We start from the raw sequence: 280082 nt of genomic DNA, 5'->3' as shown, positions 1-280082 counted from the left end.
TCAGAAAATGTTCTATTAGTAATGGGAAAACTATGCGGATTTTCATGGTGCAGAAGGTGTTTGCAGAATGTTATTTGTTACTAGGCTATAAAAGGAGGATATTTTCAGGGGGACATCTAGAAAGTAAGCCATCGCCACTGTTCATATTCAGCTTAGTGTAAAATCTAAACTATTTCATACTACAAGTGGGAGTGAAAATTGTATAACCTCTGGGGAGGGCAATTTGGCAGTATCGCTCAGAATTACAATACTTGTATCCTTTGACATAGCGTTTCTATGTCTAGGAATTTATCCTACAGATAGACTTGCACATGTATGAAATGACTTGTGTACAAGATTATGCGTTATAGCAAGAGACTGGAAATCACATAGGTGTCCAGTGAAAGGGGACTGATTTATCAAGTACGTTACATCCACGAAGTGGCATGTACCATGCTTGTTGAAACAGAATAAGGAAGTTCTATACTGATGGGGAAAGAACTCCGAGATACACATTGCCCTGCCCTTTGGTTTGTTCACATAACAATGTATTGTTTGCTGCTATCCTTTTGTAAAGGAGATACCTGTATGTGCCTGTGTGTGCTTAAAGGATCTCTGGAAGGACAGATCAGCAGCTGGAGATATTGGTTGCCCATGAAGAGTAAATGGGTGGCTGGGGGACAGGGATGAAGGAGAAAGGTTTCCCACCTTTTTGTATCTTTTGGATTTTGAATCATTAGCTATTTAAAAAAGAAGCCACCTTTCCCATCTGAGGTTATTATAGTGATGGGCAGAGGGTGCCCTACACCAGCAGTTTACAACCTGGCCTGGTGATCAGAATTATGGAGGACCTTTTCCAAAATAAAGATGCCAGATTTTGATTCTATATATCTGGTTTAGGGCTTAGGAAATTTGCATTTTGGGAACGCTCCCTAGGAAATTTTGATTATTATTAGTGGGTTTGGCAAACTCTGTCTTAGGATCTATTTTACTCAAGGTTGTAACTCTGGGGACTTCCCTGGTGGCGCAGTGGTAAAGACTCCGAGCTCCCAATGCAGGAGGCCTGGGTTCCATCCCTGGTCAGGGTACTAGATTCCACATGCATGCTGCAACTAAGAGTTCGCATGCCACAACTAAGGAGCCCGCCTGCTGCAACTAAGACCCGGCGCAACCAAATAAGTAAATTTTATAAATAAGTAAAATGAATATAACTCTATGTATGTGTCTATAATTTTGAAAAGATTTGTAGCTAGAAATTAAAATGACAATGGATAGATTACTTTTTTTCCCTAGAAACTCATGAATATTTTGAAGAGAAGCTAATTTAGGCAAATAAATCACCATATCTCGGTAAACAAGAGGTTAGAAATAGATATCCTTACAGTGAGATGATCTTTATGCTCAGCCTCTGTAGGAGCTGTGTCAACTTCCTAGTGTGAGCTTTGGCCAGGACTACTTGTTGCTTTTTAGTTTTTTGTTGTCACATCTTTTTAAGGAGGACTTAAGTCTCAGGAATTGATAATTTATATGTCTTTTGTTTATATGACTTTAATAGCTCAGATTTGTTTTTAAAATCTTCTGCAGACTTAAGGGTTTGTTAGGGGAAACCGTGCCAAGTGAGCTTATGTGTGACTCAGCAAGTTTCTGCTTTGTATAGCTCTGTGAGGCTCAGCGTAAAGAGCCTGTGGATACACAGAAAACAACCCAGGTTTTCCTAAAAGGAAGCTTTTTCCACGGTATGTTTTTTTTTTTTTTTTTTTTTTTTGCGGTATGCGGGCCTCTCACTGTTGTGGCCTCCCCCGTTGCGGAGCACAGGCTCCGGACGCGCAGGCTCAGCGGCCATGGCTCACGGGCCCAGCCGCTCCGCGGCACATGGGATCCTCCCAGACCGGGGCACGAACCCGTATCCCCTGCATCGGCAGGCGGACTCTCAACCACTTGCGCCACCAGGGAGGCCCCCACGGTATGTTTTTAAGGTTGAATATCCACCCTAGAAACATTTCTCGTCTTTGAAGAAAGTGTTTTACATAGCTTCAGAAAAACAATATGATGACTTAAAAGTTTAACAAGTTTTATCTACAGTGAACAAGAGTAGGAGTAAATAGTTCTAAGGAAGGTTCTTTTTATTTTGTTTATTAACTCCTTCTAGGGCAAACTATTATAATGAATGATCATAGGACATTTCCTTTGTAAGAGGCTATAAAGAAGATAAACTTACTGCTATTGATTTATGCCTTTAGACATCTGGTTTTAATTCTAAAATATGAGTCAACTGTAATGTGAGCATTTGTATAGGTACAAACCAGACTACTCCTAGATACCAAGAATTGAAGAAGTTAGTGTTGATGTGGGGTAACATATTTGCTTCCTTTCCTATGGGCAGATCCAAAGCCATGGGGAGTGTAGTTAAAGTCCAAGCTGTCATGGAGGTTCTTTAAAAAAAACTAAGAATAGAATTACCATATGACCCAGCAATCCCACTACTGGGCATATACCCAGAGAAAACCATAATTCAAAAAGACACATGCACCCCACTGTTCATTGCAGCACTATTTACAATAGCCAGGTCATGGAAGCAACCTAAATGCCCATCGACAGACAAACGGATAAAGAAGATGTGGTACATATATACAGTGGAATATTACTCAGCCATAAAAAGGAACGAAATTGAGTCATTTGTAGAGACGTGGATGGACCTAGAGACTGTCATGGAGTGAAGTAAGTCAGAAAGAGAAAAACAAATACCGTGTATTAACGCATGTATGTGGAACCTAGAAAAATGGTACAGATGATCTGGCTTGCAGGGCAGAAATAGAGATAGAGACACAGATGTAGAGAACAAACGTATGGACACCAAGGGGGGAAAGTGGTGGCGGGGTGGTGGTGGTGGGATGATTTGGGAGGTTGGGATTGATATATACACGGATGTGTATAAAATGGATAACTAATAAGGACCTGCCGTATAAAAAAATAAAATAAAGTCCAAGCTGTCATCATGTCTACTGCATGGCTTTAATGGTTTGTCAGAATGCCAGGCCTCTTGATTCCAGGCTGCATGAGAAATGGGATCCTTGCATAGAACCACAGGCTAACTTGGTCATCCTGTATGGAAAAAGTCCAGTGGTGATTAAGTGCTTGTCCCAATTACATAGCTTCAGTCAGATAGTATCTTTCACTTGGTGAACAGAAGAAAAAACCCTGGCCTACCTTAGTAATTTTACTAAGGTGATTTATTAGTAAATTAGTATTAGTAAATTAGTATTTACTAATACTACTAAATAACTGTTACTAATAGTAATTTATTTAGTAAATTACTATTTACTCTAGTAATTTTGATCACCTACCTACCAGTTGATTGTCCAAATTATCCATACTTGTTCCTCTGACAGAAGTGTCCCGAAGGCTTGCCTGGTATATTGTCTTACATAAAAACCTTAATAAACATTAACTAATTGAAGACATTTCTTTCCCTACCAATTGAAAACTTAAAGGTTAGACTTTCTGGCACAGGATCGAATTCAGCATCTAGAATAATTCGTCAGACAAGTGCAAGAGTAAAAAAGTCCAAATGATCCTTATTCTTGCTCTTTAAGGGTCAGAGTGGTAGATTTCAAACTTACAGAAAAGTTTAAGAACTGCACAAAGAACACTTACATACCCTTTAATCAGAATCACCCATCACCTTTTGTTACCTGTTAGCATTTCACCTCATGTGCTTTATCATTTGTGCTTGTGCTCTCGCTCTCTCTCTCTCTCTCTCTCCCTCCCTCCATATATATACATTCTTTTTTATTCTGAACCATTTGAGAGTAACCCTTTACCATAAATATTTAAGTGTGTATTTCCTAACAATAAGTATATTCTCTTATACAACTGTGGTTTAGTTATCAACCTTGATTCAATAATTTAATCTACCAACGATGTTTCATTTTTGCCCACTGATCCAACATTGTCCTTGTATTTTTTTCACCTTTCCTGTAGAGAATCCTCTCTGCGATCATGTACTTTAATTTTTTGTCACATCTCCTTAGTCTCCTTTTAATCTAGAACAATTCCTCAGCCTCTCTTTTGTCTTTTATTTTATTTTATTTTTTTTTTTGCTGTACGCGGGCCTCTCACTGCTGTGGCCTCTCCCGTTGCGGAGCACAGGCTCCGGACACACAGGCTCCGCGGCCATGGCTCGCGGGCCCAGCCGCTCCGCGGCATGTGGGATCTTCCGGGATAGGGGCACGAACCCGTGTCCCCTGCATCGGCAGGCGGACTCTCAACCACTGCGCCACCAGGGAAGCCCTCTTTTGTCTTTTATGATACTGATGATTTCACCAGCTTTTGTTTAATAGGATGTTCCTCATTTCTCATTTTGGGTTTGCCTGATGTTTCCTCATGATTACAGTTTGGTACATGTCCTCAGTTGCATCCCTAGAATATCACATCTGTAGGCAGGCACACAGGCATCCGCCCCTCATTGGTAACAGTAATTTTGATCACCTACCAGGTGATTGTCCAAATTCTCCATACTTTTTCCTTCTGAATAAGTATCTTTCCCTGGCTGCCAATTAAGAAAAGCCCATAAGGGGACTTCCCTGGTGGTCCAGTGGCTAAGATTCCGAGCTCCCGTTGCAGGGGGTGCGGGTTCAATCCCTGGTCGGGGAACTAAGATCCCACGTGCTGTGTGGCACAGACAAAAAATAAAGGCAAACTGGTTTCACATCCTTGAAAAAGAAAAGCCCATAAGATGACTTACGTCTTCATATCATGATGCGACATTGAACTCAGCACAGGAGGCCGAGATCTCAAAGCCCTCTGTAAGTACTTAGCTTTCACAATGACCCTGAGAAACAGGTCTCTTAATCCTTCCCCCCTCCTCTTTGCCTGTACATCACATCCTAGTACTTTCTGGGGATGCTTGTTGAAAGAATATAGAAGTAAAAAGTAGGACAAAGAATTTTACCTCTAGGGGCTTCCCTGGTGGCGCAGTGGTTGAGAGTCTGCCTGCCAATGCAGGGGACACGGGTTCGAGCCCTGGTCTGGGAGGATCCCGCGTGCCACGGAGCGGCTGGGCCCGTGAGCCACAATTACTGAGCCTGCGCGTCTGGAGCCTGTGCTCCGCAACGGGAGAGGCCGCGATAGTGAGAGGCCCGCGCACCGCGATGAAGAGTGGCCCCCGCTTGCCACAACTGGTGAAGGCCCTCGCACAGAAACGAAGACCCAACACAGCCATAAATAAATAAATAAATAAATAAATTTAAAAAAAAAAAAAGAATTTTACCTCTACACTCATGCTATATTTTCCCCCTCTTCATCCCTTTTATCTCTCAGGGCTCTGCTAGAGAGAGAAGCATGTGAGGAGGACAAAAAGAATAACAATAGAGCCTAGAGTGGCAGTAAGACATTACTAATTGCCTACCCCAGTATCTCTTAGTATCTTTAATAAGAGAATGCCTAATTTTTATCAGTATGCATGACCATCGGCAGTGGGTCATAGCTCATTTCCCACAGCTTGTAACTAGGTGAGCCCATATGGCAGGAGGGAACATGCCTTTTTTTCCTGCCCTTTCTCTTTTCTGTTGACAGGAACGTGGATATGATGTTTACTTGAAATGCAAGCGACATCTTGGACCATGAATTGGCAACTAAGGATGGTGTTAGCAAGAGAGAAGGAGCATAGGACCCTAAAGATTGAAGAGCTGCCATGTACTTCTACCTTAAACTTCTTTTACCTGGAAGAGAAGTAAACATCTTTTTTATTAAGGTCACACATTATCTTGAGTTTTCCGTTATGTGCAGCTGAACCTACCTGGCTGATAAAAGAGATACTCCAGGAGGAAAGTAATATATATATATATTTTAAAATAAATTAATTTATTTATTTTTTGTTTCTGGCTGCGTTGGGTCTTCATTGCCTCGCGCAGGCTTTCTCTAGTTGTAGTGAGTAGGGGCTACTCTTCTTTGCAGTGCACAGGCTTCTCATTGGGTGGCTTTTCTTTTTGTGGAGCATGGGCTCTCAGCATGCTGGCCTCAGTAGTTGTGGCTCGCGGGCTTTAGAGCACAGGCTCAGTAGTTGTGGCACACAGGCTCAGTTGCTCCGTGGCATGTGGGATCTTCCTGGACCAGGGCTTGAACCCGTGTCCCCTGCATTGGCAGGCAGATTCTTAACCACTGCACTACCAGGGAAGTTCCCCTCGTTGTTTTTAAGTCATAACTACCACAAACTAGAAAACTGCTCTCAAGAATCCTTACAGACAGCAATACCATCTCTTTGCTACTCAACCCTCTTGCTCTTGAGTCTTTTATAAAACTACCTTTCCTTGTTTGCATGGTCTTATCTTTTTTTTTTTTTTTTTTTTGAGGTACTTGGGCCTTTCACTGTTGTGGCCTCTCCCGTTGCGGAGCACAGGCTCTGGATGCGCAGGCTCAGCGGCCATGGCTCACGGGCCCAGCCGCTCCGTGGCATGAGGGATCTTCCCGGACCAGGGCACGAACCTGTGTCCCCTGCATCAGCGGGCGGACTCTCGACTTCTGCGCCACCAGGGAAGCCCTGCATAGTCTTATCTTTCTTTGGGCATTGTGTATGTCCTCTTTTGTTCCATACAAAGCACAGTATGTACAAATGAATGTTTCATCATGATTTTTTTTTGGCTGCACTGCACGGCTTATGGGATCTCAGTTTCCTGATCAGGGATTGAACCTGGGCCATGGCAGTGAAAGCGCCGAATCTGAACCACTAGACCACCAGGGAAGTCCCTAATCATGAATTTAGAGATATGGCTGTCCTACCAAGCAGGTGAGCGAAGCTACTGGGTCTGAAATAAAGTGATCACCTAGGTGTTTTAAAAATATATGGATTGTGGAATATGACTCAGCAATAAAAAAGAATGAACTGTTGATACAACAGTTTGGATGGATCTCAAGGGCAGTATGCTGAGTGAAAAAAGCCAGTCTGAAAAGGTCACCTACTGCATGATTCCATCTATATAAATGACACAGTTATTGAGATGAAGAAGAAATTAGTAGTTGCCAAGGGTTAGGAATGGTGTTGGGGTTAGGGGGGAGCAGGGAATGACTATAAAGGGGTAGCATGAGGGAGATCTTTGTGGTGATGAAATAGTTCTGTATCTTTATTGTGGTAGTGGTTACACAAGTCTACACACATAATGAATGACAGAATTATACACACACACACCCCAATATCAGTTTCCTGGGTTTTATATTGTACTGTAGTTGTGTAAGATATAACCATTGCAGGAAAGTGAGTGAAGGGCACATGGGGCTTCTCTGTATTATCTTAACAACTTCCTGTGAATCTATAATTATTTTGAAATAAGTTTTTTTAAATGTATGAACTTCTGCTTCCAGAAAGATGGAATAGTTGTACATTTCTCTATTCTTATTACTAAAATCCTGGACATTATATTAAAAAACAAGCAAAAGAAACTCTGAAAGGTGGAGAGAAGAAGGCAGAACTGCTAGGGAACCTGGGACCCAAGGAACAACACAGTGAGCTGTCTGGATTTTCTTTTTGCCTCAAAGGTGCCAGACTTGGAGCCGAAGAAGCTGGTAACCAAGAAACTCCAATGGGCAACAGACAAAAAACTCCCCAAGAAAAGCCTGCTCCCTATAGCCAGAGGACCAGAAAAGAGGCAGCTTAGCAAGACAGAAAACTTTTAGACGGTAACCACTCTACTCCAGCCAAACAGCATAGAAAAAAACTTACCCTACCGCAACCCATGCCACAAAGGGCAAGTGGGGAGCTTACACTTCCACCCTTGTGAGGCTATAATGAAGTGCCCCAAATTCCTGCCAGGGTGGTATCAGAGAAGAGCTGGGATTATCATTCTTATCTGGCAGTTACAAGGCATTGCCCCCTCTTGACTGATATAGTTTCAGAAGATGCTTAGTCAGGACTTTAAGGACTTTCAACAATGCCCAGTGGTGATGAGGCTGCACATACCCCCATGCCAGTGGAGGCCTTGTGGGGAGCAGTAACAACACTCTGTCACTGTCAGCTGGAAAAGTATTAGCTGTGGCCTACTGGAAAGCCAGAACTTTCACTTTAGCCCAGCAGTAATGGGGAGCTCTTCCCTTGGGTATCCAAGGAGGCTAATTGGGCAATCCTATCTCCACCTGATAGTAACAGGAGGGCACCTCCCCACTTATCCTGCCAGGCCATTGCAAGAAAATGTCAGCAAAACAGAAGGTTTAAATAAGATCCAGAGTCTCAGAACATAATATGAAAATATCCAGGTTTCAATTTAAAGTCACTTATCATACCAAGAGCAAGGAAGATCTCAAACTGAATTTTAAAATGCAATCAATACATGTCAACACCAAGATGACAGAGATGCTAGAATTATTTGACAAAGATTTTAGAGCAGACATTATAAAAATGCTCCAATGAGCAATTAAGAACATGCTCAAAACAAAGGAAGAGATAGAAAATCTCAGCAAAGGGGACTTCCCTGGTGGTCCAGTGGTTAAGACTGCGCATTCCCAATGCAGGGGGCCCGGGTTCGATCCCTGGTCAGGGAACTAGATCCCACATGCTGCAACTAAGAGTTCACATGCTGCAACTAAAAAAAGATCCTGTATGCCACAAGGAGGATCCTGCATGCCGCAACTAAGACCCAGTGCAGCCAAATAAATAAATAAATATTAAAAAAAAAATCTCAGCAAAGAAGTAGAAGGCAAAAAGAAGAACCAGGGCTTCCCTGGTGGCGCAGTGGTTGAGAGTCCGCCTGCCGATGCAGGAGACATGGGTTCGTGCCCCGGTCCGCAAAGATCCCACATGCCGCGGAGTGGCTGGGCCCGTGAGCCATGGCTACTGAGCCTGTGCGTCCGGAGCCTGTGCTCTGCAATGGGAAGAGCCACAACAGTGAGAAGCCCGCGTACCAAAAAAAAAAAAAAAAAAAAAAAAAAAAAAGAAGAACCAAATGGAAATTTTGGAACCCCCAAATAAGTAAAAAAATTCAATGGATGGGCTCAACAGCAAACAATCAGGAACAGGAAATTATCAGAGAACTTGATAAAACAATAAAAATACCCAATCTGAACAACAGAAAATAGACTTACAAAAAAAAATGAACTGAGCTGTAGGGACCCGTGGGTCCCTGAATATGTAATATTCATATTGTCAGAGTTCCAGGAGAGGAAAAAAGGGAAGAGCCAAGAAAAGTACTGGAACAAATAATGGTTGAAAACTTTCCAAAGGTTTGCAGTGGATGGAGTGAATCTCAACCAGGATAACTCAAAGAAATCTACAGCAAGACACAGTCAAACTTCTGAAAACTAAAAACAAAAAATTTGAAAACAGAGAAAAATGATACCTTACTTTTGAGGGAAAATAATTTGAAGGACAGCAGTTTCTCATCAGAAACCATGGATACCAGAAGGAAGTGGCAAACAGTTTTCAAGTGCTGAAAGAGAAGACCTATCAGTCCAGAATTCTATATCCAGTGAAAATAGTGTTTCAGGAATGAATGGGAAATAAGCATGTTCTCCAATGAAGCACAGCTAAGGAATTTGTTGCCAGCAGATATACCCTAGAGGAAGGGCTAAAAAGTTCTCTAAACAGAAAGGAAACAATAAATGAATGAATCTCATAACATCAGGAAGGAAGGCTATGGTAAGCAAAAATATGGTTAAGTACAGTAGACTATACTTTTCCTGAGTTTTCTAAATTACGTTTGATGGTTGATGCAAAAATCACAACACTGATTAATGCAGCTCTAAACATATGTGGAGGAGGTATTTAAGACAATTATACCTCCAGGAGAAAAAAGGAACATAAAGGGAGGTAAGGTTTCTATACTTCATTATGTCTGGTAAATGGCAATACCAGTAGACTGTGATAAGGTTTGTATAAATAATGTAATACCTAGACAAACAAAAGCTGTACAACTAAAAGCTATACACTCAAAAACACTATAGATTCCTTATTTCAAAACTTACTACAAGCCCATGAGCCACAACTACTGAGGCTGCGTGCCACAACTTCTGAAGCCTGTGTGCCTAGAGCCCGTGCTCTGCAACAAGAGAAGTCACCACAATGAGAAGGCCGCGCACCACAGCGAAGTGTAGCCTCCACTCGCTGTGTAACTTGAGAAAGCCTGCTCGCAGTAACAAAGACCCAACGCAGCCAAAAATAAATAAAATAAATTTATTAAAAAAAACCCAAAAACTTACTACGAAGCTACACTAATCAAGACACTGTGTTACTGGCATAAGATTAGACATATAGATGAATGGAATAGAATTAAGAGTTCAGAAATAAACCCTTATATTGGCAATTGCTTTTCTATTATTATTATTATTATTTTACTTCCAGTTTTGAAATATAATTGACATACAGCACTGTATAAGTTTTAGGTGTACAGTATAATGATTTGACTTACATACATTATGAAATGATGACCACAATAAGTATAGTGAAGATCCATCCTTTCATAAACATACAAATTTGAAGAAATAGAAAAAAATTTTTTTCCTTGTGATGAGAACTCTTAGGATTTACTTTGTTAACAACTTTAATATAAAACATGCAGCAATGTTAATTATATTTATCATGTTGTACATTATATCCCTAGTACTTACTTATCTTATAACAAATTTGTACCTTTGACTGCCTTCATCCAATTCCCCATTCCCCCCGCAACCCCCCACCTCTGGTAACCACAAGTCTGATCTCTTTTTCTATGAGTTTGTTAGTTTTTGAAGTATAATTGACCTACAACCTATGTCAGTTCCTGGTACATGGAAACTGATTTTCACCAAGATAATTCAATAGGGAAAGAATATTCTTTTCAATGAATGATGCTAAGACAACTAGATATCCACATGCAAAATAATGAAATTGTTTCCCTTCATCACACCATATACAAAAATTAGCTCAAAATGGATCATTTCGAGTAAATGTAAGAGCTAAAACTATACAACTTTTAGATGAAAACATACATGTAAATCTTCATGACTTTGGATTATGCAATGATTTCTTAGACACAACATGAAAAACAGCAATAAAAGAAATGATATCAAAATTAAAAATTTTTGTGCTTCAAAGTTTACAGTCAGGAAAATGAAAAGACAATGGGAGAAAATTTTTGAAATAATATATATTATATATATAATATATATTATATACAATATTAATAATGTATGATATATATATAATTATATATAATATATATAATATATAATATATTATATATTATATATAATTATATATATATAATATATCTGATAAGGGACTTGTATCTAGAGTACAAAAAGAACTATTGCAACTTGATAATAAAAAGCCCAATTTAAAAATGGACAAGGGGGGCTTCCCTGGTGGTGCAGTGTTTAGGAATCCACCTGCCAATGCAGGGGACACTGGTTTGAGCCCTGGTCCGGGAAGATCCCACATGCCGTGGAGCAAGTGAGCCTGTGTGCCACAACTGCTGAGCCTGTGCTCTAGAGTCCACAAGCCACAACTACTGAAGCCTGCACACCTAGAGCCCACGCTCCGCAACAAGAGAAGCCTGCGCACTGCAATGAAGAGTAGCCCCCACTCTCCACAACTAGAGAAAGCCCGTGCATGGCACCAAAGACCCAACACAGCCAAAAATAAATGAAAAAAAAAAAAAAAGGACAAAGGATCTGAATAGACATTTCTCCAAAGAAGATTTACAAATGACCTATAAGCAAATGAAAAGACATTCCACATTATTAGCCATCAAGGCTAATAATACACAAATTCTTAACCCAATATTGACAAGTAGAATTCATCAATATATAAAAGTAATTATACACCATGGCTTTTTTTTTTTCCTTTTTTGCGGTACGCGGGTCTCTCACTGTTGTGGCCTCTCCCGTTGCGGAGCACAGGCTCCGGACGCGCAGGCTCAGTGGCCATGGCTCATGGGCCTAGCCGGTCCGCGGCATGCGGGATCCTCCTGGACCGGGGCACAAACCCGTGTCCCCTGCATCAGCAGGCGGACTCTCAACCACTGCGCCACCAGGGAAGCCCTATACACCATGTTTAAATGAGGTTTACTCTAGGGATGCAGGCTGGTTCAGTATTTGAAAAGTCAAACAATGTAATCCATCATGTTAACAGGCTAAAAAAAATTACATAACATTAAATGCAGAAAAAGCCTTTGAAAAAAATTAAACATTTATTCTTTTAAAAAATTAATTAATTAATTAATTTATTGGCTGCGTGTGGGCTTTCTCTAGTTGCAGTGAGCGGGGGCTACTCTTTGTTGTGGTGTGCAGGCTTCTCATTGTAGTGGCTTCTCTTTGTTGTGAACACAGGCTGTAGGCACATGGGCTGCAGTAGTTGTGGCATGCGGGCTCAGTAGTTGTGGCTCTCAGGCTCTAGAGTGCAGGATGAGTAGTTGTGGCACATGGGCTTAGTTGCTCCACGGCATGTGGGATCTTCCCTGACCAGAGCTCAAACCCATGTCCCCTGCATTGGCAGGCAATTTCTTAACCACTGTGCCACCAGGGAAGTCCCTATTCTTTTTTTAAAAATCACATCCTTTATTTATTTGTTTTTAAGTATTTATTTATTTATTTGGCTGTGCCGGGTCTTAGTTGCTGCGTGCAGGATCTTTAGTTGTGGCATGCAAACTCTTAGTTGCAGCATGTGGGATCTAGTTCCCTGACCAGGGATCGAACCCAGGCCCCCTGCATTGGAAGCATGGAGCCTTAGTCACTGGACCATTGGGGAAGTCCTTAAACATTTATTCTTGATAAAAACTCTCAGAAAAAATAGGAATAGAGGAGAACTTCATTAAGTTGAAAATAGCACCTACAAAAAAATCTACAGTTAACGTTATACTTAATGGTGAAAGACTGAATGAATGCTTTCCCCCTAAGGTTGGGAACAAAGAAAGGATGTCTGCTCTCGCCAGTACTATTAAACAAAGTTCCAGGAGTGGTAGTCCACTCTATAAGGCAAGAAAAGGAAATAAAAGGGATTCATATCAGGAAGAAATATTCTGTACACTGAATGTATCAATGTCAATATCTTGGTTGTGATATTGTACTAAAGTTTTGCAAGATGTTACCATTGGGGGGAACTGGGTAAAGGGTACAGGGATCCCTGTATTATTTCTTACTTTAACTGAATGTTAATCTACAATAATTTCAAAATGAAATGTTTAACCTTAAAAAAAAAAAAAAAGATCGGCCCCAAATCCCTTTTGTTTTTATGTGCTTTGCATTCTTAGCATTGCAGGGAAAGTACGATACTACTGGTGAGAGTATGAACTCTCCTATTCCGTGGTCCTTAGAGGGGCCATATTTTTTTTAGAGCATGAGTTTTTGCTTTCAATAAAAATATCTCATTCATCAGGCATGATGAATCATCTAACAAGGATGCTGAGTCTCTGAGCTTGAGGCAAGTTTTGTTTTACATAGCTAATGTCAGATATCCAGTCACCTGCTGGGGTGCTCTAGGAAAAGGAGCAAGAAATGCAAGAAATTGCCCTGAGGCCCCAGCAGGTGACAGCCGAATTGGGAAGGAGCTATTATGGTCAATAATCCTGGCAAGAAATCTCTTCTTCCGTGGGGTCTATTGGTCCCTGGTATGTATTCTGGTGAGAAGTGGGCAGAGGAACAAATAATGATAGATTATGCAGTCTTGATGGAGGAAAATGGATAGTAGAGAACCCAGGCTGAGGATGATTTGTTCCCTTTTAAAAACATAATTTGGGGGCTTCCCTGGTGGCGCAGTGGTTAAGAATCTACCTGCCAATGCCAGGGACATGGGTTGGAGCCCGGGTCCGGGAAGATCCCATGTGCTGTGGAGCAACTAAGTCTGTGCGCCACAGCTACTGAGCCTGCACTCTAGAGCCCGCGTGCCACAACTACTGAAGCCTGCACACCACAACTACTGAAGCCCGCGCACCTAGAACCCGTGCTCTGCAACAAGAGAAGCTACCGCAATGAGAAGCCCGCGCACCGCAACGAAGAGTAGCCGCCGCTCGCTGCAACTAGAGAAAGCCCGCGCGCAGCAACGAAGACCCAATGCAGCCAAAAATAAATAAATAAAACGAAATAAATTAAAACAAAACAAAAACATAATTTGGGAAAGGGGTAACAGTTGTTTAGTGGAAGGGAATTGAATGGCTGAGGGACAAGGAAGGGGGGAGGCTTATCTTGATTTTTCTATTATGTTCATGTATTATCTATTTACAAGAATGAATAAACTTAAAATTAACCGGTGGCCAGATTTCCTATGAGCCTGTCTCGGAGAGTATTTTGCTCAGGTTTTTGCTTGAAGGTTTAAGTCCAGAAAACTGCCACCTTTCTACCTTTGCCTGAATCTACAGGTGTCCCCGGCATATGGGTTACATTTTTAAGTGTATGGACTGAGTGGAAGTAGCACTGGACTGAGAGTAAGAACACTTGGGTTCTAGTCTTTTGTCTCACTATGTAGCTGTGACCTTCAGTAAGCTCTTTCAACTATTTCCCCTGGGCTTCAGTTTCCTTATTTTTAAACAAAGTTAATCTCTAAAGCCCTTGGTCATTTAAAGTTACTGCCTCATTTTCTGCTGCCCCCAGCATTTGAGAGTGGGTGCCTCTGCAGTACATCTCATATGTGTTGAGTAAACATATATCCATTGGTTAACAAGGTAAAGGCTAAGAGGGGCACATAGAGGATGGCGAGGCGCCCCCCTCTCACTCTTCAGCACAAAGCAGCAGAGCGCAGTGGTTCTATGGGCCTGTGAGGTCCTTGAGACTACTTTTCACTCCCCAGCCCGATTCCTGCAGTACAGTTAGCTGGTGCTCAACAAATGAGTTAACATGTGAGGGAAATGAATGAGAAGCGGACCAGGAGGTGTGCAATTACCTAGCTAATTCCTGCAAAAAATTACAGACACGCCGCCTTTCCCTGATGCTTCAAGGAGACTGCCGGGGTGTGAACCTCCTGTAGTTCAGAGGCGAAGTTCTTCAGATCCCCCTCGGCTTCAGACAGCGGGCGGGGCTGAGGGGAGAGAGCGAGCTCAGCGCTCGCCCGCCCCGCCCCACGCCGCGCGCGCCCCCGCCGCCGCCGCGCGCCCCTCCCACACCGCGCGCCCCGGGCTGCCGCGAGCCACGCTGGAGGCGCGCGATCTTCTTGTCGCCGCGCGGGTGGGTGGGATCGTGGCGGAGCTCTGGGCGCCGGGGCAGGGGCGCGAGGGCGCCATGGCGGCAGCTGTGGCGGCGGCGTCCGGTCCCCGCGCCGCGGCGAGGTGAGGGGCCGCCTCTTCTCGGCGGCTGAGGAGAACACAGCTGCCCGCCTGCCTTCCACGCGGGCCGCGGCTCCGGCATGGCCGGGCTCATTAAGAAGCAGATCCTGAAGCACCTGTCCCGGTGAGAGCGCCAGCGCCGGCCCCAGCGGTCCCGGGCCCTTCCTCGCCCCCTTCGACCCTCCTCCCTGGCGCCGTGCTCCTGGCCGGCCTCCCTCTCAGCCCGGGCCGGGACTCGGCGGCGATCCCCGCCTCAACTCGAGCCGGACGTCCGCCTCCCCGCTCCGGTGGCCCCAAACGTTGTCACCACTCTGCTCTTCCCTGGCCCTGGGCCCTCCGGGACCCGGCTCCCCTGCCCTTGCGCGGGTGCCCAGGCTCTCCTCCCCAGCCTAACAGCCCCCAGGCCCTCCCGACCCTAAGGGTCTCCTGACCGGCTGCGCGCACCCTCATTTCCCACACCGCCGGGCAGGTCACCCCGTCCTCCCTTGCATGCCCCCTGGGCCCTCTGCCCGTCACTCGTGGACCCCGCGGTTTCCATCCTTTCCTGCCCGCCCCGCTATGTTTCCTCTCGGCTGAGGACCCGCTGCCCCTCCCTCGGGGCCATCTGCCCGCCTCTTGACCCGCCCACCACCGCCACCCCGGCCTTCCTCTTCCTAGTTCTGCTCCGAGCTAGATCCTTCTTCCCCGGCCCCTTCTAAATAACCCTGTCACCCAGTCCCGCGTAACCCATATTCCGTTCAGATTCCCATCCCCGACACTGGTTTCTCCTTCCCAGAAGCACCCAGCTCCTCCTCTTCATCGTCTGGCTGACCCTGTTGCATCACCCTTGAAAAACCTAATCCTTGCACCCAGGGCCGTTCCTCTGATCTCCTTTCTCCTTCCTTTGCTTCTCTTCTCCTTACATAGACTAAATGGAGAAGGGCCATGAGAGTTGGGCATAAAGTTTCAACAACCTTCCCTTTAAGATGTGGAGGTTTTTTGACAGCCTGTGAAAATAGCTAACGACGCCCACTTCTACTTTGCAGTCATTTATTAAGCAATGTGATGTCCCTCAAGTCATTTGGACCCGAGCCAGGTGACAGGCAAAACAATTCAGTTTTAACTGGGTGACTGCTGACCCCTGATTACGATTGCAGGTTGTCAGAACTGGTGTCCACAAAAATTGGAAGCTAGCCTTTCAGTTCGTTTTCACTCCTTATTCCAAGCGGGGCTTGGTGATACCTTAATACCTTTAGACAGCCGTTGTCTGTCACGTGGAGAGTGATCCAGTCCTTGGCTCCACAGTGGTCAGTGGTTTTCAGGAGGTGCGAGTAGGGGGAGAAGCCAGTCAACATGGGACCCCAGACCTTGCACTCATGTATCTTTCCTGGTCTTCTCATTGCCTTGGTGAGTGGTGTGTGAGACACTATTGCTGTCACTGCATCTCCTTTTCTGGCAGACACTGGCCAATTTACTGTTACTTTGATTTTAGACTTTAATTAGTCATTAGATTCAGATACATCTTTTGATTAATCACCACACCATGTTTTTAAAAGTAAAAGCAGATTGGAGGCTGGAGTGGGAAAGTGCCTTTGGACCCTTTACTTGGTTAATTCCCTAGTATATTGTTTTTCAGGTAACATTCATTTGGGTGTTCCATAAATTTGGTTGTTCTGTGTAAAGACTTATGTGTAGGACTAATGATTGTGAAATGAGACAGAAAATTTAACTAAAGGAAAACCATTAATTTGAGTGAACACAGAATCAGAGAATTTTAAAGTTTAGAGATGACCTTACCTAACATAGCACTGTGTTTAGAAGCCCAGGCTCTTCTGGTTTCTTTATTATTTTTTTTAAAAGTCTTTATTGAATTTGTTACAATATTGCTTCTATTTTATGTTTTGGTTCTTTGGCCCCAGGTATGGGGAATCCTAGCTTCCCCACCAGGGATCGAACCCGCACCCCTGCACTGGAAGGTGAAATCTTAACCACAGGACCGCCAGGGAAGTCCTTTTGGTTTACTTTCTTTAACTGTAAAATGAGGATAATAATAGTATCTAACTCAAAGGGTTATTGTGAGGGTTATATGAGTTAATACACAAGGGCTCGGTGCAGTGCCTAGCACATAGTAAGTGCTCAATAAAACATGAGATATGGCTATTTTGGGGGCCACAACTTGTGTGACAATTTGATATAAGCCATAGACTTCTCCTGAAAAATCCACATACACAAACAAGTAATTTTTTATATAAGTTCCCCGGGGGGAGGGGGAGGGTTAAGAACCCCTTAAAGCACATGCCTTAACCCCATAAGGCATCTTGAGTGAATTCCCTGAATAATCCTTGACTAGTTCAACCTCTTATTTTATGGCTGAGGAAAGTAAAGCCTAGGAGGATAAATAACTTGCCTAAGTTGCAGTGGAAGGTAAGGTAGAGAAATAGAGGGAGTTCCCTGGAGGTCCAGTGGTCACGACTCAGCGCTTTCACTGTCAAGGGCCCGGTTCAATCCCTAGTCCGGGAACTAGGATCCCACAAGCCCCATGGCCCGGCCAAAAAAAAAAGGTAGAGAAATAGAACCCAGCTTTCTAATTCTGGTATACTTTCCCCATAGGATACTCATATTCTGTGCACCCTCTATGAAGATAGAATTTTTTTTTTTTTTTTTTTTGCGGTATGCGGGCCTCTCACTGTTGTGGCCTCCCCCGCTGCGGAGCACAGGCTCCGGACGCGCAGGCTCCGGACGCGCAGGCTCAGCGGCCATGGCTCACGGGCCCAGCCGCTCCGCGGCACATGGGATCCTCCCAGACCGGGGCACGAACCCGTATCCCCTGCATCGGCAGGCGGACTCTCAACCACTTGCGCCACCAGGGAGGCCCGAAGATAGAATTTTTAAAGAAAAATTTTAATAGTATTGCTGACACATTCAGTGAATCCTTAGTGAACAAAGTATCTCTTTTAGATGAATTAGGAATAGGTATGACACACATTGGAAGAAATTTCTTGTTTCCTCAGGGTTGTGTGTTTGACTGAGGAGGTGGGGGGAGAAGGTTATTCAGGGCTGCAATTTCAGGGCTCCTGGAAAAGTGCTAGGACATGGGTCTGATTGGGGGAAAGGTCAAGCTCCTGAGGCCCTTCTGTTGGCTTAACTCGGAAAAGCTGCCTTAATCACATGTGACATTTGTGTCTTCGTATGGTCTCTACTACACGTACAGAGGCCGGCCTGCCTGGAGGGGAACTATAGCTTCTGTGTCTTGCCAAACCTGATGGGGAAGGAGAGAGAAGAGAAGGGATACTGGATTACTATATTAAGTAAATATTTATAGGTGTTTAATAATTACTTGTTGATGATGACAGTGCCGCTTGACCTGGAAGAGTGTCCTATAGCAGGAAGGATATCCCAGTGACTCGCATATTATTTTTAATTTTGGTCATGAAGTTTCAGGTACTAAAGTTTCTTGTTGGAATGCATCCTACTTGTTAGTAGAGTATTTTGGTAAACAAGATTTGAAGGAGGTGATGTTCAAGATACTTTTGTTAAGTGTCTTCTCTAGGCCAAGCACTGATCTGGGCACTGGGGATTCAGGAGGAAAGAAGTATAAATCTCTTCTAAGGCCTTTAACCTATGGTTTGGATGACTGCTGTTTAATACAAATAGCTTCAATGTACAGTATTCATTTAAATAAATCCAGGAGGAGACCTTTACTTAGAAACAAAAGTAATCATTTAAAAAATATCCAAAATTGATTTTTCACCGAATTAGATTATTCTTGTTTTAGAACACCTTAGCTAAGACATTTTGTTATACAAGTAAGAAGAAATATGATAGATTGTAAAGTGAGTCAAGGGACTATGGCTCAGGAAAAGAGCTTTTCACCTTCTAGCTCTGCCACTTAATGAACAGGGCAGCCTTTCTGAGCCTTAGTTTTCTTATCTGTAAAGGATGAGAATAAGGAAGAATACTACATGCTTTGCAGAATTTTTTGAGAATTGGGGATAAAGTATTTATTATAGTGCCTGGCATGGAAGTAGCATTTAATAAAGAGTAGCTATTATTGCATGGCCAGAGAATACACTTCCATGGTATGGGTGACAGCAACTAATCCAACTGGCTCTTTTAGAAACCCATCAGAAGTATGAATTATTTACTCAGAATGGCTGTGGGAAATGTGACCCCGAGTGACAAAGACATGGCTGATAGACATGATAGATATTTTAAAAAACATAAGCATTAGGTGAAATTCAGAGGCATAGAAGATTTCAGAGTCCTTTCAGAGAATAAGAGAGCCTGACTGTGAGCTCAGCCCTCTCCGTTTCTGATCAGTGTCTCCACTCGTTTATACTCATCATCCTGGAGAGATCACTGGGCCAGCCTCTGGTGGACTGCTGGGAGCTGCAGGCTCGGAGAGGCTTGCCCTGCTTGCCCAGGGTCTGTTTAGGTGAAGGCTTCTAGGCCCAGTCTCAGCTTCCAGATCACGCCCCTTTATACTAGACTTTACTTATTGTCATCTTCATTTCCCAAATAATTATTTTGTGCATTTTCTGGCAATAGTGCAATCATATATGTATTTGTTTCCTTCCTCATCTTGTTGTGTTGCTTCAGAATAAGTGCTTTTGTTTACTCAGCAAATATTTAATAGTAACAGCCAACTGTGCGAATAAGCATTTTACAAGTCTTATGATGATTTAATCCTCAGACTAACCCTGTGAAGGAGACATTAGGCCCATTTTATCGATGAAGAGATTAGGCACAGAGAAGTTAAATAACTTGCCCCAAATCATAACTAGTAAGTGATGGAACTGAGATTCTAATGCAGTCACTCCCATTCCAGAGCCGGGCTCCTTTTTTTTTTTTTTTTTTAATGCCTATTAATCATCTGTTCTATTTTATTTATTTTTTAAAATTTTATTATTTATTTTTGGTTGCTTTAGGTCTTCATTGCTGTGTGCGGGCTTTCTGTAGTTGCAGTGAGTGGGGGCTACTCTTTGTTGCAGTGCATGGGTTTCTCATTGCAGTGGCTTCTCTTGTTGCAGAGCATGGGCTCTAGGCAAGCGGGCTTCAGAAGTTGCAGCACACGGGCTCAGTAGTTGCAGCACATGGGCTCAGTAGTTGTGGAGTGCAGGCTCTAGAGTGCAGGCTCAGTAGTTGTGGCACATGGATTAGTTGCTCTTCTGCATGTGGGACCTTCCTGGACCAGGGATCAAACCCATGTCCCCTGCATTGGCAGGTGGATTCTTAACCACTGCACCACCAGGGAAGTCCCCAGAGCCGGGCTCCTTAATCACTCTGCTGCTCTAATGCTTCTCATCTACTAAACATACTCTTGCCACCAGCACCCATGTGAAGGAAGAGAATATTATCAGCACCAAGAAGCACCCTTGTGTCTCCTCCCATCATTACCTCTACCAAAGGGTAGCCACTGTCCTGATTTCTAACAGCAAAGATTAGTTTTGTCTTTTTTTGTAATTTACATAAATGGAATCACAGAATGTATGCTTTCATGTCTGGCTTCTTTAGTTCAACATTATTTTTGTGAGGTTAATCTCTGTTGTATCAATTTGTAGATTTTTCATTTTCATTGCTGTCTAGTATTCTATTATGTGAATATACCTAAATGCATTTATACATTTTACTATTGATGGACATTTGGATAGTTCCCCAGTTTAGGGCTATGCTGAATAGTGCTGTTAGGAACATTATAGTACATGTCCTTTGGTGAACAAATGTATACATATTGGTTGGGGATATACCTAAGAGTGGAATTTCTGGGTTGTGGGATATGTATATGTTAAATTTTAATAGACATTGCCAAACAGTTTTCCAAAGTGGCTGTACCAATTTTCACTTCTTCCACCAGAAATGTATGAGAGTTCTGGTTGCTCTATATCCTGGCCAACACTTGGTATTTTTTATCTTTTTCATTTTAGTCATTCTGATGCATATGTTTTGAAAATTTCTTTACTTCATCTGTGGTAAACCAGATGGCCACTTTATTTTTGCCTCTGTTTAATTTTCAAATTCTGATTTATTTGTAGATTTGAGTCACAAGCAAATGTCAGAACCTTGAAAACAGATCTTTTTGGAGAAATGTTCAAATTGGGAGGTTCAATGAAAATAATTAGGGTAATTTGTAACCATTAACCCAGAACATTTCTTGCTTGGAATGGATGTGATGCTTTGCTCCCTGTCAAAATAACGGTCATGTACCTTGAGAGAAAGGAGGGGCCGTTCTTTAGGCATTTGAGTTTTTGTTAAATATTTGGTCTTCAGGCTACCCTGGATATTAAATAATTTCATTCTGTTCTATAAGCTTAGTCCCCCACTGGCATAGTCTTTTATCTTTACTAAAGAAACTAAAATTTGAATTTCATAGTTTTTTTTTTTTTTTTTTTTTTTTTTTTTGCGGTATGCGGGCCTCTCCCGTTGGGAAGCACAGGCTCCGGGCGCGCAGGCTCAGCGGCCATGGCTCACGGGCCCAGCCGCTCCGCAGCATGTGAGATCTTCCCAGACCGGGGCACGAACCGGCGTCCCCTGCATCGGCAGGCGGACTCTCAACCACTGCGCCACCAGGGAAGCCCTGAATTTCATAGTTTTTGTATTAGAGTCTTTACAACTTTCCAAGGATGATTCCCTTTTATCATAAAGTGGTTGTCTTGTGTCTTAAAAAGTAGCATTTATAAGCAATAAAAATTTCAAAGCAGTACTGTCATATGTATCTGATGTACAAAGCTTAATGTATGATTCACAAATAATGAAATTAGCTGCTTTGAAAAATTAATTGAGAGGCATGTCATAGTAGTAGAAAGAACCAGGACTTTGGATTCTAAAAGGTGGCTGTACATTCTGACTCTGCTACTTGTAAACTGGTGTTCAGAAGTCTTTTTGCTTCTTGAAGCTTCAGTTTTCTCATCTGTAAAATGGGGGATAACAACGCACTCTGTTGTTTTTAGGATTAGAAATAATGTATAAAAGTGCCTGGTACTGAAAAAGTATTCAATGAACAGTGACTACTACTTATCTTATTAAAGTTGCTCAAGAGAGATCACTAACAGTGCCTAACTTACCCAAATGTCTTAATTCTTTAGATATTTAAGGATTATGTTTCTTAATATTTTAATATGGAGAGGTAGAGATGAATGCTCTGTATCACTGCTTAAGGAGAGAAGGAAACAAGGGCTGGTCCCATTTATCATTTTTTTCTTATCAAGGCACACTACAAGGTAAATTTTGACCTCAGCATAGGTGAAATACTTGAAATGTAATACTGGGTTGGGTCCTTAGAAGATTTAATTATCCAAAGTTTAAGAAGATAGCACAATCATATACTGTATTCTCACAGCGGAAAAAAAAATTAGAGGTCATTTAGTTACCCTCACCTAATATAAAGCCTGGCTGAATAGTAATCTGTTAAGTATGGCGTTAATTGCTGAAAAAAAAAGATTCTTTTTATCACAGCTTAATTCTCTACAACCACTGGAGTGTGACCTCCATATGGCAGGGATTATGTCCTTTGGCTACTTTGAAAACCAGAGAGTTTAAGATGTTTTGAGTGGGTTAAGTGGGTGCAGGAGAAGGTATGTAGAATGGGGGTGCATAGTTATAACTCACGGAACCATAGACCGGAGCAGGAGTTGGGGTGGAAGAGCAGAAGGGCAAGGGAATCCAATTCACCCAGTGTCATTAAGGGACCTTTTATCTTTGCATGATGAAGCAAGTGCTACTGGTGCTGATTATAGATGCTAAAGAACATTTCCCAATATTTATAAGCAGTGGAATCAATCAATCAATCAATATCTGTAGTAAATGGAAAAACTAAGGTGTAAAAATAATTCACATTAGCAAGTTAGGTAAAGGGTTTGTAGTTTGTACCTTCTTGCCACAAAAATAAGGACTAGATGTATTATAAATTATTTGTTGATTGATGTTGTTTTATTTGCCCACAGCAATGATCATTTTACATGTATACTCAGTCTTTATAGTGCCTTGGAGATATCTATATCTATATCTATATCTATATCTATATCTATCTTGGATGTCAGCCCATCATTTAAAGAATGAGAACACTGATGGTGAGAGGTCAGTGTATTTAAGTCTCTGACTTATGGAAGTGTTATGTTCTCAAAATTTATTTCTAAGTTTGAAATTTGGAGTGTGTGGTCCAGTAGTAGAAATAGTGTTGTAAATGTTGAATAGGTTCCCACTTAGCCCACAAAAGCAATAGTGTGTTAATTATATACAATATAAGCTCACTAGATGGAGATCTGGGTCTTGATTGTTAGGGGACCATTTGAAGGAGGCGGGGAGATGAAGAAGAAGAAGAAAACGTTTTCCTTTCCCATTCCTTGGAGTAAGATCTTTTAGATCATTGAGATCATTGTATCTCAGCAAGGACTTTTTTTTTGGTTGTGATTGAGGAGGGTGACCAGCATTTAATGAGTGGGCTGGAGATGCTGACGTCATGCAGTATGCAGAATCATTTTACACAAAGAAGGATTGTCCTTTGTCTTTTTAAAAATTAATTATTTATTTACTTTTGGTTGCACCAAGTGGCTTACAGGATCTCAGTTCCCTGACCAGGGATTGAACTTGGGCCACGGCAGTGAAAGCCCGGAATCCTAACCATTAGGCCACTAGGGAACTCCCTGTCCTTTGTCCTTTTTGACTTCTTAATGTTTGTTAGATGTTTACAGAGGTGAATTACCTGTTTAGATTATATAAGCCTACTTACATGTAAACACAAAGTACTGCACAGATTTTTTTTTTTTTTGGCCGCTCTGCGCAGCTTGTGGGATCTTTGTTCCCTGACCAGGAATCGAACCCATGCCCCCTGCAGTGGAAGCACGGAGTCCTAACCACTGGACCACCAGGGAATTCCCTGCATAGCTTTGAACTAGAGTGAATGTTCCAGGACTGCAGCTACCATGGGGGAAGATTGTTCTGAACATTATTTTAGAAAATGTTGTCAGTCTTGGCAATACCACTCGTAGAGTTGAGTCTGTTAGGGCTGAGAACCACTGAGTTAGTCTGGAATCTGAAACAGCTCAAGTTTGCGCTTGATATACTCGCTCTTCTCTCCTTTATGTCTCTTTCCCACCTCCTAAGTCCCCCCTTCTCATGCACCCATTGCCCCGGTTCTACCCTCAGTCCTCTGCTACCATATCCCCTACCCTCAGGCCTATATGCTCTGCTCCCCTTACTTTCTCACCAAAATTCCCAGTTCATTAGGGTATATGATTTCACCCAGCTCAAGGGGAGGAATAGAGAACATATTTGGGAGCAGGAATGCTATTCTAACTAGACCAACTCGAATTCGTAGTATGTCCTACAGGGTCAGCTCCCCTAAGCTACTCTTACCTTCATAGCTCCTCAATCCACAGATACTCTGGAAGCTCCAAGTTTGTTTTTTATTTTCCAAAAGTGGTTTTTGTTGCAGTGGCAGTGAGGATGGGGCAGGGGTCTGGGCAGCAGGGGTCTGGGCAGTGGTATATATGAGTCAATTGAAAGTTGGGGAGTTCTGAAATGTAGACAATCCAGATAGGGATGGCTAAGTTCATTCAAGCTGACTTCCTCGCGCCATCTGGTGTAGTGCTTTCCCAGGCAGAGCTGAAAACATGCGTTTTCCTTTTCTAAGAGAAATCTGTTTTTCTTTCTTCTCTCTGTATGTCTCTTTTTTTGAAATCTGTGTTTTTTAACCTGAGCGAAAGAAGGGGCTGCAGTGTTCAGGAACTCACTTCATTTGAGGAAATGGCTTGACAGAGGTAGAAAACGGTTCTATTTCTAATAATATAGGAGTTTCTTATATTGACCTAACCCTCTCTCATGTAACAATTATGAACTCTGGGTAGTATGTAAAAAGCAACAACTGGAAGACTTTGGAAAGTGACCAAATGAGGCAGAAACTGACAGGGAACTTGAAAGATGGGAACTGCACTGGGTAAGAGTCTCACTTATATAGCTTTTTGCCTGAGGACACTCCCCAGTTTGCATGGTGGGTGATGGCTAGCACTCAAGCAAAAGTCTGCAGTCTTACTAGCTTGGGGAGTCAGAGAGTAGAGTTCAGGGCTATAAGAGGGGCTGGAAAATGAGGGAATAAATCTCAGAAAGAAGGGAGCAGGCTTCCCTGGTGGCACAGTGGTTAAGAATCCGCCTGCCAGTGCAGGAGACACGGGTTCAATCCCTGGTCCGGGAAGATACCACATGCTGCGGAGCAACTAAGCCTGTGTGCCACAACTACTGAGGCTGTGCTCCAGAGTCTGTGAGCCACAACTACTGAACCCATGCACCACAACTACTGAAGCCCACGTGCCCTAGAGCCTGTGAGCCACAACTACTGAGCCCACGTGCTGCAACTACTGAAGTCACATGCCTAGAGCCCATGCTCTGCAACAAGAGAAGCCACCGCAATGATAAGCCTGCGCACTGCAATGAAGAGTAGCCCCCACTCGCTGCAACTAGAGAAAGCCCGCGTGCAGCAACGAAGACCCAGTGCAGCCAAAAAGAAAAGAAAAGAATAAAGAGATTTGCAATTATAAAAAAAAAAAAAAAAAAAAGAAGGGAGCAACAGAAGGGGAAGCCCTAAAATCTGCTTTAATCCTTGACATGCATGGGGGAAGACTCCATGCAGCCTGGAAAGGCAATGGTTGAAAGCTGAAAGAATTGAGCTGAGATTCAGCTTCTGTCCACCACAGGGAAGACAGAGTTTGGAGTATGAATCTAGCTGAGTTAATTGCCCAACAGAACAAAATTCTTCAAAGGAAGATTGACAGAATCCAGAATCTCAATAATGTCCAGTATACAATAATAAATGACTACATGTGTAATAAAGGAAAATGTGACTCATTGTCCAGAGAATGGCAGTCAGTAGAAATGACCGCAAGATGACTCAGATGTTGGAATTATCAGACAAAGACTTTAAAGCAAACTTGGTAGTAGTAAATAAACTTGGTAGTAATAAATATCAGACAAGGACTTTAAAGCAGACTTGATAACAAATGGAGAATGTGAGCAGAGAAATGGAAAGTATAAAAAGAACCAAATATAAAATCTAGAACTTAAAAGTACAGTGTCTGAAATGAAATATTTAGTGGACTTGCTCAACAGCAGATTGGAGATGGCTAAAGAAAGGGTCAGTGAACTTGAAAATAGAGTAGTAGGAATTATCTACTCTGAAGAACAGAAAAGATTGAAAAACAAAAACAGAGCCTCAGTGACTATGGGACAATATTAAAATATGTGTAATTGGAGTCCTAGAAGGAGAGAAGAGAGAATAAGATACATGGCAGATTATACTTTCCAAAGATGGCTACAATGATATCTGTCACCTTACATGTTTTTCTCTTGGCCCTAGTGGCTTTCTTGTAACCAACTGAATGGGGGTGGAAGTGACATACAAGCTACACGAAGCACCTACATGTAGGTGTGCAGTCAACAGTCCCAGCTGAGCCCAGCCTTTGAGACATTCCAGCTCAGGGCCCATCCATGTGAATGAAGAGGGCTCCAGGTGATCCCAGCTCCCAGCCATTCATCTCTTCCCAGGTGAGGCCCCAGATATCATGAATCAGAGAAAAACAACCCTAGTTATCCCTTGAATGGATTTCTAATGCACAGAATGTGTGAGCTTAATAAAATGCTTACTGTTTTATGGCGCTAGGAGTAATTTGTTATGCTGCAGTAGATAACTAAAACAAGACAAAAAAATTCTGAATAATGGCTGACAACTAAATAATAAAAAAAACAAGTAACCGGGCCTCCCTGGTGGCGCAGTGGTTGAGAGTCCGCCTGCCGATGCAGGGGATACGGGTTCGTGCCCCGGTCTGGGAGGATCCCATATGCCGCGGAGCAGCTGGGCCCGTGAGCCATGGCCGCTGAGCCTGCGCGTCCGGAGCCTGTGCTCCGCAATGGGAGAGGCCACAACAGTGAGAGGCCCGCATACCGCAAAAAAAAAAAAAACAAAAAAACAAGTAACCAATTTAAAAATGGGCGGAGTATCTGAATAGACATGGCCACAAATATATGAAAAGATATTCAACATCATGAGACCATCAAGGAAATGCAAATCAAAACCACAATGACTGGACAGGAATAAAGACGCAGATGTAGAGAATGGACTTGAGGACACAGGGAGGGGGAAGGGTAAGCTGGGATGAAGTGAGAGAGTGGCATGGACATATATACACTACCAAATGTAAAATAGGTAGCTAGTGGGAAACAGCCACATAGCACAGGGAGATCAGCTCGGTGCTTTGTAACCACCTAGAGGGGTGGGATAAGGAGGGTGGGAGGGAGACACAAGAGGGAGGAGATATGGGGATATATGTATATGTATAGCTGATTCACTTTGTTATAAATCAGAAACTAACACACCATTGTAAAGCAATTATACTCCAATAAAGATGTTAAAAAAAACCCCAAAACCCACAATGGCTACTAGGATGGCTATAATGAAAAAGACAGATGATAACAAGTGATGGTGAGGATGTGGAGAAATTAGAACTCTCAAATACTGCTGGTAGGATTGCAAAATGGTACAACCACTTTGGAAAATAGGCAGTTCCTCAAAAAGTAAAACAGTTACCATTTGACCCAGAAATTCTATGCCTAAGTGTATGTCTAACAGAAATAAAATTCTAAGTCCACAAAAAAACTTGTATTTGCTTTTTAAAAAATATATATTTATTTTTTTATTTGGCTGTGCTGGGTCTTAGTTGTGGCACATGGGATCTTTGTTGCAGCATGGGGAATCTTTAGTTGCAGCATGTGAACTTTTAGTTGAGGCATGTGGGATCTAGTTCCCTGACCAGGGATCAAACCCAGGCCCCCTGCATTGGAAATGCGCAGTCTTAACCACTGGACCACCAGGGAAGTCCTGTACTTGCGTTTTCATAGTAGCATTATTCATAATATTCTCTAAGTGGAAATAACCCAAATATCTATCAACTGATGAATGGATAAACAAAATGTGACATATTCATGCAATGGAATATTCTTTGCTATAAAAAATAATGAAGTGCTGATTCATGTTACAACATAGATGAACTTTGAAAACAGTATGCTAAGTGAAAGAAGCTAGTCACAAGAGACCACGTATTGTACGATTCCATTTATATTAAATGTCCAGAATAGGCAAAGCTATAGAGACAAAAAATAGAATGACAGTTGTCTAGCTTTGGGAGGGATGGGGAGATTGGGGGTGATAGCTGCAGGGTGTGGCTTTTTTTTCCTTGAGGGAGGTAGTGAAAATTGATTAAGCTTATGGTTGTACAACTATCTGAATATACTAAAAAAACTGTACATTTTAAATGGATGTATATATGGTATGTTAATGATATTTCAAAAGAGCTGCCACAGAGAGAGAGAGTGGGAGAAATAATGTCTCAAAATGTTCAAGCTTGGTGAAAAACAGATTTACTGAATCCAAGAAGCTCAGTGAACCCTAAGCAGGATAGATCCAAAGAAAACCACCCCAGGCACATCACAGTTACATTGCTGAAAACTAAAGATAAAGAGAAAAACTTGAAAGCAGCCAGTGAAAAATGCCTCATCACAGAAAGGAGAACATTGATATAAATTAATGGCTGACTCCTCATCAGTAACAGAAGAGGCAAGAAGACAATGGGATGATATCTTTAAAATGCTTAAAGGAAGAAACTCAGCCTGGATTCCATATCCAACTAAAATGACCTTTAAAAATGGAAAGTGAAAAAAAGACTATGTATATTTATTTACTTATTTATGCACGCATGCATGCTGCATTGGGTCTTAGTTGTGGTACGTGGGATCTTTCGTTGTGACACATGGGCTTCTCTCTAGTTGAAGTGTGCGGGCTCCAGAGTGCATGGGCTCTGTAGTTTGCAGCACACGGGCTCTCTTGTTGAGGTGTGTGAGCTCAGTAGTTGTGGCACGGGGGCTTAGTTGCCCTGTGGCATGTGGGATCTTAGTTCCCTAACCAGGGATCGAACCCGTGTCCCCTGCATTGGAAGGCGGATTCTTTAGCACTGGACCACCAGGGAAGTCCCTGGACTAAGTGATTATTTAAGATCCCTTCTAGCTCTGAAATTCTGTGACTCTGCAAATTAAGAATTCTCACTTCCCATCATTGTGGTACATGTAAAGATGTCTGAGAGCCTTTCTCTGTTGTCTCTTTGGCAGATTGCAGTTCTTTGGCAGAAATGAAACCTGATCAAAATCTGTTTTTCCATCTTGATTTCATCTTAGCTTCTATGCTCTGTAACAGTAACAGATGGCCATGTTTTCCCACATTCTTGAAGTGGAATAAATAGCAGGCTTCCATTAGCCTTTTCAGCCACCCTTGGACTCAGTGATGTCATCCTCTATTAGGAGCACAAATGCTGAATGAAATTTGTACCAGGGGTTGTTGGTTGGTTTCCAATTAGATCTCAGATCAGTGGTTTCTTTGGTTGAGTAGACCTCCACAAACCTCCGCCATGACTGGCCCCATGGGTCACCTTTCACCTATTCTTTGTTATTATAAAATGAGGACAAAATCAGTTGAGGAATTCTTACTGCATTTTTGAGAAGCTGGTAAGGCAATAGCCATTTTTTGTTGACTCCTAAAAGTAAATTTATAAATTAAAAAACAAATCTATGTTATATCATTATTACTGTTATGGGAGAACAGCCTGTGGTGGTCCAGCATAACCTGCCTGTACTGTCAGCCATCCTTAGAGCATAAGTAAAGAACTCTTGGTGGTTTCTTGTGTTCAGTTTTTGATGATTACTTACTAAGTTACTTGCATATTTGATCATAGAGCTGATGGCACAGTAACCTGTGTGGTCTCTTGTCAGTGTCTTGGTAGAGACTGGGCATTACTGCTGGTATGGTGGTGACTTAGCCCTGGGCATACTTAAGAAAGATTTTATTAATCTGATTTGTTTGGCAAAGTGCAGAGAAGTTTTTGATGGAGTTACACTATAACTTTACCCCCCCCAAACAGATTTATTCTTCTTATACAGGTTAAGCAGTCCATGGTAGGTTGTAAAAGGGAAAAGATGTCCTCTAACCATTTCTGAGATAGCTTATAAATTCATTCTGTGCCAGATGTGTTTTAGAGGAACATATTACTGAATGAAAATGTTACTAGAAGTAAGACAGTCCAGTGGGCAGAGCTAGGTTCATGCTTTTCCTCTGCCTCTTCCTGCCCTGTCACCTTGGGCAAATGACTTCACATCTGAGCCCCATGTTCTTCCTCTTTATTTTTTTTAACATCTTTATTGGAGTATAATTGCTTTACAATGTTGTGTTAGTTTCTGCTGTATAACAAAGTGAATCAGCCATATGTATACATGTATCCCCATATCCCCTCCCTCTCCCACCCCTCTAGGTGGTCACAAAGCACCGAGCTGATCTCCCTGTGCTGTGCAGCTGCTTCCCACTAGCCATCTAGTTTACATTTAGTAGTGTCTATATGTCCATGCTACTCTCTCAGTTGTCCCAATTTACCCTTCCCCCTCCCCGTGTCCATTCTCTTTGTCTGCGTCTTTATTCCTGTCCTGCCCCTAGGTTCATCAGAACCATTTCTCTTCCTCTTTAAAATGGGGATAATGATGCATACCTCATATGGGGTATTGTGAAGACTGATTGAGCTAATGTGTTTAAGTTCCTTTTCAGTGCCTGGTACAAAGTAAAATGTTGTCATACTTTTTTATTTTTTTAAGGCTTGAAAAAATGAAAAATGACATTTATTTTATATGGAGCTGTAAATAGAATTAGATTTTGCATAGAATACAGTACAGAAGTTAGATGTATGCTATCTATTTACTACAGTCACTCTGCGAATGTCAGTGCTAATAAGCAGTGTAACTTATTCATTTTATTTGAAGTATGTTCCCCTTTTTTTTCAGAGAGAAACATACTTGAAAAAGTCCCTATTACTTTTTTTTCTTGAAAATAGCTTTTTATCAGAAGGAAAAGTAGCTTATCTTAGTGATTCTCAGCTGAGGTGGGGAGGTGGGGTCTTATCAGAATCTGTGCAGAGGAGAGGGGAGACACACAGTCCTCAAAACTAATTTTATGTCTTCAAAAATTATTATCTTTAAGACTAATTCTTCTGACGGATGCCCCGCCCCCATTTCTGAGCTGAGGCGGCTTCCCTGAATATTTAAAGAGTAAAGGAAGGGTTGGTGGGAGGAAATAATTGTAATATCTTATTTTAGATACGAAAGGGGCTTGAAAAACAAAGCCTGCTGGTACCTAGTGATTACAAATAACGTTGAGTTCTGTCTTCTGCTTTCCTTTCCTTCCTTCAGGACTGTGTTTCCTCCAGTTTACTCAGGGATGTGCACTGTATCTTCCTTTACTTTCAGTTGTTGTTGTTTGACATAGTGGAAGTGTTTAAGGTGTACTTTTTTCCCTTTCACACCCAGTCCTGTTTCCTAGTAGGTGGCCCTTCTTTACAGGAAAAAAGGAATTCTCTTTCCCTCTGTGGCAAGTTAGTTTTCAGAGAATAGGAGCCATTATAGAAAACTTGTTTTTTTTGTTCTGAGAATAAAATTGATCCATACTCAGTAAATGTTGATTAATTTTTTTTATGAATTAAAATCAGTAAAAGTATGTGTAAGGGTCTGGGATTTTATTTTATCCTATTTAGAAGCTAACAGCCTGCTGCAGTTCGTGGTTGCTGGCAGAGCATGAGGCTCCTGGGTCAGAGACAAAGGACTTTATTACTCATGGCCCAGCAAGCAGCATAAACACAGGTTTGCACTAGTTCCCCTTGCCCCCACAGGTCCCACGGGCGTGGTATGAACAGGCCCTGCTGGATGCCTGTACATGTGTTGTAGGAGTGGAACATTGAGCTTGGGGAATCCATTGCTTTTATAGTACGTGGTACACAAGCCTGCTCTTTGCCCTGGAGGGGGACATTACTTCATCCCTCAAAACGCTTTGCAAACAGAATCCTGAGAAGTGGCTTGGGTAAGGAGTGGTCAGCGTCATGTGTTTTGTGTTTTTCTTACCCACCAAGACATGTAAGAGTATGAGAGACCCATGGGAGGAGTAGCTCTCTCAAACAGGAAGTTTATACAGTAAGTCACTGATAGAAATCTTAGGTAGATTTATTGTGAAATATTTGCCATACTGAAAGGTATAGAGAGTGATATAATGAATAGCCATACAGTCACCTCCCAACTTGAGAAATAAGCGTTGTCCATACAGGTTGTCACCTTGCTGTGGTCTCCTCCTCTTGTCCCACAGGTAAGCATTTCCCTGAATTTGTTGTTATCATGCCAGTGCATTTCTGTGTATCTGTTAATATCATACAGTACTGTGTGTTTATAAACTTCTAAAAAATTTTTTACTATCATTTAAAAAATTGTTACAGAGCCCTTTTACATAGTATTGGGTTGGCCAAACAGTTCGTTCGGGTTTTCCATAACACTTTACTGAAAAACCCGAATGAACTTTTTGGCCAGCCCAATACCATGTTAGTCACTGTAGGGGAAAATTGTAAAGATAAAACTCTTGCCCGTCATGATGTTATGGTCCAAGGAAAACCACGAACACTGAAAACATAGCTTAGTAAAAGGAAAGGATATGTGTGGAAAAAAAAAGTTGGTAAACAACGTATAACTCTAAAGTCAGCTATTAGCATCTAATATATGTAAGGGCTAAGTATAGTTACAGGTGGAAGGAGAAATGGAATTCATTATTGGGGTAGAAAATAGTGGCTATGTGAGGCAACAACAGTGAGAGCTTACATGGGTGAGATTCATCTAGACAACTTGTCATACAGGAGCGGGGGTTACGCTGTGAGGCAATGGCCTTAAGTTGATCCAGCCAAAACGATGAGAGAAGGGAGCTGGGAGTAGTCAGTCAACAGGGCAGTTAGCTACGAGGTATGTAGGCCCAGCATTCTGTCAGGGAACCATTTTATTAGGAGGGATGGCTAAGACTAAGCCCCTGATCCAAGGGCTCAACATCTAATTGTGCAGCAGTAGTTACACATGGGAAAATTAGAGAACAGCCTAAGACCCTCTCTGATTATGACCTAAATGTGTGTTACAGATTCCAGGGATGTAGAAGGTACGAGTTTAATGTGAGTTCAAGCAGTTAGGGAAAGAAAGCCTCAGTGAGAAGTCTGGAGTTGGGGCTTGAATGGCAAATTGTGATAAGGGTGCTCCAGGAAAAGGAGTGGGTGGCAAGAGCACATGAGCAAAGACGAGACAGTGACTGTGGAACAGGGAGAGGATGGGCCTGTGTGCATTGTTTATGTCCAGGCCCCTTGACCTGTAGAGTTTCCCATGGCCTGGATTTTGCTGATTGCACACTTATGGTGCAGTTCAGCAGTTTTCCTCTGTATTTCCTGCAAATTAGCAGCTGGACCCAGTAGCGTGATGAGATTCAGGTTCAGTCCCTTTGGCAAGTCTGTAAGTGGTTGTGTGTTCTTTTGTCACATCAGTAAAGGTAGGTGTAATGGTCTGGGGTTTCACTTTACCCTACTTAACAAGCCAATAATTTAATCTGCTACTGTTTTATATTCTAACCTCATAGAGCTCCCTCTTCTGCTGTTTCAAGTAGTGTTTAAAAGTATAATGGCTTGCTTTCTGAGATGTCCTGGTCTGTTACCCCACAACGCCCCCGCCCCGCTTTTATTTGGACCATCTCTTTTCTTCATTTCTGTCTTGCTCAGTTTGGATTCCTCTCCCAGCAGCACCCTGTCCTAGGAAGGAGCCTTGGTTAGTTCCATGAGTTTACAGGGTTAGATTGCTTCAGCTCCTTTGGGCCCCTTGGCCCAAATCCCTCCAGTTTCAGTTGCTATTCTCAAATTGGCCCACATTGCTTTTCGCTGAGTACTTGGTTATCTTGGGGTTCTTCTGTTCTCTGATCTGTCTGATGCCCTATTGTTTTCCTCTGTGTTGATATGCACAGCTGCTTATAGCACTCATGTCTTGTGGCTCTTAATGTTTTTTCCCTGCCTGCTTGTGTATGAGGGTTTATGAGGATGCTTTATCTTCTAGTTTTGTTTTAAATGTTATCCATGGGTTTTTTAGTTGCTATCTAGTTCTGGTTTTATATGGAGATTCAGATATGTCAAAAGGCTCTTTTGCCACTGCTATAGCCATTTCTCCAGAATTCCCATCGTAGGTTCTTGAGTAGAAAGATGACACAGTCGAGACAGAATGACATGTCTCACCTAACATCTTTTCTTTAAAAATTAATTAATTAATTAATTTTTGGCTGCACTGGGTCTTCGTTGCTCCGCACGGGGTTTCTCTAGTTGAGGTGGGTGTGGACTACTCTTCATTGCGGTGAGCGGGCTTCTCATTGTGGTGGCTTCTCTTGTTGCGGAGCACGGGCTCTAGGTGCACGGGCTTCAGTAGTTGTGGCTTGTGGGCTCTAGAGCTCAGGCTCAGTAGTTGTGGTGCACGGGCTTAGTTGCTCCGTGCCATGTAGGATCTTTGGGGACCAGGGCTCGAACCCATGTCCCCTGCATTGGCAGGTGGATTCTTAACCACTGCTCTACCAGGGAAGTCCTCACCTAACATCTTACATGGCATAGAGACAGTGTGGCCATTAGTCCCCATTTGTTCTTTAACTTTCTCTTTTCTCTAAATTGAGAAGTGTTATTTGCTATAATGCCCATTTGCAGATTTCTGTGGAAATAATAGCTTCTTATCATCACTCTTTTCAGGTTCACTAAGAATCTTTCCCCGGACAAAATCAATTTGAGCACCCTGAAAGGGGAGGGTCAGCTGACCAACCTGGAGCTGGATGAAGAGGTTCTACAGAATGTGTTGGAGCTTCCCACCTGGTTAGCCATCACTCGGGTCTACTGCAACAGGGCCTCAATCCGGGTGAGAATGGGGGTCAGAGCGCTGCTACTCTCTTTGGCCAGCAGGCCTGCCTTCTTGAGGGGTGACTCCCATAGCCCTGAGTCTTTGCTTTCCTCTTTCAGATCCAGTGGACAAAGTTGAAGACACACCCAATTTGCTTGGTAATGACCTTTCTTGATTGCAAGTAATCAAATGGGGATGGCCGGGGTAAGGTTTTAGAAGATCTGAGAGAAGATGGGGAGGAGCCCTGATGGGCTGTCCCTTTTGGGAGTGTGGGTTCTTCTGTCTGGCTTGCGAGCTTCTCTGTGAGACAGAGTGACTATTGTCTGGGCTTTTTCTGGAACTGCTGTGCAACATAGCAGTTAGCACTGAGACACAAGACCCTGGAGTCCTGAGTTGGTTTTGTTTTGTTTTGATTTTCGTTTTTATTTTAAAACAAGTTTTGCTGCCCAGGTTCTACCTTTACATTTCCTTTGGATTCCTGACAGAGGAAAAATTAGAAGGTTAGTTCATGTTGCCTGTTGGGTGATTATCAGCTGAAAGCCCTCCAGGAACTGATTGATACATATCTTTACCCCAAAGACTGGAGTCCCCAGGAATAGTAATATCTCAGTAACTTGGATATATGTTTTCTTTTTCTGCTGTGAGCTAATCCCATGCCTGTCATGGAGTTCTGCTGCTAATGGAAATGGAAGGGTGAAGATGAGGGCTCTCTTTGTATTTCAGTTTGTTCATTCATTCATTTGACAGACATTTATTATCTGCCTACTGTGGGCACAGCCCTCGACTAGGTATTGGAGCACAGAGATGGGTAAGACACAGTCTGTGCTGTGTGGGATTTTGTGCAGATGCTTAGCTCTCTGTGGCTTTTATTTCAGTGTCTGGATAAGGTAGAGGTGGAGATGAAGACATGTGAAGAGCCTCGGCCCCCCAATGGACAGTCTCCTATTGCCCTCGCTTCAGGGCAGAGGTTAGTTGCTTTGGGTCCTATTATTTACAACATATTAACTGGTTTGGATCACCTTTTGTTGTTGTTTTTTGGGGTTTTTTTGAGGTACACGGGCCTCTCACTGTTGTGGCCTCTCCCGTTGCGGACGGAGCACAGGCTCCAGACGTGCAGGCTCAGTGGCCATGGCTCACGGGCCTAGCTGCTCCGCGGCATGTGGGATCTTCCCGGACCAGGGCAAGAACCCATGTCCCCTGCATCGGCAGGCGGACTCTCAACCACTGTGCCACCAGGGAAGCCCCGGATCACCTTTTAATTAAAAAATAAAAACTTTATTATGGAAAATTTCAAACATGCACTAAAATAGAGAGAACAGTGTACTGAACCCCAATGCACCGAAGATCTAACTTTCACAATTCTCAACATTTTACCATTCTTTTTATACTTTTCTTCTGCCACTTTGTGTATGTGTATGTGTGTGTGTTCGCACACTCTGTAGTTCTTATTTATTTATTTATTTATTTATTTATTTATTTTTGGCTGTGTTGGGTCTTCGTTGCTGCACGCGGGCTTTCTCTAGTTGCGGCCAGCGGGGGCTACTCTTCGTTGCGGTGTGCGGGCTTCTTATTGTGGTGGCTTCTCTTGTTGCAGAGCACGGGCTCTAGGTGCGAAGACTTCTGTAGGTGTGGCATGCGGGCTCTGGAGCTCAGGCTCAGTAGTTGTGGTGCATGGGCTTAGTTGCTCCACGGCATGTGGGATCTTCCCGGACCAGGGCTTGAACCTGTGTTCCCTGCATTGGCAGGAGGATTCTCAATCACTGCGCCGCCAGGGAAGCCCCACTCTGTAGTTCTTGAAAGCAAATCCCAGGTGCCATATGATTCCACCTGTAAGTACTTCTGTATTGTGTGTCTTTAACAGACAGGATTGAGAAGAAAGGAAAAACCCCACAGTACTATTATCACAATTAATAGAACTAATAGGGATTCCTTATCATCTAATACTTATTGCATATTCGGTTTTCCTGAATTGTCTCTGAAATTTTTTTTTTTTTTTTTTTTTTTTTGCGGTACGTGGGCCTCTCACTGTTGTGGCCTCTCCCGTTGCAGAGCACAGGCTCCGGATGCGCAGGCTCAGTGGCCATGGCTCACGGGACCAGCTGCTCCGCGGCATGTGGGATCCTCCCGGACCGGGGCACGAACCCGCGTCCCCTGCATCGGCAGGCGGACTCCCAACCACTGCGCCACCAGGGAAGCCCTGAAATATTTTTTTACAATTCAGTGTGGTGCCACAGATCTCCACACCTTATATTTGAGGATATGCCTTTTAAAGCGCTTTAACTCTGAACAGTACCCCACCCCTACACTTTTTTATATATCATTTGTTCTTTGTAGAAACTGGAGTATTTCTTCTAAAGAATTTCCCACATTTTATGTTTTGGCTGATTGTGTCCTCAAGGTGTCATTTAAAATGTTTCTTGTTTAATCTGCTAGTTAGATTTAAAGGCTGGATTTGATTTATTTGTTTGTTTGTTTTCTTGGTAAAAATACTTCATGAATGGTACCATGTATTTCCTACTGTAACATAACGGGAGGCACATAATATTCCTTTGGTTAGGATTAATCAGTGGATTCAGATGATGTTGGCCTGACTTGTCCGTTATGGTAAGTTCCTCATCTACCTCTTACCTCATGGTTTAAGGACCATTGATGATAGTTGTCTGTAGATCTATTATATCATTGTAGGATAGAAAATTGAGATTTTATAATTCTTTTTTCCTATTGCATTTATTAGTTGTGATTTTCTATAAAGAACTTTCTTTCACCAACTATTTGAAATACAGTTTGTACAGGAATGTCAAGATAAATGCTGGATTCTTTTTTTTTTTTTCTTTTTTAGCTGTGTCAGCTCTTAGTTGTGGCACACGGGGTGTTTGTTGAGGTGTGCAGGATCTTTCATTGCGGTATGGGCTCTGCTTTGCAGCGCATGGACTTCTCTCTAGTTGTGGCGCATGTGGGCTCTGTAGTTTGCAGTGTGCGGGCTCAGTAGTTGTGGCATGTGGGCTTAGTTGCCCCGCGGCATGTGGGATCTTAGTTCTCTGACCAGGGATCGAACCCGCATCCCCTGCATTGGAAGGCGGATTCTTTACCACTGGACCACCAGGGAAGTCCCTGTATTTTTTATTCATATGCTGAATCTTGGTTCCTAACTACAATAATATAATAAATGATTAACTTTTTCAGTAGTTTCAAAAAATAACAAAACCAGTATTATAACTATCGATAAGACTACTGAATGCAGTAGCTTTCTTTGTGTGTATGTGTGTTTTAACCTTATGATATATCCCATTAGGGATGTATTGTCAAAATACTGTGTTTTAGGGGCTTCCCTGGTGGCGCAGTGGTTGAGGGTCCGCCTGCCGATGCGGGGGACATGGGTTCGTGCCCCGGTCCGGGAGGATCCCGCGTGCTGTGGAGCGGCTGGGCCCGTGGGCCGTGGCCGCTGGGCCTGCGCGTCCGGAGCCTGTGCTCCGCGGTGGGAGAGGCCACGGCAGTGAGAGGCCCGCATACCGCAAAAAAAAAAAAAAAATACTGTGTTTTAGGGCTTCCCTGGTGGTGCAGTGGTTGGGAGTCCGCCTGCCGATGCAGGGGACACGGGTTCGTGCCCCGGTCCGGGAAGATCCCACATGCCGCGGAGCAGCTAGGCCCGTGAACCATGGCCGCTGAGTCTGCGCGTCCGGAGCCTGTGCTCCGCAACAGGAGAGGCCACAACAGTGAGAGGCCCGCATACTGAAAAAAACAAACAAACAGAAAACAAACAAAAAAACCCTGTGTTTTAAAATTCCTTGAAATCATTCTTCTTATGGTTGGATACCAATTTGACATACAGAGGCATTCATTTGTTTCATTTTTTTTTTTTAAGACAATATAAGAGTAGTTTTAGGTTTAAACAGTAGTATTAAGAGCAAGGTACAAAGGTTTCCCATATACCCCCTGCCCTCACACATGCATAGCCTCCCTCATTATTGACATCGCCAAATGGAGTGGTATATTTGTTACAATAGATAAGCCTACATTGACACATCAGAATCACACAAAGTCCATAGTTTACATTAAGGTTCACCCTTGGTGGTACATTCTATAGATTTGGACAAATGTATAATGACATGTATTCACCATTATAGTATCATACAGTGTATTTTCATTGCCCTAAAAATCGTCTGTGCTCCACCTAGTCATCCCTCTCCCTGCCCCAACCCATGGCAACCACTGGTCCTTTCACTGTCTCCATAGTTTTTCCTTTTCCAGGATGATTCCTTCTTTTTAGATTGCCTTCTTTCACTTAGTAATATGCAGTTAAGGTTCCTCCGTGTCTTTTTAGGACTCTATATCGCATTTCATTTTAGTGCTGAATAATATTTCATTGTCTGTATATACCACAGTTTATTTATCCATTCACCTATTAGGTCATCTTGGTTGCTTCCAAATTTTGACAATTATGAAAAAAGCTGCTATAAATGTCCATGTGCAGGTTTTTGTATGGACATTAAGTTTTCAACTCCTTTGAGTAACAAAGGAGCATGATTGCTGGATCTGTGGTAAGAGTGTGTTCAGTTTTGGAAGAAACCACCAAACTGTCTTCCAAAGTGGCTGTGCCATTTTGCATTCCTACCAGCAGTGAATGAGAGTTCCTGCTGCTTCACGTCCTTGTCAGCATTTGGTGTTGTCAGTGATCTGCATTTTCACCATTCTGATAGGTGCATAGTGGAATCTCATTGCTGTTCTAATTTGCATTTCCCTGATGACATATGATGTAGAGCTTATAAGACACATGCTTATTTGCTATCTGTATATCATTTTTTGTAAGGTATCTATGAAGGTCTTTGGCCCATTTTTTAATTGGGTTGTTTGTTTTATTGTTGAGTTTTAAGAGTTCTTTGTATATTTTGGGTAACAGTCTTTTTTATCAGATGTGTCTTTTTCAGATATATTCTCCCAGTCTGTGGACCGTCTTCTCATTCTCTTGACATTGTCTTTCACAGAGCAGATTTTTAACTTTAATGAAGTCCAGTTTATCCATAATTTCTTTCATGAATAGCGCCTTTGGTGTTGTATCTAAAATGTAATTGCTATACCCAGGGTCATCTAGGTTTTTTCTTATGTTATCTTCTAGGAGTTTTATATCAGTTTGTTTTAATTTTTTAAATTGTTTTTAATTTATTTTTTAACCTATGTAAAATTACCTAGTTCCAAAGTTAAAACTATAACACAAGGTATGTTATATGTATGTATGTTTGTATTGTCTCCACTCTGTTTCTTACACAGAATGTAACATACCATAAACACTTTCCACATTGCTTTTTTCTTTTAAAAGTATATCCTGGAGAGCACTTCATAGAAGTATGTAGAGAGATATTTCTTATTCGTTTTTGCACCTGCAGAATACTCAGTATATTTTATAGAGGCGTCATTGTTCATATAGCCAGTTCTTTGTTGATGGATATTCGAATTATTTCTAGGTTTTTTGCTGTTACAAATAGTGCAGTAATAAATGACCTTGTTCGTAAGTTACTTAGTATTTTTCCAGCATATTTTAAAAAACAGCTTTATTGAGGTATAATTCGCATACTACAGAATTCATCCATTTAAAGTATACAATTCAGTAGTTTTTAGTGTATACACCAGGTTGTGCAACCATCATCACAATCAATTTTAGAACATTTTTATCACCCCAAAAGAAACTCCATACCTATTAGCAGTCACTCTTCATTCTCCCCTGCCTTAGCCTTAGGCAACCATAAATCTGCTTTCTGTATCTATTCTGATCATTTCATATAAATGGAATCATATATTATGTGGTCTTTTGTGATTGGTGTCTTTCACTTAGCATAGCGTTTTCAAGGTTCAGCTATGTTGTAGCATGTATCAGTACTTTATTCCTTTTATGGCTGAATAATATTCTATTGTGTGGATATGCCACATTTTATTTATCCATTCATCAGTTTATGGACATTTGGTTTGTTTCCACTTTTGTTGCCAGCATATTTTGGGATAGATTCCTGGAAGTGGGGCTGCTGGGTCAAATAGCAAATGCATGTATAATTTTGATAGACGTTGCTAAATTACCCTCCATAAGGATTTTGTAATTTCATGTTACCACCAGCAATGTTGTAAGAGTTCTTGTTTTCCAAGAGCCTTGCCAATAGACAATATTTTCAAACTTAAGGCTTTTTTTTAAATTTATTTTTTTGTTTTTGGCTGTGTTGGGTCTTCATTGCTGCGTGCGGGCTTTCTCTAGTTGCGAGTGGGGGCTGCTCTTTGTTGTGGTGCGCGGGCTTCTCATTGCGGTGGCTTCTCTTGTTGCAGAGCATGGGCTTTAGGCGTGCGGGCTTCAGTAGTTGTGGCATGTGGGCTCAGTAGTTGTGGCTTGCGGGTTCTAGAGCACAGGCTCGGTAGCTGTGGCGCACGGCCTTAGTTGCTCTGTGACATGTGGGATCTTCCCAGACCAGGGCTCGAACCCATGTCCTCTGCATTGACAGGCCAATACTTAACCACTGCACCACCAGGGAAGTCCAAACTTTAGGATTTTTGTCTAAAGATAACACATGGTATTTCTGTGTAGTTTTTTTGGTAAGTTATATTGAAGTGCACAAATAAGTGTATAGATTAATGATTCTTTACAAGAAGAAACAGACCACTTCCAGAATCCCAGAAGCCTCCTGCACCCTTCCTAGTCATACCCACCCTCAAGGATAACTTTATCCTGATTTTTAACACCACACGTTAGTTTTCCCTATTTTTAAAGTTATATAAATGTAATCACAAATTATGTCATCATTTGTGTCTACATACTTTAGTTCAACATGATGTTTGTGAAAGTCATCCATGTGGTTACATGTAGTTATCGTTCATTCATCCTCATTACTGTATGTTATTCCATTATATGCCACAATTATCCATTCTGTTGTAGATGGACATTTGATTTGTTTGCAGTTTCTGGCTATTAAGCATACTGATGCTACATCGAACTGTTCTCTATCATGACTGTGGTGGTTGATACATGACTCTATGCATTTGTTGAAACCCTGGATGTGTACACCACAAAGAATGATCTTTTCTGTACGTAAATTAAAAATATGTAAGAGAAAAGAATAGTGATGCTATGAACGTTCTTATACATACCTCTTGGTGAACGTATGTACACATTTCTGATTTCTATATATCTAGCAGTAGAGTTGCAGGGTCATAGGCTGTGCATATGTTCTGCTTTAGTTCATACTGCTGGACACTTTTCCAAAGTGCTTGTACCACTTTTCCCCCGGCAGTGTTGCTAGCACTTAGTATTGTCTCTCTTTCTATTTTAGCCATCTAGTAGATGTGTAGTTGTATCACATTACGATTTTAGTTTGCATTTTTTTGAATGATTTGTTTATTAGAATTTCAAATATCCTCTTTCACAAAGCATTGATGTATTCTGCCCATTTATCTTTTTTTGTGTGTGTGGTACGTGGGCCTCTCACTGTTGTGGCCTCTCCTGTTGTGGAGCACAGGCTCTGGACGCGCAGGCTCAGCGGCCATGGCTTATGGGCCTAGCCGCTCCGCGGCATGTGGGCTCTTCCCGGACCAGGGCATGAACCCGTGTCCCCTGCATCGGCAGGCGGACTCACAACCACTGCACCACCAGGGAAGCCCCCATTTATCTTTTGGGTTATTTTGGGGGTTATTTGTCTTTTTCTTATTAATTTGTAGAAGTTCTTTATACTGGAAACAAGTCCTTGGTTATATACATGTATTACAAATATCTTCTCCTACTATGTGGGTTCCCTATCACTCCTAATGTTACTTTTTTGTTGACCAGAAATAATGAATTTAATATAGTCCTATATATCTATTTTTCCCTTTATGGTTAGCACTTTTTGTGTCTTGTTTAAGGAATCTTTTCCTATCTTAAGGCATGAAGATATTCTCCTATGTTTTTTTCTAACTTTATTCTTTTAGTTTTATTGTTTGACTTTTCACATTTAGATCTACGATCAATCTTGAAACTTGTTTTTTTGTTTGTTTAATGTAAGATAAGGGTCAATATTATTTTTTCTCTTTGCAGATAGCCTCAAACCGACCATATGCACCATTATTGAAAAGACAGTCTTTTCCCGACTACATTGTCACTTTTGTCATAAATCAAGTGACTCTCAGTGTAGTTTTTATATATGAGTGAGGTTGAACATCATTTTATGTTTAATATCTATTTGCATTTATTTTTCTGTGAACTGTCCCTACTTTGTCCCGTTTTTATTGGGCTCTTGGTCTTTTTCTTCTGAGTTTTTTGAAACTCTTTATATAGAGATATTAGCCCTTTGTGATATAAATTGCAAAGATTTTTTTTTCCAGTTTGTAATTCCCAGAATTTTTTATCTCTTGTAATGAGAACTGTTCCACCTACATGTCAAGAATGTCTGTGTTTTCCACGTCCGGAAGGACTTTAAGGATGGCCTTTGTTCCTCTCCCTGCTGTTTCTGCCTCTCACTATAAAACACAGCTATGCTCTTTGGGATAGATTTGACAGGGCAGAGGTGGGACTGTTCTTGACTAGATTTCACAGTATTAGACCTCATGCTAACCTGGCTGTACTTCTTTCCTCTTTTCACTACTTTTGCAGAGTATGTTCTGTCTTTGAAGATGTTATAGAAACCTAGTGTTTCCTTTCTGTTGTTATAGCTCTCCTCACAGACAGTATTCATTATTTATTCAGGTAGTTTGTGGACTGTGAAAATATTTTTTTCAATTTATTCTTTCTAACCAGAGATTGTTTCCAGGTCAACTCTTTCTTTTATTCCATTCTTTAAAAAAAAAAATCTCATCAGAAAGAGTACTACATCATCATAAAAATTTTTAGAAATGTAAAAAATATAAAGCAGAAATGGGAGGAGAAAAATTTTTAGAAAGTCATCCACAGCTCTAGCATCCAAAGACAGGCGTTGTTAAGAGTCTTGTCTTATGTCTTCTAGTATAAAGAGTATGCCTACAAATTCCCTGGCAGTCCAGTGGTTAGGACTCGGCGCTTTCATTGCCAGGGCCCAGGTTCAATCCCTGATCGGAGAAGTAGAATCCCGCAAGCTGCACGGCATGGCCAAAAAAAAAAAGAGTATGTGTCAAGTGTCATATGATCCTGAATGTTGGTCTGCCTCGTTTGTTGTAGTGAGTATGGCTTTGCCGAGAAGGTGGTGGAGGGGATGTTCATCATCGTCAATTCCATCACCATCAAGATTCACTCCAAGGCCTTCCACGCTTCTTTTGAATTGTGGCAGCTCCAGGGCTACAGTGTGAACCCCAACTGGCAGCAGAGTGACCTCCGCCTCACCCGTATCACTGACCCCCGCCGAGGAGAGGTAACAGCCCTGGCATTCTGAGAAGGGAGAATGGGGGGTTCAGAATAGGACTCATTCTTAAAGGATGTTATTCGTGCTTTGGGGATTTCCTCAAAGTCTTCCCCCATTCTTGGGAACCCAAGAATCCCTTCTGTCCAGTGTTACTGTTACATCCTTTCCTCAATTATGGATCTCTGATACACTGCCTTCTGTGGGTAGGATCCCAGCTGAGAATGGTGGGGGTCTCTGCCTTGCCAGTCTTTTCCCCTTGGACTTCCTTCCTCTTGATTAATTTCATCCACAGAATTAAGGGATTTTACTTTCTTTCCTTCTAGGTTTTAACATTTAAGGAAATAACTTGGCAAACACTTCGAATTGAGGCAGATGCTACAGACAATGGTGATCAGGACCCAGTCACCACTCCACTGAGGCTTATTACCAACCAAGGCAGGATCCAAATAGCCCTCAAGAGAAGAGTGAGTGTGTTCTCTGTCCTCATGAAAACTTCCATCTTTTATTCTCCCAGATAGCATGGGAGATGGCATTTCTTCCTTTTTGAGTGTTATTGGCCCCTGGAATGACATTAGAAAGGGGAGGACCTGCAATTCAGTATTGCACTGTATCTGCTAATGAGGAAACATTTCTACCTCCCTGTCATTTTAATTTTGAAAACCACGATTTTTACCTGTATATAGGGACACACAGGCAGTTGATTATTGCTGCTTCTTGTTAATCACAGAAAACTTTAGTAGTTTTGTAAGAAATTGACTCTCCACAGTGCTTGATACTTTCCTTTCGTGTATTGGGGATTGAAAAGCCATCTCTGAAATTGGTTGGGCAGTGGTCACTTTGAGTAGTTGGGATGGTACCAGATGTTGAACACTGTGTTCTATGTGACCCCTTCAGACCAAAGATTGCAATGTGATAGCCTCCAAGCTGATGTTCCTGTTGGATGACCTGCTCTGGGTGCTAACTGACTCACAGCTCAAGGCTATGATGAAATATGCAGAATCACTGAGTGAGGCCATGGAGAAGTCAGCCCAGCAGAGAAAGAGCCTGGCCCCTGAACCTGTACAGGTTAGAAGTGAAACAGAGACCCTTGGTGGCAGTGGGTAGATGGTAGGCCGGACCTAATTCATACCTCCACCGTATGTGGAGCCTAGACTTTATTAGGCTTATTTGGGGGAATTTGTCATTCACTTCTGTAGGTACGTAGGCTTTGCCTGTGCCTCTGATTTATCCAGTTATTCTGTTCTTTGGGTGCCTCTAGTGTGTTAGGTATACAGTGTTAGCCACTGGAACGCCTCTTGTTCCTGTCCTTGGAACTCTTGCTGTCTTAAAATATAGACTATAAACAAGTTATTACAATATTATGTGATAAGTGCTGTAATAGAGGTAAACACTGTGCCATGAGAGCACAAAGAAAAGGGATCCAACTACCTGGGCTGAAAGAGAGCATTTAGGGAAGACTTCCTGGAGGAGGTGTTTTAGCATCAGTCAGCTAAGTTCTAGGGGGGTGGGAGCTTAGAAGGCAATTCAAATCTCAGAACAGGACTCTGACAGTTACTAGATTAATTATAATTTGGCTTCTTGGAGTTTGGGTTATTTAAGTGGGATAGACCTACATGAGATACCAGGCGAATAGTTATGAGAAGGAAGGGACACCTTGTCAAATTGTGGTTTTCTTCAGGCTGAACTAAAGCTTAAAGAAAGCCAGCAAGGAGGCTGTCTGGGTCTGGCTTCTTGTTTCTCTCTGTCACATGTAGATCACCCCACCTGCTCCCAGCGCCCAGCAGTCCTGGGCCCAGGCGTTCGGTGGCAGCCAGGGCAGCAGCAACAGCAGCAGCAGCCGCCTCAGCCAGTACTTTGAGAAATTTGATGTGAAAGAGTCCTCCTACCATCTGCTCATCTCCCGCCTGGACCTGCACATTTGTGATGATAGCCAGTCCCGAGAGCCAGGTACCCCGTGAGGCCTAAGCCTGTGCAGGATAGTCCATCACCGCCTGGAGCTCTGGGCAAAGCTTGGGGATGGAAGGCTGTTTTCAAGACTCTGTGGGGTATTTGTCTGGCTCCCCTTAATCACAGGTCTTCCTTAGGCCTCTGTGCTCCTGTGGCAGCTCTCTGTCTGCAAGTGCTCTTCAGCCTTTAGGATGCAGCAGAACTACCTGTGAGACAGTAAGACACAGGAGCTGGGCCTCTTCCCAGCCCCCACGAAATCGGAATCTTCAGGGGTAGAGCCCAAGCAGTGTATACTTTTTTTTCCCTCCTCAGAGTCTTTTGGGCAATGCTAACCACTGGTATAAGCTTTCAGGAAAGTAAATTCAACTATAGGAAACCTCAGAATTTTCAGATCTTTGAGTCAATTTAAATAGTTATTATGTATAAATGTGTTCTTCCCAAGCAGAGAGGTTATGGTGTGTTCTTGTGATGCTTTTTCATTCATTAGAGCAATTTTTTTTTAACATGGTGTTCCCTAAATCACATATTAATTTAAACTGCATCAATAGAAGTGTGGGTTCCAGAACTCTGGAAATTCTTCTCTGGCACCTTTGTAGACTCCATTTGGAACTCTGAGCCTTGTTTTTGATGCTGTCCTTGAGGACATTAACAAAGAGGAAGCATCCCAGGAAGGGTGTGCAGATTGTTTAATGCTATGGAAACCATAGCATAGAAGGAAAGAGTTGAAAGACACAGGGGTATTTCATATGAAAAAGAGTAGACACAGGATATAGGAGAGCCATCTTTAAATAAAGAGAGGACGTTAATGCAGAGTGGAGTGGTCCTTAGGAAAGTCAAGCCCAGAGCCCTTCAGACATTGCTTTTATTTTGTGGCACTCTAAGCAGAGCATAAACAAATAGCACCTGCTTTTTCGGCAGACATCTCTGCCCATTTGAGACTCACTAGAGCAACTGGTGTTAAGTATACATACACATTTATTCAGAATGAAAAAATAATTGACTCATTCTTTCCTTCATGAGCCTTAGGGAAATCACTTCACCTCTCTGAATTTCTTCATTTGTGAACTTAAGTTAAATCATATCTTACTCATTTACCTCATAGGTCGTTATCAGGCTCAAATGACATAATATACTAAATTTGAAAGACATTAATCATAGGCCAGTATTCGGTATTATTATTTCTCTGCTGCCAGTTCCTTCAGTACTCTTTGTTCCCCCTCTACACCCCTCTGCCACCAGCTCTTGTTTTTAGATGCCGTCCTATGGAAGCTTGTGTTCTTGCTGCCTTTTCCTCTCTGGAGGTTATGTTTGCTTCTTAATGAGACCTCGATTCGTTTTCCTTGGGGGAACCTACTACCTTTTCTTTCTGGAACACCAAGCACCAATGCCTCTCTTGCTTTGCTATACCTTGGTCTTTATGTGACTTCAGCCCCTCTCCACTCCCAATATGAAAGAGCTGAAAGGAGCAGTGACAACATAAAGATTGCTTTTGCCACCACAGGAAATACATTGCTCACTGGTTTGTAAGCCACTAGTTTTGGAAGTTCTTTGCTAAAACAATTATTGTTTTGTTTGGTTGTTTCTTCCAAGTGTTACTATAAAGACCTTGCAGTTTTGTTTTGTTTTGTTTTGGGTGTTTTTTTTTTTTTTTTTTTTTTTTTTTTCACCCACCGCGCTGCCCAGCACGTGGGATCCTAGTTCCCAGACCAGGAATCAAACCCATGCCCCCTGCAGTGGAAGTGCGGCGCCCTAACCACTGGACCGCCAGGGAATTCACGGGACTTCAGTTTTTGTTGTTGTTGTTGTTGTTGTTTTGCGGTACGCGGGCCTCTCACTGTTGTGGCCTCTCCCATTGCGGAGCACAGGCTCCAGACGCGCAGGCTCAGCGGCCATGGCTCATGGGCCCAGCCGCTCCGCGACATGTGGGATCCTCCCGGACCGGGGCACGAACCCGTGTCCCCCTGCATCGGCAGGCGGACTCCCAACCACTGCGCCACCAGGGAAGCCCTTGTTTTGTTTTTAAAAATATTTATTTATTTATTTGATTGCACCGGGTCTTAGTTGCAGCATGCAGGATCTTCGTTGTGGCGTGCGGGATCTTTTTCAGTTGCAGCATGCAAACTCTTTGTTGTGGCATGCATGTGGGATCTAGTTCCCTGATCAGGGAACGAACCCGGGCCCCCCGCATTGGGAGCGTGGAGTCTTAACCACTGCGCCACCAGAGAAGTCCCTGTTTTGTTTTGTTTTTAATCCTTTCAGAAATCTTTATTAAAAATACATTATTGAGAGTTTCATCCTTTTGCTTGATAAGGGCATATAGCACTGTCCTCTTCATGTAACAGGGTCCTGCAATCCATACTAAGAGGTGAATGACTAGCCTTCCCTGAAGCCCCGATGTATTTATTAAGCTAAGTCAATCTACTTGGTGGATTTTAGGGAAGTTTTGGATGAGGTATTTTTATTTTATTTTATTTTATTTATTTTAAAATAAATTTATTTATGTATTCATTTATTTTTGGCTGTGTTGGGTCTTCGTTTCTGTGCGCAGGCTTTCTCTAGTTGCGGCGAGCGGGGGCTACTCTTCATCGCGGTGCGTGAGCTTCTCATTGTCGTGGCTTCTCTTGTTGTGGAGCACAGGCTCTAGACGCGCAGGCTCAGTAGTTGTGGCTCATGGGCTTAGTTGCTCCGCGGCACGTGGGATCTTCCCAGACCAGGGCTCAAACCCGTGTCCCCTGCATTGGCAGGCAGATTCTTAACCACTGCGCCACCAGGGAAGCCCTGGATAAGATATTTTTAGATAGAGGGATAAATCCCAGCCAACCATACCCAGGTGTGGCAGGTGACTCTGTGAAGGGGCAAGGAACACAAAGAGTTCTTGTGACTTTGATTCTTCTCCTTGGATTTGGGAAGAAAGGGGAAGGGAGAACTAGGTGTTACGGAAAGGGTGTTAAGATTCTCTGGAGGGCCTCCCTGGTGGCGCAAGTGGTTGAGAGTCCGCCTGCCGATGCAGGGGATACGGGTTCGTGCCCCGGTCTGGGAGGATCCCATATGCCGCGGAGCGGCTGGGCCCGTGAGCCATGGCCGCTGAGCCTGCGCGTCCGGAGCCTGTGCTCCACAACGGGGGAGGCCACAACAGTGAGAGGCCCGCATACCGCAAAAAAAAAAAAAAAAAAAAAAAAAAAAAAGATTCTCTGGAGTTGTCCTGCCCAATATGGCAGCCACTAGCCACATATGACTATTGGGCACTTGAAATATTGGCTGATCCAAATTGAGATGGGGTGCAAGTGTAACATACACCTGGGATTTTGAAGATACAGTACAAAAAAAGAGTGTAGAATACCTTAATAATTATTTTCATATTGATTACATGTTGAAATGATAATATTTGGAGTATACTGGTTTAAATAATGTGTAATATTAAAATTAAATTCACTTAAAAAAACTTTTTTAATGTAGCTACTAGAAAATTTTAAATTACTTATATGGCTTATGTTACATTTGTATTGGATAGCATTGCTCTAGAACTCTCTGTCCAATATGGTAGCCAGTAGCCACATGTGGCTATTTAAATTAAAATCAAAATTAAATAAAATTAAAAATCCAGTTCCTCATTTACACCAACAACATTTCAAGTACTCATTATAATCTATGGACCATAGAAGATGGCCATCATCACAGAAAGCTCTTTTGGAGTGCTGCTCTAGGGACTCCTTGAAGGCTACATCTGTCTGCTTTTTCATTAAGGGACACTATAGCCTTGGTATTGGAGGTGAAGTTATTGGAAACTTGGTGGGTAACTGGGGACAGCTTGGCTTGCAGTGGGGCAGCGCTGTCTCTTAAAATCAAACTGGAGCAGCTCACCCTTCAGGCTTCTGGGAAGAGGAGGGTGGTTGATGGGGAAAAGAGTGTCATCTGCCTCTTTTTAGTTATCTCCCTCAGGATAAGGGCTGTGAGCCAAAGCTTTCTTCATCTCTCTTCAGGCTAGGCTATCCTCTGCCACCATCTCACTGGAGAATTTTAGTCATTTATGTACACTATTTACCATTTATGTGTCATATATGATTATGTGTTTATAATTAAATATGTTGATAATGGGTAATTATATTTGATTTCTATTCTAAACCTTATTTTAATATGTTCAGTCGTGTAGTTTATTGTTCTTTTAGTTCCAAATAAATCCAATAGAGGGAGCCATGCTCCCTCTCCCTCCAGTAGCCTAGGTCATGCATGTTCAACTGGGATGATATCTCCCCACAGCAGATAAAAATCCACTCTTTTATTTTAAACAGATATATATTTATTGAGATATCATTCATATACTGTACAGTTCACCCATTTAGAATATACAACTCAGTGTTCTAAAGTATAGTCATAGGGTTATGTGATCATTACTACAATCTAATTTTAGAACCTTTTTGTCATCTGTAAAAGAAACTCTGTACCCATTAGATGACACTCCCCATTTTGTAGCTCTAAGCAACCACTGATCCTTCTGTTTTGATGTTTGCCTATTCTGGACGTTGAAAATTGGTTCTTTGGTGAGGGGTGGGGGTGAAAAAATTTTTAGATATAACAGTGTTTAACCTTATTGACAAAATTTTATTCCTTAGTATTTAATTTCTCTTACTGAGTTTTCTTGGGTATCATATGAGCAACACTGATGTTGAGTTCATGGAAGATCAGGGCTATAAACAATGGCAAACAGATGGCTGTGATTAGAAGACGTTCTATCTATCTATTGCTTGATCTTAAAGTCAGATGGTGAGAGGTGGCCTGTACACAGCTAGCAGCTGTCATTGGCTGCCTCATCAGTGTTGTTTATGTTTTTTTTTTTTTTTTCTTTTTGCGGTATGTGGGCCTCTCACTGTTGTGGCCTCTCCCGTTGTGGAGCACAGGCTCCGGATGCGCAGGCCCAGCGGCCATGGCTCACGGGCCCAGCCGCTCCGCGGCATATGGGATCCTCCCAGACCGGGGCACGAACCCGTATCCCCTGCATCGGCAGGCGGACTCTTAACCACTGCGCCACCAGGGAGGCCCTGTTTATGTTTAATCCTTAGTACTTTTGTGATTTGAACTTTGAGAATTAAATAAAAATCGTTTATATTTTATTATTTAATTCTACAAATTGTTTAACAAATCAATAATTTAGTTAAATGTTGAAAAGGAAAAATATTGACACTATCTGAATATCTAGCACCTAGTTAAGCTAAAGTTATTTTTTCATGTTAAGCAAAAGTTAAAAGCTAACAAAATAATAATTTTAAGAAATTAATTTAAAAACTTTATTTTATTCAAAAATAATTTTGAATAACTAAAAATTTGATTATATCACTATTATGTATTTATATAAATTACTAAATTGCATATGTGATTCTATACATTATAATTTATATAAGAAATGAATTACATTAAAATTTACTCAGCAGGGCTTCCTTAGTGGCGCAATGGTTAAGAATCTGCCTGCCAATGAAGGGGACACGGGTTCAAGCCCTGATCCGGGAAGATCCCACACGCTGCGGAGCAACTAAACCCGTGCGCCACAACTACTGAGCCTGCGCTCTAGAGCCTGTGAGCCACAACTACTGAAGCCCGCGTGCCAGAACTACTGAAGCCCATTCGCCTAGAGCCTGTGCTCTGCACCAAGAGAAGCCACCGCAATAAGAAGCCTACACACCGCATTGAAGAGTAGCCCCCACTCGCCGCAACTGAAGAAAGCCTGCACACAGCAACAAAGACCCAATGCAGCCAAAAATAAATAAATTAATTTATATATATATAAAAGTTACTCAGCAGATATAGTTATAAACTTAAGTTAAATATTAATAGCTTTAAAATTTTAAATTTAAATTTTCACACTTTATTTTTTAACCTTTAAAAAAAAATTTTTGGCTGCATTGGGTCTTCGTTGCTATGTGCTGGTCTTTCTCTAGCTGTAGCAAGCGGGGGACTACTCTTCATTGCGGTGCTTGGGCTTCTCATTGCAGTGGCTTCTCTTGTTGTGGAGCATGGGCTCTAGGCGTGCGAGCTTCAGTGGTTGCAACACGTGGGCTCAGTAGTCGCGGCACGTGGGCCCTAGAGTGCACGGGCTTCAGTAGTTGTGGCGCATGGGCTCAGTAGTTGTGATGCCTGGGCTCTAGGGTATGCGGGCTTCAGTAGTTGTGGTGTGTGGGCTCTAGAGCACAAGCTCAGTAGTTGTGGCGCACGGGCTTAGTTGCCACATGGCATGTGGGATCTTCCCAGACCAGGGCTTGAACCTGTGTCCCCTCATTGGCAGGCGGATTCTTAATCACTGTGCCACCAGGGAAGTCCCTTAACTTTTAACTTAAAAGAATTATTTAGTCTTTCTTAACCTGGCATTGAATAAAAGGAATAAGCTTTATTCTTATTCTTTTTATGTATAAAGCACAGGTAGACATATAGTACATAAGATATACAGTATATCTGTGGTATTAAATTTCATGGAGAAGGGACAATTAGGAAAAAATAGCTAAACAGGCTCCTATGAGGTGGTAATTAGGACAAAAAGGTTGAGCAACAGGAACACAGGTGTAGGTGTATCTCCTAGTAGGATGGTGGTTAGTACAGAACCTTGGCGTGGTGATATCTAGAGTGGATGGAAATGACCCTCCTGGTTTTAGGTGTACCAGCTTACAGCTAGAAGTTCCCATGGTATTTCCCTTCACCTGGAAATAGGATGGAAGGGATAGGAGGGAAGTGCAGAACAGGGTAGGTTAGACAACACACATATGTAGAAGAAATAGTCCTTGTTCTTACAGTTCTTAGAGTCTAGTTAGAGAGATAAGACAGAAACATGGAAAGTTCATTCATTTAGTAAGAATTAAGTGTAAATTCAAGATAAACAATAGAATATTTGACTTATTGCAAAAAAATTCAATTCATCTACACTATTCTGTATGTTTATAATGTCCTTGTTAGTGCAGTGTTTTTAGTATTCCATGGTACTTCATATGTACAGTGTGTAATGGCAGCCTTATATCACAGCTTTAGCTAAGATATGAAAGGAAGTAATATGGGTCCTGTTTTTTGGGGAGTTTGGCTTATGCCTCTCCAGGTGTTGTGCTGAGGGGCAGCAATACTAGTGTTGCCAGGTTTGGGGGAATCAATCAATCAAGGTTGCCTGTGGGAGACCTAGGATTGGAATTCTAGAATCCTGAGTTTTGCAGTTTCTTTTGTCTTTCCGGAAATCTGACAGCCATTTACAGAGACAGTGGAATATGCTTTTTAAAAAAAATGTTTTAGAGCATGTCCATTGCAATTCAAAAGAGGAGGGCCTCAGCCTTGCAAATCACCTGACATCATGGCCTTTCGGCTGCACTTATGTATCAGCCAGGCTTTGGAGCTGACCCTTAGGAGGACTTTTAAATGTTTCAAGTGGTGTTTAGGCCTCTGTTTCTTCTTCTGCTGTTCACCTTTATTTTTCTTTGTAGGTGTCTCCGCAAACAGACTCATGGGTGGTGCAATGCAGCTTACCTTTCGCAAGATGGCATTTGACTATTACCCCTTCCACTGGGCAGGTAGGAGAATTCTGAATGGGTGCAGTTTTAGCGTGGCCTAGGTATTGAGGCCATATGCCTGGGTTCATCCCTGACTGCCCAGCAGAAGGGTGCCAGGGATTGCAGCACATGCTCAGAGAGGTGTTGGCAATAGTCCTTTTCAAGAGGACATCTTCTGGAAACTTGCAGGGTCTACTGTTGATGAGAAGCAGTAGGAGGGGAGGCAGTGTCTGAGAAGTTGCTTTTGATTCTGTGCTCTACCCCTTACTTCCACTAGTTTTAGAACCTCTCCAGTGGTCCATGGTCAAAGATGGCAAAAGTCAGCAGCTGACCTTTAGGGAACCCTAGGGAAAAATCACATATAGAATCCAGAAGAACTTGAGTACTCTCACTAGATAATTTTTACTTATCTCAGAGAATTTTGGATTGGTGGTAAGGGATCAGATTCTGAATTATGGAAAACTATACCAATGGAAAAGAAAATTTGTAACATTGGATCATGATCTTAGATTAAAATCTTTTTGCTTTATCACACAGGCGATAGCTGCAAACATTGGGTGCGTCACTGTGAGGCCATGGAGACCCGAGGCCAGTGGGCCCAGAAGCTGGTGATGGAATTTCAGAGTAAAATGGAGAAGTGGCATGAGGAGACAGGTCTGAAACCACCCTGGCACCTGGGGGTAGACTCTCCCTTCCAGAGGAAGGCAGGTGGGTTATGAGGAGCTGGAGGACTCCTGTTGCTTTGCCTCTTGACATTAAGCACTGGACTGGCTAATTATCCCAACTTACTCCCAGCTGATTATTCCAACTTTATCCCATGGAGAGACATCCGTGACTTTTTTCTTTACGGAGTCCTGTTTGTCTCCAGGGGTAGCTGCAGTGTGGAAGAGAGGTTGTCAGCTTCTCTATTCAGTAGGCCGTTGCCTTGGTCTTAAGGAGAGAATAGTTTTTGAGTTCCATCCTGGAGCTTGCCAGTGTTAAACTCTTTCCTACATATAGCATTAATGATCTTAGGGTTTTTATTTTCCGAATTCTATTAATGATGATAGTTGAGTGTATCTGATTCTTTTTCCCACCTTCTTATTTTTATTTAGATTCTCTCTCCAGTCCTCGAAAGAGCCCCCTTGAAAGAAGCCCCTCTCAGAGCCAACAGGCTGTCTTTCGGCCTCCAGCATGGAATCGCCTACGCTCTAGCTGCTTGGTAATACGGGTGGATGACTTGGACGTCCACCAGGTAAGGAGCCCACGACACAGGGAAACAGGGCTGGAAAGGGGTGGAGCAGTTCATTTGGAACGCAACAAATGTGATCAAGGTTGTAGAAGTCGGAGGCTGTTTCCCTCCCTTCCAGGTGGATTTGACACTTTGGTCTGTTTCTTTCTGAGTGTGACTGCTGAGATCAGGACTTGGGATTCCCCACTTTCCTCTGAATACCCCACTACAAACCTTTCACTGAAAAAACGAACTCGTAGATAGTGTTAGTCGGGTGTGAGAATGCCTGGAATCTGCGAGAAGAGCACTGTGCTCCCTGTGACAGACTTTGGAAGAGTTGTAGAGGCTTTATCCTCCTATCTCAGAGGAAACTGAGGAAATTCTATTCTGGGTGCTGTATAGATGCTAACAGCAACTCGTGATTGCATAGGTTTCTACAGCTGGACAGCCAAGTAAGAAGCCATCGACACTCCTTTCCTGCAGTCGGAAACTTCACAACCTCCCCACTCAGGTCTCTGCCATTCATATTGAGTTCACAGAGTATTACTTCCCCGATAATCAGGAGCTGCCAGGTAAGCATCTGCTCTGGTCAGTCCTTACTGTCTTGCTCTCGCTCTTCGCATTTGTCAGCCTCGGGGGCTCTCTGCTTATATTCTGTTTGTCATTTGGAGTTTTAAGTGTTTGAGTTAGTTTAGCACACCTTTGTTGAAAACTCTTCCCTGTGTAAATATATACCTTTGATAATAAAATGAATATTAGCTGATAAGTGAGAGTCAAGCTGCTACTTCATTCATGGTTTCTTTTTTTCTCTGCTTTCCAGTTCCCTGTCCCAATCTTTACATTCAGTTAAATGGTCTGACATTTACTGTGGATCCTGTCAGCTTGCTCTGGGGAAACCTCTTCTGCCTGGATTTATACCGCAGCTTGGAGCAGTTCAAAGCTATCTATAAGCTGGAAGATTCAAGCCAGAAAGATGAACACCTGGATATCCGACTGGATGCCTTCTGGTTGAAGGTAGGGTAGAGAGTGGGCTTTTTGTTCCCTGTTGGCAGCCACAGCTGCACTTCTACCATGGCTATAATCCAAGGTTCTGCTCTGTCCATTTGATAGAAGTAAGGAAAGCAGTTTTACAGCCCAAACGGTCTTTCATGTGTGTATTAACGGTGGGTTGCAGAGTTGCTCAGCTGGCCATTCTGAATTGGGTTTCATTTTCTTTCTGAAGGTGAGCTTCCCGCTGGAGAAGAGAGAGCGGGCTGGGTTGCACCGTCCCCAGGCCCTTGTCTTCTCTGCATCAGGCGTGACTGCCACCAATACACGTCACGCCCCACATTGTAGCTGTCCAGACCTCCAGAGTCTCTTCCGGGGTTTTGCTGCTGCTGAGTTCTTTCATTCCAATTATGTTCAGTTTCCCAAGGTGCCAGGCGGCTTTAGCCTTCTGCACATGCTGTTTTTGCATCATGCCTTCCAAGTGGATTCCCGACTCCCTCAATCTAGTGCCCTCCCTCCCCAGAGGCTTAAGGCTTCCCAGGATCTCTGGTCCATCCACTTCACCCAGATCTCCTTGGACTTTGAGGGAACAGAGAATTTCAAAGGCCATTCCTTGAATTTTGTGGCCCCCTTCCCCTTGTCGATTTGGGCCTGCCTACCCCTCCGCTGGCAGCAAGCCCAGGCACGAAAGCTCCTTATGGCCACAGAAGGGAGGCTGAAAGCATCCGCCAGCTTTGGCAGTCCTGTCCATTCTGAGGCCCGTGCCCCTGACAGTGTGTCCCATCAGAGGTCAAAGACTGAGCATGACTTGAAAAGCCTATCAGGCCTTACAGAAGTCATGGAAATTCTGAAAGAAGGCAGCAGTAGTGTGGATAACAAAGGGCCTCTGACAGAGCTGGAGGACGCGGCAGATGTGCATGTGCTCGTACACTCGCCTGAGCATGTCCGAGTGAGGCTTGACCACTACCAGTACTTGGCTCTCCTCCGCCTGAAGGAGGTGCTCCAGGGTCTTCAGGAGCAGCTTACTAAGGATACCGAGGCCATGACTGGGTCTCCTCTACAGGACCAGACAGCTTGCATTGGCGTCCTCTTCCCCAGTGCTGAGGTGGCTCTGCTCATGCATCCTGTCCCTGGGGCTGTCGAAGCTGACTCTGAGGGTTCAGATACTACAAGCCTTGTAGATTCAGAGCTGTCTCCTTCAGAGGATAGGGAGCTGAAGTCTGATGCCTCCTCAGAACAGGGCCCAGCAAGCCCCAGGAAGGTTCTGGAGGACAGTGATGTTGAAAATCTGGATGCATCCCAGGATAGGCCACTGCCTCTCCATAGCAATGGAGAAGTGCAGGACTCAGATTCTCTTGCACAGCAGGAGGCAGGGAAGGGCCATGAGGCAGTTGATTCCTTACAGGCCAAGAGACTGAGCAGCGCCCAGGCACCTAGCTCACCAGCTGAGTTGAAGCCCCCAGGGGGCAAGGATACTGCTGTGAATGGACAGGGCGAGCTCATCCCCTTGAAGAACATTGAGGGAGAATTATCAAGTGCTATTCACATGACCAAGGATGCCACAAAGGAGGCTCTACATGCCACCATGGACCTCACCAAGGAAGCTATGTCCCTGACTAAGGATGCCTTCAGTCTGGGCAGAGACCGAATGACCTCCACCATGCACAAGATGCTGTCTCTGCCCCCAGCCAAGTGAGTGGTTCTCCGCCTCCTTCATTCACCTCCTCTCTCCCTCCTAGCTCTGGCCATTGGGCTCAGGCCTCCTGCCATGTGCACTTGTAGATTGGGAAGCACCGCGTAGTCCAGGAGTGTGTATGGAATGGCCTAGTTAATGGGGCAAAGCCTTTAGTTTTCAGAGCTGCCTGTAGAGCAGCGGAAGAACTTTCAGGCTACTTAGAGGATATAGGCATACAGTCAGAGGGACTTTACTTTCAGGACTACACCTAATTCTGTGATAGGAGAAGAACCAGAAATTGCAATAAAATAACAAAACCCCATGGATTTTCTCATGCCTCCATGTATCTTAGCCTGGTCTTGGGCAGTTTTCAAGCCAACATTTATTGCTTCTTAGCATCAAGCTATCTCCTCTTTCACTGATTCACTGTTATTGATACAGCTATGCTGTATCAGAATAATAATACCTGGCATCTGTATGATATTTTATTCTTTTCAGTGGGCTCTCATATAGTATTCTGTTTGATGTAATCCCCACAGCAGCTCGGGGAGGTCGCTGTAGATGTTTGTATCCCCAGTTTATAACTGAGGAAATGGAAGCTTCAGAGAGGATGAGCCCATGGATCCTGTATCTTATAACTAGAAAAGCTGGGGCTTTGGACTTGCTCTTTCTGGTACACCTTATCAATATTTGTCAGAGTAATAGAGAAGGAAGAATTTCACTCATCCGTTCAACAAGTATTTTTTGAGCCCTTACTGTGTGCCAGGCTCTGTGTTAGACGCCGGGGCTACAGTGGGGAGTAAGCAGAAAACACAGAAATGCACAGTCGGAAGAGTGGGAAGGTATAGATTTTTCCATGGGTGCCTGTGGTTTTAGGAAAGATAATGAAAACTATGGGAAATCTTCGCTGGGACACTTAGTGGTTTGGGGACCATGGTTTGAAGATCAGTGGCTTTAGAACTTTTGTCTAAGTGGATTTTCTTAAGTGTGTCTCAAAGCAATGCCTGCGGGTATACTAGCACCTGCTAAGCCTAGATAGCCTAGGAGGAAAGAGGAGGAAAGCTTAAAGGATTAATTATGTAATAATACGAGGCAACATCTATTGAGTACTTTCTATGTGTCAGGTCTTGTCCTAAATATTGCAATATTAATGCATTGAATTATTGTAAGAACCCTATAAGGCAGGTCCTAATATCACTCCACATTTTACAGATGAGAAAACTGAGGCTCATAGAGGTAAGAAACTTGCTCAGGATCACACAGCTTGTGAGTGGTGGGGTGGGGATTGAAAGCCTGGACTCCCAATCACCTGATGTGCTGCCTTTTCTAATTAGAGAAGAGTAAGGGAGATGAGAAAAGAGGAGAGGTAAAAAGGAGAAAAGAAAGGTGTGTGATACAAACTCTTTTTGAAACACCAACACTGACTTCCTAACTGCCCAGGCCAGTGGCCTTTTCTCAGTCATCTTTTTCCAGGACTCCTCTGTGCAGTCAGCCTTGCTGGTCAGTTCATTCTGGGCACTTGTAACCCACCCAGTTCCTCGCACTTCTCAGAAGGAGTCTTTTCTTTTCCCTTGGCTGCTCTCTTCTTCCTTTTATCCTGTAAATGGAACTGTTCCACAGCACTAGGCTGTCCATATTCTGATCACATTTGTCATAATTTTTATTTTTTATTTTTTTATTTTTATTTTTTTTTTGCGGTATGCGGGCCTCTCACTGTTGTGACCTCCCCCGTTGCGGAGCACAGGCTCCGGACGCGCAGGCTCCGGACGCGCAGGCTCAGCGGCCATGGCTCACGGGCCCAGCCGCTCCGCGGCATATGGGATCCTCCCAGACCGGGGCACGAACCCGTATCCCCTGCATCGGCAGGCGGACTCTCAACCACTTGCGCCACCAGGGAGGCCCATAATTTTTATTTTTTAAATTATAAAAATGATTTGTGTTCATTTCGTTGACAATGGGGAAAAATAAAAGAATAAAGAAGAAAATGTTAACAGTCACTTGTAATGACATTATCCAGAGATAGCCATTATTTACATTTGCATCTGTTTGCTTCCAGTTTTTCTACACATATTTGTGTATCCATGCGAATGCTTATATGTGCCTACTCATATAAAATACACAAATATTATTTTATAATATTTGTGTATTTATATTATTTCTATATAATATAGAAAATTTCCAGTTTTATTCACTTTATGATTTATTGTGAATAGTTTCCCATTCATGAGGTATTTGAACATATAATTTTTAATTGCTCTATTATATTCTTGCAAATGGGTGTATCATAACTTGTTCATCCAGTCCACTCTCTGGGGGGCATCATTTAGTCTGTTTCCAATTTTTTCTCAGGTAAAACCAAGGCTGTGTTAAACGTCCCTATTTTTGTGAACATTACTCTTTATGCATATCTAAATCTTTAGAATAAAACCCAGAAGTGGAATTATTGGGTCAAACACTACAAACATTTTAAGGTTCTTGATGTATTTACCAAACTTTCAGAAGGTTTATATCACTCCACATTTTTGAATACATTTGACCCTTGATCAATGTGGTGATTAGGAGCACTGAATCTCTGTGCAGTTGAAAATCTGCATGTAACCTATAGTTGGCCTTACCTGTAAGAGGTTCCTGCATATAAATGGTTCCAACGCATCCATAGATTCAACCATCCGTGGATTGTGCAGTACTATAGTATTTACTCTTGAAAAAAATTTGCATATAAATGGACCTGTGTAGTTCAAACCCGTGTTGTTCAAGGATCAGCTGTACTTTCGCTCTAGGTTATTTTGTCCATCTCCTCACGTCTGCGAGAGTCCTTATTTTCAGTCCTGACTTCCCTCCCCTCCCCTGCTCTTGCTTTAAAACTACCTACTGCCCATAGCTCCACATTGATCTCCCAGGGGTGCCTTGAGCCTCATATATATAAAAGGATAAATTCCTTATCCCTCCCTCCCCCGGCCAGTTCTCTTTTTCTTTCTTTTTTTGGTGGCATCATTCCTTTGCTCATTCAAGCTCTGCTTCTTCCAGGCATTTGTCAGGTTCTGACCATACTTTTAAACTTAAGCATGCTTCAGAATCATCTGAAGGCTTGTTAAAACAGAGTGCTGAGCCCTGTCCCCAGAGTTCCTCGTCCAGTAGGTCTGAGATGGACCCTGAGAAGCTGCATTTCTAATGAGTTCCCCTTTAGATGGTAATGTTCCTATGAGGATGACGCTGGGAGCACAGCTGAAGGGAGTCTCACATCTGTTTCTCCTGTCTGCTCCCACATGTGGACTATTTTAGTGAACTATTAGTTGATTTCCTCATTGGATATCTTTCCCTCTCTAGTATATTTGGAAAAGGCAGGTCAAACTTCTTTTTTAATTAATTAATTAATTAATTTGTTTATTTATTTTTGGCTGCATTGGGTCTTTGTTGCTCCGCACGGGCTTTCTCTAGTTGCGGTGAGCGGGGGCTACTTTTCCTTGTGGTGCGTGGGCTTCTCATTACGGTGGCTTCTCTTGTTGCAGAGCTCGGGCTCTAGGCCTGTGGGCTTCAGTAGTTGTGGCACGCGGGCTCAGTAGTTGTGGTTCGCGGGCTCTAGAGCTCAGGCTCAGTAGTTGTGGGACACAAGCTTAGTTGCTCTGCGGCATGTGGGATCTTCCCAGATCGGGGCTCGAACCCATGTCCCCTGCATTTGCAGGCGGATTCTGGACCACTGCGCCACCAGGGAAGTCCCAGGTCAAACTTCTTAAACCACAGGTATGATCTTGTTATTTCCCTTTTCTAAAGCCTTCTGGCTTTTTCTTTATTCTCCCTGAATTGAGTTTGAACTTCTTAGTGTGGCATAATCAGTTATTATGATATATCCATATGGCACTTTACAGTTTTTTAAAATAGACTATTTTCTAGAGCAGTTTTAGCTTCATAGCAATATTGAGTAGACTATACAGAGATTTCCTGTATGCCTCCTGCACTTCACAGTTTTCAGAGCACTTTCATGCATTATCTTTTGTCCAGGGTTTTCTATAATCGGGCTGCCACTCATGTGGTAAAGTGAAAAAAGCACTTAGCAAGAAGTTAGGAGACTTGGGTTCTTCTTAATTCTACCTTTAACTGGGACTGAGTCAGTTTCTTCACCTATAAATAAAATCAGAGCGTGCGCACATAAGGTCTTTAAAGATTTCTTTAAAGAAACCTTTCTAACTTTATCTTCTATTGCTCTCCCCCGACAAAACTTATGCTCCAGCTGAGTTGAGCTCTTTACTAGTCTCCAAAGGTACATTTCGTTTTCTGGCTCCATGCCTTTGCTCATGCTGTTTCTTCCCTATGGAAGGCCCTCTTTGTCATCTCTTTCACAGTCCTTCAAGGACCACCTCAAACATAATCTCTTTCCACAGGGCCATTCTCTTCATCCTTTCCCCTCTTTGGTATTGCCTAGCCTTTGGCTTGTATCCCTGTCCCTCTTACGGTGTGTGTGACTTACTACCATATAAGGTTATTTGTGTATAAGTCTCCCCTCTCCTGATAGAATGTACATTCTTTGAGGACAGGGGATGTCTTATTCATCACTCCCCACCACTGCCCGGTGCCTTGCATGGTGCCTTGTATGCAGAGGTTATTCAGTAAGTACTTGAGGAATGAACATGGGTTTCAGGTACCATTCATAAGCACCAGGGCTGTAGGTAGTTGGTCTCTTCTGTACATGGGATGACCCTGAATAACCTTGACATTTGATATGGGAGAACTGCCTATGCAGTTTGAAATGCTGGAATATGAGGATTCAGAAAGGCCAGCAGTTGAAAAGTGGTCTTGTAGCGGGTAATAGTTGACATCAAAGTTTATGTATACAATAACGGTCTGGGCTGAAAAGGATGGGTATTGCAAGGGAATGGAACAACATACCTCCTAAGCCACATTTGTGGATTTTGTTTTTGTTTTTTAAACAGGGAGCCCATGGCCAAGATAGATGAGGGGGTGGCAGCCCCAGTAGGTGGAGGTGCTGCCCGACTCCGATTTTTCTCCATGAAGAGGACAGTATCTCAGCAGTCATTTGATGGTGTCTCATTGGATAACAGTGGCCCTGAAGACCGGATTTCAGTGGACAGTGATGGCAGTGAGAACTTTGTGATGCTCTTGGAGTCTGGTAGGTGGAAGCAGAGCCGGGCAGAGTTGTAGAGCCCCAAGAGTGTTCTTTCTGATGCCTGTATTCAGACCAGCAGGATGCAAAAGGAGCTGAGATTTGATAAAGTAGACATTTTCTTAATCAGAAAACCAAAAGAAGAGAGAAATTTTAGTGGATTTGTGGCTCTGACTTTATCCCCACATCTTCTAGGTTATTGATTATTACTTGACCTTTATCACAGAACAACACTCAAAGAAGAGAGTGCTAGTCTTACAGCCAGGTAGCTGTGGCGGTAAGACTAATTCTGTGGCTGTATCAATGGTGTGTGTGTTTGTTGTCTGCTTTTTGCCTAAACTATGTATTTTATTGTTGGAAAATAACTAGGAGCTTTTTGTCTATGATAAAACAAGTAACCTTTAGGCATTAGATTAATCACCACTAGGAGTTAACACTATTTCTTTCAGCTTATTGAAATGAAAACTTTTAAAATCACCCCTTAAGAGTATCTAAATGAAAATAAAAAGAGAATGTACTGTTTCTTAAGCTGGATGGTATATATCCATGTTTGTTTTGTTATTATTATTAATTTCTTACGGGAAAATCCAAATATTTAAAAATAGACAGAATCAAATAGCGAACCTTCATATACCCATTACCTAGCTTCAGATATTAAGAACTCATGGCCATTCTTGTTTTATATATTCTTCTGCCCACTTCCCTTCCTCCCATATTATTTTGGAGCAAATCCCAAACATATCATTTTATCCATAAATATTTTCATTATGCATCTCTAGAAAATACAAATTTTTTAAATATTAAAAAATTTTAAAAATTATGGTAAAATACACATAACATAAAATTTACCATCTTAACTATTTTAAACTATAATTTAGTAGCATTAATTACCTTCGAATCATTGCACAAGCATCACCACTATCCATCTCCAGAACTCTTTCATCTTGCAAAACTCTATACCCATTAAACAATAACTCCTCATTCCGTCTTCCACCAGCCCCTGGCAATCACCATTCTACTCTCTGTCTCTATGAATTTGACCATCTGGGTACCTCACATAAATGGAACCATACGTGACTGGCTTGTTTCATTTCACATAAAATGTCCTTAAGGTTCATTTACGTTGTATGTAGCATGTATCAGAATTTCCTTCCTTTTTAAGACCATTATTTGTTGTATGTTTATACCACATTTTGTTTAACCATTTACCCGTCCATAGACACTTAGGTTGCTTCCATTTACAGACTTTTTTTTTTTAAATTTTATTTATTTATTTTTTGGCTGTGTTGGGTCTTCATTTCTGCGCGTGGGCTTTCTCTAGTTGCGGCGAGCGGGGGCCACTCTTCATCGCGGTGCGCAGGCCTCTCACTGTTGCGGCCTCTCTTGTTGAGGAGCACAAGCTCCAGACGCGCAGGCTCAGTAGTTGTGGCTCATGGGCCCAGTTGCTCCACGGCATGTGGGACCCTCCCAGACCAGGACACGAACCCGTGTCTGCTGCATTGGCAGGCAGATTCTCAACCACTGCGCCACCAGGGAAGCCCCAGACGTTTTTTTAAGGTGACCAAATACCATTGTCCTTTTAAAAATTAACAATAATTCCCTAAATTCATTAAATATCTAGTTAGTCTTCAAATTTCCAGTTGTCTCATGAGTGTCATAAATGTTTTGTTTTTGCAGTTGTCACTGTTTTTAGAGATTGGATTTGAATAGAATTTTTTGACTCTCAAATTCTTTTGTTACCTTTCTTATGCAGAGTCTGGTCCAGAATCTCTTCCACCAGGATCTCTTCCCAATGTCTTAGACAGTGCCGGTGTTCAAGGGAGCCCTGTTGCGGATAGTTATGGCCAGGGGTCACCGGAGGCCAACAGTTCAGCCTCACCCAGTGGGGAAGACCTCCCTCTTCACCTGGTCAGCTGTTCTACTTTCTTCTCTGCAGAGGGTAGGCTGGAAGCTGGAAGCTTGGGACTCAGCTAAGGGAGTCTCCTTTTACAGGTCTCAGTTCTGGTCCTGAAGGTGAATGAGGTGTCTTTGGGGATTGAGGTACGTGGTGAGGACCTGACTGTGGCCCTGCAAGCAGAGGAGCTGACCCTCCAGCAGCTAGGCACCGTGGGACTCTGGCGGTTCCTGCATGGACAGTGCCCAGGTGAGGATGGTGGGATTGCAGGAGAGCTGGTGGGATTTTTCTGGGGCATCCATAGCTTAACTTGCTCCTGTCACTGTGCTCCAAGGGCAGCTACCTTAGTGCCAAGCCCTTGGCGCTTCTCTCCAGCAGCCATTAGGGGGAGGAAGAAGTCTAATGAAGCCTCCTTCTTGCAAGGAGCCTCCCAGAGCTCTTTCTGGGGTTTTGTACTCAGTAGGCTAGTCTCCGTCCTCACCTCCCAGGTGCTACTTATGCTTATACATGAGGACTGTGTCCACTTCTTTGTGAGGCTGCCAACATCAAGCTATATCTGATCAGGGAACTTCTGATTCAGTCCTTTGATGTGAATTATCATTTATACTATAAAAGATGACAGGAAAAATCTGGGCTTAAGCTACATGCTTTGTTTAAAAAGTTTTTTTTTTTTTTTTTTTTTTTGCGGTATGCGGGCCTCTCACTGTTGTGGCCTCCCCCGTTGCGGAGCACAGGCTCCGGACGCGCAGGCTCAGCGGCCATGGCTCACGGGCCCAGCCGCTCCGCGGCATATGGGATCCTCCCAGACCGGGGCACGAACCCGTATCCCCTGCATCGGCAGGCGGACTCTCAACCACTTGCGCCACCAGGGAGGCCCCCTGTTTAAAAAGTTTTTTAAAAATATTGAGTAGATACTAAAGAATACTTGTAAAACATATATAAGGTATAAAATAACAACAGTACAATGAACCCATGTACCCACTACCTAGTTTAGTAAATAGAACAGTACCATTAACTTTGAAGACCCCAGGAGTCCCTCTCCAGAACCTTCCTCTTGCCTCTCACCTATCATAGGGAATCACTGTCCTGAATTTTTTATTTCTCATTCTCTTGCTTTACAATTCTTCTGCATGTGTTTGTATCAATGTATTATTTAGCTTTGCAGTTTTTCAGGTTTTTCTAAATGGAATCATAGTTTGTATTCTTTTGTGATTTGCTTCCTTCAAGTACCATGATATTCTTCAGATTCTTCTAGGTTGTTGAGTTAGCTATAATTTATTCATTTTTACTACTATATAATATTCTATTGTAGAAATATACCACTTTTTGCTTTTTTAAAAACTGCTTGTGCATACTATGAAATTCACTCCTTGTAAGTATACAATTTGATAAATATTAGTAAGCTTACAGGGTTCTACAACCATCACGATCACCCCCAAAATATCTCTTGTACCCATTACTCTAGTTACTTCTTCAGTCTATTCTGAACAGACATTTGGGTTGTTCCCAGTTTTTTTGCTATTTCAAATAAGTTTGTCTTGACATGCCCATCCTTGTACGTGTCTCCTGATATGTATGTTGGAGAGTTTCTCCAGGTTTATATTCCTGAGGAAATAATTGTTAGGTCATTAGGGTAGGTATAGCTTTAACCTTAGTAGATAATGCCAATTTGTTTTCCAGAATGGTTGTACCAATTTGCATTTATATAGGTATGTAAGTTGTTTCATAGCCTTGGCTACACCTGAGATTATTCTTTATGCAGTTTTGAGTAAATTAGCATAGATCCCACTTGGCTTCCTCAGAGAGAGGCGAGAAGACCAAGACTTGGAGAAAGGAAGAGATGATCAAATTTAGCAGAGTTCAGGGTCCTCTGTTTGTTTGTTTGCTTGTTTGTTTGTTTTTGGCTGTGCTGTGTGGCTTGCGGGATCTTAGTTCCCTTAGGATTGAACCTGGGCCATAGCAGTGAAAGCACCGAGTCCTAACCACTGGACCACCAGGGAATTCCCAAGGGTCCTCTGTTTTAAGAGCTTTACCTTGGCCATCAGCCCAGTGCCTCTGATTCATAGCAAGACCAGCTTTTTATTGGTCCTTAACATCCCTTCTGTCATGAGAGGCGTTAGAGCAAAGTAGTCAACCCACAGTCTTTGCAGTCAGGCTGCCTGCGTGCAAATCGTATCCTTGCTACTTACAAGTTGTGTTACTTTGGGCAAGTTACTCTCTGTGCCGTAGTTCTTTCATCTCTAAAATGGGAATGATAATAATACTTCTGGCCCAGGGTTGTTAGGAATATTAAATATATATAAAGTGCTTAGAGCAATCACTGACTAGTAATTAATTAATATGTTTTCCTTCTGTCTTTCTTCTCAAAGGCACAAGCTTTCAGGAAGCCTCAACTTTGAAGACTGGCCACATCAGGCCAGCGGTAGGCCTTCGCTTTGAGGTGGGGCCTGGTGCAGCTGTTCATTCCCCTCTGGCCACACAGAATGGCTTCCTACGTTTATTGCTTCAGGGCTGTGACCTTGAGCTGCTCACTTCGGTGCTCAGTGGCCTGGGGCCCTTCTTGGAGGATGAGGAGATCCCACTGGTAGTTCCCATGAAGATTGAGCTCCTGAACTCCAGGATCACTCTAAAGGTGAGAGGAACTTTTGGGTTTTACCCTAGACTTTGTCAGGCAAGGGATTCTAGCAGTGACAGCTGTTAACTTCTTCTCCTTTCCCTGTAAAATGTGGTGAGGATCAAGTGAGGAAATGCATATTAGCGTTCTTTGTCAGTGTTACAGTAGTATATAAAAATGCGTTGCTGGCAAAGAGTCCTGGGTTCAAGTGAGGGGATCTTGTCTCTAGCCCTGACCCTTGGCATGCAGCATGACTGTGCAAGCCCATTAGGTTATCAGGTCCTCAGTCTCACCACCTCTAGAGTGGGAGAGACTCAATTATGCCTCTCACATCTCGCAAGAATGTATGGATAAACATACATTTGACATAAAAGTGCTTCCAGCTCAGTGGTAGAAGCATGGCTTGTTACCTAAGCTGCTCTGAGCTGGTTGGGGGCATCATGTGGTTTCTCTCTTTCCTATAGGACGATATCCCCCCCATCTATCCGACCTCTCCAGGCCCCATCCCCATCACTCTAGCCGTGGAGCACGTTGTGCTGAAGCGGAGCGACGATGGTGTGTTCCACATAGGCGGTGAGTTGGGCTTGTCAGCCTCCCGGCTTCTCTGCCTTTTTGCTCCTTTAAAGGAATAGGTGACAACTAGGAATAGTCTGAACGTTGCTGGCAGCTTGTCATTTAGAACCTTTACTTTTTTCCAGCTGCTGCTCAGGACAGATCATCAGCCGAAGTACTTAAAAGTGAGAAGAGGCAGCCCCCAAAAGAACAGATGTTTCCGGTGCCCACAGGGGAGGCTTTTGGTCCACAGGTGAGGATATAACTGAACAGTACCTTTCCCATAAACCCTTAGGGGCTGTAATCACAGAAGCTGGTAAAACCCAGAGGGCTGAAAAGGTTGCTTGTGCTGGGTACAGCTGGGTGGTCTGGGCTCCTGTCACCTAGCAGCAACTTCTAGAAGTGCTGAACAGAGGACGTAAGTCAGGAGCTGGAGGTGAATAGTTGCTGATGACATCTTCCACCTGTTGCTGTCCCTGCAGTGATGAACTCTGAAGAGGGGTTTAGGCTCTTAGAAAATATCTAGTTGGGTTCTCTTGATCATTGACCAAACTTGTGGGTTGTTCTGCTTGAATTCTTACTCCTTGTTCCCTTACTGGATGTTTCTGCAAGGTGTGTTACCTTATTCATTCACTGTGAATTACTAATTGTTCCTCAGGTACAAGAACTGCCTACCCTACAAAAGGAACTTATAGAAACTAAACAAGCATTGGCTCATGCCAACCAGGATAAAGAGAAACTTCTTCAGGAGATTAGGAAATATAACCCCCTCTTTGAGCTCTGACAGCAGTGGCTCAGCCACCTGTGCCAAGGAGAGAGGAGGAGGTCACCAGCAATCGCACCACCTGCGACAGGCGCCATCCAGTGTTGGACAAGTCAGCTAAGGATGCTCAACTCACTACTCGTGGTGTCCTTTCTACTAGCAGTTCTGACTTGGATGGAAGACAGGGCAAAGTATTACCACGTTCCAGGAAGTTGGGGGCAGCTTTGTGCGTGGCTCAGGCATCACGTCTTTCCTGTATAAAGCCTTTTGGCCCTCTGCACACTAGGTGGAATCTCCTCAACACTGTAGGGTCATTTCACCGTCTGGTTTCATAGCAGAGACATTTGCTTGCTCCACCTGTGTGAACAAGGCAGAGTACCCATCTCCTCAGTTGGTCACCCACAGAGCCATCAAAGATTCTATGTTCCAGAGCTTCCTGTAGTGGACCTGAGAAGTCCTTGGCCTGAGCTTCGGCCACGGTAGTAGAGTGGAACAGGAAATAGCCAGCAAGGCGGGAGCCTGGGGAGGCACAGGAATAAATGAGACCTGGAGTCTGCCTTGTTTGGAAAGGAAACCAAGCTCATGTCATCTTGGCTTATATTACAATCAGATTTTTCAGGGTTAAGCTTTCTTTCTGTGATGCTTTCATTGCTGTGATGCTGTGGTAGGAAGTAAACAACAGTAGCAGCTCATTTGTATCATCCTTCCCTTCTATAATGCAATTTGTTTGAAATTTAAGAAAAAACTATTCACCCTGAGCTAGGTTGAAGGCATGACATGGTGAGGATCGGTAGGGCAGCTTGGTTCTGTGCCGCTGTTGCTGGCTGTGTCCTGTCTCTCTTCCACAGCTGCACCTCACAGGTTATTTCCTGTCTCCCTGGGGTCCCTGGCACATCTGCTTTCCCAGCATTATGACTTTCTACCAGCACTCTCGTTAGCACCTGGTGGTTTGGGAGCTGAAAATGTGTTTTAAACTGAACATTTAACATCTCAGCCTGTTTCCTCTCACCCCCCTCTATCACTGTGGCTTTTTAAAATCATGTTAGTTTGACTTAAGTAAAAGACAAAGCAAAACGAAACCCTTCAACCTAGCTAGGTTTTGCCCCTGCCTGATGAAAGAGCTATTTCCCCCTCTTTCTTTACTACCGAATTCTTTACCAACACTCTATCTTCATCCATACTGCTCTGTGATATACTTCAAGCTGTGTTGGACAGAAGTTCATCAGCTAACTCACCTTGAATGGGCAAGATGGCAAAATAGTGATTTAGTAATGTCACTAAAGTCTTAATCACACATGACCTACTGAAGGAAAGATAAAATGGTTTCCTTTATGGGAAATCATGCCTGACTTGTATATTCTAGTTTTTTGAGGATAAAAAGAAATACGTGTTCAAGAAGGAACAATATCTAATTTGCTCAGACTTTTACAGACTTTTTGTTGTGGTTCGTCACTAAGGCAATCTTAAGAACAACAATTACTATGAGATTATGGGAATGTTATCTCATGCTTAGGAAACAACGTAGAGACTTAAAAATGAACACCTTTCTAGAGAGAATGTTAACAGGGTAATTTCCCTATGGGTTGATGCTTGGTTTAACCTTATTTAAGAATTTTATAAATAACCTGAAAGTAGGATATTACAGTGCAATCAAATGTCACTGCTTCCAGGCAGTGAAAGATAAATCAGAAGAAACTGAAAAAAAAAAAAGTGAAATTGCAGAAGATTCACAAACTGGGCTGTGAATACTCAGGAAAGTGACAGGTGAGGTTCTGTGTAGGTAAGTGTGAAGTAATACACTTATGGGAGAATCAGCAACCAGCGAGGCAGTGAGCTCTGTTAGAACTCAGGAAAGAAACCTAAGCATTGCGGAGAGGGAGGAGGGGTCAGTGTGCTGCTGTGGCCAAAAGCCCGACTGCATCATCAGGAAGGGCACAACACAAAACACAGAGCCAACACAGAAAACAGCACCTCATGCAAGGCCATGGTAATGTCTTAAATTATCTGTGCACTTCTGGTGACCTTATTTACAAAGTATATGGTGAAGAGAGGAAAGGTCCAGAGAACAGCAAAAATTATCAGGTGGTGGAGGTACTTCCACATGTGTACACATCTTTAAAATGTTGGCTCCAGTTCTGGAAAGATGAAAGCTGAGGGTAGTGTTAGGTCAGATATTCAGTCAAGAGCAGGGACATGTTCTTCAGGTCCCAAAATACTAGCTCTAGGGCTGTACCTATTAGCCTTAGGTAAAAGAAAGCACTTCTCGTAGCAAATCAGAAACTTCTAGAGGTCATTGTTCAAGAAGTGGTGCTGGCAGAAACTGTATGGGTACAGAAGGTTTAAGAGGAATCCTTGCATGATGGTTTTCCAAGAGGAATTATGGAAAACTAGGGCTATCTGGTGATATACAACGGAGAGGGTAACTGCATCCCTCCACAGACTCCCCCTTAAGTGCCTCTTTCAAAGGCAGAATGATGAACAAAAAGAATCACTGCTCCTCTCAAGTACGTCATTTCTCATGTGTTTAAAGGGGGAGGAGGGAGAGCCAGTAGCCAGAAAATAGAAGTATTCAACCTTAGGTTCACCTGAATTGGTATAAAATCACATTCTGATTCTCTTCCCTTCCCCTCCTCTTCTACCCACTGTGTCCCTCCATGCAAAGAATTGCTTGGTACACCCTCACTTTAAGCTTGTGCTTAGTGGGAGGCAATAGAAACATCTGGCAAGCACTGAGGCTCACCCCTTTAATGAGCAGAGCTCAGTCAGGTTTCTGGGCTCTCTGGCACTCTCGTCCATGTGACAAATGGAGCCCTAGAATATGAATTTCCTTATGTGACAGCTTTGGGCATTGTGTCTTGAAGTTCCTGCCTCAGGAAATGTGGTTGGGGTCAATGTCCCATGGAATTTTAGTAAAAATCATCTTGTATAACTTCATACTCCTATTCATTGGGGGAAGGACGACTTTCATAATGAAGAAATGTGACCCTGTTGGTAGTCCTCAGGATAAATGTAAAGGAAAAAGACAGAAGGAAAACATAGTAGTATCAGCTCCTTTGGACTGCTTACATTTTCTGCCTTGGAGCTCTAAGACTCTGAACAAGAAATAACAATACCTCAAGAAAATGTCTGGAGTGATAGCACTGCTATCCCTCAAAAGACTTCAGCCACCGCACATCACCATTTCAGCTGTGAAGCATTTACACCTATGTATCATCTGACTGTCTAGAGTTCCTGTTTACACGGATATACTAGAGATGTGCTTTAGTGCATATGGACTGGTTTAAATCTCTCTTAGCTGAGCTGCAGGGATGGTTATCAATCTCAAATTCTGTTTTCAACTCACTGGAATAATTAACCTAGTTTATTAGACTTAGGACAGGAGTAGGTTCTATTCTCGTGATGGCTGCTTTTTGCTGTGTATTTAATCTGACCCTCATTTTGTCACAGGCCTCAACCTTTACGTACCCTTTTTCATGGTTCTGAAAGGAATGGTTCCTGTCTATGGAATATACAAGGGATAAGCCACCCCTCACATACCCCATAACTTAAATGCTTCCATTTAACCCATTTACATCAGTTTCTCCATAGGCTAGTTCAGGGGGTAGTGGAAAGAAGAGGTAGTTTGAATATAGTGATATGGGAAGTTTCCATTCCAAACCTTTAAGGTTTTTTTTTTTCTCTCCCCTATTTAATACTTGCCTAAACTTCCAAAAACAGTTATAGTAATATCACAAAACTATGGAAACAACATTGCTACACAAGCTAGTAGGATGGTTATTTGAGAACTGCAAGAGCTGTGTCATTGCCTTGTGATTTACCATAGTAATTACTGTGTTTCAAGAGATTCTGGTGTGATGTCCTATCCTTTCAGGGACTATGGCCTTCCCCAGGATCTTCCCCCACCTTCTGCTAGAATAGGAATATTCCCATTCACCTCTGGGTAGGTACGGATAGTAGCTGTTGTTGAATGGGGATTATTTTCTCCCTCTCTTACAACAGATACAAGGGGAAACACTCTCAGATAACCTTAAACTGTGAGGCTTTGCTAAGTGGCTAGACTTGGGACGTGAACTTCCTTGTTATTTGTAAATTTCAGCCTTATCCAGTATCTCAAATTGCAATAGGTATAGTTCTTTTTTTTTTTTTTTTTTTTTTCTTTTTTTTTTTTTTTTTTTTTGCGGTATGCGGGCCTCTCACTGCCGTGGCCCCTCCCGTTGCGGAGCACAGGCTCCGGATGCGCAGGCCCAGCGGCCATGGCTCACGGGCCCAGCCGCTCCGCGGCATATGGGATCCTCCCAGACCGGGGCACGAACCCGTATCCCCTGCATCGGCAGGCGGACTCTCAACCACTGCGCCACCAGGGAGGCCCTATAGTTCTTATAACCACTTAAAAAGCTCCCTCTGAGAGCTGAGAGATCTGTTTTTGTTTCTCCGTTCAATATATTAGTTTTTGGTCAAGATTTAGCCCGAGTCTTACAGCATTTCTTTGTGGAATACACTACCGAAGTGTCTTCTCCGTTGGCTAACTATATGTTTAAAGCCATGAGTTTTAATGTAAGATACTAAAATCCAGATTTGCCCAACTTTGTGTGTCCAAGCTGTTTCCCCCACTCAGGGTGCTAAACAGAATTGGAATCTTTACTAAGACATGCTCAGGAAAGCTTCAAAAGAGAACAGCTTCAAAACCCCTCTCCTTATGACACGAGATGATTGAGAGGAAAGAATTATTGGGGGTTGCCAATTATATTACAGTAGCCTTATTACTGCTGATCACTCAATAAAAGGTCACTCCATTCCCCTCTATGTGAGGAAAACAATGAGAATGTATCCAATGAACTGGAATATTGGTCAGTATTGGGAAATATTAATGTTGCAGTATCTAATCAAAGCTTGAGTGTACTGGTTCTGTGAACCACTTGAAAAAAGCAAATTAAACTTATTAAACAGTATTGGTTCTGGTATATCTATTTATAGCAATTGAAACATATGAGGTTTTACATTGTTTTTAAGTACTCTTATGAGATAAAATTTTAATTGTTCTGGTAGGAAATGGGGAGGGCTCAAATTTTCACAAAAAAGCCAAGACCAGTTTTATTCTGACACCAAAAAGAACGATGAACTTCTCCCCGCCATTCCAACCTGCTAGACAGAAAACGAACGCACACATGGCAAGTTGGAAAACAGTTTAATGATCACTCACCAAAATGTTTACAGGGACAGACTACTCCACTACTCCTGCTGTCACCGTGTCCTTCACGGTAGAGTATCACAAGTCAAAAGTTTCTGATTGTTTCATTTACTTAAAACCAAATGTAAGAAACATCCTAAGTCATTGCAACTTCAGGCTTCAATGTGAAACCATCAAACCGTCTTGGAAGGGTTTTCTTCCTGAAAGCAGCATTCCTGTCCAGAAGATGCTTAAGGCTCATCAACCTTTCTTCTCCCAACTAGCCAGTAATAAATAGTTAAATGCCTCAGAATGCCCTCAGAGGTCCCAATATTTAGTCAAGGCAAGTTATGAAACAGGCTGCATGCCTTCAAAGTATAATGAGTATCAGAGTTTTGAGGAAGAGATTAAAGCATCATGGAATCCTTCGAGGACTGAGATACTAAAGCACCAGTGCAGAGAGTCTCATGCAATAGGAAGTCTGGAATGAGTACTTCCTCCTTCAGTACCAGGCCCTTCTAGACTGTGGTTTAGAAGAAGATGATTTTTTTGTGCTTCGAGTTGGGAATTTGCCCCTTCGACTTCAGCCTCCGAACAGCCTCCCTCATATGTTTGGGTTGTAGCGGTGGCATTTCTCCCCACTTCTCACACACATCCAGTGCTAAACAGAGGGCAAGGAGAGAGTTTCAGTATCACACAAGAGCTTATGTATTACAATCCTTTTGAGTCCTGTAATTCTCATTAACTCTTCTTAAGCTTGCTAAAGAAATAAACCAAGACATTTTCCCTTCTTAAGAGAATGCTATAAAATGTATCATGTTAGCTTTAGTATATCCCACGTCAGGTTTTATCATAGGCAACAGTTTAAAACATATCTTCTCCTTAAAAGAATAGGTATTTCACCAGCTAGAAATTAGCAATGGGCAGCAGCCAGGTTCTTTACTTGATGGACAGGGGGCAGTTCCCAGGGTTCATAACATCAGGGACAACTACTCACCATACCACACTGGTCAGCCCCAGTGACTGCTTTTTTTTGTATCTTTACTTTTGGCAGCAGAAATGAGCAAAATCCATTGGAGGAAAATACAAAGTCTGCTTCTGTCACCCTGGGCTGAGGACAGGAATCAGGAGGGCAGATTTCCTAGGTGTTTCCAGGCCTTCCAGTATTGAAACTTTCAAGGAATAATGTTCATGCTCTCCTGAATGCAAGGCTCCCTTTCTAGTGTAAATGGAAACCACCACTGGTGCCTTAATAAGTCCCTCACTATAGATATTCTTGGAAATAAGACCACCACAGGCTCAATCCAGTATTTAGACCAACACCACTCACCTTCTTCTACCACCTCCCCGACGAAAACTTTGGAAATACCAGACATAGCAATAACAACATTCTGAGACACAGAGGTACCAGTGATGGACTGGATCAGCTTGAAAGAAGGACAAAAGACTGTGATTAAGGTAGTCAAGGACCGGCTTTGGAACATAGTACCCATAAGAGCTCTGCACTGAAAGAGTTCACTAAAGGCTGGATTTGAAATTGACACCAGTAAAACAAAAGGATTCAGGTGTATAATGGCCTATTCTATTTGTTGAGACCCTATCCCTAGAATACAAAATTACACCTGGTCAGATTATTGAGGGGCATGCTATTTTTATTTTCCTGCCTAAATGTTCCACCAACTTGCCTAACACCTCATTTAAAATGCCAATGGATACAGCTCTTGAGTCTCATTCAGTTCTCATAGCTCATGGAAATGAGTGTGGTAGTCCATCCTTACCCTTTTAATGGCTGCCTTAGGGAAAGCTGACCGGCGATACATTTCATAACGGTTCAGCTGCTCCTCAGAAAAAGAAGAAACCAGGATTCTAGACAAAGATTCAGGTCATTAAGTTCACTTATAAGAATGAATACTTAAGATATATATTATTATGTCAATAAAAGCAAGTCTCAGATATTTAAAAAATAAATTTTTCAAGGGATCAATAGTATTAGGCTTAGTGTTTATGAGGAATGAAGAGAAAGCATTTCTACTCTTACGGAACTTGACAATAAGTGAAATGCAAGTTCCTTTCTTACTTCACTAAGAACAAAAACAACAATGTTGGGTCATTGAATCACACTACACAGGTTATGTTTTCAGCATTAGGCTCTCTCTCCCCATAAGGCTACCTCACTACACTTCACATTAAAGATAAAAATTTAATATGTAAATTTATATTCAAACCAGTAGTTTCCAACATTAACAGATTAAGGGGAAATTTTTTTTTTTTTTTTTGCGGTATGCGGGCCTCTCACTGTTGTGGCCTCCCCCGTTGCGGAGCACAGGCTCCGGACGCGTAGGCTCCGGACGCGCAGGCTCAGCGGCCATGGCTCACGGGCCCAGCCGCTCCGCGGCATATGGGATCCTCCCAGACCGGGGCACGAACCCGTATCCCCTGCATTGGCAGGCGGACTCTCAACCACTTGCGCCACCAGGGAGGCCCTTAAGGGGAAATTTTATAAAATATATGGAAAAGGGTTAATAATCTTAATATATAGTTAAATTTTCAAATAAATTAAAAGATGGCCATACCAATTTTAGAAAATGAGCAAAGGAAGTGAATAGGAAATTTACAAAATATACCAATGGCCAATATATAGAGAGGGAAAAAATTAAGCTTCAGTATTAACTAAAGAAATTAAAATGATGAACTAAAAGCAAGATTAACATTTTTCATAAAACAGATAAAGAAGTATTAAAAAGCATGGTATTAGTGAGGATGGGAGGACACAAACTCATACATGCTGGTAGACTGTGAGGTGGAACAACCTTTTTGGAGAATCTGGAAATACAAATGAAAATCCTTTGAAAACGTTCATACTGTTTAAACTACCAATTACCTTCTAGGAGTTTATTTTAGGAAGTAAATGGACAAGTATGCAAAGATGTGCTCAAAGATGTTGATCATAACGTTGTCAAAAGAGGAAAAAAAAAACCCAGAACAACTACAGAAATAGGTTACATCATAGTTCATCCACATAATGGAATACAATGCGGCCATTAAAAATGATGATTTAGGAGCTTCCCTGGTGGCGCAGTGGTTGAGAATCTGCCTGCCAATGCAGGGGACATGGGTTCGAACCCTGATCTGTGAAGATCCCACATGCCGCGGAGCAACTGGGCCCGTGAGCCACAATTACTGAGCCTGCGTGTCTGGAGCCTGTGCTCCGCAACAAGAGAGGCCACGATAGTGAGAGACCCGCGCACCGCGATGAAGAGTGGCCCCTGCTTGCCACAACTAGAGAAAGCCCTCACATAGAAACGAAGACCCAACACAGCCATAAATTAATTAATTAATTAATTAAGGGAAAAAAAGATGATTTATGGGCATATTTACTGACATGAAAATATTTAGCTAAATACTGATATATCAAACATTAAAGAATATATCTGAAAAGGTATATAGCCAAATATATACTCTGGGTAAATTCTGGGTGGTGGAATTATAAGTAATTATTTTTTCTATTTTTCTGTATTTTCTGAATTATTTGCAATGAACCCATACCATTTTTACAATCAGAAAACATAATGAAGCTATTTCCATTTTGAAGAAAATTATGACCTAGATGTATAATTATTGACATGGAAAACATTTACCATATATAATGTGGAAAACAGGTTACAAACAGTCTTTAACATCTTTGAAATTTTTTTTTTTTTTCGGTACGTGGGCCTCTCACTGTTGTGGCCTCTCCCGTTGCGGAGCACAGGCTCCGGACGCGCAGGCTCAGCGGCCATGGCTCATGGGCCCAGCCGCTCCGCAGCACGTGGCATCTTCCTGGTGGGGCATGAACCCGTGTCCCCTCCATCGGCAGGCGGACTCTCAACCACTGCGCCACCAGGGAAGCCCTGAAAGTTTTAATTTAATCTATATATATATAAAGAAAATATCTTGGTGAATATACATCAAAATATTAACAGTGTTCATTTTGGTGGTATGGTGATATTTTTCTTTTTACTTATATTTTCTTTTCTATACCATAACATAATACAATATTAATTGCTTTATTTTCTTTTGAGTTTAAAAAAGAAAAAAAATTTAAGGACAAGAAAAATGTATTAACTTTGTGTGATTAGGTTGGAGCCTTGAAAGGGGAAAGATCAGAAAAGTGACTTACTGCATCTTTTGAATCTCATCTTCATCCACTTTCTGCTTCTTCTCTTTCTTTTCTTTGGTATCTATTTTCAGTTTTTTGGCTGCAGGAGTAAGTAATGATGAGTCTTCCCTTTCAACTGCTGTTAAATCTGAGATATCCTGACTCTTGAGCTAAGAAGACAAAAGAAACCCTTTATATATTTGGCCTACTTCCCAGACTTGGGTAAGGTAAGAAGACATCATTTCTCATTACAACACAACAAATCTACTTATTTCTGTAGTTTTTTGGTTCCAGGCATTGGCTGTACCATCAAATATAAGCTACCCTGTCTCTCCTAAAGGAGTTTTTAGCCCCGCTGTGGAAAGAAAACCTACTAAATAGTCCAGTTTTCCAGGTTAGCTATGATCCTAGTTCCAGTTATCTGTTTACAAGGGCAATGTAGTGCCAAGGATCATGAAAACCACTCTCCCCCTGATCGCCTTCTTCTGACCTTATTTTTTAGAGGGGATGTCATAAAAGTCCTCTCTACCCAGCCAGCTCTTCTTCATCTAAATCTATAGATCTCTTTACTGATGATGATTCTATGTGGAAAGAATATTAAAAAGGAGGCACCTTCTCATCAAAGCAGTGTTTTTCTGAATTTGGGATTTTAAGAGAGCTTCTCCCACATGTAGGGCTCTTTTCTTCCTATCTTTCAATACCACTGTATCATGCAAATATTTACTTCCCATTACTAGACTGATAACTTTAGTTATTCTTTAGTTCTTTTAATTAATTTATTTTTGGCTGCATTGGGTCTTTGTTGCTGTGCGCGTTCTTTCTCTCGTTGCAGCAATTGGGGGCTACTCCTTGTTGCAGTGCACGGGCTTCTCATTGTGGTGGCTTCTCTTGTTGCGGAGCACGGGCTCTAGGCATGCGGGCTTAGTAGTTGTGGCTCGTGGGCTCTAGAGCGCAGGCTCAGTAGCTGTGGCACATGGGCTTAGTTCCTCCGCAGCATGTGGGATCTTCCCGGGCCAGGGCTCGAACCCGTGTCCCCTGTATTGGCAGGCGGATTCTTAACCACTGCACCACCAGGGAAGCCCTTAGACTGGCAACTTTTTGAAGATAGGTTTGTCTCTTATTTATCTCTCCTCACATAAATATTTTTTTACTCATTGTTTTTTACCCATTGTTTTACTCATGTTTAATATCTGTTTAATAATGACAACAAAATAATCCAAACTTCATCCCCTCCAGCAATATAGAATCTAAGGATACAAAAAACCTCATTAATGAGATTTAACTTCTGCTTCCTTAAAGAGAAACTCACATTTAAACTCATACAGGAATATGAGAAGTAAGTTGAGAGTGAAGGCAGTAAATCTTTAACAACCTTTTCAACTTCTTCTCTAGTTACTGATATATACAAATTTTCTAACTTCTTTGTGCTTCAATTTTGGTGATTTACATTATCCTTAAAAATGAGCCATTTTTCCTGAAGTTTCAAAATTACTTGTTCTAAACTTGAACATCAAATTTTCTTAAAGCTTAAAGATCTCTGTATCAGTGCCTATAGCCCTTTCTTATTTCATAATGTTGTACATTTACATTTCAAATAACCAGGTCTTAATTTTATTGTTTATGTTTTTAAGCACTAATTCATTAACATCTACTTTCATCCTGATTAATTCCTTGCTCCTACATTCTTCTGGTTTATTTTGTTCTTTTTCTGGTTTCTTGAGCTGGGTGCTTATTTTCAATATCTCTTGTTTGTTAGTAAAAATATGTAAGGTTATGAATTTTTCTTTAAATAAAGTTTTGCTCAAATCCCATTGGATTTGATGTGGCGTTCTCTTTGTTAATTTCTTTAATCCAAAGGCTATTTAGAAACTAGTTTAAAATGTCCAGGTGTTAGTTTTTTGGAGGGAGTGGGAGTGGGAGAAACTTTTTGTTGTTAATTTCAGGTTCTATTGCACTGTACTAACAGGATATGATCTGTTATGATTTCTACTTTTAAGAATTTATGCTTTTCTTTGTGGTCTGGTATATGATCAATTTAAAAAACTGTTTCACATGGGCTTCCCTGGTGGCGCAGTGGTTGCGAGTCCACCTGCCGATGCAAAGAACACGGGTTCATGCCCCGGTCCGGGGAGATCCCACATGCCGTGGAGCGGCTGGGCCCGTCAGTCATGGCCGCTGAGCCTGCACGTCTGGAGCCTGTGCTCCGCAACGGGAGAGGCCACAACAGTGAGAGGCCCGCGTACTGCTTAAAAAAAAAAAAAAAAAAAGTGTTTCACAAGCATCAAAAATTTTTTTTATCTTCTAGGTGCAAATTTCTGTATGTAGTGAGCTTTTTACTGGACTAAGCTAATTATTACTTAAATCCTTTCTGGCCTTGAGATCTGTTTTAAAAGTTCCTTCTTAAAGTAGTTTTGTCACATTTTTCTTTTTCTAAAAGTTCTTAACTTTATATATTTTGATACAACTTTATGCTCTGAAAGTCTGTTTCCATTTAATTCAATGTCTTCACCCATGCTCTCACACTTATATTCAAACAGGAATTATAGCTCTAAGACCCCAAGATTCTACCTTCAGAAATGGAACCTAGAGAACGCTGAGATTCTAGTATCCTGACTAATGCTCAGCGGAGCAACATTGCTGAACTCTTGGGATGGCACAATTGATAGGTTTGGTGCCATAGAGACCCTTGGACATCAGCACCCAGGTCACTGGTAGCAGTTAAATGTCCGAAGAGGATAAGAACGTGACTAAATTAGTAACTACCTCAAAGTCTCCCTTTAACGACACTGCAGCCTATAATGACAAAGTTACACTTAAGCAATATCTAAGAAACCATATTGGGGTGAAAGTAGTACTAGGAATCCTGGGTTCTAGCTTTTGCCCTAAGTTTCAGTGTTGATTGGCATTGACCTCAATTTCCTCACCAGGAAAACCAACAGGCAATTTGAAATTCCCTTAGAAGTAGCTTTAACGCCTAAGGGCAGGGATTAAAAATATTGAGCCAGTGCTTGGGTCTCTGGAACTGAACCGGCTCTGAAGGTTTTGTCTCCTCTCTCCCCCCAACCCCGCGATGGCAAATCTAAAGGGTCATGGTGAGTTCGACTATCTTAGCTTGGGAGGGACCAACCAAGAAGCCTGTCAAGCAGCCAGTGACACAACTCCTCCGGCCTCATCAACACATCTCTCCCTACCTCGCCTTCTTCAGCCGAGGCCTCTTTCAATTCCCCATCTGCGTCTCCGTCAGTTTCCTCCGGGATTCCGTCCGTGTCAGTAACCCCCGGGCCCCCAGGAGCAGCGGCCGTCTCATCTGACTCGCCTGTCTCTCCACCTTTTTCCGTGGGCGACTCGCAGGCATTATCCATGGCGGCGAGAAGAAGATGGGAGAGGAGATCGCGGTGCTGTCAGACTCAGGACCTCTGGACTCCGCACAGTACCGCAGCCCGGGAGCTTACTTCCTGTCGTCGCGCTGCTATGACATCACCCATACCGCTCCTCCGAGAGGTCATTTAGAGGCGCGCATAGAGGACTTCAGGGCTCCGATTTACTTCTGATTTGGTGGCAGTGGGGAGAGGGAAAATTGAGGGCACGGAAATCAGTTTATGGATTTTCCACCTTGGGAAACCAGCATTTGTAAAGGAGAGCTTTGTTGTTTACTGAAGGGCTTCTTTTTCCTTTCCGTCTTTCTCAAAACGCAGTGTCAGTGAACTCCGTCCTTAATCCGCTTTCCTCACAGTAAAGTTTGGGGACAGGAGAAAACTCAATTCCGTTGTTCGCCCTTGTTGTGGGATGCGGCTACCGGGCAAACGCAGGCGGGAACTCAACCTCTTAGAGTTCAATTGGACAGAGACCTCGGGCTTGTGTTAACATTGAATTGCCAGCATTTCTCTTCCGTTCCTCAAGCACCTAAAATGAAAGAAAATAGTCATACAGCTTGAACAGAATTTATCCAGTGCATTATTAACTCCACAACTACTGAGCGTCTACTTCGAGCCAGGAACAGTCCTAGCACCACAAACAAAAAACAGGCGGTTTCTACGCAATTGTATGATTTTCCCAATTCACCAGGACTCAAGATTGGGGTCGGTTTTACAAATGTGACTTTTAATGTCACTTTGGTTAATGTCATCAAAAGTAAGAGGAGGGCTTCCCTGGTGGCGCAGTGGTTGAGAGTCCGCCTGCCGATGCAGGGGACACGGGTTCGTGCCCCGGTCTGGGAGGATCCCACATGCCGCGGAGCGGCTGGGCCCGTGAGCCCTGGCCGCTGAGCCTGCGCTCCGCAACGGGAGAGGCCACAGCAGTGAGAGGCCCGCGTACCGTAAAAAAAAAAAAAAAAAAAAAAAAAAAAAAAGAAAAAAGTAAGAGGAAATAGGGGCTTCCCTGGCGGTCCAGTGGTTAGAACTCCGCACTTCCACTGCAAGAGGAGCGGGTTCGATCTCTGATCCGGGAACTAGGATCCCGCATGCCTCGGGGGCGGCTAAAAAACAAAACAAAACAAAAAGTAAGGGGAAACAAATCCTGCTGGGAGGGAGATATTTCCTTTGAGTGTTTCGCTTTAACGAGCCATTTCAGGGATTGGGAGCATGAAGTGCGGATATTTCCCTTTTAAAATTTTCCTCTCTTTCCTCATTGCGGTACGGAGGGGGGCATTTTACTCACGTCTTTATCACTAGGTTCCCACACCCATTACATATTTATGTGTTCAGAAGGAATGGCCTTGGAAATGTAGGTGCGCGTTACCATATTCCTCTCTTTGTTTCTACACTGCCTGGATGAATTACCGTATTTTCTGTCCTGCGAGCTCCCAAAACCTTTGGAAAAGGAGCGCACTTCGGGAGGCGCAGACAGGTGAACCGCGTTTGTTCCCTTCCACTTATACAGCGGGTGAACCTGCGACGCTCTCCTCTTGACCTGGGAGGCCTATCTCTGCGCAGCGGGGTGCACTCGGCGCAGACCACAACCACCTGCTCCCGCTCGCTGAGCCCCGCCCAGCTAGGTGGGCAAGGGGGCGGGGCGCGGGGGCGCTCTGACGCGTGACGCCGGATCCCGGAAGTGACGCGCTCCTGAGGGAAAAGGCGGGGGGAGGGGGGTGGTGTCCCGGCCGGTTTGGGGGGCGCGTTGCCCGGAGACCGAAAGTTTGCGAGCCAGAACAGGCTTGGCGGCGGCCCCGGAAAGGGGGTCCAGGGGGCGGCGGCCCTGGGGATGGGGAAGGAGCAGGAGCTGCTGGAGGCGGCCCGCACCGGACACCTCCCGGCCGTGGAGAAGCTGCTGTCCGGGAAGCGGCTCTCCTCAGGCTTCGGGGGCGGCGGCAGCGGGGGCTCAGGGGGAGGCAGCGGCGGCGGCGGCGGCGGCGGCGGTGGTCTCGGCTCCTCGAGCCACCCCCTCTCCAGCCTGCTCAGGTGGGTAACGCTACGGGGCTGGGCAGCTGCCTGGAGACCCCCCTTCCCCTGCCCGTCTCCTGGGTCCCCAGAGAGATCGGGGCTCCGGAGGCCCTGGCGGGGTGGGTTTGCGGGGTGCCCCGGGGCGAGGGCAGGCGGCCCAAGGGGAGAGGGGCGCCGGTGCGGGTCCGCGCGGCGTCAGGCTCTCCTCGTCTCGCCTAACCCGGCAGCGAAGAATGGTGGGAGTGCCCAGGTGGCAGCCTCCGCCGCATGGCACAGCCGGGCTTCACCCTCGCCCGCTGTTGGGTGCCAGCTGTTGTATCTCACAAGCCACTTTAGAGTAGAAAATATGTATATTTTAAATCTCCCTCATCTCCTGCAGAAACTCCCACGCCTTGCAGAATCTCGCGGTTCCCTTGGAGGAAATTCTCTTGATTCCCTTCTTTTGGGAACTTGGAACCTTCCACCAGGCTCTGCAGGACGTGGCTTTTGTTGTTTATATTAAAATTGCCTCTGCGTTTATCACGCTCAAAGTGTTCTTTGAGCCCCTCTTGTGCTTGAAGCTTAAATTCTGGTTCCTTATAGTGAATCTCATTGGATTAGTCTGTTAAGTGGCATATGCAGGGTTCATCAGGGGGTTTATTCATCAAAAAATAAAGCTTTAGAAAGGCTTGTTTAGGAAGCTGAGGGGAGCTTTAAACTTTTCCAAGGTCTGTTGTTAAAATAAACACTTGAATCTGGAGCTGTAAGAGTTGAGAGAAAAAGGTCGTTTTTATGTGGCTTGGAGGGGGGATTGTAGGTGCTTTGTCAGTGTGAGTAAAATGTGTTGTTTCAGCAGCACTTTCATAGCCGGTTTTCTTTTCCTTCCTTGTTCTATTGAGGTTTTTAAGAAGTGGAAGTTCATTTAGAAATGGCTTCATTCGCTTTTGTTCCCCATTAGTTTATGTAACTTCAATTTGAGTGAGCTTGGACCAAAAAAGCCCAAGGCTCTAATAAATTGTTAGGTATTAAGCACTGAGTGCAAACCCAGGTCTATACAGGAAGATATTAAAAAGCAGTCTAAGAGGAGAACTCTCCCAGGGGGTTCTTTTGGGGAGGCAAAAACCAGTACCATTTGCGGCAATTTCCAGCCCCTAGAACAATGCTGTCACATAGTTAGTACTCAGGATTTGTTGAATAAATAGAAGTATCAATTAGGAAATGATACGTTTTTACATAAACTGATGGTGGTACTCACTGTTAGTAGTTCAGAGAAATGAGACATCACTGTGGGATGAGATGGAGATCAGGGCTTCCAGGAGGAGGGGGACTTAAGCTGACTTTGCAGGATGTGAGGATTTGGGTAGGTGAAGTACTATGAGAGCGTTCCAAGTGGGCACACCATGGTCAGGGGTACTGAGGTGGGAAAAGAGACTTATTTGGTGCCAGTGGGTCACTAGAAGAACTTTCTGTCTGGAGTCTTAAGAGGTTGGGTGTGATAAACAGAAATAATAATAATGGATGGCTATACTTCCATCTTTCAGAGTGACAGTCTTTATGTTTATATTCCCAGTTCCTATATCAGTGCCTGACACAGGTGTTCAATATATGTACTTCGAATACATAAATTGGATTTTGAATCTTACCTGGATTACTTTGATATTCCTGCACTTCTGATGTCTGAGAGATGAGAGAAGGACCATACCGGTTTGGAGGTGCCTGTCTCTAATGAGCTGAATGCTACAACATTTGGCTGTTTGCCAGAGATACCTTACCCACCCCCCATACCCCCTCCTTAACTACCTTGTAGTTAAGCAAGACTAGAAAATCTTTGTTGATTTTCTTCTTTTTTTTTTTTACTTTGGGCCTCATGTTAATATGTCCAGTCTCTGTCATAAAGGGTGGATGTTGTCTCCACTCCCTTGTGTAAGAGAGCTGACTCCTTCTGACTTGTTCCTGTATCTGTTGTCGATGGTAGATGGCCTCAGAGCTGCCCCGGCCTTTCATACCTGTGACTCTTAGGGGCAGGGAGGATCTGCAGGCACTAGTTACACTAGGTGTGCCATTAATTAGAGGTGACTCTGATTAAACCTAGTGAAAGATTTCTGAGAAAATGAAACCATGCATTTAGATAATCCCTAGGTCAGCATGTCCTCGCTTTTTAGGTTTGGAAATAGTAGAGGGTAGGTCTCCTATGCCCACACACCCCACCTCAAGGACCCTGGGTTATTTAATGAGAGCTGTGGAATCGTAGCTTCAGATTTGGCCCTTGGATTAACTGCCATATCCTACCCCACTAGTATTGTCAATTGCAGCCTACGTTTGTCCAGCTGTTTGGAGTGACCAAGTAAAGCAGGCAGGAATAGGAGCTTACAGCTGCAGTGGATATAAATGTTCTGGATCACAGGTATGTTTGTTTACTCATCTGTTTATGACCCAACCCACCCCCACCCCCATTCTACAAAGGCTTTGTGCTTATTCTTAAGCTACAAAATGCCTCCTCTCTCACCCATCCCTTTTCTCTTATACTGCTTGGGCTTAGGTCTTAACCTCCTAAAGCCCTCCCTAATGACCCTAATACACACAGATCTCTCAGGCTTCTGCTTCTTTGGAACCCATTATCTGCAGTGAACAGTAGTGCATCAACTCATACTTTGCTTGCCTAGATTTCACAGTTTATTGCTTTACATATAGTAACCCTCACCAATTGAGAACATACCTGCTGAGGATCAGAAAGTCAGCAAAGAAGACTTCTACTAGGAAAAAAAGTTGTTATGAACTTCATGTCCTTCTGACCTTCACTTATTTACTGTATACTTATTCAGAGGCAGTATAGTATTACGCTTCAGACCACTTGTTCTGGAGTCAGACTGCCTGGATTCACGTTTCGCTGCTACCACTGACTAGCTGCTTGACTTTCTGTGAATTACTCCACCACTCTGAGCCTCAATTTCTACATCTGTGAAATGGGAATATTATCTGTTTTATAGGTATTGTCTTATGTAATGTGTGGAGGAAGCTCACCACAGTTTCTGGCACATTGTAAATGCTCACTGTTAGGCTTCCCCAGTTCCATTGAGCGCGTACAGTTTTGCCATGCTGTACCTGCCACGTGCAAAGTGCCATGCCAGACATGTCTTAAATGCTGCTCTTTTACTCTTGGGTATCTGTTTTCCAAGCCACAGCAGATTAGAAACAGTAAATAAGGGAGAGGCCCTGCTCAGGCAGGCACACTAATGCCATTCACCCACCAGATGTTTACCCATCATCTGCTTTGTGCTAGGCCAGTGTTAGATGCACTGCAAAATTTATCTCAGGCCTGGCACGTAGTAGGTAGTCTGTCAAAATTAGTCCCCTCCCAATACAAGGTCTGTTTCCTTGTAGTGTTTATAGTAGTATGATATGTCTGTGTGACAGATTGGCAAAATAAGAGAAAAAGCAGTAAAAGGCTAGCATAATTTTTCCCACTGCCAGTAATTTGAGACTATTAACATAGATGAATATAGCCCTACACACCTTGTTAGACCCCAAGCATCACTGCACTATAGCTTAGTGATGTAGTATCTGTTTATTGTGACTCTTAGCCAATCAAATAAAGATTAAACTACGTTCAGTATAGCTTGTTAATGAAAGTACAAAAAATTTTAGTTTTCTATCTAAAATGATTCAAATATAATATTTGTTATTTCAAAGGACAAACAGTAGATTATCTAGAAAGCATAGTTATCTTAAATGCCTAGTCCTACAGAGGTTCTGAATAGCATGGACTTTACTTTATATAATACTGTCTCATTTTCTAATTGTTGAATGTCTAATTGTTAAATGCCTTTATTCTGTAGCTTGAGACAGGCTCTGTTTTAAACTTTTTTTTTTTCTAAACGGTATTTTTCAGCCCCGGGCACATAGTAGGGCACTCACATTTTCATGTTATGAAGAGTTTAATATGTTTATGGCTATAGTGAAACTACTGATTTTCAGGAAAGCAACTTCTGTTTGAGAATACAGTAAGATTTGGATTAAAAGTGTTCTAACAACTAAGGGAAGAAAGTTCTGAGGAAAGGAAAAGTTAAAAGAAAACACAATTCATTAGCTTAAAACTATGAAGTGGATTATGAGCTAAATACTGATATGTGTCAATGTGAATGATGTAAAGTGAAATGCACTCCTGAGGTTCAGAAGCACAGAGAAACAGACCAAAGGTTGTAAATGAGGAATAGATTGTGTCATAGTCTAGGAAAGTTCTATACCTGATTTTTTTTTTTTTTTTTTTTTTTTTTTGCGGTACGTGGGCCTCTCACTGTTGTGGCCTCTCCCGTGCGGAGCACAGGCTCCGGACGCGCAGGCTCCGGATGCGCAGGCTCAGCGGCCATGGCTCACGGGCCTAGCCGCTCCGCAGCATGTGGGATCTTCCCGGACCAGGGCACGAACCCGTGTCCCCTGCATCGGCAGGCGGACTCCCAACCACTGCGCCACCAGGGAAGCCCTATATACCTAATTTCTTAAGCATGAGAAGAGTGAATAAGAAAAGAAGCCAAGGAGGCTTGCTGGAGAAATCTGAAAATTTATAGACAGTAGCAATAAATTTGACTATAAACTAGATTTTTACTCTACTGTGGGTGGTGGGGAGATTATCCAAAGGCAGTCATAAATTTCCCAAAGATATGAAAAGGTTCTGAAATAAGGAATGAGGAATGGAAAGTTTCTTTGTTTTTTTTTTAATTAATTAATTTATTATGGCTGTGTTGGGTCTTCATTTCTGAGCGAGGGCTTTCTCTAGTTGTGGCAAGCGGGGCCACCCTTCATCGCGGTGCACGGGCCTCTCACTATCGCGGCCTCTCTTGTTGCGGAGCACAGGCTACAAGACTCGCAGGCTCAGTAATTGTGGCTCACGGGCCCAGTTGCTCCACGGCATGTGGGATCTTCCCAGACCAGGGCTCGAACCCGTGTCCCCTGCATTGGCAGGCAGATTCTCAACCACTGTGCCACCAGGGAAGCCCGAAGAATAGAAAATTTTGAAAATTGGATCCCATTTGAGGGACAATAATGGGTTCTCTCCAAATGTCAGAAGGTATGACAAAGTTATTCATTGTTTTAAAGAAAGAGGATTCCTGGGCTTCCCTGGTGGCGCAGTGGTTGAGAGTCCACCTGCCGATGCAGGGGACACGGGTTCAGGCCCCGGTCCAGGAAGATCCTGCATGCTGCGGAGCGGCTGGGCCCCTGAGCCATGGCTGCTGAGCCTGCGCGTCCGGAGCCTGTGCTCCGCAACGGGAGAGGCCACAGCAGTGAGAGGCCCGCGTACCGAAAAAAAGAGAAAAAAAATGAAAGAGGATTCCTGATGTTTATTTAAGGAATTCATACTTTAAAAAAAAAAGAGTGATTACCCTAACCATTCTATTGAAATGGCCCCCGAGAATGGATGGGTAGCTTGGAAATAATAGTGACATGACAGCTGTTTTTCATGCTGACCCTTTTACTTTTGCCCTCCTACTCTGCTAGATTTCTTTTGAATGTGCCTATTTTGAGCAAGATGATTTTAACATCCTGAGGAGAAGTGTAACAGTGACCATGTAAGGATGTAGAATGGGAGGCTTTAGAAGCAGGAACTCATGGATTTGTGTGATCTAAGTTCCTGCTCTTCTAAGAGAATGCAAAAACAAAACAACAACAAAAACACAACTATTTACTAGGATAGCAGTTTTCTGGATCTTGCACTAAACCTTCTTAATTCATTAAAAATGTTTTTTAAAGAACTTAAAATACTTCTTTAAGTATAATTTTATTGGGATGGCAACCCTTTTCCTTTCATTTGGAATTGCTGTACATTTTTGCTTTCTCAAAAGCAGAACGTGGTCCCCCTGTTAAAAAAACAAAACAAAACAAAAAAGGTGGCATGCCTGGGAATGACTGCAGCGTGGTTACTTTATATCTAAACATCTAGAGCATGCCTAATGTTAAACTGAGTAAGGCATCTACTGGTAGTAAAAGATAATTTAACATAAATTTGTTAAGTCAGCGATCTCCCTTTTCCTTAATTCTCTGATTGAAGTTCAGTTTTGAAAAAAAATTTTTAATAGAGAATCTATTATATATATATATAATTTATTTGTTTATTTATATTTTGGCAGCACTGGGTCTTAGTTGCGGCATGCAGGATCTTTGTTGTGGCATGAGGGATCTTTTTTAGTTGCAGCATGCAAACTCTTGGTTGCGGCGTGCATGTGGGATCTAGTTCCCTGACCAGGGATTGAACCTGGGCCCCCTGCATTGGGAGCATGGAGTCTTACCCACTGGACCACCAGGGAAGTCCCTGAAGTTCTTTTTTTTTTTTTTTTTTTTTTTTTTTTTTGCGGTATGCGGGCCTCTCACTGTTGTGGCCTCCCCCGTTGCGGAGCACAGGCTCCGGACGCGCAGGCTCCAGACGCGCAGGCTCCAGACGCGCAGGCTCCAGACGCGCAGGCTCAGCGGCCATGGCTCACGGGCCCAGCCGCTCCGCGGCATATGGGATCCTCCCAGACCGGGGCACGAACCCGTATCCCCTGCATCGGCAGGCGGACTCTCAACCACTTGCGCCACCAGGGAGGCCCCCTGAAGTTCATTTTTGAGTGTCTTAGTTACAAAAATTAGAGACGGGAAACAGTGAAACAATCCTGTGAAGAATTTGGTTTGTATCTAGTCAGCTTCAACATGTTCACTTGTCCTGGGAGGTTCTGGTCCCAGTGAAAGTTGCATCTTTGGCCAGAAAAAGCCCTTTGAAGGTTCTTCCCCCTACCCCTCACCCTCCTTGGTTTGTTCACGTCAAACAGCTATGAATTTTGGTTTGCAAAAGGAAGTCAAGGCTATTTCTGCCCTAGTCTTCAGTAGGGAAAGTAAATTACTGGGTTTTATAGCCCAGAGACACCAAGGAAGCCCCAAAAGTAGATAGTGGAGAGTTTGTTCTTGGAAATGTCAGGCTGTCCTGTGGGCAGGAACTGGGTCTCTTCTGGAGAGCCCTCAGAAAATGTTACCCACACCGATTTCCAAAAGATTACTGGGAGATTTTTTGTGGTATAGAAAATTATATTGTTACATTCATAGAACATCTTCAGATAACTTTGGTGTGGTTAGAGTTAATGGTAGTAATACTAGAAATTATATGGTATGGCTTCATATTTATCCTTTCTCAGTAATTTGTAGATCAAGTTTGTTTAGTTTACAAATCAAAAAAGAGTTTTTAAAATGTCAGTTGTCTCTGCTTTACTTGTGATGTTCTTACCACTATTAAAAACGATGGAGATGATCCAGGAAGCAGAACAGCCCTCTGGCTTACTTAACTGGTGAGAGTTTAGCATGGCTGCTAAGGGTCAGGCTCTGATCCATCTCTGCCTTGTGACTTAGGCAAGTTATATAACCTCTCTGAGCATCTGTGTCTTCATATATATAATGGGTCTAGGATAGTGCCTACCTCCTGAGACAGCATCCCGTGAGTTAAGGTGTGTAAGACACATAATGCCTGGCACATGCCAAGGGCTTGGTGAACCTGGGCTACTACAGTTATCTGATGGGAGCCCAGTGCTTGCCACCTTTGATGAATCTGGAATGATAATCCTGTTTGTTAAGGACATGTGTTTTTTGTTTTTTGTTTTTAATGTTCCCATTTAAAAATTTATAGTAATTGATAGCAGAGGCTCCCAACATTTTCAAATATGAGTCCCCTTTTTAAAAGCCTAAAAATGGTAACGGTGGCAAAGTTACAAACTGATAAATGTTCACAATCTGTTGTCTGAAATCTTGGGGTTTAGAATCCAGAATTTTGGGGGTGCTGGAGGGTAATACTGAGCTCCTACTGGGATCTGGGGCAGCACTCTGAAACATTACATTTTGAAGTGAAACCTGTTAATATTCACACTAAATGGGATAAATATGAAGCAGCTCCATATCAGTTTTGCACCTAACCAAGTCTGCCGCTAACTTTCGAAAATTTATTTTCATAACTTTTTGGATTCCTGAATTGTAGACAAGGGATTATGGACTTCTGCCTTTATTATAGAAAAATTGCTAGACACATAAAAGCACAAAGAAGAAAATAAAATCATCTATAGTTCCACCACCTAAAGAAATTAACTGTTGCAATTTTGGTGTACATACTTTGGTCTTTTTTCTATGCAAACTTTTTTTTTTTCTTCCAAACAGACAATGTTCTGTATGTACTTTGTCTCAAATTTCTCCTTGGTATATTGTGAACATTTTTCCCATCATTTTCTATTCCCCTCAACCTCATTTTAAATGGGTAAGTGGCATTCCATAGTGTGTATGAACTGTAATTTATTTAATCCCTTCCCTACCATTAGACATGAGTTTGATTTTAGTTTTCTGCTGTTGGAACAACACTGTGATGTACATCCTTGTAGATAAGTTTTTGTGCGTGCTCGTGCTTATGACATTTTATATACTCAGTAGTATAGTAGATGTAATTTGAGTATTTAACCAATGCAAAAATCACATATGTGCAGTTGAATTTGAGGACTCACAATAATTCTAAGGCCCCTTACATCTCCTGGGTCCTTCTGATTGGAAAGTAATGTACTGATCTGTGGCTGCTAAATGCTACTTATATTTAGAAAGTTACCTTTGTGCAGGCACAGGATTTTTATTAGTCAGGTTGGGGCCTCTTGGGTCCTTCTTCAGAGGCAAAATGTTTAGAAGAGGGCCATTAATAATACAAATGCGTGGAGCAATATGCTTCAAGCAGAATGAGACAGAATCCATTTTGGTTTTACCTTTTGTTGTTCTAGCTTTTATTGTGGGAAATTTCAAACATATAGAAGTCGAGAGAATAAAATAATGAATCCTCACATACCTCAAGTAACCATAAAACAATTATCAGCTTATGGCAAATTTTGTTTCTTTTTATCATCATCCCCCCCAACTCAATTATTTTGAAGAAAACCTATATATCATTTAAGTGTGTATCTCTAAAAGATAAGGACTCATTAAAAAATATTAAAAATACCACTATCACACCTGAAAATGGCAATTCCTTGAAACCATCAAGTGTTTAGTCAGTCAGGGTTCAAACTTTCCCTATGGTCTAAAATATTGTATTATTTATTTTGGCCACGTGGCTTGTGGGATCTTAGTTCCCTGACCAGGGATTGAACCCAGGCCCTCAGAGAGTGTGGAGTCCTAACCACTGGACCACCAGGGAATTCCCCAAAATATTTTATATTTTATATAGTTGGTTTGTTCAAATCTGTGTTCAAACAAGGTCCATACATTGCATTTGGTTGGTATGTCTCATAAGTCTCTTTAAATCTGTGGCTTTCATCTCTGTCATTTTTTCATTCCAGTTTACTTGTTGAAGAAAAAAAGGTCATTTGCCCCATTTCCCAGAGTCTGGGTTTCGCTGATTGCATCTCTGAGGTATCATTCAACATGTTCATCTGTCCCCTGTATTTCCTGTGGGCTGGAAATCAGATCTAGGCTTGGTCTGATTCAGGTTCAGATTTTCTGGCAGGATTTCTTTCTAGGAGATGTTGTGTACGTCCTTCTGTTTAGTCTTCTTTTTTGTGATGTTGGCAGCCATTGACGATCACGGTCTAAAGCCATGATTTAGAGTTTGCAAAATGGTGATTTTTCATTTCTATTTTACCTTCTTCGTTTATTAACTGGAATACTTTTTGGAGAGAAACTTTATAGAGAAACCTCATGTTATTAACTACTTGGTTACCCTGAGGTAGAGTTTGTGTAGGAAAGATGGATTAAATGCTTGATTCTTTTCCCTTACTTACCAGTTTTCAGATCAAGTTGGTTTCCTAGTAGTCTTCAAAGGTGTCCAATGAGTTTCTTGTGAATAATCATTATGAACTTGTACTTTTAAGCTTATTTGTGCTTCAGTAATAACCTTTCTAAAATGTGCTCTGAGACATTTAGACTTTGACAGCTTTACTTTACTATGTAGAGCAGTTGAACTGGTTTGTAACGAAGTGGTGTTGTTTGTATTTGTGTATTTTAATTGAGTGCTATTTCTACTCAGAGTGCTCCAGTTTGTGCTGGTTCTTCTGGTCACTTGCAAATCAAGGATTCTAATCTTCCAGAGTCTGGATTAGTTCAGCTGGCTTTTAATTTTTTAAGTTTCCTGCTGGCCATACATGCCCCTGTAGGTAACAAAGCCTTAAAAAGATACTCTAGAGACTTTAGTAACCAAATTTCTTTAGATTATAATTATGGAAAACCCACTAAAAATGGTGTTTTCCCACCAGGTTTATGGGGTGGCTCTAGATAAGAATCTAGGTGTGTCAAGGTGAGTTGTTACTTATTCAGTCTCATATGTTACTCTGAATATGTTTCATGGTGTCACACTTTTTACATTAACATTGAAGAGTCAGTTGAATTGTCTTTCATTAAGTATACTAAGCATAGATCTCTGTCTCATTATTGACTTCTGAGCTGTTGCATTCAGAGCTCCCACTCACAGGTCCGATTTTGAGTTCCTGTTCTGCCATCTGTATATTTTCTTTTCTTGGTTTGGAGCTCAACTATTTATGAAAGTATTTCTTTTGTTTTATCTTATCCATTGGTTTTATGTGTTTGGAGTGGGGGTGGGAGGACTGGGTCAGGGTCCTTCTGCTTTGGCTCAGATTCCCCCCCTTGACCAGCCAGATGTACAGATGCTACACCTGTAGTATCAATTTAAAAGTGATAAAAGCAGCACATGGAACCACTTATTTGTTTCTTTTTGACAGTTGTTGGGACAGTAAGGGTTCTACTTCAGAGAGATCTTGGCCTCTATTAGGCAATGACAGCATCCAGCTCCATCTTACTCCACAGCACTTTCATGTTGGGCTCTCAGATTCTTTAAAGAGCATTGTCATGAGTTAAGATGAAAAATGAAAACAAAAGCAAGAGAAGAAATATGTTGGACTTTACTGAGAAAGGAAAATGTATCTTAAAACACGAGCTTCATAGTGCCAAGGAGTTCACACTGTCGAGTTGGATGGTGCGTAATTCTTGCAAGACCGAGGCTGTGCCTCTGCCTCCATGTGATGGGGTCTGTCCTCTGTCGGGGCTGCACACTGGCTTATCCCTGCCAGTGAGGACTCGATGTGACTGGAAAAGCAGCTCCAAATGTATGTCCCACTAATAATAGTACCAGTAGTCAGCATTTATTGACCATTCACTGATATTGGATTAGTAGCCTTAATTTGGAGGGCATTATTAAGTGCTTGTCCTTACTAAGATTAAGAAAGTAAATTTTATTATTATTGTCCCTCCTTTTGTTGAATTTGTGACTTTCAGCTTTGCTTGTGTATAGTCAGATCTCCTAATTACAATTCTTTTCAGTCATAGCGAAAACTTAAAATCTCAGGGATTTTAATTTTCTTAATTAAAAAAAATTGGAAACTCTCTCTTCTTACCTGTGAAAAAGTAGAGACAGTGGTGCTATTACTTGAGGTATCAGATGCTTAGAAAACACAAGCTAGTGTATTTGGAGGTGGTGCTTTATTTAACCTTAGGAGGACCCTTCTTAAAGGGAGTTTCTGCCTGTACCCCAGCCCTTTTTGTCTGAGTGAACCAACCTGTTGACTTTGTTTTCCTTTCACCTGAATAAGCCTTCGTTGTGATTTTCTTTTCAGTTTCCTTTAAACACAATCCATTTCTCAAGTTATTTTTCCTTTTGAATTAAAATTGAGACCTACTTCTAAGAAGTCCAGTGGCCAGAAGAGCTTTCAGAACAGATCATTTCAAAAGGGCTGTTTACCTGGAAAATTCTTTCTGGGGTTTGTTTTTAGATCTTTAGCTCTTTGCTGGGCCTGGAGAGGAGCCTGGTCCTGGCTTTGTTCATAACTGTTGGTGTCATGTTCACTCCTCCTCCTATGATCCAGCTTGATTCTGGATCCTGGTTCGGTTCACCTGCCTGATTCTTGCTTCTTCAGGTTGCCCCACAGCCCTGATAAAACTTCCACAAAAGCCCAGCTCAGATTGCAGTATTTGAGGTAGTTCACTCACAAGTTAGTTCACAGCAGCTCAGAGCTGTCGCTACAGACTCTGTGGTAGGTTGGGATGTACACGTTGTTGGGGAAGAGCTTTACTTCTTGAGCACTTAATACCTTCCTCTGTCTGGACCCAGAACTTTACATCTATATTTTCTTTTTTTTTCCTTTTTTTTTTTTTTTTTGCGGTACGCGGGCCCCTCACTGTTGTGGCCTCTCCTGTCGTGGAGCACAGGCTCCGGACGCGCAGGCTCAGCGGCCATGGCTCACGGGCCTAGCCGCTCCGTGGCATGCGGAATCTTCCCGGACCGGGGCACGAACCCGTGTCCCCTGCATCGGCAGGCGGACTCTCAACCACTGCGCCACCAGGGAAGCCCACATCTATATTTTCTTAGTCTATCTTCACAGCATACCTGCTAGCTAATTGTTATTATCCTCATTTTACAGATGAAGAAGCAAAGGTTCAGGGAGAGGTTAAAGTGACCAGCTCAGGGCCACATGGAGGAGGGCAGAGCCAGGAGTCTGACTCCCCAAACTTTTGCTCGTAAAGCATTGCGTTTGACTACTTGGAGAACTGTGTCTTTGGAAGAAATTCCAACCACCCCTTACTATATGCTTAGGTAAAATTTTACCCCCCAAATTAGGAATTTATTTATTTTAATTTAATAGTTGCTTTGATAACACTTTGTGCCATCCTCAGTTCTTAAGCACTTTACAAATATTAGCTCATTTCATCCTCATAACAACACTTTGGAGAGGGCACAAGTAGTATTGCCGTCTTACTGATGAGGAAACCAAAGCCTGGAGCCATCAAATAACTTGCCCACTGTAGTAAGCTGGGAAGTGCTGAGGCTTGCTTCCAAGCCCAGGCAGACTGGCTCTGGAGTCCTTAGTCTTAGCTTTTAGGCAACTGGGGATTGTTCCTTTTATTAAGAGTGTAATACAAAATCCCTTTGGAACACTTTGACTACATAAAGTGAGAGGCTTATTTTTTAAATCATTGGCAATTTCCTTGGAATATAAGAAAGTTAGATGAGGGGAATGTCTTTAAACTTATGCCAAATAATATATTAGTTTAGAGGATATAGGGAAAGCCGTGCAGCTCATGAAGAGGAAAAAGCCTCCCTTATTCTCAAACTTCCTCAAACTTTTCTTCTAGAAAATTCTCACCTTCCTCTCAAGCAGATTAATGCTTTCATGAATTTCACCTCTGAGAAAATTCAGTACCCTCCCCTCCCCCACCAGATTTTAAAGTGATAAAGATTTTGGACACATGCCTGCCGGATGTACCACAGAGGCCAAAGGGTGTGCAAGGGAAGTAAATATAAACAATTGGCAAGAAACTAGAGACCTGTGTATTTGAAATTATTTCTAGCTATTGCTACCCATTCTGCTTTTTTACAATTCTTTCCCCTTCCCCCGCCTCATTAGTGGTTTATGACCAGATTTTACATTCCCAAACAATAATTAGTTTGTCCATAAAATGACTTTCAGAGAGTATTGTCTGGCTGGTTCAAATGATTGTTGATAGTAGTTTGAAGCCTGGGACTATGGGACCGGAAATGTTACTTCCATAATCCTTGGTGCTTTAATCTTCACAATCCTGTGATATTGGTATTAGTGGCCATTTTACTGATGAGAAAGGTTAAAGTGACTTGCCCAAGACCGAGATTTTCCATTTGCAAGGCCTGTAGAGTCTATCTTATGTGGAGATCATGGCTGCCAAGAAGATGTCTGAGTCCCCAGGTTGTAGAAGTAGAAGGAAAAGATAGTATTCTAGCTGAGTAGTTCTGAAAACACCTATGGGTCCTATATGCTTAGCAGTAATAGAATACTCTATTACTTTTTATCTGTTACAAATGAAAATACCTCAGATGTTGAAATTGGCAGAGATTCCAGATCCGTTACTTTTTAATCTGTTGCTATCTCCATTATTATATGTTTAAGAACTCGGCTGAAGAATAGTTTTCTTGCTAGTCACTCTTAACCAGCAGCCTTTTCGCTGTCTTTAGCAGACCCAGAGCAGACTTTCAGAAAGGTTTTTAAGTAAATGATCGAGGGTTTAGTGTTTCACTTTAAAGTTTAACAGTTTTTTCTTTCTTGGAGAGTGTATACAAAATCAAGATCCAGTACTTTTACTTAAGTTTTTTCAACCAACTTAAGTTTTTTCAGACAGAGCTGTCTTTTTAAAAATATCTTTTCTTTTAACCATCATGATCTGTTAGACTCTTTGTCTTTAGTTACCATCATTTCTGTTTCCTTCACTTTTTAATATTTACTCTTTAGTCAACTATATATCTGAAAAAATGTGATTATATAATAATGTAATAACCACCATTATTGCTGTGTGTGTGTGTGTGTGTGTGTGTGTGTGTGAACACTTCCTATTGCTCAAGGTATTATCTGATTTCCTTCTGGTGATGAAATAATGAAGTCACTGGCTGACTTCATGTGATGAATCTGGCTGGCATCAGTTTTCCTCATTACCAGGTACTGGGACTTGCAAGATTTTGACACCTGTAGGCTTAACCTTCTGCTTTTTGACATTGTTTTGATTGTGTTTCACATTCGTTTTAATGTGTTTAATTTGTTTCTCATTGCCCACTTAGTATTCATACTTATACTAGTCACTTAGAATTGGTCTTTTGGGTTCGTGCAGCCATCTGGGATTGAGTGGAACAAAATCTAAGTCTTGTCTTTCCTTCCTTCACTGATTTTGATGTTAGCCTTTTATTTGATCTATAGATACCCAGACAAAATCTTTAAATTAAGCCTTAAGTTCTTCTTGTCTGTAGAGTTGGTCTAGGACTATCTGGAACCCTGGGGTCTGGAAACCACATAGGTCTCTTAGTTTTACCCTTTAGTCAGCCTCTCCGTGCTTGAACTCTGAAGGGAAGAGGATGAGGATTAGACAGAAAAGTCAGTCTACAGGGAACATGGTCTCCAGGAACCTTCCTCCTTCAGGGTGCACGCTGCCTCTGGGGAAGGGCATGGGAGAGCAGGCCCTCAGGGGCCTTCCGCCTAGAATTACCTCAGCCATTCTCTAGTTGTATGATCTTGGCAATATATATATATATATATATATATATATATATATATTTTTTTTTTTTTTTTTTTTTTTTTTTTTTTTTGCGGTACGCGGGCCTCTCACTGTTGTGGCCTCTCCCGTTGCGGAGCACAGGCTCCGGACGCGCAGGCTCAGCGGCCATGGCTCACGGGCCCAGCCGCTCTGCGGCATGTGGGATCTTCCCTGACTGGGGCACGAACCCGTCTCCCCTGCATTGGCAGGCAGACTCTCAACCACTGTGCCGCCAGGGAAGCCCCTTGGCAATATTTTTTACTTCTCCTGCACCTCAGTTTGCCATCCATAAAAAAAGGGGGGGGTGGCAGTGTTTGTAGCGTTTCCTGACAGAGGTCCCAAGGAAGGTGCATCAGCACGTCTTAAAGCAGCTGCAGAGACAGACTGGGGAAAGGACCTACTGCTTACTGTACTCTTACTGTGTGCCAGGAACCATGTGGCTTTTTCTACACCTTGTCCTGCAGGGTGGCTCAGGAGAGGAAGAAGCGTGTCGCCTCAGCTATGTGAGTGTGCAAGCGGGCCATTGCTCTTTCTGCCCTTGAAGCTTTCATAAACAACTACATTCCTGTATGTCAAGCATACTGCTGTAGGAGATACTTAGGAATACGAAATTGATCAGTTCCCTTAAGAAATTGACTTGATTAGAGTGATGATAAAATGGCCCTATGATCTCCTCAGAGAAACTATTGATTCCAGGACTGGGGCAGGGAAAATAAAAAAAGACGAATATGTCAAAAAAACACAAGCCAACCTGAAAGAGCTCTCAATGGCCAAAGTTGGAACAGTTTGAACAGCAAAATAAAAAGCAATAGTAATGGATTATAAGCCAAAGAATAAAATAAACATCTATGAGTTATGATATAAATGATTGAATAAATAAGTAAATGGGAGAGAAGAGATAACTCTTCTTTTCAGAAGAATTCCAGTTAATAAATGTAGAAGGAATGAGAGGAATAGAAAATCGCCATTAGCACACCACAGTAATAATTGCTGCAGGCAAGATCTACCAATGAAGGCTAAAATTAGTTTGTGACAGTTTAAGGAGAAACAGAATATTAGCATGGCCTTAAAGCATCTTCCAAAAATATTTATTAATTACTGTGGTGGTTTCAGACGATGTCCACATATTCTTTGAAACTCTCCTCTCCTGGGGGTGGAGTTTAATTCCCCTTCTCCTGAGTGTGGGCTGGTCTTAGAGACTGGCTTCCGAATAATAGAGTATGGAAAGGGAAAACAGTAACTTTACAGTGGAAGAACTTGGCAGACACCACCTTGACCAAGAGGTCAAGGTTAATATTTTTAGTCATGTTGATGTCACTTACCCCCAGATAGGATGTGATGAGAAGGGCACTTCACCTCTGATGTTCTTCCCCCAAAATCCATAATTATGGGAAAACAGACAAACTCAAACTGAAGAGCATTCAACAGGATACCTGACTAGTATTCTTTAAAAGTGACAGGGCTGTGAAAGACAAGGAAAGCCTGAGGAACCATTACAGAATGGAGACTAAGGAATTATGCCTACAAATGTAAAGTGGACCAGAAAAAGGGCATGAGTGTAAAAATATTATAAATCAACTATACTTCCAAAAAAATTAAAATAAACAAAACTGGGGTAATCTGAATAAAGTCTGTAGTTTAGTTAATAGTATTGTACCAGTGTTACTTTCTTAAGTTTGGATCAATGTGCCGTGGTTATGTAAGATGATAACATAAGGGGAAGCTGGGTGAAAGGTACGCAAGAGCTCTGTACTATCTTTGCAGCTCTTCTGTAAGCCTAAGATTATGTCAGAATAAAAAGTAAACACACGGGCTTCCCTGGTGGCGCAGTGGTTGAGAGTCCGCCTGCCGATGCAGGGGACACGGGTTCGTGCCCCGGTCCGGGAAGATCCCACATGCCGCGGAGCGGCTGGGCCTGTGAGCCATGGCCGCTGAGCCTGCACATCCGGAGCCTGTGCTCCTCAACGGGAGAGGCCACAACAGTGAGAGGCCCGCGTACCGCAAAAAAAAAAAAAAAAAGTAAACACACAAGCGCCGTGTCAGATGGTGGCTCTGAAGTCAAGTTCTCTGGGTTCAAATCTTGCCTTTGCCACCTACCAATTGAGAGAAAATAGACAACTTTCTTAATTTCTTGGCTTCAGTTTCCTCATCTCTAATAATAATATCTCCCATATAATAAGACTGAGTGAAGATTAAATGAAGTTATGCATGTAAATACTTAGAACAGTGGCTGGAACATAGTAATGGCAGCTGCCAATATTAATATTTATAAAGAGGAAGTCCAACCACCTTTTAGGTACTTGACTGTTTAGCCGTGGATATAGATAGTTGGTGCTAAAGGAGGTTGGAAGAAGAGAAGATGGTAATGGACTAGGGTGGTCTGGAGACCCCTCCCCACCACTCCGTATACCCCTAGGATGCTGGCTTGATCATGTTTAGACTTCAGGCCTGAGAGAGAGTGAGAGAGTGTGAGATTGAGAGTAAGATGACACTTCAAAAAATTGTTTTAGTCCCGACAGGATTGTAGCTGTACTTTGAGTGTTTGTTGATTGAGAAACTATGTTATAACAGAGTGACTCTAAAGTTAGTAACACTCTGAAATTAATGTGTTTTATTAAATATGGTAGCTTCTCTGTACCTTTGGGACATTGTGATACGTACGTGCATGTGAGACATTTATCCTGCCTGCTTCCGATGCCTGGTGTACAAATGCATTTGCTGACCCTTTATAATAACACTGTAGCCCTGGGGCTAAGAATCACTGCTGTGGGTGACCAGGAGCTTTCAGCGTGCAAACATGCTTTGACTTCAGGCCTCATCTTTGAGGCTGTCTTCCATCATAGGGAGAGTGTACTTCCTTTGTTAGTTAAAAAAAGTTATTGAAGTATAATTTGCCTACAGTGAATGCATGGATAGTAAGTGTACAGAGCAATGCGTTTTACCTAGTATACATCTGTGTACTCATCACCAAGATCAAGACATAGAACGTCTCCAGTACTCCAAAAGGCTCTCATGTCACCTCCCAGCCAAAAATGCCCCTCCTTGCGGTAACTACCATTCTGGCCTTTATCACCATAGGTTTTTGCCTGGGAATGTGTTTCCTTTTCTCCACCATACACCCAGGCCCATGGGGTACAGTGGGGTGGGAGCAGGGATGGGTCTATATGTGCCGAATACTATACTCGACACATTCCCAGACTTAAATAAATTCTCCCATAAAACCACAGACCTGGTTTTATGTTACTTATCTAAATTCAGTCTCATATCTCACTGACTGCAGAGTCCATGTTTTTTCCATTGTACCCTGCTCTGTGCCTTCAGCTGACATTTACCATAATAATTATGATCATCACTAATGAGAAGTCACCTTAGTAGTCGCCCCCCCCCCCCCCCGTAGTAGCTTACATGTGTAACTCTCTAGTAGGGGAAGTTGTGCAGATTTGGAACCAAAGGACGATGGCTCTTCATTTAATGAGTCCCAGGCCTTGTGTGAGCCAGTGGAATTAGAGAGAAAGAAAGGCTCGGTGCCAGCCTTCTAATCTTCTAACGAGGGAGACAGATAGGAGGTGATGAGTGCTATGAAGCAGGGATGCTGGAGGATCATGGAGGAACCAAGGGACAGGGTGAGGGTGAGGGGGGCACTCCAAGTGTGTGAGGGAAGTGCTCCTCCTTGAAGAAGTGACGTCTGAGTGGCACATTAGAGATAATAGGAGCTGCGCAGGCAATCAAGGAGAAAGTGAGGGCTCATCCAAGCTGGAGAGAGAGTGCACAGTATGTGCAAAGGATGGAGAAAACTGCAGGCGATTGTCTGGTGTGAGGGCAGAGGCGGGGTGCTGGGACTGGGGAGAGATGGGCTTGGAGTAGCAGGCAGAGGCGAGACCGTCAGGCCCACGTTCAGGACTTGGATTTGACACCGAAGGTAATGATGGATTTGCAATCTCGAAAGGTCACTTCAGATTTTGGGGAAGTGGATCGGAGGGGTCGAAATTGATTAGGCGTGTAAAGCTATTAAGACTAGTAACAATGGGCATGGAGAGGAGGCCGGACTGGAAAGATATTCAGAAGGTGCAAGGAACAGGACTTGGCAGTTGATTTACAAGCAAGAGGTTGAAATCTCTTATGACTAAATAGGATTTTACAATGTAAAATAAGAAAGTGGAATTTTTAGGACTGGATTTTCGTAAGTCATAACTAAAATGAAATACTTTTTTCCCTCTTCAGAAGAAGGGAAGTGTTTGCTTTAGAATAGCCCCATTACTTATTTCTGTGTGCATAGGCATTTGTAGATGAAGGCCTAGAGTTGTATGATAATTTTTTTAAAATCAGGCGGATAAATCAGTCTTTTGGTTTGTTTTTTTTTTTTTTTTTTTTTTTTTTTTTTTTTTTTTGCTGTACGCGGGCCTCTCACTGCTGTGGCCTCTCCCGTTGCGGAGCACAGGCTCCGGACACACAGGCTCCGCGGCCATGGCTCGCGGGCCCAGCCGCTCCGCGGCATGTGGGATCTTCCGGGATCGGGGCACGAACCCGTGTCCCCTGCATCGGCAGGCGGACTCTCAACCACTGCGCCACCAGGGAAGCCCAAATCTCAGTTTCTTTTTTTTTTTTTTTTTTTTTTTTTTTTTCGGTATGCGGGCCCCTCACTGTTGTGGCCTCCCCCGCTGCGGAGCACAGGCTCCGGACGCGCAGGCTCCGGACGCGCAGGCTCAGCGGCCATGGCTCACGGGCCCAGCCGCTCCGCGGCATATGGGATCCTCCCAGACCGGGGCGCGAACCCGTATCCCCTGCATCGGCAGGCGGACTCTCAACCACTTGCGCCACCAGGGAGGCCTGGTTTGTTTTAATCGTCCTTTTTTTGTTGCGGTGAAAGCTAAAGCTCCAAATGGGTATTCCCACAGAGAAGACCCGTGGACCCTTGAACCTAGGGGTAACTAGTGATATGGAAAGCAGGAAAAGACTTCTTACTCCTTTCAGGTTAGTTATTTATTTACTGAGATGTGTACAGAAAGCCAAACCGGCACTTCTTGCAGAGTGGTGTATAGATTTGATTCTAAGGTTTTTATAAAGTTTACTGCTAACCCTGTCTTTGCTTTGGCCTGTGATATGTTGGAATAAGCTCCTTCGATGTGCACAGGATAGCAGTGAGGGGGATCCTTAACCCACAGGGCTGTTATCTAGGGCCTAGCACTTCCTCACAAACAGTCCTGGTCCTTAGCTATGAGAATACATCCTTGTGAAGCTCAAGGACCATGTGCATAGGACTGGAAATTTCTAGAAAAGGCAAAACAAGCTGCCTGGGCTTTGTGATTGGCAATGTCTGGAGTCCTAACCCTGAATGGTCATTAAGAAACCCAAACCACACCCTCTTTCTGCTGAGAGGAAGCTTTTCTCTCCAGTCAGCCAAAATTCATTTATCTGCCAGCCCCAGCTCCAAATTTCCTGTTACTATAAATCTCTGACAGATGAGAATGAAGGATGGTGGTATGTGGGATGGAGAATCCTCATTCAAATGAGTAGAAGAGAAATGGCAGTTTGGCTACAGAGTCATATATAATAAAATGCAAGATATATTTCTTGCCCCTGGAATCGCTATGCAGTGTTCTGAGTCACCACGGAATCTCTGCTGTTCCAGTTTTCAGGTTGTGCCCAGGGACTGTTTATGCTTTTACAGCAATGCAAGTTCTTGTTCACCCCGGGATGTTCAATTCAGCTTTAAGTTGTGAGTAAAAAAAGCGTGCTGGGTGAGCGACAATTTATGAAAGCTGCCAGGTGTTACCTCAGTTCAGTGTTGTGATGAAATCAAACAATTATGCTAATCTGACACCTTTATTGATGTGCATGATCATTATTGTGCTGCATGGTAATTAGGTAAGCAATTCACGTAAGTGACTATAATTAGTATTAATTTTTATGTGGCCAAATCAAAATTTCACAGTTTCTTGTTTACTAATTTGTTGTTCTCCTGCATCTGTAATTAGCATCAGTGTCAGCATTTTCCGGTGATACTCGTGTAGTCTGATCCTTTATCACTGGTGTGCTCTGGTTCCCCTGTGCTTAAACATAAAACATAGAGCCCCTTGGAGGGAGAGGGTGGTCCTCAGCCCCATTTTCTCTCCCCGGCCTGATCTCAACCTCAGAGCAGCTCCTGCGGCTTCTCCCTGATTCCAGGTGTTCTGGGAGTCTGGGGTCTTCAGGGAGGCGGGGCTCCAGACCCTGACACTGGGTAGCTTGCCCAGGGGTGGGAGAGCCCCCTTCACCTCTGAGAGGAGTTGACAACACATTTTATTAAAGAGTAGGAATTGAAATAACTGAAGATCTCTCACCTAGCACATAGTAAGGATTTAATAGACAGTTATTTTTTAGAACTACCTTATTCTATTGCAAAGATGATTTTAGGTTAGAAAAATGTATACTAGTAAGAATACTTTGATATCTTGGTTAGAGGATCATTGAAAACAATCCAGTTGGGATGGATTGAGAAACAGAATTAGTTCTGAGTGACATGTTTGACCTGCTTTTGTGTATCTGTATGGTATGTAGGGATGGGTGGTTCCGTTTTTGATGATGAGACGCAGAACCTTATTGTGGTCCTGCTGGCTGAGTGTGTATTGCCTATTTCTATTGTGGTTAACCTGACCCACCATTTGGTTCCCTAAGGTTAGGTTTCCTTTCCTGTACTCGATGAATGCTGTCAGCTTCTGCAGAAGTGAACTTTGCTCGTTCTTCAAACATTTACTGAGTTTCTGCTCTGTGGTAGGCCCTGCGCTAGGAGGCGGGTGCAGAAGAATGATCAAATAGCTCGACTTTAAAGAATACCTTTTGCATTGACCTGTGTCATCTCCTTGGCCTCACCACCCCTGTAAAATGGAGAAAGACTGTTCATGTGCCCACAAGACAAATAAGTAGACACAGGGAGAGGAACTGACTTGTTTAAGGTTACACATCAAAATAGTGGCTGAACTAAGCCTCGGTCTCTTGACCTCCAACTATTCACTGGTTAGGAAAGACTACATAAAATAGTCTTTGAATCTAAAACTAATCAGTCAGGAAGGATGGTATCTTCTCAAAGAAATTTATACAGACTTTAAAAAAATTGTACAAATGATTCTGAGATTATGCTACTGTATGAAAATTCGGTGATTAAAAACATCAGAATTTAAACAGTACTAATTAAGTACTCATAGTTTGCGCAACAAAAATATTTGTCACTAATGGGTCTAGAATGATTTAGTCATCATCATTTGATTTATACAGTGTTTTCAGGAAGACACTGTTCAGTGTGAATTTAAGTTGGTCTGGGAGGTTGTAAGATTTTTCTAAGATTGGGGAGGAAATGGTTTTGAAATTCTGTTACTCAGTATTGAATTGGCCAGGACAGGAAACAGAGTAAGGTGCCAGCCCATTTTCTTGGGCAGCTAGAAATCTTCCAGGGCCCAGTAGTCATTTTAGGTTTATTCTGTGAAGGAAGCCTTTGGGCTCCCTGTGTTATTAACTCTTGCATTTCTGAAGAAGGAAAATTTCCCCACAAGTGAAGTGAGAAGAGCACTGAAATATTGCACTATGAACCTCAAAAGAGTGTTTATTGAACATAGGCCTGTCTGAAGGCTCTGAGTGTGGGAGCAGGATAGGCTGTAGAATTGTTTCTCCCTGGGGTCTTACTGAGGGCTTCTGGAAGCAGCAGGAAGAGGGCAGAGGTAACCTGGTTCGGTGAGAGGCTGTTGACTCGAGGCCTCGCCAAACTGAGGTTGTAAATTGTATGATCTTGGGTGCATTGCTTCATGTATCTCATGTTTTTCAGCTGTAAAATGGGGTGATATTTTACTCTAGAAGGGTATTTGGGGCTATCATGTTCTGTTTGTGGTGGGAAGCATTAGCTAGCTCTTTATGTCATTTATTTCTGGGATCGTTGAAGTCTGTCTCACCCACCAGAATATAAGTTCCATGAGGGCCAAGGCCATGTCTGTCTTTCTGCTTACATGTGCCCCCTGCCCCTGTGGCAGTGCTGGAGCTTCGTAGATACTCAGATAATTGATGAACGAAGGGGACCCCATAGTTAGTGCTGTAGGCAGCTGGGAAAAATGCAGACACCCTTCCTGTAAGCATAGATCTGTATTGGTTAACACCTTGGAACTTCAGGCCTGGGCAGGTTTGTGGGTTTTTGTTTTTTTTTGTTTTTTTGGCTGCGTTGGGTCTTCGTTGCTGCACGCGAGCTTTCTCTCTAGTTGTGGTGAGCTGGGGCTACTCTTTGTTGCGGTGCACGGGCTTCTCATTACGGTGGCTTCTCTTGTTGCGGAGCACGGGCTCTAGAGCGCAGGCTCAGTAGTTGTGGTACACGGGCTTAGTTGCTCCGCGGCTTGTGGGTTCTTCCCGGACCAGGGCTCAAACCCTTGTCCCCTGCATTGGCAGGTGGATTCTTAACCATTGCGCCACCAGGAAAGTCCTGGGCAGGTGTTTTTTGTTGTTGTTAATAAAGTGCAGTTTGGGTTTTTACATTCCTAAGATTTCCTTCCAGAGGGTTTCCTTTTTTATTTCAGCTTGATTGATGAGAACATAATAATGGAGTGAAAGGAAAGGCTGGCTCGTTTTTGCTCTGTGGTGGGCTGGCACATTCTTGAAGCCCTGATCTCTGAGCCACTCTGTTCTGTTTGGGGTCCACTCCTAATTTAAGGCAGAGCTGGTTGTCTCTGTTCCCATCTTCTCCGAGAAAGTATTTGGTTCCAGGTCAGAGCTGTTTTCCGTGCAGCCAATATAAAGCCTTTGAGGAGCATCATGTCTGCCTCTTACCTGTTAACACATTGAGGAATATCTGGACATGGAGCTTTAGGAAAGGATGAGACCAGCGTCTCAACTACAATACACTTTTCTACAAATATTGCTGAATTGGAGTTAAAATGTTAGTTAATATGAAAATGGAATTACTTTGGATTGAGGCTACTGCTTCCTCTGTGTGCTCAGTGGAGCCTGCTGTGGAAGAAAAATCAGACAGAATGCTCTCTATTAAAGCCTCTATTTTAAGAAGAATGATTCAGAGAGTAACCCAGGTCCAAGAAATTTTCATCAACAAATAAAAACTGAATTGCCAGGTTTTCCAGATGTCTCATTTTAAAGAAAAATGTCCTCATTTGATCTCTTGTAAAAGTCTGCCTTCTGGGGCTTCCCTGGTGGTGCAGTGGTTAAGAACCCGCCTGCCAATGCAGGGGCACGGGTTCGAGCCCTGGTCCGGAAAGATCCCACATGCTGCGGAGCAACTAAGCCCGTGCACCACAACTACTGGACCTGCGCTCTAGAGCCCGCGAGCCACAGCTCCTGAGCCCACGTGCCACAACTACTGCAGCCTGCACGCCTAGAGCCCATGCTCTGCAACAAGAGAAGCCACCGCAATGAGAAGCCCGCACACCGTAACGAAGAGTAGCCCCCACTCGCCGCAACTAGAGAAAGTCTGCGCGCAGCAACAAAGACCCAACACAGCCAAAAAAAAAAAAAAAAGTCTTCCTTATGACCCTGAAATATGCTCTGCCCCCGTGTAACTTAAAAATAAAGAAGTTTCAGCGTGTTCCCCATCCCATCTGCGTAGGGCTTATAATTCTACATGGTTCAGCTGGGAATTGATTGCATAAAAATAAAGACAAAAAATACCACATTATTGGACTACAGAGTTTGCGGAAACTTTCTTAAATTGTCAAGTATACTCCATCTTGGTCTTTGACTCACCAGTTATTGAGTACCTGCTGTGAACAAGCACTGCTCCGTGTTGGCTCAGGCAGAGGCAACCTCCCTGCTGCCTGCAGTGTGATCATCCCTTATTAAAGGTGTGCCCCCCAGCCCTCCTGCATTACCTGGAGTAATAGGGTTAAATGGCTAATAATTAAGGGGGGGGCCTCTCTCTTTATAGTTAGAGACACAGGTTCTTCTAATTGGTGTCTTTCCGGGGCGGGGGAAGGGCAACATAAAACCCTCCTTTGTTTGGTGCACCACTAAACCTTGCCCTGTGGGCCTTCCAGGTGTCCTGTCCTGTGTGCTCTGGTAGAGGAGGAGCAAGGGAGAGAAGCTGGGGGGCTTAAGGGGCTGCCCCAGCAGCCTGTTAGCCTGCCTGCAGCTTTCCTGCTGCCCCAGCTGCTGGCCAGAGCTGCCGGAGACGGAGAACTGGGAGCTGGCCCATGGCTGAGTGGCTCTTCCTGTGTGGTTTGTGGAGAGGTGGGTTTCACTCAGGTACATTGAGATGTCAGTAATGGTTTGTTGTTGTTTTTTTTGTTTTTGCACCTTTTCGTTTATGTGACCTCTTCTCTTCTCATCCAGCCAAGCTCCCCTTCCCCCTGCCCCGTGTTCCAAATTACCTATCAGAATTCCTGTAACCACTGTGTAGCTAGATTCAACCTGATGTTAGAAAGTCAGTTTTTGTAAGAGGATTCACAGTGAAGTGCAAATGAAGTGGCCATCTGCCCTGTCTCACTCTGCTTGTCTGTTCAACTAACCAACAAATGCGATGGTGTCTTGTAGGTAAAGATCTTTGTTTGAGTCAAGGGTCTTTGTCTCCTTCCAGCTGGCTAGAGGAGAAGGGACATCATGTCCCTAGAGAATCCACTGCTGACTTCCCTGCCCTCCCCCCTTGCTCTCTGGCTTCTTTTCCAAACCTCAGGCCAGGAGGCCCCTGGCCCAGCTTGGCCCCATCTCCCCACCTCCCCACCCCTGGCTGCTCTGCTTAGGGAATTCCAGGTGTTTCTGCTCTGGCCAGGGTCACAGCGGTTTTTGAGGGTGGAGCTGTGGGTGGGAGCTGATAAGCAACTTCCAGAACTCCAGGACTGGACAATTCCTGGAGAGAGGAAGAGGCTGTCTCTTGTTATCAACTCCCTCCCCCACCTGGGAGCACCTGTTTTTTCCCCCTCAGTTTTGCTGCCTCAGGCTCACTCCAGAAATATTTTTTCTGTTTCTCATTCCACACTCTCTGCTCTGTCCCTAGAACCTGCCCCACTTGTTCCTTCCAGAGACTGAGTTTAGCCGTCGTCGTTGAAATCAAAGCCTTGAGTTTGTGGGTGTGGAACACCTTCTGGTTGAGAGTCAGAGGGTGTTGAATTCTCTGCCAATGTGGATCAGGATTGGTGATGCCGTTTGAAGGCAGGAGGGACTTGGGAGAGGCAAGGTGCTCAGTGCTTAGGAACATAGGTTTTGGAGCTAGTTGACCTGGGTTCAAAGCCAGTTTTCTCTTTAGCGGTAATTTATTTAAACTCTTTGTACCTCAGTTTTCTTACTTCCAAAATGGGAATAATAACAATAGTACCTTGTACCTCAGAGGGCCTTGGTGAGGATAACATGTTTTGCACAGCACCTGGAGCATGGTATGTGCTTATTAAACTAGAGCTTTGTAACTGTCATATAAGGTGAAGCTATGGGGCTGATAACATGGGCGCCAACAAGTTCATCCCCAATGCGCCTCTGTGCTTTCTGTGTAGAAAATCACAGTGAGGAGAAGAAGGCAGCAAAAGGTATCTCAGGATCAGTTTCACAAAAAGCCTTCACATTTATTAGCACATTGTCTCAAGGTCTCCTTAAAGATGGCTACTAAGTCTGTTTACTGAATTTTATAGTCTCATTAAAAGTATCCTGTTGCCTTCTGATTTATTGAAGGAAAAAGTTGACTGCAAGCATGAAAAAAAACATTTTTTTTTTTTTTTTACAGAAAACCATGTAACTATAACATATTAAATGTGAATTGGGCAAGTTACTGTTACATTTTGAATTTTATATACTCCTTAAAAAACTTGATCCTGAATGAGTATCAGTTATGATTGGTGAACTATAATGTTTCTAGTTCTTTATAGGAAAAGTTGGAATTTAGTCTCTTGGGAAGGTTCCCCCAGGAGACTGTTATTTCTAAGAGGAAATTGAATATTGGCTCAGAGCACCGTTTCAGAATCATGGCTTGTCCTTGGGCCCAAACTCCTTCATGTGTTTTTGAGGCTTTGCAGTCTGGCTTATTCCTCTTTCCTCATTGCTCACCACTGTTAGCTTTGCACTGGAGGCTTCAGAATTACTTAATTTAACAAGTATGAAGTGCCCATTTGCAATTCCCATGAGCCTGCGCCCTGTGCTGACTTGATCTAGAGCTGTACCATACACCTCTGCGTCTACAAAGCTTCCCAGGCTCTGATGCTTGACAGCTTCTGGCCTCATCTTAGAAAAGGCAGTAGGTGTGGTGGTGAAGTGCCTAGACTCTGGGGTCGGCCTAAGTGGGTTCAAATCCCAGCTCTTCCACTTGCTAGTGGTATGCATTGGGGAGGTTTCTTAACCTCTTTGTTTTACCTGTAAAATGGCAGTAGTAATAGTGGCTGTCTTACAGTGTTGTTCTGAGAATTACAGGTGGTAATCCACTAGTGCAGTTAGCGTATTCCTAGCACATCGTGGCTTCTCAGCAAGTGTTAGTTAGCTATTATTATTATTGCGATATGTCGCTTCCTGCAGGGAGTCTTCTGATTCTACCTGTGGGGGCCTTTCCTGTGTGCTCCCAGAGCCTGCTCTGTAAGTCCTGCTGTTACATTTATCGTGCTGTACTGTAATTTCCCATTTGCTTGTTTCTGTCCACTTCTGGACTGCAAGCCCCTTGACAGTATGTAGGTTCCCTTTCTTGGCCACGGTCGTGTCCCCGTTGCCTGGTAGACATTGTTTCCTTCCTCTCCCTGCTCTAAGAAGTTAAGGTAGGTATTTCTTCTCCCCCACCCCCACCCCCACTTTTTAAGAGTCCTTAACTAAATTGCTGTTGATTTTTTTTTTTTTTTTGCGTTATGCGGGCCTCTCACTGCTGCGGCCCCTCCCATTGCGGAGCACAGGCTCCGGACGCGCAGGCTCAACTGCCATGACTCATGGGTCCAGCCGCTCCGCGGCACGTGGGACCCTCCCGGACCGGGGCACGAACCCGCGTCCCCTGCACCGGCAGGCGGACTCCCAACCACCGCGCCACCAGGGAAGCCCGCTGTTGATTTTTTGATGAATGGGTCTGCTTGCCTGTTTTGTCATGAGCCAAGAGGTTCAAGTGTTTCCCCTTCCCCTCACTAGGACAGTTTTTACAGATGCACCATGATTTGGGGATGAAAAAAGACATTCATTAAGCTTCCTTGTCCCATTACAGTAGGCTCTTTAGATACATTCTGGTTGAATTCACCCTCAGCTCCGAGTTAGGTGGCAAATAGACCCATTTAAGAATTGTGTAACGTGCTCAGAGTCATTCAGCTTGGTAGATATCAGAGTTGGACTCTAAACCTGGGCCTGTCTGGCTTCATGGCACCTACTGTTTTTGTTCTGTGCTCATTGCCTTGCTGGGGACTGGTCAGCTGGTTCCCTGCCCACAGCTACCGTCCCAGGGCCTTATTGCCTCTTCTCTGGGGAGCAGTACAGTTAGACCTCAAAAGTGATCATTAAAGAAGAGATTGATTCTTTCTGGTGGGAAGATGCTGAGTTGGATGTGATCTTATATTATGCAACTGTAATATTTTAATAGCACAAAACAGTAAGACTGTCATGCAGGCAGATAAGGATTACGGATAAAAGCAACAAGCTTGGCAACACTGGGGAGGAGAGAGCAGAGAAACATCTATTTTTATAGCTTCATTTCTTAGTTTGTCCAAAAGTTAAAAAAACTAATCCTTCCCTCTGGGCCACCTGGATCTGTGATTGGTACAAAAACTTAACACAGCGTATCCAAAGGATAGTCTATGTAAAGACTTGCTTTCAAAACCATTTGTCAAAGAATAGCTTCCACCTCTCTTCTGAACATGGCTCTTTAAACAACAAAACACAGGTGGGCTTGGAACTAAGTTTTATTGGGACTAGAGCTGGCCTTGAAAGTAGTAAGATAAGCTAATGAATCAGAATAATACAACATCTGCTTTAAAAAAATTTTTTTTTAATTTTTAAAATTAAAAAAAAAATAATTTATTTATTATTTATTTTTGGCTGTGTTGGGTCTTTGTTGCTGCGCACGGGCTTTCTCTAGTTGCAGCGAGCAGGGGCTACTCTTCGTTGTGGTGCACGGGCTTCTCATTGCGGTGGCTTCTCTTATTGCAGAGCACGGGCTGTAGGTGAGCAGGCTCAGTAGTTGTGGCTCGCAGGTTCTAGAGCACAGGCTCAGTAGTTGTGGCACACGGGCTTAGTTGCTCCGCGGCATGTGGGATCTTCCCTGACCAGGGCTCGAACCCGTGTCCCCTGCCTTGGCAGGCAGATTCTTAACCTCTGTGCCACCAGGGAAGTCCCATACTTTTTAAATTTTTATTTTTTAAAATTAATTTTTATTGGAATATAGCTGCTTTACAGTGTTGTGTTAGTTTCTCCTGTACAGCAAAGTGAATCAGCTATACTTATACATATATCCCCTCTTTTTTGGGTTTCCTTCCTTCCTATTTAAGTCACCAAAGAGCACTGAGTCAAGTTGCCTGTGCTATACAAGTAGGTTCTCATTAGTTATCTAATTTATACATAGTATCAATAGTGTATATGTGTCAATCCCAATCTCCCAGTTCATCCCACCTCCCGTTTCCCCTAACATCTGCTTTTTTATGCTAAGAATCATTAGAGTACCAGCTTTTGTAACATCATCACATTTAAATTTTCTATTTGCATATTTTAAAAAAACAGCCAAGGAATGGCATGTTCTCATATGATTAATTAGCGCCTACCAGCTGAGCCGTTTCCAGTGCAGTAGGCCTGGCAGACTTGCATGGCACCAAAGGAGTCCCCTTCTCTTCTGGTTTGTCATCAGCCCCTCACCCAAGCCGAGGACTCAGAGGAGTTTGCAAATGTAGCTGCTGATGAATGCCTCGGCTTCAAAAATATCGAAGGCTCCCTGCAGCTCTGAAATTCTATAAAAACGCTGAAGAAACAGGAGAAAGGAGAGAGACTCTTTCAGAAATGCTAACATCTTTAAAAAATTTTGTTATTAAAAATTTTTTTTTCTAATGTAGGCACTTGTGTGATGACTTATATTCAAAAACAAGTATAACTTGAAGCTTTCTGATCAGAAGGTGATATAGGTAATGGCTTCTTTATTATTTATTTATTTATTTAATTTTTGGCTGTGTTGGGTCTTCGTTGCTGTGTGTGGGCTTTCTCCAGTTGCGGCGAGTGGGGGCTGCTACTCTTCGTTGCGGTGTGCGGGCTTTTCATTGCGGTGGCTTCTCTTGTTGTGGGTCACGGGCTCTAGGCACGCAGGCTCAGTAGTTGTGGCGCACGGGCTTAGTTGCTCCGCGGCATGTGGGATCTTCCCAGACCAGGGCTTGAACCCGTGTCCCCTGCATTGGCAGGCGGATTCTTAACCACTGCGCCACTGGGGAAGCCCTGGCTTCTTTATTAAAACAACTGATGTTTGGAGTTCACAACAACCCAAGCCGCAAAATCTTGAAGTTCTTTTTGGAAGTGAGTCCATCTAGTCAAACTTGCAGACTCTGTGTTGTTAGCAGCTGGTGGCTTGTAAAAGAATCAGGGACTTTTTTTGTTAAACAAGTGTTAGGAGTATTAGAGGTTTTGTGGGAGACTCCGAATAAATCCATACCCTCCTCTGGGTTATTATATGCAGGTAATACAGAGCATTGTTCCTTACTCTGTTTCCTGTGTGTATTATTCCTCCTTGTCAGTGATGGGGCATCCTACTTGACATTCTTTTTTAGACTAAGACTGAACACAGAGTAAGTAGAGGGCAAAATCAGCTAAAATTTCATGTGCACTTACTATATTCTAAACACTGTGCTAATACTTTATGTTGAATTCACACAAAGCCATATGAATAGGTATTGTTATCCCCATTTTACAGATGAGAAAACTGAGAGAGACTAACATGACCAAGGTCAGAGAGCTAGTTAGTGGACGAGTCAGGATTCAGTGTGGAGCCCAGAGTCCACATTCCTAACCACCACACTGTACCTGTCAGGGCTGGGATGTCATGAAAAATGTAGGCATTGTGTCAGCCTACCACTTCAAGCTGTTGTTTTCACACATTATTTCAGCCACACACATTGCCTTCCCACCTTGGCCAGTACTCCTGGCTTTGCATTTCAGCAAATTCGTAGAGATCAAATCTGTCCTGGCAGGATTTCCTTCACATACTTACAAGACTCTGCCTAGGCTCCCTGACAGTCAGCCCTGGTAACCGTGGGGTTCGTCCTGGTGGAAGATGGCGAAGGCAAGCATGTGCAGAGAAAGAGGGGAAAGAGTACTGAGCCCCCAGCATTTCCACACCAGAGAAGCCACCACCGGAGGAAACAACAAGAGCTGAAGGGAAGTCTGGGAAGGCCATGCTATAGTGATAAAGGGAAGAGAAAATTTAAGGGAAAGTTTGATCGACTGTCGAGTGCTTCAGAGATCGTGGAAAATGAAAACAGAAATTGGATTTGGGGATTGTGTGAGTTGCTGTTTCATTAAGGAGGTGAAAAGCTGATGGTTGCCTTGAGGGTCTGTGCAGTGAATGGGTAGGGAGTCTATTGTGAGGCCAGTGGGTGTAGATCACTGACTTCCAGAGTTCAGCAAGGACAGGAAGAATTGAAGTAAGATGGCTTTGGAGCAGCGGGACTCAGTGAAGCCGTTTGCCTGTGTTCTGACCACATCTGAAGGCGATGGAAGAACCTGATAGAAAGGGGGCAACTGAAGATGCTGGGATTATGTTAACAGCACAGACTGAATTCTTCCTGTATCCAGGTACTGGGGGAAGCACATTTCCTGTTATATCTTGTTTAATTCACCCAGCAACCATGGGAGCTAGGGAGTCAACCCCTCTTTTACAGAAGAGGAAACAAGAGTTTAAGCCACTTGGCCAAGCTCAGAAGGCTACAAAGTTGTATAGTTTTAAACTGAGTCTATCAAGCTACATCATGGGTATACTGGAGTGAACAGATTATAGGGGAGATGGAGTCTGAGGAGAGAGGTGCTTTTCTTCCTCTGAGACCCTAGGAAAGGATTCCTGAATGCAGTTGGAGAGGAAGATGGATCAACTCTTTGACCCTTATTTAAGTGCCTGTGTTGTGCCCAGTGTTGGACTCCATTCGGCTCCCCCCAGCTCCATCCTCAAAGAGCCTCAGGCTGTTTGAAGGATGCCAGTTTTTGTTTGTTTTTGTGGGGGGGTTTTTTGTTTGTTTGTTTTTAAATAATCTAAGTAAGTCCTTTTGCAGAGGCAGGGGCTTCAGACACCTAGAGGAAGTTTTTTAAAAAGCTCAGTGGACAGTGAGCACTGGGAATGTTGGCTCAGCCCTATGGCCTCCCAGAATCTGTTTGTACTTGGCATTGAATGGAGGGGTTTTTGGTGTGCATATTTTCCTTTTCTCCTGTATTTATGGGTGTTAATATGAACCATTCAGCCAGGTCTATAAAGTCTGATAGAAGTTGGTCAGGGTTTGGTTTTTAGATACACTTTCCTCGAGCTTTTCTTTCAACGAGCTTCAGGTTAGTGTTCTTATTTATAGGTCCCAGAGACCTGTGCCCTCAGTATGCACTACAGTCTTCATAAAATCGTTGAAGATTTGTACACATTTTCTACTCCAAAAAGCTTCTATGGTGGTGAGCATTGTTGCCTTCCAAAAAAGCTTCAAGTGCAGTTTCCTGTTTTTCTCAGCCTTTAACCCTTTATAAAGGAGACATTCTTTGGGTGTAATTTGTTAAGTTTCATGTTTCTCTGAAGCACTGCTATTTCTGCATGTGGTTTGGCAGCCATTGGCACGGGGACATTTGGATTTCCAAATGGGTGGTTCCTGCCATTTGGAGAAAATCTGTCTGAGATGATCAAGGAGGTGGAGGAGGAGGCAAAATGATTAGAGAGACAAAGGCATACGAATCTGTTAGTACATTTATTAATATTATTTGATCTTAGAAGTCTTAATTGCCTCTAGTATGATTTTTATTTTTCCTACCTAATTATGTAGATCTTTTGCTTCTTTGTTCTTGAAGACAAATTTTTTAATTGGCAACTCAGCAGTTACTATTATGTTTATTTCTATAGGACTTTCAAGTGTTCTCATATTCTTTCTTACATGTTACTTGCAAGGAGACTTAATTCTTAGTCCCTTTCTGGTCTGTTTTTTGTGTTTTGTTTTTGTCTGTATTAGTTACAGTTTCACATTATCCTTTTCTTTTTCTCAGAAGCCTTGACTATCTTAGCAGACTCTTGATTTCTATCTTCTGTAAATGATTTTTTTTTAATAAAGCCCATTTATTTGGGGCCTTTCACAAACACTCTTTTAGTACATTTTTCTCCCTCTAGTTTCTGCTCATAGAATGGCTTTCCTGAAGTCCTATGTGACAAATGACATTGAGGGTGCCAGGAAAGAGTCTGGTTTGCCCCGTCTGTGACCAGATAATAAGCATGTAATTGGGCCTTGGGGCAAAGGCCTTCACGCGCTCTGTGATAGAAGGGTAAGCTGGTGGGCTCAGGGGTGACTGAGTAGGAAAATTACAGCCTTTCTAGAGAAATAGCTGAGAAACCATGAAGGAGGCTTAAGTGACAGATAGGAAGAAGGAGGAAGATCCTTCTTGCCAGGAGTTGGAGAATCTTATTCAGGGTGATTTTGTCAATAGAATTCTGGGGAGCACTATCTGGGGTTTGGGAAACTGGGAGAAAAGTAATTTCAACTTGAAATTGGGTGGGTGGGAGTGCTGTTTGGGATTCAGACCACATTGAGCTTCTTTAGTTTCTTTAGAGCAGTGATTATCAGCTAGGGGTGATCCTCCCCACCCCCTGATGCTGTTGATGTCTGTCGTCACAGCTTGGGAGTCAGGGAGCCGTGCTACCGGCATCAGACCAGGGATGCTATAAACATCATACAGTGCACAAGACAGCCTCCCCAAACCCAGAATTATCTGGCCCAAAATGTCAATAGTGCTAAAGTTGAGAATCCCTGCTTTAGAGAGAGCCTTGTGGGATTTTCATCAGGAGTGGATTAAAATTAGGAAGTAAAACTAGAGGAGGCTGTAAAAAGGCTCAGATCTTATTATACATACAGACTCTGTGTCTGCAAGCTCCACATCTGTGGATTCAACCAACCGCAGATTGAAAATATTTGGAAAAAGAAATTCTGGAATGTTCCAAAAAAGCAAAACTTGAATTTGCCACACTCCAGCAACTATTTACATAACATTTACATTGTATTTACAATTGTTTATATAACATTTACATTCTATTAAGTATTATAAGTAATCTAGAGATGATTTAAAGTGTACAGGAGGATGTGTGTAGGTTATATGCAAACACGACACCATTTTATACAAGGGACTTGAGCATCCGTGGATTTTGATATCTGGGGGTTCCTGGAGCCAGTCCCCTGTGGATACTGACAGATAATTGTATTAACGCGTGCCCTAGGCTAACATGAAGAAGAACTGTGCTTCACGTGTTTGTGTAGTTTATATGGTGTTTTTTATATCTTCTGACAATCACATGTTGTAGTAAAGAAGCTTCGACATTCCCAGTCGCTGGCATGCTACCCTGCAGGGGACGCAGGTGAGGGAGTCTCAGTGCTTTCGGGGCAAATCCTTCTTCCCTGGGTGGTGGCAGCATGGGAAACTTACCTGTGGTACTGGGGAAACTTCTTTGAGGGCCACCGGTGACCTCCCTTGACTATCCATGCCTTTGATTGGATGTGTTTAAGGGAGAAAGACAATCTCTCAGTACCTTCTAGGGACATCCCTGGCGGTGAAGACTTCCCTTTTCCCAGTGGTTAAGACTCCGCACTCCCAATCCAGGGGACACGGGTTCGAGCCCTGGTTGGGGAACTAATATCCTGCATGCTGCGAGTTGCGGCCCCCCAAAAAAACCTTCTAGAGCCCTCTGAAAGTGTAATGTTCCCAACCTCTGAGAGCCATTCCTCTTGGGGCCAGTGGTATTAGAGATAATGATCTCTGTCCCTGGACTTGCTGAGTGGGGGACAGAGCGGTGCTGATGAAGCCGAAGACCCTTTCTCTCAGGAGACGCCATCATTTTATTCATAGGGTTTCCAAAATGGAAACTTTTGAATTGTTCTGTGACCCCTTCTAATTTGTGTCACGTAACTTATTTGAATTCCTTAAAACAGGTGTTTCTCACCGTAGCATCCAGGACCCCAAAGATGTAGGCTTTGAGGTGCAGAGTGTGCAGGCAAGGCAGACAGAGTGTCTTGGTACTCGAGGTGGATTTTACACTGGAATGCTCCCATGATCGGGGGTGGTAGTTTAAAGGGCACTCCAGCTCGCTCGCTGCCTCGTTATCCCGGTGCCCCCTAGCCTCCCAGGAGGAGAAAAGCTCCTCTTTCAGGTACTGTGAGGCATCAGATACAACCCCGGTTCCTGATCGGGGGTTGACCTTGTTTCCTCTCCTCGGTTATGGGACATTAGCTCGTACGCAGCTTTGAGGAAGGGCTGTGTCCCCACTATTGAGTATCTTATCATCACAATGCCCTATGAAGCGGTCTGTAATTATTATATATGGTGAGGAGTGTGGGGTCTGGCGCCAGGTTAAATCCTGGCTTCAGGACTTCTGCTGTGGGCCCTGGGCCAGTTCGCCATTCTTTGCCTCAGTTTGTCCGTTTGTAAAATGAGAGTAATTCCGTCAGGTTGTTACAAGGATTAAATGAACGTAGAACATTTAGAATGGCGCCTGGCACATACTAAGCATCCATCAGTGTTGTTGTACAGAAAGTGACGCGGTGCAGAGCATCAGTGCTAGAGGAATTCAGGGAAGGAGAGGGCAAGTTGAGGGAGGTGTGGTCAGGAGAGGCTTCCTTGGTGGCGCTTGAAACGGGCTGATGGCTTGAGTCCGGCAAAGAAATGTGCATAATGGTACAGAAGTAGGAAGGGACTTGATGTGTTCTAGAAGCTGTAAGGAAACTGATTAGGGTAATGGGAAATTTGATGGGGTATGTGATTTGGGGCATGGGAGGTGGGAGTGATCACAGAGTTCTAACATAGATCTAAGGGTTAGTTTTTGGAGGGGCACCAGGGGCCACTTAGGCGACCAGGGGATGACATAGTTGTGGACTGACACAGGAACTGGAAATTTAAGCCAATGAGTCAACTGGAGACTCACAGCTTGGGTTGGAGTGAGGTGAGTGACAGGAAGCGGAAGGCCCGCCGGGAAGCTGTTCTGATCGTTCACCTCTTTTTGATCGGGACTGAGTGATGGCTACGGGCATAGAGGAAGGGGTCGGCGCAGGTAGTGTTTGAGGTGGTGCTGTGACACATAGGATTTGATGACTGATGGAGACACAGGGGAGACAGGTGCAAGGTGACCTGAGTCTTCAGTCCTGTCTGAATCGCTGTGCAAATAGTGGTCAGAGAGAGGAGAGTGGGGAGGAGGAGCAGGTTAGGGGAAGGTTTTGCGATGATCAGGAAAGTAATGACCCCTAGCAACCAAGAGGAGCCCCAAGAGCGGCCCCGTTCCCCGAACCGAGATGGCTTCCTTTGGGCTGAAGATTGAGCGTGGTAGCCGGAGGCGAGGCTGCCATTTCCCCCGTTCATTCTCTGAGCGTCCAGCTCCACAGGATGTAGGGCCCAGATTTGGCACTTGTTAGTGGCTCCTGCTCAACTTTACTGCCCATTTCCCTGGACCTTCTTGAGCCATGGGCTTCTCAGTATCAGGTGCTATTTGGGCTTCAGTGCTGCTTTCCATAAGGGAACCTCTGAACTTTGGAGGAGGTTGGGAATATTGCCTTCCCTTTCCTTCACAAACCACATACTTCTGCTATTTCAAATCCCTGTAAAGCTTTCAGCTACCATGGTCAGGCCCTGCCGGTGATGTGATTGCTTTTGAGATTGTAAAGGAAGAAACACCGTGGAAGGAGAGAGTAGCTTTTTTTAGAGCCCCAGGCATCCTAGGATCATCTGAAATGTCTCAGATTTTCATGCTTGGAATCACTCTGTTAGGAGCACTGTGTCACAGGGAAGCTGCAATCTTACGATAAGGAAGAGCCCTGGCTTCCCCTAGGCCAGGGTTTTAACCCAAAAGCCCCAATAAAAGCATTATCACAGCAGGGTGGATTGGGCTAAGGCTCCTACCCATGTTTGCTTTGTTTTAATTATTCGTTTTTGAGCAGTCTTTCTTTTTTTTCCTCCCTTTCTTTCTTTTTTCTCTACCACCCTCCCCGACCTCCCCCCACTGCTTTGTGTCAGATACTGTTCTAATATTTTCCAAGTTTCCAAGTACTGGCTCATTTAATCTTCACAACAACCCCTCTGAGAGGGTACAGTTGTTATCCTATTTTACAGCTGAGGAAACTGAGGCACGGCATGCCCAGAGTTGCACACCTAGTATTGTGGCTGGGATTTGAGTCCTGGCAGGTTGGCTCTAGGGCCCCTGCTCCTAATCACCTTGTTTAATGGTCTCCCTTCTGTTAGCCGGAGCCACCATTTTGAAGACAGCATTTTCTGTTCCCTCTTTTTAGTTCCACTCAAGAATTTGTTTTAGGAATGTCACATGGTAACATAACAGGGAACAGATGCTTTTTTGAATGCTATAGACCTGGCCTGAACACTGGCTGTACCCACTTATTAGCTGTGTAACCTTGGGCAAGTCACTTAACCTCTTTGAGCCTCAGTTTTTAAATATGTGTAACGAAGTTTTTAAAATATGTGTAACGAAGTTAAGACCAGTCATGAAGAAGTGAGACAGATTTTGTAAAGTGCCTAGAATTTAGTAGCCATGGGGCTTGCGGCTAGTTATTAAACCTCCTCTGTAAAATGAAGATAATAATTCTTATCTCTGTAAATGCTTTACAGTTAAGTGCTTAAAACAATACCTGGAATGTAATAAATGCTCGATACTATTAGTACAAGCCAGCTTTCAACATATATATTTTTTATGCTTCAGTACATTTTTCAACACTTGTGTTTAACCAGTACTCTTTTTTTGTTGTGGTGGGGGTCTCATTTAGGCCTCTTTGGTTAGATTTCATATACTTTTGACTCTCCTAAGCAAAAGAACCTTATATGGTAGGGACTTGTTAATAACAGATGAGTAAATGTATTTGACCCATGTTTGATTTTCTTGTGTAGCAGCTATTTGCCTGGGAAAAGGTCCAGTTTTTCTCTAGTGTATGTACATATATGTATATATAGGTAAGTGACTTGCCTTGCCTTACCATGCAGATTATCTATCCTGGTGGGGCAGTTTTGTTTTTCATCATTGTCATTGGAGTATTTAGCCATCTGCTGCTTTGCTTTAAATTTTTTGTCTTGTTTCTTTATCTTTTTGAAATATTTAATCTCTATCTCTGTTGTAAAGATCATAGTGGTTAACCATTACTTTTAGTTATGAGACCCAAACCCCGAAACTGCTTTGTCTCTTTTATCCTGTTATTTCCCCTGTAGTTCCGGCTTAATCTCCATGTTCCTACTGTATGATTTCTTGAAATTCATGAATGAGATTTTTCTTTTCAGTTATCTTTCATCGATAGCTGTCTTCCCCTTTCTCCTTCCCCACTTTGGATTCCAGAAGACTAATTTTAATTAAATGAAAGGTTTTGGTCTTCTTATTACACCAATCAATGGGTAGTTTCCAGCACAGGAAGTTGGTTTCCACATCTGATGGGATCGTTTCCCAATGATCCTAAACCCTCCCAGTTTGTTGGAATATTCATAATATTGAACTTTTCTCATTACTTATTGGGAGGAGGGATTTAGGAAGGGGGTGCTAGGTGCATCTCTCCTGGGCTGTGTTTGGAGGGTCAACAACATAAATATTGATAGATAACACTCAGGAAAGGGATGGAGAGAGAGAAGCTTCTTTGGGAAGGAAGGTGAGCAGGTGGTCATGTGACGTTGTGAGCCCAGGCTGTGGAGTCCAGCGGAACAGGATTCAAACTCCAGCCTCTCCCACGCTCTCTGTGTGACCTGGGTAGGCTGCTTAATTCTTCTAAATCCCAGACTCCTTTTGTAAAATAAGGATGCGGACTTTTACCACACCTGACTGCCTCAGGGTTGATGGAGATGACGGAGATGGGGGTAGGGGGTGTGGGGGACTCTCATTTGTCTCCCCCCCTTCCTTTGGCTTTCTTCCCTGCCCTGCTTGTCTCTGAGGAAGGCAACTTCTCGGCCTTCGTACAGGTTCCTCTCATGGAAATTAACCACAATTTTGCAAACTTAGGAATGTTGTATCTCCTAAGAAGTATCATTTTGCCTCATTCCCATGATTGTGGTCACAGGTATAGCTGAGTCTCCTTCCTAGTTGGTCAGCTGCCCATCAGCAATGACCCTTCTTCCTTATTACTTTGGTCGAGGGAAGGGTTTTATGCTAATCTCAAATAAAGGCTGTTTTCGGTCTTGGACCTTCATGCCTTCTTAGCTTTGAGGACTCTCAGAAGCAAGTTTTATCTTTGTATAGAAGAGCCCCTGCCCCCTCCCCTTCTGCTTTTTTTTTTTTTTTTTTCAGTACACGGGCCTCTCACTGTTGTGGCCTTTCCCGTTGCGGAGCACAGGCTCCGGACGTGCAGGCTCAGCGGCCATGGCTCACGGGCCCAGCCGCTCCACGGCATGTGGGATCTTCCCGGACCGGGGCACGAACCCGTGTCCCCTGCATTGGCAGGCGGACTCTCAACCACTGCGCCACCAGGGAAGCCCCCCCTTCTGCTTTTTTAACTCCCCACAAACGGCATTATTTCAAGGAGCCACCAAGTCTTAAGGGGTATTTAAATCTTATAAAACCTGAGTGATTCAAAATGGTTAGAGGAGGGAACCACTGTACCTTTTCTTCCAGCCAGTCTGGGGCAAGGGATGGGACCAGTTTGCTGAATCTCCTTTCCTTCATCCAGGAACGTCTCTTGTAATCTATGTGCAAGCCTGGGAAAAATCCACACTTAGATGGCTCAATAAATAACACCTCTTTCTGTTGTGGACACTTCCAAAGAGCTAAAGAGCAGGAAAATTGGTGAGGAAGAAGCACAAAATAGTAAAAGATTGATAAGTGCGTCACTAGCCTTTTCCATATTCAAAGTTTAATCAATATATATTACAGGTACAAGAGAGTTGCCTTAAAACAATTGCAGCCTCTGGAGAAGGGCTGAGGTGCACTGTAGAGGCTGAGGCCTCCAGCAGCTAATTGGCTGACCCAATTAGGATAGTTCTGACAAATTTTAAGGTAGAGAGAGAGAGACTGGAGGATCTGGCATGGGTAAGGCCTTGACTTCAGTTCTAGCCTCAAGTCTGCCTTAGACAGGGTCATTTTCCCCCTTTTGACCATAGTTTTTTCCATGCATAAGATGATGGTCCGGATGCTTTCTCAGATCCCTTCTTGCTCCAGAGCTTCTGATTCCTGATTCCTAGCGTTCTGCTTGTATAACAGACAAGATAGACAGAGATTCATAAGCTGTAGTGTGTGTGTGTTTGTGTGTGTATATGTGCACGCCTGTTATTCTTGTCTTTAACCTGGTCATAACTACCAGTCAAATAGTGGGTTCTTTTTTTTTTTTTAATAGCCACAGAATTGTACAAACATCACTACAATCTAATTTCAGAACATTTTATCACTCCAAAAAGAAACCCCATACACATTAGAATTCATTTCTCATTTTCCTTCCATCTCCCTAGGTAGCCACTAATCTCCTTTCTGTCTATATGGATTTGCGTATTTTGGACATTTCACATAAATGGAATCATACAATATGTGGCCTTTTGTGACTGGATTCCTTTAATTAACATATGTTTTCAAGGTTCATCTATATAGTAGCAACTATCAGTACTTCATTCTTCTTTATTGCCAAAAAATATTCCATGGTATGGTATGTCACATTTTACTCATTCATTCCTCAGTTGATGAAAATTTAGATTGTTTCCATGTTTTGGCTATTATGAATAAAGCTGCTTTGAACATTTATATACAAGTTTTTGTGTGGCCATATGCCTTCATTTCTCTTGGAGTGAATTACTGAGTTGTGTGATAACTATATTTAATTTTTTGAGGACCTGCCAAATTGTTTTCCATGGCTGAACCATTTTACAAGCCTACCAGCAACATATAAGGGTGCCAATTTTTCCACATCCTTGCTAACACTTGTTCTTGTCTGTTATATTTTAGCCATCCTAGTGGATATAAAGTGATTTTTTTAATTTGCTTTTTCCTCATGGCTAATGTTATTGAGTAACTTTTCATGTTACTTATTAGCCATTTGTATATTTTTTTGGAGTGATACCTTTCCAAATCCTTTGGCCATATTTGAATTGGGTTATTTATCTTTTTTATTGTTGAATTGAAAGAGTGGCTCCTCTTTGAAAGTTTTGTTTGGCAGTCTGGAATTAAAATTTATGTCACTGATTGTTCCATCACTGCTTTTGTAGACTAAAGGTCATTGGTTAAATGGATTTTTTTTGAAGTCGGCTGTTAGAAATGGAAGCTTAAAAAGATTTTTAAATGCAAAAGGTGGCAGAGGGGTCATGCATAGAGTGATGGGAAGAAGGTGGTTTTGGATTTATACGCGGGAAAACAGTGTAAGTTTTTGGAAGCAGCTGCCTCTCCTTCAAGCACTTGACTTCCTTCAATATCATACCAATGTCTGTTTTCTTCTACTTGTTTGTGGCCTTGACTGACACCTTCCAAAAGAGTTTTCAGGGCTAATGCCTTTGAAAAATACTAACGAATTAGATGGAAATTAATGTAACTAAACATTACTTTCATTTGAGGATACTGTGAGTTTTTTTTTTTAGGTAGTCAATAGCTGATATTTTATGACTGCTATTCCAGAAATTGTGGCCTTAGACTATTATACTATGGTGTTCAGGGGACTGATTTGGAGAAAGGGAAAAGAATTGAAGAACCTCCATAACTAACTGTCTAACCATGTATGTTGGAGGGTTGAAAGCTTTTGGTTTTTCTTTTACTCTCCTTACAAATTGAAGCATTTTCCAGAGAGCCGATGAGGACAGAAGCCCTCACTTTAGCTCCCAGGATACTTACAACACTGGGTGAAATAGTTTTTTGTATTCACCGAAGTCTTTGGATCTTGCCTAGAGCTTGGTTAGCTTTAAACTATTTTGGCCTTACTCAAGGACCCTGTCTAGTTATTGTTCATTTTCTCATTTGCATTTACACGTAGCTTAAGGGGCTTCCCTACATCCCCTCCCCCGGAGCCTCACGCAAGAAAAAACATCCTTGCAACTTGGCCTCTTAGTAAGTGTTGGAAACTGGGCTTCATGACAAGCTGGCTCTGAACCAAGCTTTCCTTGCTCTTACACATGTGAAACCTGTTTCTCTTGGCTAAGGTATTTGAAGAAAAAAAACTGTCCACATCTCAGCTAAAACATCTTCCTCTGCACCCCTGAGCCTTATCCCCTTCTTCTTCCTTCCCATTTTATTTGACAAGACTGCTGTGAATCACTTTTTCTAGGTATTTCAAACATCAGGCCGCTCAGGTTTCTTCTTCTATCTGCTCTTATATCCCTTCTTAGAGGAGTGGCTATGTGAGGCCATTCGCCTTGTCTCTAAAGTAAGAAAACCTTTGGGGTTCTGTCCTTTGGACATGACTCTCTTTTCATGCTTCTCTGCACAGGGATGGGCTGGTTTACATTTTTTAATGCCCCATCTTCTGAATCAGAAGTGAGACTACCTTGTGTTAGTTTGTATTAAAAACTACTGAGATTAGAGTTGGAGTCAGGACTTGCCGACATTGTTGGACTTTGTCATTTGTACTTGGATTATGAGAAAGGGAACGGCTTAATATTTGGGGTCCTCTTTCCTGTAGCTTTAGTTGTCTCTTATCTTTAAGCAAATCCTGAAAACATAAACATTTTAAATTAATATACGTTGTTAAAAGCCCCACTGGGTTAAACACACACCAGCATTTCAATATTAAAAGTATCATTGATACTTCCTAAGTAGCTCTGGCTACCAGCTGTGTAAGGAAAACCTTGAAAGAAAGAAGGTGCAAGTTATTTATTTAAAGTACCCCCCTGGGGGAAGGTTGGGGGTGGGATGAATTGGGGGATTGGGATTGACATATATACACTACTGTATATAAAATAGATAGCTAATAAGAACCTACTGTATAGCACAGGGAACTCTACTCAATGCTCTGTGGTGACCTAAATGGGAAGAAAATCCAGAAAAGAGGGGATATATGTATACGTATAGCTGATTCACTTTGCTGTACAGCAGAAACTAACACAACATTGTAAAGCAACTACACTCCAATAAAAATTAAGAAAAATAAAAAAGTGGATATATGAATGACTGATTCACTTTGCTGTATAGCAGAAACACAACATTGTAAAGCAACTATACTCCAATAAAAATTAATTATAAATAAGATAAAATACCCCCCTGGTGAAGTGGTGATGGGATTAGCATGTCCCTAACGACTGGTAAGGGGCTTCAGGAGCTTATTTTAGAGTGCTCAGCACCCCACGATCTGTAGGGTGCATTGATAGAGCACACATCATGCTGGTGAACCCTTATCTCCAGTGGGGGGAAATACAGGCCAGTGTGTATGCAGAAGTAGAGTGACCTCTGCTGCCATCAAGGTGGAGAGTCTGGAGACTATAAGATTCTGACTATGCCTTTCCTCTGAAGAGCCCTGTTGCCTCTGCAGCAGATGGGAACACAGGGGTCTGTGACTGTCAGTGGGAGGCTAGTGAAGGACCTCCAGCTGTTGATGACTTGGGATATAATATTGAGGTCATTACCTTGACATCCAATTCTCTATTGTCTTTCCAGGCAGAGGAGAAAAAAAATTCAAATCCCCCTTCAACTGTTCATTTGCTTCCATTGCCAGACTAATCCAGTGATGTGTTTCCTTCCTAATGGTCAAAGCACTACCGTAATTTCAAACCAACCTGGGGTTTCTAATTCTTATGAGAAGTCTCTAATGTATTTTAATAGAGGCAATAGCTCTTAAGGATATTTAGTTCCTTCACTATTCATTCACCTCATCCCCAACTTGTATAGGACTAACGGCTTCATTGCTATCAGTTAATGTGAAATATATCCCTCTTGACACCTAGATAAGTAAACTCCTTGGAGCCAAACTTTTGTAAGAAACTACTTCTTTGAAAAACAGAGCATAGGACTGATAACATAGCTTCATTTATTCATAGAGCATTTTATCCAGTACCCACCTATATGAGCAGGGCAGTGTTCTGGATACCAAGCAAATACAAAAACAGATCTCACTCGGATGGACCTTGGTCTCAAGTGCCTTAGAGTCTAGAGAGACACGTATATACATATTACATACATACATGTGCAAAATACATATGGATACATACATATCACCTCACTTTTTACTCTGTTATCATTAACCAGTGTAAGCAGATAAAGGATAATGGAAGTTGAGAGGAGAGAAGAGAGTCCTTCTAGATATGTAGCACTGAAAGACTCAGTGGTTATGGCTTTGGGCTCTGGAGTCAGAGTGCCTGAATTCAAATCCTGGTTTAGTGCTTATTATTGTAGGAACCTTGGACAAGTTACAGTAGTCCCCCCCCGTCTGCGGTTAAGCTTTCTGTGATTTGTTACCCACGGTCAACTGCTGTCCAAAAATATTAAATAGAAAATTCTAGAAGTAAATATTTCATAAGTTTTAAATAGCACACTGTTCTGGGTAGTGTGGTGAAATCTTACCCCATCCTGCTCCGTCCTACCTGGTATGTGAACCATCTCTTTGTCCAGCGTATCCACGCTGTATATGCTACCTGCCTATTAGTCACTTAGAAGCTGTCTGGGTCATCAGATCAACTGTTGCAGCATCGCAGTGCTTGTGTGATAAACCCTTAGTTTACTTAATAATGGCCCCAGGGCTTCCCTGCTGGCTCAGTGGTTAAGAATCTGCCTGCCAATGCAGGGGACATGGGTTCGAGCCCTGGTCCGGGAAGATCCCACATGCCGCAGAGCAACTAAGCCCACGCGCCGCAACTACTGAGCCCTCGTGCCACAACTACTGAAGCCTGTGCACCTAGAGCCCATGCTCTGCAACAAGAGAAGCCACCGCAATGAGAAGCCTGCACACCACAATGAAGAGTAGCCCCCGCTCGCCTCAGCTAGAGAAAGCCCACGCACAGCAATGAAGACCCAATGCAGCCAAAAAAAAAAAAAAAAGCCCCAAAGTGCAAGAGTAGTGATGCTGTCGATTTGGCTGTTCTCTTATTGTGCTTAATTTATAAATTAATCTCTATCATAGGTATGTCCATATAGGAACAAACATCGTATACATGAGATTCAGCACTGTCCGTGGTTTCAGGCATCCACTGTGGGCTTTGGAACATATCCCGTATGACTAAGGGGGGACTACAATATTTTATTTCTCTAAGACAGTTTCTTCTTCTGGTATTTAGGGATGATAAGTACCTACTTCAGGGGAGTTCCCTGGTGGTCCAGTGGTTGGGACTCTGAGCTTTCACTGCCGAGGGCACAGGTTCAATCCCTGGTCGGGTAACTAAGATCCTGCAAGCAGCTCGGCACAGCCCACCGCCCCCCCCCGCAAAATAAAGTACCTACTTCACAGGGTAGTTGTGAACATTGAATAATATAATTAAGGTACAGCCTCAGCAGAGTGCCTGACACACAGTAGGCCTTGTTCTGTGGATGGAGGACCAGAGAAGCTAAAGTGTGAACTGTAGCCTTTGAAGGAAGAAAATTGAGGCACAGGGCAGTCTGGGGAGAGAGGTGGATGAGGAAAGCACTGAAGTGGAAGAGACTGCGTATTTGGAGAAAAGCTAAATTTTGCTGAAGCAATGGGGTATAATGTAGTAAAGTAGAAAATAAGATTGGGAAAAATAGATTGTGGCTGGTTCACACAAGTCATCAATCCTTCACTGAATCATTTTTACCTCATTTCGAAGGATAAGGGATACTACTGAAGGTTTTGGAGTGGACCAGCAATGATCAGACTCCAGCTTTAGGAAAATTAATCTAACGACACTTTTTAAAATTTAATTTAATTATTTATTTTTGGCTGTGTTGGGTCTCCGTTGCGCAGGCTTTCTCTAGTTGTGGTGAGCAGGGGCTACTCTTCGTTGTGGTGCGTGGGCTTCTCATTGCAGTGGCTTCTCTTGTTGCAGAGCATGGGCTCTAGGCGCATGGGCTTCAGTAGTTGTGGCAGCTCGCGGGCTCTAGAGCTCAGGGTCAGTAGTTGTAGTGCATGGGCTTAGTTGCCCCGTGGCATGTGGGATCTTCCCAGACCAGGGCTCGAACCTGTGTCCCCTGCATTGGCAGGTGGATTCTTTTTTTGTGTGTGTGGCACGCGGGCCCCCCACTGCTGTGGCCCCCCCCATTGCGGAGCACAGCCTCCGGACGCTTAGGCTCAGCAGCCATGGCTCACGGGCCCAGCCGCTCTGCGGCATGTGGGATCCTCACGGACCGGGGCACGAACCCGTGTCCCCTGCACCGGCAGGCGGACTCCCAACCACTGCGCCACCAGGGAAGCCCTGGCAGGTGGATTCTTAACCACTGCGCCACCAGGGAAGCCCGTGACAACATGCTTTATGGTATATGTGGTGGGGAAACTTATTAGGACAAGGTCCCAGGGCCTGAACTAAGTCAGTTACCTTGTAGCCTTTCCTGTTCTATAACTTGGTCTGGTATATGTCATGGGCACTTCCCTTTGTCATTGAGTTTTCTAGTACATCATCATTTTAAATAATGGTTTTACATCCTACTCTCCCACCCCAACCTGCACCTCCCTCTGCAGTGACCTCTCTCCCACTAAAGGCACCTATTGACCTTGTGTTCTCATCTCCTTCCCTCCATCTAAGCCAGGATGGCTCTGATGTCATTTATTCATAATTAGATAAAATAGAGATGCAGCAAATGCATTACTTCTCAACCATTTTAAAGCACATTTTAAGCCATTTATTTCTAATTGCAGTTTAAAAGGCTGTTCTTTTTCTTGGAAGAATTTCAGGCATCAAGCAGTTAGGGAACAATCCTTTTAGGCCTATTCAACTGAACCTTAAAAAAAAAGTCTCCAGTATCTTCCCCAAAGAGAGCCGTCCTCTCCGTTGAGGAATGGTGTGAAATGGTTCTGTGGAGAAAGCCCGTGTCATTGTCCTTGCCCTGGCACAAATCATCCTGTTCCCCCTGCCCACAGACAGATGTTTATCACATTTGAATTTTAATTTTTTATTCAGTTTTATCTGTTTTCTGACTTCTGGGATACTCCAGTTGTTCGCACATTGCTGTTGTTTTTTCTTGTTGTTTTGTTTTTCTCTCGGAGTTTCGAAGAACCTGACGAACTAGTGTGTCTTTGAAACTCATCTCATAAGTAGTTACAGCATTATAAACTGGTTCTCCTAAGAATTATGAATTTTTGTTCTAAAAACATTTGATCGTAGATTATATAAGGGCTAAGAGCACTGGTTTTAGGTTCTTTTGGAGGTGGGTTTTATGAGGTATGATGAAGCCAATTAAAGAATACCTCTCCACAACATTGTAAATCAACTATACTTCAGTAAAATTAAAAAGACAAAAAACCTGCAATGTCTGTGAAGCACAATACAGCAAAGTACAGTAAAGTGAGATGTGCTTTTATATATAAAAAAAATAACTTCTTCTTAGTTGTTTCTGAAACAATTGAAAAGAGAGTGAAATTCACACAGTCAGACAGATGGAGATAGGAATATCACTTTTATTACCAATAAAGGTGCTTGACAATTGTGGCCTTGATCTGAAGCCAAATTAGCTCCCTAACTTTCACATCTAGAGCAGACAGGCTTAGGGCCTAATCACTAGCAAGAGCTGTTACAGGGGCCCTTCCCTGCAGGGCAGGCCCTTTGCTTCTTGGGATGGAACAGATCAGAATACATGCTGCCTCCTGCAGACAGGGGAATGGAAGTCTCTTCAACAGCTTTATGGAGTGATTTCACACGTCTTCTCGACAAACTTACTTAATTTGATCCTACTATCTATTTCATCACATTTGTGAAATTTGCTGTTGATTCAATGGACATGTAAGTTGCACTATGCATTTGATAAATATTTTCATCAAGAATTAGTCCAGTTTGTCTTAACAATATTATAATATGCACCATGGTGAAGTATTTAGTTGCCTTCTACTATTTGCTTTCAAGTAATCAGAAATAAAAAGTTTGGGGGAATATGCTAAGGATACTGTATGCTTTTCATTTATTCACATGGTATTGTTAATGGTTTCCCGATCTGATTAGAAGAAATATCTGCAAAGTAGTTGATAGTGCAAAAATGAGGACAGCATGCTTGAAAAGTCAGGAGCATTTTCTGTTTCTGTGGGCTTTTCACATCTTACTCATCTAAGAAATATGACTTCTGCTTCCAGCCCTTGTGGGCAGTGGCTGAGGCCACTTGAGCAGGGTTTGGAGGAAGTGCGGTGGTGCAGCTTAATGAGTTTCAGTCATTTGGGTCCTGGTTAGATGGCCACTGATGTTCTCATTTCCAGACTTCTTAGACACTTCTCACTTGTCTTTTGAGCCAAGAATAGCCATAAGATAAGCAGCTATGTGGTTTTAAGAACAGAGTGTGTTTTGCAGTGTCTGGTGAGTACGATGTGTCTCTAAAGTTGAGATTCCACATAGTGAGTTCTGGAAAACAACTGCCCATAAATTTGGAAGATAATGAAAAGATTAATTAGACATTCCTAACCTCGCTGAGCACTCTGAGTTGACCGGTATAGTTCACTGACCTGAAGACGGATCCAAGAAGCCTGGAATGTGCTGTTTCACATTGTTTCTCTTGAAAAATGTATTTCATCAATGTTCACAGTGTTCAGGGCAATATATGTGGTATGACCTTTATCCTTGAGGCACCTTTGGGAGGCTGCATGTGACACATACGACAAGGATGAGGATTTGGAGGAAAAATGGAAATGAGAGGTGATTTAATTTGCACTGATCTATATAATTGAGAAATACTTTTTTCCTGATGATTCTTAGTAGATGGTCTTTTCTGTATGTTTGATATAAAGTTAAATGGGCCATGATTAGGCGTACTATTGAGTCTAACTTTTCTAAAACAAAAATATCATTTTAAATTTGTTAGACTAATACATCCTCACAATCGAAAAAGTCAAATATAACAATCCATAGTGTCTCTTCCTCCCTTCAGTCCTTCCAGCAGTTTTATGTATATTTTTTTCAGATTTTTTTTTTACCATGCTTAGACAAATTTATTCCATTTTTGTTTTAATGGTGATACATATCTGAAACTTGTTTTTTTCCATTGAATATATTATTGACATTAGTTAATTTGAAGAAGTTTTTATCATGAATGAGTGTTGAATCATAAAGTATTTTATATCTAATGAAAGGGACGTATGGTTTTTCTTGTTTAATCTGTTAATGGCTACATCAGATTCTCTGATGTTCAAAACTCCTGACATTCCTGGTATAACTTTAGTCATTCTTTAAAATTGACAGCTACTCATTCTTTTTTTAAAAAAAAAATAATTAATTAATTGACTTTTGGCTGTGTTGGGTCTTCGTTGCTGCGCGCGGGCTTTCTCTAGTTGTGGTGAACAGGGGCTACTCTTCATTGCGGTGCGCAGGCTTCTCATTGCGGTGGCTTCTCTTGTTGCAGAGCATGGGCTCTGGGCATGCGGGCTTCAGCAGTTGTGGCTTGCGGGCTCTAGAGCACAGGCTCAGTAGTTGTAGCGCACGGGCTTCGTTGCTTCGCGGCATGTGGGATCTTCCCAGACCAGGGCTCGAACCCGTGTCCCCTGCATTGGCAGGCGGATTCTTAACCACTGCGCCACTGGGGAAGTCTGCTACTCATTCTTTAAAGACATTTTTAAGATGTCACGAAGCAGCAGAGTGTGTGACCTGGGCTAGGAAACCTGAGAGGGACGTGGTCAGGTTGTGCTGGGAATGGGACTGACCACACGCTGTATGGAGTCGGGGGAATTGAATTGAGAACTGGCTTTTGCAGGAGCTGTTCTCACTGTAGTTGTTGTGGTTGTTAGAAGTGATATATTACATTAGAGCTTCATAATATCCCTAGCCTACAAAGTATTAGATTCTGAATAACATTGTCCTAGTTGTAACCTTTGCGTGCAGAGGGGTTTTAAGTACTCTGGTTGCCTTTAGTTTTTGGAGCTTGTTATGTTTCATTTCCTTTCATAGTCCTTTGGGAGTAGCTTAGTAGTCAGGGGCAATTTCTCATGCCATCCTTCAGTGAAAATATTTTGGTGTCTTCTGAGCACTAGGCCACACCTTGGCCATCTCTTATTTCTTTGAGGAACTAGGTTCCAAGGGAGATTGTTCTCTACTTTACCAGCTCTCTCTAGAACAACTCATGACTTAGCAGCATATGACAGAGTAATTGGAGATTGCTATGAACAGTCATTACAAGTGGCTAGAGCTTAAAAAGTCTCTTGGGTTTATGGTCTAGATTTGAGATTAGTAGCTTAACAGAGGTGAGATCTATTGGCTTCTAGGAGCTAAGACAGGAGTTTAAACATTTAGGTTTCATGCTCTCAATCTAAAAAGTGAGTGAGTGGGGTAGGTGATCTTTACAGTTTCTTTTATCTCTAATATTTTGATTTTGTGTAATTGCATCCACTTTTCTTTGGCTGATCCCTCAGTTGAGAACTGAAGCCTGCAAGCAGCTGATGGAAGGTTAGGATCCTGACTTGCATTTAAATTGTGCCACTCTTGTTGGTTCATCCTGATACTGATTCTTTTCTTCACATGTTTTGGATTATACATTGCACATTGTTACTTCTTGGCATTAATGTTCATTTTTAGGGAGTGTGGGTTTTTTTTAATAGACTTCATTTTTAGAGCAGTTTTAGGTTTGTAGAAAAATTGCCCAGAAAGTGTAGAAAGTTCCTTTATGCTCCTTCTCTCCCTCACCCCCACAGTTTCCCATATTACTAATATTGTGTGTGTGTGTGGCATTAACATCTTGACTGTGTGGTACATTTGTTGTAATTGATGAACCAATATTGATATGTTATTGTTAACTAAAGTCTGTTAGGGTTCACTCTATTCATTCATTCATTCATGCATGCATGCATGCACGCACGCATGCATGCAGTGCCGGGTCTTAGTTGCGGTATGTGGGCTCTTAGTTGCCGCATGTGGGATCTAGTTCCCTGACCAGGGATCAAAACTGGGCCCCCTGCATTGGGCGTGCAGAGTCTTACGCACTGGACCACCAGGGAAGTCCCAGGGTTCACTCTTGGTATTGTACAGTTCTTTGGGTTTTGACAAATACATAATGTTATGCATCCACCATTACAGTATCACACGAGATAGTTTCACTGACATAAAAATGTTCTGTGTTTCATCTGTTCATCCTTCCTCGAAACCCCCTGAACCCCTGGCAACCACTGATCTTTTTTTGTCTCTGTAGTATTGCCTTTAATGGAATGTCATATACTTGGAATCATACAGTATGTAGCCTTCTCAGATTGGCTTCTTTCACTTAGTAATATGCGTTTAAGGTTCCTCCATGTCTTTTTTGCCTTGTTAACTCATTTCCTTTTACCACTGAACAATATTTCATTGTCTGGATATACCACAGTTTATCCATTCACCTATTGAAGTTCATCTTGATTGCTTCCAAGTTTTGGCAATTATGAATAAAGTTGCTATAGACATTCATGTGCAGGTGTTTGTGTGGACATAAATTTTCAGCTCATATAAGTAAATACCTAGGAGCACGATTACTGGATCATGTGGTAAACCTATATTTAGCTTTGTAAGCAGCTGCCAAGCGAGATTTCAAACTGGCTGTTTTCACTGCGTTCCCACCAGCAATGAGTCTCGTTGCTCCCCATGCTCACCAGCATTTGCTGTTGTGTTTTGCATTTTAGCCATTCTAATAGGTGTGTACTTGTATTTCATTGTTGTTTTAATTTGCACTTCCCTAATGACATGTGATGTAGCACAGCTTTTCATATGCTTCTTTGTCGTCTGTATATCTTTGGTAAGGTGTCTGTTCAGACCTTTTGCCCATTTTATTTTATTTTTTAAAATTTATTTATATGTTTTTGGCTGCGTTGGGTCTTCGTTGTTGAACGCGGGCTTTCTCTAGTTGCAGAGAGCAGGGGCTACTCTTTGTTGTGGTACGTGGGCTTGTTATCGCAGTGGCTTCTCTTTTTGCAGAGCACGGGCTCTAGGCGCACAGGCTTCGGTAGTTGTGGCACGCAGGCTCAGTAGTTGTGGCTCACGGGCTCTAGAACACAGGCTCAGTAGTTGTGGCTCATGGGCTTACTTGCTCCGCGACAGCTGGGATCTTCCTGCACCAGGGCTCGAACCCGTGTCCCCTGCGTTGGCAGGTGGATTCTTTTTTTTTTTTTTAATAAATTTATTTAGTTTTGGCTGCATTGGGTCTTCGTTGCTGCACACGGGCTTTTCTCTTGTTGCGTTGAGCGGGGGCTACTGTTCACTGCTGTGTGCGGGCTTCTCATTGTGGTGGCTTCTGTTGTTGCAGAGCACAGGCTCTAGGCACGTGGGCTTCAGTAGTTGTGGCACGTGGGCTCAGTAGTTGTGGCTCGCGGGCTCTAGAGCACAGGCTCCATAGTTGTGGTGCATGGGATTAGTTGCTCCGCGGCATGTGGAATCTTCCTGGACCAGGACTCGAACCCGTGTCCCCTGCATTGGCAGGCAGATTCTTAACCACTGTGCCACCAGGGAAGTCCTTGCCCATTTTAAAATCAGGTTTGTTTTCCTTCTTTGTTTTTAAATTGAGGTATAATTGACATATAACATTTTATTAGCTTTAGATGTACACATAATAATTCAGTATTTGCATACATTGTGAAATGATCACCACAGTAAGTTTTGAAGAGCCTCTATACTGTTTTCCATAGTGGCTGTACCAATTTACATTTCCACCAACAGTGCACAAGGGTTCCCCTTTCTCCACATCCTTGCCAAAACTTGATGTTTCTTGTTTTTTTGATAATAACCATTCTGACAGATGTGAAGTGATATCTCATTATGGTTTTGATTTGCATTTCCCTGATGATTAGTGGTGTTGAACATCTTTCCACGTGTCTGTTGGCCATCTGTATGTCTTCTTTGGAAAATGTCTATTCAGATCTTCTGTCCATTTTTTAATTAGATTTTTTTTTTGGTATTGAATTGTATGAGTTCTTCTATATATTGGATATTAGCCCCTTATCAGATATATGATTTGCAGATGTTTTCTCCATTCAGTAGGTTGCCTTTTTATTTTGTTGATGGTTTCTTTTGCTGTGCAGAAGCTTTTCTTTTTAAAGATTTATTATTATTTATTAAAACAAATTTGTTTTGGTTGCGTTGGCTCTTAGTTGAGGCATGTGTGATCTTTCATTGCGGCGCTTGGGTTCTTTGTTGTGGCCCATGGGCTTCTCTCTAGTTGTGGCCTGCAGGCTCCAGGGTGCGTGGGCTTTGTAGTTGTGGTGCATGGGCTTAGTTGCCCCACGGCAAAAGTTGGATCTTAGTTCCCTGGCCAGGGATCGAACCCATGTCCCCTGCATTGTAAGGCGGATTCTTTACCACTGGACCACCAGGGAAGTCCCTGTGTAGAAGCTTTTTAATTTGATGTAGTCTCACTTGTTTATTTCTGCTTTTGTTGCCTTTGCTTTAGGTGTCAGATCCAAAAAAATCATCACCAAGACCAAAATCAGGGAGGTTACTGCCTATGTTTTCTTTCAGGAGTTTTATGGTTTGGGGTCTTAGATTCAACTCTTTAATGCATTTTGAGTTAATTTTTGTGTATGGTGTAAGATAGCAATTCAGTTTCATTCTTTTGTATGTGGCTGTCCAGTTTTCCCAACACCATTTTTGAAGAGATTGTCCTTTCCCCATTGTATATTCTTGGTTCCTTTGTCATAAATTAATTGGCCATATATATGTGGGTTTATTTCTGGGCTCTCTTATTCTGTTCCATTGATCTGTGTGTCTGTTTTTATGCCAATACTATTGTGTTTTGATTACTATAGCTTTGTAATAATTTGAAATCAGAGTGTATGATGCCTCCGGCTTTGTTCTTTTTTCTCAAGATTGCTTTGGCTATTTGGGGTCTTTTGTGGTTCTGTACAAATTTTAGAACTGTTTTTTCTAATTCTGTGAAAAAAGCCATTGGAATTTTGATAGACATTGCATTGAATCTGTAGATTGCTTTGGGTAGTATGGACATTTTAACAATATTAATTCTTCCAGTGTATGAGCACAAAATATCTTTCCATTTGTTTGTGCCTTCAGTTTCTTTCATCAGTGTCTTAAAGTAGTTTTCAGTGTACAAGTCTTTCACCTCCTTAGTTAAATTTATTCCTAGATATTTTATACTTTTTGATGCAGTTGTAAATGAGATTGTTTTCTTAATTTCTCTTTCTGATAATTCATTATTAGTGTATAAGAAATGCAAAAGATTTTTGTATATTGATTTTTGTATCGTGGGTTGTTTGTTTTCTTAAAAATATATTTATTTATTTATTTATTTGGGCTCTGCCGGGTCTTAGTTGTGGCATGTGGGATCTTTGTTGCGGCATGCAGACTACTTGTTTGCAGCATGCAGACTCTTTTTTTTTTTTTTTTATGTTTTGTAAACTTTTCCACATCGAACAGTTGATCTGTCTTATTATCTATTTTATTTTTTTTTTGGCTGCGTTGGGTCTTCGTTGTGGTGTGCGGACTTCTCACTGCGGTGGCTTCTCTTGTTGCAGAGCATGGGCTCTAGGCGCGTAGGCTTCAGTAGTTGCAGCACGCAGGCTCACTAGTTGTGGACCGTGGGCTCTAGAGTGTAGGCTCAGTAATTGTGGTGCACGGGCTTACTTGCTCTGCGGAATGTGGGATCTTCCTGGACCAGGGCTCAAACCCGTGTCCCGTGTATTGGCAGGTGGATTCTTAACCACTGCGCCACCAGGGAAGTCCTGCACACAGACTGTTAGTTGCGGCAGACTCTTAGTTGAGGCCTGAATGTGGGATCTAGTTCCCCGACCAGGGATCGAACCTGGGCCCCCTGCATTGGGAGTGCGGAGTCTTACCGGGACTACCGGGGGAGTCCCTGTTTTCTTATTGTTGAATTATAAGAGTTATTAGTATGTTTGGATACATGTCCTTTATCAGATATGTGTTATACAAAGATTTTCTCCCAATTTGTGGCTTGTCTTTTCTTTCTCTTAACAGTGTTTTTCACAGAGTGGAAGTTTTTAATTCTAATGAAGTCCAACTTATCAATTTTTTCTTTCACGGATTGTGCTTTTGGTGTTGTATCTATAGAGTCATTGCCAAACCCAAAGTTACCTAGATTTTATCCTGTGTTATCTTCTAGAAGTTTTATAGTTTTGCATTTTACATTTAGGGCTATGATTCTTTTTTTTTTTTTTTTTGCGGTACACGGGCCTCTCACTGTTGTGACCTCTCCCATTGCGGAGCACAGGCTCCGGATGCGCAGGCTCAGCGGCCATGGCTCACGGGCCCAGCCGCTCCGCGGCATGTGGGATCTTCCCGGACCGGGGCATGAACCCGTGTCCCCTGCATCGGCAGGCGGACTCTCAACCACTGTGCCACCAGGCTATGATTCATTTTAAGTTAATTTTCGTGAAAGGTATAAAGTTTATGTCTAGATTCATTTTTTTGCGTGTGGTTGTCCAGTTGTTGCAGCACCAGTTTTTGAAAAGTCTAGCCTTTCTCCATTGAATTACCTTTGCTGTTCTGTCAAAGGTCGGTTGACCAAATTTGTGCGGGTCTATTTCTGGGCTCTCTATTCTCTTCCGTTGATCTGTTTGACTTTCCTTTTGCCAGTACCACACTGTCTTGATCACTGCAGCTTTACAGTAAGTCTTGAGGTCCAGTAGTGTCAGTCCTCCAACTTTGTTCTTTTCCTTCAATATTATGTTGGCTATTTTGGATCTTTCGCTTTTCCATATAAACTTTAGAATCATTTTGTTGATATTTACAAAATAACATGCTGGGATTTTTATGGGGATTGTGTTGAATCTATAAATCAAATTGGGAAGAATTGATATCTTAATAATGTTGAGTCTTCCTATTTACGAACATGGAATACCTCTTCATTTATTTAGACTTTGGTTTATTTTATCAGAGTTTTGTAATTTTCTTCATATAGATCTTGTTCATATTTTGTTAGACTTATAATAAATTATTTAATTTTTAGTGCTAATTAATGTAAATGGTATTATGTTTTTCAAATTCTAATTTTGAATTCTAATTGTTCATTGCTGGTATGTGAGAAAACTGTTGACTTTTGTATACTAACCTTGTATTCTGTAAACTTGCTATAATTGCTTAGGTCCAGGAGATTTTTTGTTGTTGCTTCTTCAGGATTTTCTACATAGCAAATTGTATCATCTGCAAACAAAGACAGTTTTATTTCTTCCTTCCCAATCTGAATACCTTTTATTTCCTTTTCTTATGGCTTTAGCTAGGACTTCCAGTACCATGTTAAATAGAAGTGGTAAGAGGGGACATCTCTGTCTTGTTTCTGATCTTAGGGGAAAACTGTCTAGTCTCTCACTGTTATGTATGATGTTAGCTGTAAGTTTATATATAGATGTTCTTTATCAAGTTGAAGAAGTGCCTCTCCATTCCTAGTTTTCTGAGAATTTTTATCATGAGTGGGTGTTAGATTTTGTCAAATGCTTTTTCTGCATATGTTGCTATGATCCCATATGATTTTTCTTCTTTATCCTGTTGACATGATGGATTATGTTAACTGGTTTTCAAATGTTGAATCAGAGATATTGGTCTGTCATTTTCCTTTCTTTTAATGTCTTTGTCTGGTTTTAATGTTATGTTGATTCTGCCCTCATAGGATGAGTTAGGAAGTGTTCCCACTGGTTCTGTTTTCTGGAGTAAATTGCAGAGAATTGGTATTATTTCTTCAGTGTTTCTTAGAGTTAACCAATGTGACCATTTGGCCTGGGTGCTTTGTGTTTTGTAAGGTTATTAATTATTGATTCAGTTTCTTTAATAGATATAGGCCCATTCAGATGCTGTATTTCTTCTTGTGTGAATTTTGGTAGGAATTAGTTCATTTCATGTAATTTACCAAATTTGTGGGCATATTGTTCATAATATTCTTTTATCTTTTTAAAGTCATGGAATTGGTAGTGATGGCCCCTCTTTCATTTTTGATAGTAGTAATTTGTGTCTTCTCTTTTTTTTTCCCCTTGGTTAGCTCAACTAGATATTTATCAGTTGTATTGATCTTTCCAAAGAACCAGCTTGGAGTGTGGTATTTTTGGTTCGTATTACAGTTTAGAATCATAATAAGTATTGGCTTTGAGTCAGTCTCTAAATTTTTGTCAGTAATTGCTAAGCATACGTGTGCACAAAGGCATACATATTAGGAGTCAACACAGAGATATTTGTAGAACTTTTTAGAGTCCATAGACTTTTTAAGGCTTTCATTATTAACAGAATGGTTATATGAAACAATAGTTATTTAAATCAGACTGTTGATTTCGGTAGGTGGTAAATCAAGTAATATAGATTTAAGGGTCAGGCAGAACAAGTTTTCATGCTGGCTCTTCAGGGTAGCTGTGTGTCCTTGGGCAAGTGGCTTCACCTCTTTTTAGTTTCATCTCTCTGAGCATGTTAAAGTTTATAAAATGCAAGTTCTTTTTTTTTAATCTTAGGTTCTATTACTTTATTTATTTATAAACTTATTTATTTTACTTTTGGCTGCATTGGGTCTTCATTGCTGTGCGTGGGCTTTCTCTAGTGGTGGTGAGCGGGGGTTACTCTTTGTTGTGGTGCGCAGGCTTCTGATTGCGGTGGCTTCTCTTGTTGCGGAGCATGGGCTCTAGGCATGTGGACTTCTATAGTTGTGGCACAAGGGCTCAGTAATTGTGGCGCACAGGCTCTAGAGCGCAGGCTCAGTAGCTGTGGCGCATGAGCTTAGTTGCTCCGTGGCATGTGGGATCTTCCTGGACCAGGGTTCGAACCCGTGTCCCTTGCATTGGCAGGCGGATTCTTAACCACTCTGCCACCAGGGAAGCCCAGAATGCAAGTTCTTATTTCACTATTTAGTATGAAAAATAGAGCGAATATGTATTAGGTGTCTAGCATGATACTTAGCTCATAGTAGACTCTCTGTTGTAGTTATTGTACTAAAAGACAACATCTATTAGACTCATTGAAGGCTTTCTGGATGTCTTCATTTTCTAGGCCATTAGTAGATGATAGGGCTTTCCTCTTGCTCTTTGATATATGAAGCTGTATTTCTTCCCATATAGAGGTTTGTTTATTGTAAATGGCCGTCCTCTTGACTTGTACATTTAAAATTTGAGAAGCAAAAAGCTATTTGTGGGAAAGCTGTCCAGTTTGGGAAACTTTTCTTTGTAACCTTCTTGATCAAGTCTTGTAGTCCTCAGTTGGTAGATGCTACATGTAGCATGGCCTTGCTTTTTGGCCAGGTGTTTGCTAAGGTTCTTAGTCATCCAAAATGAGTGCTTATTTTTGGATTGACTCCAAGGACAGGATACTGAGTGCCTTTTTGGGAAAGCTAGAAAAGGAATCTGGCAAATAGAGCAGATTTGGGAGGCCGATTAAACATAGATCTCAATAGAGTCTCTGAGAAAGGCTCTGAGATTAAACTAAATCTAAACATATTACAAATAGGGACAAAGAAAATGAGAAAACTTGGACTTAGTTAAAACCAACTTTTTGTTGTTGTGTGTGTGTTTTTTTTGTTTTAATTTTCCAAAGTAATATGCCTTGTTCAGCTTTTTTTTACTAATGGAAGTGGTTACAGTGCTTACTAAATTATGGAGAAATAACTTAAATTAGTTTAAACAAAAAAGCCTAAGGCAGCAAAATTCAGTCTGTCTAACTTGTAAGTATATATTTTCAAAAATAATTGCCATGTTTCTTTCAAGAACAGGATGTAATTGTTAGAAAGGAAATAATCTGCTTGCAGAGGTCACCTTGGCTACACAGAACTAAAGCAGAGAGGAGGTTCTTAATAAAATGATTCTGAGAAGGGGGTGGTTACTTGTATCATAGCTGTCTTACTTCAGAGTAAACAATGGCATTTGAATCAGAAGTCTTTGCCATGGACTAGTCGCCTGGCACAGCAGGGGTTCGCTGCAGGTGGGGGATCGCTTGCTGCATTTTGGAAAGAGTGTATTTTGATTTTGTCAATGGAGGAAGATACTTAAGGCAGTCAAGATCATTTTGGAGGTTATTTCAGGCATAAGGCAGTGACTTTGGAAATGAAGAGGAAGGGACAAATTTGTGAACTGTTTTTTGTTTTTGTTTTTTTTTTTTTTTTTGCTATACGCGGACCTCTTACTGTTGTGGCCTCTCCCGTTGCGGAGCACAGGCTCCGGACGCGCAGACTCAGTGGCCATGGCTCACGGGCCCAGCCGCTCTGTGGCATGTGGGATCTTCCCGGACCGGGGCATGAACCCATGTCCCCTGCATCGGCAGGCGGACTCTCAACCACTGCGCCACCAGGGAAGCCCTGTGAACTGTTTTAGAATGTAGACTATCTGGGATTTGGTGACCCCCTGTTGACTCAGTCACCTCCCTAATCTCACCATCACTGAAACTAGCAGTAGGTCACCATTTTGTACAATTCCTATAATGTGTTCTAAAATCCACTAGCCTTTGAAATCACTGACCTATTTGGTACCCTCCCCTGGGGACTGCTACTGCTGTCATTTGGGCAAGCTTTTTCTTAAGCCTCTGTAATTGAAGAGCTCCATTCAGAAGCAAATGGGAATAATTGATTTTCATCCTCCAGAGGCTGGAAAAATCAGAGACCACAGGAGGGTTTTTAAAAAGGAGACCAAACCCAGAAATAAATTTACTCCAGAACCCCTTCTTAAAAGAACTCTCTTAAGAATCTTGTAACCGGAAGCCCATCTCTCTGGAATAGATCTGGCTCGACTTAAAAAAAAAAAAAAGTGGGTGTGTGTGCTGTTAAAGGAAAAATTGTTCTGATACTTGTTAAAAGGGTAAGGAAGATTTTCAGACTAGTGCAGTAGGAGTATTGCCATAGGGGAGAGAGACCAGGCTCATCTTCATATACAACAAGGACCAGTGGGGATTTTTGGCCAAAGAGGAGGGTGAGTGAGTCAGTGGATGGAAAATTTCTAAGAGGAGACATCAAGGATAGGGGGATTCTTGCTAAACTGACCTAACAGGATTCTTGCTATAGGCAGGCCAAGGACTTAGACATCAAAGAGTGGGGATGAGGAACTGGATCAGATATCAAGGGTGGGAGAACTCTTGATAAACTTAACAGAAGTCTTGCTAAAACTGGGCTGAGCAGGTCAAAGATAGGATGGGGGACCAAAGTCAAGGCCTAGTTGAAAAGAGTGTCCAGAGGAGCCTGACTAAAATTTGGTCAAGGAGAGGGGTGTGTGTGTGTGTGTGTGTGTGTGTGTGTGTGTGTGTGTGTGTGTGTGTGTGTGTGTGTGTGTGTTTTATTTGAAAAGTAATACATGCCTCACCCCTAGAACAAATCAGTCTCAACAGTTTGGTATATAGCCTTCCATATGTTAGTATAGGCTTAGAAAAATACACTGTTCTTACAGAAATGAGATCATACTCTACATACTGTTATGCAGGTGCATTTCCAACTTCATATATCTTCCACGTTTTTTCATGTCAGCACATATACACTGGTCTCATTCTTTAGAATACTTTGCTTCACTTTAGATGTTGATGCCAAACCCTTATATTTTAAATTCCAGTTTATAATTTTTTTCACATACGTTATCCCATTTATTCCATAAAACAACTCTCTCAGGGTAGGGATAGGACAAGTGACATGTCTACTTTATATAAAGTTTAGATGATCTACTAGAGATTTTGTAGCTAATACAATGTGTCAAATCCAGGATTCACTCATATGGGTCAGTTGCATGTGTGAAAAAAAAATTAGATCTTTGACATTCAGCTTACAAATTAGCAACATTCAGAATACTATTTTTGTTGTGATGCTTGGGACATTTAGAAAATATATGTGGTGTGTATTGGACCTAGAATCTGATAATAAATTTCATTTGAGGTGTACATCACTTTTACATTATTAATTTCTATCTTGAAATTTTGTTATTTTAATTTCCTTAAAACAACAAAATAATCAGCTTTAAATACTTTAAGATTCAATGAATTCAGTCAGCTTGTAGCTTTCATTATAATGTTGATGCTTTCAGTAGTTACCTTAAGTAACAAGGTTTGTCAGCTAATTGGATTTCTGGAAATGTTAATAGGAGTCTTTTGGTTAACTACCTCTATTTCATTTCCCTCTGGGACCCGGTTCCTACCTAGAATATAGTGCCTCTCTTTCAAGACTCTTTATTGGTTTCCTATAACCCTGGAGAGAAAAAAACGAGTAAGACAGAATGAATGAGGGGTGGGGAATGTGAAGCAGGGCGGAAATGAAAGTGTATGAGCTGTGGGAAATTCATCTTATTCAGGAATGAGAAAAACATCTGAGAGAGTGGTTTTCAAGAAGTTGTATATAGCACAGTGTTAAGATTTTGGAGTTAAACCAGTGTCACCCATTCCAGCTCTGTGACTCTGGTTATTCATCCCCATACTTGTCAGTTTCCTAGGGTTCCCTTACAGGGTTCTGGTGAGAAGTAAACAGTGAGTTGTTTAATCCACTTAAAGTATACTTGGCTCATAGCAAGCATTTAATATTGGCTGTTATTTCCAGGCCTTTTAGACTCAAAATTCCAAGAAAAGGGTCTCAAAGTCTGGATGGAGTAAAGTGACCATATAATTTATTGTCCAGGCCAGGATCCTGTTAATAATTACACTGGGACAACAGATATAAGCCAGGATTTATGGTTTCCCTAAATTGGAGGAATCTTTGCCCCCAAATGTGACTGATTAAGGCATCTTGCCTTCCTACCCAGCTCAGTTAAGCCTGTGGACTTTGACAAGCCAAGGAGCAAATTATCCTTAAAAGCTTTTCTTGGGCTTCCCTGGTGGCGCAGTGGTTGAGAATCTGCCTGCCAATGCAGGGGACATGGGTTCAAGCCCTGGTCTGGGAGGATCCCACATGCCGCGGGGCGGCTGGCCCCGTGAGCCACAATTACTGAGCCTGCGCGTCTGGAGCCTGTGCTCCACGAGAGAGGCCGCGATAGTGAGAGGCCCGCGCACCGCCATGAGGAGTGGCCCCCACTTGCCGCAACTAGAGAAAGCCCTCTCACAGAAACGAAGAGCCAACACAGCCATAAATAAATAAATAAATATTTTTTCAAAAAAACCTTTCTGCGTGTGCATGCACGCGCGCACGTGCGCTCTCTCTCTCTCTCTCTCTCTCTCTCTCTCTCTCTCTCTCTCTGTCATATACTCACTAAACAATAGAAGAAACCTTGCTTTTTCTTTCCAGGTAACATGTTACCTTAGAATATGAATCTGCACATATATTTAGACAAATCTGTACAGTATTTTTTACTCAAAAAATAACTTGACAGGATATTTGAGTTCTTAGAAATAGTTTCCATGATCTAAAAAAGTAATTCACCATAGCCATCTTTAAATAGCTAGGCCCCCTCATGCTTTTATGTGTAGATTTCTCTTACCTGTGTAGATTTCTCACACCTTTATGTGTAGATTTCTCTTACTGCATGTGCCGGGTGCAGTGCTTTCTTGACAGTGAGGATACGGTGGTAAACATAACATATTCCGATCTGCCCGGAAGTTGCTTGTGGTCTAGTGAGAAAGGCAATCAAATAATGACAAATACAGAGCTCTGAACTGAGATCATTGTCATCAAGGCAGAGTACAAGGAGCTGTACAAGTAGCTCATGAAGAGCCCTGCCTGGCCTGGGGAGGAAAGGAAAGAGCTCCCTGAGGAGGAGAGCTTTGCTCAATGCTGAAGGGGAGTTGAAGAGGCAGGGTGGGATGGGGGGTTGGGGAGGAGGCAGGAGGGAGCCTGACCTTCTAGGAAAGAAGAGCCTGCATGAGGAGTGCAGAAAACTAGGAAGTGTTTGCTCTTAAAAGATCACCTTGGCTGCAGTGTGATCACACACCCTTCCCCCTGGTTGCAGAGCCCTTTCATCCCTTTTTCTTGAGAACGGATGCCATTCATCCAAGCGGTCACCCGTGTTCCCTTAGCGTTTACACAGTTCTTTTATAGCATGAATCACACTGCATTATAATTTTTTGCTTCTATGCCTCTGAGGTTCTTTAGGGCAGTGGCTTGGTCTTATTTATTATAAGGAACCTAGAATAGCACAGTGGCTTTTCCACTCCTTCCCCCTCTCCACAAATATTTGAGTATTTACTCTGTGCCCCGTACTGTGTGATTGCTGTTTGGGAAGGTGGTACAAGATGGGCACGGTCCCTGCTATCATGGAGCATGCGGTGTGACAGGAGTCAGAATTTTGAACTCTGGAGACCATTTTCATGCAGTTCAGCACTTCTGTGACTTTTCCTGTTGCGGAACAGAAACAGTGAGTGCTGGAGTGTTAAGAAGCCAGGCTAAGGTAAATTGAATCAAATAAAAGATAAGGGCCCCCAAAGTAATAGCGTAAACAGTAAGGGAAATATGGCTTGTAAAAATGTGATTATACATTATTCCTCGTGACTGCATCACAGTAAGAGCAGCGCACTCCCGCAGTGGTATCATGTCTCAGGTTGTCATATCCATGTCCATGTTGAGACTGTGCTCCCTCCTGCCACCATTCCCATTCCCCCTTCCCCTTACCGGCGTTGATAGGGAGGCAGTGATTGAACACAGCAGTTACTGGCATGAATGTACAAGGTTTCTAACAGTCCCTGCTCTCCAGGAACTTGCTGGCTTGTGTGTATGTGTGGGGGGCGGAGGGGTGGGTATTGTGTGTGCACAGATTACTGACTAGAAACAGAAGACCCTTGTTCTTGGCAGGAGAGGGGAGAGCTCCTTGCTGGCTTTGTGGAAAAAGGGGGCCATCCTTCCAAGTTTTTTGTGTGAGTTGTGTCACCTGTGAGGTTAAAATGGGGCATTGCCTTTCCACTGTGTTTCTCTCTCATAAGGGAATAAACCCTTCAAAGTCACTGCCTTTCGTCACATGTTTGAAACACAAAATGCATGGCCACAAAAGCCAAGGTGACCAGAAATATGCATTTCATAGTTGACAAGGACTTGTCTTAGCCTGACGTGTTGTGTCAGAATCTTTTCTGCACCATCCTTACCAGGGGGCATTTGTACACACCTGAATTCTTTTCTGGGAAAGCAGCCACTTCTAGCTCTTAGCTCTGAGCTTCAGGTGTTTCCTCCATATTTCTGATTATTATGCTTATGTTGCTATTTCTTTTTTTTTTTTTTTTTGCGTTACGTGGGCCTCTCACAGTTGTGGCCTCTCCCGTTGCAGAGCATAGGCTCCAGACGCGCAGGCTCAGTGGCCATGGCTCACGGGCCCAGCCGCTCCACGGCATGTGGGATCTTCCCGGACCGAGGCACGAACCCGTGTCCCCTGCATCGGCAGGCGGACTCTCAACCACTGCGCCATCAGGAAAGCCCCCTAAATATTCTTTTCCACATTCCAGGCAGAACCATCAGTTGATCTTGTCAGTTTTATTTTCTCCCACAGATGCCAAAGCCCTGCATCCTCCAGCGATGGTTGGGTATTTCTGAGGCTTGCTGTACACTTGATTCCCTTTGCCTTTTTTTGTCCCCTTTCCTGGATGCCTGTCTTCTTTCTTGGTTTGCTCGTTTTTTTGGTAGAGCACATCCTCCAGTCACTTTCTGATAAAAGGGTGTGTGGGAGGTAAAATTTGACTCTGCATGGATAAAAATATCTTTATTCTCTGTTTATACTTGACTGATTCTTTGTCTGCTATAGAATTCTAGGTTGGAAATCATTTCACCTTCGAATTTTGAAAGCGTTGCTCCTTTGTATTATGGCTTACAGAAACGAAAGCCATAAGACTTTTTGAAAGTCTTGAAATTATTGAAAATTCTGATGCCAGTCAGTCCTTTGTATGCGAACTGTTTTTCCTCTCTGGAGACTGTATTCTCTTTATCCCATGTTTTCTAAAATTTCACAGTGTGCCTTGGGATGGGTCTTTTAAAAAATTATTTATTGTACTAAGTATAAGATGGACTCTTTGAACTGGAAGTTCATATCCTTCAGTTCTAGGAAAATTTATTTCTTTGATAATTTTCTCCTCTCCTCTTTCTTTCTCTGGAACTCTTGGTCCTCTAATTTTCTTACCTTTTCTCTGGAATTTCCTATCTCTTTTTTGGTTCCACTTTCTGAAGGATTTACTGAGCTTTATCTTCTAGCTCTTTATTTATATTTATATTTCTACTGTAATTTTTTTTTTTTTTTTTTTGTGGTACGCGGGCCTCTCACTGTTGTGGCCTCTCCCATTGTGGAGCACAGGCTCCGGACGCGCAGGCCCAGCGGCCATTGCTCACGGGCCCAGCCACTCCGCGGCATGCGGGATCCTCCCAGACCGGGGCACGAACCCGTGTCCCCTGCATCGGCAGGCGGACTCTCAACCACTGCGCCACCAGGGAAGCCCCTCTACTGTAATTTTTTTAAAATTATTTTATTTATTTTTGGCTGCATTGGGTCTTTGTTGCTGTGCACGGGCTTTCTTTAGTTGCAGCGAGTGGGGGCTATTCTTCATTGTGGTGCGCGGGCTTCTCATTGCGGTGGCTTCTCCTGTTGCAGAGCACGGGCTCTAGGTGCACAGGCTTCAGTAGTTGTGGCATGCGGGCTTCCGTAGTTGTGGCACATGGGCTCACTAGTTGTGGCTCACAGGCTCTAGACCGCAGGCTCAGTAGTTGTGGCTCATGGGCTTAGTTGCTCCACGGCATGTGGGATCTTCCCAGACTAGGGCTTGAACCCATGTCCCCTGCATTGGCAGGCAGATTCTTAACCACTGTGCCACCAGGGAAGTCCCACTACTATAATTTTTTAATTTCCAAAAGCTTTACACTGATTGTTTCAATTTTTTCTAATCCAGTTCTTGTGTGATAATAGGCTTTTTTGGTTGAGGTTTTATTTGGTTCCGTAGAGTCCCTTTATTCTGTTTGTTTTGTGCTCTCTCTTTTCATGTTGAATGCTTTCCTCAAATGTATGGTGATCCTTGGTTGTCATTTTAATTTAAAAGTGAGACACCAAAAAAGCCGATTGGATGGTCTATATAGAGGTGGGATGAACTTGTCACGGATGGGTTTTATATGCTCTATCTAGGGAGTTTGGGCAGGAATCCACCTGCTTTGTTGGGGAATCCCTGAAAGTCAGCATCTGTTGAACCTTTCTGTGGAGTCATTTGGTTTCTACAGGAAAAAATCTTCTAACCTTCTGTTTGCAAGTGGAGGGTAGGGCTCTTAGCATTTTGGGAGCCAAGTGGGTGAGCAGGTCTGGAACCTCGTCCTTCAGGATGTAAACTTCCTTTTAGGGCCTTTGTTTTCGGTACAGTGCCTCTTCCTAACTTCTGCTGTTCCTAAAGTCCCTGGGTTTAGAGCCCACCTGGTTCAGTTTCTTTGCAAAATAAATCCACCTTCTCCTGCCTGGGTGCAGGGGTAATAGGCTACTGGCTGCCCTGGATGTGACCGGAGACCTGGTGGGCTAATGCTGCTGCATACAGAATTTGTGTCAAGTCCTCGTTTTCAGCCCCTCCTCATCTCTGGTCTCCTGTGCCACCAGGTACTTGTAATCACTGACCCTTCCCAGGGTGCTTGTGTGAATTGGCATCCCCTTCTCTGGATGCAGGGATTCACTTTCTCAGCTTTGCTAATTTATCTACTTTTCATCTTCCAAACATGTTGACATTTTATGTTCACTGTTATCCTTCTGGTATTCCTTTTTTGTTTGTTTTTACTCTCGTTGTAGTGGGTTTCAGGATTGAGCAGAAATAAAAATACATGTTCAGTTTTTCCCAGTCAACTAGAATTCCTTTGGCATTGTTTTGGGGGTTTCTTGTCTGATCGTTTCATGTCTGTAAGTTGTGTCTTTCTCCAAAGATCACAAGCTTCTTTGACAATGGGAATGGTTTCCTAGACTCCTTATTATCTCTCCTTTTATCTTCAACAGTTAATTATGTAGAAAGCATTTTAGTAAGGATGTGTCAAATTCATTTGAGTAAGATGAAGTCTTTTTAAAATTAGACTGACTTTGGACAATGTTTCCTTCTGTTGGAAAACTGCCAGTCCTTCCTGAGGTTCAGAGATAAATCTGCCTTTGCAAGGATAACTAAAAGAGGAAAACAGAGAAGGCCTTTGGCAGAAAAAGGCTGATGAGACAAACTCCTGTTTAGACCTTAATGATTTAATGAAGAATTGATGGAGAGCTGCCCAGAACCTCTCTTCCCCCTCAAGTTTGTTGCCGTTGCTCCCTCTTCACAGGGTCAGTGATGGAGCAGGCCCTTTTCCGACTTGGTGTTCTGAGAGTCTTTGACCTCCTGAGAACTAATGCAGGAGGAGACCCACAGAGCTCCAAGTTTTTTTGTGTTTTTTTAAAAAATAGATTTATTTATTTATATTTGGCTGCATTGGGTTTCTGTTGCTGCTCGCGGGCTTTCTCTAGTTGCGGCAAGTGGGGGCTACTCATCGCGGTGTGCGGGCTGGTGGCTTCTCTTGTTGCGGAGCACGGGCTCTAGGCATGTGGGCTTCAGTAGTTGTGGCACGTGGGCTCAGTAGTTGTGGCTCGTGGGCTCAGTAGTTGTGGCTCACGGGCTCTAGCGCGCAGGCTCAGTAGTTGTGGCGCACGGGCTTAGTTGCTCCGTGGCATGTGGGATCTTCCCGGACCGGGACTCGAACCTGTGTCCCCTGCACTGGCAGGCAGATTCTTAACCACTGAGGCACCAGGGAAGTCCCTCCAAGTTGTTTTGTCTCAACAGTTAAGGTCAAGAGCCTGAATAAAGTGGAAGGAATATGCACTAGAAGTCAGACGTGGGATTTTGTTTCAGTTCCACGTTAATTAGCTATATGACAATCAGTAAGTCATTTGGACTTCAGTTTTCTTACCTGTAAGATGGAAATAACAACATGTATTCCCTACTTTATAATATCGTCGTAAGGGCAACATACATGTTTGTCAACATTTGAGCATTGTCATTTTAAACTAACCATGTAACCATGGTGTTCCAGACCCTCATCTGCCTACTGACTGGACATCTACACATGGGAGTCCAAATTCATTTCAGCCTCAACTAATCCAAAACAAAACTCCCTGTGCCTCCTCCCCTCCCCTGCCTCATACTGCCACAATCACAAAACAAAGCAACAGTGGTTTTCCTCCTCAAATTACTCTCTCATTAGCCACTGAATTGTTCACACACACCCGCCCCCGCCCAATTTGGTCACCAGATCCTGTCTTTTCTATTGAATCTGTCCTTTTTTCTCAGCACTCCTTACCACTGCCTTTGTTCAGGTCCTTACTTCATGCCTGAATTGCTAACTTCTAGCTGGGCTCCCTGGATCTAGTCACACACTTCTTCCAGTCTATTGTCTATACAAATGTTTAGCATAATGATTTTTTTTCAAATTCTGAAATATTTAAAACCATCAACAGTATGGTGAATAACAAATTCACTAAGTTCCCACTTCCCAGCTGTCAACAGAAGGATTTTTGTAAAACTTACATCTGATCATTCCCTGCTTGAAACTTTCAGTGGCCCACAGGACCCTTCATGACCTGGCTCTGCCTGCCTCTCCATCCTCGCATTCACCATCATGCTCCAGCCACTCACAGGTACTTGCACTTGCCCCAATTTGCTGGGACTACTCAGGAGACCTTGAATTTGCGCGTTTCCTCCTTGTTTCTCCTGCCTGGCTGATTCCATCTGAGCTTTAAAGGCTCAGCTTAAGTGTCTCGTCTTCTGCAAAGCCTCCCTTATTCCCATCTCCCCGTGAGCTATGCTTTGCATACTTCCCAGAATTCACGCAGTGTGTCGTCATTTGTTTACTTGTCTGACTTCCCCACTCTCCTCAAGGGTGGAGACTATAACTTTCTGGCGTATGGAAGATAGTGCCTAAACATTTACTCAGTTGAACTGGATTGGACACTCTGCCAGCCCATTGAGATGCCATTACTTGTCTGTGTGAAGTAAGCAGTTAGGTAACTGGACAACATGAAGCAAGCTTGCTGACAGCTAAGAGCCACTGTAGGATATCGTTTAGTCCTGATCCCACAGAGTAGTCACAGATGAAAGTGGACTGGCCACTTTGGTTCCAACTTACGGTTCTTCTGTCTCTGTGTTTTATGTAAAGATATCTCAGATGCAGTATGCTTACATGTCCCATCAAGAGATTGTTGCCATTTTTAATGGATAGAGAGTAGCAGGTTCGTTACACTACATAGAGATCATGTCACACTGGGGTCGCAGGTTAGGAAAAACTGAATGTTAGAAGTTGCAAACTGGTAGCCCTGGACAGTTCCTTGCACAGTGCTGTGCTCTTGGAAACATGAAGGATTCCCTTAAAGGGCTTAAAATATATAGTATGGAAGTGCAGCATAAAGAATTCACTGTGGTCCAAGGTCAGATGTAATCAGTGCTGTGGTGATGGTGCACTAAATGTTTAGGGATCTCCTGTGCCTTTTTTTTTTTTTTCCTGGTTCTCTTGGTGCTCTCTGCTCTGCTTTTGTTTGTCAGTGATCAGCCCTTTGGTACTTACTGCTTTAGAGAAACTTAATAGGACAGCTGTGATAGGGAGGAAGGCCTAGATTGTAAATAACTCTTTTCTTGGGCTGCCAAAAAGGAAGAAACTTGGGTGGAGGGGGATGTAACTACCATCCTGTCTGAAGCTAAGATTCCAAGCAAGAGATATGACAGTTCTCCATCTTCATTTAGGTTTTATTTAATATATTCCGCATTCCCCCAAAATTTTCTACATGAGCATTTAGAAGAAATGCTAGTTAGAGAAAAAGGAGGGGAAAAGGCCTTATCCAGTTGGGAAAGTTGCAGCTTTATGCAGGAAAGTGCTTATCTTTCTGCCTTGTCTTTTCTAATTGTTTTGAGGTAGTTTTAGTGCTGGTATGGGATATCCAAACTTAATCACCTCTAAACCGGAGACATGGAGGTAAAAGTTAGAAAATGACAGAGGGCTTGCTCAGTTCTGCCTTTTTGTTAAAAGCAAGGGCAGTTTAAACCTCAGTTTTAAGGTTACTTTGGGACCTGGAGTGAGATGGTTGAAGAGGTAGCAGATTCCTAATGCAGTACTAGGAGCTGACAGACCTGAGCTCCCAGCTGCTTTAAGCAGTGTTACTATTCCCTTTTTCCCAGCTCCTCTTGTTTATTCCAGTCATCTTGCTATTGTGTGTGACCTTGTATGACTGCACCTTCACTTCATCTTGTCATCCAGTTGGATCACAAAGTCCCTGTTTGGCCAAAGGCCAAGAACACCATAAATGGGAGTTTTGGATCTGCCACTGATTTGGCTTGTAATTTGGGGCAAATAATTTGTTTTGGGACTTTAGTGTCACCTAGTTTATAATAGAATGATGATTTTTTGTCTTGTGGGGCAATTTGAAACTAAGTATGAAAATGGTACCTCCTAGATTTTCCAGATCTGTTTCACTTTCCATCGTTCTGTTCATTGTCAGGCATAGGTATATCATTTTTGGTTTAGGAAATGAGGTATAAATGTGACAAAGAGATCATTGCTTTTAACTCTTTGTTTGGAAGGTGCTATAGGAATCCAAGTTTAATGGAGGATGGGGACACCAGGAAGAAACTCAAGCTCCTGACCTTGTCACCAGCTTCCTTAATTGACAAGGAACAAATAATGTAGCTGTCAGAGTACACATGTCCTCTCTTTTCACTTAAAATTTATCTTAAGCTTTTAAGCCAAATGCCTACATGCTTATTAAAGTGACCCGTGTCACACATATACAACCATTTATTATTAACATTTCATTTTTTTCTCTTCTTTTCCCTGTACGTAGGTTCCTTCCCCTCTTTAAAAAAAATATTCTAAAAAGACTACTACATGAATATATTCTCACTGTGTTTTATATAGTGTGGTAGAATACAGAGCAGAACGCGAAAGCCCCCCTTCACCACTCTGTGGTGCCCCCGTGACACACGCTTCCTTCCCCAGAGGGAACCACCGTCAACACTGGATGAGCATGCTTCCCATTGCCATCCAAGGGTGTGTGTGCGTGTGCGTGTGTGTGTGTGCATGTGTGTACTTATAAAATGAGGGCTCATCTTTTGACTTATACAATGACTTCTTTTTTTCACTTTGCTGTAACACAGCATATCTTATAAAATCTTTCCACGTCAGGACACATAAGTCCAACTTGTTTTCTTTCCTTTGTTGTTGTTGTTAAATGTTATGTAATAATTCATTTTATTGGGGTACCTGGTATTTAACTCCCTGCCTATAGGTGGACGTTAAGTTTGTAGTTCTTACTCTTACAGTGGATCAGTCCTGAACAAGGATGTGTCTTTGTGCGCATGTACAAGCGTTTCTGTTGGATAGTGCCTGAAGTGGAAATGCTGGCCCAGAGTGAATGCCTATTTTTGGTTTTGGTGGGTGCTGCCAAATTGTCTTCCCAGAGGAATTCACCAATTTAAACTCATACCGGTGGTATTTAAGAGTGTGTGTTTCCCTGATCTTTACAAGCGTTTTATAATGTCATCATTTTCATTTTTGTCAGTCTGATAGGTGAAAAGTGGTATGTGATTATTTTAATTGGCATTCTTCTAGGTTGTGTTTCTGTAGATCTAGCCTTGTCTGATTTCTGCCTTTTAGGAATCCCTCAACACTGCCAGTTACTTGATAACATTTTTTCTTATTTTCTTAGGCTGAATCTCTCTATTTTATGTCCATCAATTATCTGTGGTGTAGGGTGGGAATGGTTTCACTTCATACAACTTTAGACAGGAGATGGGGTAAACTTGTGCACTCAATCCACAATCCTGATAAATGTCTCTCATATATATTTTTTCTCTACAATATTTACAATTTTCTTTCTTTTTTCTCCTTAGCATTATATTGTAACCTCTATTCTGTCTTATTACATAGCAATATAAATAGTATATAATATTCTGTGTGTCTCCACCTTAGTTATCATAGTCATTTCTCTGTTGATGGACTTTTGGGCTATTTCTAAAATTTTATTGTCATAAATAATGCTGCTTCCAACATCTGTGTATAAAGCCTCTGGGCCCAGATGGTTTTACTGGTGATTATAATTTTAGTGCTCTATGTCAGTGATTCCTGAATATAGAAGTGCGTAGATAGCTGCCCAGGTGATCTGTGACTTAAATCTAATACTGATATCACCCAATAACGATAGCACAAAAAGCAAAAACTTTAGACCAGCTTCCTTTATGAATGCAGATGTGAAAATGCTAAGTAAAATACTCTCAAGTAGAGGTCACTGATATGGCCCTAATGGATAATGGTCAAATAAGGTTTATTCCAGGAATGAAAGAATGGCTCAATATTAAGAAAGCTATTGGTAACATTTTAGTTGGTTCACTGTGAAAAACTATGATATTATCCATAGATGCAAAAACGTATTTAAATTAAACAATATTTCTAATACATTTAAAAAGGAAAAAAATAAGATACTGCCTTTACATGTTACAGAGTGTCTACCTCAGACTAACTGCCAGTAACATTAGCAGGACAAAACAAGGCTGCCCTCTACTACTTAATAGTAGAAGCTCTGGCCAAGGTAGTCAGGTATGAAACAGAAGTCAGAATTAAGGCTTTGAGGATTAAATGAGATGACATTTCAACTGTCTTAGTCTGGTATTTCTGATTCAAATAAGGCACTCAAATTGTAGATTCTGTTGTTATTCTTTTTATTACCAATAAGACATATTCACAAAGGAAAGACAGAATTGTCCCTTGCATCTTAACACATGTATCCTGGTGCTTTTATGAATGTGGGTTCTTTGATCTTGGTCCTTGTGGTTGAATGATCCTGATTATCTGGTCTAGAGTTTCTCTCAAGCCTTCAGTCACCAGGAGTAGAGGTGGGTACTCAGTACCTGTAACTGACTGAGTGGTTTGGTTCAGTGATTTTTTAAAATTTTTGGCTGCATTGGGTCTTTGTTGTGGTATACGGGCTTCTCATTGCGTTGGCTTCTCTTGTTGCAGAGCATGGGCTCTAGGCGTGCGGGCTTCGTAGTTGTGGCACGCAGGCTTAGTAGTTGTGGCTCACAGGCTCTAGAGCACAGGCTCAGTAGTTGTGGCGCACAGGCTTACTTGCTCTGCAGCATGTGGGATCTTCCCGGACCAGGGATCAAACCGGTGTCCCCTGCATTGGCAGGCTGATTCTTAACCACTGCGCCACCAGGGAAGTCCGTGGTTCAGTGATATTTTTGATGACCTTTCAACGAGCTGTTCTTACAATCCTGACAGTACTCAGAGACACAAGTCCCAGACTGAGTGAATAATAAAGTTACCAAAGAAGAGAATGATACAGGAAAACAAGCTCTGAAATGATGACACCGTTGTCTTGATACTTGACTCCTTGTTCAGCACCCCACTGTGTACCCTCAGTGCTGTGCATTTCTGTAGTAAATAGCTGCTTTCTTTTATCGGGAGTCATGTGGAAGTAACCCGTTTGGTTAACCACCACACAGAACTCTTTTCCAGGCAGCTAGCTGTCTCTAAATTTGGTTTGTGACTTCAGTCTTTTTTTTTCCCCCTGTAGCATCTGGAGAGGGCCAAATGTGAACTGTGTTGACAGCACTGGGTATACACCTCTGCACCATGCTGCTTTGAATGGCCATAAGTAAGTATTAACGTGCTACATTCCTGCCCCACTCTTCAGAACCCAAGCCTTCAGATTGTCTTTTTAAATTTTTTCCTTCTGTAAAGGTGTACAAAGCAGGGATGCTGAAGAACAGAGAAAAACTAAATTTAGTCCGTCCAGAATTCCTGAGTGTCTCTTTAGTGTATAATATAAACGTCCTTCCCCACCCAACTCCCAAAATAACTTTAACCAAAGGTTAAGTTTTACCTTTCTTCTGCTTATTCTTTTCTCCTTTGAAATGGGGCAGTGCCTTACAATGATCTGAGTACGAAGCTCAGATGTGGGGCAGCCAGAACATAATGGTGCTGGATAATGTATTATGTAACCAGCCCCTTTATAAACTGAAAATAGATCGAGTGGTCATGAGAAACTTTCTTTCTGTTGACTTTATCTTTCTGCTTGCCACTCTTTCCTCATAAAATTAGCCTTGTCCACAACAAGAACCATTTTTAAGGGGAAAAATAAATAAATAATATGGCCTATTTAATTCCCTTGAGTATAGAGAGGTTATCAGGAATTTGTGATTTGTGTGGGGTTTGTCTGGGAAGTTTTCTGGAGAAGGTGTGCTTTGGTGAGGGGGTGGGTGGTGGTTTGAGAGAAGGCACAGGTTTCAGTGGTTTGGCAGCTTGAAGAGGGCGCTGCCCTTCAAGTGAGGGAGAATGGCAAGGCTCAGAGCAGGAGCAGGCCGAGTGGTGGAGTACAGTGTGTAGATTTGCCAGGAAGAAGGAAAACCAGAGTGTAACGGAAGACAGGGCATCGGGGAGAGTTTGAGGCATAATACTAAAGGAGATAAGCAGTAGAAGTTTAGTTTTGATGAGAAAGGATTATTGGGAACATTTGGATTTTTCCGAGCGAGAACAGGGCCCTACCACCTCGTGGTATTCTGTCTCACTTTTGCAATATTTGGCCCAGCCTAATTGATGCTGATGTGCCGGAAAGAAGCAATGGCTGTTTCCTTCTACATTAAACTTTTCTAAGGTATATGGAATGTGATCATTTCCTGTAATGTGGTCTTTTCTATAACCATCTTAGACAAAGCTTACAGAAAATCTGTAGAGACTCCCTCCACCTTAAATGGTGGGGTAACCTGAATTAAAGTGAATCTCAGACTTAAATGACTGTAGCTTGTTAGCCAAGTTCATCTCCAGATGCTGTTTTTATTTACAGTGGAGATTTTCTTTGACCTCATGTGCATGGGGATAGTTATACATTTATATCTACTTAATTAGTGGCGTCACCAAGAAGGAAGCCAAGTCCTTCTTTCTGGATGTATCAAGTGATACCATATGTATCTGGCTTATGTTTGCAACCACTTTAATTCTGCTCTGCCTGTCCGCTTCCAGCTCCCACATCACTAAATGCTCTGGATAATGTGGTGAATAATGATATTTGTTTTGCATGACTGCTTTTATGTAAATTCTATCCCTGAATGCTGTTTCAACATCACAAACAAGGAAATATTGCAAGGTTTAGACAAGGGGACCAGACGTTTTCAAAATAATGGAAAATAGATGGATTATGTAGAAAGCCCAGATACACCGGGAGGTGATGAGTCAGTGTAGTGTGCCTCAAGATGGCTCAGCTGCTGTCAACAGCTGTACAAGTAGCTCATGGAATAAAAGGAAGAGCTGGGCGGTGAGCTCAGGTAGAGATGGGGAGCCAGATGAGATAATCTCTGTGAAAGGGCTTTGTGCCAAACAGATGTGCAGAACTGTTAGTACGAAAGACTTGTGGGTTCTGCAAACTCATGATCGATTTTTGCCTTCTAGGGATGTGGTCGAGGTTCTTCTGAGGAACGACGCGCTGACCAACGTGGCTGACTCTAAAGGCTGTTACCCTCTGCACTTGGCAGCCTGGAAAGGAGATGCCCAGATAGTGCGATTGCTCATCCATCAAGGGCCCTCACACACCAAAGTCAATGAACAGGTTGGAGGGAAGGGAAGCTTTCTCCACTCAGCTACAGCCAGACCTTGGTAGCCCCATCACCGTCTCAGTCCCGTAGCTCAGATCTCAGGGAACCAGCTCTTCCCTGGACTAAGGGTGATACCCCTCTTCCCAGCGCTGCTCCTTCTAGTGCGTCAGGGAAACCTTGTACCATGAAGGGTGCATTTCATATGCATTTGAATCATGGAGATTTGGAATAGTACTGTAACAAAGTTATAAATACTCACCTCACGTGCAAAACTGGAAATAATGCAAATCCTGCAAAATTGCCCAGGCTTCATTTCAAACTGGTGGGCTTTTGCCATCAACGTGGCAGTGCAGCTTTAGCTGGTAAACAGAAATACTCCCAGCATGTGTTGGTACTTTGTGAACCATGCCGTTGTTTTACATGCATCAGAACTTGCAGAAGTGGTGGTGCGAGTGCTAGTGCTGAAAAATGAACTCACAAAGACAGATGAGTGGAGGTCTGAGGTGATTCAGCAGAGTGAAGATCATTTCCATGTGTCCTCTAATGTTCATTTACTACTGACCATGCTTTGACAAAGCAGAGAGAATTCTCAAAAAATAAAAAAGGCAGCATTTGAGCAGAAACACCACACACTGGCCATGGATTCAGGTACTCTGAGACTGTACCTTCTCTTCTTTATATTTATTCCTTTGGGAAAGTTATATTTGAATTATATAAGTTCTAGACAAACCTCTCATAAAATACACCTCCCTGTAGTTCGGATCTGAGATGGTGTCGATTTGCGAGGAGATGGGCCCTCTCTGAATGACAAGCCATTCTCCTGTTTCCCTCTCTGCTCTGAACTGAAGTAGATACTTTTCTTATTTGCTTGAAGGAGAGAGATGCTGCCCTTTCTCAATAAGCTTAGGACTGTTTTACTAGTGACTTTGCTGAGAGGAGATTGTTCAGTTGCCTGTAGGATTAGGTCAGGGTTATTCCTCAAAAAGATAGGAAACCATTCTTGAAGTCCCCCTGTCAGCAAGACCATGCACATTCTCAGTGAGCTGTTAAGAGCACGCTTTTGATTCAGAGAAGGGCAGCTTCACTGTGAGGGGTGAGAAAACTACAGCAGTGCTCCCAGCTCTCTCCATTTGGAGATTGTGTGTGTACAGCTGTTCATCGGCCTCCCTTTCCCCCTTCTGGCTGTATTTTCTGGGTGGGTGAGCAACAGACATTCAAGATCATCAATGAGGATGTTTGTTTTATAACATTAGGAAGGAAAATTGTCTCTTTAGAATTGCCTCTTTAGAACCTAAATGCAATTTTACTCCTCCTGTCTAATGTGACAGTAATTTCTCTTATCTGGAGGAAATTTATAAAAGAGGTTTGCTTTTAACTAATATTCCTCAATGTGGAAAAATCTAGTCACCCATTAAAGTCCTTCTCGTTTAAGAAATTTTCAGCCACCATTTCTAATCCTGTCTTTGCTCACTTTTGCCTTGGAACACAGCTGCTTGGATTTTTGAGCCACTTGAGTATGCTAGCTTGTCCTGCTCACAGCTGCCTCCCGCCTGGAGTGTCCATTGATAAGTGGGACCCAGCCCAGTGCTTTGCGTATCTGGCAGGCAGGTGGGTGGGGCAGGGGCTGGGCACAACGTCTGCAATAGCTCGAAAAACCTAATGCATCTAGGCAGTGGTTACAAGTACTTCGCTGATTTATTAAAAACCATTAACATTGCTTCAGTTGGAAGCTTGGATGAGAGGGGTGATGAGTGCTGTGCCCTGGAGGTTGTCTTCCCCGTTAACTTCCTTTTGAGGCACCCAGAGGGCAGATCCAAGTTGTCTAGTGTTGGGCCCCCTTGGGGCTGTGCATTGCTTTGATATATTTCATCCATTTTATCATCACATTTTCTTTTCCTCTCCTTTTTATAGAATGCTCTTGAGATCAAAGAACTCAAAAAGTACGGCCCCTTTGACCCTTATATCAATGCCAAGGTGTGTACTTTTCGCTGCCAGAATTTCTCTGCATCATTTCTCCAAGCTGCACTTTCTCTTCGGTCCTCTCTGGCTTCCACTCTCATCCACTCAGGCTCTTCTTCATCAACCTGATGTTTGTCTGCTTCAGCCCATCTGCTTCTGGCTTGCCTGGGAATGGGAAAACGGAGCTTCAGTGGGTTTTGTTTTTGTTTTTAAAACCCATACCAATTCTGGAAATGTTGGGTGCTTTTCCTGGAATGGCTGAAATGCTTAGAAGTGGCAGAACTGGGGAAATAGAAGGGACCATATTATGGGCATAATTTACTATTGTGATTTCTAAAATCATTTAAATTCAAAAAAGAAAAGTGCAATTAAAAGATGTTACGCAAAGTAGCTTACTTTTTAATAAGCACAGAAAATGATTAAATTGTACTTCCTAGATTAAATTTTTTTTTTAAGTTTGCTTTTGATATTTCTCTTGAGATGGAATCCGAACAGTAGCTTGTGGTGGAGGTGTGGCAGCCGGGGCGTGGGTGACTCCATTTTACTCTTAAAAGCTGCTGGTGTGGCTCCCCTCTCTTTTCCTTGAGTTTGTGCCTGGGGCTTTGAAGCCTCAGTCCCTTCTCCCCAGCCATTAGCTTCTCTCTCTGCTTGGTTACTCTTGGCCCTTGGAACAGCTCGGAAATAGGAAATGAAGTTGCAGGGCCAAGCAGGGCACTTGCCTTGAGTCTCCCTCCCCGGTGAGGCTGGGATAAGTAACGGGCTGATGGGCCTAGTGATGAACGTCCAGCCTCGGGCCTCGGCCCTCCACTGCCTCTGGAGGCAAAGCTGGTGGGTTGGGTGATGGTGTTAGCCTGTCTCCTCTGCTCTCTCACCTGCTGTTTTTGACTCAAGGTTTCATTCAGATGAGGTTTGCTTTTTGGCAACAATCTGGAGTTTGGTTGAGTCACTGCATTATTCACATCAGCTACCTTTCACTTGGCTCTGAATAATACAGCAGCTGCTGGGAAGGGAAATGTAAGGTCCTTCTGCGCATTTCCAAATGCAAGGCAGATATTTCATGTTTTTCTTTGAGAAATACTGATTTAGCAAATGAAGGTCCCTAAGGGCTGGACCTCGGCAGGCTCTACGGGAGATTTCCTTCAGCTGTTGGGCCCTAATGGTGGAAAAGCAGTTTGATCTGGAGTGGGGGAACACAGTAGTTTTAGTTTGCCCACACTTTCAATTCTGTTTTCTAATCTTCAAGATAGGAAGATACTTTATCTTCTTTTTTTTTTTTGGAAGTAGTGCAGCAGAGTGGAAAACCCTCACAGATCAAGTCAGACCCAAGTTCGAATTCTGTGCTGCCATTTACTGGTGTTGACTTGAATAGTTGCTTAATTTCTCTGAGCTTCAGTTTCCTCTTCTATAAAATGGGGTATACCATCTACCTGGCAGGATTATTTTGGAGTTCAAATAAGATCATGTACATGAAGTAAAAATATCTGGTTACGGGCTTACCTGGTGGCGCAGTAGTTGAGAGTCCGCTTGCCGATGCAGGGGACACGGGTTCGTGCCCCGGTCTGGGAAGATCCCACATGCCACGGAGTGGCTGGGCCCGTGAGCCATGGCCGCTGAGCCCGCGCGTCCGGAGCCTGTGCTCCGCAACAGGAGAGGCCACAACAGTGAGAGGCCCGCGTACCGCAAAAAAAAAAAAAAAAAAAAAAAAAAAACTGGTTACTAGTAATATTTGAGGTCCTAATTTTAAAAGGTATATACCATGTGGTATTTCTGAAAGGGCGTTTTGGAATTTATTCTTTGTTACTAGTGAGTGAAACTTAATGCAACATTGCTGTATTGGTCCATTGAGGGTTTTGTTTTGGGGGGAAGCACCTTGAAGTGATTGTTTCCCGACTTGGTGGTTAGTTTATTTAGCTTATAAAGCTCTGATTAAAGGGTAAGACTTTTGTTCTTTTTTTTTTTTTTTTTTTTTTTTTTTGCGGTATGCGGGCCTCTCACTGTTGTGGCCTCCCCCGTTGCGGAGCACAGGCTCCGGACGCGCAGGCTCAGCGGCCATGGCTCACGGGCCCAGCCGCTCCGCGGCATATGGGATCCTCCCAGACCGGGGCACGAACCCGTATCCCCTGCATCGGCAGGCGGACTCTCAACCACTTGCGCCACCAGGGAGGCCCAAGACTTTTGTTCTTAAAAGCACATTTTCCTATCCCTTGATTTTGCACACATAAAAGAAACTTCATCTAAATGGAATAAGAACTTACTTCTCTCTTTGGAAATACAGTCTTCCCTCAGTATCTGAGAGGATATTGGTTCTAGGACCTCTGTGGATACTGTGTTCAAGTCCCTTATGTAAAATGGTGTAGTGTTTGCACATAACCTACTTCTGTCCTCCCATACACCTTAAATCATCTCTAGATTACTTATAATACCTAATAATACAGTGTAATACGATAATACAATGTAAATGCTATGTAAATAGTTGCCACTTGGTAAATTCAAGTTTTGCTTTTTGGAACTTTCTAGATTTTTTTCCCCTGGAATATATTTTTTTTAAACATTACCTTTTAAAATTATTTATTTATTTATTTATTTGTTTATTTATGGCTGCATTGGGTCTTCGTTGCTGTGCGTGGACTTTCTCTAGTTGTGGCGAGTGGGGGCTACTCTTCTTTGTGGTGCGCGGGCTTCTCATTGTGGTGGCTTCTCTTGTTGTGGCTCACAGGCTCTAGAGCACAGGCTTAGTAGTTGTGGCTCATGGGCTTAGTTGCTCCACGGCATGTGGGATCTTCCCAGACCAGGGCTCGAACCCGTGTCCCCTGCATTGGCAGGCGGATTCTTAACCACTGCACCACCAGGGAAGTCCCTCTCCCAGAATATTTTTGATCCATGGTTGGTTGACTCATCAGATGCAGAACGTGTGGGTTAGGAGGGCCAACTGTACTACCCTTTGCCTCCACCCTACCCACCACCCCCTCAAAGGCCAAGTGATGTAAACTTCATTAAGGAATAAGGCTGTTTGGGTTGTGCTAAGAATGCAGACTCTTCTCAGGCTGATTCAATTCTAACCTCCCTAGGTTTTATGGGTTTTCATTGACCTGGTGTGTCTAGGAATTGTTTTTGCTAAAATACATTTGTGTGCTACGTCCTATCAAGCACCTGTAGAAATTAAGAAGTTGCACATGCCTTTCCTGGGAGCAGAGATGGTTTTTATGAGCTTTTATCTTCCTCCTCACCATATGGACCTTTTCCTGTTTCAGCAAGTCAGCATAAACCAGTCCAAATGTACGTCATCCTTAGCTAAGGTGAAACTATTAAAATTGTTTACTTACCCCCTTTTAAAACAATTTTAACTTAGTCTGAATATCATAAGATGAGCAATAGTCAAATTAGTTTTGTGGTAAGTCTATTTCTCCAGACACTTAAAAGTAATCCACAGGGGCTTCCCTGGTGGTGCAGTGGTTAAGAATCCTCCTGCCAGTGCAGGGGACACGGGTTCGAGCCCCGGTCTGGGAAGATCCCACGTGCCACGGAGCAACGAAGCCCGTGCACCACAACTACTGAGCCTGCGCCCTAGAGCCCATGAGCCACAACTACTGAAGCCTGAACGCCTAGAGCCCGTGCTCCGCAACAAGAGAAGCCACCGCAATGCGAAGCCCGCGCACCGCAAAGAAGAGTAGCCCCCGCTCGCCACAACTAGAGAAAAGCCTGCGCACAGCAACGAAGACCCAACGCAGCCAAAAATAAATAAATTAATTAAATTAATTTTTTAAAAAAAGAAATCCATGTTCAAATTTCACCAATTGTCTCAATAATGTCCTTTAGAGCACTTTCTTTTTCTGGTCCAAGATACAGTCCAGGATCATACATAATCTGGAACAGTTATCCTCAGCCTTTTCTAGTCGTTCATGACATTGACATTTTTGAAGAGCATAGGCCGTTTGTTTTGTAGACTGGCCCTCAGTTTGCGTTTGTCTGATAATTCCTCTTGATTTGGTTCAGGTTGTACATTTTTGGCAGTAATGCCACAAGAGTGATGTTTGTCCTTCCTTTTTAGTGCATCGCATCACCAGGCACATGATGTCAGTTTGTTTTGTTCTTGATGATGATCAATGATTGTTTAAGTTGGTGTCTGCTAGGCTGGTAACCTTTTTAATATAAGTTCCTGGGCTTTACCCTCTGAGGTGCTACCTTGGCAGACCTGGGGTGGGGCTCAGTATTAGTTACCTTTAAGCTCCCTTGTAATTCCAAAACGAAGCTTGTTTAAGAACCACTGATCTAGGCTAACTTTCCACTAGAGCAGGATTCCTCTTTTCTCACCTAAAACGCAGGCCATCTACCCCTTATTTTATTTGTTTGTTTGTTTGTTTGTTTCTCCTAGTAGCAAGCAGAATTACTCTTGGCAGCCTCTTTTTGGATTCCACTGATTTTTGGTTTCTTATGCTTGATTGATATCTATTTTCCTAAACCTTCCATCTGTTGGTCAAAGTTCTGCCTTCAGAGCTTTGTAGAGTAAGTCTGACTCCTCCTCCACATGAGGAGCTTGGTTCTCATGCTTTTCCTGTGTCTTCTAAATCTTTGTAGACCCACTTTGTCCTTTTGTTCCAATTTGGGTATATTTCTAGAGACTATACCATCGTTGCTCCAGAGAGCTGTAGCCCCGGTGTTCCTAACTTAGATATCTGTCAACAGTGGACAAGAGTGCAATTGGGCTATAATCCAAGCACTGGGAGGTGATGGTTTTGAATAGTTCCCAGAGGAGAAAGGTCATGGGAATGTTTCTAGATGTTTTTCTGCTGTTTGTAGTTTGTGTGTGTGTGTGTATAAAACACATAAATAGTGGATTTATACATTGAATGGGGTCTCCAGGTATAAAGGGTATAGGGATTTTTTTTTTTTTTAAGAAGTAATGACCTAGCAAGGAAAAAATGAAAGTGGGTCTCAAGATGAGTAGGAATGGGGAGTTTGTGCAAAGCCTTGGGGGAAAATTGGGATATTTCATCTCAGTCCCCTTCCTTAGTCCAGATTCATAGTAGTATGATTCTGGGAACTCTTGGGGTGTTGTGAGCACCCATGGTGTGATTTGAAAGGTGTGAAAGAGAGGGATTCCAGGTGGTCGAGAGTTTGTACCCTCCCTGGAATCCCTCCCTTTCTTGTGGGTCCATAAATCCAAAACTTAGTGACTTCTTGCCCTGAAAATTGTTAGGCTCCAAGGGGAAGCGGTAGTAAGAGCTCATTGTGATGGCCTGTGTTCAATAGTCGAGAGATGTGGTCACCACAGACGTAAACTCAGGAGTACTGTAGTTACCAGACCATGTCTGGCAAGACTGAAACATAAATAAGATGCTTCCTACACTGTGAATATAAACTGCAGAGATGTGGTTAGGCCATTTTTAACATAGGCAGGCAGTTTGCCTGGTAGTGATCAAGACCATGCCTTTAGCGAGGCAGCCCTGTGGTAGCTGCTTTAGTTCTGGCAAAAACCCAGAGAAGACATTTTTTTTCCCCTGCTGGATAGTTTAGAGTTTTACAGTTCTTCAGGCCCTAATGACATACTTTTTACAGATTATTCTGCTTGTTGGGAGACAACTTGGATATAAAAGAGATAGCAGTGTCTACTTCAGAGTAAACGAGTTTTTTTGGACTGGAGTTTTAATGAGAATAAGCTGACTTTCTTGGCCCTTGCTGTCATGCTAATCTTGAGATATAAAACCCTGAGAATCCTCTTAAACTTCTTTGAGTTGCAACTCTGCCCCAGGATCCCTCTACAGGAAGCTCCTGTGAGTTTTCATTGCTGTAGCTCTCTTTTCTTCTCATGAGAAAGCAAGGTGACAGCTCTAAGTTTTTCATGCCATAGCTTAATAGGAAGTGGGCATATGGGTGGCCTGAAAGGTTTGTTTGGCACAGGGAGCCCCAAGGATTTACTTCCAGCCCAGCGTTCCTCCTGCCCGCCAGACTTTCAGGTTGACATGGAATTCGCCCCTTGGACCCAGCTATAGTAATCACAGGAGGCCATTGCTAACTGGCTGTGTTCTGTGGCCAGAGAAGTCTGTCTGCACCTTCTCAGCAGCTGCTCTCCTGGAGCTGTGTTGGAGCTCAGTGCTGCTTCCTCTGTTTATCTGTGTGCATTTATCTTTGCATGTGGCTCCTGCTACCACCCTTTCTGTCCTTGTTTCATTAAAAAAAAAATTTCTTTGCTATCATCCTGGCCTTTTGGGGCCTTGTGCCTAGTAGCCCTGGATCTTTCTGATACACTTGGTGTAGCTGGAAAAAATGATGCAGTTAAATGCCAGATCAAAAGCAGATGGAATTGCATGCATGTTTGGGTAACTCCTAGTCTGTTACTTTTAATATCATTAATAGAATTAAAGCAATTGTGGAAACATTTAATCTTTACCTTGACCACTGAAAGGTGCATAATATTGACCTGAAGGACACACGCCCTCAGAAGCTTTGTTTCCCCAAAGTGGCAGAAGCCTCCTGGATAAATTTAGGAATCTCAAAATCTTGTGGAAGAATTATTATTTTCATTAATGCTTCTAAAAATGGAGAGGTCATGGAAATTCCTCTATGCCTGCTCTAGTTATACATTGTCAGTAGTAGTAAAAGAAAGAGCGTAATTGGAATGATTAACATTTTGCTTCTGATGGTTGATAAAGCACAAACTTCTCCTGCTTTATCTCAGGTTCTACCTTTAGTTGGAAACAAAATTGACATCAGAGGACCTGTGGGGTTGTGAATTTGAATTAATGGCAATGTTACAATCTTGAATATTTTGCACCTCTCACACAAAACATTCTGCTGTCTGATTGTATCTTTCTTACCTAAGAAACCCTTCTTGGCACAGTTGTAGGTCCTGCATGCATTGGCTGGGGCAGGCTCCTGGAGCAGGCTCAGGGTGGCATCTGGGTCCCGCGTTACTCTGTGACTGAGCTCAGGTGCCTCAGTCCCCTGGCAGTGGCTGTTGGCTGATACGTTGAGAGTGATCTTGGGTACTCTGCTCTGTAACTTTCATTGTTGGCCAATTGATTTGCATGCACGGAGCTACGCAGATGACAAACTCTTTCCAAAAAGCTTGTGTGCGAGGCAATGGATGGTCAGCAGATCCAGAATCAGGACCACGGGGTTGGCTCAATAGAAATTGTAAAACCAGTTGAAGTTTAAACTGAGTCATTGGCAGTGACGGCATCCATCTGTGCCAGGGCTTCTCCCCGCGGCCGGCCGTGTTCCCAAGGTGGCTCTCCTTGCCGTCTGGAGACACGTCTGCATTGGCACAGAGGAGACTACAAAGGCTGAGACACCGACTGCTCCCCTCTGGCAGTAACTGGGGCAGATGAGGCTGACTGGAGCAGTTGGGCTTGTTTGCGGGATTCTGACATAGTTCTGTTAGTCCCCAAGTGTTGCTGCTATTTTTCTCATTTAAATTTCAATGGTTTTACGTGTGATTACCCCAGTCGTCTGCCAGTATGCTGGTCACCTTTCTGACATCATCCGCCTGTTGACTCTTTAGAACAATGACAACGAGACGGCCCTGCACTGCGCAGCGCAGTATGGCCACACGGAGGTGGTGAAGGTCCTCTTAGAGGAGCTGACTGACCCCACCATGCGCAACAACAAGTTCGAGACGCCTCTGGACCTGGCTGCACTCTACGGGAGGCTGGAGGTGGTGAAGATGCTCCTCAACGCACACCCCAACCTCCTGAGCTGCAACACTAAGAAGCACACCCCTCTGCACTTGGCAGCAAGGAATGGCCACAAAGCCGTGGTCCAGGTCCTCCTGGATGCCGGCATGGATAGCAATTACCAGGTAGTGGGGCGGACGTACCTCCCAGGCCCAAGGGACCTAGTCATTGTGGAAAAGGCACAAGCGCCATGCTGCTGGGCTGTGTTCCTATTTAGCACGGTTCACATCACATGTCAGATGCTTCCATTTGCTGACTCATTGTAATGAGAAACTTTTAGAGACAAAGAATCTCCTCCAGTGAGTCTGTTATTTTTGTTTCTTTTCAGGGATAATACATGGTCATTATACCCTGAAAAGACATGCTTATGGACTCTCTCTTGAAATTAGAAAACTTTCATTATCTTCCTATACCTGTGTTCCCACTGCCACCATTAGTGCTTCCAAAGTCCCATCAACTTGATGTTGCCGACAGGAGACTTAGCATTTCCCTTTGTTGGTAGCTTTCTCCATTCAGATGAATGGCCATTCCTTAGGCTTTGCATCCACCAGACCACATTTGAAGTTAAGGTGTTTCCCCGCCTTGTACTTTTCTTCTCATCATTCCTTCCACCCAGGAAGGTGGGGTTTTTAGGAGTGTCACCAATAGGTGGTTCCAAGGGTAACAGTGCAGTTATTCATGTGTGGCCTCCTGGTGGCACATCAAACACCCAAGTATGGGCCACGATTGTTTTGGAATCCAGACAAGAAAAGTGGGAAAGATAATGACAGAGGACTTTGTGTGGTTTATTTTATTTTCCTGTCCCTTCTTGTCTACGTTCCGTTTGTCGTGTGAAGCCACGCCAAACCTGGGTCACTGTTCTGATGATATCCTGCTCTGCGCTCTCATTTGCTTTCCAGACGGAGAAGGGCAGTGCTTTGCATGAGGCTGCTTTGTTTGGCAAGACCGATGTGGTGCAAATCCTGCTGGCTGCAGGTGAGAGGTTGGCAGCGCTCTTGTCTACACAGCATGCCAGGGTTGGGATCATTTCCCCCAGGATCCCTGGAGGTGGATTTTTACTGGCTGCCTTTGAACCTAATATGTGTATGTCTCCACTGGTTGACTGCAAATGTACGAAGTTCTTGTATAGCTGGATAAAATATCTTTGGATGAAAATGTTGGTTGTGCTGCCAGGAGCATTAGGTATCCTGGAATTTGACCCTCTTTGAGGCTGGCTTGAAAATTCTCACTCCCCTGGTCCACCTGGTGTGCCTTTCTAGGAATTGACGTCAACATAAAAGATAACCGTGGACTGACTGCCTTAGACACTGTCCGGGAGCTGCCGTCTCAGAAGAGCCAGCAGATAGCAGCACTGATCGAAGGTATGGGTCCATCTCCCTGCCGCAGGGACCAGGGGACACGATGGCTGAACCAAGCCACTGGTATTTGGTGCAGCCTTTTCTGGTCTTTCCATGTAGATCACATGACTGGAAAAAGAAGTGCAAAAGAGGTAGATAAAACCCCCACAGCCCAGCCACCTCTCATCTCCAACATGGACTGTATATCCCAGAAGTCTCAGGGTGAGTTGGCCCTCTTCTGCCAGCAAAGGGGCTCTCAGCTTGAAAAGAGTTGAACGTTCTTTGGCAGAATGGAAAATCTTAATTTAAATAATTATTTCGGGGGATTGGGAGTACTTAATAAGTTCATATTCAAATTCATTTTTTTCCAACTACTATATGAAGTTTTCTTGAGCAAAGCTTAGGCCGTGATGGTGGACCTTTTCTTTCCTACTTTATTTTATTCTCTTCTTTTAGAGTTGGCTCTGTGAGAGCTATCCTGGGATGTGTGGTAGACAGGATGATCTCAAGATGAAGTCAAATCTCAGTGAAACCTTTTTTTTCTAACACACACTTTAGTGCCTTGAGTATAGCTGGCTCACAGTAAATATTTAATGAGTGTCATCTGGTTGGTAGATGTGTATATGGCAGATTTTAGTAGTCTATCATTTGTCCAACAAATGTGGTCTGGGTGCTAGCTTGGGCAGTCCAGCCTCTCCATCATTAGCCAGGATCCACCTTTTCAGATTGATTGAGCAGCCTTTTGGGTCCTAGGTCTGATGAATGAGAAAGACAAAACACTGGCTGACACCTCCCCCAGATACAGATCACAATGAAGAAGGCTTGAGAAACAGAGCAAAGCCAGATACTAAAAAAGGAAAGGGATTTTTCAGAGGAATGCAGAGATGCAAGGGTTCAGGGGTTCTCAGCCTGTCTTTACTGTAGAGTCCTTGTTCCCCTCCCCTGGTCACACCTTTTTTCTTGACCTCATAATTTGCTGGTAATGGGATTAGTAGTTTACTAAGCTCTTAGCTTTCAAGGATTTTACAGTTACAGTTTTGACTCTTTGCAAGTGACCCAGAGATCCCTGGTCTATAACCAGATCCCTGGTTACTTTGCAGAGTCACAAGTTTGGATTCCAGGCGCTCTGAGGTTCATAGTTGTCTAGTGAGTGAGTTGCAGCTGTGTAGCGCCTTCATCTCAGAAAGGCTTCACCACCCTCTATTTTGCTTGGGCACATGGAGGTTCTTGTTAAGAATTTAAAGAGATTACTGAAGTTTTCCAGTTGTACCTTGCTACATCTTATGGTTTAAGTTTATGCTGTCATGGTATTGAGGTATTTGGGAATTTATAACGATCTTGGGAGATGTCCTTCATAGATATCAAAGGTTCCGTATTGAATTGGAGAAAAATCTGTTCATTTCTCAGGGTGTGAAGCACAGGTGAAACTTTCATGAACAGATTTTTCGCCAATTCAATACGCATTTTTTTCTCCGTGGAGATTTTTTCTCCGTGGAGATTTTTTTCTCAACAGATTTTTGAGATTTTTCTCAACAGATTTTTTCTCCATGGAGAAAGCCGTGATTATTTTCCTGCTCTAGGTTAATGTTGGTCAAGTTCAGGTGGCCGAAGGGGCTTTGGGTTGTTCCTGTGGTGGGAAGTCCAAGACTGTGCTCTCCTCTCACCGACTCTCTTGCCTTCTAACCCCTCTTCAGGTGACGTGGAGAAAGCAGTGACTGAACTGATCATCGATTTTGACACCAACATGGAAGAGGAGGGTCCCTATGAGGCGCTGTACAACGCTGTCTCCTGCCATTCATTGGACAGCACGGCCAGCGGGCGCTCGTCTGACCGGGACTCCGTGAGCAGGGAGGCTGAGACGGCGGGAGTGAAAGCTGCTGGAGTGAGGCCTGTACGTGGCTGACCCTCTGCACCGGGGTCCTGTTGTCCACCTCTGCCCTGCTGGGGAGCGGGAGAGAGGACGTACGACCCCCAGTGCCAGCTGTGTTTCAGGGGCCTGGGTCCCACTCACCCTGTTCTCCTCGGGGCTCTGCACCGTCTCCCTCTTGCTTAGTGTGGTCAAACTCTACAGCTTGCGTTGAGGTAGAATTTTAATTTTTCCAGTTTCAATATAACCTGTTTGCATCCTTCTATTACTTTTTTGGCCTTAGAGTAAATTGAAGCATTTTATTTCTATTTAGCCTCACTGCTGCTTCTGTCTTTGGGGTCTTTGCTATATATTGTTTGTTTCTTTCTGGAGAGCAGTTCCGTCGATGAAAGAGCTTGCTAAATAACTCGCTAAATAAGTTCCTGTCAGCCCTGAGTACATGTTCACCTTCCATTTGCCCTCAAAAATTTATCCATTTGTATTTGGACAGATTCTGTGTTCAGCAGGGTTGTAGCAAGGCTTAATCAGACAGTGTATGTATTAGTATGTGCATTCCTATTTTTCCCTTAGTTATAACCCCTCCAACCATTGAAATAGTAGGATGGGGACAACCCTGAATTTTTCCCTCTAAAGGTCAACCTTCCCATCTGACTGCTTCTTTCTCTAGCCCTTGCTTCTTCTTCTTTCTTTTTTTTTAAATTTTTATTTATTTATTTTGGCTGTATTGGGTCTTCTTTGCTGAGCATGGGCTTTCTCTAGTTGTGGTGAGCGGGGGCTACTCTTCGCTTGGTGCACGACCTTCTCATTGCGGTGGCTTCTCTTGTTGTGGAGCATGAGCTCTAGGCGTACGGGCTTCAATAGTTGCAGCACGCAGGTTCAGTAGTTGTGGCATGCGGGCCCTAGAGCACGTGGGCTTCAGTAGTTTTGGTGTATGGGCTCAGTAATTGCGGCACACGGGCTTCAGTAGTTGTGGCTCGTGGGCTCTAGAGCGCGGGCTCAGTAGTTGTGGCACACGGGCTTAGTTGCTTCGTGGCATGTGGGATCTTCCCAGACCAGGGCTCAAACCTGTGTCCCCTGCACTGGCAGGTGGATTCTTAACCACTGTGCCACCAGGGAAGTCGCTCTAGCACTTGCTTCTACTTCTAGCCTTATACGTTGTTCTCCAGACTCCTTACCCCCATTTTCTCTCCCAGGGTTTTACTGTGAGCCTAAGCCTGAATCAGTGGTCCCATGGCCCTTCCTTCCTGCACTGTTGAGGTTTTGAGCATTGCACTTTTAATAAACAGGCATTGCTCTAACAGGATCCCAGTGATAGTCCCACCTTGAGGCATATTTTCAGGTGTATATTACTTCTTCCTGTTGGAGAGGCTGGCCCTTCCCTTTTGGTGCAAATCTGGCTTATGACCATTTTGATGATCCTTTGGCTGCCTGGTGATCCTCAGGCTTTTCATTAATGCCCTGGGAATGGCCTGCTGTTTTTGGTGTTCTTTTTAGTTCGGCTCCTTGCCCTGCCCTGGGATAGTCCCAGCATTTCAGTATGGATTTTGGAAAGGCCCACCAGTCTTGTGGTAGAACCCCCGGAGCGGGTGTTGTCGAGGACTGTGATGAAACTCCTTGTCGGTGGTGAAAGCAAGTGCATGTGCCCAGCACCGCTCACACAGTGCTTCTGCAGACAGAGCTAGGGTTTTTTGTTTGTTTGTTTGTTTGTTTGTTTTTGGTTTGTTTCCACTTCTTTCACTGTTAGGTACAAATGAATTAGGGAAATCCAACCTGTGGAGGAAGGTGTTGCTTTCAGTGGCACTTACAGATGATGCCCGTTAGAGGGAGCTGGAGGCTTTGCAAGAAGAACACGGGATTCCTGAAGTAAGCTTTGAAGGAACAAGTTCCTGTGAGGCTTAGCCACTGATTTACACAGGTTCTTTGTTCATCCCACTGTAGTAATCTAGCCTCCTATGGTCCTGCTAAGTAGAAACTGATACATCTTGGGGTGCATGCTTTGCCAGTTTTACTTGAGTATGTTGTTACCGTGCTGCCTTCCTGGTCCTTGGTAATTAACTGTGGCCAAGGGACTGTTCTACGTCTCGTAAACACAGCGGATGGTATCTTTAAATCAGCTTCATAGTTCCAGACCCCTGGGCCATAGTTTTCATGGTAGAAAAGACCGTGAAAGACCCATGCTTCTCTTTCCTTCCAGGGTCCCTGGTGATTACCTCTTCCACAAGAGCCTTTCATATTATTCTTTCTAGGCTCCTTTAGCCTTGGGAAGGCTTCTAGGATGAGACATTTTTGTTGTTGTTATGTTTCATTTTGGTTTTCCTCAACTCTTTGTGTCCCACTGTTGGATAACTGGTGAGATTATGGGCCTGCTCCATCTGCTGTTCCCCTCCTTACAAGGTGGCCCTGGACCAGGCTTGTTCCTACGCTTCTGGAGCAAAGAAGGGTGGGGAAAGTGGACTTAGTGGGAAATCTGACCTAAAAAGCTCTGTTCGGCTTGACCATATGAACTTGTTTTGGCGTCGTTGCCATTGGGCATCCATCCTGTGGCAGGGGATATGGGAATGACCCAATTTATCAAGATATAATACCAAGCAGTAAAGCTTGTTTAACAGAGAGATCATGGATGCCAAGTGCTAACTAACCCGGTGGCTCCTAAAACATGAGAAGTGTCTTTCCTTGCAGGTTTCTCTGAGGCTGTCACATAATTCAACACTCACCTCCACACCGACGTGTAAAAATACTCTCGTTCTAGCAACACAGTGGACTAACCTGCAAGCCAGGGAAGGAGCTGGCAGGTCAACTCCTGTTTCAGGTTCCCACTCCCTTCCCTGTAGGAACATTGACTCTCTCAAGCATAAATAGGACTGTGGGATATAAAGACGCTAAAAGTACAGCAGGGACAGTGGCAAAACTCTCTTCAGCTTTCTTTCACCGAAGATCATTCTGTGTATTCCTGAAACTGTCTACCCATGACCTAGATAATCCCATCTTCAGTGAGTTTCTTGCTCTAGGGCAGGGGGTTGGTGAACCAAGGCCCACAGACGGCTGCCTGTTCTTGTGAATAAAGTTGTATTTGGAACATAGCCGTGCCCAGTCATTCACATATTTTCTGTGGCTACTTTTGTGCCCCAGGGGCAGAGTTTACTGCAAACCCTAAAATATTTACTGTGTAGCCCTTTAAGAAAAAGCTTGCCAACCCCTGCAAGGGCAGATAACTGACAAATAGTCCTTTTTTAAATGGGCTGAGATGAAATAGGGTTTTCATATGCTAATGATACAAATAGTAATCATTGAAGGAGGTGACCTAGGATAAGAGACAGTTCTGAGGTTTGAATAACATTCAAGTTTGAGCAGGAGTTGATGTTTTTGTCCTTGATTGCTTTCCTCATTACTTCCCTAATAATTTTGGTTTGTCAGAACTCTGACAAGTTGATTCTTTTGATTTAATGTTTCCTCTTTTTAGAGTAGATTGGAAGTTGAGCCACTGGTTTTCCTATACTCGAGTTTGTGTATCAGTATCATGAAGGACATTTTCTGATGAGGTAGTTGTGTGTTTTCAGTGCTGATATTTCTCACTGTGGTCAAGGATATGACAGAGGTGTTTATAGTCTCTGCTACAAACATCAAAAAACAAAGAGCAATGCTAATTGAATTGTGTATGTGTGCAGGGTTCTCCATCTTGTTCAGATACGAAACTTTGAGTTTAGTCTTTCAGGGGAATTCTTTACATTATTCTTTTTTATTTCCAAAGACTGAGATAAGAGTAAACCAAAGAGTTAAATTCTTGAAAAAAGACATAGTAAAATACTTATTTTTTCTCTTCTACAGAGGGAACGTCCTCCGCCTCCAGCAAAACCACCACCCGATGAAGAGGAGGAAGACCGCATAGATAAGAAGTATTTTCCCTTGACAGCTTCTGAGGTAGAGGGTTGAAGGTTTACTCCCATCACTGAAATATGATTTTTTGGAAAGTGCATCAAATGCGTGCTTAAAGAAGGCTTTGCTTTGTCATTTTTTTTAATCACCTCTTTGGATTAGTAAATTTGCATTGTGTATATCAGTAATCCAAAGTAGGACCTTTCAAACTCACTCAAAAGCACTAAGCAAGGAATTTTACTAGGCTCTCTAGCAGATGGGCCAATTATTGATCAGCCGTGCCACATGGGAAGCCAAACATGCACATTTTCCTGGCTCCATTAGGCTAAACAGTCTCACTTTTGGCTCTTATACCTGTGTTGTCTTTTGATACAAAGTGTGGAGTATCCCCCTAATCATTGTTCTCTAGACTGGGTCAGATTAGCAAGCTTTGATGCTTGTGACCCAAAGGCCTTATTTCTGTTTTTCCATTTTCCCTCTTCATTTCATATGAAGAATCTGCACCAGGACAGACATGGAAAATGTCATGAAAACTCAACTAGAAGAGAAATAAGAGTCATGGGGGCAGGGGAAATCAAAGGAGGTAATTTGAAAAGAATAGTTCACCTTTTCAAAAAAGAAATGTTATCCTGGGGCGAATAGTTCAACCTTCTCACTTAGGTATATGAAGAAAATCGTGTTTTCCTTAATCTTTCATCTTCCCAATGCTCCTTTAACACTTCCTGCCATTCAGAGAATATATTTATTGAGTGTTTATTCAAAATATTATATAATTTCAATAGTTTTTTGTAGCTCATTCAATGCCCTATTGTTCTTTAACTTAAGAACCAGCTAACATAAACTAGTCAATTAAGTCTCATTACTTTGTCCCCAGAAGTCGGAGTTAAGTTTTTTTTACTGCCATGGACCATCCAGTGAGACAGGTTCTTTTATTTAATATAAACATACGCAACCAGAAGGATGACATCAGTTTGACAAAATGTATAAATACAAGGAAGCCCTTTTTAGAATGTAAAGTCAGTGTTGGAGATAGGGATGATTTCTGTGCTAGGTACAAATTCTGTCCTTATTTCTTTCTATCCCTTAATTACAAAATACTTACTATCATGACTCGACTAAGGGATCTCTAGAATTACAGGCTCTAGGGTAATAATACATTGCCAGCAGATACAAGCGCATGTAGTAAACCCCTACACGTTTTTATATAGAGGTTTGCTTTATTACTCCCTTTTTACAAGGAGAAACCTAGTAATATAGAGCGTATTCAGTTGGGGCTGGGTCTGTGTAAATGCCCTATACCACCTCTTTAACAAGGACTTGGATTAAATTTTCTGGTGCCCAAGGATAAGGGCAAGGCTCCTAAAGAACTGTTGGATAACCAGCACTTTCTTTTCTCCCAGGGCTTTCTAGGGCATACAGTTTGGCAATCATACTGTATCAAAAAGTAGGGGGAGGGCTTCCCTGGTGGCGCAGTGGTTGAGAGTCCACCTGCCGATGCAGGGGACACGGGTTCGTGCCCCGGTCCGGGAGGATCCCACATGCCGCGGAGCGGCTGGGCCTGTGAGCCATGGCCACTGAGCCTGCGCGTCTGGAGCCCGCGCTCCGCAAGGGGAGAGGCCACAACAGTGAGAGGCCTGCGTACCGCAAAAAAAAAAAAAAAAAAAAAGTAGGGGAGAAGTATCCCTATTACTCTCCTGGATTGGAGACTGTGTCCGAGCTACATCTTCTAGGACTCACCTCCAAATAGCCTGGAATTCTGGATCAGTTGGGCAACCATAGTCAGTATTTGGAAGACCCTGAGAACCCTGGCTTTGCTTCCTAAGTGATGGTTATAAGTACATAAATATAGAGGTGATGTGCTCTGGGTTATTATCCTTTTAATGATCAAGACAGATTCTGTTTGCTATAGTATGAGTGGATAAGTCTTCTCCAAAAGTAGACTTTTTTTTTTTTGGACTGTATTCTTCACCATCTTCATTTCTTATACTCTCAAAGCTTTAATACCCTAAACCTCATTCATATCCTAGCAGGCAAGCAATCTGACCCAGTGTTTGTTTACTATTCTTGAGGCTTGTCATTGTCAGATGGCCCATGAAAGCCTTTAAGAGAAGCTGAGTATACTGGCCCCAGGAGAGCTGATCAGAGTAATGACCAGATCATGAAACTGTCTTAAAAAAGATTAAACATATTCACATACGTGTGTGCACACATACAAGCTAATTAGCTGTTTTCGCCCCACCAAAGGGGCTGCCAACTGCATCGGACTGACCAGCGTCTTCTCTATGCTCAGATGTGCTAAATGTTCATGGGAAGTTGCAGCTGCTGTGGTATCTCTTCCCAGGAAGCTGCCCACACCCCAACTGGCCATTCCATTGGTCACAGTTGGGTGGTAACTGGTAGTCGCTTTTCTCTGCAGCAAAAAATGTTGCCTTCCATATAGCAGAGAATACTTTTTTTTTTTTTTTTTTTTTTTTTTGCTTTTGATTTATTGCAAGCCCTGGAAGAAAGGGGAAAAAGATTAAGGAGTAATTTAGTAAAGAGCAGAATCCTTTCTGTTGCGAATCAGTTATTGCCATATTCACTGTGACACAGGGCTTCTTGAGTGGGAGCTAGGAAGACGTGAAGAAAAGCAGTTTATTGCTTTTTTTGTGAGATTTTAATCCCATAGCTGGCAGAGGCCAGGACCAAGAGGAAAAGATCACCCTACGAGTTGTGTGGGTATGAACAGGGGACACTCATTAGACATCTGAAGGAGGGAGAGGATTCTGAATTGGGTGGAGAAACCACACTTCCCAGAAAAAAAAATGAGGCCAGCTCGATCCAGAATCAAGGGGAGTGAATTTTATGGCCCTGGCTCTGCTGGGAGCTCTCTGTGTAACCGGGTCCCTAGGCCTCTCTGGTAACCGGGTTTTGTCACCTGCAAAAGGAACGAGCTGGAACCAGGTATTCTCTAGCTGTGACTGCACAAGAGCCAGGCACGCAGCAAACACAGGTCCAGTGGGTCTGATTTTCCAGATGGAAGTCATCAGACCCGTCCTGCTTGGGAAGAAAGGGTATTATAGGCCCGGCACCCAGGCTGTCAGATACCTCTCAGAGAAGAGGTCTGCCTGGGGCTATGTGAGAGCTCTTGCTGTGCTCAGAGCACTCACAGAATGAGATTTCCAGGGCTCTGCCTAAGTGATGGCTCTGGGTGTGTAAACTTGCAGAACACAAATTCCTGTCAGTAAAGCCTGCGGTATTAAGTTGACACTGTCTGAACTGCTTAATGGTCCCTCTTTGTTCCCTTAATCGTGTTCCTGTGAAGAAGCAAAAGGAATAAGTAATACAGGCAAGTAGCTCATTGTAATGAAATAGCTTTTAGCTTCCAGGTGGCTTTCAGTCAGTGGAGGTTCCTGCTGTGCTTAGCAGAATTTTGGAGAGACTACCATCCTGCCTTTGGAGTGGCAGCCTTGTTAACAAAACAGGAGCTGCAGAGTCTCACTGAGTCTGAGGCTGCTAGAATCTGTGTTGTCTCATTAGGCTGTAACGCTGTGAGCTATGCCTCCAAGGAGCAAGATCCTACTGAATCACAAACCTGCTTTGTTTCCGGTGTGCCATGGGACACATCAGTGAAGGAGGAGGTTTCAGTGACACCACAGTGCCACACTTGGAGGGTCCCATTGTTTGTTAGGTGGACTTGTGAATCCCGCTCACCCCCTCGTTCATAATATATTACTTGTTCTAGCCAAACTGCTCAAGAAGAGATTTTGTGCTTCGGTTGGCTTTCCTAATCGCCAGTCTATGATTATTCTTTATTTGCCTGTGAAACACATTGGCTTCTTAGGAGAGATGAGCTAGAATTATCCTCTAAAGCAGGTATCTCCATTCTCTCTCTCGGTGTGACTGTAGCACTGTAGCACTGTAGCACTGATCATGGTGTTTCTGGCTTGGTTCGAGATGCCTGGCCCCTCTGGTACTGTGACTGGCTGTGGCCACCAGGCCCCCAGCTGACTCAAGCCAGTTGGCAGGTGTAGGGGCCAGCTCTGGTCAGTCATTTCATCAGAGACACTTGGCTGTCTGGATTAGGGATTTCTCAGGAGACAGAGCTGCTTTTTCTCCACTGAAATTCCTACTGCCCATCCACTTGCCTCTTTTCAGAACAGAGATTGGTGGAATTGATTTAAAATTGCATTTTCATAGGCGTGGTAGGAAGCCAGCTTTGGGGAAATCCTCATCTATAACCCACAGGGCCTACGAGGAAGGGCGTACAAAAATAGAGAAGGATTTACAGAATGCTTTGTTCCTAGTAAATATCAGTCAGTCAGGGTCAGTCAGAAGTCATGCTGATTCCCTCTTGAGAAGAGGGGAAGGATCCCAGCCTTGGGGTACTGTGTGAGCATATTAGGAAAGAAGCATGAAGAAAGAAGGCCTTATGGTGCATGGTGGCTAAAAACCTCTTGGGAGGTGTTACCCACAGAAAAGAGATCCTGCCGAACACTGAAGAGGGAAGAGGCAGGGGAAGGGAGGATCTTGGATTTTATGGCATTTTGAAGGATGAAATGAGGGAAGGAAAGGGGAATATTTTAATCCAAGGCCATTGAGATTTGAGGTCCAGGTGCGTAGCCAGGAAAGCATTTTGATTCCCTGTGACACTTATTTACCTTCTCTTCCCCTCCGATGAAAAAGGAGCCAGTAATCTCAAATTTGTTTGACGTAACCTGTCTGGGTGTTAGCCCCCCACCTGAGAAGTACTGTGGTGTTTGTTTCTCTTAGGTCTTGACCGTGAGACCCTGGATTCAGGGGAGCGCAGCCAGGGAGGAGGACGAGCATCCTTATGAGCTACTGCTGACAGCAGAGACAAAGAAGCTGGCATCCGTGGACGGAAGGACAAAAGGTAGAGCCCCCACCCCTGCTCCTGGCAGAAACAACTCTGAAAGGATTTTTTTTTTAATTAACTTATTTATTTATTTATTTATGGCTGCGTTGGGTCTTCGTTGCTGCGCACGGGCTTCTCATTGCAGTGGCTTCTCTTGTTGCGGAGCACGGGCTCTAGGCACGTAGGCTTCAGTAGTTGTGGCTCGTGGGCTCTAGAGCACAGGCTCAGTAATTGTGGCACATGGGCTTGGTTGCTCCGTGGCATGTGGGACCTTCCTAGACCAGGGCTGGAACCTGTGTCCCCTGCATTGGCAGGCGGATTCTTAACCACTGCGCCACCAGGGAAGTCCTGAAAGGATTTTTAAAGTTTGTGATCCTGGGCGGAAGGAGATGATGGTGTTCCTTGGGCTGGGAAGTTGGGTTTCAGGGCAGTCTGGATGGTGGGTGTATTATGGCCTTTCATTTTCAATACCTTGGGCTGGAGTGGTCTTGTCACCTTTCAGTGTGCGAAGCAAGGAAAAGGTCGGGTCAGACTAGGTGAGCGCCGTGGGAGGGGAGGCTGCCAGCATTGTGGCAGAGATTGATTTGGGGTCTCAAATCACAAACCCTCAAGTTAATGTGGTGGAAAAACAAGCCCAACAAGTCATTCCCCTTGGGTTCAGGCTGCCGGCACAGACTCTGCTTTGAGTCCTGACCTCAGACTGAGACACTTGTGGGCAGGGGCCCGTGATTGGCTGCCACCCGGTAACTGGAGTGCTCTGTCGCCTTGGCCTACTTTCACTGCCTCTGCAAAATTCAGTTTTCTCCGCGAGGGGTGAGGGCTGCAGGACTGAGGACCAGCCAGGCGGTGTAAACGTGGTCCCGACAGGGGTGAGTGTGCACCGCTGGAGCATTTGGGACAACCTCTGTCTCCTAAGGAAGAACAAGAAGGGGCAGTGCAATTCCCACTGCAGTTGGAAGGAACTCCTGCGGCCTCTCCCAGCTCTCTGTCGCTTGCAGGTCCCAGGTCCTTCACGGGGTATTATTACTGCTTCCTTCAGTCCTCTGACAGCCCATGGTTCAGGTAAGACTGGGGGATGCAGTGGTGTCTTTTGAAGTACCCTTTGCGAGGCCTGTCAGGGTAGGAGTGGCTAAGAGAACGTGTACAGATGTGTCTGACACTGCAGACCTTATTTTTAATGGTCCTGTGTAAAAGGTTTCTCCTCCTTAAATGCAGAAATTTTGTGGTTATTTTCATGGTAGTTGTTTTGATTTGTTTTAATGGTTTCCATTTGGAGCTTTTAAAAAAAGTTATGATTTAGAAACAGTAAAATTCACCCTTTTTGTGTACAGTTCTGTGAGTTTTGGCACATACAGCCGTTTGACTGCCACCACAATCAAGATACAGAACAGTTTCATCACCAAAAGATTCTCCTGTGTACCTTTGTTGTCGGTCCTGCCCGCCTCCCTTACCCTGGGCAGTCACTGCGCCAATGTCTGTCGCAATGATTTTGCCTCTTCCAGAATGTCATATAAATGGAATCATACAGTACGTACCTGAAAAGGGTTCCCAGACCCAGTTCCTCTGTGGGTGTGTGTGTGTGTGCACGTCAGTGGGGTGTATGAGAATTCAACTTAATTCTGACACTATCTACCTGGGGATAGAATCAGATTCCACAGGTAAAGGGCTCAGTCCCACAAGACTGCCCTCCTCTTCAGATGCTGATCACAAGCCCAGGTAAACATCTGTGCTTCTGACCAACTGGCTACAAATTGGAGGCTCCAGTGACTCCCTCCAACTCAGGATGCCAGTTGCAAGTCCAGGTTGTTACCTGGACTTCTGACTGACTAGCTATAAATCAGAGGTTCCCACGACCCTCTTCTCAGGTCGTTTGCTAGAATGCCTCACAGAACTCAGGAAAACCCATTTACTCACTAGATTACCGATTTATTATAAAAGGATATTAAAAGATACAAATCAACAGCCACATGTAGAGATACATAGGGCGAGGTCCCAAACAGAGCTTCTGTACTCCTGGAGCTTGGGGCCTGGCACGGTGGCATGCAAAAGTGTTCTGGTTTCCCCCATGTGGAAGCCCTTGGGGGGAAAAAGGGACCAAAAAGCTGTCTTTTTTGGTTTTTATGGAGGCTTCATTGCACAGTCATGATTGACTAAATCATCTGCCAATGGCATTGATTCAACCTCAAACCCCCCTCCCTTCCCTGGGAAATCAGGGGATGGGACCGAAAGTTCCAACCCTCTAATCACATGATTGGTTCTCTTGGCAACCAGCCCCCACCCTGGGGTCGTATCCAAAAGTCACCTTCAGGGAATTCCCTGGTGGTCCAGTGGTTAGGACTTTCACTGCCGTGGCCTGGGTTGGGGTTGGGGAACCAAGATCCCACAAGCTGCACAGCACAGCCAAAAACCAACCAACCAACCAATCAACCAACTAACCAAAAGTCACCTTCATTAACAGCTTATCAATCAGAAAATTCCTTGGGTTTTGGGAACCGTAAGCCAGGAACTATGGATGAAGACCAAGTGTATCTGAGAAATATATTTTGGTCATCCGAATGGCCAAATATATATATATATATTTCCTATAAATCACAATATTCCAGTACCCTTTTGAGTCTGGTCCCTTTCACTTAGCATAATTCATTTGAGACTCATACTTGTTGAGTGTATTAGTAATTTGTTCCTTTTCATTTCTGAGTAGTATTCCATTGTATGGACATACCACCGTTTATCCATTCTCTAGTTGAGGGCCATTTGGGCCATTTACAGTTTTTGGCAATTGCAAATAAAGCTACTATAAACATTTACATACAGGTTTTTGTGTGAACATAGGTTTCATTTCTCTTGGGTAAATGCAAGAAATGAAATTGCTGGGTCCTATATAAATACATGCTTAACTTTATAAGAAACTGCAAAACCATTTTCCAGAATGGTTCTACCATTTTGCATTCCCATCAGGATTACAATTGCTGTGTGTGCTCCCCAGCACTTAATATTGTCAGTATTTAAAAATTTTAGCCATTCTAATGGGTGTGTAGTGATATTTCGTTCTGGATTTAATTTGCATTTCCCTAATGACTAATGATGTGGAACATCTATTAATGTGATTCTTTGCCATCCTTGTATCTAATGAAGTTGCCATTTCAAGATTTTTTGCTCATCAAAAAAATTGGGTTGTTTATTATTATTGAGTTGTAAAGATTCTTTATATATTTTGGATATAAGTTCTTTATCAGATATATTATTTTCTCCTAGTCTGTGATTTGTCTGTTTATTCCCTTAACAGTGTCTTTTGAAGAGCAGAGTTTCTTAATTTTGATGAAGTTCAATTAATCCTTTTTTTTCATAGATAAGGTCACAAATATTTCTTCCTATATTTTTTCTATAAATTTTATAGCTTTAGGTATACATTTAGATCTATGATTCATTTTGAGTTAATTTTTTTATATGGTGTGTGGTATGGGTAGCGATATATTTTTTTGTACATGAATGTCCAATTGTTTTAGCACTATTTGTTGAAAAGACTGTCCTTTCTCCATGGAATTGCCTTTGCTACTTAGTTATACTCTTTTTCAGAATTGTTTTAGGTATTCTAGTTCTTTTATCTTTCCAGACAAAATTTTCGAATCAGCTTATTGATTTCTACCAAAAGTCCTGCTGGGGTTTTTCTTGGAATTTTGTGTTGAGTCTCTCTAGCAGTTTGGGAACAACTGATATCTTAACTTATTAAGTCTTCCAATCATGTTGGTGGATTTTTTTTTTTTCTTTTTGCGGTATGTGGGCCTCTCACTGTTGTGGCCTCTCCTGTTGCGGAGCACAGGCTCCGGATGCGCAGGCCCAGCGGCCATGGCTCACGGGCCCAGCCGCTCCGCGGCATATGGGATCCTCCCAGACCGGGGCACGAACCCGTATCCCCTGCATCGGCAGGCGGACTCTTAACCACTTGCGCCACCAGGGAGGCCCGATGTTGGTGGATTTTTAATTAAAGCTTTAAAGAGAGTGGAGTGGAGCATTGATGCCTACTCTAGTTGTTTAGTAATGAATCATACTGAAATTAACCCTTGAAGAACAAGTTCTCAGTTAATTTAATGCTCTGTTTGAAAGTGGTTCTTAGTGAGGGAAGAATCTTTAGTATCGTGGAGGAGTGAGATTCTAATTCTTTCTTTCAAAGGCTTGATGTGGAAACCCTACAAGATAGTTGGCTCAGTCTTTGAAAGGAAGGAAAGGGGAAACTTTCCCAGATGAACTTCATAAATGGGGCCAAGTGCCCTTCTATCCTCAGGTTAAGAAATCTCCAGGTTAAGGAGAGAACTACCAAGGAGGATTTCTGACCTCACATCTCATCCTCCTTTGCTTTGGTTTCTTCCAGCTCTGCAGCATTGGGCTAACTGTTGAGAGTGGGCAGTAGGGGAAACAGATTTAATTGAACCACAGCATGGGAGGTGTGCCTGCCTCCAGGCTAGCTGCTTAGATCACTCAAAGAGCTTTCAGACAAAGGAGTTGAGACATTAAATATGAAAATAGGCTCTGCCAGTTTCTCAGTAGCCTGGAAGAAATGCCTGTTAGGATTGGTAAAAGTGAGGCAAGTCAGCAGATGATGTCGCATGTTAGTACATATTAAATTTTGCCTGCTTTTCCACTAATGTCATTATCTTAGGCAGCTTTTATGAATTAATTCATCAGTTTTCAAAAAGGCCATGTTAATGAGACTACCAGAGCTTTCAGCTCCTCCTTTATAATTGAGGAAACTGCAATGTGAGGGCTGGGATAGGAGATATTTTAAAAATTACATTCATTTTAGCTCACTGGAAAGAAAAATTTCAAATAATAGAGAAGTGAATACACACAAAATGCTCAGATTCTTCTCACCTCTCTGCTACTCACAGTTGCCATTGGTGGCCATAGTTTGAAAGTATGCTGTATGCTTCAGGCCCTTTGCTATCTTAATATAAAAGTGACCATGTGAGATTTTGTTTGTTTTTAACCTAAAATAGGATCATATTTTACAAACTGTTTTGCAGGCTTTTTTTTTTTTTACAATTTACCTTGTTCATAGGTCATAAATACAGTTTTGTCACAGTCCTAAAATCTACCTTATTCTTTTAGAATTTTTGTTAAATATCCCATAACTCATTTTTCTATTCTCTAGCTGGTGTATGTTTAAGTTGTCTTCAGTATTATTTCTGTTATAACTTATGCTGCCGTGGACATTCCATACAGACATTCTTACATGCTTATATGAGCATTTCTCTAAAAGACATTGATAGAAAGTAGAATGAGCAGGTGAAAGTGTAGGTACACGTCTAGATCTAATTGATGGAGCCACATGGCCCTTCCTTAATGGTGAATGAGCATGCTCTTTTCCCTATACCTTTACTAACATGGAATATAATCACTTTTTAATGCTCTTCACCATGGTAAGCAAAAAAAGTGACTTTAGAATTTGGCATTTGCCTGATCTAGTGAAATTGAGCACCGTATCTTATTGATTAGTATTATATATTTAGTCTATGAGTTGCCTATCTTTTTCCTTTCCATTTTTCTACTTAGAAACTAATGGTAGTAGAAATACTTTGTATAAATACTGATAATATTTAACCAAAGTGGCACTCAGAGGAAAGTTTTTATCCTTAAATTCATTTGTTAAAAATTAAGAACGACTGAAACTTAACCAAAAGAAAGTATCCGAGAGGAATTAATAAAGATAAAAGCAGATAGTACACATCACCTACTTTATGGTATGCATGTACACCTCAGTTAAACACAGAAAGAAAAAAAGGAAAACAAAGAATGAAATTAAAAAACGAAGAAAGCAATAGACTTGAATAATGCAACAAAAACGTGTCTGTTTTTTAAAATATCTCGACATTTCTGATCAAGAAAAGGGAAATACAACATGTAGGAATAATATAAGAAATATATAACCATAAATGCAGAGATTTTAAAAATAAATAGAAAGAATTTATAAGAATAAAGTTTTTTATTTGGTTAGTTAGAAGTTGCTACCATCCTCCTGGGATGAATTGTCTGGGTGAGTTATTGGTCCATCACAATGACTAGTTGAGGAGGGGTTACTACTGGCATTCAGTGCCCAGTGACCAGGAATCCTAAGCATCTTGCACCATGCAGGACAAACCTTCACAGTGAAAAATCTTCCCACCCAGAAATGCCATTTGTGTCTGTAGAAATGACAAAAACTGACAGAAGGAGAAAGCTTTAATAGATCCATGAAGTAAAAAGCCCATCTCCCCTCCCCCACAAAGGCACTAGGCCCAGATGGTTTTATGACAGTTTTATCCGACTAGAAATTCCTCTGTTATTTCAATTGTTTCCAATGTAGAAAAAGTCCTCTGAAATCTTCATACAGGACTAACAGAGCAGAGCAATGTTTTGTGTATCACTTATTTCTCTATAGTGTTTAACTCTTTGCCCACTGGACATTGGGGGCCTGCTACTGCTCAGAGAAACAGTGGACAGTTTTCCAGGTTTGCTAGCCAATAGGAAAGTAGCCAGGAGCTCTAAAAGTCATTGTTCTCTGTGGTGCTTTTCTGCAGCATCCACTAATAGTGCTTAGGTCCAGGTGAAGTGGTTACTTAACTTAGGGCAGTGATGCATGATTATCTGAAGACAGTGATACATGTGGACTCTTTGGCACACAGCTTCACTTCAGAGGTTTTAAGATGCAGTTAAATCAGTATTCCTGAGAGCTGTGCATTTAGGTCCACGTGAAGTTTGTGCACGAGTATGAAGACCTCAGTCTTCTTGGAGGGGAGGAAAATGTTATTTTAGCTTCTCCCTCTACTCCCACATCCAAAGGGCTGCCAATTTCTGAGCCTTCGGGGAATTCTATAGTGTGAGTTTTGGCTTTTCCCTTTGGCAGCTTGGGATTGAGTTTTCTTGGGGGTGCTTTCATTTGCACATCTTTTAGTAGGAGGCCTACTTTTACTATTAGTTTAGTAAGACTTTGGGAAGAAGATTTAAATGAGTACCTGTATTCAGTCCACCATCTTTGCCAGGAAGTCCAGGCTAGATATTCTTGGTAGATTCCAAGGTGTAAATTTGGGTGCTTTTCCCAAAGGCAAAAAATGTAAATGAGAGAGTTTAACAATCAAGCCTCATCTTCAGCAGCTTCCTCTTCTCTCACCCCTTGCATTAGAGGAGCCCTACTATATAACTGTCTTGCTCTTATCAATTTATATTTCTGAGTTGGAATAGTTTACTTTTCTTTCCATTATGGAACAAGTTAGAACCTTGTCAGCTATGCATCTATATTTTCTTTCACCAAATGTATCGACAGCCATTATATACAATATGTATACATGAGACATATGTAAAATAATCGTAAAAGGGCAGAATATGTTAAATTCATGTAAAGTGGTATAAAAGTAATTTCAGAGTTCAAAGAGGAATAAATTATGTCAGTGTAAGAGATCAGGGATGGCTTTATGAAAGAAGTGCATTTGAGCTGAACCCAAAAATAGAGAATTGTACTTGATCGGCAGAAATAAGGAGGAAGGAGAGGGCCTTCCAGGCAGAGGGAGTGGCATAAATAACAGTAAGATGACAGGAGATGATAGCATGTTTGGAGAATGGAAAATAATCCAGTTTGGCTTGAACAAAGGACTAGTCGTAGAATACTGGATCTCAAATGGCAGTCTTCATTCCAAAGACCATGAAGTATTGTTGAAGCTTTTTGAATGAGGTGACAGGATAGAAGCCACACTTTAAGTACAGTCGTCACTTGGTATCCTCAGGGGATTTGTTCCAGGATCCCCCCCCCACCCCCCAGATACCAAAATCCTCAGACGCTCAAGTCCCTTATATAAAATGACACAGTTTTCATATATAACCTACCTGTATCCTCCTGGATACTTTAAATCATCTCTAGATTACTTCTAATACCTAATACAATGTAAATGCTATATAAGTACGATAGTTGCTGGCACATGGTAAATTCAAGTTTTGCTTTTTGGAACTTTCTGGAATTTTTTTTCCTGAATATTTTCAATATGTGCTTGGTTGAGTCCACAGATGCAGAACCCATGGATATGGAGGGCTGACTGTTTGTATAATTGTAGAATTTAGATTGCAGTTGGGAGAGACTGGAGTCAGGAATACCCTGAAGTCAAGAGACTTCAAGGAATCTCTTGAAGGAAATTAGAGCCCAAACTAGGGGGATAATAGAAAGTGATAGGAAGGAGAATATGGATAACAGAGGTTTTGAAGAGGTAGCATTAACAGGATCTTACAACCAAATATGGGTGAAAGAGGAGGAGAGAGTATTGAGGATGATTCTAAGGTTTTGAGCCTGGTTAATTGGGGAAATATTGTGCAACTAACAGAAATAGGGAATTGAAGGAGGGGCGCATTTGAGGAAATATGTTAAGTTCAATTTTGGACAGGTTAAGTTTGAGATGTTTCAGGTACCAGAATATCCAGCTAAAAATACTCCATAAGCACTTGGAAATGTGGGTCTGATGTTCAAGAGAGATGTAAGGATTAGAAATACAGATTCATGAATCATCCACATTGAGGTGATGGATAACATAAGAGAAAATTGCTGAGGGAAAGACTAGAGAGATTGAAGAGGTCAAGAATAGAACTTACTTTTAGAGGAAAATAAAGGAAAATCATGGGAAGATAACCAGGATAATGCAGTGTCTTAGAAGCCATCACGGAACTTCCAGAAACCCCAAAATCACTGTGGTTTAAACAAGATAGAAGTCCAGAAGTAAGGAGTCCAGGGCTAGTATGGCAGTTCATGATGGTCAAGGACCCGGTCTCCTTTTGCCGTCTCATAGTTCAGGATGACTATTCAAGTTCAAGCTATCAGCACAGGCCAGAGGAAAGGAGAGAAGAGTACTTTAAAGACAGCTCTCAAAAGTTGCACATACCACTCTCACTTATAAAACCCATTGGCCAGAGCTTGGTCACATGGCTACACCTAGCCACAAAGATGAGAAATGTAGTCTGCATTCTAGGTGGCTGTGAGCCAATCTAAAAAAAAAAAATCCCATGACCAAGGAAGGAGAGAGTGCATACTGGGGACAACTGGTAAACAGTTTCAAATGATACAGAAAGAGCTAGAAGGATAAAGACTAGAAAAAGGATTGGGCAATTGACCCTTGGTAAATCCTAGATGGGGAGATACTTCTCTGAGGCAATTGGGAAGAGATGAAATTATCCCCAGATTTTGACATCATGTTGAAAATAGTTCAGGAAGTTTGACCTAAACCTTCTCAGGAAATTGGTGCGATTATCCTCCAAGAGTATAGGTGCTATGGGAAACATGACGATTAGAAAAGAGTGGCAGACATAAAAAGAAATGAAATTGAGCTATTTGTAATGAGGTGGATGGACCTAGAGTCTGTCATACAGAGTGAAGTAAGGCAGAAAGAGAAAGACAAATACTGTATGCTGACACATATATATGGAATTTAAGAAAAAAAAAAATGTCATGAAGAACATAGGGGTAAGACAGGAATAAAGACACAGACCTACTAGAGAATGGACTTGAGGATATGGGGAGGGGGAAGGGTAAGCTGTGACAAAGTGAAAGAGCGGCATGGACATATATACACTACCAAACGTAAGGTAGATAGCTAGTGGGAAGCAGCCGCATAGCACAGGGAGATCAGCTCGGTGCTTTGTGACCGCCTGGAGGGGTGGGATAGGGAGGGTGGGAGGGAGACGCAAAAGGGAGGGGATATGGGAACATATGTATATGTATAACTGATTTAATTTGTTATAAAGCAAAAAATAAAAATAATAAAAAAATTAAAAATAAATAAATAAATAAATAAAAAGAAAAGAGTGGCAGAGGCGAGAAATCAATCTTATGGCGATGTCATAGTTTTCAAGAAGTGAATAAAAGGACTGCTGAGCCTGGTAGTCAGGCTCACGTTTGAATTCCTGTCTACCACTTCTTGGCTGGTGGCCTTGAGGAAGTCATTTAACCTCTTTAAGCCTAGTTTCAACAGGTAAAGTAGGGTTACAAATTCTTCACTCACGGCTGCTATGACTATTAAAAAAGGACATGCTGAGCACAGTGTCCGGCACAGAAGAACTAGTACCTAATACTTGGTAGCTATTGGAAGACAGCTGAGGTAAATACATTGGTAGAGGACTCAGTCAGTTGTTTCTTGAGTATTCAGCAGGGCTCAACATTCCAGCAACTGGAGAAGAGAAAGCAAATGGTTGTGAATACCCAGTGTTGGAACTGGCAGAAGATCAAGGGAAACAGAGATGGCAAGTGTGCTATTAAATCGGGCACGGTTAAATATCATGGCCGGTTGGAAACTGATCCACGCAGAGCTGGTAATATTGAATAGGGGAGTCTGAGGGGCCAGGGGTCCAACAGCAGGCAGTGAACAGACTCTTCAGGAAGAGTTTAGGGAAATAGGGGAGCTATCAGTTAATCAGGACCAAGTCCAGGTAGAACAGTCCTGCGTCCCAAAGCTGGGCTGTGCCCGTGGGTGCTGCTGTGGGTGGAGGTGGTTCCTGACCTGAGCATCCTCCACCATGCTATTACACATCACCCTGAACCAAACTTGCAAGACGGCTGGACCTTCCCTGGCATTTGAGTTTTATTTTACCTGGTTCATAGGGCCACTTAGAAGAAAGCTGTCTCCTTTGTAGAGTCGGGAGAAAGGAAACGAGACTGTTCAGTGTTAGCGTGAAGAGCAGTTTGGAAATGGTTGTAAATGAAAAATGATTATAACGATGGCAGCTTACATTAATTGAACGCATCTTATGGGCCAGCCGCGTGCCGAGTTCAGTTACACTGATTAGGTCATTGAATAGCTCAAGACAGATCTTCTGAGTAGAGGCTATTTTTATCCCTGTTTAATAGATGAGGAAGAAAAAGTTAGGCATTAGAGCTGGCCCTTAAGCTCTAGCATGGCCGAATCCAAAGCCTGTTTAACCATGAGGTTAAGTCATTTCCCCTGAAGCCCTGCTACTATTCATGTTTTAATGTCACAGAGCTGGAAGGGAACTTAGGTCATTTAATCACAGATTCAACCGTACTAAATCTCAAAGCCCTAGAGAATGCATCCCAGCCGTTCATTTTTTGAAAGAGACCCAGAGAGGAAAAGTCACAAGGCTGGGGCTCCACTTTGGACCTCTTGAATCCCGGTCCAGATCTTCTTCTATTTCTCTGGTTGTCATGGACCAGAAAGGACTCTCAGTCTATTTGTCTTATCAGATCACAATCTCCAGCAAATGTCTGCATAACATACTCGGTGCCTTCTTTCTGAGGAAAGCACGGTGACCCTCCAAAAGCAGCCGTGGACTTGGGAGTTCCCTGGACGCACACACAGTTTCTGATGATCACCACAGTGACTAAGCATTTGGAAGGTTCCAATCCTAAGGGAACAAAGAAAGCAGAACAAGCCCAGGAAACTGGAGTACCCAAGCCTTCTCCTCGGAGCCTGAGGATTGATTTAACGTAGGAAGTCCTCACATGAGCTGCATTTTTCAGCCCTCATTTAAATGGGCAGAGGTGACTGAAAATGTGTAAATGTTAAAATGTTATTATTCAGGGGCTTCCCTGGTGGCGCAGTGGTTGAGAGTCCGCCTGCTGATGCAGGGGACACGGGTTCGTGCCCCAGTCCGGGAAGATCCCACATGCCGTGGAGCGGCTAGGCCCGTGAGCCATGGCCGCTGAGCCTGCGCGTCCGGAGCCTGTGCTCTGCAACGGGAGAGGCCACAACAGTGAGAAGCCCGCGTACCGCAAAAAAAAAAAAAAAAAAAAAAAGTTATTATTCAGAAGCCCTTGATAATCCCCATGGATCATGATAGTAATTAAAATGCAGCATAGAAGACCCCTTGCTTCAGTAGGTCACAGGGTAAAAGAAAAATGCACACCCAGAATGAATAAAAATGGAAAGTCGAAGGGACTGGGAATTAGCATGCTGGGGTGTCCTAGTATTCAGTGGAGCAGCTGGCCTTGATGTATGGGGAGAGTAAGGACAGAGTCCTCCCCGTGTCCTGTTCCCTCTTTGTTTCTCTCCTAGAAGGGCAGGTTGTGAGGAGTGCTGGGGGCAGCATGGGAGGAGCGTTGGAAAAGCTGTGGAGTTCCCAGGGTGGGAGCATAGTGATTCTCAGTTGAAGGAAGACCTCGGGCCTGAGGGTTCTCTTCTGCAAGCCTGCGAGTCCACGAGCCCCTGGGCACAAGGTTCCTGTCCCTGATTTTTCTAAAGTATTTCCACTTCTCTTTATGCCTGTCAAGGCCTTTCTTCTCCTTCAACACCCAGCTCAAAAATCTACCTCTTCTGAGAAGCCTCCTGGTTCAAAGCTATCACACTCTCCTTTCTGCTCACTGCACAGTGCATTTGGTTTATCCTTTTCTTAAAGCATCTATTAATCTTTGCCTTGCATTCTAGTCATTTCTTTATATGCTGCTCTCTTCCAATAGCTGGTAAGCTCGTGGAGCAGAGTCCTTGTCTTCATCTTTATACCTTAAGGTGCCCCCTGAAGAGACATCGTGCACATGCGGATTGTGGGAATGGGTGGTCACAGTGACAGTTCTGGGGCCTCTCTCAGTTTCTCACTTCAGCATTCTCACTGTATTACCTTCTGTCTCCTCCTCCTGCTCTCGAGAGTTATAAGGATGATGAAGGCAATGGATGTTGGTACTTGTCACGTACACTGTTGCTGACGATCCTTGTGACAAATCTGTGAGGAACAGAGAAGTAGTTGGTCTCATCTGTGAGCAGAACATGTTATTATGGATCCTGTGTGGAGAATAATAACAGTTGTTACCATCTATTGAGAGCTGGCATGTGCCAGGCATGGTCCTAAATGCTTCACATATATAACTTAATTCTCATAACAAGCTTATGAAATAAGTACTATTAAGATCCCAAAATTATCAATGACAGTACCAGGCACAGAAAAGTTAAGTAATTTGCTCAAGATCTGGCTTTGGGGGGGGCGGAAATCTAGCTTTTGATCAGTACATTATATTGCTAACACCTTGTCCCTAAGAGACCTAATATTATCCTGACTTTACAGAAGGAAGGGACCATTGAGTAGATCTTTTCCCACTCATTGATTTGCCAGGAAATCTAACTTAGCCTTGGCTATAGTTTTCATTGTGGGAAAGAGAACACCAGCTTGTTGAGATCCTGAGGTCCTTAGATCTTGACAAGCTTTTCAAATACCAAGGTGTCTTTCCTAGGGAATTGCCTGGGTAAGTTGTCTCATTATGAGCATCTCTTTCCATGATTTCTTCTACTCTGGTGGATTGTGGTTTCTCTAATGGGATTATGACCCTCAGAAATTCTTGCTCTTCACATATTTCCTCCTTCCATAAGTTCCATAAGTTCCTTCTTTCTGCCCACTTCCTTCCTCCAGCATCTGTCTGGTACTGAGCTCTTGGCATCTGTCCCTCTTTCTCCATTGATGACTGGCATGAATGCGTGGCTGTTGGACAGGGCCTTCATTGTTGGCTCCCCCAGCAGCAGTCAGAACATTCCCTGTGGCCTGGGTTCCGAGGTCCACCCAGGCAGTGTGAGCCTGGCTCACTCCCAGTTCTGGACTGGTGTTTTTCTTTTGTTGTTGGACTCCCATCTCCTCAGAAAAATTGTTAAATAAGGAGCTAGAAGCTGGTGCAAAGGAAGAGAAGCCTGTGCTCCTGTTATCAGTGCTCTCTTTCGAGTTCAGAGGCAGTCAGGGAGACCTGCACCTTGGGCCAGAATCTGGAGGAAGTCAGCCGTCAGAATATGGTCCTGGAGGTGGCGAATTTCACACCCTGGTTGACTCTCCCCATCAACCTCTCCTAGGAAGTCCCGCTGGCCCAAACCACCATTAGAGGGTCATGTGGTCCCACTGTGCAGCCCCACAGGGCACTTCTTGCACGCTGTCAGTTGTCATATGTGGTGTTCATAGCCTGGAAGTCAGGGCTTCCTGAGGCCTGAGTGAAGCTGTGTGGAACTCTTATGTACTCAGCACATCTTCTTCCCTAGAGACATGATTCAGGATGTTCAGTGCTTGTTCAGTGCTCTGGACTTGACCTTTGGGGTGTGGGGTGTGTGAGTTCGGGGTGTGAAAGTCCTGAAGCAGTCAAGTATAGAGGAAGGAGATGCCAAAGTTCATACTTCTGGGCTCCTGTGGATAAGTAATCAGAGCCATGAAGTGGACTTGGCTGCCCCCTCAGCAGCCTCTGCAGAGTTGCCAAAAGCTGAGCCGACTGTGGAGACCAAACTGTTCTTCTTGAGTCGGTGGGGTGCATGGAACCATATCCCTGCTCAGACCTCAGGGCGGTGGCTCATTTGGAGAGCTGGTTGTTGGGGTCCTTCCTGAAATGCTGCCCTGGAAGAGCCAGCATTGTAGGACCCTGGCATCATGCTTGGGCAGCGAAGCGTCATGGTTATGAAGCGTGCCCCTCCTCACCTGACTGCCTTGGGGCTGCAGGCCATGACGAGGGAGGGAGGGTGCTCTGCAGGCAGCCCCGGGAGAGACACCCAGGCGGGGCTCTGCAGCACCCCAAGGGGGAAGTATGCCATCACAGTACACTGGAGACTTGGCTTCTCATCACTATCAGAACATAAAAGGGATTTTTAAGGACCATGCAGCCAACCTATTTATTTTAGATACTGAAGCCCAGCAAGATGTGATCACTGCCAAGGCCACACAGCAAGAGAGCAGAACAACAGGACCAGAGCCAGGTGCTCAGATGCCTAGGTTAGAGCCTTCTCCCCCACCACTCCGGACAAACCACAGAAGGCCTGAGGGCCTTAGATTTCTCATCTGTAAAAATAGTTGAACTTGACCCTTTGGATTCCAAGATTCTCTGCTCTCATGAACAGTTTGGGGAGCTTGGGGCAGACTAGGGAATCATTTGGTGTATATACCGTAGATTCCACTCACAAAGAAAGTAGAGTCGGGCTTCCCTGGTGGCGCAACGGTTGAGAGTCTGCCTGCCGGTGCAGGGGACACGGGTTCGTGCCCCGGTCCGGGAAGATCCCACATGCCACGGAGCGGCTGGGCCCGTGAGCCATGGCCGCTGAGCCTGCGCGTCCGGAGCCTGTGCTCCACAACAGGAGAGGCCACAACAGTGAGAGGCCCACATACCGCAAAAAAAGAAAGAAAGAAAGTAGAGTTCAATATTAGCTGTGGAATGTGAGCTAGTACTGGACACAGGGTTGTCGTCTGCCCTGCTGATGTGGGTTAAAATCTCTAATGGTTCTGAGTTCATGCAGGGAGAGCCCCTTGGGTGTCCCAGTGTGATACTGATATTGGACTCTGATTTGGTCAATTATTTATGCTACCTCAGGGCAGAGGTATTTGATACCTCGGGGGAGTGTCCAGTAGTAGTTGGCCTCACGAGCCAGTAGTGTAAGGTTTCTGGGATGGTAGGGCCGTCTCAGGAGAACTGCACATGTCTCTTGGCATTGACACAGCAGACCATTTTGATTTCAGTGGATCTACTAAGGTTAAACTTAAACAAATAGGAGCAGCTGGGAGGCTTTGGAAGGAGTGAGATGTGTACATTCTCAAAAACAAAAACAAAAAAGAAAGAAAGAAAGGAAAGAAAGAAAAGAAAAGAAAAAGAAAGAGAGGGAAAAAAAAAAGTAGAAAAGTCTGTGCTCCCTGAGGAAGGAAGGATGAGGCGTGGAACTCTGAATCGCCCCCCTCTGAGGAAGGAAGCAGTTATTTCTCTGCTGGTTTGTTTTGTACTTTCAGTTAAGGAACTCCAGAAGTTGCAGGTTGTGGATCATGACTTCCATTTTTTTCCCTCTGTTGCTGCTTGCCAGAGGAAGGGGGGGGGTGGTGGGGGGCGGGTGGCTCTAAATAACACTTTGGCCTTTATGGAAATGTATCAGATGTTCCAGGAGTGAGTCTCGCTTGCTTGTGCTTTTGCTCGCTCTCTTTCGTGCGCACGCGTGCTCTCTCTCTCTCACTTTTCCTCCGTGTTCACTCACTCTCTCCTCACTTGTGTCCTTTCTGTGGGATATAGTTAGCACCTCTTGTCGCCTTATATAGCAAGGTCTGGTTGTTAATGTTAACAGAAATCTAACAACAAGGAAGGCTGCCAGATAGCATTAATCAGGCCAGTGTTTGGAATTTCATAAATGCTCTGACTTTGGGTACAAATTGGACATTAAGAACAATATGAAACTGTTTTCTGCCTTCCTCTCTCCCCTTCTCTCCCTCTGCCCTCTCCCCAGCCAATCCAGCTTCTCTCTCTTTCCCTCTGCTTTTGAATTCCTCTGCTCGGCCGTGCGCTTGCTGCATTGGAACTTTGTTGGGGTTTGCCGTGTTTAATTTTGTTATTTCTCTGTCTCTCCGTCCACTCCAAGACCACAGGCGGAGCAGCGGCAGCCGGAGCCAGGACTCTGCAGAGGGGCAGGACGGGCAGGTCCCGGAGCAGTTCTCAGGTCTCCTCCACGGCTCCTCCCCAGTGTGTGAGGCGGGGCAGGACCCTTTCCAGCTGCTCCCAGCCCCTGGCCAGAGCCATCAAGAAGGGTCCCCCGCGCAGGGTGCCCGCCCCGAGGCAGGCATGCAGCTGGAGGAGACGGGCGGGCGCGCGTCTGGAGCCTCCGTGCCCCGCTTGCCGGACCAGAGTAAGAGAGTGGGCTATCCAGCTGGCCTGCCTCCCGCCCACAGCCAGACGCACCCCGAAACTTCGACGCGCACTGCATCTCCACGCCCTGGGGGTGCCGAGGAAGAAGGCGACCGGAGTGGGGCCAGAAGCCGAGCCCCTCCCACCGGCAGACCCAAAGCTGAGCTCAAACTCAGCCGCAGCTTGTCCAAGTCTGACTCTGATCTCCTGACCTGCTCACCCACGGAGGACACTACGATGGGGAGCCGGAGCGAGTCCCTGTCCAACTGCAGCATCGGGAAGAAGAGGCTGGAGAAGTCTCCCTCCTTTGCTTCTGAGTGGGATGAGGTAAGGCCGCGTGACGTCTCGGAGAGCTGGGCTGGCTGAGCCCCCCGCGCTTCCCTGGGTGCTGACACCCAGGCCAGGATGTGGGCCAGGGCTGCCCTGCTTCCCTCGCACTTCAACCAGAGTGTTTCTGACAGCTGGGAGGGAGGCAGGTGCCAGGGAGCCAGGTCAGGGGTCTTCCTGCCTGTGTGGCAGAGGACAGGTCCACTCATGGTTAATCTGGAGGGTGGAGGCCCAGCAGAGCAGGACTGAGGGAGAGGCAGTTCCTAGAAATGATAAGCTATTTGGAAATATTTGGATCCCATCAGCCCCACTGAGGAAGCCAGGCTCACCCTGAAGATGCTTCAGAAGAGCTAGAGTGCTTCCTATGAGTTTTCAGGAGGAAGAGGGAAGATCCTGAGTTGGGGGGAGGGGGCTTTGGGAGAAGCTGCTGAAAGGGGATCAGAAGGGGGATTTTCTGTTTCCCGCTCGTGATTATTCTTACTGTGTTTCCCAGGAAGACCGAATCATCTCCCCGCAGAAGCGTTCTGCCCATCCCACATTCCTGGGTTGGCCGGGCAGAGGGCTAGGTGGTTCAGGAAACAAAGAGAGATTAGTGAGGAGAAAACATTTGGAGTCTGAGGCCCAGGTTCCTTTCATAGCCATTGTTATAGAATAGTTAGAAATATGTGCCCAAATATTTTTCAGTGACCTGTGACATGTCTTCCTGGGCAGAAGAATGTGTTTCTCAAAGATGGGTAAACACGCAGGGAATGTTCAAGTACTACCCTTGAAAGCTTCTTGCTAGGAGGAAGCTGACTTTGAAGCAGGCTGGATCTGTCTCCCTGGAACATTTTCAAGACATGAATTTAGCCCTTGAAGAGGAGGGGACCACTGCAGTTGGCATGTCCATTTGAACACTCTGTAGACTAAATGCCCTACCCAGCCCATCCGGATTGCAGCTGCAAAAGTTATGTAAACCAAAGCTAATCCCATTCCCAATGTGGGAACAGGGCGGGGCCGATTCCTCCAGCACTCATCTCCAGATATGATGAGGTTTAGGACTCTGTTTAGTCAGGGACAGGAAGATCCTGTGCCAGAGAAGGTCTTCACTATTTAGTAAACCAGAATTTGGTGAGCCTGTACTAGATGGCAGGCCACTTAAGAAAAATCAGTTTGTGTTCAAGAGCGCCTGGGGCCAGAGGATTACACACAGGAGAGTAGGTGTTTGTAGGAAAGTGTGCTCTACCTTTGTTTTTCAAAATGGAGTTTTACTAATTTACAGTCAAGTATAGGATAAGGCAGCTTAAGAGTAAGATAAATGCAATATTCTCTGAAATGGCAGGAGAGGTCAATAGAGAAAAACATCAGTGGGGGTGGGGTGGGCAGAGGCGAGGGGTACAAGAGTGTGGAAAGGGGCTTTAGGAAAGATCCCAGAGAAGTGGCATTGGACATGGAATTAAAGAACCAAGTGTTTTGGTTAGAACCAGATTGAAACCATAGGATGAAGAAAGGGCACTGAGGTGGAGAGAAAAGCATGAGCAAGGGTGTGGAGCTGGGAAAGCTTAGGTCATTTGGTTTCTACAGAGTGTAGAGTTTATACAGGGAGAGTAAGAAATAATGGTAGAAAGTGAAATTGAGACCAGACAGTGAGAGGACCTTGAACATGAGGCTGAGAAGTGAGTATTTGATTTGATATCAAGGCATATCTCAGAATCCTCCAAATGGGCTGGAAGACAGCTTTACCAATCTAACCATAATCTTCTTTATTGGCTCTACCCTGAGCATATCCTCCACCCCAAGAAGTCGCTGGGCGATTCTTCACGAGATATCCAGGCCCTGTTGGCATGCAGCATTTCCAGGCAGTGTTATGGGCTCCACCATTTCCTCCTGGAAAAGAAACACACAATCACCGAGGCACAGCCCAGTTTAATTGAAGTTGGCTGTTTGGGCTAATATATCAGTGGTCTCCTGACATCTTGATGAGAGGAGGTTTATATGCTGATATTTCCTTTGTGGGTAGAGATTGCAGGTGGATCCAGTGAACCCAGGGACTGTTAAAGGTCTAGGTGTCCTGGCCCAGGCTGTAGTGTGGCTAACCACCAGAAGCACTTTTGCATTTTAAATTTGAATAAAGTAAAGGCAATTGAGGTCTTATTGGAAAGAATTCAGAAGATCAAGCTTTACTTGCGTAGTAAACATTAACAGGGCCCTTTATGTGTAACCCTTCAACATTGTTTTTGAGTCATATTATACTTGGTTTTTGTGGCTATCTCTGTCTAAAGAGAAACTTCAGGAGTGTTTCCCCCACTAGTTGGCCCTAAACGCAGGGCTTGGGCAGGCTTCTCTAGAAGCGGGCATTAGTTAACGGCTGCTCGCCACTACCCTGACCCATGCCTGAAGGCTGCTTTGCCTGTATCTTGTGCTTCACACGATTTTTTTTCTTCGTCGTCGTTAGATCCCCAGGAGGTAGGGAAAGCTGCTGTGAAGCAGCTGTGGACCAGCTCAGCTGTTCACCCTGGGGCCTGGGAGGAAGAGGAGGGCTCTGGGCCCAGGCAGCTGCGATCCCAGCACAGATGGAGTTGCGTGCAGGCTAGCCAGGCTGCTCCTGGAAGGCAGTGCAGGGTAGCACGCGGGGCTCCTCTCCCAAGTCAGCAGATCCCACTTGGAGCCCCAGCTCCATCGCCTCTGCCTTCATGTGTGAGGCCCCAGGAAGCCTCGGTGTTGTTATCTTTATCTGTGAAACAGAGGTGGTCAAATCTGTGTTTCAGAGGTGTTTTTACCAATCAGATATGTGTTTCACTGCCCAGCACAGTGCCTAGTATGCATAAAATATTGAGTGAATGGTAGATCTTAATATTATTATTGTGCCTGCAGCTTTGGAGAAAGAGAACTGGGGCGTGGAGTATCTTCAGACCTCTAAAAAGGCAGAGCTTTGGGGTGGATGGTCCAGTGGTGGAGTTCAAGCCCTTCAGCCTGTAACCTCCTGCACTAGTCTGCCCCACCCAAGACGGAAGAGCCCGCCCCGCCTGGCAAAGTAGGGCAGGCGCCCCCCCACCACCACATTGTTCTTTGAGAAATTAATGAGCCTTTCTGCCTGGCTCCCTGAGAGAGGAGAGGTTAGAGAGCAACCTGCAGCCTCTCTACTGTGTATTGTTCCGATGTACCTTCTGCATCCGGGGCAGCAGTGGCCACTTGATTGGCTGGGTGTTTGGGATAATGATGTATAGTTGGGGAATATGCAGAGTGGATGGTCACTTTGTCCACGTACAGCCTGCTCCTCATAGGTGTTATACACGGCCCTTGTCGATTGCCCTGAACCAAGGACTTCTAAAAGTTAGCCTGTTTAAGGGAAACCTCTGAGACAGTATCCACTACTGACACTTGTATTCTCCGTATTTTCTGTTAAATTTCTGGTAACAAAGAAGGAACAGTTTGCTTTTAAAAGTGCTCAGCCTAAGAGGAGCTCTAAATCCCAGCTTCAGTAGATACTTTCCATGTTCTGCAGTCAAGTCAGCGCCCTCTTTGTCTTAATGATCCCTTGGACATCATAGAAGTTAAACTGAGAAGCTTAAATAAAACTTTGAAATATATAGATAAGGAGTGTAGGTGATAAATCACCTACGTCTCTCTACATAGTTAACCTCTGTTAACGTTTGATGTATATCCAAATTTGAGGTCTCAGTACATTTGCCGATTTATAATTTGCTTTTCTTACCTAATGGCTGCATACCGTGGCAGTGTCAGTAAGATCTGGATTCAGATCCTCATTCTAAAAAGCATAGTATTCTATCCGTGGTTATATCATAAGGTTAGTTAGTTTGTTGTTCTTTAAGCTATTCTCCGATTGTTAGACACTGTGCAGGGCATCTTCCTTCTGCCCTTCAGTGCATTCCCTACCCTCTCTACCCGCCTGTGTGCCCCAGGAGGCCAACCAATGTGGACTGCATCACTAGGCCAAGGAAATCTTGGATTGGCTGGGTCCCTCTGCTGAAGACCATCAGTCTCGTGAGAGATCCTTTCCCAGTAGCTGCTCTCTCTCTGCGTTCTGGGAACCAGCCCCTTCCCTGGACCCTCCTGGTCTGGGGCTCCTGGCTGTGACTAGCTCCCATCCCTTGTTACTCTCCATCCCCTAGGCAAACCTGTATAAATAATCCCTTTATCAAGCTCCTTCAGTTCCCCAGTTCGAATGTGCCTTCTTTTTCCTGCAGGGACCCTGAATGATACGGACATTTCTAGCATGGGTTTCTATCAACTCTAAACAACCATAGATGGCTGTGTGCTGGAGCAGTCAACATGGCTCTTGCATGTAAATTGTAAATTAATCTTCATTTGCAGATGAACCAGAAGGCATGGATATTCAGGGTGCTGGGAGGCAGGAGAATTTCATCATTTAACTCGAAGCCTTTCCCACTTCCAACTCTAAGGAAAAAACCTGTTCTCCTTCCACGGTGTTGGCAGTGTCTGCAGCGTTTCAGCTGTGTGCTCCTGAATCAGTCTCCTGCGCTGCACAATGCACCCGCAGGTGTACACACACACACACACACACACACACACACACACACACACACACACACGGCAGCAGCAATCCACATCCGAAATAAACACCTCGCAAGAAGAACAGAAGTAACCTCCTGGTCAGATAGTGGTTTGAATATATAACAAGTCTAAGGGGTCAGATAAGTCTCTCACGTACCTGCCTTTGAATGGGATTGAAGCTTAGGAAAGAGAAAACCACAGAAGGCTGCTTGTCTACTTGGCGTAAACATTTGAGTCATTTAGAACTTGGCTAAAGGCTTAACTGATGTTTTGTAATCGGCTTTCATCAATTTTAAACTAGTGAGAAATGGGTGAAGTGCAGGGGCATGCTTCATATGCATTTTGTGCAAACTGAGAGTAATCTCTGGCCAGGGATTTGGGGAATGTCCTGGTTTCGTCTGAAATGGTAGCTGCAGGGACCCTTGGCCCTTGAATCTCCCCATGAGTAGGGAAGGAGCAGCAGCCAGGAGGGCACCCTTCCAGGCCAGGTCCCACACGCCTCGCCCTTTCCAGCAAGCTGTCCAGTTGGAGGCATGATGTCATCAAGAGAAACACTGATTGGTTCAACTCCACAGAGGCTTTGGTTGCCTTTAACCCTTGAGAGTCAGGTGTGCAAGAAGAATGACTTAGATGTAAAACAGAGAGATTTGGGCTTGAGTTTCCGCTGACAGTCGCTAAACGTTCCACACCACTGTTCTGCAGTTTGCATTGTTCTTTAACATGTAAACAAGCACGTAGTCCTTTCTGCTGAGCACAGCCCTCCCACTCTAAACAAGAATGTGACCCTCCTACCTCTGGGGACAGATTGGAGCCTGGAGTGTCTATTTACATTGCTTCTGGGTATATACAGTAGTCACAACTTTTATCCTAGAACCTCTACATTTCCTTTGGTTTTAAGTGGTCTGGTAAGATTGAGGGTGTTTTTGTTTTCATATTTTAAAAATAATCTCACTTATTTTATAGGCAGTCCTGAATAAACAATTTTGGCCATTCTGTCTGATAAATCCAAGTGATTTTTTTTAGCCTCGATAAAAAAAAAAAATATATATATATATATAAGCATCTCCATGGCCTTGGTGCTAACAGAAGACGCACCAGAGTGCTGTGAATAAGGTGGAGTCAGTCCTGGCTCTGCAGTTGGCCAGTGATGAGAAGGTTGGTGTGTCCACCCCCACCCAAGCCTCTCCTGACCATCTCTTGATGACATCATGCCTCCCCCTGGACAGCTTGCTGGAAAGGGCGAGGCGGCTGGGACCTGCCCTGGGAGGGTGCCCTCCTGGCTGCTGCCCCTCCACTCCTCATCCCGGGCCTCTGAGACCCTGACTTTTCTCTTTCCCTTCCTCATTTCCACGCTTTTCTCTGCTTCTCCAGATTGCGTCATTGCTGCTTTTCCTATCTTTTTACTCATCTTGCTTCTTTATTTTCATCTCTTTTTTTCCCTTTGCTTGCTCTCCCCTTTTCATCTGTGCTCTTTCCTATCTATTATTTTTTTCTTTCCTGTCTTTTTACTTTCTTCCTCCTTTTCTCATTTATTTTTACTGGTGGCATCTAGGAGGGGCTTTTCTAACAGCCAGTCATTCTCAGCCTTCTCTACCAGGATTTTTCTATTATTTTCTTTCTTTAAAACATTCTTGCCAGGGTTCACCCATTTTTGTATTCTACAGAACACTTACTGCTTGTGGTGTAAGCTACCTCCCCTCCATCACCCTCCACGCCACCACCCACACTGTCTGTCCTTGGACCTTTCACAAACAGTCTGGTTCCATTTAACTGCGTCAGGACAGGCACCATCAAGTACTATGTACGATTTTGTGGTATGTGTGAAATTGCTAGCAAGGTGAGAATTTCCCTTTTCTCCTCTTTTTCGTTTCATTACATTTTGCTTTGTTAACACCAGACCAAGAGCTTGAGTGACAGTGAATGTAGGTGAATATATGAGAAGAATCTGGTCTTGATTCCAGTGCATATAAATGCTGAGAATCACAGAAAGAAACATTTTCTGGGACATTCTTTATATACTTTGGTTCTGGTTTTGTATCTCTTGCTTCTTTTTTTCTAGTCATGACATCAGTAGGATACAGACTGAGTAATTTTATATAATTTTGGGAATAGTAGTTTATCTTATGTTATTCTAAGCAATTGTTTGAGAAACAAGTAGAGGTATTTTTCACACAATTGGAAATAATGTAAAATAGAGGTATATTTTTATCATAATTATTCATTCGTTTGACTAACTTATTGAGTACCTGCTATGTTCCAGGCACTGTTCTCAGCACTGGGGTTGAGCAGTGAACAAAACAGACAAAATCCCCTGCCTCATGGAACTGACTTTCTAGAAGGCTAGAGGGGAAGGAGCAATAAAAGGGGACAATATGTAAAATGCATAGTGTGCTAGTTGGTGATAAGAGTGCTAATAAGAAAAATAAAGCTGAGAAGAGGCATACAGTGCAGTGGAGGCCAGGGCTGCAGTTCAGTGGGGCAGCCTGGGAAGACCCCTCTGAGAAGGAGGAGAGAGGGAGCTGGGTGGGTATGGGCGGAGCATGAGCAGAGCTACTGGGCTGCTGCTTCTGTTTGTACACAATTATTTCTCCTGTAAGAGAAATTTAAAATTCCATTCTCTCTCTCTCTCTCTCTCTCTCTCTATATATATATATATATATATACACACACACACATATACATATATATATATAACTGAATCACTTTCTGTACACTTGAAACTAACACAACATTGTAACTCAACTATACTTCAATAAAAAATTCCATTCTACATTTACATTATCTTACAAATATACCTTATTACCTGACTGTTACCTTTAACTTCCTTTCTCTTTCTCTTTAGCCACTATCGCCACCTGCTTCTTTTCTCATCTTGTTTTTTTTCCCCCTGATTTTTTTCTGTTAAGCTGTGTTGGGGACTTTTTAAACATACATACATGTGTATGTTCATACATATGTACACACATACACGTATACACACACGTATATACATACATGTATTTTTTAAGCTATTGAACTAGAATAAAATCTGAATTTCTAAGAATTTCTCAAACTTGATCATTATCCTTGTCGTCATCCTGGGCCAGGATCATCGGGTGGGTTCTGACAGAGGAGTTGGGTTCTAGGTCATTGTCTTAGGAAATACATTTCCATGGGTGCATTACATGCTCAAAGCAGAAATAAAATCTAAAAACCAGGATTATAAGGCAAAACGAAGGGAATTCAAAATGATTTAGACCAGGGCTTCCCTGGTGGCGCAGTGGTTAAGAATCTGCCTGCCAATGCAGGGGACACGGGTTCAAGCCCTGGTCCAGGAAGATCCCACATGCTGCAGAGCAGCTAAGCCCGTGCGCCATAACTACTGAGCCCGCGCGCCTAGATCCTATGCTCCACAACAAGAGAAACCACCGTGATGAGAAGCCCGTGCAATGCAACAAAGAGCAGCCCCCGCTCACCACAACTAGAGAAAGCCCGCGTGCAAAAAGGAAGACCCAACACGGCCAAAAATAAATAATAAATAAATTTAAAAAAAAAATGATTTAGACCAGAAAATGGCCAGGAATCTGAAAACAGTAGCTCCTGTGAGAGGAAGACAGCTGACTAGGTGTTAAGGAGTCAGAGTAGATGAGTGCAGGTGTTGGCACCATCGTTTGGAGCACAGAATGGTGCTTGCTGATGCCCTGGAAGGCATCTTGGGGCTGATGCCCTGATTAATCTTAAGCTTCTTCTTAGGAGCCCCAAGCCCATGGGTTCCCAACAGTTAATTACAGTCAGAGTGTGAGATACTGGTGGCCTCAGACATTCTCTGACCCTGAGTGGACTTAGGGTGGTCGGTGTAGAGGGAGCTTCTGAGGTGCCAGGTATGGAGATTGTGTGTGTGTGTGTGTGTGTGTGTGTGTGTGTGTGTGTGTGTGTGTACGTACGTATGTGTAGGTTCTGTGTTATTTCAGATGGTGAACTACTTACATCTGGTGTGTCCAGCTAGGGGTCAGTTGTGCCCAGGGACTGTGGTGGCCTAGTTAGTGAGTGTGTAGTGCATGCGGGGCTGGGTCTGGTTCAGGTTGAGATGCCAAGCATTTTGATGCCTCTGGTCTGTCCTTGCTCCTTCCCTGTAAATCTGCCCAGGTGACCCGCTGCTGGCTGCTTCAGCCCTCATCATCTCTGGCTCACGTGGAGCCCCATGAAGTATCACTAAAAACGCTGGCTTCATTACATTCTCATAGGACACTATGTTTCTGTGTTTTTTCCTCCTTGAAATGAATAGACCCCAGAGAAGTTTAGTTTGTTCAGAGATGTGCTGTGTGGTCAGAGAGGCAGCTAAGTAATTACCCAGCCAGATAGCGAGGGACAGGCTTTTCATTATGTAAGACCCTAGGAAAGCATTTAATCTGGACCTTACTTGGGCTTCGTTTGGAATCCATGATCCTCAGCAACAACACAGAGCTCTTTTCTGGATGCCAGTGTTGTGCTCGTGCCCTCAGAGATGTGATCCTATTTCAGCCTGTGTTTTTATGGAACACTGCCCTCCCTGCCTAGGGTTCCTTTACTTTCCTTTGTCCTGCTTTCTTCCCCATGAATGTTCCATTTTGATGCCACCAGGGGGTAGCCAGTGGGTAAGAGGAATGCTTGTGACCTGAAGATTCTGGGCAGGGCCAAGGTGCTGAGCGCTCTTCCTCAGGCATCCTGCTCTGTCTTGCTCATGAGATTGAATGACCCCAGTCTCTGGCACCACAGGGCCCACCTGTCCATAACTCAAAGCGGCCTGTTTATCTATCTGGACAGGTGGAAAACTGCGTAAGCTCACTAGGGGCCTACAAATGACAATTTGTCTGGCAATCTGTTCTTGCCTGTCCTGATTTAAACAACTAGGAAGCTGTTGTAAACTCAGTTGAAACGGTATGTTTTGTATAAGTGTTCCAGTTCCTTTCTACTTTGGAGCTAGTTATTTTCAAGAGGACCTCCAAAAAACCAGGAGGCTGCCTTGTATCTGTTATGCATTTAGGCATGCCGTCCTGGGTTTTGATGCTGGGGAAATAGCTTTCCTCACTGACACTCAGAAGGCAGATGAGCCTGGAGAAGCTTATCTTCAGGGGCTGGCCAAACCTCTGTGCTGGCTCATAGGACAGGAGAGAACGCTGTGGATCTTGGGGTGTAGTGGTAGAGGAGAGCACGTCAAGGGTGGGGATAGCCAAACCCCAAAGTCTTGAGCTGTCTCTGTGCCCTTGGTGGGAATATTTGTCTCAACTGCCATATCCAACTGCAGATAGAAGTCTAGGCAAAGCCAACTCTGGAAATGGAATTTTTATACCCGGGGATTTTTTTTTTTTTGAGTTATAATACCTGAATATGGCTGACATTTAAAAGGTACTGAAGAATATATAATGTTTTAGTCTCCCTCCCTCACTGCTCCCTAGACACCCAGTTCCTATCACAAGTTTCTCAAGTATCTCTCCTACATACTCCTTGAAATATTCTGTGAATCTGTAAGCATTTCAGACACGTTGAATATTTTTCTTTCTTTTAAAAATAAATGGTGCCATGTTATACATACTACTCAGAATCTCACTTTCTTCATTTAATAGTATTTTATTGAAAATCACTCTAATTCAGTATGAAGTGTTTCCTTTTCATTTTTATACTTCGTATCCGTAGTATGGATATACTGTCATTTATCATTTCCTGTAGATGGACATTTTGGATGTTACCAAGTTTTTACTAACGTCAGCTACAAATTGGCACTCGCCATTGGCACTTGCCATCGGCACTTGCCATCTCCCTCTACAAGGATTAAATCATGTGCTGCTGCAGCTGCTGACTTTCAACACCCCCTGAAAGGAGTTCAGGATGGAGAGCAGAAATGAGGCACTCTGTGCTCTGGGAAAAACTGGCACAACAGGTCTTCAGATAGTTAGATATTTTCAGGAGGCGATTTTACGAGCCCAATTTATTTATTTTTATTTTTTTTTTATTTTTGGCTGCTTTGGGTCTTCGTTGCTATGCGCGGACTTTCTCTAGTTGCAGTGAGCAGGGCTACACTTCGTTGCGGTGTGTGGGCTTCTTATTGCTGTGCGGAGCACGGGCTCTAGGCGTGTGGCCTTCAGTAGTTGCAACACGCGGGCTCTAGAGCGCAGGCTCAGTAGTCATGGTGCACGGGCTTAGTTGCTCCGCGGCATGTGGGATCTACCCGGACCAGGGTTCAAACCCGTGTTTCCGTGTGTTGGCAGTCAGATTCTTAACCACTGCGCCACCAGGGAAGCTCTGTGAGCCCAATTCTTGTATCTCCGCATATCTAGAAAAGCACTGAAATCCTTCATGGTGATGACGAGCAGTAAACCTTCACAAGACTAGCAGAAATCTTCTGCAAAAAAATATGTGCTTGATTACATGTACTCCTCCTTCACTAAAATCACATATATACTGACCTTCCCCCCTACCTCTTTGGAGCAATTTCTCAGAGCTATCTGAAATACTGACACCCGGACTGTAGTCCTCATTTTGCCCCCATTAAAACTTAACTGGTGGGCTTCCCTTGTGGCGCAGTGGTTGAGAGTCCGCCTGCCGATGCAGGGGACACCGGTTCGTGCCCCTGTCCGGGAAGATCCCACGTGCCGCGGAGCGGCTAGGCCCGTGAGCCATGGCCACCGAGCCTGCGCGTCTGGAGCCTGTGCTCTACAACGGGAGAGGCCACAACTGTGAGAGGCCCGCGAACCGCAAAAAAAAAAAAAAAAAAAAAAAACTTGTAACTCTCACGTGCATCTTTTTTAGTCGACACTAATGAAAAGTAATGCTGAAATGCATATCCTTATACAAAGTTATTTTAAGATAAATTTCCAGAATGTAAACAGGTATCTTAGAGGGTTTATGCATGTTAAATTTACTCTCATACACACAAAGAGCACCTGTTTCTCTACACCTCACCAACCTGGGGGTTGTTGGCTTTTTAATCTCTTTTTAGTTAACAGGTTAGTAATGGTATTTTAGTATAGTTTTGAAGTGGGTGTCTTTTATTAAGAGTGAGGTACTATCTTTTCATATGCTTAAAAAAAAACCTGTTTTCTGGACTGTGCTTGTTCCTTTCTTTTCTTTGAATCGATCTCTTTTCGTTTGTAGAAGCTCTTTATGTTTGAAGAAATTGACCTTTTATCTGTGATATGAGTTTGTCTTTGTTTATGGTATTTGGAGTTTGATTGGTTGTTTTTTTTTTCCAACATGCAGAAATTTAAATTTTTTATATAAATGAATCTATCAATCTTTTCTTTAATGACTTTTTCACACACACACACACACACACACACTGTATTTTATTTTTACAAGAGATAAATAGACTGACACCAAGCATTGTAAATGGATGACCACAACAAAAGCAGCAATGATTGCAATTACGAAACACACTCATACTATGTCATAATATTGACATTCAGCCCAGTAATCCTCCACTGTAACAGCTCCTTTACTTTGCAGTGAAAATTGATTTGTAAATTTTTTGCCTCTGAGTCCTTGTGGGATTTTTTTTTTAATTCAAACAGAAAGTCACAAAAATTATAATCATCCTCATCAGTTCACTCAGTCCCATGTAATTAATTTTTTTTTCATCTTCATCTTTTGTTAGCACTTTTATGAGTTCATCAGTTTTCCATTAGAGTTCTGAAAATGCTTATTCATTCAGTTCAGCAGTATAGTCAGTTACCAGAAACCTGTACTTGTCAGAGTCTTTTCCATGAATTCCTTGAAGATGAAACCCTTTTATAGGAACATATTTGCAAAAGCATCAGAGTACACCCAGAACTGTCTGTAAATGACAAAAGACTTTAAAATGACCATGGTTAAAGATTTGATGCAAGTTCATAATAATGCAACTGACAAGGAAATTTAGTTATTTCTGAGATATACATTTTAAAATAATAACTAGAATTATGATTTATAACATTATACCAGAACATATAAGATTTTTAGAAATTTCATGTAATGTCTGAAACATTTATATTAATATATTTCCATACAAATAACCCAAAGAAACTTTAGTATTAGTTGGTTTTATTCTTTGTTAGTTTATACTGCAGGTTCTTATTAGTCATCAATTTTATACACATCAGTGTATACATGTCAATCCCAATCGCCCAATTCAGCACACCACCATCCCCACCCCACTGCGATTTTCCCGTCTTAGTGTCCATACATCTGTTCTCTACATGTGTGTCTCAACTTCTGCCCTGCAAACTGGCTCATCTGTACCATTTTTGTAGCTTCCACATACATGCGTTAATATACGATATTTGTTTTTCTGACTTACTTCACTCTGCATGACAGTCTCTAGATCCGTCCACATCTCAACAAATGACTCAACTTCCTTTTTATGGCTGAGTAATATTCCATTGTATATATGTACCACAACTTCTTTATCCATTCATCTGTCGATGGGCATTTAGGTTGCTTCCATGACCTGGCTATTGTGAATACTGCTGCAGTGAACAATGGGGTGCATGTGTTTTTGAATTATGGTTTTCTCTGGGTATATGCCCAGTAGTGGGATTGCTGGATCATATGGTAATTCTATTTTTAGTTTTTTAAGGAACCTCCATACTATTCTCCATAGTGGCTGTATCAATTTACATATCCACCAACAGTGCAAGAGGGCTCCCTTTTCTCCGCACCCTCTCCAGCATTTGTTGTTTGTAGATTTTCTGATGATGCCCATTCTAACTGGTGTGAGGTGATACCTCGCTGTAGTTTTGATTTGCACTTCTCTAATAATTAGTGATGTTGAGCAGCTTTTCATGTGCTTCTTGGCCATCTGTATGTCTCCTTTGGAGAAATGTCTATATAGGTCTCCTGCCCATTTTTGGATTAGGTTTTTGTTTCTTTAATATTGAGCTGCATGAGCTGTTTAAATATTTTGGAGATTAATCCTTTGTCCGTTGATTCGTTTGATTCGTTTTTTTCCCATTCTGAGGGTTGTCTTTTCGTCTTGTTTATGGTTTCCTTTGCTGTGCAAAAGCTGTTAAGTTTCATTATGTCCCATTTGTTTATTTTTGTTTTTATTTCCATTACTCGAAGAAGTGGATCAAAAAAGATCTTGCTGTGATTAATGTCAAAGTGTGTTCTGCCTGTGTTTTCCTCTAAGAGTTTTATACTGTCCAGTCTTACATTTCCGTCTCGAAGCCATTTTGAGTTTATTTTTGTGTATGGTGTTAGGGAGTGTTCTAATTTCATTCTTGTACATGTAGCTGTCCAGTTTTCCCAGCACCACTTATTGAAGAGACTGTCTTTTCTCCATTTTATATCTTTGCCTCTTTTGTCATAGTTTAGTTGACCATAGGTGCATGGGTTTATCTGTGGGCTTTCTATCTTGTTCCATTGATCTATGTTTCTGTTTTTGTGCCAGTACAATATTTTCTTGATTACTGTAGCTTTGTAGTATAGTCTGAAGTCAGGGAGTCTGATTCCTCCAGCTCCGTTTTTTTCCCTCAAGACTGCTTTGGCTACTCGGGGTCTTTTGTGTCTCCATACAAATTTTAAGATGATTTGTTCTAGTTCCATAAAAAATGCCATTGGTAATTTGATAGGGATTGCATTGAATCTGTAGATTGCTTTGGGTAGTAGAGTCATTTTCACAGTATTGATTCTTCCAATCCAAGAACATGGTATATCTCTCCATCTGTTGGTATCATCTTTAACTTCTTTCATCAGTGTCTTATAGTTTTCTGCATACAGGTCTTTTGTCTCCCTAGGTAGGTTTATTCCTAGGTATTTTATTCTTTTTGTGGCAATAGTAAATGGGAGTGTTTCCTTAATTTCTTTTTCAGATTTTTCATCATTAGTGTATAGGAATGCAGGATATTTCTGTGCATTGATTTTGTATCCTGCTACTTTACCAAATTCATTGATTAGCTCTAGTAGTTTTCTGGTGGCATCTTTAGGATTCTCTATGTATAGTATCATGTCATCTGCAAACAGTGACAGTTTTACTTGCTCTTTTCCAATTTGTATTCCTTTTATTTCTTTTACTTCTCTGATTGCCGTGGCTAGGACTTCCAAAACGATGTTGAATAATCGTGGTGAGAGTGGACATCCTTGTCTTGTTCCTGATCTTGAAGAAAATGCTGTCAGGTTTTCACCATTGAGAATGATGTTTGCTGTGGGTTTGTCGTATATGGCCTTTATTATGTTGAGGTAGGTTCCCTCTATGCCCACTTTCTGGAGAGTTTTTATCATAACTCGGTGTTGAATTTTGTCAAAAGCTTTTTCTGCATCTATTGAGATGATCATATGGTTTTTATTCTTAAATGTTAATTCTTAAATGTTAATATGGTGTATCACATTGATTTGTATATATTGAAGAATCCTTGCATCCCTGTGATAAATCCCACTTGATCATGGTGTATGATCCTTTTAATGTGTTCTTTGATTCTGTTTGCTAGTATTTTGTTGAGGATTTTTGCATCTATATTCATCAGTGATATTGGTCTGTAATTTTCTTTTTTTGTAGTATCTTTGTCTGGTTTTGGTATCAGGGTGATGGTGGCCTCATAGAATGAGTTTGGGAGTGTTCCTTCCTCTGCAATTTTTTGGAAGCGTTTGAGAAGGATAGGTGTTAGCTCTTCTCTAAATGTTTGATAGAATTCACCTGTGAAGCCATCTGGTCCTGGCCTTTTTTTTTTTTTTTTTTTTTCTTTTTGCGGTATGCGGGCCTCTCACTGTTGTGGCCTCTCCCGCCGCGTAGCACAGGCTCCGGACGCGCAGGCCCAGCGGCCATGGCTCACGGGCCCAGCCGCTCCGTGGCACATGGGATCCTCCCAGACCGGGGCACGAACCCGTATCCCCTGCATCGGCAGGCGGACTCTCAACCACTGCGCCACCAGGGAGGCCCGGTCCTGGACTTTTGTTTGTTGGAAGATTTTTAATCACAGTTCCAATTTCATTACTTGTGATTGGCCTGTTCATATTTTCTATTTCTTCCTGGTTCAGTCTTGGAAGCTTATACCTTTCTAAGAGTTTGTCCATTTCTTCCAGGTTGTCCATTTTATTGGCATGGAGTTGCTTATAGTAGTCTCTTAGGATGCTTTGTATTTCTGCGGTGTCTGTTGTAACTTCTCCTTTTTCATTTCTAATTTTATTAATTTGAGTCTTCTCCCTCTTTTCCTTGATGAGTCTGGCTAATGGGTTATCAATTTTGTTTATCTTCTCAAAGAACCAGCTTTTAGTTTTATTGATCGTTGCTACTGTTTTCTTTGTTTCTATTTCATTTATTTCTGCTCTGATCTTTATGATTTCTTTCCTTCTGCTAACTTTGGGTTTTGTTTGTTCTTCTTTCTCTAGTTCCTTTAGCTGTAAGTTTAGATTGTTTACTTGAGATATTTCTTGTTGTTTGAGGTAGGCTTGTATAGCTATAAACTTCCCTCTTAGAACTGCTTTTGCTGCATCCTATAGGTTTTGGATTGTCGTATTTTCATTGTCATTTGTCTCTAGGTATTTTTTGATTTCCTCTTTGATTTCTTCAGTGATCTCGTGGTTATTTAGTAACGTATTGTTTAGCCTCCATGTGTTTGTGTTTTTTACGTTTTTTTCCCTGTAATTAATTTCTAATCTCATAGCGTTGTGGTCGGAAAAGATGCTTGATATGATTTCAGTTTTCTTAAATTTACTGAGGCTTGATTTGTGACCCAAGATGTGATCTGTCCTGGAGAATGTTCCATGCGCACTTGAGAAGAAAGTGTAATGTGCTATTTTAGGATGGAATGTCCTATAAATATCAATTAAATCTATCTGGTCTGTTGTGTCATTTAAAGCTTGTGTTTCCTTATTTATTTTCATTTTGGATGATCTGTCCATTGGTGTAAGTGAGGTGTTAAAGTCCCCCACTATAATTGTGTTGCTGTCGATTTCCTCTTTTGTAGCTGTTACCAGTTGCCTTATGTATTGAGGTGCTCCTATGTTGGGTGCATATATATTTATAATTGTTATATCTTCTTCATGGATTGATGCCTTGATCATTATGTAGTGTCCTTCCTTGTCTCTTGTAACATTCTTTATTTTAAAGTCTATTTTATCTGGTATGAGTATAGTTACTCCAGCTTTCTTTTGATTTCCAGTTTCATGGAATATCTTTTTCCATCCCTTCACTTTCAGTCTCTGTGTGTCCCTAGGTCTGAGTGGGTCTCTTGGAGACAGCATATATATGGGTCTTGTTTTTGTATCCATTCAGCAAACCTGTGTCTTTTGGTTGGAGCATTTAATCCATTCGCATTTAAGGTAATTATCAATATGTATGTTCCTATTACCATTTTCTTAATTGTTTTGGTTTTGTTTTTGTAGGTCCTTTTCTTCTCTTGTGTTTCCCACTTAGACAAGCTCCTTTAGCATTTGTTGCAGAGCTGGTTTGGTGGTGCTGAATTCTCTTAGCTTTTGCTTCTCTGTATAGCTTTTGATTTCTCCATCGAATCTAAATGATATCCTTGCCAGGTAGGGTAATCTTGGCTGTAGGTTCTTCCGTTTCATCACTTTAAGTATATCATGCCACTCCCTTCTGGCTTGTAGAGTTTCTGCTGAGAAATCAGCTGTTAACCTTATGGGAGTTCCCTTGTATGTTATTTGTCGTTTTTCCCTTGCTGCTTTCGATAATTTTTCTTTGTCTTTAATTTTTGCCAATTTGATTACTATGTGTCTCGGCGTGTTTCTCCTTGGGTTTATCCTGTATGTGACTCGCTGTGCTTCCCGGACTTGGGTGGCTATTTCCTTTCCCATGTTAGGGAAGTTTTCGACTATAATCTCTTCAAATACTTTCTCGGGTCCTTTCTCTCTCTCTTCTCCTTCTGGGACCCCTATAATGCGAATGTTGTTGTGTTTAATGTTGTCCTAGAGGTCTCTTAGGCTGTTTTCATTTCTTTTCATTCTTTTTTCTTTATTCTGTTCCACAGCAGTGAATTCCACCATTCTGTCTTCCAGGTCACTTATCCGTTCTTTTGCCTCAGTTATTCTGCCTTCTAGTGTAGTTTTCATTACAGTTATTGTATTGTTCATCTCTGTTTGTTTGTTCTTTAATTCTTCTAGGTCTTTGTTAAACATTTCTTGCATCTTCTCGATCTTTGCCTTCATTCTTTTTTGGAAGTCCTGGATCATCTTCACTATCAATATTCTGAATTCTTTTTCTGGAAGGTTGCGTATCTCCACTTCATTTAGTTGTTTTTCTGGGGTTTTATCTTGTTCCTTCATTTGGTATATAGCCCTCTGCCTTTTCATCTTGTCTATCTTTCTGTGAATGTGGTTTTTGTTCCACAGGCTGCAGGATTGTAGTCCTTCTTGCTTCTGCTGTCTGCCCTCTGGTGGATGAGGCTATCTAAGAGGCTTGATGGTAGGGACTGGTGGTGGGTAGAGCTGACTGTTGCTCTGGTGGGCAGAGCTCAGTAAAACTTTAATCCACTTGACTGTTGATGGGTAGGGCTGGGTTCCCTCCCTGTTGGTTGTTTGGCCTGAGGCAACCCAACACTGGAGCCTCCCTGGGCTCTTTGGTGGGGCTAATGACAGACTCTGGGAGGGCTCACGCCAAGGAGTACTTCCCAGAACTTCTGCTGCCAGTGTCCTTGTCCCCATGGTGAAACAGAGCCACCACCCACCTCTGCAGGAGACCCTCCAATGCTAGCAGGTAGGTCTGGTTCCGTCTCCCCTGGGGTCACTGTTCCTTCCCCTGGGTCCTGATGCGCACACTACTTTGTGTGTGCCCTCCAAGAGTGGAGTCTCTGTTTCCCCAGTCCTGTCAAAGTCCTGCAATCAATTCCCACTAGGCTTCAAAATCTGATTCTCTAGGAATTTCTCCTCCTGTTGCCAGACCCCCAGGTTGGGAAGCCTCACTTGGGGCTCAGAACTTTCACTCCAGTGGGTGGGCTTTTGTGGTATAAGTGTTCTCTGGTTTGTGAATCACCCACCCAGCAGTTACGGGATTTGATTTTACTGTGATTGCGCCCCTCCTACCATCTCATTGTGGCTTCTCCTTTGTCTTTGGATGTGGGGTATCTTTTTTGGTGAGTTCCAGTGTCTTCCTGTCGATGATTGTCCAGCAGCTAGTTGTGATTCTGGTTTTCTCGCAAGAGGAAGTAAGAGCACGTCCTTCTACTCCACCATCTTGGTTCCTCCTCCTTTAATGACTTTTTTTAAACCAGGATTTGTGTCCTAGTTAAAAAGATCTTACTTATTATAGGAATACCAGAAAAAAAGCACGGCATTTTCTTATTTTCTTCTAGTAGTTTTATCATTTCATTTTTTAGGTTTAAATCTTTGTTTCTTCTGGAATTTATTTTTATATAGGGAGTAATGCAGTCCGTTGACTTTTTCCCAGCTTTATTGACATACAATAGAATTGTAAGGTATTCAAAGTATACAATGTGATGATTTAATATATATATACTTTGTGAAAGTATTCCCCACATTGCGTTAATTAGTACGTCTGTCACCTCACGTATTTCCTTTTTTTTTTTTTGGTGCGAATGTTGACATTCTACTCTATTAGCAAATTTTGATTATATAATAAACACAGTATTATCAGCTATAGTCGGTCACTATGTTATATGTTAGATCCTCAGACCTTATTTATCTTATCACTGAAAGTTTGTACCCTTTTACCAGCCTTCCCCTATTTCCCCTGGTTCTATGAGTTTGACTTTTTTTTAAGTTTGTACACATAAGTGATATCATGGGATATTTCTCTTTCTCTGTCTTGGCTTATTTCACTTAGCAAAATATACTCCAGGTTCATCCATGTGGTTTCAGATGACAGGATATCCTTCTTTTTTAAGGCTGAATAACATTCCATTGTGTGCGTAATATTATAATATAAAAATTTTTTTATAAAGTAATAAAAGTAATACTCCACATTTTCTTTATTCATTCATCTGTCAACAGACTCTTGGGTTGTTTCCATACCTTGGCTATCGTAAACAATGCTGCTGTGAACATGGGAGCACAGATATATCTCTTTGAGATAGTGATTTCATTTCCTTTGAATATAAACCCAGAAATAGAATTGCTGGATCATGTGGTAGTTCTGTTTTTAGTTTCTTGAGGAACCTCCATATGGTTTTCCACAGTGATGGTACTGGTTTACGTTCCCACCAACAGTGCACAAGGGTTCCCTTTCTCTGCATCCTCACCAACACTTTTGTCTTTTTGATAACAGCCATTCTAACATGTGTGAGGTGATATCTCATTGTGGTTTTGATTTGCATTTCTCTGTTGCTTAATGATGTTGAGCACCTTTTCATGTACCTGTTGGCCATTTGTATATCTTCTTTAGGAAAATGTCTGTTTAGGTCCTTTGCCCATTTTTAAATTGAGTTACTTGTTTTTTTTTTTTGCTATTGAGTTGAATTCCTTGTATATCTTGGATATTAACCCCTTACTGGGTATGTGGTTTGCAAATATTCTCTCCCATTCCATTAGTTACCTTTTCATTTTGTTACTGGTTTCCTTTGCTGTGCACCTTTTTAGTTTGTTTATTTTTGCTTTTGTTGCCTTTGCTTTTGGTGTCAAATCCAAAAAATCGTTGCCAAGACCAAACATCCTGTTGATTTTTATAGCAGCTATTTGATCTCGCCCACTATTTGATTTAGTTTTCCAAGTGAGGACACTAAAGTCTGCAAACTGAAATGACTTGTTTAAGATGTTGGAGTTGTTAAATGAGGGAAGCCAGTTAGACCTTCTAAGTCTTAATGAGATTGTAGTTAGCACATAGGTGAGCTGAATTTTCGTTTTGGCATTAATTAGCAGTTACTTTTCACTTCCTCTTGTTTAACCCCAATTTATTACAGTACTATTTTACTTTTCTCCCCAACTCCAGAAAGAAGTTTTGTCTAGGTATATGAAGGAAAGTAACTTGGAAGAGGAGACTCCTGGGAAAAAGCATGAGTTTTCCTTTTCGCTTTTAAGGTTCAAAGTATTTCCTCCCTCTACTGATGTCCCGGACGGAAGACTGTAAGGTGTTTACTTTTGTGGTTCGCAGAGTGATAGGGCGATTTCTAGCAAATTCTCAAATCAAGAAATCAGAAGGAGTCTGAGTTACCAGGTTGTCCAACTGCCTTATGAACAAAGTCACTTCTGTGTTCCCTGAAGTGATCGTCAGGCTTTTGCTCGGAAGCCCCAAGTGACCCCCTCTGCTGTCCGCCATTACTTGTGTGAAATTGTGGACACTCCTTTCTTGTTTCCAGCTAAAATCTGTGACTTTCACCCCATCAGTTCTGGTTCTACCTTCTGGACCATGCACACTGTCCTGCTTATCAGTTCTTCAGATATTTAAGGCTGCAGTTATGTCCTCCCACCCTCAAACCTTCTCATTTCTTTGCCAGCTAACCCAGCTCCTTCCCCCTCTGCTCAGATGGCTTGTTCTCACACCGCTTCTGTTCTCTGGCTGCATTGAGGTCCTCAGGTCCTCTTGGAGTCGTATGACATCATCACAGATTGCAATATATATTCTGATGAGGTTTTCTTGTCACATGCCACCCAGTAATGCTTCACCAAGGAGTTTGACGTGCCTCCTACTCTCCTGAAAAATTACGGAGACCAATTTGTCCATGAACCCAAGTCAAGGGACAGTGTGTGTGACCCTTTCAGAGCCCCCACTTCCCCCTGAGGGGGTTGTACAGAAAGCTGCTCTGTGAAGTGACTGGGGGCTGCTTGTTGCCTTGGGAAGCTTCTTCCTGGGCTTCCTGCCTGGGAGACAGAACTCAGCCTCTCCCCCGTTGTGCTTTTTGACAAAATCAGCATAGGTCTCTTTACCCCATCACGGAAGAGTGACTATACCTGCTCACCATCTGACAGCATGATCGTCTTGCCTGGTCCCTGAGGGCTTCTCAGGTAGTGTTTAGCAGCTGTAGAAGCCACCATGGTCTTAATTTGTAGGTAAAGATGCTTTTTTTTTAAATACCAATTTTCCTTTTGAAATCAATAGAAAGATGAGAAGTGGGAAAGTCTGTGTGGTATAAGTGATCCCCACACCTGGCCCTGTAAAGGGCGTCTCAAGCCCTCATATGCGCTTCACTCTGAATTCTCCCTGTTCTCCCCATCCTGTGTCAGTCACCAAGGTTTCCTCCCAGAATCTCTCCCCTTCCTCTCCATTCCCACCTGCCTTCCTGGTGTCACCTCGATAGCCCCCTCCTCAGTATTCTGCTTGCCGCTGGACTTCTCCTCTAGTACATCATACGTGTGGCTGCCTTGTCATTTCCTAAATATTTTGTGTTATCTCCCCTGACTGAAAACCTTCCCCGGTGCCCTACTGCTACAGTACAAAGTCCAAATTCCCTGGCCTGGTGGATTCATGGTTCTCCAGAGAATGACCCGATTCCAGCTTCTATACGTGGCTTTCTCTCTCATCTTGTACTCTATTTATCTGGTTCCTGTCAATTCCTTTACCCACTCTTTTCCTCTACACTTTGGTTTATACCTTTGTCCCTGTTGGAATGGCTTTCTCCATTTCTTCTTGTTGAAATGCCGCCCTTCTTTAAAGGCTTGCTCATTCATTCATTCAACACAGTTATTGAGACCCTACTGTGTGCTCATTGTTGTAGGCGCTGGGCATACAGAAGTGAAATAGTAAACAGAATAGACACTTACCCAGCTTTTGAGGGACTTACGGTCAAAAGGGAAAGACATATTAAACAAGTACAAACAAAAAAAATACATTGTAGCAAACAAAGATCAGCACTCTTGAAGAAAAAGAAAGTGCTGTGAGAGGTGGGAGGGGCGGGGGCGGGGGGCCTCAGTTTAGATCAAGAGCATTAGCCTGACAAGAGTCGTGAGGACCAGGGCCCAGTCAGGGAGAGGAGGAGGGCAAGTCTCTGTCGGCCACAGAACCTGCCCACTTGCAGCCTGAGATTGCAGAGGCTCTTCATTTAGCAGTCTCTCCTCAGGCACTAATTTGGCACGTCGGGCATTGCTGATCTTGTCTTTTTGTGCATGGCCTGTCTCCCTAACCAGATTAGAGGGTAGTAGGATACTACTACAGATTAGAGGGTAGTAGGATACTATTACTTCAAGGATAGTAATCACAGTTCATTTTTACAAGCCCATAGGCTTCCCAGCCCAAAAGAGACACTTAGAAATGTGTCAGTGATTAAGGACCTTGGACGGATGTCGGAGGTCCTCTGTCCTTAAAATGTTATGGTCACTCCAAAGGGCTCAGGTTTGGATGGCTGAGGACCTTGTCAGGCTTGGGCATAGATAGCTTTCTTTTTCTTCCCGAGGGAGATAGAATAATTAAGTCCTTCTCCAAATCACCCTTAAATCTTGAATTTTATTTACTTTTTCATTCTCTAGTAATAAGTAGTAGCCCTTTTATACCACAAATGATGAATTCTGGAGAATATGCAGAATAATTTGCTTCACAGATGGGCACATACAAATATATGGATGTCAGAAGGGGTTTACTGCCAATGTTTTATGGATTTCTCACTGAATTTGATAGATTAGCTCCCCCCACCCCAGTTTTTTTTAAGCCAAAAAATGTTTTGTGAAAACATTCTAATTTGAATAGGGAGTGTTGAATTTTACATTTAAATGCCAGTATAAGTTTTAAGGTAACTCTGTTTCCTGCTTGCCCCTTCCCCCATACATAAAATAGTTAACAATTATAAAGAATGTTGAAAATAAAAGCCCTCCTTGCAAATGTCACAGTGGGTGTTACAACTCTTTCTGCTTTCAAGTATCATATATTTAAGTCAAGGCCAGAAATAGCATTGGCCAGTTCTTGGCCCCTAATCTTTTAAGTTAGATTGAAAGGAGACAAAAACCAAATACGGTATATTTCAGTTAAAATATCAGCTCCTGCCCAGGTAGTTCCATCCGTCCCTGTAGGTCTCCAGGACTTGCTGCAGTAAAGTAAATGCAGAACTCAACGAATCCTCCTCAGCTGGGTCCGTGTGTTTAAAGCCATTTACAGGCTTTACAGGCACTTATTTGATAGAGCGAAGAGTTAGCATCTCTGACATACATGGTGCTGGTGGAATTGATTTGTCGAAAAAGGAAATTTTCCAAAGCCCGTTTTTCAAAAATCAGAAGTATTGCTGCTGATCCAGAATGAAGGTCCTTGATGAGTTTCCCCTGTTGGGTTATTAACCCAGAGGTCTGGCCGTGCTCCAGCTCAGATAATGCTGTTTCTCTGTGCTAAATTCCTCCTGAAGGTTCAATTAGATGCGGCCTTTTTTCATCCCAGGCAAACATTTGAGAACTGCCAGTATACAAGGCCAGAGCTTAGTGATGGATGCATTTGTTTCACTGCTGACAGAGATTTCAGTGTCAGATCTCCCGGACCCTTGAGGATGGGAACAGAGGCTGATCTCAGGGAAGAAAGCTTCTACTGGTCCTCATGTACAGTTGCAGTAACGTCTCTCGGTGCTCTGGAAGGGGTTCGCCTGCCCAGATGGACCTGAGCAGGTTGGATGTTGCAGCCTGTTCAGGCCCCGTTCCTGGGAGAGAGCTCTGCTGAGTGCTTTATTTGAAGTCATCACTGGTGGAAACACCCACAGTCATTCCACAAAGCAGCATTTACTGGTCTCAACCCGGCTTGTGGAAAATGCTACATTTGGGGAGCATGGTGTACCCCTACCAAGTTTGTGGCTGTGCCCTTTACTTGATTGTTTAGACAAATGCTTCCTACTTGTATTAATTAAAATACATTTCCAAGCCTTTGTATGCTTAGCATCACTCAGGTCAATATCATTGCATTATTTGCTAAATTTTATGTAACATGGTAATTGTGTCTATATTTTATCAGTTTTGAGCTACGAAAGGAAATGCAGCATCATAAATCCGAGGCGAGCTTGGTTAGAGGCAGTTAGCTCTCCACAGGTAAGGGCTCCGTGTCTGAAGAAAGGAAGCCTGGGCTGAGAGTATGATTGACACCTGTGAAATCACAGCAGGACTAAATAGGCAAAGCACAGCCTTGTTCCTAAATCCCGGCACAGTGAGATGAAATGCAGATGCAGACACTTAAAGGTTGTATATTAGGACATATCAAGGAGACAGCTCACTTTACACAGGTGATCCTAAGCCTATGGGACTCATTACCCTGTGAGTAGGTGGCACACATTGGCTTAGGAACCGTCTCGCCATGAGTAACAGGTGCAAAGGCACTGGCTGGCCTCCCTGGAGCCCTCTTCTTGGCCATACTGTCAGTGCCTGTCCAGGCGGGCTGAGACCGTCCACTTTATCAGCAGGTATTTATTAGGTGCCAGGTCTGTGTCAGGCACTGTGCTAGGGGCTGAGTGCCGGGGGCACAGATAAAAGACATTGTTGCTTGTCTCTGGGAGCTTCTGTGAAGGGAGCCTGTGGCTCCTGAATGCTGTATAAGGAGGGTTTGGGGGCAGCAGTCTAATTGAAAGTAGGGGCTAGGGGCTTGTCTTAATGATGTGCTTCAGTGTTTTTGCTTGTTTTGTGTGTTCAACAAAAATAGTTTCTTGAATATGCTTTTGTTTATACCTTATGTGAGACTAAGAAAATGTTAGTTGTTTATATATAAAAGAATTGTATTTTTCTCTGGGTTGGCTTGGCGGGGATAAGTGTGCCCCTGCCTCGTGGTGCCCCTCCTCGATACTGCCATTGCTGGACTCCGTTCCTGCCTGTTTAACCTTAATGCCACATTGTCATGTGGGTCTTAGGGCAGATGTTTGTTTTAACTGAGTTCTTTTCGCCCTCACACTTAGCTGCATGCTAATTGGATGTTGCCAACCTGGGTTGGCCTCACTCCTCTCCTCAGTTCCACAGTTGATTTGTTGGTGATTTTGAACAAATTGTGGTCATCTCTGGGTATCAGTTTCTCTATCCGTAAAGTAGAATAAAACAAGAATGTTTCCTGCAGGTTCCCCGTGGAATCTGGTAAGTGAGTGCTTTGCCTGGGACACATCAGGAGATTCGTTCAGAAGCCAGGCCTCTCAGAATTAGAGCGGTGGCATCAGAGGCTGCCCTTCACAGGTGGCTGCCCCGCCTCTCTACACTGGCATCCTGCTTTGCATTCAAAGCAGGAAAGCTGTTAGCACAAGGCTCATTTAAAACCCCAGTTGAGGAGCTTATCATAGCATCCTTAATTCTAGTGAGTGGCTCTGGTTTTCCCTTCAGCAGTTGGAGTGATTAAATGTCATAATATATCAGGGGAGTACCAATTATGAACATGGATTTCACGCTGGGTGCCTTTACATTCTTTGGTTGGAATTGGACATAGTACTGACCTACCTTGGCAACACCTTTAATTGGGGTCATTCGTTGACTCAAATTGGACGGACCAGGGTTTCACCTGCCCTGTCACAGTGGCCTGTTGGAACAGCTAGGATCTTACCCATATTTCTCATCATGCTGCCCACACAGCCGGGCAGAATATTTTTGCTTTGAGCCACAGACAGTACTGCTTTGATTCATCGTAAAATGGCAGATCTGGAAGTTTACCTAATTATGAGTTATCTCCTTTAGAGGTTAGTAAACTGAGGCCCATAGAGGATGTGACCTACCCAGAGTCTCATGAGACCTTTGACAGTGCCCAAACCTCTGTTGCTTAGCAACATCTTCGGCACACAGGGTGCACTCCCACTGGTTGAACAAAGGAGCAAACCCAGATCTCCTGGGACTTGTTTGAGTAACAGAGTTAATTTTACCCTTTTTGGTAAAGGTACCAGCATACCAAATCTGACTTGTCATGAATGACTGATCTAGACGGTTAGAAGATTCCACCTGTTTTCTTGAAAGAGACTGTCAGCCTTTCATGTTGCAAACTGGAAAGTTTGACCTTGTAGTTTGACCTTTGTGCTCTCCTTCAGTATGGCACTTTAAAGCAGTGGGTCTCAAAGCTTGATGACAGAGCAGCAGCGGCAGCTTCACCTGGGAACTTGCTAGAATTCAAATTCTCAGCTCCTTCCCAGGTCTACTGAATTAGATGCTCTGCGGGGAAACCAGCAGCCAAGGTTGTTAGAGACCCTGCTCTCTGGGTGATTCCATGCACGCTGAAGTTTGACAGCCTCTGCTTTAGGAGGTAAGGCTCAGGCGTGTTTTCTCCAGTTGTGAACAGACAATGCAACGGAGCACGCAGTTATGAGCATACAAGAGCTAAGTGTAGGGCTGCGTAACACTAGAAACCAAATAAAATTTAATACAAGTTTTATCTGACACATTTAATATATCTGTGATAATTATTGTGCTAGTGGTAATTAGGCAAATGTAAAGCGGTTCATATAAATGGCTATAATGATAATTACCCAGGCAAATCAAGTTTTTAATCATTTTTTTTTCTGCCCCCTTATTAGCTTTCTAGTATCTGATAGTGGCCACGCTGTTGGCAGTTTCCCTCCTTAGGGTGATATACATCTTTCAGACTCCCACAGAGATACGTTCATTCATGGTGGAAATTTGGCCCCAATTTTCCCACTGTTGGGACTCCCTGTGACCATCTATCTTAGGTTGAGTTCCCCCAAAAGCAGTATCTAGATGCAAATAGTTTATCTGGGAGGGGATCCCAGGAAGCACTCCTTGGGGAGTGAGGGAGTGAGAAAGAAAGGGAACCAGTAAAGGGTTTGTTAAGAGGGGTCGCCACTCTGGACCTAGGCTTAGACCTGCCAGGGACCTGGGGTGGAGGGAGCCAGTCAGTCTGAGTGAGAGCTGCTCCCTTAGCAGGAAGGTGGGGCAGGACATTGACTCCCCGCCCCTCCAGTCCACCTGGGATCCAGGCCTAAGGGCTCTGGGGGCCGAAAGAACCCTCAGAGAGCTGCAGGTGTTTGCACTTGGAAACTGTGGGCTTGTTGGGCTCAGAAATGATGACTGCTGACACCACCCTGTCAGTGTCCCCAGGGCTGAGGCTTCCCCACCTTTCTTGGCGGCTCCCCTCCCCCACCCCCCGGGAGTCTTTGAGGAGCACCTCCCCCACCCCCCACCCCGTACCTCTTGGCACTTATCAGGACAGATAAGTGCTCCTGGGGTCCGGGTGCTCGAGGGGATGTGCTAGGCAAGTCCTCAGGGCTCTGAAAGCAGCTGCCAGGGGTGGTGGCAGCAGGAAAGGAGAGGGTGCTGAGAATAGACCCTGGATCTGAGAGTCTGAGCCTGAAGGAGGGCAGGGGGCGGTAAATCAAAACAATCTGGGATTGTAAATGGCTGACATTGAGTCTCTTTGCTCTGGTGGAGGAGAAGAGGAAAAGCAGAGGGTTCTGGGCACTGGTAAGAGGAGAAGAAGAGAAACTTCAATTTCTTGCCGGCAACCCCTATGTGCCCTTTCCCCTCGGCCTCAAACAGCACTCCCATCCAGTCCCACTCTTGTGTTCTAGTCTCTCCGGGCTGCAGAGAACTGTCCGAAGCCAACCAGGCTGGGAAGAAAGGGGGCTGTATGCCAGGCCTCCCTTCAGGTGGGTCTGTTGGCACAGTGAGTTTGCTTGCCAGGCTGGTGAGGATGGAGGACCGGAATTTTGCATTCTTACTAAGATAGTCCCCAACACAATTTTGACTGAATCACGATAAAAGGAGAAAATTAGGGACAATGAGGAGTGTCATGGCGGCACTGATGGTATTTGGTTGCCAACTGCCTTTATTCTAAATATGTCCATCCTTTTTTTGTATTTCAGTTGTCCTTTTATAAAACAAGGGATAGTTTTCATGTTAACTTAAAATTTTTCTTTCTTCATATTCTTTGTTTTGAAATAATTATAGATTCATAGGGAGTTCAGAAAATGGTACAGAGAGCGCCTTTATTTGGTACCCATCACCTAGTTTCTGCCAATGGTATAATGCATTACATAACTCACACAATATCAGAGTCAGGAAATTGACGTTGGTACAATCCACAGACCCTGTTCTCATTTCACCATTTGGCGGGGGTGGCGGGGGGATTGTGATTCTATGCAGTTTTATTATGTGTGGGTTCATGTAACCATCATCACAGTCAAGATGCAGAATTGTTCTATCATCACGAAGATCTCCCTCATGCTTCCATCATGTTGATTTTTAAAGTCCTTATGTGTCACGATGAAAAGGCAACCTTATAACATTCCCATCATCCCAGTTAGCGGGGGAAATGGCCCACACGTTTACTAAGTTCAGGGACCTCTGACCCCTGTCCCCTCTTGAAGTGGAACAGCACAGTGTTCTGCACAGAAGCCATTTTCCGAAAAGATGCAAGAGCCCCGGAATGCAGAGAAGCTCATTTTTACCTCAGGTCTTTTTCCTTCAGGGTTCAGCCCTCTGGAGGCTTCCCTAAGGGCTGCTCCGTATTCTGCCACTTCCCCAGCTGCAAGATAAGTGGGGCGACTCAGCAGAGAGGCAAGAAGCAAGGGTCAGCCTTGTATTGCCCCTCTTGTTGCCTTGGTTAAGTTACTGAACGTCTCTGAGCCTCAGTTTCCTTATCTGCAAAACAGAGACTCGCCTGGGTCATCTCTAAGGTCCCTGCTGGATGAGTCTGTGGCTTCCTGCCTCATGTGGCCCCCACCTTCCTGTCCTCCATTGCCATCAACACAGTGATGAGGGCCCAAGGACTTATTCTCACTCTGGGAGCAAAGTATAAAAAGAAAAAAAGGAGGGTAGAGGTTTCATACTTCACAGTTTTGACTAGAGCCATCCTGTTTATTTTCAACAGTGTAGGAGCATATTTGAGATTCTGATGCATGTGTGTGCAAACACACACACACACACACACACACACACACACAGCCTGAGCTCAAAGATACTTGAGAAAAACAAATCTCTTGTTGATCACGGTTGCTGTGAGTACTACACTCCTTCAGTCTGAACTTGTACTCTCTCTCTCTGAGTTCATCTGTGGCTCAAGTATTTGATTGTGTAAGAGGTAGAATCTTAGAAGACAAGGTTCCTGTACCTCAGTTAACAGTGGAGGTGAGAAGCCCAACCTGGGACCCCTGACCTTTGGCCTGGGACTCTCGGGGGCATCAGCAAGCCTCCTCTCCACCCTTTCTTCTCTCTGTAGACCCCTGGGCCCGGCACACCTCCTCAGCCTGCCTTCCCCACTCTGTCTCCCCCTTCTTTCCTCTTGTCCCAGAACTCTGTGAGGAAGGGACAAAGTTGGAAGTGTTGCCCCAGTTTTGCTGCCTCTGAAGTAAGCACACAGCCCCCTTTTCAATTGTTATTGCCTATCAAACAAGACAAAAACGGGAAACAGAGAAATAGCCAACAGTAGAGATGTTATGAAGTTATGAGAAATATTAAACGTAATGGTTGTCCTGGGTCTCACTCAAACATGAGTAAACTCAGTCTTTCTTTGGCTCCTCTGACCGACCTTTCCCTCTCGGTGTTTTCTTGAGGCTGTATGTAGCTCCCACTCCTTTTCCGAAGGGCCCTCCCTCCTAGGCACACCCACAGCCCCTGGGAAACGGTCTTGGCTGTGGTAAATGCTTGCAGAACAGTTGGGACTGGTAGGTTGTGGTCGCTCTGGAATCTTGGTGCAGGCCAAGGCGAGAGATGGTCTTGGCAGGGTAGGTGGCCCAGGGGTCTCCCAGTGCCAGGATCTCACAGTGTGGAGAGGGGCAGTGTGGCGATCTTTTCTGCCTTTCCTCTCCCGTGTGCAGCCTTTCATGTTCTTCCTGAGAAAGTGCATGTACTCTGTCATCGCAGCTTGCCAGACTCCATTGCCAACAGGCCCAAGAGTGCAGGTCCCCAGGGCATTCCCAGGGCGGGCGGTCCCCACTGAGACTGTTTGGGAAAGGCTGTGTTCTTTCTGGTTGTCTGGTATGGTTAGCCCATAGCCGTTTCATAACACTGCCCATGTAGGGAATGGGTTTTCCCAGGAGTCCCAGAAGGCATGTGACCTCGCCCTGCCAGCCTGATGAGAAGTGAGGGTTTGTTGCTCTCCCTCTACCAGTACTGTGTCTTCAAATGCTGGGGCTGTTCCGTGGCCTCCCATTTCCTCACCAGCCAAAGGGAGCCCTGTCCCTGAGCTCTGGGCTTAGAGCCTGTTGTGTTTCTTCAGGGCCATCGAGTTGTGCTCCTGTCCACTTGGCCAGGAAAGAGGGACAGGAGCCCATGTTGCTTAGAAGCACTGACGTGGGTGGCAAATTCTAAAGAAAAGCAAGAGGATGACAGCATTTAATGCAGGAGGCTGGTGGCCTCAGAGGGGCAGGGAAGGGGGGCCTTGATCCAGGAAAGGCTGTGTTGAATTGGCGGTGTTCTATTTCCTGTACCAGGTGGTGAGCATGTGGATGGGTCATTTATTATTGTTGAAATTACGATATTATAAAATATACTCTTTGTAATTTAGGAAATATTTCATTTTTTTAAGAGGAAAGAACACAGTTCCTTGTGGTTGAGGTCAGCACAGGGCTGATATGCAAGAGGATGTTGGCAGGAACTTAATGACGCAGTGAGGATGCCGTTGGAGGAATTTTAGGAGGAAAGATGCCACACAGCTGCTGGGAAAGCCACCACTTTCCTCCTCTCATTTCCTCTTCTGGAAAAATCTCAGGTGGAAGAAAGATTTATGTCCTAAACAGATTCCTCCCTAAGAATTGGTTAAGATGTAACCACTCTAAAAGCTCTTTGTGTGTTTTCCACTGGGTATTGACTAAGCCCACCCAGCGCTCAGTACCTGCTAGCAGCACCAGTGGGAAACACAAAAGAAGCAGAAGAGGCGTGGTACACTTATGTCAAAGGACTGGGCACAGTCCTCGGACCATATTTACACGGGCATGTTTGTGTTAGTACAGGACAGCCAGGCTGCCTTTGCTGTAAGGATCCTAAAACAGAAACCTCATATGCAGTCAGCCCAAAAAGGGTGCTGGCAGGGCACCAGAGCTTATCGAACACTTGCTGTTTGCCAGCCACTCTGTGTTATCGCGTCTAATCCCCATCCTGTACCTCGAAGCAGGTGTTCTCATCCCCGTTTACAGACAAGGTTCAGGTAGGTTAATGTATTTTGCCAAAGTTACAAACCAAGGGTAAAGCCTTCTTGTTCTGACTTGGAATACTTTTTTATATTAGACCACACGGTGTGGAAGAGCACAGGTGACTAGAGCTGGACCTGGAAGGAAGTATAGGGTGAAGATTTGGGGGCTGCAGAGGAGGCAGAGGCCTGCCAGGCCCAGGCGTGGGATCTCGGGAGCAGTAGGGACGTGGGTTGGTGGGAATGGTGGGCTGAGCAGTAGGCCCCACATCAGCCTGCAGCCAGGGCCAGGTATCTCAAGTTCACTGTTGTCTGTACCCCTGAGCTCTGCTTTCCACCCGGAAAATAATTATCCTCCATGTACCTACCACTCCTGTGGCATATTTCCATGTGTCTTATCTTCCATGATTATATTTGGGGGATATAAGGATGCCATTTCCGTAATTTTTTGCACTGCCTTTTGGGATTGGGGTTAGGGCAGGGCACAGACTAGTTCCTAGCTCAGGTTTTTTGTTTAGGATGACCTTGGATGCTCTTGAGCTTTAGAACACATCTCTGAGACTTGGAGGACTCTAGTTGCTTTGATTCCCTGCCCCATGGTCTGCCAGGGAAGGTAAGGGGACCAGGTGGAGGTCTTAGATGAAATGCCCCTCTGTCTCTGTGCTCCCAGCTGGAGATCTGGGCGGGCTGACGGCGGTTCCTGTTCACCACCTGCCGGATGCAATGAGTGGAAGCTGGAAGTTTGACTAGTGAGAGGTGGCCTATGAGGTGATAGCAGGTAAGAGCCCATGACTTGGCTCTGTAACCAGGAGCGATCACACAGCCTGGGCTGCTTGGCCCTGGACCATGGCTGTGATGATCAGTGAAAGCATAAGGCACTGTTCAAACAGGAGCCACGATGAGGAAGAAGGAAGGGCTGGAAGTATGCTTTGAGTCACCTTGGGATGGTTTTCCAGCCCTCAGTGGAGAGGCTCTTTAGGAGAAAGCAGCCAGAGAAGCGTTCTGTGTCTGTGGGAGTTTAAACTTACTGGATAATGAAAGTGGTTTGAGAATTCCTACATGCACAGCTTGGGGTATTGATAACAGAGGCGAGAGCTTATCAGACACCGCTGCCAGCTCCCCCAGGAGGCTTTCGACATGGCCAGTCAGGACTAGGGTTGTTTGGTTAATCACAAAACTCTTTTAAAGGAGGAAATCAGGGCTTCCCTGGTGGCGCAGTGGTTGAGGGTCCACCTGCCGATGCAGGGGACGCAGGTTCGTGCCCCGGTCCGGGAGGATCCCACACGCCGCGGAGCGGCTGGGCCCGTGAGCCATGGCCGCTGAGCCTGCGCATCCGGAGCCTGTGCTCCGCAACGGGAGAGGCCGCAATGCCGCAATAGTGAGAGGCCCGTGTACCGCAAAAAAAAAAAAAAAAAAAAAGGAAGTCATTTTTAAAAAGGATACAAACATTTTACTTTAACTCCAAACGCATAGGTGAGCAGGCAAGTCTTTTGTGGAGCTGGGGCTTTTTCTTTCCATGTGGACCTGCTAATTTGGAGTTCTCTGTCCTGTTTATTACTTGAACCACTTCTATAATACATGATTGATTTAAACGTCTAGATTGAGTTTCTTAAGAGTAAAGCAAGAATTTGGCCACTTGTGAAGCAGTCTGAGCACAGAATCCTTTTAGAAATTTTTATGGTTTATTTCTCCAACACAATTCAAGGGCACATTTTTTTTTTTTTTTTTTTTTTTTTTTTTTTTTGCGGTATGCGGGCCTCTCACTGCTGTGGCCTCCCCCGTTGCGGAGCACAGGCTCCGGACGCGCAGGCTCCGGACGCGCAGGCTCAGCGGCCATGGCTCACGGGCCCAGCCGCTCCGCGGCATATGGGATCCTCCCAGACCGGGGCACGAACAAGGGCACATTTTTAAAAAATGATCCTGTTATTGAGTCTCTTCGAAGCATCTACCAGGTTGCCACAGAAACAGCTTTTTGCACTTATTTCATCGCTTATGTAATGTTTAATTTTCTGTTTCCATCAACAAATACAACCATCTTAAACAGTTTTGGAAGTGATCCCAACTGGTTCTCGATGAGTGGAACCCTCAGCGGGAGGAAGCGGAAGACCCACAGGTGTGCCTGGGAGACTCCAGCCTGCTGTGAACATGGCTGGCGTTGGGCTAGTTACTGAGGGTCCGTCAGTTGAGTTGTTAACAGACTTGCAGGGTGGGTGTTGGCCCTGTCACAGATGACCGTGTGGATTCCACAACCTCCGCCTGTTTCCCCAGCTTTCTCTAAGGTGAGGGAATGGTGCCCACGCCAGGCTTCTAGCCCTCCCCTCTCCTGCCTCTCCTCTGTTTGATATTGTCCGGGGTTCTCTGGGCTCCTGCTGAGGAGCTGCCTTGTAGAAAGGCGTCACCTCCCTCACATGAAACTTTTGTCCTGAATGGAGAAGCAGCCTCCAGCTGAGCATCCAGGAAGTGAGCTATTGTTCACGCAGCAAGTTCCAAATATTTTCTGCCAGAAGGAAGCCGTTTCCCTCTGGTCTGTCCTTTAAAAAAAAAAAAAGGAATCTGGGTTTTGATTAACTTGTTTTTTGGGTAGAATTCTGTTTCTTTTGGAACCAGATGAATGTGAATCATGAGGGCAAACCCCTTCTAAGCTCTGTAAGCTAAAATGAGCAATGGAGGGGGACTGTGCAGACTCCTTCGCCTGGCCTCTGGTTTTACAAGGGCTGCAGGTGTTTCTTGGTGTAAGGAAGGCTTGCATCTGCTCAAGTAGGTTACAGAGTGAAAACTAAATGACTTTTAGGCTCAACCCTGTTTTCTAAGGACTTAATTTAAGAAGGCACTTTAGTACCTCCTGCTGGGGCCCGGGGTTGTGGCAGGGCCTCAGATCTCCCAGGAGCAGGGACAGACAGACACTGCTGTTGGATAAGGAGCAGATCTCTCCATCTGTGCTCATGGGAGCAAGACCCTTATCTTTCCTTCTAGGATGGTGTCATCCAGCGAAGCCCATGTCTTTTAGGTGGTGCGGAGCTTGCTCAAACTCATGTCATCATAAATTAATCCCTCACTAGAGCTCTGTTTGGGAGCCAAACACTTCACTAAGACTCTTTATGTGCTGTCTCACATCTTTATCGGAACCTCGTGTTCAGGCCTTCATTTTGCCTTGGAAGAAACTGAGGCTTTAAGAAGACAGGTCAAGTAATTTGCCTGTAGCAATGATTGCATGAGTAAGGAATTTTTTCACATTTTATAGAAAGGGAAATTGAAAGAGATGTTAAATGACTTATCCAAGGTTCCACAGCTAATTAAGTGGACTTTTTTTAAAGTGGATTTTGAACTCAGGTTTCTTATTTCAAAGTTCTCATTCTTTCCATCAGTGTACACTGCCTTTCCAATGTCCTCAGTCCCACATATTTGAAATTCTACTCTGAGCTTTACTAGAGTAGAAGCTAGGCCCTAAATAAGCTGAATTAAGAAGATAATTAATCAGGCACTGGCCACATATTTCTACTCCTGTGATCATGTTATTGAAGTTAAAAGTTATTTAACTTTTCTGATGTTTGGTTTCCTCTTCTTTAAAGTGGGAGGAACTTTTTTTTTTTTTCTAATTTATCTTTGGCTGCATCGGGTCTTCGTTGCTGTGTGTGGTCTTTCTTGCTGCGAGCAGGGGGCTACTCTTTGTTGTGGTGTGCTGGCTTCTCATTGTGGTGGCTTCTCTTGTTGTGGAGCATGGGCTCTAGGCGTGCGGGCTTCAGTAGTTGCAGCACATGGGCTCAGTAGTTGTGGCTCGTGGGCTCTAGAGCGCAGGCTCAGTAGTTGTGGCGCATGGGCTTAGTTGCTCCGCAGTATGTGGGATCTTCCCCGACCAGGGCTCAAACCTGTGTCCCCTGCATTGGCACGCAGATTCTTAACCACTGCGCCACCAAGGAAGTCCCCCCTGCCCCCCAGCTGGTTGTGAGGATGAACTGAATCGCCGGGAGGGCACTCGGGGTACTCAATGCACGGCACCTGACTGAGAGAACTTAGCCCTGGAACCTGTCCACCCTGGAAGGCTGGAGTCTTAACAGTGTTGATCCCAAGTACTTTCCAAGGGGATGGGTACCTTGCTGTGAGCACCTGTACTTGATTTTCAGGAAAGATGACCTCCTGAAATAGGAAAGGGATAATTTTTTTTTCTTTGGCTGCATCAGGTCTTAGTTGCAGCACATGGGATCTTCGTTGCGGCATGCAGGATCTTTCGTGGCGGCACACAGGCTTCTCTCTAGTGGGCTTCTCTCTAGTCGCGGCACACGGGCTCCAGGGCGTGTGGGCTCTGTAGCTGCAGCACGCGGGTTCTCTCGTTGAGGCACGCGGGCTTAGTTGCCCTGTGGCATGTGGGATCTTAGTTCCCTGACCAGGGGTCGAACTGGAGTCCCCTGCATTGCAAGACGGATTCTTAACCACTGGACCACCAGGGAAGTCCCAAGGGATCATTGAATAAGCTCTTGGCATGGTCCACACACCTTGCCCTTACAGTATTCTGAGGGTGGATTTGATCCCATTTTATTGATTTCAGGCTGTAGAGCAGGGGTCCCCACCCCCTGGGCCACGGCCTGTTAGGAACCGGGGCCGCACAGCAGGAGGTGAGCTGTGGGTGAGCGAGTGAAGCTTCATCTGCTGCTCCCCCATCGCTCCCATTACCGCCTGAACCCCCCCACCCCTCCCCACCCCCAGTCTGTGGAAAACTTGTCTTCCACAAAACCAGTCCCTGGTGCCAAAAAGGTTGGGGACCGTGCTGTAGAGGATATATCCTACTAGCCAGATGTCCTAACGTGCTCCTTGTCATGCTAAAGCAACTCACAGAGGGATCAGTGTCCTTTGAGTCTGATTATATGAACCAGTTTCCCAGGGCCTGTGCATCCCTGGGAACACTTTGATAATTGAGTTTTCAGACTGTCAAGACTGGGGTTAGCCTGGGTTCCAGAATAGAGAAGGCCACACCACAGAGGAGTGGGGCTGAGAGCCCTTAACCCTGAAAGCTTAGTTGACTCAGAATAATGGTGAAGTCAGCTTTCCCACATTCCTTTCTCTTTGTTTCCTTTGCCTATTGGGCATGTCTCTGCTTATTAGCATGTTGAGCAGAGTTCATTACAAATGATGAAGCTCAAACCAGTATTGATCTTACCATTTATTATTCTCTAAAGGATTTGATCCTAAAAGGGATTTTTGTCCCAGTATTTTATTCTGAAAAACTTCTAATGTACAGAAAACTTGAAAGAGACTTGAATAGTGAGCGAATGCCTATATATTCACTACCTAGAGCCTAGATTCTACATTTCGATTTTGCTGTACTTGCTTTATCTCATATCTATCCATTCCATCAAAATATAAAATAAAATCCATTTTATCCATAAAATAAAATCCATTTTATATTTTGATGCATTTCAAAATAACTTGCAAACATCAGTACATTTCATCACTAAACATTTTAACATGTATATCATTACCTAGAGTTTGGTATTTGTTTATAGTTTTGGGGGTGGGGATTTATACAAATAAAATGCATAAATCTTGAGTCTACTATTCCCTGAGTTTTGATAAATGCATATGTTTGTGTGACCCAAATTCCTGTCAAGATACAGGAATATTACTATCACCACAGGAAGTTCCCTTGTGTCCCTTCCCAGTCAATCTTTACCCCTCCCCACCCCCCAGCAACTACTCTTCTGACATTTTCCCAATCCTGGATATTAGTTCTGCCTATTCTAGACCTTTATATAAACTAGAGCACATACTGGAATCAGTGCATTATGTTCTCTTTTGTGTAAGGCTTATCTGAAAGATTTTAACTAGTGCTTTAAAATGAATTTGGGGGACACTATCAACTTCATCTATCCAACTTCTTCCTATTTCACAAGTTCAGAGATACTTAGGAGTGGCAGGCTGCAGAAAGTCTCTGGGCATCTGATGGTTACTGGTAGTGTATTTGTGTCAAGCATATATAATTTTTTTTAACATCTTAAGTATATATAATTTGGTACTCAAAATTTTACATTTGTCTCCACTGGTATTACAAGGCAAGTGTTCCCCTGCAGAATTTGAGGAGCCAGTGGATATAGGACCCCTTTCTTTCTCCGGCCGCACTGCTGAGGAAATCAATTCTGAGTGAGCGCTTAGGGTGTTTTCTTTGGGCTACTTTAATCCATAGCCATACTAACAGTGCAGCACACTGTAGTGAAATTCAGGCTGTGAAAGAACAGGACCAACAAGGGAAGGTTACTTGGAAATTGTTGGTGGTGAAAGCAAAACTGAAGAAGGACCAAGAGGCAGGTTTCCCAGTGTTTGAGAGAACTGCAGCCTTTCTGAGTGGCTTCCTCTTCATTCCTACCCTCCTCACCCGAATAAGCCTGCTCCTGGACAGAAAGTAGATTGCGTAAATTGGACTAGAACCCAAATACATAATCCTCATTAATCTTTTAGAGTCTTGTCCCACTTATTAAAGCCAGTACTTGGCGAATAACCTAGAGTTACGTGGCAGCAATAATAAGTTAATTGGAATCTAGGTCTCCCAACTTTTTTTCTTCTTTCAGCAGTTTCTTGGGGCTTTGAGTTAAAGAGTGCTTGTATAGTAGGCTGTTCTAGAATGAGAAGGTCACTTGGCAGGTCTCGTCTACTTTCTGCCAAGTGGCAGGTCTGGGACACAAGCATCAGTCAAGGAAAGGGCCAGCAGGTAGTTGTGGGGTGTGCGATGCTTTGGGGAGCAAGGCCGGTATCAGCCACTTAAGAGGTATGGGAACGATAAAAATGAGGAGGGAGAAGGGGAGTTAGAGACTTAGACTGAGGTCACGGGCTTCCAATCTCAGCCAGCGTAGCCTGGGGCAAGCACACCTCGGGCTTTCTTTTGAGCCTGTGTCAGAGACAGAAGGACAGAGACTTTTGAAACAAAACAGCTCTGTGGTCTCCCAGTCTCTTAGGAAAAGGGGGATTGAGAAGGAAGGTGGCAGCGTAAAGGGGATTCAAATGGGGATACAACAATAAATATGGTAAAGATCCAAGGTCCCCCCAACCCCATGAGACTGAGACTAACCTTGCTCTGTGGAAAAGAAGTGACTCACTGTTAGTGGAGCTGCCTCGGAAGGGACAGCCCTGAGCCCGCTGGCAGATCTGTATTCATCCCCTGCTGTCTTCTCCCCTCCCCCCACCATGTCCCTCTCCTATAAACGCAGTTGACAAGGTTAGAAAATCAGGACAAATAATTTACGTCAATCCATCTTTGTCTTTCCCCACGCCTTGTGCAATTCAGTCTGCGGGGAGAGGGAACAAATAACTCAGACCCTGGTCGGTGACCCTTTTTCAAATGTGGGGAATCAAAGCCCACTCTAGGCTGAGGAGTGCCTGTCGGCCGCTGAGCCGCAGAAGACAGAGATGGTGATGAATTCTTATGTGCTCGCTGGGCCTGGGAGGCAGCTGTCAGCAGCATCAGGGTGCCCTGCACAGCCGAGGGGCCACCTCCGGTGTCATCGGTCACCTGAGGGCAGGGGCTTGGGGCCTCTGGGGAGGTCGAGGAGGCGAGGGCTCGGCCTGGGCTCCTGGGAATGGGGGGCGCTGTCCAAGCCAGGCTGTCTGGCCCTGGGGAGAGGGTCTGCCCCCTGGTCCCCGCCGGAGAGCAGGCTCAGCCCCCCCACTGAGAGCAGTGCCATCAGCTGGGGGCTGGGCATCTAGCTGTGGGGTAGCGCTTCAGCATCCTCACCTGAAAAATGGGATGACACGTTTCCTTGGCAGTGAGTCAAGGCTCTGAGGGACTGTTGAGAGAAAGGGCCAGCTGGTAGTCGTGGGGTGTGAGGTCACTGTGCCAGCAACCCAGGGAGGTTGGAAAAAGATAAAAATGCGGAGGGAAGGGGAGTTAGAGAATCCAGACTGGGGTTCAGAGTGTTGGCTGCCTTTCCCCTCTTACTGTATCAGTGAGGTGACTAGCCTGGCCTGGGCATTTAACAAATGGTAACTTGTTTGTTACCCAGCCCCTCCATGTGCCAGCTCTGTGCAAGTCACCATGTGGCCTCTTAAAGAAACAGTATGAAACGGGGTTCTTACCTTTATTGGTCCTATAGTGTCTCTGGGACACACCATAAAACAGCTAATCGGGAAGTTACAGTGCAAGCACAGTGTGTTTCTGGGCCAGTAAAGTATTAAGTGTTGAGGGCAGAGAAGGAGAGGTAGACGGTGTCTCCAGCCCTGGTGGTACAGGCCCAACGGGACTGCTGTGTTTTCTGTCTGGTGGCAGGGTCCTCGGGGGCTGATAGCTCCGCAGGCAGCAAAAGGGGGTGGGGGGGAGTGTCTGACGTCAGGCACCGAATTCAGTTGCCAGTCAATTCCAGAAACATCTCCCTTCAGGTTCCCATTTGCCCCAAAAGAAGGTTGGAGAAAGTCAGTCTCTTTCCCTTTCTCCTCTCAGGCCTCAGCTTATGACCAGACTGATTCCTGTTCCCCTGATATTTTTGCAGTGAGAGCCCCTGAAAATGCCCATTGCTTCTAACTCATACCACCTCGTAGGAGGGAGGCTCCCCACGGGCCTCAGAGCCATGTTGCACTGAGGCTGTGGTTCTACTTGGACCGCCTTTATCCAGCGCACTTCCTGGGGCACAGAAGACCCATCAGAACCTAAGGAGGTATTTCTCCCCGCAGCAGCTGTCTTCTCCCCACTGCCCCCATGACTCCCAGTGTCCATGGAAAAGCCTAGTGTGATCTGAGTTGCTCCTGGCAGCCAGGTTATGGTGACCAGAGTGGAGCCTCTCTGGATATAGAATGTCACTTCCCGTTGCCAGCCTGTGGGCATCCGGGATCCTGTGTTCCTAACAAGCAGATGGCAGAGGGCCTCAGTGGCAGGATTTCTAGTGTTTGGTTTTGGTTCTGTTTTTAGCCATACAGGGAACACGTTTTATACAGCCCTGGTAGGGGAAGAAAAAAGTCTGAATGGAATAATTCTGAATACTTGCAGAAAATGGAATATGTCCAAGCATTTTTTGAAGAGATGAATCCATTATGGTGATAACTTTCAGGCTTTACTAAACACAAATATGAGCTCTCTATAGAGTTCCTGTGAAGCACAGTATTTTTTTTTTAAGATTTTTTGATGTGGACCATTTTTTTAAGTCTTTATTGAATTTGCCACAATACTGCTTCTGTTCTGTGCTTTTATGGTTTTTTGGCCCCAAGGCATGCAGGACCCCAGCTCGCCTACCAGGGATCCAACCTGCACCCCCTGCATTGGAAGGCAAAGTCTCAACCACTGGACCGTCAGGGAAGTCCCGAAGTGCAGTATTAAAGCATGGCCATTTCCCATCTCTCTCCAAAAATGTCATGGATCCCAAACAATAGAAGAAGAAGAGAATGTTGAACTGTTCCCTTCTGCTACATTCCACCTGCCTCTTCCCCTGACGTTCCCCTGAGATGCAGAATGTTTCTGGGAAAGCAGCCTAGTCAAATTGTTTTTTAACTCAAGCCTAAATGGTTAAACTACACAAAGTGTGTAGATCAGAACGTTATCTGTCTGCTATGACCGCTCCTCTGTGTCTAGACTGAAATGACCATATTCCCCCTTCGCTGGTTCTGGGTCCCGGGAGTGTGGCAGGGGGAGGTGATGAGGTCCCGCTCCTCCCTGTGTCCACGGACTGGCTGAGGGGCTGGGTGGGGACCTGCCAGTCTGCCCACGCAGGCCCGCTTCACTGCCACTTCCCTTCCTAGCCCTGTGCTTTCACCAAGGCTGGAAGGGGTCCTGGGTTGCGAGCTGTTGGAGAGCTCTCAGTTCCTCTATAAACTAGAATCTTCTCAGCTGGACTTGGCTACTAGGGTTCACAGAAAACAAAACACACTTTCTAGTTTGGATGACATTGGTTCTGAGAGTTCCCCGGCTAGCAGTTCCCAGCTGGCCTGCAGGCTGAAGCACCCAGGGGGCTGTGGAAGCTGAGCTTTTCACCTGAGGGTGATCCCTGGGGCAAGCAGGAGGGAACGGAGCAGAGAAGCAGCAGCAGCAGAGGAGCAGCAGCGTGTCCAGCTCTGCTCACTCTGACTTCCAAAGGTCCTTTGGCAAAATGTCATGGGTTGAGCAGCCAGGAGATACTGATTGGACAGGCCAGCCAGGGCTTTGGGTGTTTGGTGATTATGATGATAATGAAATATATAATGTAGGGCTTGACTTTATTTCAAAAGACACCTTGGAGTCACCTTCCATTTCAGTTTTTCCCACCCTGACACACTGTGTGGCCTTGGGAAAACAGCTTTTCATTGTTGGCTCTAAGTAAATGTAAACTGCTCTTTGTCTGTCTGTCTGTCAGTTGCCTCTTTTACCATGAGCCAGGCCCAGGGAGAAGAATGGCAGATAAAACATGCTTGATTCCATCTGTCCTGGTGCTTGCAGTGGTGATTCTCCCACATTTACCCGCTTTGGCCTGGAGGAGGGATCCAAAGGCTGGTAGAGCCATTCCAGGGATAAGGACCCAACCCCCCCATGTAAGAAAAAGTTTCCTCACCTCAAGCACCCTACTTTTCTCCTATAAATGCAGAAAAGAAAAAGAAGGCACATCAACAGATACCTGTGGAGTGCCTGCTCTTTGCCCAGCTTTGAGGCTTCTGAAATCTGAATGTAATGACTGGTGTGCCATTTAATGCCAGGTTGGGCCTTGCAGCCTGGTGGTGGGGGAGTGTTCATCTGGAAGGTAAGAGCTGTCTTCGCATATCCCTAAGCCTTTCCTGTGGAAGAGGAGATGAAGTTAGAAAAAACATTTAAATCTGTAGAAAGACAAACGTTATAACTTGGTACTTTATGCAAATAGGGTGAACTGACTGGGAGAGTTAGCAAGTGCCCCATCTCTGGAAGGTCTTTAGCAGAATTGGACATGGTGTGGGAGTCGGGATTATATGACCTGTGAGGTCCCTGCTGCTAACTCAAGATTCTGTGCCTGGAAGGACTCTCAAGAAATCACTAGGATATCTTACAGATATCCTTGCACCTGGCTTCAAAGATGTATGTGAAACAGTATTCATTGTAGCACTGTTTAGAATGAGAAAAGATTGGAAACTCCACACGTGCCCGTCCGAAGACTGGTTAAATAAATTATCATATAGCCTTACACAGGATGACTATACCTCATCCATTAAAAAAAAAAAAATGTTCTTTATGAACTGTGGCAAGAACTCCAAGATGCATTATTAAGTGGAAAAACCAAGATGCAGAACAGCATGTCAGTATGCAGGGTGGTGGAATACATTCATATATTTGCTTACTTGCAAATAGATCTGAGGGATACTTGAGAAGCTGGTTATACTGGTTGCCTCCAGAGAGAAGAACTATAGGCAGCTGGGAGACCGGGGTAGGAAGGAGACTTTTCTCTGAATAATCTTTTGCCTGTTTTGAGTTTTGTGTCAAAAAATAAATACAAGTAAAAATATGTTTTAAAACTTTAAAAATAAGTTTTACTAGGTTGGAGCACTGTGGACAACAGAGGGGAAGTGGGAAGCAAGCTAACCTTTTATTGATCATCTACTATGAGCCAGGTCTTCGGCCAGATGCCTATGTACGGGATACTTTTAATCCACACAGTCCTTTATGGGAGGCAGTATCCACCCCCGATTTTATGGATGCAACACTGTGGCGTTTCCGGGGGATGGGGGAGGAAGTACCCTCCTGGCTGGCTGGGTCGTTACACCTGAAATGGGCAGGGCCAGAGAAAGGGATGCTCTGGGGAGGGCTGGAGGGAGGGGGCCTTTTCTGTAAGGGGCACTGCAGGCCTGCCGAGGCACTGCCTGCTTCTGATGCCGGCCTCTGGGCTGCCGGCCGATAAGTCGAGGCACACCCTCTGTTTGCTGCACGGGTCAGATGTGTTGTTTCCTTTGCTTTTGCTGAGCTCAGGGATGGAGTTCGCAGTGTGCATTAACAAGCAGTTAGGTGACTGCTAGAGGAAAAGACCTTCCTGTGCTCCCGGCTGCCAGGGGAGAGGTGGTGCTTACCCTGTGTTGTTCTGCCGGGTGTCAAATGTGCTGCCTTTGCCTGCCAGCTGGAGGCTGGCTGGAGAGCTGTTATTTTTCTGATTGTCAGACCTGAGGCTCCTTACTTGCACTTAGAGGAAAAAACATCCAAGCCCTGGTACAAAAGGTCCTCTTTTCCTTTCTTTAGAAAAAGAGCAGTGAATGAGCTCATTATCACTGCAACCCAGTTGGGGTTGGGGGGGCTCCTCCTCGCTGTCTGGGTCTGCCCCGGCCAGGTTTCCAGGAGCAGGGGGCTTAGATCTGGCCCAGGGTGACCAAAGCCAGATGGCTGGGACAGGTGGTCCATACAGGGGGCAATGCTGGGGACATTTGGATGCTTTGAGACCAGCTCTCTCTGCTGTGGTCCAGAGGAAGGACAAGTATCTGCACCTCTTCTCCCCTGAATGCAGAGCTGCATCCAGGACTGCCGGCCTCCAGGGATCAAATGATCCTCCATTCAGCGTTATGTGCCCATTCAGTTGCTCTAGAAAATGTCTCCACACCTCAGAGCTGGCGATCATGCAGTAGCAGTTATCTGTTGAATGCTTACAAATTGCCAGGCACTGCTCTAGGCGCTGGGGGTATAGCATGGAACAAAGCTGGCAAAGCCTCTGCCCTCATGGAATTTAGATTCTAGCATGAGCAGTGAAGGGTGCCAGCACTGGCCTGCTCTTGTACCCTCTGCCCAGTTTCTGCTGGGTCTGGAAGAGCTGGAGGGTGGGGGGACTGACATATAAATTGCCTTGGAAGGGAGGCTCTTGGGCGTTTCCAGCAGCTGAGCTCCGATTGTTACTCGCTCACTCCCTTCAGAGCTCGTCTTTAGACCCTACAGGGCTGTGGCCAGAGAAGAGCCTTTCTTGATCTGAGCGCCGTGAGCTCTGAAACCTTGCAGGTTGATGCTGGACCTTGGCATTGTCTGGAAGAGACCCGGAGGCCTACCCCGGTGTGTGCGCTGACGGTGAGCTGGCAATGTTTGACTCGAGCCTGACAGCCTTTCCTTTTTGTTCCTCTTTTCTTCCATCTCAGATTGAGAAGATCATGAGCTCTATTGGAGAAGGGATCGACTTTTCTCAGGAACAGCAGAAGATCTCAGGTATGGTACCAAGCAGCCATTTTCCCCGTGGAACACCGCCCTCTGGGTCCCTTCCATCTCAGGTTTTTCTCTGACGCAGAAGACAGACATTTCAGGGGTGAGAGAAGTCAGCCTCAGACCACGTCACTCACTTACAATTCGGAATCTCATGTGTCCACACAGCCCATCTAGCTGTTATTTTAGGAGCCATGACTCCTTTTACATAGTGGAGGGAGAAGTATACAAATTGAATTTTAGCCTATTAGGAAGCGCTTTTATAAAAAGTGAACGATTGTCACTTATTCATCATTGTTTTCATAAATGTAGGCTTTCTCTGATTGGCTTAATGTGGAGTGCTCCTCGTGTTGGTCTCCCAGCTTCCCAGGCGGCTCTGGCATTACCTCTTCATGGGCACGTGGCTTTCGTTCACCTGATCCGTGGCAGCGGCCGAGCACTGGGTTGGACTGTTTAGCTTGCATCGCCTGGAAGGGTTGGCTCTGCTGTTTCCTCCTTGTGTCTGTTTCTCCACTTTTCCATTTACTTAGGCACTCATCATTTTTACTTCAAATCACTGTTACTTGGGGTATTCTTTTCATCTCGAAGCCCTACAGGTGAGGCCTGCCTCTGTTTCCTTTGTTTGAAACAAAGGAACTAGGGAGGCCATACCTGAGCTGTTTTTCTTGGTAATAGAATTATGGTTGTGTTACTTGCTCAGGTGAGGTGACATCTTAAAGGTGCCTCCCAGAGCACCTGTTGCACCCCCTCCCCCAAGCATCTGAAGACAGAACTGCCACCAGTGCATCTGGGCTGAAAGCAGCTTGGGAGCCTGGCCTCTCCCCCTTATTGGGGAAGTGCCTCTCTGCCCTGAAGGGGTGGCTTCCTTGTTCACTCCGGAGGCTCCATCCAGGATTGACCTGTAAGCCCTGAGTGACACCTCTAGTTCCTCCATGGGCCTCTGGCCCTGGCAGGAAGTCTGAGGGATGGGGGCAAGTGTGCACGTCAGGGAGAAAGGTGCTGCTGAGGCCATGGGGCTTGTGGAGAGAGCATGGGCTCTGGAGCCACAGCCCTGGTTCAAATCCTGATTCTAGATGCCTTTGTGTCCAGGGCGAGTCGCTTACTCCCTCCGAGCCCGTGGTTTCCCATCTGCAACATTTGGATATAGTACTTCTCTCTTATGTTTGTTAAGAATGAGTAATATATACAAACACTTGAGCTAAAGAGGTACTCAGTAAATAGTAGTTATGCTCATTTTTCTCCAGGAAATGATTACTTCCTCATATCGACAAACCTGGAGAGGAGGGGCGTCTGCCCTCCTGCCTTGTCTCCCTCCACCCTTTTTCTCACTGGGCTCCTTCAGCCCTGTTTCCCTGGGCTCTAGCAGAGAGGGTCCGGTTGGGTTGGGTTCATCTTTGCCAGTCTTGGATTATGCTGAGGGTCTGCACAAGTGACTCTTCTGGCTAAGAGTTTGTGGCTCTCTTTCCAGGCACTTGCCGGGGAGCTTTCCTTCTGTTGTGGTTTGCAGGCTTTTACCAAGAGCGTGTGTTTGTTGGGAATAGATGTTCAGGACCGAGACAAACACTGTTGCCATGTGCTTTAGGGGCAGCAGGTATGGGTCTGATGCAGTCAGCTCAGTTGAGGCTGCTTTCTGCTTCCCTGTACCCCTCTGCGTCTGAGGAGCCTACATCAGTTGCATGTGCTTGAGAGATTGGGGCAGAATCAGGCCATTACCTCCTGGCTTTGATAAAACAGGAGATGTGGCAGCCCTTCTGGAAAACACTCTTCTGGAAGAGCCCTTCTCCTTGGAGCTGGTGACACTGAACCCTTTCCTTGCCCTGTGGGCCCCACTTTCCAATCCTCGCCCCCCACGAACTCATGTGAATGGCAAGAGTTGGTCCAGCTACCCCCCTAGGTTTCTGGATCCCAGCACACAGTTTTGTTTTAGCAGCATTGAGTTGAGCCATCCTCCATACCCCAGCTTAGGAAAGTCGAGGGCAGGCACAGGAAGGTGGCCGTGAGCAGAGGGTGTGTCCACCCGTGCTGCAGAGTCCCAGCTCGCAGTATCTGCATGGCGGCCAGGCTGTGAAGGATGGAGAGCGTGGGCTCAGGCCTGCCTGTGACCTCTGTCTTCTGTCTGATGGGTTGGGAGGGGGGTCTCCCCAGGACCTCGGGGAACACCAGCCTTCAGCTCAGACCAGAGCAGATTTCTTGTTTATTCTGAATGATCATTGTCAGAGTTCATGTTGTCCTTGGGCTTCTGGATCTAGGAGAAGAGACCTGGGCTGTGGGGTTCCATCCTGGGAGGAGGAGCAGGCGTGCCAGCCAGCAGCCCTTAACTAAGCATGGGATTGCCTGGTGTGACTGGTTTTGCAGCGGGTTGTGTCCTGAAGTGCCCCAATGTGGCACTTGGATCTCACTCTTCTTTTGGGCTGTGGGCCTCCGAGTGGCCAGCTCTGGAGCTGGTTACCCGTATCCTCGACAGGCATGTTTTACAACTCATCCCACTGTCAGGAGTCCAGGGAGGGCGAGCCTTCCCCCTGGCCTGGGCCACTCTGGCTGCTGTCATCAAAGACCTGTTCTGTCTAGCCGGCAGAAGAGAACGCTTGACTTTCTCTTGCTGAAGCCAGCCGTTTAGCTGTGGAGTAGCTGTTAAATGCAGGCTCCTCTAGGGGCCTGATCTCCCAGCACACAGAGCCCCTTCTTCACCAGGGCCAGCCTGTTGGGATGCAGGTGCCTCCCAGCACGTTTAGGGTGACACGTGGTCCCTGGGTTTGTGTCTCTGTACACGTTACCGTTTCTGTCTCCTCAGCTGTACTGGGGGTTTGGTCCTGGTTTCCCCTTGTCCTTGGTGCCTCTTCTCCATGTCCTCCTCCGCCAGATAGTGAATGGCCTGCTCTGGGCCTGGCACTTCTCTGCTGGGCTCTGACGGCCTGGAGAGAAGTCTCTTCCCAAGTTGTTTGGTGCGCTCACCTGAGGACTATCAGTTGTAATGTCCTTATTTTGTCATCTGTTTTTGTGATACCGAGCGGCTTACCTGCCTGGCAGAGAGGCACAGTCATTCCTGAAGTGGGGGCGGGGGTCACTTAACCCGTGGGCTGTGCCCTCAGGACAGTGTCCCTCCTCTGTCCCCTCTCTGGCTGTCCTAGAAGCTATCGGCCAAAACTACAGAACTGTTCCTTCTCTATTCTCCCTGATACGCTGTTTCCAGCCCCTGGGCCTGGAGGTACAGTTTGGCCGTCTCGCCTTCTGTACGCGTGTGTATTAGGCAACAGCAGATATTGGGAAATCTGTCGTTTTGCTCCAGTGCTGGTGCTGCTGTCTCCTTCTCCCTCCGTGGCAGAAGCAGCAGCTTCTGCTGCGATGTCCGATCCCTGATGTATTTTCCTGAGTGTGGAAGGGAGGAGGGTGGGGAGGGGAGGAGGGTGGGAGGGCCAGACGTTATGAGAGCGAGCAAGGACTGTGGAGCCGGCAGCAGGCAGCGTGGAGCCCGGGAGCCTTTAGACAAAGCATTCTGCTGCGGTTCTGGACGCGCACACATCCACCAGCAGCAGGCTGGACCACGGCTGCCTGGCCAGGGGATTACGAGCAGGAATGAATCAGCGGCCGGGGGACACTTGACATCAAGGGCATACAAGAGCCTGCCACTTAGGTTTCTGGAGCAGACGGCCCCACTCCAGGGCAGGGGAGCTCAAGCAGCCCTCAGACTCGGCATCTCGCAGTGCTGCTGCAGTGTGCATTGGGACCCTGACCACCATCTGTTCAGCAGAGGACAGAGGAGAGGGGGAGCCTGGGACAGTGGGTCACCAGGGTCTCCTAGACAGCCAAGCCACTTGGCTTTGGCCTGCCCGGAGGGGCAGAAAGTGCCGGGAACAGCATAATGACTTTCACCGTGTCAAGAGTTCTCCGGAGGTGATGTTTTTATAGTTGGTTCTTCTTTATCCTTCCTTGCACCTCTTCTTCTTCCCTTTTTCCTTTTTTCTTCTTTTATCTGTTCTTGCCCACGAGAACTGGAGAAGTAGGTGGGGTTAAGGCGTTCAGCTCAGAACATCCAAGGTCTGCCCGGAAGGGCTGAACTTTTTTCCTCCCTGCACCAGCGCTCCCCTGTTCTACCTGAGGAGCGGAGCAAATGCATGTCCTCCCCTCCCTGCTCATCCTCAGAGGAGGACAGCAAGCTCCGGAGACTCTGGGAAGACAGTTGCTGTCTTTATCAGTCAGCCAAAGAGAGAGCAGCGCAGAATGCGAATAGACTTGAGCCACCACAGCTCAGCTGACGGAGGACCGCTTCCTTTCTCTCTCCTTTATTGGGCTGGGCTTTGTCTTCTTTAGCCAAGAACTGGATCTGCTCGCCTGCTTTCCAGTCGAGCAGGCAGGCCAGTCACGGGAGCAGCCAGCCACCGTCGGAAGAGGAAGATGAACGCCCAGCCCCCGCCACACAGCCCCGCCCGGGAAGGCGGCCCCGCGGACAGCGGCCTGGCCCGGGAGACGCCCCGCTTGCTGGCAGCCGGAGTCTAGCTGGGGACCCGGCTCCCGGCCGGAGCTCCGGCCCATGCGCGCGCCTGCCCGCCCGCACCGCGCCGGCTTGAGCCTCTGAGCACGAAGGGCCGGTGGCCATGGTTTGCTTGTTCCGGGACTGCTGGGGAAAGACAAGTAAAAGTCTCCTTTCTCCCCGTGCCGGGTTCCTGCTGCTTGTGTTGCATGCGCTGGCTCCCCGTGACCGTGAACGGAGTCTCGCTGTGGTCGCTGTGCCTGTGTCCCTTCTCTGCATGAAGAGGCGCGCTCGCCCCTGACCGGCCTGTGCTGCAAGGTCGCGGGACTTGTCCCACGTCCCCGGCCCCTTCTGGTGCCCGTGGGGACAGACTTTCTGAAATACCTCCGTGGAGGCGGACAAGCGCCGACCCGGAGAGCGTTGGGGCTTGGCTCCCCGGACCCCTGGGCGGCGGCCGTGCAGGTGCTGTGAGGCCCCAGAGCAGCAGGACCCAGGGGGGCGCGTGAGTGGGCGGTGGCCGCCTGGTGCCCTTGGCGCACCCACAGAGGAGGGGCCGCGGGGCCACCGCTCTCCCGCCTCTAGTACGGAGTGTGGCTGCTTGATGGTAATGACTATGATGTGGCAGTGCCATCTGTCTTCCTCTGAGTGCCGCTGCTACCGCCTCAATGGTTTTTCCCTTTTCAAGCGTCTGCCGATTCCTCTCTCGTCAGGTTCGCGGCCGCCGGAGCAGAGCGTCGGGGAGTGGCTGGAGGCCGTGGGGCTGCAGCAGTATGAGAGCAGGCTGCTTCTCAATGGCTTTGACGATGTCCGCTTCCTGGTGAGTGTCCAGGCCCCGGGGGAGACGCTCCCTGCTGCCCAGGCCATGCTAGAGTTGGAAACTGTACGTAGATCTTTGTCTCGGGGAAGAGGGGGCTGCATGGCTTTGACCCGGGGCGCTCAGCCAAGTGTCGCCTGCTTCCTCAGCTCCGCTCGGGACACGGCCCTGTAGGGAGAGCTCTTTGCAAGTTTGCGTCCGAGAAGAAGTGTCTCTGATGTACCCATTGGCCCCATCCCAGCTCTCTTTCAGACCCCAGGCAGTGGGTGGCTCCGAGAATTGAGGCGCACGGGACAGCCGGGTCCCCCTGGCGACTCCCAATCTCAGCCGGACACCAGAAGTTCCCCGAAACTATGCCGTGGAGCCCGTAGTCACTGAAGCCGGGAGCCTGGTCTCCCTCAGGAAGGCTGAGTGTCTGGCAGGGCCGTGGCCTCAGAGGTGACCCAGACGAGAGGCTGAGGTGGGGGTGGGAAGGGTTGCTTCCTTTTCTGAGCTATAACTTTGCGCGCTCTTCTTGCAGAGCACAACGGCTCAGAGAAAAAGAAAAGAAAAACCCAAGTGTCTTTTCTCAGGCTCCCCGTGGAGTAGGGGCCCGGCTGGGACCCTGGGCTCTGGACCCAGTGCCCCCTGTGTCAGTCCAGCAAGCAGCTCAGGGTGGGCTGCCCATGACCATCCCTCTCCTGGAAGCCCTCCCGAGATGTCCTCATGGGTCGGGTCCGCGCTTTGGCTCCGGCTCCCAGGCAGCCCCGGCTGCCCCAGGGCAGGTGTTGAGCGCAGTGGTGACCACAGAGCTGACACGCCTTGTTAGTGCTCTGTGTGCAGGCAGTTGTGGGACAGTGGTTTGCATGTATCCACTCATTGATTCTCCCAGCAGCCATGAGATATGCTCTCTTATCAACATCTCCGTTTTCCAGATGCAGAGCAGTGGAGTGTCTCGCTCACGCCCACAGCTCCGGGAATTGGTGGGGTAGGAACGTGCGCCTGGCACCCGGGTCCAGGGGTCCTGCTCTAACCACCGGACTGCACGGCCACTTTCTTACTCGTGGATGAGGGGAGTGGGAATGGAACCATTCATACGCTTTAAGTCGCCCTGTTGCACGTGTTATGTCAGGAGCTGGTTTGAGGCTCCTCTTTGATTCCTGGCGGGCCTATCCCCCACTCTGACAATTCCCAGAACGCAGTCCCGAGTGGATGCTGAGTTACCTTCACTCCCTGAAGCAGACCTCTGACCCCCCAGCTCCCTCACTGCCATGGTTGAGGGGCGGTGGTCGGTCGGCCCAGAGCTCCCCCGCCCTCTCCTGTCCAGAGTGGGTCTCTGTGGGGTTTTCACCAACAAGGTGGCATCAGGTGCCTCCTGAGTAGAGGGCCACCCAGGGAGCTGGCCTGGGGCTCCCAGGGGGACCCTGACTGGGACCGCTCACCTCACCTGGGCCGTCTCCATCCTCAGGGCAGACAGCGACGGCTGCTGCAAACCACCTTTCCAGAACCAGTTTCGGGCCAGTTATTTTTCAGCTTTTAAAAATCTTAGGTTGTAAAATAACAATTTTTTTAAGTTGAACTGAGTATATTTATAGTTGTTATAAACTAATCCCTGACTCACCATGTTCTATGAGGAAGGCTGACAAACAAGGTGGAGGTGGGGGTTCAGCCAGTGAGTGAGGACACTTGGCCCTTGGTGCTGGGTGTTGAGGGGCCTTCCCTCTCTGAGCGCTGGCTGTCAGATGGGCAAGGGAGGGTGGCCGTGGATGTCACAGAGTGTCCCCTCCCTATGCTTAGGAATCTTAGGGGCTGAGCTCTTGACTTCTCACCCCTCCTGCTAGTTTGAAAAGGCTAAGATTCCTAAGCCTTGAATATCAAGACTCCTTTAAAAGTGCTTCCCTGTCACCCCTGTGCTCTGACTGGAAGGTAGCTGGGCGGGCCCTGGGCCAAACATCCACGCAAGATGCAGGGCCTCTGTTAGAACGCATCTGTTTCTATTTGGGAAGGGCACTCATTGAGGGAGGCCAGCAGCTCAGTTCTTCCAGGGCCTTCCAGGCCCCTCCTGCTGCCCTGGGTGCGAGCTGTTCCTCTCTCTCCTCTCGGTTCTGGAGGGGCAGCTGGCAGGCAGAGTCCGTGCAAGAAGGAATGCTGATTACACCACAGCCTAGCCTGTCCCTTCTCAGACCTCGAGTGGCCTGAGTAGCCATGCAAAGTATCCTGGGTAATTGCATGTAAGTTGCCAGATGGGCTGCAAGGCTAATTAAGTTTTAGCAACCAGAAAAAAGAGGAAGAAAACACACAAGAAGGGAGCATTTTTGTTTAGAAACATTCCCTCCTTGCATATGGTATAACTTACATCATGTTAGCTGTGGTATTATCCCCGTGTGGTTTGGTTTCCAATAGGCTGTAAATGTTTCCCTTAGTTTTGAAATACCCTGGAGACTCTTCTACAAGATGCACAAGTGGCTCCCAGGAAGCCATCCAGACTCTAGATGTAGTAGGAACATCTGGAAACTGATAGCTTCTATGGAATCTCCCTGTGGCGGGCTCCTCCGAGCTGTTGTGGGATGAGTATAGGGCATTTGAGGGGGGTCACGCAGCTCCCTCTCAAGGTGGAAGGGACTTTAACATCATGTGGTCTCATCATCCCCTCTGTGCCTGAGTCCCCTCCAGATGAGCTCTGCCGTGATGTTTTCCCAGTAACGGGCTTCTCCACCTTACAGAGGCATAGCCCATTCACTCTGCATTGCTCGGGCTGGTTTAGAGCATTCTTTATATTGAGCCAAAATCTGTTTCCTTGTGGCTTCTGTCCATTGAACCAGGTTTACCTTTTGGGGCCACACAGAACACACGTAAGCCCATTAGAAAATTGAAGACCTCTGTCGTGGCCTCCTGGGTCCTGTCTTGTCTAAGCTCAACACCCTCTTTCTCTTGGCTCTTCCTCCTGTGATGTGATGACTGAGCTGGACCAGCAAGCCTTGCACCTTGAACTTTATTCACACCCTCTTGTCTGCAGGCAGAAAGGGCCTCTGATTTGCTCGGGGCAGGGGCAGGGCAGCATGGTCTGCCAGGTGCTCGCTCCCAAGGCTGATGGGGCTGACCCCAGACCCTGGGAGAAGGGGCGGGGAATCAGGCTCACACATCTGCCGGCCAGCCCACCACACTGGCTCGTGCATCAGAGCCAGTTCCATTTTTTTCACCACAAATCTTGTCCACAGGAAATAGGCTTTCTCGGGAGAAGGGAGGAAATGCAGTTAATGAGCGCGGAAGGAAGGTGATTTGTGGTTGGCAGGTTTGCAGCTCAAGCGTGCTGGTTCAGGTCTTTGTATCTGGGACTCGGCCTGCCCTCCCTTTACGGAAGTGTTCATTGAGTAAATGGCGGTGCTCCTCACGCTGAGGTATGACGTGGACATTTAAAAAGGTTTTTAAGACTGATGTGGAGAAACATCAGCTTGGAGTGTTGAGTGAAGAAATTGAGACACAAAAATCCATGTGCAACATGACCTTAATTTTCAAAAAAGAAAACATCTAGAGGTGCAGGGAGTGAGCCAAAATGTTTTCCACAGTCAATTATCTCGGGGATTATGGGTGGCTTTATTTTCTTTTTTTGGAGTGAAATAGATTTTCTGCATTTCTTACAATGAATGGATCTGAAATCAGAAAAGCAGATAATGTAGGAGCCTTAAGGAACTTGACAGATGAGCTGGGAGAAGGGAGCACACAGCGCGATAGTAACAACAGAGCGGCCGAGTGTTAAGTGCTGCCGCGGGGAGGAGGCCCTGCGCTCACCCAGGGTTCACCGCCTGCCGGGCACTGAGCTGGCGCCCAGCCCTGGGGCGGTTGTCCGTCAAGTCGCAGACAGGGCCGCTGGGGCCCAGAGGGTGGAGACACTGCCAGGAAGTGGCAGAGCTGGGACGCTAGCCCAGATCTGTCCAACTTTGAACCCCTGGGTTCTACTTGCTGTCCTGAGGGTTTTGTAGAGGCCTGCAGGACTTGGAAAGACTCCAGGGAGAGGCCCACACTGTCTGTGGTGAGGGGGCAGTCTGGCTCGAGGTGCAGAGAAGGGCAGGGCCCTGACTGGGCAGCAGAAGTGGGCTGGGCCTGACTGCTAGGGGCCTCGAAAGCACGCTCTGGGGGAGCCCTGAGGTCTCTGAGCCCTGGGCCTGGGGGGCAGGGTCCTGTGGCTGTGCCCCCCCCAGGCAGAGCTTCCCGGGAGTCATGGTGCCCCTTGACAGCAGGGTGGAGTGGAGAGCAGGCACGTGGGAGGTGGTCGAGACTGGGTGTTGGGCAAATGGAAAGTGGAAATGAGTCTGGCAGCGGGCTCGGGATGGACTGGAAACAGAGACTGAGCCGGCAAGCCCACTGCCTCTTAGGGGCAGCGTCGGGGAGGCCTCGTGCTCCTCCCATCCATTTATTTCTTCACGGGCTTCTGCCACATGCAGGCAGCCTCCCCCTGTTTTCCTGTCTGTTTCTGAGACTGTGCCAGCTGGTCCCACGAGTGGGAGAGAGATGGCAGGTGAAGAGGACCGAGCCCTGCAGGAGCTAAAGGCGGAAGCTCAGCAAGGAGGTCCTTTATTGGCTTCCGTGAAGCTTTCCAGCCAGGTCCCCAGACCCCCGAGCTTCCCTTCCTGCTCCTGTTCTCCAGATTAGCCACACTCTTCAGCCCCAGAAGCCGGCTTCATGTGCGCAGCCGGCCGTGCCCTAGGGTTCCCGCCCTGGCTCCCCACGCCACCTCCTCACCGCGACCCTCCGATGTCCCCCGCTTTGTCTTCTTTCCTCCCTGTCTTCAAGGGGCCACTGCGGGCACTGCTGTCAGGTTGCCTCCCTGACTCGACTTCTCTGCACCAGCTCTGGCCCGTCTCTGCAGAGCACTGGAAGCTGACTGCTCAGTGGGGTGTGGCTGTGGTGGGGGTTCCTGGGCCCCAGCGTGCAGCGGGGCCTGAGAGGGAGAGCTCCCTCAGCCGGGTCACTGGAGGGGCGATGGAGCCAAGGCTTTGAGAGGAATGTTCTTAGACAAGTGTGGATCCTGCCTCCCGGACTAAATTCTGTGGTCACTTAAGAACTTAGCCCCGCAGTGTCCCAGGAGTTGAGGTGGTTCCTCGTCTCTGCTGGGCCCTTGAACCTTGAGATGAGAGCCAGGCTCCCTTTCCGGGCACGTGTGCTCTCTTGCTCTCCCTGGAGTTATTCAGAGTGACAGCGGCTGGAATTATTCAGGATCCAGCTCTACGTGCCCCCGGTGCTGCTCTGGCCTTCTCCGGTCCGCTTCACAGTGGAAGGGAGTTTGAGAACTATTTGCATGTCTGTTGATTTAACTAACTGCACCTTAGGATGGAACTGGACTGGTGAACACATCCTGTTGATGTAGCTTCCAGTTGCTGATATCCCAGTGTGAGCAGCAGCAGGGGGTTCCGTGCTGGCATTTCAGCACGTCCGTTGTGTTCGGTTAGTAGACGACCCCCCCACCCAGTGTACACGTGCAGCGGTGCAGGGGGCAGAGCAGTGGGGCCCGTGTGTCTCTGTCAAATGTCAGTTATAACTCAGATGTCCCCGGGCATCCCTGAAGCCAGTCTGTGGACTCCTGGGGTCCACGGACAGCACTTTCAGGACTCTGGGATTAAGTCATTGGCTCCAGGCTGCTCCTCAAGCAGACAGCTGAGCTGTGGCTGGAAGCTGGGTCTCCTGGGCCCAGAGCAGTGCCTTCGCCTCCCACTCTGGTCCTCATGCCCCCCTTTCACCGGAAGATGCTGAGACTGGGCCACAGGCTCAGCACATCCTCCAAGGTCAGAGCCAGTGGGCTAGGCCAGCACATCACTCGAGGTGCCCGTCGGGTCAGGCAGACCATTCCCTCTGCCCACTGTGTGTTGGAGGCTGTTCTGCAAAAGGCTAGCAAAGGAGCTGGTGGGGCCCAGACCACAGTAAGCTCTCGGCACTGGCTTGGAGCTACCGGAGCCCTCTGGACCTGCAGCTGCCGCCACCACCACAGGCCAGTGGCAGGCATTCTTGCCCTCCACCCTCAGGGAAGGGCCAGGCCCGCAGGCAGCTGGCTGAAGCCACAGTTAAGGAAACTGGATAGGGCAAAGCTTAGGAGAAAACACGGGGTTCTAATTACTCGCACTGAGAACCAGCTGAGAGTCGGGAGACCTGGGTCTCCTCCAGGCGCCCCTGTGTGATTTGGGGCAGGTGGCTCTGCCTCCCTCCCCGTCTGTCCGTGTCCCATGGAATCTCCTTTGACCGCTTCCTTCTGCACATAAGCTCTGAAGGGGGCACAGTGTTAGCTGTGGTGACACACAGCAACGATCGAGACTGACCGTGGCCTTGGCCGTGTGTGGGAACGTAAGGTGGTGATTTCTCTGCAGCGGAAGCAGAAATCGGCTTTGTCCTCAGGTCCATGAGGTTAAAGCCTGCTTTGGGTGGTCTCAGATCCAGGCCCTTTGACTCTGGCTGATCTGGGCTTGGCTAGTCTGCACTGGTGATTTGGGGGTGAATATGGCATCTTGACCTCAGATGAGGCCTCAGAAAGGCAGGTGTTCGGGGGTGGCGGGCAGCAGATGGATGGAAGGATGCTGCTCCTGGTACAAAGAGAAGGGGGACACCGGGGACCTGCCTGGGAGAACAAGGGTTATGAGGGGTGTTGCCTCCCTGAACGCAGGAGGAGAGCCGTCCCTGACAACCCTTCCCTTGAGACTGACAGGGGAGAGGGGTCTGGCTTCTGGAACTAGGAGCTGGTAACATTTGCACTTCATCCTCATCTTGGAACTAGTTGCTCTCTGTCACCATGGAGTTCTGTCTCTCCAGCTGAGGACATGGCTGGGCCGGGTAGGGGCGGGGATCGTTAGGAGAGCAGGGGCTGTGGGTCAAGCCTGGGCTGCTCCTGTTACTGAGGCTGGTGAGCTTTTTATAAGGCCACCCGTGAGCTGGGGGAGGATGTCAGTTTGGGAAGTTCTGTGACCAGGTTCCAGGGAGGCAGGAGTCAGCTGGGCCAGGCAGCGGTGAACAGGTGAACACAGGAGGAACCAATGAGCGCCGGTTCCTGCCGGCAGGTCGGCGCTCAGCACCGGGAATTCATTGTTTAACCTGGACAGGCAGGTGGCTTTGTTCCTGTTCATAAGGTTCTGACTTTGTAAGGGATTTGAACCCAGTTCTTATTCCTTTATACCACAGCTGCCTTGTGTGCTGCACAGAAAGCCCTCAGCCCCTGGAGGAGTAGACACGTGATGCTTCAGGGAGCATGGCTGCTATTTTCCATCATTATTAAGATTTTTAGGCCACAACAGTGAGCAGCAGAGCCCTGCCCCGCCTTGCTTCCTCTTCCCTTTCCCAGTGCTCCTTCCCACTCTCCCTGGGCCGGCCCGGGTCTGGGGCTATGGTCTGGGCGAGGAAGACTCGTGTGCTCATCCCTCTCCCTCCTGGCTCACCCACTAGTGTGCGCGTGTGGTCACTGCAACCCCAGCCTGGGAAGGCGGTCCTGGCTCAGGCCAGGGTCCTGTGCCATGTTCAGTGACCCTCCCCCCAGACGACCATGCCCACGACAACTCCGTCATTGTGGCCAGTGACATGTTCTGGGAATGGTAGAAAACTACGTGCAAAGGAGGAGCCAAAATGTCCAGTGGCGGGTGAGATTATGGGATGCCCAAGAACTAGAGAGTGTGCAGTGGAAGCAGGTGGTTACGTGTCACGAGGAGGTGTGTGCATGCAGTACATCAGCATGTGGAAAAGCAGGTTAAATAAGTAATACATATACCACAATCCCAACTTTTGCTTTTTTTTTTTTTTTTAACAATAAAAGCTTAGAAAAATACACTGAAATGCTAGAAGTGATCCCAATCTCAGTTTTTAAAAAATATTAAGCCACTTAGAAGAATTCATCAGAATGGTAACCCTGGGGTGTTTTTTTCCCCCCAGAGGTAATGGATTTATAAGTGACTTTTACATTTTTCTTTGTACTTTATTAATTTTCAGAATTTTTTATAATAGACATATAACTTTTCTACTCAGAAAATATTTATTTATTTATTTATTATTATTTTTTGCGGTACACGGGCCTCTCACTGTTGTGGCCTCTCCCGTTGCGGAGCACAGGCTCTTGACGCACAGGCTCAGCAGCCATGGCTCACGGGCCCAGCTGCTCCGCGGCATGTGGGATCTTCCCGGACCGGGGCACGAACCCGTGTCCCCTGTATTGGCAGGCGGACTCTCAACCACTGCGCCACCAGGGAAGCCCTATTTATTTATTTTGTTAATATGAGGGAGAGATAGAAGCAGGGCCCAGTGGAAATCTACAAAATTCTGGAAGGCAGAGAGGCAGCATAAGTATCACATTGAACCAGCCAGGACCCAGGGAAGCTCTGAGCTACCCCCTTGGTGCACAGAGACTCTGGAGGATGCCTCGGGCCCAGGTGGAGATGTGGGGGCCTCTCACCCACCGAGCTGCTTATCTGCTTAAGGGAGCTTTAGCCGCTCAGGCAGGCACCACAGATCAATACAGCCATGGGTGTGGTGAGTATCGGCTGCTCAGTTCACTCAGGCTGGTACTTCCCTCATCCTCCCATGCTTCCTTCCCTTGATTAGAGAAATCTGCTCTTAAGGTCTTTATTTTTTTTAAGAAAATAGTTTTGTCTTTTTTATTCTAAGTGATAGCTCCCATTTTCTCAGTGCTTTTTAGCAATTAGAGGTTTTTAACATTTATACACTTGCCAATTTTCAATATTATCATAAAATAAAAATTAGAAAATAAGGTAGAAAATTGAGTGTTCTGCCTTGAAAAACAAAAAAAAGTTTAGTGTTTTATCCCAACGTTGTATTCTCCTTCACTCTGTACACTCCACTTTCCCATTCTTGGAGATAAAAAATGGGGTTAGAAACTTTAAAATATGACAGACTATACAGAGCAAGTAGCTGGTGCCACACCTACCTGGTTGCCACAGCATTTGGGAACTGAGCCCATGATTTCAGGAAAATGACTAAGTAGTTGAAAGTGTCAGTCTGATCCGTGTTTCTAGATGATGAGGACGTCCTCTTGAGGAAATGCCAAATGCTCTTTAGGCTCACTGACTGTGGTTGCTTCTGGAGAGAAATTTCATCAGGGAGAACACTGCTAGCAAATGTTCCCAAGTTCAGATATGGGATTCACTTGGGAAGAGGTCTCACGGATCGGCAGCTAAATGCTTTGTGTCCTGTGTGTCTCATATTTACGCTTTACCATTCTCAATTCGGAATGGCCTCCCTGAAGACGGCACTCCGCTCATGCACTTTCAAAAACAGCTGGAAGTTTCTCTAAGACCTTTGATGACTGGGGCACAGCCACACAATATCTGAACTTATTTCCCACAATTTGAACGTCATACTTCAAATTGAAGTTTGTTTTAATTTTTTGTTGTATTTAACTCTAACCTCTAATATTTAATGTTTTAAGATCTTTTTTTTTTTTTTTTTTTTTTTTTTTTCAGTATGTGGGCCTCTCACTGTTGTGGCCTCTCCTGTTGTGGAGCACAGGCTCCGGATGCGCAGGCTCAGTGGCCATGGCTCATAGGCCCAGCCGCTCCGCGGCATGTGGGATCTTCCCGGACCGGGGCACGAACCCGTGTCCCCTGCATTGGCAGGCAGACTCACAACCACTGCGCCACCAGGGAAGCCCATGTTTTAAGATCTTAATTTGCATTTTCATGTGTGTCCAGGTTGAGCCCCCGCCCCCAGCAACGCAGTTCTCCCAATTCCGTTCCTCCTCTGTCTGGAGCAGCTCTTCCCACAGTCTCTGGCTCCTTGAGGCCCAAGAAAGGACTGGGAGGCAGAGAGGAAAGGGAGGGGCTGCAGGGGAAGCACCAGTGCCAGGCTTTTCCCCTGAGGCAGAATCAGGCTGGGACTGTAGCTCTGTCCCATTCTTTCTCCCCCAAGAGAGGAGGTTTCAGCCTTTGTTTTTTTTATGACTCCTGACAGGAGAAATTGCCGAGTGAGGAGAGAGAGGATGAGAGGGAGAGAGAGAGAGAAAATACTGAATATGGAAATGAGGCTGGAGGGGGCGGGGCAGGTGGAAAGTCTGGATACCACTGCTGAGATGAAACCCTGTCCCAAGGCGAGTGCAGTCTAGCGCTGCTCTGCCCAGTAGTCACGCTTCCATCAGAACATACAGGCCTTTGCTCGGGTGGAGGCCAGGTCCTGCAGGGGCTGATACGGGCCATGGTGGGGCCAGAGCAGGAGAGCCCAGGTGCACCGTCTCCTAGCCTGCTTTTCCACACGCTGACATACTGCATGCACACGCCTACCCAGGAGGAGGAGGTGTTGTGGCATTGCTCCCACCTCTGTGGCTGGGAACCCCTGCCCTCCTGTCCCCTCTCCCTCAGGGACGGAAGCCAACCAAGCCAAGTGTCAACTAGTTATGTTTCAGATTTCGCTTAGGCGGATGAGCTGTTCTACTTGATGAGCTCCCTAACTATTCACTCACTAGGAACTCGGAACAGGGCCTGGCACATAGTCAGCTCTCAGTAAACGTTAGTGTGGTAGAAAGTAAACAAAGTAGGAAGTCCCTTTTCCCCATAAACCTCCTCGTGTAAAGGTTTCTAAAAGGTTTCTTCCTCAGTCAGGAGGATACAGTAACTTCCAGAACGTTTCTTGCCTTTGAGGATTTGGAGCACCTTATATAGTCACCACACAAACTAATCCCACAGAATGTAGATGTGGCAAGTTCAGGAACTCAGGAGGACCCTGCACTGAGCCCAGGACGTGCTGTGGCAACTGTTTGCTTTGATCTTCCATCACATCCTTTGTTTTGGTTTTGTTTCCATTTGCCTCTTTCTCCTCAAAGCTGCATACAGTCCCCAGTTCTCTTGACTGGGGGGTCTGCTTATTGAAGGTCCTGTCCCCATCTGGATCTGGTTTTCCTGGTTGTCAGCCTCCAGTCCAGTATTAATGTTACCCTAAAAGCTTGTGAAGGCTTCTGAGTAAATGTTGGGGTTAACAGTGGGTGCTCAGAACGTCACCACAGTGACACCCTCTTGGAGGTTCACTTGTCAGGTCCTCACTGAGGTGTCCTCATCATCAAGTAGAAAGTCTGGGCAGAAAGCCCCCCTGTCTGCTTTTCCCCATCAGCACACCCTAGACTTGGGCCCAGAATGACTGCAGGAACTCGGCGTGGTGACTCCTAGATTCAGGGGTGACTTGGGATCTGGTCAGACCTGGAGTGGTGCCAGGGCCCAGGGGACCTTCTGCAGGCCCATGGCTCCCTAGTGTCCCAGCGGAAGGGTGTGCGTGCGGCCGGAGCAGGGAGTCCAGTCTGCCTTCAGAGCCGTCTTCACCTGGAGTCTCTCGAGCTTATGGCTTGTCCTCTTTGTGTACTCTATAGGGCAAAATTTTTGTCACCGTGCGCAGGCTCTGGGGAGGCTCTCACACCAGCAGTCACTACAGCTTGGGTACAAAGGTGAGGCCACCAGTTGGTGGTCTGCGTGAGCTTGCCTGAGTTATTAACTTCTCAATCTGTAAAGTGGGCATAAGTAATACCCACCTCAATAGAATAAAAAGTCCAGAAAAAGTCTTGGAAACACAGGAATTTAGGATACCTCAGAAGTCATTTCATATCAATGGGAAAAGATAGCTCATTCAAGAAATAAGACAGCCTGCCGCCTGGGAAAAATATTAAGTGGATCCTGACCCTTAAAACTTACATCAAAATTAATTCCAGATAGATTAAAGATTTGATTGTAAAAAATGAAACTGTAAAGTTACAGGAAGAAAATGTGAAAGAATTCTTTTAAAAATCCTGGAGGGGGAGATCTTTCTAAGGCTGACAGAACTTAGAGAAGCTCCACGAGAAAAGTGGGTGTGTTCAGGTGCAGGCTGATAGGTTCTGCATGAGCAAAGCCAGCGTAATAGTCCAAAGACAATGACAAACAGGAAAGACACGTGCCTGACTCTTCATAAAGGGTTAATTTCCTTACTATATAAAGAATTCCTACAAATCAAATACAGAAGAGACCAACAGCTCCATAGATAAACATGCAAAGGATAAAGTGAGTAATTCCTGGAAAAGGAGCTGCAGCTGCTCTGCATGCCCGGCCCAGAGCCGTGTGGACATGAGCATCGGGCTGAACTTTGCCCCACAAGTTACTGATGCTCTCTGGGCCTCAGCTTCCTGAGATGTAAAATGGGGTAACAGTGGTCCCTATTTTAGCAGGTGCAAAGCATGGAAAACATGGAGGAGGGCAGTAAGTGCTATGTAAGTGCTTGTGAAAAGATGCTTGAGTGCATCTATGAGCGGGATGATCTTGTGATAAGAAATGTGCAGTGATAAGCCACTTCTGCACAGTGCTGCACTGATGGGAGTATAAATATCTGTCAGACTTCTAAATACACATACCCTTTGACCAAGCGATTTCTGTTTTTTTTTTAATCCTTTTTTGAAAATTTTAAATCAAAATATAATTGACATGCAATATTATATTAGTTTCAGGTGTACTACATAGTGATTTGACATTTGCATACATTATGAAATGATCACAGTAAGTATAGTCACCATCTTTCCCCATACAAAGTTATTACAATATTGACCATATTCCTTATGCTGTATATTACATCCACATGGCTTATTTATTTTGTAACTGGAGGCTTGTACCTCTTAATCTCCTTCACCTATGTCTTCCCCCCACCACCTCACCCATTCCCCTCTGGCAACCACCTGTTTGTTCTCTGTATCTATGAGTCTGTTTTCATTTTTTAGAGCCCACATATAAGTGAGATCATATGGTATTTGTCTTTCTCTATTTCACTCAGCATAATGCCCTCTAGACCCCGTCCACACTGTCACAAATGTTAACATTTCATTCTTTTTTTTATGGCTGAGTACTATTCCTGTGTGTATGTGTGTGTGTGTATACACCACACCATTCATTCATCTGTCAGTGCACCAGTTTACAGTCCCACCAACAGTGCACGAGAGTTCCCTTTTCTCTACATCCTTGCCAACACTTACTTGTTGTCTTTTTGATAGTAGCCGTTCCGACAGCTGTGAAGTGATCTCACTGTGGTTTTGATTTGCATTTCCCTAACAGTTAGTGATGCTGAGCATCTCTTCATGTGTCTGTTGGCCATCTGTATGTCTTTGGAAAATTTTCCGTTCAGATCCTTTACCCATTTTTTAATCAAGTTGTTTAGTTTTTTTATGTTGATTGTATGAGTTCCTTGTATATTTTGGATATTAACCCTTTATCTGATACATTGTTTGCAAATATCTTCTCCCAGTCAGTAGGCTGACTTTTCATTTTGTTGATAGTTTCCTTCACTGTCTGAAAGCTTTTTAGTTTGATATAGTCCTATTTGTTTATTTTTGCCTTTGTTTCCCTTGCCTGAGAAGACAGATCCAAAAAATACTGCTAACACTGATGTCAGAGTGTACTGCCTATGTTTTCTTCTAGGAGTTTTATAGTTTCAGGTCTTACGTTCAAGTCTTTAATCCATTTTATGGTATGAGGAAGTAGTCCAGTTTGATTATTTTGCAGGTAGCTGTCCAGTTTTCTGAACACCATTTATTGAAGAGGCTGTCCTTTCCCCATTGTATATTCTTGCCTCCTTTGTCATAGATTAATTGACCATATAAGCGTGGGCTTATTTCTGGGCTCTCTATTCTGTTCCATTGATCTATGTGTCTGCCAGTGCCATACTGTTTTGATTATTGTAGCTTTATAGTATAGCCTGAAGACAGGGAGTGTGATACCTCCAGCTCTCTTCTATCTTGAGAATGGTTTGGCAACAATCTCTCTTCTTGATAACCACCATAGAAAAGGTGCACATACAGGGAGATTCATGCAGCACCATTTGTAAAAGCAGAAATTGGAAACAATTGTCCTTCACCGGGGAACTGGTTTAGCAATTTATAATATGTCCATAATCTGGATGATTATGCAGCTTTAAAAGAAGAGACAGGTCTCCATATACTGAGTGACCTCCTGTATATACTAAGTAGTTAAGAATGAGGTATTGGATAATATGTACAACAATCACATTTGTGCGAAAATGAAGCATGCACATGTGTGTAGGTGCCCAGCTGGGCTCTGGAGGGACATCCAGGAAAGTGGTAACAGTTGCCCTCAGCGGGGGTGGACACTGGCTGAGGGACAGGGCAGAACCCATGATTTTCCATGTATCATAATCTGAAAAAACCTATCTTGTGACCCCATTGTGAGTAATAAAAGACACCATGATAGGGGTTAGGAGTGACGAGTACAGTCAGACTGCCTCAAATCCTAGCTCCACCATGAGATGTGTGACCTCAGATGCGTTTCTCACCTCTGTGTGTCTCAGTTTCCTTATCTTTAAAATGAGGATTCCAGTAGAACCTAACACAGGGTTGTGAGCCTGAAATGGGATGGTGCACAGAAAAGCTCTCCGTCCCTGTCACTCAGCAAGAACACGGCAAACACCAGCCATTCTCCTCGTCGTCACTGCCATGCTGGGCTTCTTCGCTCTCAGCTGCTCCCTTAGGGAGAACTGCCCCACGTGGGCTGAGCCCCAGCCCCTCCCAGCTCAGGCAGGTCCCCACTTTGAGTCTCCTCTCCTCCTCGGGGTGAGGCAGGCTTCTTGGGTGCCTGCCCCTGCCGCCAGCCCAAGGTGGCTGTTACCGCCACTTTAAATCACCAGATCACATCTGTGAGGAATCTGGGCATTAGTCCTCCTGTTCTTCACCTTGGGGGGTCATGAAACCTGCTCCCAGGAAAATGCACATCAGCTCAGGTGGGCGAGGGCCTGTGCCCGGCCCTGCCTGCTCCAGCCCAGGTCAGCGCCCTGGGAGCCGCTTGGGCTGGGTGGGCAGCCTGGGCAGGTTTGTCTTCCTGCTGCATGAGGCTGCTTGCTGCCTGGCCTGGCCTCGCGGGGCGCCCTGGGGCTCATTCTCTCGTGGTGCCTGTGGCGAAGGAGAAGAACGTGGCAAGGGGCCATGACAGGCTGACATGACGCCCTGAGGGAGCCAGCGGCCTTGTCCAGGAGGCCCTCACGTTCTCCTTTCTGCTCTTAGGGGCCTAATGTGATGGAAGATCAAGACCTGCGGGAAATTGGCATCAGTGATGCACAGCACAGGCGGAAGCTGCTCCAGGCTGCGCGGTCCTTGCCCAAGGTGACCACCGACAGTTCCGCAGCCTCAGCCTTTGCCAGTGGCGGGGCGGGGCTCAGGGGGTGTGCAGGTCACTGTGGGGGTCTGCCCCTCATCCTGGGAGCCCCAGCAGGGAGGACAGTATCCTATTTACTTCTTTGCCACATCCCAAGGCCAGCAGAGCACTAGGGACAGTCAGGACCTAGTCCGGCCTCAGGAACGGCACTGCAGGCATCTGCCTGGTGTGGAGCCTGGTGCCCACAGGCTTGGCCTGTCGCCTGAGACCAGGCCCTCCCCAGGAGGCCCGGGGCCCTCGGGGCAGCAGAGGAGGCAGTCTCTGCCTCCTGGGGAGCTGTGGCTGGTAGGCCTGAGCCTTTCCTCAGCTCTGCTGGCACAGAGTCCCCTTGTCTCTTCCACTTGCCCAGAGCTCAGGAAGCACTAATGAGTCCTAGCAGTGAGGCCAGTGCCTGCTTCACAGACACACACCATTTTCTTGTCCTACCAGGTCTGTGACCTTGTCAGAGCACAGTAGGGGCCTCCACAAACCCTCCTCCCCATCTAGCCTTACCTGATAGGGCACCTTTCCCAGACCTGGGGTGCCCTGGTAGTCCCCAGATAGGGCCCGAGACCAGAGCTGAGGTAGAGAAGGCTGTGTGAGTGGAGCGACTCAGGGATGCTGAGGACACAGGCCCCTCGCTGGTCCTCAGGAGCTGTCCCATACCTACCCCAGCCGCAGCCTCAGCCTCTGGTGTGGTCTGAGTGAACCGGCCCACATCCCCATGGTCCCCAGGGCCCTCGTCCCAAGTGCTGAGATGTTGGTCCCGCCTTCTGCCCTCGCCCCACAGGTGAAGGCTCTGGGCTATGATGGGAACAGCCCCCTGTCAGTGCCCTCCTGGCTGGACTCCCTGGGCCTGCAGGACTACGTCCATTCCTTCCTGTCGAGTGGTTACAGCTCCATTGACACTGTGAAGAACCTCTGGGAGCTGGAGCTTGTTAACGTGAGTACGGCTCTGCTGTGAGTGTCCCTGGGCTGCCAGCATGGCCCGTGGGGGTGAGGCCTGGGGGCTGGGGGCCCAGTTGCCGCCTGACCTTCCTCTCCCCGCCGCTGCCCAGGTCCTGAAGGTGCACCTGCTCGGCCATCGCAAGCGCATCATCGCCTCCCTGGCAGAGAGACCCTACGAGGAGCCGCCCCAGAAGCCCCCCCGGTTTTCCCAGCTGAGAGTGAGTTGGGGCGGGTGGGAAGGGATGTTTGTATGTGCTGCGTGTTGTTAGGAACTGAAGAGAATTCTTTGGGAGTTCTTTAGAGACAGCGTCACCTCCGCAGTCGAGGAGAAACTGATCCCTCCCTTCCCAGTGTTGGGGCCAAATGTTGGCAAAAGTAGGAAAACAAATATCCGAATCCCAGACGGCTGGGGCCATGTCTGAATGTCCAGTTGAGCTGTGCCCGGGGTGGTGGGCAGGGGTGGGTCAGAGGGGCCCCCTCTCGGGCAGCCTGATGTGAACCCGAGACAAAGCTTGGAACACACGGAGGGATCTGGGCCCTCCCCATCTTCTGAAGGAAAATCCTTGTGATTTTAAAAACCTCAGAGATGGGCTTCCCTGTTGGCGCAGTGGTTGAGAGTCCGCCTGCCGATGCAGGGGTCACGGGTTCGGTCACGCCCCGGTCTGGGAAGATCCCACATGCCGCGGAGCGGCTGGGCCCGTGAGCGATGGCCACTGAGCCTGCACGTCCGGAGCCTGTGCTCCGCAACGGGAGAAGCCACAGCAGTGAAAGGCCCGCGTACCGAAAAAAAAAAAACCTCAGAGATGCTTTGTTGCTCAAGGCAGGTAATCCCTGACTGAAAAGCGGGTTAGACCGTGAGCCTGCGGTTCAGGATGAGTCTCCCCAAACCCATGAGGCTGCGTGGCTGCCAGTGGGTGGGGTGGGCCCTGGGCTCCAAGCCTCAGCCCGTTTATGGCAGCCTCAAAGTGGGCATTATTTTATCCTCCTCTTACGCATGAGAAAGCTGGGGCCCAGGCAGGTTCTGAGGACCAGACTCCCAGCTGACATTCAGATATGGAAAGTGAAGACTGATTCATACTCTGTGAGGCCTCTGGGTGCCGACCGGCAGTGTTTTCTTAGGAAAGACCTTTGGATTTGGTCACATGCCCCCAGGACCTGCGATCAGTTGTGACAGATGATTTTATAAACTAGAGATCACTTCCCAGCCCTACAACCAGGCTGGAGGGTGCTCTCGTGACCTGGGTGCTCACCTGCAGGACCCGGTTGTCAGGGGTTCCTGGCTGGAAGAATCTGGTCACTTTGACTGTACCCATGCTGGGCCCAGCGGCCTGTTTCCCCACTGGGTGCTGGCCTCCAGCTCGTGCCCGTTCTCACTGATTCTCCTGCCCAAGCTGGGCCTTGACAGCCCGAGGACTGGCTGACACCTACAGCCTAAGGACTGGCCTGATGAGTCTCAAGTCACCTGGATTTCTCCCCACTGCAGTGCCAAGACTTGCTCTCGCAGACGTCGTCCCCCCTGAGCCAGAATGATTCCTGCACCGGCCGGTCGGCTGACCTGCTGCTGCCTTCTGGGGACACGGGCAGGAGGCGACATGACAGTCTCCAAGACCCTGCGGCACCCTCTCGGGCCGAGCGCTTCAGGATCCAGGTGGGCGGGAGGGAGTCACAGACGGGGTCCCCTCATTCCTCTTGGCAGGACAGGGCTCCCAGCCCACTGCTCAGGGCACTGCTTTCAGGGCTCTCGCATTTATTCGACTTGCCCGTCCTCCCTCCTGCCTCGCACGGACCGCAGGCTTTTTGTCTCGACCCCGTCTTGGCCTGTTAGACACAGATTGCTGGGTGTCCCTTGTCCCCGCAGGGTGAGCCCTAGCTTCGCTCCGTTTTCTCTCGTGACTCACATTTCTCCGTTCTGGCCTCTGGGGATTCCCCTCACCTTTCCACAAGCACGACCATGAATTTTACAAGATTTAAAAAGCACGTCGTCCAGCAGTTTAGTTGCTCTGTATTGAGAGGCTTTGCATATTGCTGGGAATGGAAGTCATAAATTTCCTGAATTTTCCCGTCCTCCTCATCCCTTCCACCAGCAGCCTAGTTAAGGACCCCATCACCTGGCACCTGGCCCGCGGTGGCCTCCCACCCCTCCCCCACACCCCAGCTCCTGCCATGAGGATCCCTGTAAAGTGCATCCCTGGCCACGGATACTTCCCTGACTCCCACACCAGGATCAGATCTACACTCATCTCGGAAGACACCACAGAGCCTTCCCTGCTGAGCTGTTCGCGGGCGGGCAGGTGGCTGAGGTCCCTGCTTCTCTGCCAGTTCTCTGGCATAGACAGGCCTCACCTCTGCCCCAGCGCATCGGAATGGCTTGTCTGCCTCCGGCCTGGAGCTCCCGGAGGTGGAACCCGGGAGGGAGCCCGGGAACCCCTTGAGCAGGCGAGCTGACCTGTGACCCCACGTGTTCTGCAGGAAGAGCACCGAGAGGCCAAGCTGACCCTTCGGCCCCCAAGCCTGGCTGCCCCCTATGCCCCTGTGCAGAGTTGGCAACACCAGCCGGAGAAACTCATCTTCGAGTCCTGCGGCTATGAAGCCAATGTGAGTAGCCTCTGCCCTCCCAGCCTGGCCGGTCTCCTGCTTTCCGTGCCGGCCGGACCCAGGGCCCCCGTGGTGTTCTCCACTCCTCAGCCGCTCCCAGCACCTGGGGGAAGGGGGACTCCCCGGCCAGGATGGGGGAAGGGAGTCACTGGGAGAGGGAGCCCCCTGACTGTGGTCCCAGATTGGCTGGTGGCCCCGTGTGGTAACGCAGGACTCCTAAGCCGGGCCACCGCTCGCTCCCACAGTATCTGGGCTCCATGTTGATCAAAGATCTGCGAGGGACAGAATCCACGCAAGATGCCTGTGCCAAGATGCGGGTAGGTTACCGTGGGGGCGGCCAGGACGCAAGGCGGCGGATGGCGGCACCGCCTGCAGCCACGGGGGCCCTGCCACACTGCGTGCTGCTGAGGGAGGCCCCGAGAAGGTGAGTTCACAGGCCTCCCGTTTCCTATAGAAATCCACGGAGCACATGAAGAAGATCCCCACCATCATCCTGTCCATCACCTATAAAGGTGTCAAGTTCATCGACGCCTCCAACAAGGTGTGCTTCCCACAACTGCTGTTGAGGGGGGAGGGGGCGCCCTTCCTCCCCACACACACCCCCCTCCCGGCCAGCTGGGTATCTTCCCTACAGTGTCCCTAGCCCACTACCCCTCTACATCCCCCCCCAGCCCAGGTACTTGCTCTCACGCACCCACGTATCCTGGTTCCCGGGGCCCCACCCGAGGGACAGCTTATCTTCCCCAGCATGGGCTCCACTGGCCACTTATCTGCTCACAGGCCTTTAACGCTGTGATGCACTTAGTGAGCTTAGGACACCCCCAGGCCCTGTGCTTGGGGCCCCACCCTGGAGAGCGGAGTGGGCTGGGTGTGAACATTTGCTCCCTCAGTTGCCATGGTCAAGGGTGGAGACCCCAACCCTAAATCAGACAAGGTGAGATGCCACCCCCACCCCCACCGCGAAGAGATGGGGAAGTGGTGTTTGGCTGATGCTATAGGATAGGACAGGAAGGTGGCAATGGTGAAGGGACTGGGGTGTGCCCTCAGGGAGCCCAAGAATCCCAGACCCTGCTCTCCCCACAGAACGTCATCGCAGAGCACGAGATCCGGAACATTTCCTGTGCCGCCCAGGACCCGGAGGACCTCTGTACCTTCGCCTACATCACCAAGGACCTGCAGACCAGCCACCACTACTGCCACGTTTTCAGCACAGTGGACGTGGTGGGTGGAGTCCACAGCTGGGCACGGTGGGGGGTCCTGCGCTGCGACAGCCCCAGTGCAGTGGGTCCTGGCACCCGGCTGGCACTTAGCAAAGGTCTGTTCAAGAATGAACATCACTCCAGCCCCCTCTATCTGGCACTGAGACTAAAGCACACAGGACGACAGTGGCTCGTCCAGGGTTCTAGTGAGAGAGGCTTTCCTGCTTCCGGCTGCGTGTCTGTCAGGAAAGCCAAGGCTTCATCTCCCTGGGCTCTTGGTCAACCATCCATCCTAATTCCCAGCCTCCAGCTGGGCCATCTCCCTGAAAGGCCCTCCACCTCCGTCTTAGGGACAGTAAGTTTTCTTCGCCCAGATCCCAGCTTAGGCAGGGTTCTGGCGCTGCTGGGCTGAGGGGAGCGGTCACACGCGCTGCCCACAGGGAGCGGATGAGTGACCATGGTGGCTGCCCTGAGACAGGGCCTTTGTCCAGGTCCCTGCTGCCCCCGTGAGAGTAGCTGGTTCCAGGGTCTTCCCAGCCTCACCCGGGAGCTCTGTGCTTGCAGCCTCCTGGCTCTGCCACTAGCTAGCTGTGTGACCCCGGCTCCTCCTCTGCACAAAGGGGATAGAGTGTAACCGACTTCATGGGGTTGTTCTGAAGGTGAAATGAGGAAATCCTCCCAGGACACATCTTTCCCGGTACTCTTACCTGTAGCTCGTCTTCCCGCATCAGTCAGTTCTGCTGTGACGTGGTGTCTGTGCTCCTAGAGAGAGCACCACGCCCTGAAGCCACACGGGAAGCACCAAGGCTCATGGGGAGATGAGGCAGGGGGCACAGCCCTCAGGAACCTAATACGAACACCCACACCATTTTATCCACGTTAAATGGTTAAGAAATACATAAATGCTACATAAACACGGCGCTCTGCCTTGAGAAGGACCCGAAGCCGGCTTGTGGAAGCGTGTGCCTCACTTCTGCCAGCCTGTGTGCCAGAGGGAGAGAGAAAGAGGAGGAACAGGATGGAGGGGAGGGCGCGGGCCGGGTGGCCCTGGGAAGGGCTGCCGCTTGGTTGTTACTGTCGGGGTGGGTCCCGTGGGGAAGTTGAGCTGCCAGGTGGGGGTGGCATATTTGCTGTGTATTCCCAGGCCACGGGGGTCAGCAGGGGAGTCTTTGCATTCACCTCGTGTTTCTCTCCAGTGACGTCACCCATGAGGAAAACACAAAATGTGTGTTTTGTTCAGATTGTTCCCTAACGTATCAGTCGCCTCAGGACAAACGTCTGCTTTCAAAGCAAGCGCTCCAGCAGATTCCCTGCACTCTTGTTACCTGTGAAGTGCTGCCTGGGCCTGTGCTTAGGGGCATGAGGCCAGGGCAGGTGTTAAGAGGCAGTGGTTCCTCCATCCGTCCCATCTCTCACGTTGTGCTGTTTCCTCCCAGAACCTGACCTATGAGATCATCCTGACGCTGGGGCAGGCGTTTGAGGTGGCCTATCAGCTGGCTCTACAGGCCCAGAAGTCCAGGCCGACGGGGACTTCTGCTGCCGAGATGATCGAAACAAAATCTTCCAAACCGGTGCCTAAGCCTCGGGTCGGCATGAGGAAGTCAGCAGTACGTGGGCCCCGGGATTTGAGGGCTCGGGGTGGAGCGGGCGCAAGGAGGGTCTGCTCAGGCTTCAGGTGGCCAGCCCCAAGGACGCGGGCCCGTGCGAGGCGGCCCCCGAACGCCACCCCGTGTCTGTCCGCTTTGCTCCGCACCCCAGGTGCCGCCGCCCCCGACAGTCGCTGTCCTTACTGTCACACCTGCCCCACCCAGCGTCCTCCCTACCTCCCGCTGCCGCCTGTTAGTCCCGGAGTCAAGGTCTCTGCACCTCCTGCTGTCTGTGTGTCCGTCTCCCCGAAGTGACCGTGAGCTCTCTGAGCCTCTGGTGCCCGCCCCCGGCCCTGCCTGCATGCCCATCTTCCCTGAGCTGCCGTCCCACCATCCCTGTCTGTGCTGGAGCCTCTGTTTCTCTGCTGTGTGTCCTCCTCTCTCCAGAGCTCGCGGGTGCCCGCTGTGGTCTTGCCCGGGGTGAGCTCTCTGGCCCTGCCAGAGGACCCGAGGTTTGGGGTTTCCAAACCCCTTACCCACTTCCTGCCACTGAGAACAGCTTTGGGGCTTAGTGCTCGATGCTCAGGTAGGGCAAGGCTCCTTTAACTGAGCCGCTCCAGAAACCCCCAGGAGAAGTTGCCCCTGGAGAGCTCAGAGGCGGCCCTCCCATGATGCTCCAGAGAAGGTCCCCCTTCTGCCACCCCACCCCAGGGAGCTTGCTCTTTGGCTGAGGAGAACAGGGCTGCCCCCGTGGGGTACTGATGCCAGCATGGCCCGGGAGGCGGGGGACAGCGGGCCCCGTTGACCCCTGGCCCAGGTGCAGCACTCCCTCTGACTCTTCACCCTCTTCCTCAGCAGCTGGAACCACCCGATATGGACCCAGATGCCCAGTCCCATGCCAGCGTCTCCTGGGTTGTGGACCCCAAACCAGACTCTAAGCGGAGCCTCAGCACCAAGTATGAGACCACTATCTTCTAAGCACCCACCCGTCCCGTCTCCACTAGTCTCATGTGCCTTGCCGTCCGTCCTTCTGCTCTTCTCAACTCTCCTTCCAGCTGCTGACGCCAAGGTCCCACCCCCACTGGGACCTCTCCTCCCGGGGCGGCAGCTTTAGACACTGCACACTCTCAGCTCGCACCTAACACCACCGGACACTGTGAATTCCCCCCTTGGGCGAGGACAGCTTGGCGGGGGGGCAAGTTGCCTTTGAGGCGGGCACCAAGAGGGCCTCAGCGGGCGGGCACTGTGGCTCCTGAGGTGGGGGCAGTCTCCAAGCAAAGTCCATACGGCACTGGAGGCTGCTCCCTCCGATCAACCGGGGCTCCCTGTTGGCTCTCCTCTCCCGTCTTCCGAGCCACGGCTGGGTGCCGTTGCCAAGAGCTAACTGCACCTTTCCTGACACAACCAACCACTGTGACCACCTGGGGCCAGAATCCCCTTGCGCTCTGCTAACAGCTGGCCTGCGGCCCATCCTTCTAAGGTTGCTGGCCACCCCCCCCCCCCCCCGCCGTGAGACCCTCAGCTCAGTGATGTGGCTTGACCAGGGTCAGACCTCTTTCTGTGAGGGCCCAGGGTATGTGCCAGGTCCTAGAGCACATGCCTGATTCCAAAGCATGGGGCTCTGAGCGTCTGAACACCCACAGGCTGGCTCCACGCAGCAGGTGTCTTGGTCCTGATGGGTCTTGCACTGCAAGGAATGGGATGGCTCCTCACGTCTTCGCCAGGGAGTCCCCGGCTAGCTCTGGAATCTGGCTCGAGGAAGAGGAAGGCCTTCCTGTAGGAGCCAGCAGGAGGGAGGCCAGTTCCCTGCACACACCGTGCACCTTCTTCCCTCAGAACGGAGCTGCTCAAGGACAGGGACCTGGGCCAAGCAATATCCGTTGTCCTCCAGGAGCTTTCTGATGCTTCTCCATGGTGTGGGGACCAGAGATAGTCAGCTGGTATCCAGTCCCTTCCCTGATAGACTGCCCTCAGCCTCTTGACTCCTGAGAAGGAGTCCATCACCTCAAAGCAGTTCAGCAGCTGGGATGGTGGAGTTGAGGCTTTAAGAAGGCCCACGTTCTCGCGTGAGGGCATGTCAGCTTAGATGGCAGGAGAGGAGAGCCAGTTTCCATGGGAAGAAGCACTGTGCATGTAGCGTGGCCCAGTAGGAGAGCCAGTAAGTTGCAGCGGTTGCTTTATGAGTTGAAACCCAAGTCGACAAACCGGGGTGGGTCCTCCTGCCTGCCTGTCCTTGTGCCTTCCAAGCAGATGTGCTGAGCCATGGAGGGTGCTCAGGGGAGGCTGTAAGGGACCTTCTGTTCTGCTTCTGTGTTTCCTTTCCGTTTCCTCCACCTGTGCAGGCCCCTTTGGTTAACCCTTTCCTCCCCCCCGTTGTGTTTGCTTCTGCCAAGCTGAGCCACTGAGGAACCAACTGTGCTGCGGAAACAGCTGTGGGGAGCGCAGGCTCCCACCGCCGCCACCACCGTCTCAGCTGCAGCTTTGAAGACACAGGCCCCACTACTGCCCGTAGGACCTCCTCGCGGCTGCATGGTTCGGGCCTGCCACTGCCAGGTCTCGCCAAGTGAGCCCTGCCCTGGTTGCGGAGCAGCCCTCCAGGCCTCTAGCAGATGAGGTTGGGACTCCAGAGGGCCAAGAAGTGACTTGTCCAGAAAACACTTTTTAATAGAAAAAAATTTTTTTATAAAATGAACTTTCAACACTTGGCTCAACAACCCTCTAGGTTAAACTGCCAATCTTTAGACAATGGCCATAGGGTCAGAGGACAGCGGGCCTCTGTCCTCAGGCTGGGGTCTTGGCGTGCTTGGGCAGCTCTGAGAGAAGGTAGTGGGTGAATTGAATCTGCTCGACAGACCCGCCAGTCAGCTGCTCTTCCTTCTGAGCCACACGGCTTCTCGTCCCCGCCTGCAGCTGGGGGCAGCCCGTAGAGGCGCCTGGCAAAAGCAGAGGCTTCTGGGGTTCCAAATGTGAAGGTCTGGGGCCACGCAGAGATGCACAAGCAGGTCGCGGTGCCCAAGCTCTGGGCTGTTCCTCCGTCTTGGATCCAGCGGTGGTCAGAGCACTGCCCTGGGCTGCCTGGCCGCAGGCCCTCCAGTGACCTCAGACTGTCTGAGTCCAGGCAGAAAGGAGAAGCAGCAGCTTTGTTTGTTTGGGGCATTGACGGGTAGGTCGGCTGAGGTGGCTGCCTGCTGATTTGCGATTTGTCTAATCAGCTCTGTGTGATTAGGACTCACTTTGGTTCTCTGAATTATCGGTTTGATTGTCATCCTTTCAGCTGCTGGGCTCCCCTCTGGCTCCAAGGGTAGAGAAGGCTGAATCAGGTGACAGTTTGATTCTCCCCGAGTGTGGCCTTCAGGGCAGGCTGGCGTCCAGGCGCTGCTGCTGCCTGAGCCCTCCTGCTTGGCTGGCTTTGCTTTTCACCTTTGGTTGCGTTGCTCCTCCTGGAGGCAGAGGCAGAGCCAGAGGGGCTGTTCCTGTGAGGCTGGGCCAGGTCAACTGCCCGTCCAGCACCTTCCAGAGCAGAGCCTTTCCTCCCACGGGGCCGCGAGCTGACTTTCCGCTTTGCTGGCACAGCACAGTCTGGTCCCAGGATCAGTAGTCCAGGCTTCAGTAGCGCCTCTCTCTCTCCCGGCAGGGGCTGTGAATGAGCAGGGAGCGCCCCGGCGCACCTTCACAGCCCTGTGGTTGGCCAGCAGTGGAAAGCTGGGCTGTGTCTTCCTGCTGACCTGAGGCTGGGCCCTGTGGGTTTCCTTTCCGCTGAGCCATCCACACCGCAGGCCTGGGGAGTCACACCCCCTCTCACTGATCCCGCCCTTCTCGGTACTAAACAAGGACCTCGATACCGGGAAGTCTGACTTCACGTCCTGCTGCTTCCAGGGCCCGTCGGCTTCCACTGAGCAGTATTCAGCCCCTACTTCCTTCCAGGTATGGACGAGGAACCCCGAGCTGGGTGGGTAAACCGCAGCTCCTGCTGCAGTGCGAGTGCTGTGCCCTCTTCCTCCTGAGGAAGGTCGGTCTCCTCTAAGCAGCCCTCTCTTGGTGGGTGGTGGGTCCATAAAGAAAACTGTAGACACTACGCTGAGTTCCTCAAGCTGTCTTTTTGTTTTTAAGTCATAGGTAGGTGTCTCCTCCCCTTGAAGCTGCTATATCTTCTTTATTTATTCAGGGTGTTTCATGTTGGAAAGCCTTGGTTCATCTGCTCTGGCTCTGGATTTTGTTTTGAGCTTGTTTCATTTCTCAATAGCCAAGAAAGGAAGGGACTAGATATTTCTTTTTTACTCCTCCTCCGGGACAGGTACTCTCCCTCCCCTAGAAAGAAAAATTTTAACACCAGGACAGGCTTCACGTGGAGAGAAGCCCTGCTCCTGCACGTGAGCACAGGCCCCACCGTGTGGCAGCACCGTTCTGAACTGTGCAGGCCGTTCAGGCGGTACCTGAGATAGGTCAGTACCTGCCCGGCCACAGGCTCTCTGCTCCGCCCTTCTGCTTGCAGCTACTCCGAGCAGGGCTTCCCTCCGACAGGCTCTGCATTTGCAACGCTCGCATCCCCCCGGGGCCCCCAGCTTGGACTCTGGGGAGTCCCCGGAGAAGTCTCGGGCTGAGCAGACTGGTCTGCCCTCGGCCTGTGTTGTGATGCCCAGGCCTGCAGGACAACTCTCAGACGCAGTTCACAAAGTGGTGTTGCTAATGGTGTGGCAATGGGACTGAATTGTAATAAAACGTTATTTAATCTTTGTCTCTGTATTTTGATACTTGAATGACTTCCCCTTTTATTTTACTGTACATATAATTGTTAATCTGTCCAGTTTTGTCTAAATTACAAACATCTTGTGGTACCAAACATAACCGATCTGTGCAACAACATAGACTGACCTCACTACACGAGAGAGAGTGTAAATATTCCTGGGCTTTTGGCTTTGGTTTTGTTATTTTCGTAACTGTACAACTTAGAACAGACTGAATTAATAAATGAGAAGCGACATGAAACCAACCTTACTTTGTGGAGTCTGAGTTGGAAAGTTTCTTGATTGTTTTCCGGCAGGAGTGCGGGCACAGGCCAGCCGCCGGCTCCGGGGCGGAAACGAGGATCCGCTGTGTTCGGCTGGGACAAGTTTGGGGATTCCGCTCCGTCCAGCCCTCTCTAGTCATCATTAACCCTGCTCCAGTGCAGGGGCCCTGCAATCCACCTGCCCCTCCTCGGGCTGAACAGCAAGCAAGGGCCACATCCTGGCCTGGTCACCCACAGATACTTACTGAATGTCGGTGTACAAGGCAGTGTGGGGACTGAGAGCTACGGAAGGAGAGGCTCCCTGCAGGAACTCAGTTTGACTGTGGAGGTTAAGTTTTAAACAGACACAACTAGCTACCAGCCCAAAGCCACACCGTGAGACCCATCAGACAGTCCTGGGCTGTGGGGACTGGGAGGGATGCGGTGCTCGAAGAACCAGAGCGGGTGGTGCCTGGGCTGCTATTCAAAGGAGGGTTGGAAAGGCACAAACAACACTGACATCCCCATCGTTGGTGGAGCACCCGTGTTCCAAACCCTGCTGGCAGCTTTACAGGCAACCTGCCCCATCAGCCCTCACACCTAGCTGGGTATTGTCTCTATAGAAAAGGAAACCGAGGCTCAGAGAGGTTAAAACGCCTGCCCAGGGCCAGCTGGAGGCCCCTAGAAACCATCTAGTCCGGTGGTGTCAAGCTATCCTCAGAGCCCCTGGTCCCACTCCTGCTTCAACCTGAGCTGCCGAATTCTGCACACTCTTACTCATGAGTTTCTGTGAAATATTCCATTTGTTAAAGGGCTTTACAAGAAAAGCATTGATTCTCACCCAATACCCAACTGTATTTATGAAGAAACCAAGGCCCAGAACAGGGAAATGATTTTCTCTTAGCCAGCCAGCTAATGGCGGAGAAAGGACCAAAACCCAGCTTCCGACTTGGGCTTCTCAGGCCAAACTGCATTGAATCTGGGAAAAGAGACTGAGGGCCGGTGGAGGGCCTCATGTTCTAGACGGGGCGGGGGTGTCATCCTCACCACCCCCCTCTGCCCCCTGGCTTTGGCACCAATTTCTTCGGCAGAAGAAACATTACAGCAAGAGAGGAGGTTTGGTTATAATTGGAGTCACCATTCCTCAGGAACAGGTACCGGGCGGGACACACTGCCACCGTCATGATCCCTTCTGGCACCACTCACCAGCATCAAGTGTGACTGCAGTGCTGATCCCGCCTTGGGGGCCTGCTGGGTTGGGGAGCTAGACCAGCTCCCGCTGGGTGCCCGGGCCTGCCGTCCGGGCCGCAGGCACGCTGCAGCTGACTGAGTGGGAGCCGGAGCAGGACAGAAGGGAGTGGTGGGAGGACTGTGTGGGGCGGCCTCACAGCAGGGGTGGACAGGATGCGTCCCACAGGACGGCATCGGTCCAGCCCGCCTCCACCCCTTGCTTCCCCATCCCCTCTGACTCGCTGTGCTCAGTGCGTCTACACACCGGCCTCCTCGGGACCTGGAGGCGGAAGCAGCTGCCAGGAGTCGGGTTGTGTTATAGAGCGGACGGTGCAGTGCACATGGACCAGGGCTCCTCCCCTCACCCCGCTTCACAGATGCTCTGTAGCCCAGGCACCCGGGCAGCGGCGGGGGGGGTGGTCAGGACGGAAGGCTGAGTGACCAGGCCACTGAGGAGGCGGAGCTCTGCCCACGGGAGCACTTTCTAGGGCAGCTCTGGACACCCTCTTGTCGGCCTCAGCACCTCTGGCTTCCGACCCTGCGAGAGTCTAGGTCCCCCGAAGCCCAGTGGACGGGCTGGCTGACCTTTCAGTATCACCAACTCACAGCACCGGCCGTTACCAACCAACAGCCACGGGGGCAGGGGTCTCAACTCCAGCGCGCAGCACACCCCCTACAACTCTGTGACTGCTTTTTTCGGGACTCAGCCATTAGGAACACTGTTATAAAGAAGCATGTACCAAATTAAAGAATTTCCCTAACACCAGAATATATTTATTATTCAGTAAATGGAGTTGAGACAAGCAGGTAGCCATGGGAGTGGTGGGAACGGCGCAGGGACATTTCTATTCCTATTTATACCAAAATAAATTCCAGATGGTTCACATATTTAAATGAAAAAATAAATTAACCCCCAACAAAGCTATTGATAGAAGAAAATGAGAGACTTTTTTTTCATAATCTTGGTATGAGAAAGGTCTTCCCAAACATGTTACATAACTCTGAGTCCATTTTCTTAAGGATTAATATATTCAACTATATAAAAATCAAATATTTCTACAAAGCATTAAAAAAACAACTGAAAATAATGTTTGCACCACATGTAACAAAGGACAACTTGACAATAGCTATCAAAAGTAAACGAACTTCTACTTCCAGGAAGATCAAGTAGACGGACCTTCCCCTATTCTCACAAGTAAAATTAAAACCCTGGCAGAAACACCAGTGGGCACAGACAAAGCCCAAACAAAAACCTGCTCTCTCTAGCCAGAGGACCAGAAAAAGGTAGCCTAACAAGACAGAAAGCTTTTAGACATGAACTGCTCTAGTCCATCCACACATCACAGAAAAAAAACTTTGGCCCCACAATCCACAGGCCAGCAAAGGCCAATGGGGAGCCTAGACGTACCCCCTCACCACATGACAAGGTGCCCCAAACCCACTGGGGTGGCGTCAGAGAAGGCCTAGTGGGGAACTTGCAATCACCCGCAATAAGGAGGCTGCTCTTGACAAATACAATAACCAAAATGAAGATCTCAGCAGGTGGGCTCAACAGCAGAATAAACAAGAAAGAGAAGAATCCATAAACTAGAGGATAGAACAATAAAAATTACCCAACTGGAAGATCAGAGCAAATAGATTAGAAAAAAAATGAATAGAATCTCAGGGACCTAACAAAAGATCAAACATGTATGTCATCAGAGTCCCAGAAGGACAGAAAGGGGGTGGGGCTGAAAGAGTCCTCCATGAAATAATGACTGAAAATTTCCCAAATTTGGCAAGAGACACAAACCTACAGAATCAAGAAGCTGAGCATACCCCAAACCAGATAAACTAAAAGAAATCCATGTCAAGATACCATTGCAATTAAATTTCTGAAAATGAAAGACAAAGGAAAAATTCTTAAAAGCAGTGAGAGAAAAATGACATCTTACCTATAGGGGAAAAGTAATTTGAATGACAGTGAATTTCTCAGCAGAATTGTGGAGGCCAGAAGGAAGTAGTATGATATTTTTCCAGTGCTGAAAGTAAAGAACTGTGAACCCAGAATTCTATACCCTGCAAAAATATTCTCCAGGAATGAAGAGGAATCAAGACATTCTCAGATGAAGGAAAACTAAGGAACTTAGTCACCAGAAGACCTACCCTAAAAGAATAGTGAAAGTTTTCTAAATAGAAAGAAAATGAAGAAAGAAAGAAATGAACCTTGGAACATCAGGGAAGGATGAACAAACATGAAGCAAAAATATGGGTAATACAATGAACTTTCCTTCTCCTACGGAGTTTTCTAAATTATGTTTGATGGTTGAAGCAAAATCCTAACGCAGTTTAATATCGTTCGAAATGTAAGTAGAGGAAATGTTTAAAACAATTATCTTTTAAATGAGGAGGATGAGGGGATATAAAACAAGGTAAGGTTTCTATACATTACTTGAACTGGTAAATGATGATACCAATAGACTGTGGAGAGTTATGTATATATGTAATACCTAGAGCAAACACTAAATAAAAGTTATTCAAAGAGATAAACTCACAAACACTATAAGATAAATAGAAATGGAATTTTAAGATGTTTTCAAGTAACTCACAGGGAGACAGGAAAAACAGAAAAATGAAAACAGAATAACTAGAAAACAAAAAATTAAATAACAGACTTAAGCCCTAGCATATCATAATTACATGAAATTTAAACAGTCTAAAAACATCAATTAAAAGACTGGAGAAGATTAAAAAACATGAGCCAACCATATGCTATCTATAAGAAACCCACCTCAAATAACAATAATATAGGCAGGTTGACAATAAAAGGATGGAAAAAAGATATATAATGCAAACATTAATCAAAAGAAAGAAGTGGCTATGTTAATATCTTATAAAGTAGACTTCAGAACAAAGAAAATTATAAGAGAGAAGACAGTACTATATAATGATAAAAGGTCAATGCACCAAGAAAACATATCAATCCTAAATGTGTATGGACCAAACAACAGAGCTATAAAATATGTGAAGCAAAAACTGAGTTAAAAGGGGAAACAGACAAATCCACAAATGCTATGACTGAACTGTGCCCCTCCAAAATTCATATGTTGAAGCCCTAACTCCCAATTTGACTGTATTTGGAAATAGGGCATTTAGGAGGTAATTAAGGTTAAATTGGGTCATAAGGGTGAGATCCTAATTCAGTAGGATTACTGGCTTTACAAGAAGAGGAAGAGAGAGAGAGAGAGAGAGAGAGAGAGAGAGAGAGAGAGATCTCGCCAGACACAGGCACCAAGGAAAGGCCATGTGAAGACACCACAAGAAGGTGACTGTCTATAAGTCAGGAAGAGAGTCCTCACCAGAAAATGACCCTCCTAGACCTTGATCTGGGGCTTTCCAGCCTCCAGAACTGTGAGAAATAAATTTCTACAGTATATTGTTATGGCAGCCTAGGCAGACTAATATCAATACAACAAATAGAGCTGGAGATTCAACTCAATTAGAAACTCTGTCAACAGCTGGTAGAACAACTAGAGAGAATATCAGCAAGGATACAGAAGAACTCAACACCATCAACCAACAGGATCTCACTGACAGTATAGAACACTTTGGCCAACAACAGCAGAATGAACATTTTTGTTTCCAAGTGCGCAAGGAACATATACCAAGATAGACCATATCCTGGGCCAAAAATAAACCTCAACAAATTTAGAAGAATTAAAATAATACACAGTGTGTTCTTGAACCACAATAGAATCAAAGTAGAAATCAATAACAAAGATAACAGAAAATTCTCTAAAACACTTGGAAATAACACACTTCTAAGTAATCCATGAGTCAAAGAGAAATAAATCAAGGGGAATCAAAATAAATATTAAACTGAATAAAAATGAACATACAACATACCCAAATTTGTGGGACAAGGTAATGTAGTGCTGAGAAGGAAATTCATAGCAGTAAATGCATACACTGGGAAAGAGGAAAAGTCTTAAATCAGTAATCTAGGCTTCTACCCTCAAGAACCTCAAAAAAAGAGCAAAATAAACGCAAAGCAAGGAGAAGGAAGGAAATAATAAAGATAAAAGCAGAAATAAATGAAAATGAAAACAGGAAGTAGGAAAAAATCAATGAAACAAAGAGCTTCTTTTATGATATGATCAATAAAATTCACAAAACTGTAGCTAAACTGACAAAGAAAAAAGAGAGAGAGAGAGAGAGAGAGAGAGAGAGAGAAGACAGATTACCAATATCAGGGATAAAACAATGGCTACTGCTACATACCCTGCAGACATCAGAAGGATAATAACAGAACACTATGCACTAACTCAAACATGTAAATTTAACAACTTAGACTAAATAGAACAATTCCTCAAAAAACATACACTATCACAACTCACCCAATGTGAAATAGATAATTTGAGTAGCACTGTAAAAATTGAATCCATAATTTAAAAAAAAACTCTAAGCCCAGATGATTTCACTGAAGAATTCTACCAAATGTTTAAAGAATAATTAATACCAATTCTACACAATCTGTTTCAGAAAACAGAAGCGTACGAATGCCTCCTAATTCATTTATTCTATAAGCTAATATTACCCTGATGCCAAGACCAACAAAGGAAAATAAAGAAAGAAAACTATAGACCAATACAGCTCTTATGAATGTAGACACAAAAAAAATCTGTAACAAAATATTAGCTAATAGAATTCAGATATATATAAAAAGAATTATACATCATAACCAAGTAAAGTTCATTCCAGTGCTGCAAGGCTGACCAATATTTGAAGATCCATCCATATAATCCAACATATTAATAAGCTAAAGAAGAAAAATCACATTATCTTACCAACTGATGCAGAAAAATTTGACAAACACCCATTCATGATTTTTAAAATACTCAGAAAAATGGAAATAGAGGGTGAGTGATAGCTCCCTAAAGATGTCCACATCCCAATTAATCAACAGAACCTGTGAATATGTTACCTTATGTAGCAGAAGATACTTTACAAATGTAATTAAAATCAAGGGTCTTGGGCTTCCCTGGTGGTGCAGTGGTTGAGAGTCTGCCTGCCAATGCATGGGACACGGGTTCGTGCCCCAGTCTGGGAAGATCCCACATGCCGCGGAGCGGCTGGGCCTGTGAGCCATGGCCGCTGAGCCTGCGCGTCCGGAGCCTGTGCTCCGCAACGGGAGAGGCCACAACAGTGAGAGGCCTGTGTACTGCAAAAAAACAAAAAAACAAAAACAAACAAAACAAAACAAAACAAAAATCAAGGGTCTTCGCCTGGAGGGTGGGAGGGAGACACAAGAGGGAGGGGATATGGGAACATATGTATATGTATAACTGATTCATTTTGTTATAAAGCAGAAACGAACACACCATTGTTAAGCAATTATACTCCAATAAAGATGTAAAAAAAAAAGAAAAGAAAAGAAAAGATTCTTGGAAACCAAAAAAATCAAGGGTCTTGAGACAGGGAGATTATCCTGGATTATCTAGAACAGCCCAGTATAATCACCAGGGCTATTATAAAAGGGAGCGGCGGGGAACCTTCAAGATGGTGGAGGAGTAAGACATGGAGATCACCTTCC

General features: G+C 44.8%; 3 protein-coding genes across 10 annotated transcripts; 2 read left to right on the top strand and 1 right to left on the bottom strand.

The window, feature by feature from the left end:
* The first annotated feature begins 15058 nt into the window (after positions 1-15058).
* BLTP3A (bridge-like lipid transfer protein family member 3A) lies at positions 15059-70527 on the top strand. Of its 2 annotated transcripts, none has more exons than XM_060109507.1 (21): positions 15059-15318; positions 34817-34979; positions 35081-35119; positions 35837-35928; positions 44101-44290; positions 44605-44745; positions 45176-45346; positions 46036-46228; positions 53677-53763; positions 54280-54396; positions 54837-54976; positions 55383-55524; positions 55773-55966; positions 56175-57631; positions 62543-62739; positions 64487-64641; positions 64726-64876; positions 66997-67259; positions 67706-67814; positions 67940-68046; positions 68452-70527. In XM_060109507.1, exons 1-21 carry the CDS (start codon positions 15275-15277, stop codon positions 68575-68577), a joined length of 4278 nt encoding a protein of 1425 aa, XP_059965490.1. In that variant the 5' UTR covers positions 15059-15274; the 3' UTR covers positions 68578-70527. The 2 variants fall into 2 exon arrangements, with proteins under 2 accessions (XP_059965490.1, XP_059965489.1); XM_060109506.1 differs by having other exon boundaries at positions 54280-54450.
* A 3200-nt stretch (positions 70528-73727) lies between these two features.
* On the bottom strand, positions 73728-81314 carry TAF11 (TATA-box binding protein associated factor 11). Of its 2 annotated transcripts, XM_060109853.1 has the most exons (5): positions 81053-81314; positions 77883-78031; positions 75502-75589; positions 75054-75150; positions 73728-74384 (listed from the first exon to the last, which is right to left on the bottom strand). In XM_060109853.1, the coding sequence occupies exons 1-5, from the start codon at positions 81221-81223 to the stop codon at positions 74254-74256; spliced, it is 636 nt and encodes a 211-aa protein (XP_059965836.1). In that variant the 5' UTR covers positions 81224-81314; the 3' UTR covers positions 73728-74253. The 2 variants fall into 2 exon arrangements, with proteins under 2 accessions (XP_059965836.1, XP_059965837.1); XM_060109854.1 differs by lacking the exon at positions 75054-75150 and having other exon boundaries at positions 74244-74384.
* Positions 81315-82974: 1660 nt separating this feature from the next.
* On the top strand, positions 82975-273275 carry ANKS1A (ankyrin repeat and sterile alpha motif domain containing 1A). 6 transcript variants are annotated; one of them, XM_060109437.1, is made up of 25 exons: positions 82975-83257; positions 156679-156759; positions 158550-158706; positions 160604-160666; positions 168153-168449; positions 169224-169299; positions 169584-169685; positions 169782-169883; positions 171356-171552; positions 175354-175446; positions 180154-180274; positions 196564-197153; positions 241519-241585; positions 246758-246864; positions 261836-261934; positions 262756-262908; positions 263024-263131; positions 264397-264561; positions 265383-265508; positions 265754-265825; positions 265963-266049; positions 266592-266729; positions 268144-268314; positions 269149-269249; positions 270687-273275. In XM_060109437.1, exons 1-25 carry the CDS (start codon positions 83061-83063, stop codon positions 270688-270690), a joined length of 3474 nt encoding a protein of 1157 aa, XP_059965420.1. In that variant the 5' UTR covers positions 82975-83060; the 3' UTR covers positions 270691-273275. The 6 variants fall into 6 exon arrangements, with proteins under 6 accessions (XP_059965420.1, XP_059965419.1, XP_059965418.1 ...); XM_060109436.1 differs by lacking the exon at positions 270687-273275 and having other exon boundaries at positions 269152-269800; XM_060109435.1 differs by lacking the exon at positions 270687-273275 and having other exon boundaries at positions 269149-269800.
* The last annotated feature ends 6807 nt before the right edge of the window (positions 273276-280082 follow it).

The sequence above is a fragment of the Mesoplodon densirostris genome, chromosome 10, assembly GCF_025265405.1.
Source record: "Mesoplodon densirostris isolate mMesDen1 chromosome 10, mMesDen1 primary haplotype, whole genome shotgun sequence".
In the NCBI taxonomy this organism is placed as follows: Eukaryota; Metazoa; Chordata; class Mammalia; order Artiodactyla; family Ziphiidae; genus Mesoplodon; species Mesoplodon densirostris.
The sequence above is the reverse complement of the archived record's forward strand: the minus strand, read 5'-3'. Positions and strand labels throughout refer to the sequence as shown.

Excerpts from the sequence above, each read along its gene's own strand:
- BLTP3A (XM_060109506.1), top strand. The coding sequence starts at position 15,275 with ATGGCCGGGCTCATTAAGAAGCAGATCCTGAAGCACCTGTCCCG. Across the intron at positions 64,642-64,725 it reads AAGACCTCCCTCTTCACCTG|GTCTCAGTTCTGGTCCTGAA; the intron begins GTCAGCTGTTCT and ends CTCCTTTTACAG. Across the intron at positions 64,877-66,996 it reads CCTGCATGGACAGTGCCCAG|GCACAAGCTTTCAGGAAGCC; the intron begins GTGAGGATGGTG and ends TTCTTCTCAAAG.
- TAF11 (XM_060109853.1), bottom strand. The coding sequence starts at position 81,223 with ATGGATAATGCCTGCGAGTCGCCCACGGAAAAAGGTGGAGAGACAGGC. Across the intron at positions 78,032-81,052 it reads CCTCGGCTGAAGAAGGCGAG|CTCAAGAGTCAGGATATCTC; the intron begins GTAGGGAGAGAT and ends TTGTCTTCTTAG. Across the intron at positions 75,590-77,882 it reads GATGAGATTCAAAAGATGCA|AATCCTGGTTTCTTCTTTTT; the intron begins GTAAGTCACTTT and ends ATCTTTGTCTAG.
- ANKS1A (XM_060109435.1), top strand. The coding sequence starts at position 83,061 with ATGGGGAAGGAGCAGGAGCTGCTGGAGGCGGCCCGCACCGGACACCTC. Across the intron at positions 83,258-156,678 it reads CCCCTCTCCAGCCTGCTCAG|CATCTGGAGAGGGCCAAATG; the intron begins GTGGGTAACGCT and ends TTCCCCCTGTAG. Across the intron at positions 171,553-175,353 it reads AAGCTGCTGGAGTGAGGCCT|AGGGAACGTCCTCCGCCTCC; the intron begins GTACGTGGCTGA and ends TCTCTTCTACAG.